The sequence below is a fragment of the Oncorhynchus clarkii genome, chromosome 24, assembly GCF_045791955.1.
Source record: "Oncorhynchus clarkii lewisi isolate Uvic-CL-2024 chromosome 24, UVic_Ocla_1.0, whole genome shotgun sequence".
In the NCBI taxonomy this organism is placed as follows: Eukaryota; Metazoa; Chordata; class Actinopteri; order Salmoniformes; family Salmonidae; genus Oncorhynchus; species Oncorhynchus clarkii.
Window position 1 is genome coordinate 22042471 of NC_092170.1, and position 251703 is coordinate 22294173.

At 43.6% G+C, this 251703-nt stretch overlaps 8 protein-coding genes and 2 pseudogenes across 17 annotated transcripts; 3 read left to right on the forward strand and 7 right to left on the reverse strand.

The window, feature by feature from the left end:
* Window positions 1-5109: 5109 nt before the first annotated feature.
* Window positions 5110-13270, forward strand: LOC139382606 (histone H4 transcription factor-like; annotated as a pseudogene).
* A 10-nt stretch (window positions 13271-13280) lies between these two features.
* On the reverse strand, window positions 13281-46853 carry LOC139382722 (autism susceptibility gene 2 protein homolog). 2 transcript variants are annotated; one of them, XM_071126827.1, is made up of 8 exons: window positions 46751-46853; window positions 30599-30765; window positions 30373-30489; window positions 15525-15596; window positions 15333-15404; window positions 15070-15208; window positions 14872-14955; window positions 13281-14735 (listed from the first exon to the last, which is right to left on the reverse strand). In XM_071126827.1, exons 2-8 carry the CDS (start codon window positions 30620-30622, stop codon window positions 13609-13611), a joined length of 1635 nt encoding a protein of 544 aa, XP_070982928.1. In that variant the 5' UTR covers window positions 30623-30765; window positions 46751-46853; the 3' UTR covers window positions 13281-13608. The 2 variants fall into 2 exon arrangements, with proteins under 2 accessions (XP_070982928.1, XP_070982927.1); XM_071126826.1 differs by having other exon boundaries at window positions 15070-15211.
* A 3388-nt stretch (window positions 46854-50241) lies between these two features.
* On the reverse strand, window positions 50242-84016 carry LOC139382537 (mediator of RNA polymerase II transcription subunit 13-like). Of its 2 annotated transcripts, none has more exons than XM_071126637.1 (30): window positions 83342-84016; window positions 81696-81930; window positions 80786-80954; window positions 74784-74929; window positions 74319-74516; window positions 73995-74180; window positions 71858-72017; window positions 71648-71758; window positions 63535-64230; window positions 63124-63340; window positions 62731-62761; window positions 62470-62591; window positions 60694-60781; window positions 60371-60579; window positions 58582-58781; window positions 57593-58485; window positions 57266-57433; window positions 56207-56430; window positions 55907-56102; window positions 55330-55708; window positions 54860-55076; window positions 54520-54711; window positions 54024-54247; window positions 53770-53912; window positions 52024-52182; window positions 51703-51888; window positions 51391-51536; window positions 51113-51277; window positions 50812-50912; window positions 50242-50678 (listed from the first exon to the last, which is right to left on the reverse strand). In XM_071126637.1, the coding sequence occupies exons 1-30, from the start codon at window positions 83405-83407 to the stop codon at window positions 50546-50548; spliced, it is 6360 nt and encodes a 2119-aa protein (XP_070982738.1). In that variant the 5' UTR covers window positions 83408-84016; the 3' UTR covers window positions 50242-50545. The 2 variants fall into 2 exon arrangements, with proteins under 2 accessions (XP_070982738.1, XP_070982737.1); XM_071126636.1 differs by having other exon boundaries at window positions 60694-60784.
* Window positions 84017-85545: 1529 nt separating this feature from the next.
* On the reverse strand, window positions 85546-100048 carry LOC139382462 (ribosomal protein S6 kinase beta-1-like). 2 transcript variants are annotated; one of them, XM_071126527.1, is made up of 16 exons: window positions 99884-100048; window positions 98770-98813; window positions 98536-98656; window positions 98325-98393; window positions 97637-97784; window positions 97285-97350; window positions 97079-97136; window positions 96738-96838; window positions 95847-95937; window positions 95623-95713; window positions 89667-89774; window positions 89521-89583; window positions 89196-89273; window positions 88996-89103; window positions 88447-88559; window positions 87297-88342 (listed from the first exon to the last, which is right to left on the reverse strand). In XM_071126527.1, exons 1-16 carry the CDS (start codon window positions 99950-99952, stop codon window positions 88087-88089), a joined length of 1584 nt encoding a protein of 527 aa, XP_070982628.1. In that variant the 5' UTR covers window positions 99953-100048; the 3' UTR covers window positions 87297-88086. The 2 variants fall into 2 exon arrangements, with proteins under 2 accessions (XP_070982629.1, XP_070982628.1); XM_071126528.1 differs by lacking the exon at window positions 97285-97350 and having other exon boundaries at window positions 85546-88342.
* On the forward strand, window positions 99955-108804 carry LOC139382608 (tubulin delta chain-like; annotated as a pseudogene).
* A 1035-nt stretch (window positions 108805-109839) lies between these two features.
* Window positions 109840-128676, reverse strand: LOC139382401 (vacuole membrane protein 1-like). 2 transcript variants are annotated; one of them, XM_071126413.1, is made up of 12 exons: window positions 128596-128676; window positions 127902-127985; window positions 127337-127469; window positions 127111-127201; window positions 125998-126108; window positions 119487-119654; window positions 119016-119147; window positions 115132-115212; window positions 113654-113770; window positions 113029-113090; window positions 110795-110897; window positions 109840-110658 (listed from the first exon to the last, which is right to left on the reverse strand). In XM_071126413.1, exons 2-12 carry the CDS (start codon window positions 127975-127977, stop codon window positions 110506-110508), a joined length of 1227 nt encoding a protein of 408 aa, XP_070982514.1. In that variant the 5' UTR covers window positions 127978-127985; window positions 128596-128676; the 3' UTR covers window positions 109840-110505. The 2 variants fall into 2 exon arrangements, with proteins under 2 accessions (XP_070982514.1, XP_070982515.1); XM_071126414.1 differs by having other exon boundaries at window positions 127902-128055; window positions 128596-128635.
* Window positions 128677-129511: 835 nt separating this feature from the next.
* Window positions 129512-146086, reverse strand: LOC139382400 (uncharacterized). Of its 2 annotated transcripts, XM_071126412.1 has the most exons (11): window positions 144847-145003; window positions 143504-143644; window positions 142989-143363; window positions 134403-134759; window positions 133962-134164; window positions 131682-131786; window positions 131481-131576; window positions 131279-131389; window positions 130995-131115; window positions 130549-130848; window positions 129589-130453 (listed from the first exon to the last, which is right to left on the reverse strand). In XM_071126412.1, the coding sequence occupies exons 2-11, from the start codon at window positions 143622-143624 to the stop codon at window positions 129594-129596; spliced, it is 2649 nt and encodes an 882-aa protein (XP_070982513.1). In that variant the 5' UTR covers window positions 143625-143644; window positions 144847-145003; the 3' UTR covers window positions 129589-129593. The 2 variants fall into 2 exon arrangements, 1 of the variants encoding a protein (XP_070982513.1); XR_011628637.1 differs by lacking the exons at window positions 131481-131576; window positions 144847-145003 and adding an exon at window positions 145168-146086 and having other exon boundaries at window positions 129512-130453; window positions 131279-131449.
* Window positions 146087-158876: 12790 nt separating this feature from the next.
* LOC139382731 (protein NPAT-like) lies at window positions 158877-171048 on the reverse strand. Of its 2 annotated transcripts, none has more exons than XM_071126840.1 (17): window positions 170856-171048; window positions 170526-170644; window positions 170332-170392; window positions 170149-170227; window positions 170015-170055; window positions 169002-169259; window positions 168745-168820; window positions 166107-166230; window positions 165918-166009; window positions 165720-165801; window positions 165503-165599; window positions 165236-165355; window positions 163710-165131; window positions 161471-161583; window positions 161236-161326; window positions 159801-161146; window positions 158877-159602 (listed from the first exon to the last, which is right to left on the reverse strand). In XM_071126840.1, exons 1-17 carry the CDS (start codon window positions 170890-170892, stop codon window positions 159522-159524), a joined length of 4239 nt encoding a protein of 1412 aa, XP_070982941.1. In that variant the 5' UTR covers window positions 170893-171048; the 3' UTR covers window positions 158877-159521. The 2 variants fall into 2 exon arrangements, with proteins under 2 accessions (XP_070982941.1, XP_070982940.1); XM_071126839.1 differs by having other exon boundaries at window positions 166107-166218; window positions 170856-171047.
* A 265-nt stretch (window positions 171049-171313) lies between these two features.
* LOC139382358 (ATM serine/threonine kinase) lies at window positions 171314-217096 on the forward strand. Of its 4 annotated transcripts, none has more exons than XM_071126336.1 (63): window positions 171314-171412; window positions 171751-171878; window positions 171967-172088; window positions 172940-173085; window positions 177318-177482; window positions 177950-178115; window positions 182562-182800; window positions 183017-183186; window positions 183341-183516; window positions 183653-184024; window positions 184169-184366; window positions 185661-185762; window positions 185870-186089; window positions 186172-186303; window positions 186394-186519; window positions 186634-186723; window positions 186864-187059; window positions 187312-187505; window positions 187652-187734; window positions 187884-188039; window positions 188138-188213; window positions 188335-188465; window positions 188596-188713; window positions 188799-188969; window positions 189733-189896; window positions 190286-190529; window positions 200048-200166; window positions 200255-200381; window positions 200552-200751; window positions 200885-201059; window positions 201219-201377; window positions 201510-201642; window positions 201765-201860; window positions 202031-202202; window positions 202566-202746; window positions 202838-203014; window positions 203181-203358; window positions 203594-203705; window positions 205042-205200; window positions 205288-205396; window positions 205478-205566; window positions 205655-205757; window positions 205870-206018; window positions 206233-206337; window positions 206434-206553; window positions 207116-207350; window positions 207733-207900; window positions 209330-209449; window positions 209562-209779; window positions 210085-210292; window positions 210495-210620; window positions 210748-210888; window positions 211053-211191; window positions 211323-211405; window positions 211615-211755; window positions 212385-212501; window positions 212834-212983; window positions 213077-213242; window positions 213351-213437; window positions 213542-213656; window positions 213770-213833; window positions 213965-214113; window positions 216539-217096. In XM_071126336.1, the coding sequence occupies exons 2-63, from the start codon at window positions 171807-171809 to the stop codon at window positions 216720-216722; spliced, it is 9303 nt and encodes a 3100-aa protein (XP_070982437.1). In that variant the 5' UTR covers window positions 171314-171412; window positions 171751-171806; the 3' UTR covers window positions 216723-217096. The 4 variants fall into 4 exon arrangements, with proteins under 4 accessions (XP_070982437.1, XP_070982438.1, XP_070982439.1 ...); XM_071126337.1 differs by having other exon boundaries at window positions 203597-203705; XM_071126338.1 differs by having other exon boundaries at window positions 202566-202707.
* A 9670-nt stretch (window positions 217097-226766) lies between these two features.
* On the reverse strand, window positions 226767-238842 carry LOC139382893 (beta-secretase 2-like). Its single transcript, XM_071127148.1, has 9 exons — window positions 238245-238842; window positions 231301-231389; window positions 230817-231030; window positions 230124-230255; window positions 229458-229592; window positions 229021-229122; window positions 228587-228736; window positions 228270-228438; window positions 226767-228114 (listed from the first exon to the last, which is right to left on the reverse strand). The coding sequence occupies exons 1-9, from the start codon at window positions 238533-238535 to the stop codon at window positions 227876-227878; spliced, it is 1521 nt and encodes a 506-aa protein (XP_070983249.1). The 5' UTR covers window positions 238536-238842; the 3' UTR covers window positions 226767-227875.
* Window positions 238843-251703: the final 12861 nt, after the last annotated feature.

Genomic DNA, 251703 nt, shown 5'->3' on the forward strand with positions numbered 1-251703 from the left:
TAACTCATGCAAAATATAACAGTGAAAAAGTAACAGTGAGAACAAAAACCACAGACAACTAATTTACTGTCAAACTCTCATGGTTTATTTCTAAACACACGGTAAAGGGGGGGGGAGCAGGAAAAGGGGCTGAACTGGACCCAAGGAAAGAAACAAATATCCAAAAACACCCCTAAGCTAGACTAGCCTACTTCAATACAGCTAACTAACTAACCAAAAATACAGCGGGTGGTCCGCCCAGTTCTAACTAGGGTATTTAGACAAAGTATTCCTACAGGTAATGTATGCCCATGGGCAACTTGTCTTGGTACCCCCTTTTCCCACCATCAAACAAACAGTCAAACACCATAACCAAAACAATACTCACAGGTGGGGACAAAGTGACATGTAGTTGCAAAAACAAAAGAGCTCAATCCAGAGAGAGAGAGATATAGAGTGAGATATTGAGAGAGATTAAGAGAGAGACACAGAGAGAATGAAACACAAAGAGATCGAGCTCCAGAGGAAACAACTGAATGGGTTTTTAAACTAAGGGAAATGGGATGTGATAGGGTAATGGAAAAGGAGCAGGTGTCTTCTGAATTATGACTGATTGGGGAATGATGATTGCCACCTGTGAGAGGAGAAGGAGAGAAAAGAAATACACATAGGATACACACACACACACACACAGGATACCTGTATCCGTAACAGTGTGGGTGTGCAAATTGTATATTTTTCTATTCATACTTCATCAGATCATCATATTAACTCATTATACTCAATATTATGTTAGTTTAACTGTAGTAACCCATTATACATTTGTTACATTACAAATTCCTCCTTTAGACTAGTGTTCTATTCATACAGGGGTGAAAATATTTACACTAGCTCTATTTAACAGAATATTAAGAAATAGCTCTCCATAATGTAATACCATCAAATTTCCCTGATGAGACATGTTATCCTCATAATCTAGTCATCTTAACCTCAGACATTTAATCCTCGTTACTAACAAGACATGTTATGTATGAGATTTCTGATACCTGTTATCCTCTACCAACAGCGGTGTTGGACAGACCCCTAGATAACATTACAGATCAGCTCACACAGAACTGGTTGTGGCATTCATTCACCTCTTTCACATGTAAGCTAGTCCCCTGACAGCTCTCATTCACTCAATACTTAACTTCTTGGTGACCAGGGGCAGTATTTTCACGTCCGGATGAAATGCATGCCGAAATTCAACTGCCTGCTACTCATCCCCAGAAGATAAGATATGCATATTATTAGTATATTTGGATAGAAAAACTGTTTGAATCATGTCTGTGAGTATAACAGAACTTATTTAGCAGGCGAAACCCCGAGGACAAACCATTCAGATATTTTTTTTGAGGTCACTCTATATTCAATATGTTTTCATTGGAAATCCAGATTTCTAAGGGACCTTCTTGCAGTTCCTATCGCTTCCACTGGATGTCAAAAGTCTTTAGAAATTGGTTGAGGTTATTCCTTTGTGTAATGAAGAAGTACGGCCATCTTGAACGAGGGTCACTTGAAGTGTACTGTTAGATAGAAGCTCATGACCAGAAAGCTAGCTACTGTCTGTTTTCTTCCTGTATTGAACACAGATCATCCCTTCTTCAATTTTATCGATTATTTACGTTAAAAAATACCTAAAGTTGTATTACAAAAGTAGTTTGAAATGTTTTGGCAAAGTTTACAGGTAACTTTTGAGATATTTTGTAGTCACGTTGCGCAAGTTGGAACCGGTATTTTTCTGGATCAAACGCGCCAAATGAATGGATATTTTGGATATATCGATGGAATTAATCAAACAAAAGGATCATTTGTGATGTTTATGGGACATATTGGAGTGCCAACAAAAGAAGCTCGTCAAAGGTAAGGCATGAATTATATTTTTATTTCTGCATTTTGTGTCGCGCCTGCAGGGTTAAATAAGGTTTCTCTCTTTGTTTACGGAGGTGCTATCCTCAGATAATAGCATTGTTTGCTTTCGCCGAAAAGCCTTTTTGAAATCGGACATGTTGGCTGGATTCTATCTAAATATTTAACTTTCACACATTAACAAGTCCAATACAGCAAATGAAAGATAAACATCTTGTTAATCTACCCATTGTGTCAGAGAAAACACAACATATATTTATGTTAGATCACCACCAAATCCCAAAAAACACACAGCAATTTTTCCCAGCCAAAGATAGTCATAAAAGCAGAATTAGAGATACAATTAATCACTAACCTTTGATAATCTTCATCAGATGACACTCATACATTTATGTTTTGTTCGATAATATGCATATTTATATCCACAAATCTCGGTTTACATTGACGCCATGTTCAGAAATGCCCCCAAAATATCCGGAGTGACTGGCCTCACACTCTAGTACAGTAGGTGGCTGTGTATGCATCTTAAATGTTGGATGCGATCCACCAACCTAATCTTCAAGAAGAAGAAGACAAAGACGGAAGTGGATCAAAACATTGGAGGGAAAATGACAACATAGTAAGTAAGTTAAAATGTGAAAATGAGTTAACAATGTTTATTACAGTAATGTTTAGAGAGCATTCCAATTGTATCAGTATTTGTACAACGATAAAGGGCTAGCATTTACTAACTACAGTAACTTAATGTTAACGTTACTCGCTAGCTAATGTTTACGTCTCTTTCCAAGGTTGGAAATTCCAGCTAGCTAGCTAGCTAACATTATAAAAAATGGCCAGCTAGTTAGCTTTGTACGGCCATGCTAGGTGGCACAGGCACACTGTAACTACAGTTGAAGTCGGAAGTTTACAAACCCCTTAGCTAAATACATTTAAACTCAGTTTTTCACAATTCCTGACATTTAATCAGAGTAAAAATGTAATGTCTTAGGTAAGTTAGGATCACCACTTTAAGAATGTGAAATGGCAGAATAATAGTAAAGAGAATTATTATTTATTTCAGCTTTTATTTCTTTCATCACATTCCCAGTTGGTCAGAAGTTTACATACACTCAATTAGTATTTGGTAGCATTGCCTTTAAATTGTTTAACTTGGGTCAAATGTTTCAAGTAGCCTTCCACAAGCTTCTCACAATAAGTTGGGTGAATTTTGTCCCTTTCCTCCTGACACAGCTGGTGTAACTGAGTCAGGTTTGTAGGCCTCCTTGTTCACACACACTTTTTCAGTTCTGCCCACACATTTGCTATAGGATTGAGGTCAGAGCTTTGTGATGGCCACTCCAATACCTTGACTTTGTTGACCTTAAGCCATTTTGCCACTACTTTGGAAGTATGCTTGGGGTCATTGTCTATTTGGAAAACTCATTTACGACCAAGATTTAACTTCCTGACTGATGTCTTGAGATGTTGCTTCAATATATCCACATAATTTTCCTGTCTCATGATGCTATCTATTTCATGAAGTGCACTAGTCCCTCCTGCAGCAAAGCACCCCCATAACATGATGCTGCCAGTCCCGTGCTTCATTGTTGGAATGGTGTTCTTCGGCTTGCAAGCCTCCCCCTTTTTCCTCCAAACATAACGATGGTCATTATGGCCAAACAGTTCTATTTTTGTTTCATCAGACCAAAAGACATTTCTCCAAAAAGTACGAACTTTGTCCCCATGTGCAGCTGCAAACCGTAGTCTGGCTTTTTTATGGCAGTTTGGAGCAGTGGCTTCTTCCTTGCTGAACGGCCTTTCAGGTTATGTCGATATAGGTCTCGTTTCACTGTGCATATAGATAATTTTGTACCTGTTTCCTCCAGCATTTTCACAAGGTCCTTTGCTGTTGTTCTGGGACTGATTTGCACTTTAAACACCAAAGTACATTCATCTCTAGGAGACAGAACGCGCCTCCTTCCTGAGCGGTATGGCGGCTGCGTGGTTCCATGGTGTTTATACTTGCGTACTATTGTTTGTACAGATAAACGTGCTACCTTGAGGCGTTTAGAAATTGCTCCCAAGGATGAACCAATTTCCAATTTTTTCTCCAATTTGTTTTCTGAGGTCTTGGCTGATTTCTTTTGATTTTCCTATGATGGCAAGCAAACAGGCACTGAGTTTGAAGGTAGGCCTTGAAATGCATCCACAGGTACACCTCCAATTCACTCAAATTGTGGTCAATTTATTATTTTTTTATTTCACCTTTATTTAACCAGGTAGGCAAGTTGAGAACAAGTTCTCATTTACAACTGCGACCTGGCCAAGATAAAGCAAAGCAGTGCGGCACAAACAACAACAGAGTTGTCAATAACACACTAGGAAAAAGTCTATATACAGTGTGTGCAAATGATGTAAGATGAATAGGCCATAATGGCAAATTAATTACAATTTAGCAATTAAACACAAGTGATAGATGTGCAATTAGATGAATGTGCAAGTAGAGATACTGGGGTGCAAAGAAGCAAAAAAATAATAACAGTATGGGGATGAGGTATTTGGATGGGCTATTTACAGATGGGCTATGTACAGGTGCAATGATCTGTAAGCTGCTCTGACAGCTGGTGCTTAAAGTTAGCGAGGGAGATATGGGTCTCCAGCTTCAGTAATTTTTGAAATTCGTTCCAGTCATTGGCAGCAGAGAACTGGAAGGAAAGGTGGCCAAAGTAGGAAATGGCTTTGGGGGTGACCAGTGAAATATACCTGCTGTAACGCGTGCTATAGATGAGTGCTGCTATGGTGACCAGTGAGCTGAGATAAGGCAGGGCTTTACCTAGCAAAGACTTATAGATGACCTGGAGCCAGTGGGTCTGGCGACGAATATGAAGCGAGGGCCATCCAACGAGAGCATACAGGTCGCAGTGGTGGGTTGTTAATGGGGTTTTGGTGACAAAATAGATGGCACTGTGATAGACTGCATCCAATTTGCTGAGTAGAGTGTTGGAGCCTATTTTGTAAATGACATTGCCGAAGTCAAGGATCGGCAGGATAGTCAGTTTTACGAGGGCATGTTTGGCAGCATGAGTGAAGGATGCTTTGTTGAGAAATTGGAAGCCAATTCTAGATTTAATTTTGGATTGGAGATGCTTTATTTGAGTCTGGAGGGAGAGTTTACATTCTTACCAGTCACCTAGGTATTTGTAGTTGTCCACATATTCTAAGTCAGAACCGTCCAGAGTCGGGATGCTGGAGTGGCGTGCAGGTGCGGGCAGCGATCGGTTGAAGAGCATGCATTTAGTTTTACTTGCATTTAAGAGCAGTTGGAGGCCAGGGAAGGAGAGTTGTATGGCATTGAAGCTTTTCTGGAGGTTAGTTGACTCAGTGTCCAAAGAAGGGCCAGAGGTATACAGAATGGTGTCATCTGCATAGAGGTGGATCAGAGCAGCAAGAGTGACATCATTGATGTATACAGAGAAAAGAGTCCGCCTGAGAATTGAACCCTGTGGCACCCCTGTAAAGACTGCCAGAGGTCCGGACAACAGGACCTCCAATTTGACACACTGAACTCTATCTGAGAAGTAGTTGGTGAAGCAGGCGAGGCAGTCATTTAAAAAAACAAGGCTGTTGAGTCTGCCGATAAGAATGTGGTGATTGACAGAGTCGAAAGCCTTGGCCAGGTCAATGAATACAGCCTCACAGTATTGCCTCTTATCGATGGTGGTTATGATATCGTTTTGGACCTTGAGTGTGGCTGAGGTGCACCCGTGACCAGCTCGGAAACCAGATTGCATAGCGGAGAAGGTACGGTGGGATTCAAAATGGTCGGTGATCTGTTTGTTAACTTGTCTTTCGAAGACCTTAGAAAGGCAGGGTAGGATAGATATAGGTCTGTAGCAGTTTGGGTCTAGGGTGTCTCTCCTTTGAAGAGGGGGATGACCGCAGTAGATTTCCAATCTTTGGGAATCTCAGACGACACGAAAGAGAGGTTGAACAGGCTAGTAATAGGGGTTGCAACAAGCCCCGCAGATCATTTTAGAAAGAGAAGGTCCAGATGGTCTAGCCCGGCTGATTTGTAGGGGTCCAGATTTTGGAGCTCTTTTAGAACATCAGCTATCTGGATTTGGGTGAAGGAGAAATGGGGGAGGCTTGGGCAAGTTGCTGTGGGGGGTGCAGGGCTGTTGACTAGGGTAGGGGTAGCCAGGTGGAAAGCATGGCCAGCCGTGCTAGAAAAATGCTTTTTGAAATTCTCAATTATCTTTGATTTATCGGTGGTGACAGTGTTTCCTAGCCTCAGTTCAGTGGGCGGCTGGGATGAGGTGCTCTTACTCTCCATGGACTTTACAGTGTCCTAGAACTTTTTGGAATTTGTGCTACAGGATGCAAATTTCTGTTTGAAAAAGCTAGCCTTTGCATTCCTAACTGCCTGTGTATATTGGTTCCCAACTTTTCTGAAAAATTGCATATCACGGGGGCTATTCGATGCTAATGCAGTTCACCAGATGATGTTTTTGTGCTGGTCAAGGGCAGTCAGGTCTGGAGTGAACCAAAGTCTATATCTGTTCCTGGTTCTATTTTTTTTGAATGGGCCATGCTTATTTAAGATGGTGAGGAATGTACTTTTTAAAGAATACCCAGGCATCCTCTACTGACGGAATGTCAATATCCTTCCAGGACACCCGGGCCAGGTCGAGTTCGAAAGGCCTGCTCGCTGAAGTGTTTTAAGGAGCGTTTGACAGTGATGGGGGTGGTCGTTTGACTACAGACCCATTACGAACGCAGGCAATGAGGCAGTGATCGCTGAGATCCTGGTTAAAGACAGCAGAAGTGTATTTGGAGGACAGGTTGGTTCGGATAATATCTATGAGGGTGCCCGTGTTTATGGATTTGGGGTTGTACCTGGTGGGTTCATTGATAATTTATGTGAGATTGAGGGCATCAAGCTTAGATTGTAGGATGGCTGGGGTGTTAAGCATGTCACAGTTTAGGTCACCAAACAGCACGAGCTCTGAAGTTAGATGGGGGGGGGCAATCAGTTCACATATGGTGTCCAGAGCACAGCTGGGGGAAGAGGGTGGTCTATAGCAAGCGGCAACGGTGAGACTTGTTTCTGGAAAGGTGGATTTTTAAAAGTAGAAGCTCAAATTGTTTGGGCACAGACCTGGATAGTAAGACAGAACTCTGCAGGCTATCTCTGCAGTAGGTTACAACTCTGCCCCCTTTGGCAGTTCTATCTTGTTGGAAAATGTTATAGTTAGGGATGGTAATTTCAGGGTTTTTGGTGGCCTTCCTAAGCCAGGATTCAGACACGGCTAGGACATACGGTTTGGCAGAGTGTGCTAAAGCAGTGAATACAACAAACTTAGGGAGGAGTTTTCTAATGTTAACATGCATGAAACCGGTTACAGAAGTCATCAAAAGAGAGCGCCTGGGGAATAGGTGTGGAGCTAGGCACTTCAGGGCCTGGATTCACCTCTACATCGCCAGAGGAACAGAGAAGGGGAATAAGGGTACTGCTAAAAGCTATGAGAATTGGACGTCTATGACGTCCGGAACAAAGAGTAAAAGGAGCAGGTTTCTGGGGGCGATAAAATAGATTCAAGGTATAGTGTACAGACAAAGGAATGGTAGGATGTGAATAGAGTGGAGGTAAACCTAGGCATTGAGTGATGATGAAAGAGATATTGTCTCTAGAAACATAATTGAAACCAGGTGATGTCATCGCATGTGTGGGTGGTGGAACTGAAGGGTTGGATAAGGTATAATGAGCAAGGCTAGAGGCTCTACAGTGAAATAAGCCAATAAACACTAACCAGAACAGCAAAGGACAAGGCATATTGACATTAAGGAGAGGCATGCTTAGCCGAGTCATCATAAGGGTCCAGTGAGTAGTGAGGTTAGTTGGGGTCACGGCAATTCAGATAGCTAGCCGAACCATGGGTAGCAAGCGAGCAGAAGATTGAGGTCTGTTTTTAGCTACCCTGTGCATTTCCGTCGGTAGATTAGTGGGTTCCGTGTGGTAGAGGGGACCAATCCAATTGTCAAAATAGTTATAGTTATAGTGGCCCAAGAAGATTGTTCAATAGACCTGTTCAGATAGCAGCCGATATGCTCAAGACAGCTAACGATTAGCGGGATGCAGTTCGCAGATGGGCGTTCAGGTTACGTCCGATGGAGGTTCCAGTTGAATAACTCCCTCGGGCAGATAACATCGGTATTCCAGTCGTGAAGGCCCAGTAGGGCTCCGCATCGGCAGTAAAACGGGTCCGGATAGGTGATTGTAGCCCAGGAGTGGCTGATGGAACTCTTCAGCTGGCTAGCTCCGGGATAATTGGTGTTTGCTACGGAATCGACATTAGCCACTAGTCACTCGGATAGTAGCTAGTTAGCTGCAAGATCCAGTTGTAAATGTCCAGAGCTTGCGGTAGAAATCCGGGGATATGGAGAGAAAATGGGTCCGGTATGCTCTGGTCTGAGTCGCGTTGTACAAAACTGGCGATAGCTTTCCGAGCTAAAGGATAGCTGATGACCATTAGCCGTGGTTAGCTGAATACTAACGTTAGCTAGTGAGCTGGCTAACTTCTGGCTAGCTTCTGTTGTGGATTTCGGATACGAGGTGAATAATACTTTTGGGAAAAAAACAGATCCTTACCACATTTGGTGAGGTGGGTTGCAGGAGAGTGTTTTGAAGTTGAGTTTTTAGAAAAAAAATATAAAACGATGTGCGAAGAAAAAGACAAAAAGATACAAAACATATATACCCAGGACAAGACGAGGACAAAGGACGTCTGGCTACGTCATCTTGGAAACCTTGAAGAAGCTATAGAAATAGAATATAAAGGCAATAGAAGCGTTGTTTCTTGTACGATTTTCTCTTGTGTCCTCCATTGACCCCAAAATATACATTCCTCATACATGTAACTATTAACTTCTAGTCTAGTAAGTATTTCAAACTAGAACCTAACATTATGTAACTATGATACTTCAATTAGCAACAATTTCTAAAAACCTGCTTTGTCATTATGGGGAATTGTGTGTAGATTGATGAGGGGGATAAAAAACAATTCAATCCATTTTCAAATAAGGCTAATGTAACAAAATTTGGAAAAGGTCAAGGGGTCTGAATACTTTCCGATGACACTGTATCAGCACAGCCTTTCCTGCTGTAGTGCTGTATTGAATATACTGATGTTTTGTTGGTCTGCTTCAGCTGATACCCTCTTTATGTTTCCTCAGGTTGTGATGCATTTTTTAAGATCAAGTACCGTCTGCGGGAGCATCTGCGCAGCCACACTCAGGAGCGCCTGGTGGCCTGCCCCACCTGCGGCTGCATGTTCTCTAGCAACACCAAGTTCTTAGACTACATCCAAAGACAGGCCGAGCCAGAGGGTGAATGGTCTCAGCTCTGCCTGGCCAGAAGTCACTGTTTTACAGCACAGGCAGATATGTTATTGGTTTAGACATGTACATTTTATTTTGATTGAATGCCCTCTGATTCTTACAGAATCCCTGGTGTGTGAGCATTGTGACAAAGGATTTGCCAATGAGAGACTGTTGAGAGACCAAGTACGACAGCATGGTGAGTGTGCTGTTTTCCACCACTTCTCTGTTCAGTATTATTCAAATCAAATGATCAAATCAAACTTTATTAGTCACATGCGCTGAATACAACAGTTGGAGACCTTACAGTTTAAAAAAATACAGATAAGAATAAGAGATAAAAGCAAAAAGTCATTATTAAAGAGCAGCAGTAAAAAATAGCAATATATACAGGGGGGTGCCAGTACAGAGTCAATATGCGGGGGGCACCGGTTAGTTGAGGTGGTATGTACATGTACAGTGCCTTGCGAAAGTATTCGGCCCCCTTGAACTTTGCGACCTTTTGCCACATTTCAGGCTTCAAACATAAAGATATAAAACTGTATTTTTTTGTGAAGAATCAACAACAAGTGGGACACAATCGTGAAGTGGAACGACATTTATTGGATATTTCAAACTTTTTTAACAAATCAAAAACTGAAAAATTGGGCGTGCAAAATTATTCAGCCCCTTTACTTTCAGTGCAGCAAACTCTCTCCAGAAGTTCAGTGAGGATCTCTGAATGATCCAATGTTGACCTAAATGACTAATGATGATAAATACAATCCACCTGTGTGTAATCAAGTCTCCGTATAAATGCACCTGCACTGTGATAGTCTCAGAGGTCCGTTAATAGCTCAGAGAGCATCATGAAGAACAAGGAACACACCATTCAGGTCCGAGATACTGTTGTGAAGAAGTTTAAAGCCGGATTTGGATACAAAAAGATTTCCCAAGCTTTAAACATCCCAAGGAGCACTGTGCAAGCGATAATATTGAAGTGGAAGGAGTATCAGACCACTGCAAATCTACCAAGACCTGGCCGTCCCTCTAAACTTTCAGCTCATACAAGGAGAAGACTGATCAGAGATGCAGCCAAGAGGCCCATGATCACTCTGGATGAACTGCAGAGATCTACAGCTGAGGTGGGAGACTCTGTCCATAGTATATTGCACAAATCTGGCCTTTATGGAAGTGTGGCAAGAAGAAAGCCATTTCTTAAAGATATCCATAAAAAGTGTATTTTAAAGTTTGCCACAAGTCACCTGTGAGACACACCAAACATGTGGAAGAAGGTGCTCTGGTCAGATGAAACCAAAATTGAACTTTTTGGCAACAATGCAAAACGTTATGTTTGGCGTAAAAGCAACACAGCTGAACACACCATCCCCACTGTCAAACATGGTGGTGGCAGCATCATGGTTTGGGCCTGCTTTTCTTCAGCAGGGACAGGGAAGATGGTTAAAATTGATGGGAAGATGGATGGAGCCAAATACAGGACCATTCTGGAAGAAAACCTGATGGAGTCTGCAAAAGACCTGAGACTGGGACGGAGATTTGTCTTCCAACAAGACAATGATCCAAAACATAAAGCAAAATCTACAATGGAATGGTTCAAAAATAAACATATCCAGGTGTTAGAATGGCCAAGTCAAAGTCCAGACCTGAATCCAATCGAGAATATGTGGAAAGAACTGAAAACTGCTGTTCACAAATGCTCTCCATCCAACCTCACTGAGCTCGAGCTGTTTTGCAAGGAGGAATGGGAAAAAATTTCAGTCTCTCGATGTGCAAAACTGATAGAGACATACCCCAAGCGACTTACAGCTGTAATCGCAGCAAAAGGTGACGCTACAAAGTATTAACTTAAGGGGGCTGAATAATTTTGCACGCCCAATTTTTCAGTTTTTGATTTGTTAAAAAAGTTTGAAAGATCCAATAAATGTCGTTCCACCTCATGATTGCGTCCCACTTGTTGTTGATTCTTCACAAAAAAATACAGTTTTATATCTTTATGTTTGAAGCCTGAAATGTGGCAAAAGGTCGCAAAGTTCAAGGGGGCCGAATACTTTCGCAAGGCACTGTAGGTAGAGTTAATTAAAGTGACTGCATAGATGACAACAGAGAGTGGCAGTGGTGAGTGGAGGGGGGGGGGGGCAATGCGAATAGTCTGGGTAGCCATTTGACTAGGTGTTCAGGAGTCTTATGGCTTGGGGGTAGAACCTGTTTAGAAGCCTCTTGGACCTAGACTCTGCGCTCCGGTACCGCTTGCCGTGTGGTAGCAGAGAGAACAGTCTATGACTAGGGTGGCTGGAGTCTTTGACAATTTTTAGGGCCTTCCTCTGACACCGCCTTGTATAGAGGTCCTGGATGGCAGGAAGCTTGGCCCTAGTGATGTACTGGGCCGTTCGCATTATCCTCTGTAGTGCCTTGCGGTCAGAGGCCGAGCAGTTGCAATACCAGGCAGTGATGCAACCATGCTCTCGATGCTGCAGCTGTAGAACCTTTTGAGGATCTGAGGACCCATGCCAAATCTTCAGGGGGAACTGGTTTTGTCGTGCCCTCTTCACGACTGTCTTGGTGTGCTTGGACCATGTTAGTTTGTTGGTGATGTGGACACCAAGGAACTTGACACTCTCAACCTGCTCCACTGCAGCCCCATCGATGAGAATGGGGGCGTGCTCTGTCCTCTTTTTCCTGTAGTCCACAATCATCTCCTTTTGTCTTGATTTAGCTCATATTTAGCTCATTTTTCTAGTCTGGCTTCGACATGTACCTCTATTAGTCAAGCAGATTTATTTTAGTTGTATTGCTATCAATAAGATATTTTGATTAGCTGATGATGGCTGTTGTCTGTGTCCAGTTTCTTTCACTGTAAACCTTATGAGTGATCTATCCTGCCTTTCAGTGAACCATATCAAGTGTCCCCTGTGTGACATGACCTACACCTCTCTCGCCACTCTGAAGATCCACATCAAGTTCCGCCACTGTGACGAGCGACCCTTTCCCTGTAACTTCTGTGAGAGCAGGTTGTTGTCCCACAGACTCATCAGAGTCCCCACAACTTGCTGACCCTTATGGACTGTACATATTGTGCACATATTATTTTGCTTACACTCTGTTGTTTATGATGTATGTCTCCCAGCTTTAAGAACCAGCACGACCTGTGGAAGCACATGGAGACCCATAATGAGGGGGCGGTCTACCACTGCTCTGTAGAGGGCTGTGACTATTACTACCACATGGCACACTCCATGAACCAGCACCACAAGAGAGTACACTAGGTACTTCAGACTGGCTGCAGGGGGCGACAAACAGTCACTCCGTGCTCAATAGAACTACAGAATCAATATCCGTGTCAAAGCTAGACTTTTTAATTTGCAAAAATGTTTTTGGAATTTTGATCAAGTGTGCTCTACTTGACACTTGCATAATTATCCTCTGTAGGGTGGAATGGTCACAAAATACAAGTGTCATCTCTGTGACAACTTTACACACTCACTCTTCACCTGCACATGAGTTAACATGAGTTAGTCGGTTTTACCATAAGGAGGTGGTTGTAGATGGCTACCTGAGGCTGAACATGGTGCGTTACGAGATAGTAGAGGTGACTCAGGAGATCATGAAGAACATGGCTCAGAAGAGGACGCTCCATCAGGGCCCCGGGTCCAGCAGCAGAGCCAAGAGAGCTGCCAACAGGGAAGCCAGGAGTCACGGCTCTCCCCCTTCCTCCTTGCTCCACCTCTTCCTCAGAGCTCTCTGCAGGGGAGGAGATGCCAGCCCAGCCCCAGGGGCAGTGACTCACCTGTGTACTGCGTCCTGAGTAATGTGTCTGATGTGGGGGATAACCCTGACGCCACCCGGGACGGCTCTGACTCCTGCGGGCCCTCAGGTGCTGTGAGGGCCCTGACTGAGGTGGCCAGGGGTCTGGGGATGGATGTGGTGTAATCACACACACTGACCCTCAATATTCTAGTAGTCCAAGTTCATTCTTAACGCTGCCACCATTGTTGTCTCCAACCTTGACTAAAGTAATGATACCAACTTGAATTGTCATAGATCTTAGATTTTCCTTTATTCTGATTTAATTAATGCTATAGCTTTTTATTTGACCTAGTTCTTGTTTTTTTATTTTTACATTTGTTAAGTTTTGTCAGTTATTTGTATTTTTTGTCTGTCCATTTTATGAACACATTTGTTGGATCGCACTTTGTTGTTGAGCAATGTCATTGTTCATCAATTTACAGGTGTTTTTAAGGGATGTAATTCAACATAGTAGTTTGTCTTTTATCTGTGTCATACAGGCAGAATTTGTCTTGAAGCAGTACTGAGTTATAGTTCTAAGGCAAGCAAGCAAGCACACAGAGTAGGGTCTTCTGATTTCTGTCATAACGAGGTAGTTCTGTGGGGAGCACCAGACAAGGGGAGAGAGAAGGGGACCAAAGGCGGCAGTGTGTTTAAGAACCCAGGGGTAAGAGTTCTGTTCGGGAGGCTACTCTGGGTGAGACCCACCCTGGAGATATGTGACCTGGAATAGGTGGAGGTCAGGAGGCTGGGATGGGGGAGATGGTCGCCCATGGTGGCAGAATAGAGGCTGTGCTCGCAGTATTCCTCTCTGTGCAGGTGCAGACGCTCTCTTTCCATGAGGTAAGCCCTCTCCTGCTGCTTCAGGACCAGTGGGGAGTGATGGGGTGGGTGTGGAAAGCTGTGATGAGGGTCTCTATATGAACAGTCTGCTGCCTCCAACAGCCTGGCGCCCACCACACCATGCAGAGGATCAGCCCTCATGACCAGCTCTTGACAGGAGGAAACAGGGAGGTCCATACCCCTGTATACATCCCACAGTGCGTCTCTTGGGGTGTCCCAGGGAAGTGCATGGTAGGGGATGAGCCCCATATTAGGAGTGCCAACCTGAGTCCGGGCCAGATTACATACACTATTTACTGGGTAGAGCCTTGGAATAATGTTCCCTATGGTCATGTGATGCATCGACATGGAGGATGGCGTGAGTGTTGGCGTGAGTGGGACCAGGGATGGTTTCTCTGTGGGTTGAGGACCTTCATTGAAATCCTCCTGTTCATCCTCTCTTTGCCGCTTAATCTTCTTGACCTTTATGTAGTTCTTACACTCAAGCCTTCTCTTCCTGTCACCTGACTCCCAGCTCCAGCTGCCATTGGACCGCTGACCATGTTCCAAGGTTATTGTCTGAGGAACAGACTTGTCTTCAGCAGGTGAACTGTCATGAGTCCCTGCAGCATTGTGGCCTTGGTGTTTCTCCACTATGTACTGTTTCTCCTCCATCTTCTCTCTGGGTAGGTGTAGCTGCTGTCCCCATTCTCTGTCCTGAGGTTCCCTGATTGAATCTCTTCCTGGTTGTTCAGGTTCTGTAGAGCGTTCAGGTTGACATATAGAGGATGGGGGTGTCTTCTGCTTCCTGCTCCACCATTCAGGAGTTCCTCCTTCTTCTCCACTTGGTACATTTAGATTGTCTTTGTGATAGATCATGGGATAGTCTGTTTTTAAGAGGAGGAAGAATAAGCAAGTCAAAGAAATGTGTGAGCTTGAAAACGCAATCCCCTCATTTATGATTATATTGTCTTTAACATAATACTGAACCAACACTGAAGGGAGACTGAAGGTGCTACTCACTTAGTGCTAGGTTTGGCAGTCCACCAAAGGTTGTGACCCTCAGTGATCCCAAACCTCCAAATAAAGGATGTCTACTGTGTGACTCTGGAGCAGGAGAATAATGGAAAAATGCTATGTTGAGTAATTTCTCTATGTTAGACAGTACTATAGTAAGACAAGTCATATTTTTAAGGTTTAGTCTTTGGTCCCTTTCCTCACCTGGGTTAGAGAGTGGGGTGGAGTACTGAATAACGTCCCGCTGATGGGGGATGGCTTGAAACAGGTCAGAACCAGGAGGCTGAGTCAGAAATTCCGGTTTGACACCAAAGTTGATTGCATTTGCGTCCACTTGCATCTTCTGCTGAGAAATGGAAGGACGGACAGACAGAAAAATAGCTTCAGTTATAATGTTTGGTTTGGATACAAATAATATTTATAGGGTTTCATACACATTTTAGTGGATGTTCAACATGTTTTCATACCTTAACTCTCAGCTTATGGTGGTGTATCTGCCATGCAATGCGGACATGCATTGTATTCCACCTTCCTGGTCTCTGAGAGAACAACGAATTCAATAGGTCAGAATAGAAACAGAACTCAAAACACTTTCCAAATGAGAACATTTTGGCAATATATGTAGATATTAAATTGCAAATAATCAAAAGGATACTCACTCTTGGATCCTTCTGGAGCAGCTTGTGTGACCCAGTCCTAGGTCTAGATGCCATGTCTAGAATGTTTGATGTCTGACAAAGACAAGGAAATATAGACTGTTGATTACACACTAGTAACTCATGACACACAGTGGAGGCTCCTCAGAGGAGGAAGGGGAGGATAATCCTCAGTGAATTTCAGAATTAAAATAAAATAAAAAGTGAAACATGAAAAAAGTTAACCCCTTTAGATTTACAAAATATATTCAAGTCACCAAATAATTGATTAAAACACACTGATTTGCAATGAAGGTCTACAGTAGCCTCAGCCGCACTCTGTAGTGGTGTAGCCGGAGGACAGCTAGCTTCTGTCTTCCTCTGGGTATATTGACTACAATACCAAACCTAGGAGTCTCATGGTTCTCACACCTTCCACACACTTACACCACAGGAGGCTGCTGAGGGGAGTACGGCTCGTAACAATGGCTGGAATGGAGCAAATGGAATGGCATCAAACACCTGCAAACCATGTGTTTGATTTATTTGGCCCACCCACTTAGGAGCCAGGCCTACCCACTGGGGAGCAAAGCCCAGCCAATCCAGAATTTGTTTTTCCCCACTAAAGGGCTTATTACAGACATAAATACTCTACATTTTCATCAGCTGTCAGGGTGTCTGGTCTCAAACAATCCTGTAGGTGAAGTAGCTGGATGTGGAGGTCCTGGGCTGGCGTGGTTACATGTGGTCTGTGGTTGGGAGACCAGTTGAAGGTTTTGTTCAATTCCTCTAAAATGACATTGATGGTGGCTTATGGTAGAGAAATTAACATTACATTCTCTGGTGGCAGTCATCATGCCAATTGCACATTTTAGAGTGGCCTTTAACTGTCCCCAGCACAAGGTGCACCTGTGTAATGGTCATGCTGTTTAATCAGCTTCTTCATATGCCTCACCTGTCAGGTTGATGGATTATCTTGGCAAAGGGGAAATGCTCACTAACATGGATGAAACAAATTTGTGCACACAATTTTTGTGAAATAAGCTTTTTGTGAGTGTAGAACATTTCTGGGGTCTTTTATTTCAGCTCATGAAACCAACACTTTACATGTTGCGTTTATATTTTTGTTAAGTAAACATTTTGAAGTATATATACAGTACCAGTCAAAAGTTTGGGCACACCTGCTTATTCAAGGGTTTTTCTTTATTTTTACTATTTTCTACATTGTAGAATTATAGTGAAAATGTCAAAACTATGAAATAACACATATGGAATCATGTAGTACCCCCAAAAAAGTGTGAAACAAATCAAAATATATTTTATATTTGAGATTCGTCAAAGTAATTACCCTTTGCCTTGATGACAGCTTTGACATTCTCTCAACCAGCTTCATGAGGTAGTCACCTGGAATGCATTTCAATTAACAGGTGTTTATTTTCTTCTTAACGCATTTGAGCCAATCAGTTATGTTGTGACAAGGTAGGGTTTGTATACAGAAGATAGCCCTATTTGGTAAAAGACCAAATCCATATTAGGGAAAGAAAGACTCAGATAAGCAAAGAGAAATGACAGTCCATCATTACTTTAAGACATGAAGGTCAGTCAATGTGGAAAATTTCAAGAACTTTGAAAGTTTCTTCAAGTGCAGTTGCAAAAACAATCAAGCACTATGATGAAACTGGCTCTCATGAGGACCGCCACAGGAAAGGAAGACCCAGAGTTACCTCTGCTGAGGAAGATAAGTTCATTTGTGACCAGCCTCAGAAATCGACAATTAACTGCACCTCAGATTGCAGTGCCAGAGTTCAAGTAACAGACAAATCTCAACATCAACTGTTCAGAGGAGACTGCGTGTATCAGGCCTTCATGGTCAAATTGCTGCAAAGAAACCACTACTGAAGGACACCAATGAGAAGAGACTTGCTTGGGCCAAGAAACACGAACAATGGACATTAGACAGGTGGAAATCTGTCCTTTGGTCTGATCTGTCCAAATTTTTAGATTTTTCGTTCCAAACGCCGTGTCTTTGTGAGACACAGAGTAGGTGAACAGATGATCTCCACATGTGTGGTTCCCAGCGTTTAGCATTGAGGTGGTGTGATGGTGCTTTGCTGGTGACACTGTCAGTGATTTATTTAGAATTCAAGGCACACTTAACCAGCATGTCTACCACAGCATTCTGCAGCGATACACCATCCCATCTGGTTTGCGCTTACTGGTACTCATGTTTTTCAACAGGAAAATTACCCTAAACACACCTCCAAGCTGTGTAAGGTATATTTCACCAAGAAGGAGAGTGATGGAGTGCTGCATCAGATGACCTGGCCTCCACAATCACCCGACCTAATTTTAAAATGAATCTCTCCAGAAATAAGTCTCTCACTGTTGCCGCCTGTTATCGACCCCCCTCCGCTCCCAGCTGTGCACTAGACACCATACGTGAATTGATCGCCCCCCATCTAGCTTCAGAGATCGTTCTGTTAGGTGACCTAAACTGGGATATGCTTAACACCCCGGCAGTCCTACAATTTAAGCTAGATGCCCTCAATCTCACACAAATCATCAAGGAACCTACCAGGTACAACCCTAAATCCGTAAACATGGGCACCCTCATAGACATTATCCTGACTAACTTGCCCTCCAAATACACCTCTGCTGTTTTCAATCAGGATCTCAGCGATCATTATCTCATTGCCTGTATCCACTATGGGTCCGCGGTCAAACGACCACCCCTCATCACTGTCATTACACTCCCTAAAACACTTCTGCGAGCAGGCCTTTCTAATCAGCCTGGCCTGGGTATCCTGGAAGGATATTGACCTCATCCCGTCAGTCTAGGATGCCTGGTTGTTCTTTAAAACAAATTTCCTCACCATCTTAGAAAAGCATGCCCCTTTCAAAAAATGCAGAACTAAGAACAGATATTGTCCTTGGTTCACTCCAGACCTGACTGCCTTTGACCAGCACAAAAACATCCTGTGGCGGACTGCAATAGCATCGAATAGTCCCCGCGATATGCAACTGTTCAGGGAAGTCAGGAACCAATACACGCAGTCAGTCAGGAAAGCAAAGGCTAGCTTTTTCAAACAGAAATTTGCATCCTGTAGCTCTAACTCCAAAAAGTTTTGGGACACTGTAAAGTCCATGGAGAACAAGAGCACCTCCTCCCAGCTGCCCACTGCACTGTGGCTAGATAACACGGTCACCACCGATAGATCCATGATAATCAAACATTTCAATAAGCATTCCTCTACGGCTGGCCATGCCTTCCTCCTGGCTACAGTCCAGATAGCAGATGTTCTGAAAGAGCTGCAAAACCTGGACCCGTACAAATCAGCTAGGTTAGACCATCTGGACCCTCTCTTTCTAAAACTATCCACTGCCATTGTTGCAACCCCTATTACCAGCCTGTTCAACCTCTCTTTCGTATCGTCCGAGATCCCTAAAGATTGGAATGCTGCCGTGGTCATCCCCCTCCTCAAAGGGGGTGACACTCTAGACCCAAACTGCTGTAGACATATATCTATCCTGTCCTGCCTCTCTAGTCTTTGAAAGCCAAGTTAATAAACAGGCTACGCAGATGACACCATTCTGTATACTTCTGGCCCTTCTTCGGACACTGTGCTAACTAACCTCTAAACAAGCTTCAATGCCATACAACACTCCTTCCGTGGCCTCCAACTGCTCTTAAACGCTAGTAAAACCAAATGCATGCTTTTCAACCGTTCGCTGCCCGCACCCGCCCGCCCGACTAGCATCACCACCCTGGACGGTTCTAACCTAGAATATGTGGACATCTATAAGTACCTAGGTGTCTGGCTAGACTGTAAACTCTCCTTCCAGACTCATATCAAACATCTCCGGCTGGCCCTCGCTACATATTCGTTGCCAGACCCACTGGCTCCAGGTCATCTACAAGTCCATGCTAGGTAAAGCTCAGCCTTATCTCAGTTCACTGGTCACGATGGCAACACCCACCCGTAACACGCGCTCCAGCAGGTGTATCTCACTGATCATCCCTAAAGCCAACACCTCATTTGGCCGCCTTTCGTTCCAGTTCTCTGCTGCCTGTGACTGGAACGAATTGCAAAAATCGCTGAAGTTGGAGACTTTTATCTCCCTCACCAACTTCAAACATCTGCTATCTGAGCAGCTAACCGATCGCTGCAGCTGTACATAGTCTATCGGTAAATAGCCCACCCATTTTTACCTACCTCATCCCCATACTGTTTTTATTTATTTACTTTTCTGCTCTTTTGCACACCAATATCTCTACCTGTACATGACCATCTGATCATTTATCACTCCAGTGTTAATCTGCAAAATTGTAATTATTCGCCTACCTCCTCATGCCTTTTGCACACAATGTATATAGACTCTCCTTTTTTTCTACTGTGTTATTGACTTGTTAATTGTTTACTCCATGTGTAACTCTGTGTTGTCTGTTCACACTGCTATGCTTTATCTTGGCCAGGTCGCAGTTGCAAATGAGAACTTGTTCTCAACTAGCCTACCTGGTTAAATAAAGGTGAAATAAAAATAAATATATATATTTTTTTTAAATAGCCCATCCAATCTACCTACCTCATCCCCATACTGTTTTTATTTACTTTTCTGCTCTTTTGCACACCAGTATCTCTACTTGCACATCATCATTTATCACTCCAGTGTTAATCTGCTAAATTGTAATTCTTCGCTTCTATGGCCTATTTATTGGCTACCTACCCATGCCTTTTGCACACACTGTATATAGACTCCTTTTTTCTGCTGTGTCATTGACTTGTTTATTGTGTTATTGGCTTGTTTATAGTTTTTTCCATGTTAACTCTTTGTTGTTGTCTGTGTCACACTGCTTTGCTTTATCTTGGCCAGGTCGCAGTTGTAAATGAGTACTTGTTCTCAACTAGCCTTCCTGGTTAAATAAAGGTGAAATAAAAAATAAATAAAAAATGTGAATCCCACTACTGCTCTCTCATTTAGCTATTTGCGCCATAAGGATTGTAATTGTTGTAGATGGCTTTTCACAAATCTAAATGTGTATTTGAACCCAATAATGGTTGAATTTAAGAAGTTTAAGCTGCCTATCAATAATTGTTTTTGAAACCAGTGGACAGCCAGTGGAAAATGTGCTCTTGCAACAGCTGCATAGTGCGGATCCCAGCCTATGAAATAAAAGTGGGGCTTTTATTACTCAATCTAATTCATGCTGATGAAAAATTATTTTAAAAATCCATAGGCCTAATGGACACATGCTTAAACTCACAAACTTTTGATAGACTTAAAGGCGCAATATGTAGTTGCTACATCCATTTTTGGACTTATTAATTATATACAGTGGGGCAAAAAAGTATTTAGTCAGCCACCAATTGTGCAAGTTCTCCCAGTTAAAAAGAGGAGAGAGGCCTGTAATTTTCATCATAGGTACACTTCAACTATGACAGACAAAATTTGAAAAAAAATCCAGAAAATCCCATTGTAGGATTTTTAATGAATTTATTTGCAAATTATGGTGGAAAATAAGTATTTGGTCACCTACAAACAAGCAAGATTTCTGGCTCTCACAGACCTGTAACTTCTTCTTTAAGAGGCTCCTCTGTCCTCCACTCGTTACCTGTATTAATGGCACCTGTTTGAACTTGTTATCAGTATAAAAGACACCTGTCCACAACCTCAAACAGTCACACTCCAAACTCCACTATGGCCAAGACCAAAGAGCTGTCAAAGGACACCAGAGACAAAATTGTAGACCTGCACCAGGCTGGGAAGACTGAATCTGCAATAGGTAAGCAGCTTGGTTTGAAGAAATCAACTGTGGGAGCAATTATTAGGAAATGGAAGACATACAAGACCACTGATAATCTCCCTCGATCTGGGGCTCCACGCAATATCTCACCCCGTGGGGTCAAAATGATCACAAGAACGGTGAGCAAAAATCCCAGAACCACACGGGGGGACCTAGTGAATGACCTGTAGAGAGCTGGGACCAAAGTAACAAAGCCTACCATTAGTAACACACTACGCCGCCAGGGACTCAAATCCTGCAGTGCCAGACGTGTCCCCCTGCTTAAGCCAGTACATGTCCAGGCCCGTCTGAAGTTTGCTAGAGAGCATTTGGATGATCCAGAAGAAGATTGGGAGAATGTCATATGGTCAGATGAAACCAAAATATAACTTTTTGGTAAAAACTCAACTAGTCGTGTTTGGAGGACAAAGAATGCTGAGTTGCATCCAAAGAACACCATACCTACTGTGAAGCATGGGGGTGGAAACATCATGCTTTGGGGCTGTTTTTCTGCAAAGGGACCAGGACAACTGATCCGTGTAAAGGAAAGAATGAATGAGGCCATGTATCGTGAGATTTTGAGTGAAAACCTCCTTCCATCAGCAAGGGCATTGAAGATGAAACGTGGCTGGGTCTTTCAGCATGACAATGATCCCAAACACACCGCCCGGGCAATGAAGGAGTGGCTTCGTAAGAAGCATTTCAAGGTCCTGGAGTGGCCTAGCCAGTCTCCAGATCTCAACCCCCTTGAAAATCTTTGGAGGGAGTTGAAAGTCCGTGTTGCCCAGCAACAGCCCCAAAACATCACTGCTCTAGAGGAGATCTGCATGGAGGAATGGGCCAAAATACCAGCAACAGTGTGTGAAAACCTTGTGAAGACTTACAGAAAACGTTTGACCTCTGTCATTGCCAACAAAGGGTATATAACAAAGTATTGAGATAACCTTTTGTTATTGACCAAATACTTATTTTCCACCATAATTTGTAAATAAATTCATTAAAAATCCTACAATGTGATTTTCTGGATTTTTTAAAATCATTTTGTCTGTCATAGTTGAAGTGTACCTATGATGAAAATTACAGGCCTCTCTCACCTTTTAAAGTGGAAGAACTAGCACAATTGGTGGTTGACTAAATACTTTTTTGCCCCACTATATATACAGTGAAGTCTGAAGTTTACATACACCTTAGCCAAGTACATTTAAACTCAGAATTTCACAATTCCTGACATTTAATCCAAGTAAAAATTCCCTGTTTTAGGTCACTTAGGATCACCACTTTACTTTAAGAATGTGAAATGTCAGATTAATAGTAGATAGAATGATTATCTGTCATGGTAATTTCCTGTATTACTAAATGATCAGAGTTACAAACCACACACCAGTCAGAGTTATACTTAAACTTCATATTTTAATAACATGAGCTTCACCATAGCCCTGTGACTCTCAGATCAATTCTGTCTATAAATGGATTCTCTCAGAGTCCTTACAAAATAATACTTAGTATCTTTTATAGCCAAGATACACCCCTCTTCAACTACTCACATGATGAACCAAAGATCTTAGGAACATCACAAAGGGCCTTTTACTTGAGAGAGGAGTATCCCATAGCCAGATAGCATTAGCTATAAATTATCGTTCAGTTTGGTCTCTTAGACGAGGTTCTACTTCTCGTTCTTGGTACTTCATAGTACCAAAACATTACCTCATCCAATGGCATATATCAATTCTAGATACTACCATCTCAAATACACCCCCTCCTGGACAAGCTCACGGAGGGAAGTGAGCCTCTAGGTCATATACTAGGTCAAGATTCATGCAACATCAGAGGGGTAATACAATGGTTCCAGACACTGCCATGCTCCTCCCCCCAATGGGAAAAGGAGGGATTGACTGGAATACAGAGACGGTGGAGCCCTTTACATGGTTTAGGAACAGTTACAGACACATTCAAATATGAAGACAATCCTGACCTCTCCCCTCTCTGGGCCCCAAGTGACTATCTCACATAAGCATATTATGAAAGGAAATAAAACATCTTATTTATCAATGTTACATAACTAATTCTGATTCAGCTACGACATATCTCAGCTTTTATTTCTTTCATCACATTCCCAGTGGGTCAGAAGTTTACATACACTCAATTAGTATTTGGTAGCATTGCCTTTAAATTGTTTAACTTGGGTCGAAAATTTTGGGTAGCCTCCCACAAGCTTCCCACAATAAGTTGGGTGACTTTTGGCCCATTGCTCCTGTCACAGCTGGTGTAACTGAGTCAGGTTTGTAGGCCTCCTTGCTCGCACACGCTTTTTCAGTTCTGCCCACACATTTTCAATGGGATTGAGGTCAGGGCTTTGTGATGGCCACTCCAAAACCTTGGCTTTGTTGTCTTTAAGCCATTTTGCCACAACTTTGGAAGTATGCTTGGGGTCATTGTCCATTTGGAAGAGCCATTTGTGACCAAGCTTTAACTTCTTGACTGAAATGTTGCTTCAATATATACGCATAATTCTCATCCCCCATGATGCCATCTATTTTGTGCACCAGTCACTCCTGCAGCAAAGCACCCCCACAACATGATGCTGCCACCCCTGTGCTTCACGGTTGGGATGGTGTTCTTCGGCTTGCAAGCCTCCCCTTTTTTCCAGCAAACATAATGATGGTCATTATGGCCAAACAGTTATATTTTTGTTTCATCAGACCAAAAGACATTTCTCCAAAAAGTACAATCTTCGTCCCCATGTGCAGTTGCAAACCGTAGTCTGGCTATTTTATGGCGGTTTTGGAGCAGTGGCTTCTTCCTTGCTGAGCGGCCTTTCAGGTTATGTCGATATAGAACTAATTTTACTGTGGATATAGATAATTTTGTACCTGTTTCCTCCAGCATCTTCACAAGGTCCTTTGCTGTTGTTCTGGGATTGATTTGCACTTTTCGCATGAAAGTACGTTCATCTCTAGAAGACAGAACGGGTCTCCTTCCTGAGCGGTATAATGACTGTGTGGTCCCATGGTGTTTATACTTGCGTACTATTGTTTGTACAGATGAATGTGGTACCTTCAGGGGTTTTGGAAATTGCTCCCAAGGATGAACCAGACTTGTGGAAGTCTACAATTTTTTTCTGGGGTCTTGGCTGATTTCTTTTGATTTTCCCATGATGTCAAGCAAAGAGGCACTGAGTTTGAAGGTACTCCTTGAAATACATCCACAGGTACACCTGCAATTGACTCAAATTATGTCAATTAACCTATCAGAAGCTTCTAAAGTCATGACATCATTTTCTGGACTTTTCCAAGCTGTTTAAAGGCACAGTCAACTTAGTGTATGTAAACTTCTGATCCACTGGGATTGTGAAATAAGTGAAATTATAAGTGAAATAATCTGCCTGTAAACAATTGTTGGAAAAATTACTTGTGTCATGCACAAAGAAAATGTCCTAAACGACTTGCCAAAACTATAGTTTGTTAACAAGAAATGTGTGGAGTGGTTGAAAAACGAGTTTTAATGACTCCAACCTAAGTGTATGTAAACTTCCGACTTCAACTGTATATTACACAATACCAGTCTCATCGTCAACATTGAAGAGGCGACTGCAGGATGCTGGCCTTCTAGGCAGAGTTCCTCTGTCCAGTGTCTGTGTTCTTTTGCCCATCTTAATCTTTTCTTTTTATTGGCCAGTCTGAGATATGGCTTTTTCTTTGCAACTCTGCCTAGAAGGCCAGCATCCCGGAGTTGCCTCTTCACTGTTGACGTTGAGACTGGTGTTTTGCAGGTGCTATTTTATGAAGCTGCCAGTTGAGGACGTGTGAGGCGTCTGTTTCTCAAACTAGACTCCCACTCATCTTTTTGTTTTGGTTAGTGCCAGTTTGCACTGTTCTGTGAAGGGAGTAGTACACAGCGTTGTACGAGATCTTCAGTTTCTTGGCAATTTCTAGCATGGAATAGCCTTCATTTCTCAGAACAAGAATAGACTGAAACTAGAGTTTCAGAAGAAAGGTATTTGTTTCTGACCATTTTGAGCCTGAAATTGAACCCACAAATGCTAATGCTCCAGATACTCAACTAGTCTAAAGAAGGCCAGTTTTATTGCTTCTTTAATCAGAACTACAGTTTTCAGCTGTGCTAACATAATTGCAAAAGGGTTTTCTAATGATCAATTAGCCTTTTAAAATGATAAACTTGGATTAGCTAACACAACGTGCCATTGGAACATAGGAGTGATGGTTGCTGATAATGGGCCTTTGGTGTCATATGTAAATATTCCATTAAAAATCAGCCGTTTTCAGCTACAATAGTCATTTACAACATTAACCATGTTTACACTGTATTTCTGATCAATTTGATGTTATTTTAATGGACAAACATTTGGATTTTCTTTCAAAAACAAGGAAATTTCTAAGTGACCCCAAACTTTTGAACGGTAGTGTGTGTGTGTGTATGTATATATATATATATATATATATCCATTGATTATTGAAGAATATATAAATGCCTCATGAGCTTAGTTCAACTGTCAAACTCCATGAGAACCCAAAATATGAGCTTGTTTTTATCCAATGTTTGTAAACAAACACTGTATAGCCTCATACCATGGTTAAAACAATCATTTTGATATCATGGATGGTCAGTCCTTGCATCCATAGATGTATATTAATCTGAGAGTGGTTACATTTTCTGTTTGTCTGTTGCCAGTTCGTCTCATCAAGCCTACCAGCGTGTTTTTCTGTACTCCTGTTTTCTCTAGTCCCTGTTTTCTAGTCCTCCCGGTTCTGACCTTTTCTGCCTGCCCTGACCCTGAGCCCGCCTGCCATACCATTCGGCCTGCCCTGACCCCAAGCTGCCTGCCGTCCTGTACCTTTCTGACTCTGGCCTGGTTACGAACCTCTGCCTGTCCTCGACCTACCAATTGCCTGCCATCCTGTACCTGCCTGACTCAGATTTGGATTACGACTCTTTGCCTGCTTTGACTTACCTTTTGCCTGCCCCTTGTACTTGAATAAACTCTGAGACTCGTACTATCCACGTCCTTTGTCTTCATCTGGGTCTTAGCCTGAGCCTTGATAGTATGAACTGGCCCTGACTGACGCAGCAGACTCGGACCAGCTCCGCAACGCTGTCTCCTCCCAAGGAGCCACCATTGGAAGACACAAGGAGTTACTTCAAAACCTCATGGAAGGACTCCAGAAGTTGGCAGAAAACCACGACCGCGCTTTCAATGCATTGCTGGAGCAATTCCGCAGATATTCTACTCGGCAGCAAGCCTCTACGGTAACCCCCAGACTTTCAGTAACCCCCCTACCAGCGGCGCTTCTCCCCAGCCTATCCAAGCTTTACGAGAACCCTGCTTTACCTCCTCTGGAGCGATATGCTGGAGATCCAGGAAACTGCAGAGCGTTTCTCTCCCAGTGCTCCTTCATCTTCGAGCTGCAGCCCTCTTAATTTGCCTCAGATTGCTCAAAGATAGAGTATCTTATAACGCTGAAGACCGGGAGGGTTCTCGCCTGTGCGACAGCAGTGTGTGAGCAACAATCCACCATTAGCCTCAGTATGGAGGAGGTTGTGGCAGAGGGTAGGAAGGTGTTTGACTCTCTGTCCGGGAGAGCGGCTGCTCTGAAGCTAATCCAACTGTGTCAACTCCCGTAGTGTGGTATATTTTCGTACATTGGCCGCTGAGAGTGTCTGGAACCCGGAATCTCTTTTCGACACGTTCATTCACTAATTATTGTAGGAGGTTAAAGACGAGCTTGCAGCCCAGGAGCTTCCCATGGACCTTGACTCCCTCATCGCTTTGACCTTACGGATCGATGGGCGGCTATGGGAACATAGGAGGGAGAGGTCTGTTCCCGGTCACATTTGCCCACTCCCAATGTCACCCGAGTTCCCACGAGAATCACCAAGGGCGGTCGACTCACCTCCTCCAGAGCCCAAGCTACTAGGAAGTGCTAGATTGCCTCCGGATGAACATGCACGCAGATTGTCTGTCTGTATTTCAGGACTACAGGACATTATATTTCTACCTGTCCAATAAAAAGACCAGGCTCATCAGTAGGTACGAGGACTCTGAGCCGTACGGGATTTTCCAATCTTTCATTACTCGTACCCCTCTTCATGTTAACCTGTTGTGGGGTGACCAGGGCAAATCTCTCCGAGTGCTGATTGACTATGGGGCCGACGAGAGCTTCATCGATGCTATCTTGGTGTCGGAGCTCGTTATCTCCACTCAACCCTTCTCCCTTCCCATGGACGTCAGAGCGCTGGATGGGTGCTCTATTGGTCGAGTCACCCGCAATACGGTTCCTATCAAGGAAATCACAGTGAGTGTATGCAGTTCCTGCTCATAGAATCTCCCCATGTACCCGTGGTTTTTGGGTATTCATGGCTCCAGAAGCACAATCCCCTGATCAACTGGGCTACTGGTTCTATCTTGGGTTGGATCCCGTTTTTCCATGTGCATTGTCTTAAGTCGGCACAGCCTGACCCTGGACGTCTTCCTGCAGGCTTGGGAGAAGCCTCAGATCTCCCCGCCATTCCCGCGGAGTACACGGACCTTGACGAGGTCGTCAATAAGGCCTGTTGCTAGAAACAAGCTTTTCGCTGCACCTACAATAACATCTGCAAATCTGTGTACACGACCAATAAACTTTGATTTGATATATAGCTCCATAGTAAAACTTTGCACTTGTGCTAGTATCAGGCAAGTTGGCTATGTAACTGTTGGGATTTCCTAAATGACTGGGGCTTTTCCTAGAGGGAGGTGGCACATTGTGTAAGTGTAAATGTCACAATGTCTGACATCATTGGGAAGAGATTATCAATTATAACTCCAATGTCAAGAGTCTGTTTATTTGTCTACACTCTTAGAAAATAAATGGTGCTATCTAGAACCTAAAAGGGTTCTTCAGCTGTCGCCATAGGAGAATCCGTTGAAGAACCCTTTCCACAGAGGGTTCTAAATGAAACCTAAATGGTTCTACCATAAACCAAAACAGTTTAAAATGTATAAGGACTGCCAAAGAAACCTTTTGGAACCCTTTATTATAAGAGTGTATAAATAAACCTATTACACTTCTGCTCCTACCCCACTGCTCTCAGTGAGCGCTTTGCCATCTGCTGCCCAGCAACCGGCGGGTAGTTCCCACTCAGGTACATCTTCACCTGCTTAACTGCTATTCTCCTTATAGAGCCTTTTGATGTGGTCCTGTTTACATATATAAGGTAATATCTTCAGACACAATATAGCAGAAATTATTACAGTTACATGGAATGTGTTTGTTATGTCTGCTCTTCCTCTTCAGAGCCCTGTGTGCTGCATCAAGAGGTGAGTTCAGGCTTCTGGCAGGCCACCCTCTACCTGTCCACGGAGGTCCACCAACACCAGCACACCTCTACCCTCTTCCAACATCAGCCCCCTGGCATCTCTCCCTCTGCATCGACCCATCGTGCCATTGACCGTCTCCTGGGCACTACACCACATCGGGGGCTTTTTTTTCTTCATCTTCTCAAAGTTGGACCTTCGAAACGCCTACAATCTGCTTCGGATACGGGAAGGAGACGAGTGGAAGGCAGCCTTTAACTCGGCTAGCGGGCACCATGAGTACTTGGTTATGCCATTTGGACTGACTAATGCTCCCGCTGTGTTCCAGGCCCTGGTCAACTTTGCTAGCTTCTACCGCTGCTTCATCCGGGGTTACAGCACCCTGGCTTCCCCCTCTCAGCACTCACCTCTAACAAGGTTCCATTCATGTGGTCTCCAGCAGCTGACCAGGTGTTCTCGGATCTCAAACATTGATTCACTACAGCCCCCATCTTAATCCATCCGACCCGTCCCGTCAGTTTGTGGTGGAGCCTCGGATGTCAGAGTGGGGGCTGCCCTGTCCCAGCATTCTGCCCAGGACAAAAAGCTTCACCCCTGAGCTTTTCTCTCCCATCGTCTTACCCCTGCTGAGAGGAACTATGATGTGGGAAATTGAGAACTCCTCGCCATCAAAGATGGCATTGGAGGAGTGAAGGCACTGGTTGGAGGAGGTGGAACACCCACTCTTTGTGTGGACTGACCATAAGAACCTGGAATATCTCTGCACCGCCAAGCGCCTCAACTCTAGGCAGGCTCGTCAGGCCCTGTTATTCACCCATTTCACCTTTCCCTGCTCTGCCACTGGTCTCTAGCCCTTCGAGTGTTCCTTGGGATATCAGTCCACGCTCTTCCCTGAGCAAGAAGTCAACATACCCTCTTCCAGATGTTCGTCCGCCGCTGTCGCCGTACCTGGAAGCAGAGGGTATGGCTTTCCACTCAGGACCTGCCCCTCCGGGTGGAGTCCCGTAAACTTTCTCCCGTTTCATCGTCCCTTTCCCCATCTAAAAAATCCTTAGCCCCTCTGCTGTTCGTCTTCTGCTGCCCCACACGCTCCGTGTACATCCCACTTTTCATGTGTCTGGGATTTAACCTGTCTCACAGCTCTTTGTCTCCTGTTTCTTCTGTAATCATATTATTTTACGTAGTAGAAAGCGATGGGTAAGAAGAAGCCTACATAACCAACCCATAAAGAACATTTAACATCCATATATGGCCAGCTATGTAAAATGTAACATTAATTTATCCTGCAATAGATATGGTTCAATTGGTAACATACATTTGTGTCTTCTTCTTCTAGGGGAAAGTAATTTCAAAGTAACTGAATGTAATCAGATTACGTTACGGAGTTTGGATAATCCAAAATTTATGTTACTGATTACAATTTTGGACAGGTAACTATAATGGATTCAATTAGAAAGTAACCTACCCAACCCTGGCTGTAAACTTTCATTCTTAGGCTAGGTTGTAGCAACCTCATGATGGGTATAGGGCAAATTCGATCATCATGTAGTTGCCTAAACCTATCGACGTTACATTGAGCCAGGTGAATGGAATGTGAATGACAGTCATCCAATATGCTGTAATATAAATAAGGCCATGCTGGTAAAACAAAGTGTCATCCCTCATCTTAAATAGCACCAACCACCACTGATTATACCATAATGTGATGATACATAAATACTATGTATTTTTCCTCAGCCCCAACTTCCTAGTCCCATCACTCCCTTTTCCCCTGGTACCTGGGGAGGGCATGTCTTTGGCTGGAAGGCCCCATGGAGGGAGCCGAAGGGTCCTAGGAGGGGGACAACGGTGGCTGCCATAGGGGCCAACCTCAGCATCACATGGGGATGGGGCAGCTATAGAATAAAAAACAAATGTGTTCATTAAATTTGTATCTTGGCTTAAACAGGCATCATCGATATAATTGATATAAAACAGTGATAAAACAGTAGTACTTCTCCATACATTTCTGTCTGGTGTCGCCAGCATTGGTGGAACAGGTGTGGGTAGTATGCCAGGGGGCTGATGTTGGAAGAGGGTAGAGGTGTGCTGGTGTTGGTGGACCTCCGTGGACAGGTTGAGGGCGGCCTGCCAGAAGCCTGAACTCACCTCTTGATGCAGCACACAGGGCTCTGAAGAGGAAAGGCAGACATAACAAACACATTCCATGTAACTGTAATAATTTCTGCTATATTGTGTCTGAAGATATTACTTTATATATGTAAACAGGACCACATCAAAAGGCTCTATAAGGAGAATAGCAGTTAAGCAGGTGAAGATGTACCTGAGTAGGAACTACCCGCCGGTTGCTGGGCAGCAGATGGCAAAGCGCTCACTGAGAGCAGTGGGGTAGGAGCAGAAGTGTAATAGGTTTATTTATACACTCTTATAATAAAGGGTTCCAAAAGGTTTCTTTGGCAGTCCCTATACATTTTTAACTGTTTTGGTTCATTTAGAACCCTCTGTGGAAAGGGTTCTTCAACGGATTCTCCTATGACGACAGCTGAAGAACCCTTTTAGGTTCTAGATAGCACCATTTATTTTCTAAGAGTGTAGACAAATAAACAGACTCATGACATTGTAATTGTAATTGATAATCTCTTCCCAATGATGTCAGACATTGTGACATTTACACTTACACAATGTGCCACCTCCCTCTAGGAAAAGCCCCAGTCATTTAGGAAATCCCAGCAGTTACATAGCCAACTTTCCTGATACTAGCACAAGTGCAAAGTTTTACTATGGAGCTATATATCAAATCAAAGTTTATTGGTCGTGTACACAGATTTGCAGATGTTATTGTAGGTGCAGTGAAAAGCTTGTTTTTAGCAACAATGCAAAAATAAGCATTTTGCTGCACCTGCAAATCTGTGTACTCGACCAATAAACTTTGATTTGATATATAGCTCCATAGTAACATATCAAATCATCCAAAGAGAACTTGATGACAGCTTGAAAACCAGGGGCTCTATTCAATCACATCCGCTTGAACCGACATCCGCATAGCAGTTGTTTTGGTTGTATCGGAGGTAGAACTATGCGCTGTCAAATATACCAGTGACTCCTGGTATTGTACCACCTGCTCCTCATTAGCATAGTGGTGAGTATCCCCGCTTGTCACGCGGGAGACGGGTTCAATTCCCCGACCAGGAGGGAGGACTGTTTTCGGGCGGGAGGTAGCCAAGTGGTTAGAGAGTTGGTCCAGTAACGGAAAGGTTGCTCGATCAAATCCCCGAGCTGACAAGATAAAAATATGTCCTTCTGCCCCTGAACAAGGCATTTAACCCACTGTTCCTAGATTGTATTTGTAAATAAGAATGTGTTCTTAACTGGCATGCCTAGTTAAATAAAGGTATTTTTTTTAAATTGTAATATATGGAGCTCTACACTTTTAATGATAGTCCCTGATAACTCCCTTGTGTTTAACAGCCAATCAGTATCACTCGAGGTTGAAGGTCAAGGGGATATGTAAATGAGCTGTCTTGCAGTTTGAAGTGTGCCTATGTAACAGTGTAATTAAATTGTTCAAATGGGTATTGCATAAAATGGGTAATATGCCACCTCCTGGTAGATTAGTGTGTTTACATTGTCTAATACAATCAGTGATATAAGTATGGGATTCTGGGTAATCCCCAGCAGATTTATGTAGAATGGATGTGGGTGAGTTGAAAATGTAGTGGTCCCAGGATATAAATGTATGAAATCCACCTTTTGCATCGTACATTAGCAATTATGTTATTAGTAACTATTGTTCTTGGTTTGGCGTCAAATAAGCCACTCTTTATATGTTATTTGCAGAATCTCAGTTTTCCATGTGGGTTTCATGCTACTAGCTAAAGTTCCCTCTTTGAAGTTAGTAGCCCTAGTATTATCGGCATATTCAACAGCGTTTAATAAATATATTACCTTCAACAGTGTTATCTTGTGATCAAGCCATCAATATTTTGTGATTATTGGTGTTGTAAAAATATTAGCTAACGAGTTAGCAATTAGCATGTTTGACATTTCAGTGGAAATATTATCTGCATACGGTCCCCAGTTACTGGCCACCTTACTATTTTGTTCAATTACAAGATATATATCTGTTTAATTTTGTTCAAAAAAGAGACATCAACCTCGTATCTGAAGTGTTTACTAGATAGTTGACTAGTTGGCTAGCCTTCCGGTTAAAAAAATAAGACTTGCCTGTCAACTTTTCATTGCATAGCCCAATGCGCCCCCCTAAAGACCTAGTAATATTTTACATCAATAGCAGTCAATATTAATCGTCACCTTATTTCAGTTTCATCTGAAAGTTGTAAATTCTTGGTTATCTTCACGAACCCTGGCTAACAAGTTGAATCAGCAATACAAAATTGGGTTTAATTATTTCTTTACTAAATACCTAACTAATCACACAGAATTACATATACACAGAATGAATCATACCTTGATTACAAATTATATCATGAAGGAAAACGTCCCTAGCGGAGGGAACAGAAAAGGGGCTGGGTTTGAGTGAAAGCGTGGGAAGACTGAGGAACAAAGGGAGAAGCGATGTCTCTATCGTAAATACAGTATCGTATGCATTCTAAATTACAGCCCATTTGGAAAAGGATAATGCAATACATATTTACTCTGAGCTGTGCTTCGGTAGGTTGGTGGGAGATGGAAGGCCGTGTTGCCCAACCAAGTCCTTTGTCTTTGAAGAATGTCTCTGGTGGTAAATTGGATACGTTGTAGTAACGTCGTTGTAAGGTAGACGGGATACTCTCTGTTCTTTCCTAGCCCACGTTTGTAGCTGCTGTTGCTAACTCAACGGCTAGGAGGTATCACTTCTGTAGTGAATAAGAGTTCAAAGTTCATACCATTCGCAACCAAAGCTCATTCTGAGGTTGGCTTAGTTCTGTAGTTGACATGTTAGTCCTTTTAACGTATGGACCGTCGTCCTCACATCCTCGGAACAGCAGATTACATTTTCGTCAAGGCTTTATACAGTGGTGCGAGAAGGGTGTGTTTGAAACGTTTTATAACCCGTGTCTCTTCACAGGGGCGGGCCACTGATTGAGCCGAGCCCTAACCTTATGAAAACCCAAATCTCTCATTTGGAAGCTAAAATTACATTTAATCTCTTCACCAATAATTTTATATTCCAACATTTAAATTGAACAACAATTCCATGTGAATCCGATAACTACTATGTGCAGACTTTCCACTGTAGAGTTTATGTCATCCTATTATTGATGAGAATATCTCAGATGACAACTGAACTGACATCATATTCATTAAGTACCACCGCATATGTTCAATTGGTCAGATTACCAGAATATAGTTAATTTCCCCCCACCTTCTGATGTTCCCAGAATCTCTGTTAACCAAAGGATTTTCAAATGTCACATCAGTAGGGTAGAGAGAGGAAAAGGGGGGGGGGGGGGTATTTATGACGGTCATAAACCTACCCCCAGGCCAACGTTATGACAATACTAATATATAAACTCAACAAAAAAAGAAACGTCCTCTCACTGTCAACTGCGTTTATTTTCAGCAAACAACTGAGACATAAACCGAACAAGTTCCACAGACATGTGACTAACAGAAATTGAATAATGTGTCCCTGAACAAAGAGGAGATCAAAAGTAACAGTCAGTATATGGTGTGGCCACCAGCTGCATTAAGCACTGCAGTGCATCTCCTCCTCATGGACTGCACCAGATTTGCCAGTTCTTGCAGTGAGATGTTTTCCCACTCTTCCACCAAGGCACCTGCAAGTTCCCGGACATTTCTGGGGGGAATGGCCCTAGTCCTCACCCTCCGATTCAACAGGTCCCAGACGTGTTCAATGGGATTGAGATCCGGGCTCTTCGCTGGCCATGGCAGAACACTGACATTCCTGTAATGCAGCAAATCACGCACAGAATGAGCAGTATGGCTGCTGGCATTGTCATGCTGGAGGGTCGTGTCAGGATGAGCCTGCAGGAAGGGGACCACATGAGGGAGGAGGAAGTCTTCCCTGTAACGCACAGCTTTGAGATGGCCTGCAATGACAACAAGCTCATACCGATGATGCTGTGACACACTGCCCCAGACCATGACGGACCCTCCACCTGCAAATCGATCCCGCTCCAGAGTACAGGCCTCAGTGTAACGCTCATTCCTTAGATGATTAACACAAATCCGGCCATCACTCCTGGTGAGAAAAAAACGCGACTCGTCAGTGAAGAGCACTTTTTGACAGTTCTTTCTGGTCCAGCGACGGTGGGTTTGTGCCCGTAGGCGACGTTGTTGTCGGTGATGTCTGGTGAAGACCTGACTTACAACAGGCCTACAAGCCCTCAGTCCAGCCGTTCTCAGCCTATTGTGGACAGTCTGAGCACTGATGGAGGGATTGTGCATTCCTGGTGTAACTCAGGCAGTTGCTGTTGCCATCCTGTACCTGTCCCGCAGGTGTGGTGTTCGGATGTACCGATCCTGTGCAGGTGTTGTTACACGTAGTCTGCCACTGCGAGGATGATCAATTGTCCATCCAGTCTCCCTCTAGCGCTGTCTTAGACGTCTCACAGTACAGACATTGCAATTTATTGCCCTGGCCACATCTGCAGTCCTCATGCCTCCTTGCAGCATGCCTAAGGCAGGTTCACACAGATGAGCAGGGACCCTGGGCATCTTTCCTTTGGTGTTTTTCAGAGTCAGTAGAAAGGCCTCTTTTGAGTCCTACATTTTCATAACTATGACCTTAATTGCCTCTGTCTGTAAGCTGTTAGTGTTTTTATGACCGTTCCACGAGTGCATGTTCATTAATTATTCATGGTTCATTGAACATACATGGGAAACAGTGGTTAAACCCTTTACAATGAAGATCTGTGAAGTTATTTGGATTTTTACAAATTATCTTTGAAAGACAGGCTCCTGAAAAAAGGAAGTTTCTTTTTTTGCTGAGTTTATATACACTGCTTATATACACTGCTATATACACTGCTCAAAAAAATAAAGGGAACACTAAAATAACACATTCTAGATCTGAATGAATGAAATATTCTTATTAAATACTTTTTTCTTTACATAGTTGAATGTGCTGACAACAAAATCACACAAAAATTATCAATGGAAATCAAATTTATCAACCCATGGTCTGGATTTGGAGTCACACTCAAAATTAAAGTGGAAAACCACACTACAGGCTGATCCAACTTTGATGTAATGTCCTTAAAACAAGTCAAAATGAGGCTCAGTAGTGTGTGTGGCCTCCACGTGCCTGTATGACCTTCCTACAACGCCTGGGCATGCTCCTGATGAGGTGGCGGATGGTCTCCTGAGGGATCTCCTCCCAGACCTGGACTAAAGCATCCGCCAACTCTTGGACAGTCTGTGGTGCAACGTGGCGTTGGTGGATGGAGCGAGACATGATGTCCCAGATGTGCTCAATTGGATTCAGGTCTGGGGAACGGGCGGGCCAGTCCATAGCATCAATGCCTTCCTCTTGCAGGAACTGCTGACACACTCCAGCCACATGAGGTCTAGCATTGTCTTGCATTAGGAGGAACCCAGGGCCAACCGCACCAGCATATGGTCTCACAAGGGGTCTGAGGATCTCATCTCGGTACCTAATGGCAGTCAGGCTACCTCTGGCGAGCACATGGAGGGCTGTGCGGCCCCCCAAAGAAATTCCACCCCACACCATGACTGACCCACCGGTCATGCTGGAGGATGTTGCAGGCAGCAGAACGTTCTCCACGGTGTCTCCAGACTGTCACGTCTGTCACATGGGCTCAGTGTGAACCTGCTTTCATCTGTGAAGAGCACAGGGCGCCAGTGGCGAATTTGCCAATCTTGGTGTTCTCTGGCAAATGCCAAACGTCCTGCACGGTGTTGGGCTGTAAGCACAACCCCCACCTGTGGACGTCGGGCCCTCATACCACCCTCATGGAGTCTGTTTCTGATCGTTTGAGCAGGCACATGCACATTTGTGGCCTGCTGGAGGTCATTTTGCAGGGCTCTGGCATTGCTCCTCCTGCTCCTCCTTGCACAAAGGCGGAGGTAGCGGTCCTGCTGCTGGGTTGTTGCCCTCCTACGGCCTCCTCCACGTCTCCTGATGTACTGGCCTGTCTCCTGGTAGTGCCTCCATGCTCTGGACACTACACTGACAGACACAATACTTTGAGATCTGGAGACTGGCTAGGCCACTCCAGGACCTTGAAATGCTTCTTACGAAGCCACTCCTTCATTGCCCGGGAGGTGTGTTTGGGATCATTGTCATGCTGAAAGATCCAGCCACGTTTCATCTTCAATGCCCTTGCTGATGGTAGGCTTTGTTACTTTGGTCCCAGCTCTCTGCAGGTCATTCACTAGGCCCCCCCGTGTGGTTCTGGGATTTTTGCTCATCGTTCTTGTGATCATTTTGACCCCACGGGGTGAGATCTTGCGTGGAGCCCCAGATCGAGGGAGATTATCAGTGGTCTTGTATGTCTTCCATTTCCTAATAATTGCTCCCACAGTTGATTTCTTCAAACCAAGCTGCTTACCTATGGCAGATTCAGTCTACAATGCAGGTCTACAATTTTGTCTCTGGTGTCCTTTGACAGCTCTTTGGTCTTGGCCATAGTGGAGTTTGAAGTGTGACTGTTTGAGGTTGTGACCGGTGTCTTTTATACTGATAACAAGTTCAAACAGGTGCCATTAATACAGGTAACGAGTGGAGGACAGAGGAGCCTCTTAAAGAAGAAGTTACAGGTCTGTAAGAGCCAGAAATCTTGCTTGTTTGTAGGTGACCAAATACTTATTTTCCACCATAATTTGCAAATAAATTCATAAAAAATCCTACAATGTGATTTTCTGGATTTTTTTTCCTCATTTTGTCTGTCATAGTTGAAGTGTACCTATGATGAAAATTACAGGCCTCTCATCTTTTTAAGTGGGAGAACTTGCACAATTGGTGACTGACAAAATACTTTTTTGCCCCACTGTATGTTGAGCAGGCGTTTCATGACAGGGTGTCACGTCTGATGCAGATGCAGTTGAGCTTATTTCTCAAGTCAGTTGTTCGAATGGAGCTAGGAGTGTTCATGTTTCCAAGTTTCAAACATGTTCTCAAATGCCATTGAAATGGCAGCAGCGATATGAGAACCAGCACATTCTTGAGCATGAAATATGGCTTTCCTCAGTACGAAATCCTCATTGACCCACTGTGCTGTCAGACTCGTAATGCTCATGGGGCTGATATCGCTGGTCCAATTGTCCGTGGTGAAGCTAATAGCAGTGACGCCCATAGCAAGTAGCTCATGGATGTGAGTTTCAACAATGCTGTGTAACTCCGGTAGGGCAACATCTGAAAAATAGCGCCTACTTGGTCGTGAGTACCGGTGCTCGATCAGTCGGCGAAAGCCAACATCATCCACGACAGAGAACGGTTGATTGTCAAGGGCCATGAATTCCATTATCTTGGCATTAATGGATTTCACCTTTGAGTTGTCTCTCTGAAATGTTCTTACTCTTTCAAATGACTGCTCGATCCACACAGCAGACATTGTGGGCTAGGTTAGGAATGCTGTGTTGCACGTGTAGCGCTATATTCTTTGTGGCGTCATTACGTCATACGTTATATAGGTATGCACGGTAGCTTTGACATCGGTTTTGCACATCGCGGTTAAACTAGACATCGGGCCAATGCAAAATAAGTTGCATCAGCTCAGGCTAAAGCTATGTCAGCTAGCAATAGCATAGAACAGTTTGTGCATGCTATGGAAAAAAAGGGCCTCCATGTTAAGCAATCACGGGCACAGTCAGAACAAAGACAGGCCGCTCGCTCAACCAGCAGCAGACAAAGACTTGTGGAAAAACACACAAACCAAAGAGGTGCCCTGCATTTAGTGTTGAGTGTAAAAGGTGTGGAAAGAGAAATCACTTTGCAGCTGTGTGTAGGTCAGGGACAGATGTTGCTCTTGTTGAAACAGAGGTTAGGGAAGTGGACATGTTGTTCATAGGTGCAGTGACACAAGCACACGAGATGCTGGCTGGCACACAAACTGCGTATAGGGGGACAGACGGTCAACTTTAAGTTAGACATAGAAGCTGAAGCTAATGTGTTCGCACAAGCAATAGCAGACAAATTGTCCAAGCAATTCAAAGTGAAAGAGACTGAGACTGTACTCGTAGCCTATGGAGGCACCCGCATCAAACCAAAGGGCATCATGACATTGCAAGTGCACACGCGGCACAAACAAGCCCATCTACAGTTCTATGTTACAGATGCATCTGACACACCACTGCTAGGCAGAGAGGCATGTGTGCAGCTTGACCATATATGAAAAGCTGCAAGAGTTGCATGCTATGCTCCACCTTGCATCTGTGTTTAAAGGACTATGTGAGTTTCCAGGCCAACACCACATTTACATTGATCCAAAAGTCCCTCCTGTTGTTCATGGATGTAGGAAAATCACATATGCTGTGCTTGATAGGCTGAAAGAGACATTGGACATTCAAGAGCAGAGGGGTGTGGTCAGCAAAGTAACCAAACCATCAGCGTGGGGTAGCAGCCTATTCCTAACAGAAAATTAAAATGTCTCTCTTAGGGTGTGTCTGGAACAAGGCCATACAGCACCAACACTTCTCCATTCCCACCTCAGAGGATGTGCAATGCAAGAAGATCTTCACTATCATAGATGAGAAGGAGGGGTATTGGCAAATAAAGCTGAATGAGGAATCAGCTGATCTCTGCACATTCAATACCACATGGGGTAGGTACCGGTTTCATCGCTTACCTTTTTTGCATAAAAAGGCATTTCAGCAGATTAACTTAGTTATGGTGACATTGATGGTGTCTATGTAATTGCAGATGACATGATAATTGCAGCAGCCACCAAAGAAGAGCATGGCCACATTCTACAGCAGGTGATGGACAGAGCTATCCGTCTGAATGTGAAGTTAAATGCTGAGAAGATATATTACATGGTAAGTGAAGTACATCATCAGTGCAGACAGGGTTAAAGTAGACATCTCCAAGGTGACAGCAATCACACAGAGTCCCCTACCAGAAGACAGAAAATATCTACAGAGGTTACTGGATATGACACGTTTCCTAACCCAGTTTAACCAAGATGAAGCCACGCTCACTGCACCACTCAGAATGCTCCTCAGGAAGGACATGGCATGGCAGTGGCACCCAGAACTACAAGCAGCACTGGAGAGACTGAAAAAAAGCCATTTCCACTACAGCGCTGCTGAAATTCTTCCAATTCACAGGAAGAGATTGAAATACAAGCGGATGCATCCAAAGATGGAGTTGGAGCTGTTCTGATGCAAAGTTAACAGCCTATAGCCTTTGCATCCAGAGCTCTGTCTGGGGCAAAACAAAATTATGCCCAGATAAAAAAAGAACTCCTGGCAATCGTGTTCGCACTGAAGAGGTTTCACCAGTATGTCTATAGTGTCCCGGTCAGTTCAATCTGACCGCTAACCGCTTGAGGCTATAACCACCAGGCTTATTGGAAAGGCGCCTGCCTGTCTTCAAAGGATGCTCCTTCAAATACAGAAATATGACATTCACATCGTCTACACCCCAGGTAAAGACATGTTAATAGCAGACACGCTATCCAGGGATGTACCCCAGACTGCCACACATGAAGTGTGACCTCAGTGACGAGAAAGTAATTTATGCAGTCTCCACACATCAGCCACTGGAGGGTGCTGTTATGCAACAGCTGAGAGCAGTCACAGATGCAGACAGTGAGATGTAGCTGCTGAGGAACCTACACAGAGATGGATGGCCACACAAGAAGAAAAGTGCACCACTGAAAGTGGAAACCTGTTGGCACATCAGAGACTCTCTTTACATTGAAGATGCACTGCTCATGGTAAACAAAGGTATTATCATTCCCAAATACTTTTTAGAACTGAGGTACAGAGGCTCCACATTGCACATCAGGGCAGTCAACGCTTCTTAGCGCATGCCAGAGCTCTCATGTATTGGCCAGGCCTCACTGAAGATGTCCGAATGACGGTTGAATCGTGCACTTCCTGGCAAAAAAAAAAAAACAGCAACCGAAAGGAACCACTCCTACCACACACAGTGGCTGACATTCCATGGCAAAAAAATCGCTGTTGATATCTTTGAGTTCCAAGGGCGCTCATTCCTTCTGATAGTGGACTACTACTCCAAATATCCAGACGTGCTGTCGGACAAGACATCAGGTACTGTCATAGCAAAGTTTAAAGCTGTGTTTGCTAGACATGGTATTGCAGCTGAACTGATTGCAGATCATGTACCCTTTTCAAGTGCTGAGATGGATCATGTTTGCAAAAGAGTGGGGTTTCAAAATCCTTCATTCTAGTCCAGGGTTTCCCCAGTCAAAGGGAATGGCTGAGAGGACCATTAAGTCAGTGAAAAACATGCTCACGTCGACAGCACAGACAGGTGTTGACCCTCACACAGCTCTACTGAACCTGAGAAACACACCTGTCACGGGTCTGCAGTACTCTTCTGCTCAGCTACTCATGGGACATGTCCTACGCTCCGACCAACCTACAAGTAAAGCAGCCCTTCAGCCATAAATGTCCAGCATGGCTTGAAACGCAGATAGCTGCAGCAGAAGACAATCTATGACAAAACAGCGTCACCACTTCCTTCGTTTCGGGAGGGAGAGAGAGCGTGCATGGAGAGGTACAAAAGGATGGCAGCCAGAAACAGCGGTCAGAATCAGAGATGAACCGTGATCATACGATATCATCACACCCGCAGGAGCTCGCTACCGCTGAAACAGAAAGCACCTCAGACCTGACAGAACAGCCAGGTATAGGGCTAACAAAGAAGTCACAATCACTGACTCAGACCAGGAGGTCGAAGAGGAAACACAAAGACACAAATTAACACAGACAGAACATGACAAATGACAGAACACCAGAACGCGCTCATAGAGAATCACACCAGTCAATGCACCAGAGTAGGCAGGTGCACTAAATTATCAGTGAGGCTACAGGACTATGTCCTTGAGTGAGTCAGGGGTAAAACCTGGTATTGTAAGTGAAACTAGACCACCACCTACCTTTGACACAGTATTAAAAATACTATATTCTTCTTAAAAAGTTATGTTTACTTGCAAGCTCTAGCTAAGGGGGGATGTAATATTTTTTAACCTTCATTTAACTAGGTAAATCAGTTAAGAACAAATTCTTATTTACAATGACAGCCTAGGAACATTGGATTACCTCCCTTGTTCAGGGGCAGAACAACAGATTTTTACCCTGTCAGCTCGGGGATTTGATCTGGCAACCTTTCAGATACTGGCGCTACGCTCTAACCACTAGGCTACCTGCCACCCCATCATCTTTAATGATAGTCCATAACTCCCTTGTATTTAACAGACAATCAGTATCACTTGAGGTTGAAGGTCAAGGAGATATGTAAATTAGCTGTCTTGCAGTTTGAAGTTTACCTGCGTGAACAGTGTTAATCGTTACCATGCTTCGGATATAAAGCTAAAAGTAACAGTACTTCAGTCTCCATTGTCAAGTTCATTCTACCGTGCCATCTAGAGCACGACAGGCATTATACTTAGGCTGATTAGAAATCCTCATGATTTTGTTTAATGATTTTCAATTTGAGCGTCATTATTTCTATATAGTCTACACTTTCTCGTTCTGAACTTGTAACTTGTTGTGGCTTTGCGACAATGATCAAGAGCAGCTGCTCACCGATTTGACAGCTCCAACACAGTTACACCTCCCGAGTCACGACACCGCTAAAACGTTAGCTATGCAGGTGTCGGCTATTGTCGGTTAATGCTTGATCTGATTGAATCTAGGTCAAGCTGTGTTTCACAGGACAGACTAGTTCCAATGACTACACAGTCTAAAAAACACAAATGATGCATGTTATGGGTTACATCATTAGAATAATCCAATTGAGGACTTTGGCTTTACAAATCCATTTAATTCATTTGGGAGGCATTCTTCCCAAGGACGCATGACCGGTAATGCTGTTAGTGAATGCTGATACACTAAACAGTTACATACATCAGGCTAGGTGCTCACCTTTACTGCAAGGTAGAGGACAGACTACTCATGTATTCTACTACATTAAATGTGTAAATGTGTACTGTCTTTGGGTGTGTGCCAGCGGGCCAGATTACTGTCCACATTATGAGACAAAAGTCCATAGAGAATCACCAGCGCATATAACCTGCAATTAACTCACTTTGCTGAAAACCTCCTGTGAACATAAAAAGCAACAAATCCCCTTTGGATTATGCTTCTTCCCCATGCATGGTGTTTCTATAGTGAAAGAAGCTTTGGGAGTCTCATAATGGATTGTTAGAATCTCTTTAGGGTGATGCCCTCCCTATGGGTTGAATGGAGGACAGATGAGAGAGAACTGATCCCTCTCTCTGCATGGCGTAAATCCCTTGGTGAGAGATGGGGTTTGTATGGGGCAGAGTTGATGCAATACTATGGGGAGGTGGCAGTATCGAGCCTGAGGCAATAGAGAGAGAAAACAGTAGCCCTCTGGGACTACCCCCCTTGATGACCACTGATGAAAGTCCTTCACTGTTGTGTAGCGTGTTTACACTGAGACAAATCCATGTCACATATCCTTGAATGTAGCCCATTACAGGTTGTGAGCCACATATACCACAAAACAAATTGTGGTTGTTGAATGACAGAATCCAGCTCTGAGACACTGTGTTTACCTTTAATTAACTAGGCAAGTCGGCTAAGAACAAATTCTTATTTACAATGACGGCCTACCCCGGGCCAAACCCTAACCCGAACAAAGCTGGGCCATTTGTGCACCACCCTATGGGACTCTCAATCACAGCCAGTTGTGATACACCCTGTAATTGAACCAGGGTCTGTTGTAATGCCTCCAGCACTGAGATGCAGTGCCTTAGACCATTGTGCCACTCAGGAGCTAGTCTACTTGGACAAGACCTTACATGCTGGCTGCTGTTTATGTTCCTTCCCTCACAGAGCAGTGGTGGTTTATTTGGACTGGGGTCTTGGGTCAATGATGTATATAAACCCTGGATTGCTGATGCTATGTATTGGCCACTAAGTGGCTTTGAAGCCCCCGGTCGGCCATATTGGCACTCCCCAGTAGGCGTCGTCCTCTATAGGAACGGATGGAATTCCACAGTATTTCAATTAAATGTTTAAAGGACAAAATAACATGTATTTAAGTATTTTTTTTATTGTAGTGGGGACAGTAACATTAGTCATCTAGAAAAAATGATACCAAGATGGAGGCACGGGGGCTTCAACACAGTGCCCCCTATCAGTTATCTAGTGTATATATAAATCATTGGGTTAAACCTGTGCTTGGAGCTGTCAGTCCGTGGGGTAGGTATGTCCTCCCTTACTTTACTTCCTGGCTGTTTGTTTGTCATCACAGTGCCGTGGCTGCCTTGACCTCTCTAACCCCTCTGGGCCTGAGAGATCCAATGGTTTGATCCCTCCATTCTCATAAAAACTGTTAAATCTTCTTGGATTGATGAGGAATAGAAAAATGGTATGGTTGAGAGGGATGAGGCAAAAGGTATGGCAATTAAGCCCGGTAACCCAACGGATTGGCCTAACTAATACTGCAAATTAAGAAATCATGTGACTGAACTAAATAGAAAGAAAAATAAACTATACTATGAAACAAAGATAAATTATATGAAGAATGATAGTAAAATGCTTTGGGGCACCTTAAATGAAATTTTGAGAAAAAAAAGCCAACTCGGCTCCTTCATTTATTGAATCAGATGGCTCATTCATCACAAAGCCCACTGATATTGCAAAGCACTTTAATGACTTTTTCATTGGCAAGATAAGAAAACTTAGGGATGACATGCCAGAAACAAATGTTGACACTACACATCCAAGTATATCGGACCAAATTATAAAAGACAAGAATTGTACTTTTGATTTCCATAAAGTCAGTGTGGAAGAGGTGAAAAAATGATTGTCTCAACAATGACAAGCCAATCAACAATGACAAGCCACCGGGGTCTGACAATCTGGATGGAAAATTACTGAGGATAATAGCAGACAATATTGCGACTCCTTTTTGCCACATCTTCAATTTAAGCCTACTAGAGAGTGTGTGCCCTCAGGCCTGGAGGGAAGCTACAGTCATTCCGCTACCCAAGATTAGTAAAGCCTCCTTACCTGGCACAAATAGCCGACCAATCAGCCTTTTACCAACCCTTAGTAAACTTCTGGAAAAAATTGTGTTTAACCAGATGCAATGCTATTTCACAGTAAACAAATTGACAACAACATTTCAGCATGCTTATAGGGAAGGACACTCAACAAGCACAGCACTTGACACAAATGACTGATGATTGGCTAAGAGAAATTGGTGATAAAATTATTGTGGGGGCTGTCTTGTTAGACTTCAGTGCAGCTTTTGACATTATCGATCATAGTCTGCTGCTGGAAAAACTTGTGTTATGGCTTTACACCCCCTGCTATATTGTGGATAAAGAGTTACTTGTCTAACAGAACACAAAGGGTGTTCTTTAATGGAAGCCTCTCAAATATAATCCAGTTAGAATCAGGAATTCCCCAGGGTAGCTGTTTAGGCCCCTTGGTTTTTCAATTTTTACTAACGACATGCCACTGACTTTGAGTAAAGCCAGAGTGTCTATGTATGCAGATGACTCAACACTATACTTGTCAGCTACTACAGCGACTGAAATGACTGCAACACGCAACAAAGAGCTGCAGTTAGTTTCAGAGTGGGTAGCAAGGAATAAGTTATCCCTAAATATTTCTAAAACTAAAGCATTGTATTTGGAACAAAACACTCACTAAACCCTAAACCTCAACTAAATCTTGTAATAAATTATGTGTAAACTGAGCAAGTTGAGATGACCCTAGACTGTAAACTGTCATGGTCAAAACATATTGATGCAGTAGTAGCTAAGATGGGGAGAAGTCTGTCTATAATAAAGGGGTGCTCTGCCTTCTTAACAACACCATCAACAAGGCAGGTCCTACAGGCCGTAGTTTTGTCTCACCTTGACTACTTTTCAGTTGTCACAAAAAAGGACTTTGCAATTGGCTCAGAACAGGGCAGCACGGCTGGCCCTTGGATGTAAACAGAGAGCTAATATTAATAATATGCATGTCAATCTCTTCTAGCTGAAAGTGGAGGAGAGTGACTTCATCACTACTTTTATTTCTGAGAGGTTGAATGCACCGAGCTATCTGTCTAAACTACTGGTACACAGCTCGGACACCCATGCATACCCCACAAGACATGCCACGAGGTCTCTTCACAGTCCCCAAGTCCAGGACAGACTATGGGAGGCACACAGTACTATATAGAGCCATGACTACATGGAACTCTATTCCACATCAAGTAACTGACACAAGCAGTAAATTTGATTAAAATAAACAGATTAAAAAAACACCTTATGGAACAGCGGGGACTGTGAAGCAACACACACATAGGCACATGCACACACACACACAAAAAAAACATCTGTAAATGTGAAATATGTAAATGTATTGTAATGTTTTTAAAATTGTATCAACTGCCTTCATTTTGCTGGGCCCTAGGAAGAGTAAGCAGCAGCTAATGGGGATCCATAATAAATACAAATAAAGACAATATTAGCTGGAAGTTAACCACACCTGTTCTCAAAATGTCATCCTTGTCTGCACACAAAAAAGAGACACCAATGAAGGAGATGTATGGGATAATGGCCAAGAATATGGAACACACACTCTGAAGAAAAAATACTTAGATACAGTAGCCTACATTGTAAATTAAGGGTAAGTATTTCCATAATAACAATTAGCAGGAAACAGTCCAAGTCCAACTAAGTTGGCAGCCCTCTCTGGGAGCATGTCATAGTAAATAACTGGTTGAGCTGATAATTCAAACACACTCACACAGTTTTCTTTACTTGCTGACAGATTCCAACATGGTTCTCAGCTCTCTGACTGAAACAGTCTCCAAACATCTTCTCCATTCGAAAGTGTCAAAGACACAACAACCGATAAAATCAGCTAATAATAAATACAATGTGCAGAAGCTCATACCATATTATGGATACCAGATCATGTTTATTCGTACCTATGTTAGAAATCATTAACAATGAGTAAATCTGGACAAACATTTTGAAATTTTCAAAGATCGATCACACATATACATACCTATCTATTGCTCCATCTGCCAATCCGTGTCAGCCAACCTTAGCAGCAAATCAAAAAGGCAGGCAAGTGGCTTACTCCAAGGAAAACACCCTTATCAGACTTTGGAAGTGATTCAATATCCACCCTCTCCAGCATGAAAGACTCCTTTGGCTCTGAGACAACCTGCTGTGTCTGTCTGTGGGGTCTGTAGTGCCAGGTAACACTCAGCTTATGCAAATACTTCCTCTACCTCGCTCTGTCTCACTCACCCTCCCTCTCTCTTTCTAGCACTCTCTCCTCCTCACCTACTCTCTCTCTATCATGCACACTCAGTCACTTATACAGCCCAATAAATGGTCATTGGGGATACATGGGGATGTTGATTCTCTAAAGGGGGATGTGACACAGAACATTTAACCCATTTTATAGGCGGCAGGGTAGCCTAGCGGTTAGAGCGTTGGACTAGTAACTGGAAGGTTGCAAGTTCAAATCCCTGAGCTGACAAGGTACAAATCTGTCATTCTGCCCCTGAACAGGCAGTTAACCCACTGTTCCTAGGCCGTCATTGAAAATAAGAATTGTTCTTAACTGACTTGCCTAGTTAAATAAAGGTAAAATTTAAAATAACCCAAATAATCACAACTAGACCAGAAACCTGTGCTGCCCTAGGAATGCCCAACTTAATACCCATTACACATGATACATTATGACTGGCTATAGGGGTTTAAAACATTAGGAAATTATTGGAAGAGGACATACTACATTGCATATACTATGACCTGCCATACAGGTCAATTAAATGGCCAAGCTTAACTTTCCATTTAGAATACAGAGAATTCATTAAGCACTGTCTAATCTTCCACTACTTAAGTGAGTAACCTTTATCTAAATTGCATTAAACCAGCTTAAGGTTTTAGCAGCTCTTCTTGGCATTGGTTGCTCTGTGCTGTACACAAACATTAGATTCTGAGCATGTACAGTACAGAGAAGTGACATGAATGGGCTGAACCTCTCTTTTCATTGGTCTGAACACAGTCACCTTACTGTGTTTACATCCTTTTTAAAGCTGCTTTATTAGGCTGCCCAACATAGTGGACAGCTGCTTCTCTACTGAATGACAAATACACTTTCATATTTGTATATCTTTGTCTTCCTATTAGAGCTCATTGTACAATTTAATTGTAGGCTTCTAGAAAACAAAGATACACCGTCTTCAGACCTACTGCCCTCGAGTTCATGTCCTCTAGCTCCAGTCATCACTGTTACTTACCAACAAAGGAAAATACCATTAACTATCACTAGTGACTAATGGTAATCTCATTAGGACTCCTAAGCTCCTGATTTGATTTTTCACTTAAATCGCGCAACAGGAGTGTGAACAACAGGTGGAATTATAGGTTGTAGTGTAGCCAGAGTTTCTAATTCAGCTGTTATATAGTGACATAAGTCAGAGGGATAAATCACTATTAAAATCATCTCACTGTGATGGAGCAGCAGTGAGCAGGAAGAGACTCCAGGGATTTTCAGTTTCTCGAAGCTCAAGTAATTTATTAAACCCAACCATACACATCAGGTCCTCAAAGCTAGGGACTGCAAACACAGTTGCACTTCTACATTATGGTATCTCTCCGCTCCTGGAGGACTTATGTTGTGTTCAGAAGTGGGAAAATTGGAAAATAGTACAACTTGTAAACTGGGAGCAATGAGTGTGCATTCACATGCCTTCAACTCATTGAGAACACCAATTGGCTGATGGCAAACAAGCTGTAGGCTGTACTTTCAGTTTATGGTTATCATGCTTCTAAACAAAAGGAGTTAACATGTTAGATGGCTTTTTCTAAATGTTTTGTTGCCTTTAACTGCAGAAAATGCTGTTAGAGTTAATTTCCTTAGTACTGTATGTGACATCAGCATTCAGCATGTGGGAGAAGTCGGAGCTCAGATGGTAGACAAGTTTCCCACTAGTAATTAGCAGTTGGAGGGGTGTTCAAGTGGACTTTTCCCAGTCCTATGCTGGTATTTGAAAAGTTGCCTAAAGCGTGAGGAATACTGATGCTGAGGGTTCATAATGAGGATGACTGGCTACTATTCTGAACTGTGTGCTGAGCTTTCTGGCACCCACAGCTGCTGAGGCATCACCCAAGTGATGTTCCACAGAGTGGAAGAGAAGTCCAGTGGCTATAAGAATCAGGCTGGTTCCCAGACTTGCCCTCAACAAGATCAGCAGCAGACTCCATCTACCATCCTCTGACCAGCTCTCTCCAATCAAGCCATGAACTGACCCCCTCCATCTTCAGAGGATACAGCTTTAAAGACATGGCAACTATTGGTTGACCTGTCATGATTGCTCATTTGTTTGCTAAAAGCGATTAACTAGATGTTATGAACACAGAATTATATTTGAGATTCCTGAAGAACATGCTCACAGTCACAGATCAGCTCTCTGATCTCACATCCCTTCAGCCTTGCGTGTACCCATATTGGCCCAAACTCCAATAAATACACACTTAATTTGTCCATACTGTACGCTGCTTGGTCCCCAGATGATTTCAGTGTGACTGGAATAGTTGTGTTGCACTAGAATTGCCCTCAAATGACAGCTCTGGCACACTGTCCCTAATGCCCACTAACGAATGAGGCAAGTAGCTACCCTTCCAATGGGATCCCATTAGACTGAACATAAGGCGGTTATTGGATGAGGCTTTGGGATGAGCTGTTCTCCTCAGTTAGCCAATTCCACTCTTACCGACCTGCCAAATCCATTTAGCTGGGGTAGGGGTTAAATGGGGGTAACCCTAAACCCGTGGTCCAATAAGGACCCATCTGGACCCTAGCCATGGCCCTGTCAACCCCTAAAGCAACATCTCATTAATGTGCCAATCCAAACCTCACCCAGCAGTGAGGGTGTGGCTAACAAGGACAGAGGTAACATTTGCATTCTGAGTTAGATTTTAACAAACAAGGGCTAGAACCTTGTACCGGAAGAAATCGCTCCATTCCGCAACACTGCAATGTTTCCATAAGAGACAAAACAATTGGATAGGTAGACGCACTTTATTCCTAAAACAGAAGCTGCACCATCTGTAGCGGCACACATTTATATTTACACACATATACACACAATTCTCTAAATCTGTCATATAAAATATATAATCTGACAACCTGTACCTCATATCCCATTTATCTGAATGCATTGAATTACTGTGCAACAGACTCCGCCACTTTGGCTGAGCTGTAAATCATGTCCACTCAAAAGGAGGGGATATAAATGCCCAGCCTACTTAAATCTGTACATCAGGGCAATACCCTTTGAAAAAATAATACTCTAAAAGTGGCCTACAGCAAATTCACTTGAGCGGGTTTTGGTTCTGTAATTGAGAAAATTACTTTACATTTTAAACCAATTCCTTTTAAAGTGAAATGGCAATACACAACCTTTAGATTTTTTATATATAAAAGATAAAGAAATACAAATGACATTTAAAAACTTACAATAAATAATATATAATAAATAATATATATATATATGCAGGCATTTCATTAAGATAAAATTTTATCAGAAGATTGAAATCTAAGATTATTAAAAAGACTATTCTTCTTTATGAAAAGTCCCTTATCATCCAAAATGGACACTTGGCATTTGATTGATAGGCTAGGACACCTCCAGTACTGCCATGGAGAAGCAGGCTGGGGGGGGGGGGGGATATTCCTTATGGCCATGCCCCCAACCTGCAGTGTTGAGGATCCATCCACTTCAGGGAATCCCCTACCATTTGTTTCATGATGAGGTCCATAGATCCCCCTTGATATCCTTGTTCAGAGCATGTTCATGATAAAGTTGTACATCTGGTTGAGCACCACAAAGTGAACAGGCAGACAGGAGCGCCGGTCCTGAGTGGCAGGGTCACACGTCAGCCAGGAGAGGGCGTTGTACTGCTCCAGAACAAACCTTTCAGGGGAAGAGAGCACATCACTAGGTATAACTAAATATACATTCAATTCACCCCTTTTTTCTGCCTATCAAATCAATGTATTGCCCATTTGTTATTTCATATGGCTTCCATTCCATTTGAGCAGTGTACCTGAGCACATCTGAGGTGTGGTTGGAGTCCAGAGGGTGGGAGTGTTTGCTGTGGAGGAGCTCGTCTGATTGGACCGAGGACACGTGGAGGTGCAGGGAGGCCTGGGGAGGGACGACAGAAGGTCAGCTAGAAGAACACCTGAACATCACACCAGTTACATTAGAAAAGGGAACCATTCAAATGACAGGACTCCTGATCAAGTACACATTTAAAGCATAAATGTGATGCTGAGTTTTAGGACCCGAGAAGAACTTAAGCCTTTGCGAGCAGGTTAACTGTCAGAGGAGCGGTAGATGGGTACCTTGAGGAACAGTGGGCACTGGTTCTGTGCCTGGGGGCAGGCTGACCAGAACCAGTCAGGTAGGGGGCCAGCCTTGGCAGTGGAGATGAAGTAGCCCAGAGCCATAGGCTGCTGCAGGATGTTCAGGGCCTCCTCATGGGACTCCATACGGTCTGTGCTTTGGCCCTGGAACACCACCAATCAACAACACCACCAATCCTTATTCAACCCTCATTTACCAGTCGTCAGGTAAGCATACTCCTGCTGGTAGTGTTGTGGAGGGGCAGAGAGGGGCTTACCTTGCTGCCGTCTCCCCCCTGGTGATAGTGCCCACCCGGGGAGTGAACAGGGGAGGTGGTGGGGGAGTTAGGCAGGATGTTGATGAGGTCAGGGTCCACCATGTCGTTATCAAACAGGTCAAAGATGCCCATCCCATCTGAACCATCTATGGAGAGCGATAAACACAAAGAGTCATTCAATACTATATCCCAGTAGCTTAGACAGAGAGCTGCTCTGTCTCCCTGTTTCGGGTAACATCGCCCTGTGTAGAGCCAGACTACAGCCAGAGCCTAGAAATGCATCAACATCTACAGTGTGTGTGTGTTACTGACCAGGGTTTATGGGGTTGAAGGCGATGTCTAGGTTCTGTTCGGTGGTGCCGTTGTTCACCTGCACCATGGCCGAGGTGGGGAACACCAGGATGTGGGTGCAGGACGTGTCCTGAGGAGTGCTCAGCTGGGACGTCTGCATGTTCAGGGTGGTGCTGCGGCCGAACACTGAGCCTGTCGACACAGAGTCTACACACAGCAGAGAGAGGGGTTACCACGATACAGACATCAAAAACATTTCAGGAAACTCAGTGGACTCAGACGGGGGAAGCAAGGGCGCATTGTGCTGCCATCACTCAAGGTTCAACTTTTGTTCGTTTTTACCTGGCATGATGACAAAGGAGCCTTGAGGCTCCATGGCGACCAGGCAGGCGCTGAGGATGCTGGGTGTGTCTGCGGCAGAGATGCCACACATCCTGCAGGTCTCCTTGAGGCGCTTGCTGAGAGACTGCAGGTTCCTTCTGCTCAGTAGAATACTCCAATCTGGAAAACAGAGGGAGATGTCATCAGTCAGGGCACAACAATAAATATATTGAACAAAAATATAAATGCAATACGTGACAATTTCAAAGATTTTACTGAGTCACAGTTCATGAGGCAATCAGTAAATTGAAATAAATTCATTGGGCCCTAATCTATGGATGTTACATGACTGGGAATACAGATATGAATCGGTTGGTCACAGATACCTTCAAAAAAAGGTAGGGGCGTGGATCAGAAAACCACTTCAATGGCTGTGCGAAGTTCTGGATATTGGCGGGAACTGGAACATGTTGTACACGTTGATCCAGAGCATCCCAAACATGCTCAAAGGGTGACATGTCTGGTGATTATGCATGCCAGGGAAGAACTGGGACATTTTCTGCTTCTAGGAACTGTGTACAGATACTTGCGAACATGGGGCTGTACATTATCAAGCTGAACAATGAGGCGATGGTGGCGGATGAATGACACGACAATGGGCCTCAAGATCGTGTCACTGTATATCTGTGCATTGAAATTGCAATCGATAAAATGCTGTGTTTGTTGTCCACAGCTTATGCCTGCCCATACCATAACCCCACCACGGGGCTCTCTGTTCACAAAGTTGATATCAGCAAACCACTTGCCCACACGACGCAATACACCCCTCCCGTGTGTCATCTGCCAGGTACGGTTGAAACGGAGATTAATCTGTGAAGAGCACACTTCTCAAGCGTGCCAGTGGCCATCGAAGGTGAGCATTTGCCCACTAAAGTCGGTTACAATGCAGTCCGGTCAAGACCCTGGTGAGGACGAAGAGCAATCAGATGAGCTTCCCTGAAATGTTTTCTGAGTTTGTGCAGAAATTCTTTGGTTGTGCAGACCCAGTTTTATCAGCTGTCCGGATGGCTGGTCTCAGGTGATGCCAGAGGATGTAGAGATCCTTGGCTGGCGTTGTTACATGTGGTTCCATTCAATTCTCTGGCAACAACTCTGGAGGACATTTCTACAGTCAACATGCCAATTGCAGACTCCCCCAACTTGAGACATCTGTGGCATTGTGTTGTGTGACAAAACTGAACATTTTAGTGACCTTTTATTGTCCCCAGCAGGGGTCTTTTGGATCATCAAGGTATATGCAAGGACTAGCCAAATCTTACCTCATTTGCACACACTGTATATAGACTTTTCTATTGTGTTATTGACTGTACATTTGCTTATCCCATGTGTAACTGTGTTGTTTGTGTCGCACTGCTTTGCTTCATCTTGGCCAGGTCGCAGTTGTAAATGAGAACTTGTTCTCAACTGGCCTACCTGGTTAAATAAGAAAAAAAAGTGCACCTGTGTAATTATTATGCTGTTTAAATCAGTTCTTAATATGCCACACCTGTCAGGTGGATGGATTATCATGGCCAAGGAGAAATGCTCACTAACAGGGACGTAAACAACAACAAATGGAGAGAAATAAGCTTTTTGTACATGTGAAAAATGTCAGATCTTTTATTTCAGCTCATGAAACATGGGACCAACATTTAACATGTTAGGCTTATATTTTTTGTTCAGCGTCAATCTCCCCCGTCTGGTGGAGTTTGGACTAGTGTGGCATACCTCGTAACTCTCCGTGGCCCATTCTGCCCAGGCGGCCAATCACCACCCTCCAGGGTAGTGATGTCACCTGCACCAAGCCTAGACACCACTCCCACAGCTTCTGCAGGCCCAGTCGTCTGGCTGAACCCTTTTTCCTCCGAGCCCTGGACAGAGGACACAACAAACAGTCACGAAAGAGAAAGATACCTGAATTGAATTTGTTTGCATGTCAAGTGTCTACCATTTGGCAGGTTGTGTGTGTGTGTGTCACTGACCTGTTAGGCACGTCGATGCTGATGATGCATGTCTCCAGAAGCTCTCCTGATTGGTCAGTACAGGAGGCTAGGAGCCAGCGCTGGTCATGCGACAGGCAGTAGCCCACAAACAACACATTGTACTTCTGAGAGGCCTCGCCAAACGTCTCCCCTAGCTCTGTCTGCTTGTCCTTGATGGGTGCCAGGATGAACGGTGGTGTGTACAGACGCAGACATTCTGGCCTCTGCACAGGTGTAAAAGTCAAAAGGTCATGGGTCAAACCAATGGTTCCTTATGTTTCACTTAGCAAGCTGTATTTAGTAAGCAATTGTCTTTATTCAACAGAGCAGTGGTCTCTTGGATCATCAAGGTATATGCAAGGACTAGCCAAAGACCAGGATGTTATATTAAACAGACCATTCACATTGTGACCGTTTCTAAAAACCGATCAGCAGTCTAAATCAATCCAGTAATAATATTTGAGAGGTTTTGTGCAGTTTCCTATGTGCGGTTTACCTCTGTGCTCCTCAGTGCCATGTCAATGGCCAGGCCTGGGCCGAAGCCCGTCAGAGCCTTGATGTTGGTGTTGCAGGGGAGGGGCCGTCTGCACTGCGTGAACACTGAGAAGGCCAGGGACTTGAGGTGCTGACCGTACAGATGGCGCTCCTCAATGCGCACAGGCTGCAACAGGTACTGACAGGGAATGATCTGACCAACAAAACATATTGTTGGAAACAGCCTTTTTAAACACACCAACCCCCACAGGGGTTTGAGATAACTTGTCTGTAGAGCCAATGTGCTGAAGATAAATGTGAATGGTCTGCAGTCTGGCTACATGTGTCAAGTCCTCCATTACCTGCACAGACACACAGTTTCTGATGTGAGGCGGCAGGAACTGGAGCATCTCCACATAGCAGCGCAGCAGACCCAGTGTCCACACACTGGAGTGGGTGTCCCTCTCCCCGTCCTCGTAGCTGAAGGGGTCCACGATGTAAACCACAATGGACGGCGGGAACGTCACAGCATGGGACTCTCCGTCTGTAGGGACGCCCACCTTGTCTCTCTCCAATGTGCTGTAGAGAGAGCAGCAGTGGCGTCAAAGGTCCAACAGCCAATAATCAACTAGCTTTAAGTATTAAAGACATTTAGCAGGCCAAAAGTCTGGTGCATAAAAATGGGAGAGATGGGTAAGGTGTTGCAGTCGTAATTCAACCTATTCCAAGTGCGAGTCAATTACAAATGTGGGGCTACAAGTGGTGCTACAGAAAATCATTTAAACTCTGTGTGACTAAACCTGAGGATGCAAGGATGGTGGGGATTACATACGTCTCTACGGGCTCAGTGCTGGCCTGGGGCTGGTTGGCAGTGGGGCCATTCTCCCCTGCAGTCTGAGGACACGACTGGGGCCCATTCTGGGAGACGCTGCCCTGCAGGCCTGATGTCCCGTATGGTGTGTAGGAGCTGGGCTTGGCCGACGGCATTCCTACTCCCCCTATCCCTCCCATTGCCTGGGGGCCTGTGGAGGAGGGTGGGGTGCTGTTGGTGTTGGCAGGCTGGGCAGTGCTGCTGCTGGTGGAGCTCTGGGGACCTGAGGAGGGGGTGGTGGAGCTGGGGGACTGGGAGGAGGAGGACTGAGGGGAGGCCACAGTGGGGCCACGCTGGTTTAACAGAGAGCTGTCCAGAGACTGTCCAGCCAGGTATGGAGCTGAGGAGAGTAACGAATAAGTAAAGAAAAGATAGCCAATGTCAAATATTAAACTCAACTCAGAAAATAACCAATAAATTACATTGAATATTTGCTTCTTGTACAAGCCACATCAAAAATTATAAACCCAAAAGAGATCCCATCTCTTATTCAGTACAATCTCCTGAAATAGAAGATGGCAATCTAATGAAGACGTACCCAGGTCATGCCGGCACACTTGGGCATACAGTTTGAGTTTGCTGAAGGCTTCGCTGTTTCCATTGCTGCTGGCCATCTTGAGAAACCAGTCACTGAGAGGCTGCTCTGCCCGGTTCCTGCCCTCTGCTGTACCAACCCGCAATATTCCATCTGCATGAGTCTTACAGATTGGTCTGTGCTGACCCAGTCGACAGGCCTGCAAAGAGGAAAAATATGGGTAAATGTATCATTTAAAAAATAAATTGTTTTATTAGACTATCGAGGTTGTCTATGTGCGTGAGAGTGTGTGTCCCCGCTTACCTCATACGCGGCCGTAAGGTCCTTGAAGAAGCTCTTAGCCCCACGGAGCAGAGCCTCATTCTCGGGACAGATGACTACATATCCCACGTCCCTGTGGGAGCCGAAGGGGTCCAGCAGCAGCTTTTCCCAGTAAGGCAGGCCGAAGGGCGACAGCACCACAAAGTCATACTCATACCCCACCAGGAAGGTAGGGATGGGGAGGGGCTCTGGAGACTCGTCAGTGCCTAATGGTTCAGAGAGGAGGGACAGTCAGACTCATTGCAGAAGGAGTTGAGGGTGGCAGGTAACCTAGCGGATAGGACCGCTGGGACAGTACCTGAAAAGTTCGCTGTTTGGAATCGACTAGGTGAAACAATATATTGATGTGCCCTTGAGCAAGGTACTTAGACCTATTTGCTCATGTAAGTCGCTCTGGATCAGAGCGTCTGCTAAATTACAGAAACAAAAAAGTTAAAAAATAAATGTAGGTTGTCACATTAAACACTTGTTTCTGACCCAAAAAATCCTGATAAATCTATATGATCATTACATATTTAAAGCGCATGTGATACCAGGGATGGAAAATGCTTTGTGTAAACTTAAACCAGATATAAAGTATGTAGAAAAGATAATGGACCTATATATTTTTATATAATATTATATTTGAGAACTACAATCACCAAAATAAAAGCTAGACAATAAGGGTGAACTAAATTTAATAGTATGGATTCTGTCATTATGTTTAAGCAAAAGAACACAGCATTAACAAAGTCAAAATTCATGGATTGCAGGAAATTATATTTCAAATGGCAAAGTTTTGTCAACTCCATGACAAAATGTAAAATTGAAGGAAATTTGCATTAAACTGCAAGATTCTCTCAGCTCCAATGTAAAACGTGGAGTAGAATAGCACAAAATGGGCCTTTTTTTTCCAGTTCTCAGCTCCATGGAGACATTTATAGAATTCTATTCAATTCGGCCACACCAACAGGCCACCACCTAAGCCTGTTTTTGATCCAGAAAAAACCCTGTATCTTTATGTATTATTATTGCTTGATTTTTAAAAGTCCTCGTGTTTACCGTAGGATCCCCTGCCGGCCATCTTGTGAAACTGCTGCCAGGTGAGAGGTCCCTGAACGCCCCAGGAACGTACGCTTCTCTTCTTCTGGATGGCATCTTGGAGTACAGGCTGAAGGGAGAGCAACACCCGCAGCACGTCCTGAGAGAACAGCCTGCTCACTTCTGCAGCTGGAGGGGGAGACAAGAGGGTGGGAAGGCTCAGAATCATACATCTAACCAAGAAGACTGGGTTTTACATAAGAGGAGTAGGAAGAGAGAGGAAAAGAAGTAAAGAGTAGGAGGGTAAACAAGTTTGTGCATTATCAATGAGTGAAGGAGCAGACTCACCTTTGCATTTAGGCCAGTTGTGTAGACACGTACTCTTAACCAGCACCTCGTCCACCTTGCCTCCTGACATGTTGTCCATGAACTGCCGGCCATGCTCCAGAGCCATGTAGCAGTCGTTATAGCAGTCCCTCTCCTCTACCCGTAGAGAAGAGTGAGAGGGGCCGGAGGACAACGCCTTGGGATACTCCACCCCAGCCATGCGGGAGAATGGGTTGGTGCACTGGTCCTGCAGCAACAGGATGAGCTCGTCTGGGGGCCTCTCGGTGGGGTTGCCGGTCCTGTGAAGGGAGGCAGCGCGCAGCTCCTGGAAACGCCTCTCAGAGTCCCGGCCGGCGTCCGAGCCACGCCCCACTACGTCCAGCTCATCCTCCAGGAAGAGACCGGCCGAGCTGCCGTAGCGACGGTTGACCACGGCGCTGAAACCACAGGTGCAGGGGTACTGGGCCTCGCCGTTGTCGTTAAGATACACGCCCACATCAGCGCCACGGATGTTCATGTTGCACACGCACACGCAGCAGCTGTCAAAGTTACAGTCCTTGAAGAGGTTCATGACGGACTCAGAGAGGATGAGGGTGACGTAGAGGCTGTGGGCCTCAGGGATGGAGGGCACAGTGGCTGGCTCCACTGAGCTGAGAGGTCGGCAAGTAGAAGGGGTGGAGGCAGGCGAGTAGAGGTCAGAGTTGTCGTATTTGAGCGATCCCTGGACACTGGCAGGCCCTCTTGGGGTGCGTGGGGTACGGGGAGTGCGTGGGGTGGGGGCGGAGAAGCGGGGTGTGGCCGGGGAGGGCAGGATGCCCGTGCCGCTGTTGCTGGGTGGGGCACTGTTGGACATGAAGGGAGTGTGGGTCTGTGGTGTGTAGCTCTGGTAGTCTGGCTCCACACTGGGGATGTTACTGAAATAAGGAGACAACAGCACACACATTAAAACCCCTGACACATGTGGGTATATGAGACTTGCATAACTCAAGAGGACCAGTCTGATTGGTTACCCGTCTTTGGTGAGGAGGCCCATGGTTGGCACAGGGGGTATGAGCTCCAGTTTGCCCATGTTCCAGCTGGGTGTGTAAACACAGTCCTCTGGCAGCTTGATGGGCATCATACACTGACTGGGCAGCATCTTCAGCGGAGCAAACATGGAGCAGCCCGTGAATGCCTTGCACGCCTCTGACTTATAAACAAACGAGAAGTCCTGGAGGTATAATGTGGGAAGAGAATGAAAATAAGCCACTAACACTTCAGCAAGTCTAAGCTAAGAAAAAGTATTGAAGCAGACACCAGCATGAATAGACAGTGTCAGTCTTATATATATATTTCTTATAAATACACTTGTATTTTCCTACAAGCACCGGCTTGGATAACCTCGGAGGGAAAAATGTACTTAACTGCAAGTCATTCTGGATAAGAGTACCTGCTAAATGACTAAAATGTAGAACTTCGACGCTAGGCTGAAGTGTTCAAAGGCCAACTAAAGGCCCGGTGCAGTTAAAAATGAGATTTTACTGTGCTTAAAGAAATATTTCCACACAAGGTTAAAATAATACTGTAAAAATGATAATGTAAGAACTGTTTGAAAAGACCACCTGGAAATTCTGCCCGTTTTGGTGGGATGAAGTTTGCAACTGGATCCAATACTTCCTGACGGGCCACCCCCGGGTGGTAAGGGTAGGCAACAACATATCTGCCACACTGATCCTCAACACAGGGGCCCCTCAAGGGTGCGTGCTCAGTCCCCTTCTGTTCTCCCTGTTCACCCATGACTGCATGGCCAGGCACGACTCCAACACCATCATTAAGTTTGCCGGTGACAACAGTGGTAGGCCTGATCACCGACAATGATGAGACAGCCTATAGGGAGGTCAGAGACCAGACCGTGTGGTGCAAGGACAACAACCTCTCCCTCAACGTGATCAAGACAAAAGGAGATGATTGTGGACTACAGGAAAAGGAGGACCAAGCACGACCCCATTCTCATCGACAGGGCTGTAGTGGAGCAGGTTGAGAGCTTCAAGTTCTCAACTGGTTCTCACATCAACAAACTAACATGGTCCAAGCACACCAAGACAGTCGTGAAGAGGGCATGACAAAACCTATTCCCCCTCATGAGACTGAAAAGATTTGGCATGGGTCCTCAGATCCTCAAAAGGTTCTACAGCTGCACCATCGAGAGCATCACTGCCTGGTATGGCAACTGCTCAGCTTCTGACAGCAAGGCACTACAGAGGATAGTGCGTACGGCCCAGTACACCACTGGGGACAAGCTTCTGCCATCCAGGACCTCTATACCAGGCAGTGTCAGAGGAAGGACCTAAAAATTGTCAGACTCCAGCCACCTTAGCCATAGACGGTTCTCTCTGCTACTGCACAGCAAGCAGTCCCGGAGCACCAAGTCTAGGTCCAAGGATCTTCTAAACAGCTTCTACCCCCAAGCCATAAGACCCCTGAACATCTAATCAAATGGATACCAAGACTATTTGCATTGCTCCCCCCTCTTCTACACTGCAGCTACTCTGTTGTTATCTATGCCAGTCACTTTAATAACTCTACATATTACCCCGACACTGGTGCCCTCGCACATTGACCTTGTACCAGTACACACTGTATATAGCCCCGCATTTCACTGTTATGTCTATAGCTGTTGTATTCGGCACATGTGACAAATAAAATTTTATTTGATTTTTTACCATTTCAATTGAAAACAATAACAGTAAGGTACTTAATTATCACCCAGAAATGATTTGATATCAAGATGAAAATGGCTGCATTGGGCCTTTAAGTTACCTTGATCTCAGAGGGCTTGGGGCTGCAGAAGCCTTCCTCCACCTCCATCTTGTAGTGGCTGCTAAACTGGCTCCCATCCAGCAGAGTGAGGCCCACCCCGGCCTCCAGGCCACCGTAGTCCTTGCCCCCAGTGTTCATGGGGGAGTAGCCTATGATGTGCTGCTCCAGGGAGGGAGGGGTGGGGAACATCTTGTGCAGGTCAGCTGAGCCTGGGGACAGGAAGGTGAACGGGGGAATCACCCTATTGTTTGGTAAATTAATGTAGGATACAGTGATGACCTAAAGAGGAACTTTAGGGAAGGAATTGGAGAAAGGGAACATACTTATGCAGGACAGAGGGTCCAGATTTGATGTTTTGTGTTCCTTACTGCCAAACTTGTCTCCATGAACTCCTGCTCTCCTGGATCCAGGCTGCTGGGGACAGAACATTTAGAATGTTTTTAACAGGCTTTGATCAAAACATGTAGAGATATTTTTTAAGACTTTACACAATGTTATGTTAGCAAAGTATCAACGGGAGATAAGGAAACAGACAAAAGGATATGTAACCCAAACAATGTCCCCCCAATGTAGATGAGAACTACAGTGCCTTCAGTAAGTATTCATACACCTCTTAATTTATTCCACATTGTTGTTATAGCCCGAATTCAAAACTGGAGTAAAAAAATAATTCCCACCCATCTACACACAATTTCCCATGACAAAGTGAACAAATGTTGAGACATTTTTGTAAATCTCATTTAAATAAGTATTCACACCCCAGTCAATACTTTGTAGAAGCACCTTTGGCAGCATTTACAGCTTTGAGTCATCATGGGTATGTCTGTATCCGCTTTGCACATCTGGATTTGGGGATTTTCTCCCATTCTTCCTTGCAGATTTTCTCAAGCTCTGTTAAGTTAGATTGGGAGCAGCAGTGGACAGCAATCTTCAAGTCATTCCACAGATTGTCAATGAGATTCAAGTCTGGGCTTTGGCTGGGCAACTCAAGGATTTTCACATTCTTGTTCTGAAGCCAATCCAGCCTTGCTTTGGCTGTATGCTTGGAGTCGTTGTCCCGGAAGGTAAATCTTTGCCACAGTCTAAGGTTGTTTGCACAATAAAGCAGGTTCTTATCAAGTATTTACCTGTATTTGGCTCCATTCATTCCCCCCCCCTCTATTCTTAGTCTTCCAGTCCCTGCCGCTGAAAAGCATCCCCATAACATGATGCTGACACCACCATGCTTCACAGTAGGGATGGTGTTAGATGTGTGATGAGCTGTGCTTGGTTTTCTCCAGACATTGCGGTTTGCATTCAGGCAAAATAGTAAATGTTTTGCTTCATCGGACCACATTATATTTTGCCTTATGCTCAGTCTTTCACATGCCTTTTTTCATGCCTTGTGCTGTCATGTGCCTTTTTCCTCAGGAGAGGCTTCTGTCTGGCCACTCTTCTATAAAGCCTAGATTGCTGAAAGGCTGTATAGACTGTAGAGACCGATATCCTTCTGGCAGGTTCTCCCATCTCAGCCAAGGAACTCCGTAGTTCTGTCAGAGTGTTCATTGGGTTCTTGGTCACCTCCCTGACCAAGGTACTTCTTGCCGGGTTGCTCAGTTTGGTCAGACAGCCAGCTCTAGCCAGAGTCTGGGTAGTTCCAATTTTTCAACACTCTAGAAATGATTTTATACCCTTACCTAATCACAATTCTGTCTCTACGACATCTACCGACAGTTGATTCAACTTAATTGTGTAGTATCAGTTCTTACTTGCACGGTCAACTGTGGGACCTTATATAGACAGGTGTGTTTCTTTCTAAAATCAACTGAATTGGCCATAGGTGGACTCCAATCAAGTTGTGGTAACATCAAGGATGATCAAAGGAAATTTGATGCTCCTGAGCTCAATTTGGACTGTCATAGCAAAGGAGTCCATTTAATTTTCAATAAATGTGCTAAAATCTCTAAAAACACGTTTTAATTTTGTCAGTATGGGGTAGTGTGTGTAGATGGGCGAGAATTTGTATTGAATCCATTTTGAATTCAGGCTGTAGCACAACAAAATGTGGATTAAGTCAAAGGGTATGAATACTTTCTAGAGGCACTGTATACTCTACTGACCGCTAGCTCGTCTTCGTCTGAGTTGAAGAGGTTGTCCAGGTCGTTGATGGACACAGCCAGGTCTGTCTCATGGATAAGGCTGGTGGAGGGTACAGGCTTTCCACCAGCTGCACCCTGACCATCTGCACACACACAGAGAAAGACAAACAAAGGAAGTCCCCTCAGTAACCACTCTGGATGACCATTTTATTGACATTCCAATCTTTTATAGTTTTACAGGAGTGATTAAAACAAAGTCTTCAACAAGAAGGAAATGCTCACCATCTGCTGAGGTTCCACTGCCATCGTCACCCTAAGAGAAACAAACCCCAGCATAAAACGTGTTATTCTCTTGGCATCTGCTACATCAGTGGTTCCCAACCAGGGGTACTAAGACCACTGGGGGTACTTGAGAAGACTCATGAAACCATAAGCTTACTGGTAAAATGCACGAGAGAGTACTTCAAGGGGTACTACGGGCAAAGCAAAATTCAGTTGGTGGTACAGTAAGCAAAAAAGGTTGGGAACCACTGTGCTACAGCATCCCATAAGCAAAGGCGTAGTATACACGTCAGTCAACTGAAATAACAAATCCTACCACATTAGGTAAGATTAGGAAAAGTGTATAGGGATAACTATGGAATTAATTATTAGAAACTCATGTTTGATACTCACCTTGTGTCTCTTGCTGGTCTCTCTGTCCGAGCCAGGTTTGTCCTTCTTGTCAGTGAAAGTGAACTCCTCGTCTCCCTCCACGAAGGCGTAAGGGTCTGGCTCCTCCTCCTGATCTTCGTCAGCCATGGCAGCCACCAGGTGGCTGTTCCTCCTCTGGGTGTAGGTCCTCACCAGGTCTTCAGACACCTTCAGAGGCCTGCCAGAGCCAGACATCAATCTGAGAGGAGACAATGTTACATAGATGATCAATAATCATGTGAAAGGAGGGGAAACTGCATATATAATGCTCCAAGTGGATGTACACAGAGAGAGAGGGAGAAACCAAATATCTATCATAGCCACTCGTCACCTTGGTGCTTAAAGTAAGGTTTATCATTAAATGTTGAAAGAGAGGAGGGGTAGTGTACTCACTCTGTGACAGAGACAACGTTCTCCTGCCCTCCTTCCCCGGAATCATCCTGTAGTTTGTCCACAGGCAACAGTGGTGTGAAGAAGTCAGAGGTCTTCTTCCGTGGCAGGTTGAAGTATTTCCAGGGGTTGTGGGCAGAGTCTTCGTTGGGGTTTATGGCTGATCCCACATAGACAGTGGGTTCCAGGGAATCAGGGTAGGCAGGTGGGAAAGGCAGAGGCAGGGGCTCCAGATGGGGCTCGTCAGGCGAGGTCTTTTGGGGAAGCAGGCAGGGCTCGGAGGAGGGGGGGTAGAAGTGTTGGTGGATGGGCGTGGAGGAGCTCTTCATGGCCCCAGGGTCTTCCTCCCCGCGCTCGCAGGGGTGGGGACTGAGAGGAGGGGGCTGGGGGGAGCCGGCCAGGTCTTGGAGGGGCCTGTGGGTGTGCAACATGGGGGCTTTGGAAGGGGCCGTGTCCACGTGGTGCAGGCTGGGGTAGGGGTCCTCATCCTGGGTTCTCATACACAGCCTCTGGGGCTCCATGGCCTGCTCCTCAAACACATAGCTGCGGTGGTGGAAGGGTGTCTGGGGCCTCTTCTGCTGCTTCTCCCCCTTCTCCAGCTTCTCGCCCAGCTTGTGTTTGGGCAGCGGCTGTGAGGGCTGGCCCACCGACGGGGGGTTTCCTGAGGTGCTGCCTGATCGTTGCTTCTGGTTTTTATGCCTGGGGTAAAGAGAAATTATTTAAATAGCAATTTACTGAATGTTCACTTCCAAGGTGTCTGTGATTAAAACAGATCCCCTAAAGCAGGGGTGTCAAAGTCAAATGGACGGAGGGCCAAATAAAAAAATCAGCTACAAGACGAGGGCCGGACTGTTCGAATGTTCATTGAAAAATTTTTAAATGACGCATATAGTCTAGTGAACCTAATTGAACCTACTGAAAACCTAACAAATATATTACAATATGATCAGATAAATAAAGCAATATTTTCTTATGGCTCTGTCAGTAATCTTTAATTTTCAACAGACACAAAAGACAAATTTCCTTTATATAAATATCCCCATAACATGAACATTAAATGAAAGAAACCGGTATTCAAGGCACCATCAGTAGACTATATTTTCTATTTTAGCAAAAGTGGGCTAAATTTACTTCAAAGAAAAAACAATAATAGCAATTTTCTATCATCCACTCAACTGAAATATTTTTAAAATATAATTGGATTGAAATACAAAAAAATAAAGTGCAAAAATCTATTAATCAAAAACAACACTTTGTTTAAGGAGAAGTAACATGCAGTGAAAACAAATATTAAATTTTAACTTTTAAACTTGAACTGAGTAAAAACTCTAAATATGTGATTGCACAGTAATGTTCACTTGTTTGAGGTTGAGGGTGATACTTGGTGGTGTCCCATCTTTTCCACAAGTTCATCAATGTTCGGGGTAAGGCTCTGAGCTGAAGAAATCCTCAGAATTGAGTGGAGGTGTTCAGCAGTAAGTCGACTTCTGTGTGATGTTTTGTTCAGGTTCATCAAAGAAAACAGTTGTTCACACAGGTATGTGCTGCCAAACATAGACAACGTTTGAGCAGCCTGGATGCGCAGCTGGGGCATTGTGCCGGGGAGGAAACGGGCGAACTCCGCAGCACCCACTGCCGCATATTTTGCCCTCAGTGCATCATTGCATTGGAGGTCAATCAACTCCATTTGGAGGTTTGGTGGTGAGCTTTCCACGTCAACAGCAAATGGGTTACCGAGCAGTTCCAACCTGCTTTTTTGTGCTTCAAAGTCAGCAAATCGGCGTCGAAAGTCAGCGGCAAGCATACCTATTTTATCAGCCAACTGTGTGCTCGGGAACGCACTGGTAGAGAGCTTCTCTTTCATGGTCTGGCAGCTGGGAAAGTGGCTCAAATTTTCTTTCCGCATCTGCGTCTCCCACAGAGTCAGTTTGGTTTTAAATGCCTTCACTGTACTGTACATATCAGAGATGACACGATCCCGACCCTGCAGCTGCAAGTTTATTGCATTCAGATGACTCGTAATGTCACACAGAAAAGCCATTTCACACAGAAACATTTTGTCTCGGAGTTGTGTTGTGTCTTTCCCTTTGCTGTCCAAGAACAGACAAATCTCCTCACGAAGCTCGAAACATCTTTGAAGCACCTTTCCCTGGCTTAGCCATCGCACCTCTGTGTGATAAGGCAAATCACCATGCTCCGTTTCTAACTCCGTCAGAAATGCCTTGAACTGGCGGTGATTCAAACCTTTGGCTCTGATAAAGTTAACTGTGCGCGTGATGATGCTCATTACATGCTCCATTTTCAAGGCTTTACCGCACAACGCTTCCTGGTGTATGATACAATGATAAGCTGTCAGCTCACCTGTCGCGTTTTCCTCTTGCATCTTTTCCCGTATCTTCGCCACCAGTCCGCTCCTGTGTCCACACATCGCAGGTGCTCCGTCGGTTGTCAAACCCACGAGTTTTTCCCAAGGCAGCTCCATCTCATTTACACATCTTGACACCTCTTCATACAAATCATGCCCCGTAGTTGTGCCATGCATAGGACGTAAAGCCAAAAACTCCTCTGTCACGCTTAGGTTGGAGTCCACTCCGCGGATGAAAATTGACAACTGGGCAATGTCAGAAATGTCGGTGCTCTCATCCACAGCCAAGGAATATGCAATAAAATCTTTTCCCTTTTTCACAAGCTGCTCTTTTAGATTGATGGACAACTGGTCTACTCTCTCGGCAATGGTGTTTCTGCTCAGACTCACATTTAAAAAGAGTTGCCTTTTTTCTGGGCAAACTTCGTCACAAACTTTAATCATGCAGTTTTTGATGAAATCCCCCTCCGTAAATGGCCGGGCTGATTTAGCGATCTCTTCTGCCAAAATAAAACTGGCCTTGACAGCAGCCTGGCCTTGTGATTTGGCTTTTTTGAACAGAGCCTGTCGAGATTTGAGGCCTCGTTTTAATTCCTCTGCCTTTTGTAGCCTTTGTTCCATGTCCATATTCTTGTTTTTGTCCGCGTGTTTCGTTTCATAAGATTTCATCAGATTATACTCTTTCAGTACCGCCACACTTTCTCCACACAGAAGACACACAGGTTTTCCAGCTACCTTCGTGAACATATACTCCGACTCCCACCTTGTTTGAAACCCCCGGTTCTCAGTATCCACCTTCCGTTTTGCCATTTTTGATGGGTATCTGAAAGTTAATTTTACTGTGATGCTGACGACTGCTGTGCCAATAAATATTGAAATGAAGCAGCCTACTGCTCGGTGCGTCACCTTTGCATTGTGGGAAATGTAGTATTGGTGCGTGTAAAAGATCTGCGGGCTGCCGGCTTGCTGCGGGCCGGTTCTAATAATAAATCAAGATCATCCCAGGGGCCGTAAAAAACCTTCTTGCGGGCCGGATGTGGCCCGCGGGCCTTGACTCTGACATATGTGCCCTAAAGCATGCATTCCCAAACTGGGGATGTGATTCTTTTTTTTTTTATTTTTTTTTTTACATTTTCAGACAGTCCATTTATATTTTCCAACAGGGCTATACACAAGGTTTTTTCCCCTCGCTTGAGTAGCCTTGTTTCACTGACAAAAACTAAATTAAACCATCTAGTGTTCAGCGAAATAACACCAATGTCAAATACAGGTAGCCTAGTCAAATAATTAACATCCAAACACATTAAACATTACTCTCTCGTGGGAATTCTACTAACGGTCCGTATGTAGCCAAACGTAGCTGCTGCTCTTTCCGTCTGCTCCAAAATGGATGAATGATAAAAAAAATAAAAAGAAGCAGCAAGGCCCGCATCCATAGAGACACATACCAGCTCTACTGGTAGTACTGCTACTACCAGCAGTACTACACCTGCACCTGTCGACGACAAGCTGTTCTGCTTCCACGAGCACATCCAATGCTAGCATTAGTAATTCTACATGTTGTTAACCCAGCTAGCATGGACACTGACAGTTGTGAATCTGATGCAGCCGAAGAGCTACTGCCCCCTTACCCGGGAAAGCACCTTACAGACAGGGACGATGGACCATCGAAGAGGCGCAAATACGATAACTACATCGATTTGGGGTTCACTTATATTGGGAGCAGTGCCTTTCCTCAGCCAGTGTGTTATAGGTGCAAAAGGTACTCTCACAACTCAATGAAACCTTCACTCTTGCGCAGACATTTAGAAACAAAAACATGCCAATTTAAAAAAAAATAAGCCACCGGAGTTAGAGAATTAAGATGACTTTCAAGTAGTAAGACACATATAAAAGCAACAGATACCATTAATAAGAAGGGGCTAGAAGCGTCTTATATGGTGAGCTACCGAGTGGCTAGGACAGGCAAGCCCCATACTATTGTGGAGGACTTGATTCTTCCTGCTGCTGCAGATATGGCTGGGGGAAAAGGCTCCAAAAAACTATACTAACAATGCCTTCATCAAACACTGTTTCACGATGCATCAGCATCATGGCAGGAGATGTTTTGAAACAATTACTGCTGCGCATACAAGCCAGTGAATTGTGTGTTACAGCTGGATGAGCCAACAAACGTGGCAGGCCTGGCACAGCTCCTGGTATATGGTGTTTATGGGGGTCAATTAAGGAAGACCTCTTATGCAAACCACTGGAAATTATTTTTTAAAGTACTGGAGAGCTTTGTGACATCAAATGGACTTTGGTGGTCAAGATGAGTTGGTATCTGTACTGATGGCGCAAAAGCCATGACAGGGAGACATAGTGGAGTGGTAACGTGCGTGTAAGCAGTTGCTCCTGACACCACTTGGGTACACTACAGCATCCACAGAGAGGCTCTTGCTGACAAAGGACTGCCTGACAGCTTGAGATATGTTTTGGACACTACAGTGAAAATTGAGGCTATGATTAAGAAGTTGGAGCTCCTCTCTGTCTGCATTAACAAGGACAACAGACAGGTCTTTCCATCATTGTATGATTTGTGCAAATGAACTCAAGCTTACGGACAATGTCAAATGTGATATACAGTGGCTTGCAAAAATATTCACCCCCCTTGGCATTTTTCCTATTTTGTTGCCTTACAAACTGGAATTAAAATAGATTTGGGGGGGTTGGATCATTTGATTTACACAACATGCCTACCACTTTGAAGATGCAAAATATTTTTTTTATTGTGAAACAAGAAATAAGACAAAAAAAACAGTACTTGAGCATGCATAACTATTCACCCCCCCAAAGTCAATCATTTGTAGGGCCACCTTTGCAGCAATTACAGCCGCAAGTCTCTTGGGGTGCGTGTCTATAAGCTTGGCACATCTAGCCACTGGGATTTTTTCCCATTCTTCAAGGCAAAACTGCTGCAGCTCCTTCAAGTTGGATGGGTTCCACTGGTGTACAACAATGTTTAAGTCATACCACAGATTCTCAATTGGATTGAGGTCTGAGCTTTGACTGGGCCATTCCAAGACATTTGATGTTTCCCCTTAAACCACCTGAGTGTTGCTTTAGCAGTATGCTTAGGGTTATTGTCCTGCTGGAAGATGAACCTCTGTCCCAGTCTCAAATCTCTGGAAGACAAACAGGTTTCCTTAAAGAATTTCCCTGTATTTAGCGCCATCCATTATTCCTTCAAATTTGACCAGTTTCCCCATCCCCACAGCATGCTGCTGCCACCACCATGCTTCACTGTGGGGATGGTGTTTTCCTTGATGGCCAAAAAGCTCAATTTTAGTCTCATCTGACCAGAGTACCTTCTTCCATATGTTTGGGGAGTCTCCCACAAGCCTTTTTGCGAACACCAAAATGTGTTTGCTTATTTTGACTTTAAGCAATGGCTTTTTCTGGCCACTCTTCCGTAAAGCCCAGCTCTGTGGATTGTACGGCTTAAAGTGGCCCTATGGATAGATACTCCAATCTCCGCTGTGGAGCTTTGCAGGTCCTTCATGGTTATCTTTCATCTCTTTATTGCACCTCTGATTAATGCCCTCATTGCCTGGTCCGTGAATTTTGGTGGGCAGCCCTCTCTTGGCATGTTTGTTGTGGTGTCATATTCTTTCCATATTTTAATAATGGATTTAATGGTGCTCCATGGGATGTTCAAAGTTTATTCTAATATTTTTTTATAACCCAACCCTGATCTGTACTTCTTCACAACTTTGTCCCTGCCCTGTTTGTAGAGCTTCTTGGTCTTCATAGTGCCACTTGCTTAGCGGTGTTGCAGACTCTGGGGCCTTTCAGAACAGGTGTATTTTTACTGAGATCATGTGACAGATCATGTGACATTTAAATAAAGTCCACCTGTGTGCAATCTAACTAATTATGTGACTTCTGAAGGTAATTGGTTGCACCAGATCTTATTTATGGTCTTCATAGCAAAGGGAGTGAATACATATGCATGCACCACTTTTTCGTGTTTTGGAATTTTTTTCATTTCACTTCACCAATTTCAACTATTTTGCGTCTGTCCATTACATGAAATCCAAATAAAAATAATTGTAAATTACAGGTTGTAATGCAACAAAATTGGAAAAACACCAACACCAAGGTACTGTAGCGAAGCACCTGAGTGAGTAGGGTGTGCAATTACGCGGGTACTTTCCCGAAACAGGTGACACAAACAACTGGATTCGTTATCCTTTTCATGCCCTGCCTCCAGTCCACTTACCGATATCTGAACAAGAGAGCCCCGTCGAAATTGCAACAAGCGGTTCTGTGAAAAATTAATTTAAAATCAGAAGCCACTTGCAGATTTCTGCGCTCAAAGTAACTTGCCTTGGCAAAACGCGCTGTTAAGACACTGATTCCCTCTGCAACCATGTACCTATGTGAGAGTGGATTCTCAGCCCTCATTAGCATGACAACTAAATACAGACAGACTGTGTGTGGAAAATTATTTAAGACACTCTCTAATACAACCCAACATTGCAAAGGCATGTGCATCCTTTCAAGCACACCCTTCTCATCAACCTGTGTTGAGTTATTCACAATTTTCGATGAACAAATAAAGTTTTATATGTAAGATGACTAAATAAAGAGCAAAATTATATTTAAAATATTGTGGTACTAATAAGAGCTCTTTGTCACTTCCCACAAGCCGGGTTGTGAAAAACTCACTCGTTCTTATGTTTAATAAATGTATCGTATAGTGTGTGTGTGGCAGGCTTACAATGATGGCAACAACAAAACATTTGAGAACGCGCTGACCCTGGTGCTAGAGGGGGTACGCAGCTGGAGGTTGAATGTTTGAAGGGGTACGGGACTATAAACAATTTGGGAACCACTGCCCTAAAGGACTCTGGTGAGTTATGGGGGGAAATTATCAGCCTAAAACACGTGTAAAATATGGCACACAGGCCAGATCTGGCCCATGACAATTCTCTCCAGCTTTCACAATGATTTGGGTTGTCAATTAATTTTGGCCCGCTTCCATACCGCACACGACGTGCTGCACTACAAGTCCCAGCAAGCACTGCCAACTTGTTGAGCGCCAAAGGCAGTGCATTGCCACACACACCTCCTCCCAGACTCAGGAGCCAGCCAGACATCTTCGTGTCAAAAAGCTATTAGATTAAGGATTCACACAGAGTATAAATTACTACTAAAGGACACACGCAAGTATAAATTAGTTAACAGTTGAGTCATCTACTTTATGAAATTACAGCCCGATGTGCTTGCACATCAACTCAACATCAATTGCGCTGTCCCGTTTTTAGCATGTAGCGGAGGAAAGTACACAGGAAGTCCTCCTAGGCTACTAAAATGTTGCAGACTGGCTTCGGTTTTTGAAGCTTGACCATGAATAACCCACCCCCCCCAAAAAAAACCTCAAAATATGTTTTACTAGGGTCGCAGCATATTAGCCAATGCACATCTGCAAGCATAGGATGGACAAATATTATTTATCTTGTTTCGTGTTAAATTGCTATATACACAGCACCCCATGGTCAATATTTACATTTTTAAAGGCGCATATTTTTTCCAATAAAACAAATGCCAGTGTGGGTTGCAGTTGTATGCACGTTATATTCTAAAAACAAACATACTATTTCTGGCCTGTAAATTATTTTTATTCAATATGGCCCGTGTGGTGATTGAGTTAGACAATCCTGGCCTACAACAACCCCCCCCCCCCGTTATAAACATGAACCACAGTACCTTGAGCAGTTGCAGTGTGCCCTATGCGAGAACTCCACAAAATCCCACACTCCTGTTTTGTCCCCCTCCTCCTCCTCACAGGTACCATTGGTCAATGTAGCAAACTTCCTCCTGACAAAGAACCAGACAAACAGAGCTCAGCAGACAGACTCCTTCAATAGACCAGTAGTATACGAATCAGTAGGGTGATTTGACTTGTAGTGTACGTACTTGTTCTGGGCCCGGTTGGTAGTGCACTCCTGCCACACGCTCTCCACCACCTGGGCAGCCAGCCTGCGGGGGATCTTGCTGCCGTGGATACCGCTGCTGTTGGAGCTGAAACCATCCACTGTCGAGCAGAGCTTCAACCACCTCTGTGCTGCCTGAGAATCTACATGGGAAAAGAAAGTAACACTTACGTGATAATGCTCGAGAAGCCGGTGTTTGGAAGAGAGAGATATATATATATATATATATATATATAGGTACAGGTGTTAGTCCCGCGAAGAAGTCTAGGGCCGGCAAACCGTGACAATATAGTCACCAAACACTGGCTTCGAGGACAGTAACACTTATACAACGGGTTACCAACATATTTAAATAATGATTGACATATTTTCATTCATAAACATTCTGGGGCCTCCCGAGTGTGGCAGCGGTCTAAGGCACTGATCAGTGCTCAAGGCGTCACTACAGATCCGAGTTCAATCAAGGGCTGTGTCGCAGCCAGCCGCAACCGGGGGGGGGGTTTGGCCTCCATGCCCACTGGCTTCGTGTCGCCAGCTGTACGGTGTTTCCTCCGACACAAATGGTGCGGCTGGCTTCCAGGTTAAGCAAGCAGTGTGTCAAGAAGCAGTGCAGCTTGGCTGGCTCACGTTTTTTGGAGGATGCATGGCTCTCAAACTTCGCCTCTCTCGAGTCCACAGGGAGTTGCAACAACCGGATAAGACTAACTACCAATTGGATATAACGAAATTGGGGATAAAAGTATTTAGTCATACTATTTCATCTTTCCACAAGATGTAGTCCTGACACAAATCTAGGGTTGCTACCCAAGCCGGGTAGTCATTAGTTCTATCGGTTCGGTTGCCAGAGACATAACCCAGTCGTTAAGTCTTTTTGTTCTAAATCTAAGGATGCGACTCGTACGTTCGTTCTAAATGTTCCGTTGCCATTGTAACAGTATAGCTTCCGCCCCTCTCTTCGCCCCAACCTGGGCTCGAACCAGGAACCCTCCGCACACATCAACTGCCCCCCACAAAGCATTGTTTCCCATCGCTCCACAAAAACAGCGGCCCTTGCAGAGCAAGGGGAACAACTACTTCAAGGTTTCAGAGAGAGTGACGTTACCGATTGAAACACTATTAGCGCGCACCCCTCTAACTAGCTAGCTATTTCACATCGGTTACACCATGATGGCTGACAACGTTCTTATCCCTTACTTGCTAGCCAGCCAACTTCAACTAACAGTCATGTCAAACAGTTTTTTGGGGGATACATTCATAACAATGAGCTAATGATGCGCGATTTCACCTGGCATTGGCTCTCTCGCCAGGCCACTGTTGAGAAGAGAAAGCCAAATACACAGCGAACACAATCACTTCAAACTGGAGCAGGAATGACAGCAAACTAGCTGCATTATGTATTTTCTTTGGGTGGGTGTGTAAATATAACACATATACATAAACACACAAAAATATTGCTGATTCATGATTTCGACTGACTGAGAAAAGCTGCCAATCTGTCTGTCTAGTCCCAACTCCAGAAACGCTCATTACTATGGGGACAGCAGGAGATTGAATTTCAATATTGAAACAATTTTGCAAATGTCAGAGATAGACAGCAAGGTTAATACAAATCTCCGCAGTTGAAAACCAAATGTTAGTCGAAAAGAAATGGGAGAAAATGTCTAGATGGTTTTTAGTGTAGATCTAGTATATAAATTGTCTGGCTGGGCTGATGAGACTGGATCGCAGTCAGATGGTACAGAGTAAATAGGCATTTCAACGTCAGATTTAGACAGCGGTAACTTGTGGAATAGACATTGGCTGAAATGCGGTTTTAACCAAATCAGCATCCAGGATTAGGCCTACCCGTAGTATAAATTAATATAATACTCAGTATTAATGTACACTACTTACTTGTCAAAATAATCAGTAAGCCATTGTGCTTCTACATCTGCATTGCTTGCTCTTGGGGGTTTTAGGTAGAGTATCTATATAAGCACTTTGTGACAAGTGTTGAAATTTGATTTATTGAACTTGAATGCATCAATGTTAAATAATTCAAAAGATGGACACTGAACCCAGACAGCTACACTTGCAGAGTTTGTGGTCCTAATAGACTAATTAGTAAATGGTAAGGCTACCTGTTTGGGCCTCCTCCGGTGATGTGGGAGGGGTAAGGGTGACAGAGGACATGGCAGGGTCTCTGTGGGCCCCCAGGCCCTCACACAGGACGGGTGAGGGGTTGGCTGATCCCTGTGGGGCCAGTGCAGGGAGGTCTGACTGAGGCACCAGTACTAGACAAGCAGGGTACACCATCCTAACTCCAGCTGGAACAGATCAGCATAACACATTTAGTCAGTGAGTCTCCATCAGAAAAACACACACAACTGCAATACCACATACTAACCATTAGAATAACATCCACACTGGACAACACACAACTGTAGCAACAACCTCCATCTTACCAACAAGGACCTCCACGGCTGCTAGTGAGTCGTCCTCCCAGTCTGCATCCTCCATCTTGTCCTCTGGGCGGTCCTTGGAGCTGGGGCCGATGGGATAGAACTGCCTCCACTCCTCAATAAGTTTCTGGGTGGGGTGGTCAGACATCTTGAAGGACTGGCCCGTGACCGTTCCGTTCAGACCATATGGACTCAAGATGACTGTGGAAAGGAGAGAGGGGACAGGAAATGTGAGGTCAGCACAGGTCAGAATAGAGTCTTGACTAGAGGTAAATTAATTATGACAGCAGAGAGCAAGACTATGCTTTAATTATAAACACTACTGCATTGCCTTTGATATAAAAAAGAAAAACCTATGGACATTCTAGTATCTAACCAATGGCAGGTAGATCAACGGTTGTCTCAATAGGATATGGCTGGGTGACCAGGATATAGCTGGGTGACCAGGCCATGCCTGGTTAGACCCACCTTGCAGGGGGCTGGCATTTTGTTGTGCCAGGCTCAGATGTTCTTCACCTAGCCTCTGGACAGGCTGGTGCTGGGCAATCTCCACGCTGGTGCACACGTTACTGTCCCCGTGCAGGAAAAAGGTGAACGCACACGACAAGTGCTCACTGCAGAGGGGATGGAAAAACAGTTATTCTCAGATCAATCTGGAAATACACTGCTCAAAAAAATAAAGGGAACACTAAAATAACACATTCTAGATCTGAATGAATGAAATATTCCTATGAAATACTTTTTTCTTTACATAGTTGAATGTGCTGACTACAAAATCACACAAAAATTATCAATGGAAATCAAATTTATCAACCCATGGAGGTCTGGATTTGGAGTCACACTCAAAATTAAAGTGGAAAACCACATTACAGGCTGATCCAACTTTGATGTAATGTCCTTAAAACAAGTCAAAATGAGGCTCAGTAGTGTGTGTGGCCTCCACGTGCCTGTAGGACCTCCCTACAATGCCTGGGCATGCTCCTGATGAGGTGGCCGATGGTCTCCTGAGGGATCTCCTCCCAGACCTGGACTAAAGCATCCGCCAACTCCTGGACAGTCTGTGCTGCAACGTGGCGTTGGTGGATGGAGCGGGACATGATGTCCCAGATGTGCTCAATTGGATTCAGGTCTGTGGAACGGGCGGGCCAGTCCATAGCATCAATGCCTTCCTCTTGCAGGAACTGCTGACACACTCCAGCCACATGAGGTCTAGCATTGTCTTGCATTAGGAGGAACCCAGGGCCAACCGCACCAGCATATGGTCTCACAAGGGGTCTGAGGATCTCATCTCGGTACCTAATGGCAGTCAGGCTACCTCTGGCGAGCACATGGAGGGCTGTGCGGCCCCCCAAATAAATGCCACCCCACGACTGACCTACCGCCAAACCGGTCATGCTGGAGGATGTTGCAGGCAGCAGAACGTTCTCCACGGCGTCTCCAGACTGTCACGTCTGTCACATGTGCTCAGTGTGAACCTGCTTTCATCTGTGAAGAGCACAGGGCGCCAGAGGCGAATTTGCCAATCTTGGTGTTCTCTGGTAAATGCCAAACATCCTGCACGGTGTTGGGCTGTAAGCACAACCCCCACCTGTGGACGTCGGGCCCTCATACCACCCTCATGGAGTCTGTTTCTGACCGTTTGAGCAGACACATGGACATTTGTGGCCTGCTGGAGGTAATTTTGCAGGGCTCTGGCAGTGCTCCTCCTTGCATAAAGGCGGAGGTAGCGGTCCTGCTGCTGGGTTGTTGCCCTCCTACGGCCTCCTCCACATCTCCTGATGTACTGGCCTGTCTCCTGGTAGCGCCTCCATGCTCTGGACACTACGCTGACAGACACAGCAAACCTTCTTGCCACAGCTCGCATAGATGTGCCATCCTGGATGAGCTGCACTACCTGAGCCACTTGTGTGGGTTGTAGACTCCGTCTCATGCTACCACAAGAGTGAAAGCACCGCCAGCATTCAAAAGTGACCAAAACAACAGCCAGGAAGCATAGGAACTGAGAAGTGGTCAACACCTGCAGAACCACTCCTTTATTGGGGGTGTCTTGCTAAATGCCTATCATTTCCACCTGTCCAACAGCATGTGGAATTGATTGTCAATCAGTGTTGCTTCCTAAGTGGACAGTTTGATTTCACAGAAGTGTGATTGACTTGGAGTTACGAGTTACATTGTGCAGTGTATAATGGTCGGTACGATATTCCTTAGAGAAGCAATCCGAGTGAAACATCAAAAGATTCAATGTCTTATGAGATACAGAAAAATAACAGAAAGTTATATTATTTATTGTCAATTGGACTAACTGGTACCAGGACAAATGACAGGTTTCATAAACGCAAAAGAATGCGCAATTAAACGGAGTTGAACAGGGAGGTGACAGGATACTACAGCCAAATGAAAACTACAGTCCTTCTCCCTGAGGCTCACCCATGTTATACGTGCACTGAACAGCTAACAGTAAACGTAGTGATTAAAAACCCAAACTATTCCCATTTGTTTTTCCTCGATGGAAAAGGAGCTTGGGTGGTGGGTGTGGCAGGGGGTATGGCAATGGACGTGGTCGGCAATGAAATTCTCTACACAATTTCCTGCAATTCTACCATTTTCTCCATGGAGCGATGATCATTTTTTGAAGTTTAAAAGCTAATTTCGTGCTATACTACATATTCTGCAATGGAGCGAAGAGAAAATGTTATAGTTTTAAAGCTAATTTACTGCAGTTATATGCATTTTGCTATGGCTAATGCGGTGTTCTTATGCTCAAAACAAAATCAATACTGTTAAATTCATTGTTTTTGGAATGATCAATTCTCCCTGATTGACAAGCTTTTATTTTGGTGATTGTAGTACTCAAAGCTTATTATAAAAAAATATATATACAGCACTTTGTAAAGTATACTGACCCTTGAAGGTCCCCAAGAACACAGTGGCCTCCATTCTTAAATGGAAGATGTTTAGAACCACCAAGACTCTTCGAAGAGCTGGCCGCCCAGCCAAACTGAGCAATCGGGGGAGAAGGGCGTTGGTCGGGGAGGTAACAAACAACCGATGTTCACTCTGACAGAGCTCCAGAGTCCCTCTGTGGAGATGGGAGAAACTTCCAGAAAGACAATCATCTCTGTAGCACTCCACCAATCCGGCCTTTATGGTAGAGTGGTCAGGCGGAAGCCACTCCTCAGAAAAAGGCACATGGCACCTAAAGACTCTCAGACCATGAGAAACAAGATTCTCTGGTCTGATGAAACCAAGATTGAACTCTTTGGCCTGAATGCCAAGCGTCAAGTCTGGAGGAAACCTGGCACCATCCCTATGGTGAAGCATGGCGACAGCCTCATGTTTTTCAGCGGCAGGGACTGGGATACTACTCAGGATCAAGTGAAAGATGAACGGATCCAAGTTCAGAGAGAACCTCAATGTAAACCTGCTCCAGAGCGCTCAGGACCTCAGACTGGGGTGAAGGTTCACCTTCCAACAGGACAACAACGCTGAGCACATAGCCAAGACAACACAGGAGTGGCTTCGTGACAAGTCTCTGAATGTCCTTGAGTGGCCCTGCCAGAGCCCGGACTTGAACCCGATCGAACATCTCTGGAGAGACCTGAAAATAGCTGTGCACTGACGCTCCCCATCCAACCTGACATAGCTTGAGAGGATCTGCAGAGAAGAATGGGAGAAACTCCCCAAATACAGGTGTGCCAAGCTTATAGTGTCATACCCAAGAAGATTCTAGGCTGTAATCGCTGCCAACGGTGCTTCAACAAAGTACTGAGTAAAGTTTCTGAATACTTTTGTAAATGTTTATGGTTGTTATTAAATTAGCGAAAACATCTAGAAACAGGTTTTTAATTTGTCATTATGGGGTAGTAGTAGTGTGTAGATTGAAGAGGAATTGCTTTTATTTAATCAATCAATCAATTATTTAATCAATCAAAACAAGTCAAGGGGTCTGAATACTTTCCCAAGGCACTGTAGGTCTATTATATTTTCTACATACCTTCTCTCTGGTTTTATAGTCACTTTAGTATACACAACGTGGTTTTCATCTCAAAATGTAATTAATCTACTTTGGATTTAGGCAGCCGTCAAGGATTACAACAGCAGAAACCGTTCCAGTCAAGTCATTAAACAAACCTTGATTTGCTATAAGGTTGAATCAAAGATGGGAATGTTGGCACGAGAAGGCACCTGACAGGGTTACCATTTTCAAACAAATCTTTACAATCAAAACTTTTACAGTCTGTGTCACATAGATAGCAGCTACATTACTTTGCTGAAAGGATAACAGTCTCAACATACCAGAAATACACCAGTCACATATAAATTGAAGACTATATGACAGGCTATTGGTCTGATCCTAGAGCAACAGGACCATGTCTGCACCACAGAAAAAGCTGATTGTCCATGAATGGGTCAGAGGATGGGTGTGAGGGTTGAGAGAAAAGGAGAGCAGGGAAGGGAGTAAGGACCGGAGTGGCAACAACATTCCTCACATATTTGTTGTGCACTTCTATGTCATTAAAATATACCTCCAGGTGCCAATGCCTGCTTACTGTGAGGAAAGTTATCAGTGAGGCCTGAGCCCTGGCCTTCAACCAGCATGGATAAGACAGAAGATTATTTTAGTTAAAAGTGCTCCTCCAAAACACCAACATTCCTTAAATAGGCCTTGTTAAAAATAGACTATTATGAAATTGAAATGTTAAACAACAAGGCTTTATTTCCTCACGAGTGCTGCACAGCCAAACGGCTAAACATACCAAAACAGTTCCTGTTGACATGGTTGGTGTAAAACCACAGTGCAGACTCAGCATGTTCCAAAGACAGCCCTGTTTACCAGACAGAGAGTACAGGCGACAGTGAGACCGCTGGATCTCACTCACACCCCCACCCACTCTCATTTTCACCAAGTCCAAGCAGGCACTGCTCTGCTTCAACACCCACTTGTAGATGTCTTCATCCAGAACATTGGAGGCCAAGGGGCCAATTCTCAAACACTTCACACCCGTAAACACATCGTGACACCTTAACCCTCCAGTGAACATGCATTGCAATCACCTCAATTCTATCTCACTCTCCCGTGTGTATGAGGTGGGGGCTCTGAAATTAACAGAGCAAAACGGAAATGCTTAAAACAGCAGAACTGCTTGAATTACTAGGGCAGGCAAAACAGACAGGGCTCAAATTAGCTCCTCAGGACACTCCAGGATTCCCCCAGGCCCCATTCAAGTGCAGGGGGAAGCCAAAACTGTGATGTCATTCCCCTTAAAGAACCAGTCGGGCACACGTTTTCCTCTAGGCAAGACGAAGTCTATGCCCCTTCATCTGTGATTGGTCAAGAGTAGCGATTCTTCAATAAATTACATTGCCATTCAAGGAGAGACTACTCATTTTTATGCACATTTTTACATTGACAAATACTGCACCAAACATCTTTGATGTAAAACTGGGCGACTAAAATTATCTCTGCAAAAACGTCAAAATTAATGACGGATTTATTGAGTTCTTAGATTAATTCCGACAATTTTGAGGAGGTGTATACTGGCTACGTCGTCTCAAAATGGACAAACATTACTATTGACGTTTTTTTCTAGATTTTGAAGAGAAGATATTTTAAGGGAGTATGCAAGCACACTTGTTCGGTTGGCCTAGCCAAACTGAAGCATGCTCACGCATAACAGGGCAAGAATTAATACAGTATGCATGTCTACTCTCAGCAGCAGAACAAAAACAATCTGCTGCTTGTTCAGTCTGAGACAGGCATAGACTCCCTAATCTTTCCAAATTAACTTAATGGCAGTGTTGTAGTTTTTTTGGAAATCGATCAAATAATCTGTGCAGGCTGACTCACGTGAACAAGTACACATTCACCTGTACTGACAAATACTCTACGGACAACAGGAACAGGAAACTCTAGACATCCAAGTAATCCAGCCGGGCTATTAACAGAAAAGAATACTGAAGCGGACATGAACTATACACATGCTACCTTTGAAGAGCCAAGTGTCCTAGGTGGATTTCAATGAATCCATCTATACAATTTACCTCAGGGTTTCTTTCAAGAATAAACCATAAGGGACAAAAGTGTCAGATAGGGAGTAAATGACAAAGTGTCTACATTTCTATGGCATGTGTTAGAAAGCATACGGCCGAACATCAAGTAAGAGGAAAACTATCACACTAAGAAACGGCTGAATTTCACAATAGACACCAATGCATGTCATTAACAACTTTGATTGGCATCCACTCAATTTACTGTAGGCCTACATTTGTATCCAACCAATTTACTTTTCTTGACAGACATTTTAATCCAGTGCAATGCATTTCTAAAATCAATAAGGAAGTACACTGATCATGATGACTCGTTGACCTGCTGTATACATTTACTAGAAACAGTCAACAGAGCACTCTGCAATACTGATGAAGATATCAATGCACTGGCTACAGAAGGGGATAATTATGGGGACTCTTACCTCTTATTGACGGGCTTCTCATCCTTCTCGTAGGGCTTGACAAACCACTTGCCAATACGGACAAAGCTGCGGTTCATGAGGCAACGCTCCAACAGGTTATGGACAGCTTTGAACAGGAGTGTACGGCACTCATAGGACAAGCCACTCTCCCACTCGCCGTCCTCCTCACCTGAGCCAGGAAGAGAGAAAAGACAGTTAGATACCTGCTGAATGCTCCATCAACATCACAACGGTAAACAAGAACTCAAGAATTGGCAGTGTTACTTTTTTCCATGGGTTCAAACACTTCAGAAAAAAGATAGGATGGGAATGTTTGGCCATCTGCCAATGTTTACAATAAAACATAACATTATACAACCATGTAAATAATATGTTGAAGGGAAACTCCACTCAAAAACAGAAGTCAAGCGGTCTCGCCTTCAAGATATTTGACATTCAAGAACCAAAGTGTTACCACCCACATCACCATGAAGATAATTTTGTTGTTGTTTTGCTTTGTCAGTGGCAAGGCCTATAAGATCTAGCCACCAGGCAGCCCCTTAGCTCCCTACAGGGTAAAGCTAACTACTTTAACAGGAGCCGCGACCTCAATGAAAAAGCCGATGGGAGATAGAATTTAAGCGTTCATATGACAGGTATCGTGACGTGCAAACCCATTCCCAACAACAGGCAGAACTCAAAACTGTAGGCCCAACATGTAAACTACTTGCATCTTTTGGTAATGAAAGATGCTTTCAGTCATTGAAGTGTGTCAGGCTGTGGACTAATGTGGGTCCTCAACTGAGCAGTGTCTCTCCCCATTTGCATGACACTTGCAGCCCCTCTCCCAAGTGTCAACTGAGAGTTCATCCTAACTCCAATGCTATGTGAGCAACAAGCAACCCTTCCTGTGGCAGAGGCTAGCCCTTACTTGACAGCTCGTGGTGGATGAGCTCGGCGAAGCTGGGGTCATCCCCCCACCAGAAGAGCCAGAGCTCGCGGCGACCCGGGGTGTGGTGCCTTCGCCACACGCTTAGCACATCGGCCGCAAGGCACCGGCTGAAGCTGCACAGGATGGGGTCCTCCTCCGTCACAGGGAACAGGATGGGCGAGGAAGTGGGCCCCTGCCACACAAAACGCCGCCATTTTATCCCAGTCAGGTCAGCCTGGGGGACAGGGTGAGAAAAAAAGAGCTGAGACAGAGGCCCAATCCCAAATAAACACTACACCCTGTGCACTTGTAGAGATTTGAGAAGATTTGACAGGTGCAAAGAATATGGTACTAGCTCCACCTTGCCATCTGATAGGCTAGGTGGAAGTTTCACCATATTGCTTATACCAACCAAATCCTTTCAGATCTCCAAAAGTGCATAGGGTCAATTTGGGATTAGCCCAGAGAGAGGCTGCAAGCCCGCTGAATGCAAAGCAGTGCAGTAGTAGCCTGACAACTTTAACAAGTGCACTATCCAATCAGTGTGAAGCACCTCCAAATACAAAATGTAAAGGAATGCACCTGTTCCTTCTGTGCAACCTAACCTTCCAACTCATTAGTCTTCAGAGTTCAAAGGGTGGGAAATCCCTTTCTATCAAAGTATTTAGTGCCAATGGATATTTCCTAGAATTCCTTTGAATGCTATGCAACACATTTGCCAGAGAAATAAAATAGTACCAATTCAAAATATGACAAGATATTTATTTTATCCTAGTTTCAATAAAATATACAGTTTCAGAATCACTTAAACTATTTGTTGTTTTTGTCACATTGCTTTGCTTTATCTTGGCCAGGCAGCAGTTGTAAATGAGAACTTGTTCTCAACTGGCCTACCTGGTTAAATAATGGTGAAATAAAAAAATAACTAGTAGACTATAGTTGATATTATGTACACTTATCTGGGTACCCTGCTTAAAGTTCTATCCATAAGGGAGTAGTACCACATAATACTACAATGAGGACGTGTAAAACGCAGTAGAATCGTGAGTTGTAGTTGACAGCATTGGCAATAGGAATGCTCACTGAAGAAAACAATACTGTAGACATAATCATAGGCTGACTCATGATATTGTTGGCCTAAAAAGTTAGCCATTACTAGCTAGCTACCTAGCCAAGCATCAAGTTGTAAACAAACAAGGAACACTACGACTAGTTGCTAACTAGTTGGATATATCCAATTGCAGTCAAATACATAGCTAATGGTGCTGATGTGACGAATAATAAACAAATCTCACAATGACAGACATCACAAAACAAACTGAACCTAGCAAGCCAGTTAGCCAACATTAGCTAAATTAGCTAGCTAGTGAGCGACATGATTATAGGTAACTAAGTATTTTTGTTGTTTTTTAATCTGGGAACTTCAGTTGCTATAAACTAACATATCAACCAATATTAATGTTAGCTAGCTAACGTTAGCGCACTTGCAAAATTGCATTAGCCAGCAATCTAGAACAGGCCTTGACGCCTCCAGAGTCAGCTGTAGTCAAGCGGTTTAGCTTGCTGACTGGCTAGCCAAAATGGCTTTCTGGCCTCAGTTTGAGCTAGCTAACGTTAGCATGCTAACAGCGAGTTTAATCACTTACCAGGCAAAATAGGTTGGAGTGGCAGTCCTCCAAACTGGCCCCGTTTGGTACAAAACATGAACTCATCCTCACAGAGTGGTTGAACAATCCATCGTCTCAGTTACAAAGAGCAGCAATATTCAGCTAAGTTTTAAGCTATTTAATCTGGATAGAGTATTTAGTCAAATACCCCATAAAACTAAGATGCTAACTGGCTAGTTATTTATACAACCGGTTGATGATGGCTAGCCACTACGCTAGCTAAACAATATCGCTGTCTTGATAGCCAGCTAACACAACTAGTTAGCTTTCTACGCTAACAAATTCATCAACCCCACTTCGAGTCCGTTTTCTTACTTTACTACACAATGCGTTTAATAAAATATATACACGAACCATACCACAACCTCACCATAAAGTGATCTACTAGTAATCTTAAACAATTTCAGAGCAAAGAAACTCTCCCCTCCTTCCGAGTTTCGCTAGCTAACATAGCCAACTCAGACTAAATAAAACAGTTAGCTAACACCACCCTTCTATTCCACATAGTCGCCGGAATCCGATAAAACTATAAAAACTTTCACTCAAATACTGAAATCATGATGTAAATGTCCAGTAAGGTTAAGCATTTGCGTTCACTGATTCTCGGGTCCGGCAGGTTTCCATTTGAATTAATGGATTGAATTCTTTAATGGCGGCCAGGAGGACAACTCTGCCTCCCAACTCCCATTGGCCAATGTGTGGTAACGGGGGAAAAAGGGGGGGGGGGTTGTCAAACTATAACTGATGGCTCGTCGCTGAGTTTACTGATCAAACCAGTGAGATATTTGTTTCAGGCAAATCTCAGCCTATAATGATCAGCACGCTTTCACGCTCCAGTCAGCTATAATCTAAAACAACTGCATTGTATTATTAGCTGCCATTATAGCAAGCCTTTTGGAGTTTTCCCTGGCAATTAAAAAAAATATATAATATATATATATATATATTAGATGAAACATTTCTAGGTATACCCTTGTACTGAATACCTAGAAGGGATAGATATATGATACAATATAAATCTGTTTTTATAAATAACACCTACTACTATCAATAACATACAGTGGCTATTTCTATATCAATTTTGTGTGCACCCTAGATATGGGTGCTGCTGCCAACTAGAATATATGGGAAATATATGGGAAGGTGAGATAAGGAATACCTGGGAGAATGCGATGAGAATGCTGACCTTGAGTTTGTCTGTCCAACAGGGAAACTCTAATGCTCTGTGCTTAATGGAAATAGTAAAAACATAACCTCTCATCCTGGCCCAAGCCAGTCCTGAGGCTGCACCTGAACATCGCAGGTAACCCTCCTCAAGACACATAGGTCTTAAGTCATTTATCAGATGCTCTTATCCAGTGGTGTAAAGTACTTAAGTCAAAATACTTTAAAGTGCTACTTAAGTAGTTTTTTGGGGTATCTGTACTTTACGATTTATATTTTGACAACTTTTACTTCACTACATTCCGACAGAAAATATTGTACTTTTTACTCCGTACATTTTCCCTGACAAACCAAAGTACTTGTTACATTTTGAATGCTTAGCAGGACAGGGAAATGGTCCAATTCACACGCTTATCAAGAGAACACGTGGTCATCGCTACTGCCTATGGTCTGGTGAACTCAAACACAAATGCATCTTTTGTAAATAATGTCTGAGTGTTGGAGTGTGACCCTGTCTATCCGTAACATTTCTAGGTATACCTGCTTTGCTTAATTTAAGGAATTTTAAATGATTTATACTTTTAACACTTAAGTATATTTGAGCAATTACATTTACTTTTGATATCTAAGTATATGTGAGCAATTACATTTACTTTTGATACTTAAGTATATTTAAAACCAAATAAGTACTTTTTTAAAGTACTATTTTACTGGGTGACTTTCACTTTTACTTGAGTAACTTTCTGTTAGGGTATCTATACTTTTACTCAAGTATGACAATTGGGTACTTTTTCCACTACTGCGCTTATCCAGAGCGACTTACCGCTGCAATTAGGGTTGCTCAAGGGCACAGAGAATAGTTTTTCACCAAGTCGGCATGGGAATTCAAATACCAACCAGAACATCAATACATCCACTTTTCATCGAATAAAATCTTCAATACATTTGAAAAAGCAAAAGATCAAGTTGATTAATTTCACAAAATATAATATGGTTCATTATGAGTCTCAAATAAAAAGTGTCTGTATCACTGTTTTTATCTGGCAAAATCCAAACAAGTGCACCTAGTCATGCAGTACCACTTATCACCGTGTGGCAGTAGCACCAGTAAGATACATGTATTTTTTACAGAAATTGGCAGCAGCCACCCCTCCTGGCTCTCAGACTGGCTACTGCTGGTTTAGAGGGGATAGTAGCATAGAAGACATCCTCTTCCACAGTGAAGATGATGTCAAATAATTCATACATGAGGTTGTTGACACTGGCAAATATTATTCAAGGAGAGCTGGTACAACAGGCTGGAATGCTGAGTTACTTGAACTGGCCATATTTACTTTATGCCAAGATTGACCACGCAGCACAATATAATCTAGGCAGTATACAAACCAGATGAGGTTTAACACTTTTTAAAGTCTACACTACCGGTCAAAAGTTTTAGAACACCTACTCATTCAAGTAAAAAAAAGGCTATACTGAAGATAGCCCTATTTGGTAAAATACCAAGTCCATATTATGGCAAGAACAGCTCAAATAAGCAAAGAGAAATGACAGTCCATCATCATTACTTTGAGACATGGTCAGTCAATATGGAACATTTCAAGAACTGAAAGTTTCTTCAAGTGCAGTCTCAAAAACCATAAAGCGCTATGATGAAACTGACTCATGTGGACCACCACAGGAAAGGAAGACAGTTACCTCTGCTCCAGAGGATAAGTTCATTAGAGTTACCAGCCTCAGAAATGGCAGCCTAAATAAATGCTTCAGAGTTCAAGTAACAGACACATCTCAACATCAACCGTTTAGAGGAGACTGTGTTAATCAGGCCTTCATGGTCGAATTGCTGCAAAGAAACCACTACTAAAGGACACCAATAACAAAAAGAGACTTACTTGGGCCAAGAAACACAAGCAATGGACATTAAACTGGTGGAAATTTGTCCTTTGGTCTGGAGTCCAAACTTGAGATATTTGGTTCCAACCGCAGTGTCTTTGTGAGACAGGTGTGGGTGAATACATGACCTCTGCATGTGTATTTCCCACCGTAAAGCATGGAGGAGGTGGTGTTATAGTGTGGGGGTGCTTTGTTGGTGACACTGTCGATGATTTATTTAGAATTCAAGGCTCTGGTAGCCACACTTAACCAGCGTGGCTAACAGAGCATTCGGCAGAAATTTCACCATCCCATCTGGTTTGGGCTTAATGGGACGATCATTTGTTTTTCAACAGGACAATGACCCAACACACCTCCAGGCTGTGTAAGGGCTATTTTACCAAGGAGAGTGATGGAGTGCTTGCTCAGATGATGTGGCCTCCACAATCACCCAACCTCAACCAAATTGAGATGGTTTGGGATGTGCCGGACCACAGAGTGAAGGAAAAGCAGCCAACAAGTGCTCAGCACATGTGCGAAGTCCTTCAAGACTGTTGGAAAAAAGCATTCCAGGTGAAGCTGGTTGAGAGAATGCCAAGCGTGTGCAAAGCTTTCAAGGTAAAGGGTGGCTACTTTAAAGAATCTAAAATAGTTTGATTTGTTTAACACTTTCTTGGTTACTACATGATTCCATGTGTTATTTCATTGTTTTGATGACTTCACTATTATTCTACAAAGTAGAAAATAGTACAAATAAAGAATAACCTTGAATGAGTAGGTCCTAAAACTTTTGACCGGTAGTGTAGGTCATAGTCCTTGGACTGTGTCACAGTAATTCTAGTCCCACTAAGCAAATGGTACCTTCCCAACAATTAAAAATACACTATGACAGAGTTATTCATTTTAGTGTGGTGCATATTGTTTAATATTATAGAGGATATGCATGTACTCATTTAGTTCTTACCCAACAACATTCTATCAGTAAAATAATACAAATGTAATAACCAAAAGTCCACATTCAGTTAGTAATTCAAAATGTAAAAAGTAAACATGTATTTTTATTGAGGCCCTCATGAATTGATATAGCACAGTAGATGCATCCCTTTTGTAAAATACTTAAGACATAAAGCTATATTCAGAAACTCAGCTTATTGATACCCCTCCCAATCATATATGTTTTCAATTAACAATAATTTGTATGATTTCATCCTGAGCCAGGAAGCAACCTTCAAGAAATACTGTCAAATCTCCCAAGTGTTCAGTGGAAGCAATTCATTCCTCATCAGCAGTTAATCATCTAACATGAAGGACTTTGGATGATGTTTTATATACGGCACGTTACTGTGAATTGTGATGGGTCACATTTGATACGTTTTATCTCATTCCTTTTTTTTGTGGTAGGATGGAGTAATAAAAAAAAAAAGTTAAATATCCATAGTGATGCCCCGTCCCGCTGGTCCAGTCCTGTTAGGGGTCAGGCTGCAGAGGTCAAGGGGACCTGAGGGAGTGGCCGAGTCTGCCGAGCTCAGCTGCAGCACACTGGAGGTTACAGCCTTGGGGATACTTCAGGTAGTGATGGTGTGTGTGTGTAGAAGTGAAATTTAGAGTTTCATTGTCTCTAGTGTCCTTATCTTAAAAAATAAAGAATAATTATCAACAAAGAAAAAAAATCCTCTAAGATGAGCTGCTGGTCATAGGTTCATGCGTAAATGCTCGGGCCTCTTGGCCATGACGGGGTAGGCCTGTTGTTTGAACTGGGACAGGTTGGACCCAGTAGGCTGGCGGATGGGTAGGGGGGCTGAGGCCTCAGAGCTGGCCTGCACATCCATCTGTTCTGGGGGTGACACATACATGACCTGCTCCTGTGGCGACTGGAGACATAGAGAGGATCCGCCGGGCATCAATGGGCCCCGGGGCCACACGTCACCGGCAGAGAACTTGAGAGGGCTGAAAAGGAATAAGGGACATACCCTGACTATGTGGTGATGTGGCATACTCAATGTTGTACAAGATATGTAGGAACAGCTGAAGAGGCTGAAATGACAGAATACCTGACTGGTGTTCTTGGGCTCCCCAAAAACCGTCGGGGTGAGCGGATTTTTGGCTCGAATGAGAACTTTTCCTTTACATTTTCCAGTACTGATGGAGCAACATACGTAAAGCCCTGCAGGAGCAATGACAGAGGGGTTACTGTCACCAGTACTGCCTACCAAGGTATAAGGAGAAATTAAGGTGAATTCTGTCATATCATGATTTTGTCTTATGAGCAAAATTAATACAAACACATATACTACGCGATAAGACAGGTTCCGAATTTATGTGAAACATCACAGCTGAAAAATATATGGCTTATGGAAATCATAAGAGGGCGGTTTACGGAGATAGGTAGGATGGAGAGTAGCCGAGGGGTGGGTTTAAATGCTTATGTTCTATAATAGTTAGTACTTATACATTATGTTTTCAGTCATATCTAGATGTAATGTATATCAAATTACCCTATTCTTGCTATGTAAAAAAAAGTGTAATGTGTATGTTACAAAATAAATAGCTGTAAAAAAATAAAAACATGTCATCTCTAACAAGATATGTAGCAGTCTTACCAGAAAGGCTTGGTTGGCGCTTTCACTAAGCGTAGAGTCGTCTGGGCTGTCTACTGGTGTTTGGCTGGTGAACTTGGAGTCAAACTGGCTCACATCTTCAGCAGATTGCTATGGATACAAGAGATCAGGTATGTTACAGAGTCTAATGCCTTTGAGAGCTGGAAAGATTGCTTAAAACAAACAGAAGCTCTTCTGCTTACCAGGAAAGGCTTGAATGGAGCCTCCACTTTCCTGGCCAGGAGCTCTTCCCAGTTAATGTGTCGGAAGAAGGGATGAGCCTAAGGGAAGATTAGCAAACAAAATATTATAACAATAGCATTTTAATTTCAATACTTCCCAGTCCCCCATCACTTTTGAACACTTCTATTTAGGGTAATCTTTTGTTGTATTGTGATCAGAGGCTAGAGACAAAGTGTTGCTTGCCAGAATGGGGTAGAATCTCAAACTCAAGGTTGAGGTTACATTTGTCTTGGTAGCATCAAGTCACTCCATCCAAAAATGTTCCACTCCTTCTCTTGTTCTCACCTGCACCTCTGTAGAATCTCCAGCCCCTGCTCCAAGTCTTGATGAGGCATTTCTCTTCAGAAGCTGAAAAACAAGAACAACTATAAATACATATGCGATAACCAAAATTAAAATAAAATGGTCAAATATGTTAAACAAATAGTCACCCTTTTCAGGAGATCTCTGGCTTCTTGTGTGAGGTAGGGTGGGAGGTTCAGCTTGCATTTTAAGATTTTGTCAATGGTCTTCTTTCTGTTTTCACCAGTGAAGGGTGGCTGCATTTGAAAAATAAAATAACCTTGGGTCAATACTAGGGCTGTGGCAGTCATGAAATTCTGTCAGCCGGTGATTGTCAAGCAAATAACTGTTGGTATCACAAAGTAGTTGACCATTAACATATTTAGCAGACCGTTGGAACATCTACATTTCAAAGTCTAATAAATCCATGTAATACCTTCACAAAAAAGACACTTAGACAGGTCTAAAGAAACATGACATGAAGAAAATGTCTATTTCAGAAAAGAACAGCATACTCTGAGTGGTCCTTACGTTGACAAGATGGAGCCGGAGAACAAGGCTGACATTTTACGTATTCCTAACCAATTGTGTTTTTTTTAATAGATTCTTTGCATTGTTTAAATGAACTTGTTTGTACACAATGTTTCTGCTACCATCTCTTATGACCGAAAAACCTTCTGGACATCAGAACTGCGATTACTCACCACGGACTGGCACAATTATTTTTTTCCTTTAACGAGTCTGACGTGAATGGCATATTGCTTTCCTGGGAACAGGCCCGCTTTCAAGGAGCGTGACTCTAACTTAGGAAAAAAAATCATTCTATGCCCTCCAACGAACAAACAGGCAAAGCGTCAATACAGGACTAAGATCTAATCGTATTACGCCGGTATTACGCTGGGTTGAGTCACTGACGTGATCTTCCTGTATGGGTTGGCACCCCCCCTCAGGTTGTGCCGTGGCGGAGATCTTTGTGGGCTATACTCGGCCTTGTCTCAGGATGGTTGGTATGTTGGTGGTTGAAGATATCCCTCTAGTGGTGTGGGGGCTGTGCTTTGGCAAAGTGGGTGGGGTTATATCCTTCCTGTTTGGCCCTGTCCGGGGGATGTCATCAGATGGGGCCACAGTGTCTCCTGACCCCTCCTGTCTCAGCCTCCAGTATTTATGCTGCAGTAGTTTGTGTCGGGGAGCAAGGGCCAGTTTGTTATATCTGGAGTACTTCTCCCGTCTTATCCGGTGTCCTGTGTGAATTTAAGTATGCACTCTCTAATTCTCTCTTTTTTTCTCTCTCTCGGAGGACCTGAGCCCTAGGACCATGCCTCAGGACTACCTAGCATGATGACTCCTTGCTGTCCCCAGTCCACCTGGCCGTGCTGCTGCTCCAGTTTCAACTGTTCTGCCTTCGGCTATGGAACCTTGACCTGTTCACCGGACGTGCTACCTTTCCCAGACATGCTGTTTTCAACTCTCTAGAGACAGCAGGAGCGGTAGAGATACTCCTAATGATCGGCTATGAAAATCCAACTGACATTTACTCCTGAGGTGCTGACTTGCTGCACCCTCGACAACTACTGTGATTATTATTATTTGACCATGCTGGTCATTTATGAACATTTTAATATCTTGGCCATGTTCTGTCATAATCTCTACCCGGCACAGCCAGAAGAGGACTGGCCACCCCTCATAGCCTGGTTCCTCTCTAGGTTTCGGCCTTTCTAGGGAGTTTTTCCTAGCCACCGTGCTTTTACACCTGCATTGCTTGCTGTTTGGGGTTTTAGGCTGGGTTTCTGTACAGCACTTTGAGATATCAGCTGATGTAAGAAGGGCTATATAAATACATTTGATTTTGATGATTTGATATGTCTGGTGCAAACCCAACACCTCTCATCACCACGAGAACATTTGTGGCATCATCATGCTGTGGGGATGTTTTTCCATCAGCAGGTACTGGGAAACTGGTCTGAATTGAAGGAATGAAGGATGGCACTAAATACAGGGAAATCTGTTTCAGTCTTCCAGAGATTTGAGACTGGAACAGAGGTTCACCTTCCAGCAGGACAATGACCCTAAGCATACTGCGAAAGCAACACTTGAGTGGTTTAAAGGGAAACATTTAAATGTCATGGAATGTCCTAGCCAAAGCCCAGACCTCAATCCAATTGAGAATCTGTGGTATGACTTAAACATTGCTGTACACCAGCGGAACCCATCCAAATTGACGAAGCTGGAGCAGTTTTGCCCCGAAGAATGGGCAAAAATCACAGTGGCTAGATGTGCCAAGCTTATAGAGACTTACCCCAAGGAGACTTGCAGCTGTAATTGCTGCAAAGGTGGCTCTACAAAGTATTGACTTTGGGGGGTTGAATAGTTATGCACGCTCAAGTTCAGTTTTTTTGTCTTATTTCTTGTTTGTTTCACATTAAAAAATAATTTTGCATCTTCAGTGGTAGGCATGTTGTGTAAATCAAATGATACAACCCCCCCCCACCCCACAAAAAAATGTACACTGCTCAAAAAAATAAAGGGAACACTTAAACAACACAATGTAACTCCAAGTCAATCACACTTCTGTGAAATCAGACTGTCCACTTACGAAGCAACACTGATTGACAATACATTGCACATGCTGTTGTGCAAATGGAATAGACAACAGGTGGAAATTATAGGCATTTAGCAAGACACCCTCAATAAAGGAGTGATTCTGCAGGTGGGGACCACAGATCACTTCTCAGTTCCTATGCTTCCTGGCTGATGTTTTGGTCACTTTTGAATGCTGGCGGTGCTTCCACTCTAGTGGTAGCATGAGACGGAGTCTACAACCCACACAAGTGGCTCAGGTAGTGCAGCTCATCCAGGATGGCACATCAATGCGAGATGTGGCAAGAAGGTTTGCTGTGTCTGTCAGCGTAGTGTCCAGAGCATGGAGGCGCTACCAGGAGACAGGCCAGTACATCAGGAGACGTGGAGGAGGCCGTAGGAGGGCAACAACCCAGCAGCAGGACCACTACCTCCACCTTTGTGCAAGGAGGAGCACTGCCAGAGCCCTGCAAAATGACCTCCGGCAGGCCACAAATGTGCATGTGTCTGCTCAAACGGTCAGAAACAGACTCCATGAGGGTGGTATGAGGGCCCGACGTCCACAGGTGGGGGTTGTGCTATACAGCCCAACACCGTGCAGGATGTTTGGCATTTGCCAGAGAACACCAAGTTTGGCAAATTCGCCACTGGCGCCCTGTGCTCTTCACAGATGAAAGCACGTGACAGACGTGACAGTCTGGAGACGCCGTGGAGAACGTTCTGCTGCCTGCAACATCCTCCACCATGACCGGTTTGGCAGTGGGTCAGTCATGGTGTGGGGTGGCATTTCATTGGGGGGCCGCACAGCCCTCCATGTGCTCGCCAGAGGTAGCCTGACTGCCATTAGGTACCGAGATGAGATCCTCAGACCCCTTGTGAGACCATATGCTGGTGTGGTTGGTCCTGGGTTCCTCCTAATGCAAGACAATGCTAGACCTCATGTGGCTGGAGTGTGTCAGCAGTTCCTGCAAGAGGAAGGCATTGATGCTATGGACTGGGCCGCCCGTTCCCCAGACCTGAATTCAATTGAGCACATCTGGGACATCATGTCTCGCTCCATCCACCAACGCCACGTTGCACCACAGACTATCCAGGAGTTGGCGGATGTTTTAGTCCAGGTCTGGGAGGAGATCCCTCAGGAGACCATCCGCCACCTCATCAGGAGCATGCCCAGGCGTTGTAGGGAGGTCATACAGGGACGTGGAGGCCACACACACTACTGAGACTCATTTTGACTTGTTTTAAGGACATTACATAAAAGTTGGATCAGCCTGTAGTGTGGTTTTCCACTTTAATTTTGAGTGTGACTCCAAATCCAGACCATGGGTTGATAAATTTGATTTCCATTGATAATTTTTGTGTGATTTTGTTGTCAGCACATTCAACTATGTAAAGAAAAAAGTATTTAATAAGAATATTTCATTCATTCAGATCTAGGATGTGTTATTTTAGTGTTCCCTTTATTTTTTTGAGCAGTGTATTTTAATTCCTGGTTGTAAGGCAACAAAATAGGAAAAATGCCAACGGGGGTGAATACTTTTGCACGCCACTGTAGATGTACATATTACCTCAACTAACCGTTGCCCCTGCACATTGCACCGTACACCCCTGAATATAGTCTCGCTTTTGTTATTTTACTGCTGCTCTTTAAATTACTTGTTACTTTTATTTCTTATATATATGTTTTACTGCATTGTTGGTTAGGGGCTCGTAAGTAAGCATTTCACTGTTGTTTTCAGTGCATGTGACATTTTTTTATTTATTTGATGTTAGGTCCTGATGTGGCTAAGGGCTACACTAGTTCATTCAGTAAACAAGATTTGCTTAGAATTCTGTGGCATTATTTTATAGTATGAACAATACGGAATGAAATAAATATTTAATCCAAAAGATTTGCACATGCAGCTATTCTGTTTTGAACGGTTAACAAATAAATAGGTACTCCTATATGCTTAATTTAGAGTTATTAATGTAACTTTAGTTCTACAAACATTGGGCTATAAGTTTGATTTTTAATATATTGTAAGGCTGCATGATGAGACTAGTAATGATGATTTTTTTAAAGTAACTTGAAAGGCATGAGCTCAGCTTTGTTTTTTTGCGCAGACTGTACACACTCCAATAGTCTCTCATTCACAATTTGACAAGCACTTGATAAGGACTCGAATTTCCCGGCGGCATCCCCTTTTTGGCTGTAATGCACCCTGAAAAAACCCATGCCTTTTGCGGCCCGCAGTGCTGCCTTGTTCCAGTCTACCTTAGTGCTGCGCAATCCGAAGGGCCTCTCACTCACATGGCTCTCCATCACGTGATTGGGTCTTTCTCACAGGCTACAAGTGAAGACAGACACCAGGGACGCAACTACACGTGTCCTCATCCAATTCAGAGGTGTATATTGAAGACAATGGAAGAACTTTCCACATTTACTTTGTCAGCTAACAAGATGAGTAGGCCTAACAAACAGCAAAAGCACTAGCCTATGTCAATCTACTATCCCCCATAGTACAAAAATGTACCTATGCTATTGGTCAACTTGACCTTCTGCGCGAGAAATAAATATTCCAAACATAGTCTGAGAGTTGTGGGATGGGATAGATCCCATATTTATACAACCACTAGCATCAAAAAAACACAATAGAACATTTAGCTTCAAATATTGATAATCTATTACTTCACATTATAAGCGCAGCAATGCACACATGGCAGTAGGCTATAAGCGCGAATGGTCCATTAGCGGGAAAACACCATTATCAAAAAGTGACTGCAAATGCGATTATACATGTAATGCTTTTATTAAAAAGGAGCATTTATATGGTGAAAATTATCTTCCCCAAACTTGAAACTCAGGTGCTGCTTATGTATGCCAGTTAGGCTCTAAACACCTTGTAAAATAGATTAATGTGCTTCATTTTAAGAAGTTATTTGGCCACTTCAGTTGTGATACACACCGTATCAAAACATATAGGCCTTTAGGGTAGGCTACATGAGGTATGCGACTATGATTAGAAAAAGCTGCAAAAAAATAACATATGCTAATATTATCACCCATCAAACTATTCTGATTTCATCTCATCTTTACATATTCTAAATAGTATGTGTGACATTTGTTTTGATTTAGAATGGACCATTATCATGCACCTGTCTCAAAACTTGGGCAGCGGGAATAAATATATAGTAGACCTAGCCTATAGAAAGCTGATGGGATCCTCCTCTTTTGATACATGGCCATCACTCTGTTTCCTCATGCAATCAGAGTGATTAGAGGGACAATAGTGTGCTGAGTACTGGCAGTTAGCAAGTTTGGTAAGCTACTAATGACCATCAGCAGCATCAGAGAGCTTGGAGAAGCCTAATTACCGTGACTAAACGGTCACGTGGAATTTGACTGCCTTCATGACTCGGGACCGCCATTGTGGCAGTAATACGGTCACTGCAACACCCCTAGTCAACACCGATTGATTGTAACAGAAGTTGTTGTATTACTACGTCATTATAAACAGAAGTCTATGAAAGAAGTTGTGCACTAACCGCTCCAGTCAGCATGTCGTACATAAGCGCTCCAAGACTCCACCAGTCCACTGCTCTGTTGTGTCCACTTCTCATCAGGATCTCTGGAGCCCTGACACAACAACAGTTTTTTTTAACACATCTTTTCATGATAGACTGAGGCAGTAAATAGATTAAAAAAAAATAGCAGCTTTCAACAGATTTACATGAACAACAGGGTATGTATTTTACAAAGTGTGACTTACATGTACTCTATGGTGCCACAGAAAGTATGGGTGACTGTGCCACCGTGAATGGACTCTTTACACAGCCCAAAGTCAGTCAGTTTCACATGGCCTGGAAAAACACACAATACAGAAACACTACAGCCAATTTCACTTTGAGGTGGACATGCAGAACATTTTCTAAATTACATTTCCTGCGGAATAAACTAAATGTTAGTCACATGCGTTGAATATAACAGGTACACCTTACAGTAACACCTTACAGTGAAATGCTTACTTACGAGCCCCTAATCAACAGTGCTGTTTTTTTAAAATACGGATAAGAATGAGAGATAAAAGTAACAAGTCATTAAAGAGACACAGTAAAAAAAATAAGTGTAATAGTGATATGGGGATTTTTTTTAAAGTTACATATCAATTAAATTTTGGACAATATTATACCAATATTTGACTCCAATTATCAATTTATATTTGTTTGCTACGGTAGGTAGCATTAGCTAGCGCTAGTCAGCAGTACCTGCGCCAAAACTTTGTTTCATCCTATAGCTTGTTTTCCATCTTCTTAAATAGTGAGCCAACAAGTTTTCAGCACTTATTTCCATGACTGATCAAAACTTGCTTTCTCACACTCCGTCTCTCAGCAGCAGACTTACGGTGAGCAATATTTTTGGAACATCAAATCGCAATACATATACAATTGTGAAAATCGCATTAAATATAGTATCAGCAGCAAAGTAGTGATAATATCGTCTCATTAGGTCCATGGCAATTCCCAGCTCTAATGTCGAACATGAAGTGCATATACATGCACAAATGTGGATGCATTTACAGCTAATGTAGCATCAAACATTGTCTGCAGTGCACATGATTGCAACTCAGGACATCTGTTGTGACATTTTTTCCCAGCATTACCTTGGTTGTTAAGCATGATGTTTTCAGGCTTCAGGTCTCTATAGATGATGCCTTTCTGGTGCAGATGGCCCAGAGCCATGGAAATTTCTGCCAGGTAAAAGCTGCAGATAAGAAACCACATTTACATTGTACACATACACTGATTTTTACTAAAGTATTTTCTGTGCCAGACACAGCCAACACCTGGTAACCTAATCTTAAGTTTACTGCTTTTGTAAATAGCATTTTCCCTTTCACCAACTAACATACTGGTGTAGATTATTCCAAATATGTGTCTTAATACAGTGGATGTAAGAAAACAGACTGGTATGACAACATTGCCTTTTGTCATCTCTACTCACCAGGCGGTGTCTTCCATAAAAATCCCCTCTCTTTCCAGTTGCATAAACAGCTCTCCACCTGAAAAGTACAACAAAATTCAAACTGAAACAGACATAAAAAAATAAAAATAAGAACAGTGTTGCACAAAATAGTTGTGGGGAGACTACACCAAATTAACTCTTTCACCCATTTAATTTTGAATTCTGACTGACTGACTTCCACATACCATAGTGTGCATTCTTCTCTGTAACTCTAGAGCAGACAGGAAGGGATGGTGGACAGGATGTAGGCACTATTACATACATTATGGTTAGATGCAATGAGCAGAGGAGGCCCATTAAGTGTTCATGTAAATCATGCAAAGGCCAACGTCCTGTGTGAAACAACAAATTCAGATGATTTGAATCATATTTTTTGTGAAACAATCCCTTGGTCTCAGAATAAGAGAAACCATCTGCATGACTGGGACTGCTAATGTGTAAAGAGATTCAGTCGGACTGCCCAGCTACTCTTGAGCAACAGGAAGAGTGTGAAAAGAATGGATGTTTATCTATCTGCGTGACTCCTGATTTACTGACCGCTGAGGTACTCCAGGATGAGGTACAGCTTGCCCCCCGTCTGGAAGGCGTAGATGAGATCCACGATGAAAGGATGCTTCACTTCCTCCAGAATGTTCCTCTCTGCCTTGGTGTGGGCCGTGTCCTTAGCATTGCGTACAATCATAGCCTGCAAGGCCCCAAAACATTTATGACCATTAGTCATGCTAATACCGCTAGTCTGCCATTCAAAAAGCCACATGATAAAATACACTTCATTATCAGTTCTAGAAATGCCACCACTTTAAAGAATGTGCTAACATTGACTTCAGTGTTGCTTAGAACATTTCTGTTCGAAATTAAGCAATTGGCTTTTCAGGGAATTTTTGCTGCATAGCTTAGGGGACAAATCTCGATGAAGTGGTATGTGACTGCATCTCTCATTAAAGTACATTTCACTGATCAAGCAAAAGCACAATCTATTGTGCAACATCTAATGGACAGAAACAGCTTCTGAAATGCCAAGACTGCAGCAGTGAAGATGGCAAACTACCAAAAACACCAACAGGCTTCAAGGAAAGCCAATATTTGCACAGAAGCAAAATAAAACAATGTTTATTTGTCATATTTACTAAGTTTGAGACAAAATTGAGAGACTTGATGAATATGCCTGCTGCCAATTATGAACTAATTGTAAATAAATGTGTCTTTGAATATTATTTTTAGGTACCTTCTTTAAAACCTTCATGGCAAATATCTTCCCCGATGCTGCTCCAGCAACTTTTCGAACTTGAAAAACCTAAAAAAAGAAGAAGGGAAGAACCAGTTCAACACAATGGGCCAGGCCAAATAATGACAAGTTTGAAATGGAATTTTAATAAAACCTCATAAAAGCCAATGAAAACGCATTTTAAATGGCTCTCAGGGGAACAGCACCGTACCTTTCCATAACCACCCTTTCCCAGCACCCGCAGCAGCTCAAAACACTCCGGCCTGATGTTCTCTTTTCCTTGGTTGACGTTGTCCTCAGATATCTCAATCTTCTCACAGTCGTCCATATTGCTGGGGAAAGAAGTAATGTATGCTCACTGACCGAAGCACGGTACAATTACTGTGACAACTCAACATAATTATTCATCTACCAGGCATCCATAATGCTAAGGGTGAACACTTACAATTCAAAGCCGCTGCACTGGTCCATGAAATCGTTGATCTGAGCCTATGACAGAAAATGTCAATTAGAACATTGTAAAAATAAATCTGCTTTATAACTGAAATGCCATTTAACAGCAGTAGCACTTCATTAGATTCAACAGGAATGTTGATTATATTATTTTAAAAAAGTGTTACATCTTAGATGCAAGGATATCATCTGAAATCAATGCAATGTTAGCTAAAACATTAACCCAACATAGACCAACATGCGAGAGTATACCATCATGTGAAAGAAGGTTCAATTCAAATCTGTTTTGTTCACATTTCAGAACCCTGGATAGAGGATCTTGAGCTGTAGACTGCTTTTTTTGTATCTCGACAGCTTTGGAATTGACCCCAAACTTAGATTTGTTTTGTTATGTTTACAAATCTTTATGGAGATAAACATTTTACACCCAAAAAACCTGTAACGTGATATTTAGTGTAGCCCAAAATCCTTGCCAATGGGCACTGAACATGAGATGTTCAATAGAGTACGAAATGTTTATGATAAAATTGTAATTCTTGGTAGCTAACTGTCAGAGCATGAATAGAGTTCGTTCATACCATGTAAACTGTAAACATGGCCCTATACAGCCAATTTACTAGCTAGCTATCACAAATAGTTCACAGGTAGGTCTATTAGAACGGCGAATGTCCACTATAACCCATCATTAAATCTTGTCCAAATTGGGATTTGCATGTGTCCACATAAGGACCTCCAGTCCATATTGTTCCAAACTGCAGAAGTACCAAAATAAACTGTTGCACGACAGCAACCAAAGCACGCTTGCCTTTGCTGCACATTGTCTAGCAGGCTTTAAAATATAATATTCAATATTCGCATAAAGTATGCAAATATATGAATTGTATAACTACTATCTCCCAACAGCTGAGAACAAGTGACAGCTCATGAGTGTTAACTGGCTGATCTGTGGCTAGCTAATGTTAGAAGGCTAGCTTGGAGCGTTGTCAAAATTGGGCCTAAAGCATTGGTAACAAACCAAGACGTCGGGCCTATAGCTAGCTAGCATGGCTATCAGCAATTACATCGAACACTCGTGCAACAATACCCGACAGAATCGAGAAAATTACCTCCTCGAGCTCATCTTCGGAGACATTTTCCTCCGGCTGATCCAAATCGATGTCGAATACACCCGCCATCAATGCTTTCGTTCAGGTTCAGTCGGTGAGAATAGCTCGCGCTCATCCGCCTCATGGACAAACACACATCGTCGCCGCCATAACCGGCTACTAAACAGAGCATGCGCACCACACAACCAACCAAGTGAAGCGCCGATATGACAACACTGTGTTTTCATTTCTTTGCGTGGAGATACTGTCCATGGACCACGTCATGAGGAGGTGGTGGTGGACAACGTGAGGAGAGAGGTGGTTGTATTTTAAGACGGTTAAATGCTCTACTAACAAAAAAGCTGTTAGAATTGTAAGTATATGCATGTCCCTTAAGGTCCTTGTGTAATTGTAATGTGATATTGTACCCCCTAGCTCGATTGTCCATTGTTTGTAATCTATGTATGCTTGTGTTCCCTCATGTGCTTTATGTATTGATTTGTTGTTAATAAAAAATATATATAAAAAAAAGTGAGGAGAGAGGTGGAGCGCTATGACCATATGGCAGGAATCATGACATGATCAGTGTGGCAGGGGGCACAGGGTCAAGGGTGGGCACATAAGCCACTCGGTGTCTCCGGGAAGACTACCCAAATTCCTTCATCCTCAACCCCCTGACATGGCCCTATGGCACTGGAAAGGCAAGAAGCTTGCTTCAGCAACTGGAAAACATCACAGATCTGGCAGATAAAGGCCTACAATTTATGTTTTACAAACAGACATATTTCCTATGTTCTAAGAAAGTAATATTTCAAAGCATTTTATTTTTACATTTTAGTTGTTTAGCAGACATTCTTATCCAGAGCGACTTACAATTAGTGCATTCCTCTTAAGATAGCTAGGTTACAATAATATAATTTCTGAAGCCAGAAACAACATCATCATCAGTACTCTTTGGATGACCAGTTTTCACTAACTGCTGTTTTGTCCAGAACTACACCTCTGTGCTCACGCTGTCACACCTCTGATGCCATCCTCGTGCACAAAAATGACACAGTGCACAATATCTTTACCCAGGTCATGAACATCAACACATATCATTCAGTGACTTCAACAAAGTAATCGCCCACCAGCTAGGGAGTGTTCTGCAGTCTGCACTCACTGGTGACTTCCACGGTGTCTACAATAGAAACCCCATAGGTGAGCACTGAGCATCAACACTACTGCAACAAATAAACCAGTGTGTCAAAGTCTTGAAGTTGCATATCACACACTGTGCACTGTGTTTCCATTTGAACTGATGAGCGGCCTGGTGTGTCACCCAGAGTACAAGCTGCTCATCTTCTGCAACATTCCCCAGGTGTCCAGCTCCTCCATGGCTTACAGCGTGTTCACCTGGCCAGGCCTGCTCCAACACCAACATTAGATGCTTACTGTGTTTTGCATGTTACTGTTTAATAAAAATAAAATGAAAAATAAAAATCTCTGTGTAGCCATAGTGCATTTGTCAGAAATGAGTGCTGTACTAGTTTTGAACACCATGGGGAAGCATTGGCTAACTATGAAATTCATAAGTGTGAAATTTCAAAACAATTGACGTCCCCGTGCAGCTCAATATGGGCCTATTTACAGTACCAGTCAAAAGTTTGGACACATCTACTCATTCAAGGGTTTTTCTTTATTTTTACTATTTTCTACATTGTAGAATAGTGAATACATTAAAACTACAATATAACACATGGAATCATGTAGTAACCAAAAAAGGGTTAAACAAATCAAAATATTTTATATTTAAGATTCTTCAAAGTAGCCACCCTTTGCCTTGATGACAAGGCATCAAGGCATTCTCTCAACCAGCAAGGCACACATTCTCTCAACCAGCTTCATGAGGTAGTCACCTGGAATCCAATATACAGGAGTGCTTTGTTAAAAGTTACAGTGGCTTATGAAAGTATTCACCCCCGTTGGCATTTTTCCTATTTTGTTGCCTTACAACCTGGAATTAAAATGGGTTTTTTTGTGGGTTTGTATCATTTGATTTACACAACATGCCTACTACCACTTTGAAGATGCAAAATATGTTCTATTGTGAAACAAACAAGAAATAACATGAAAAAACTGAACTTGAGCATGCAAAACTATTCACCCCCCCCCCCCCCCCCCCCCCCCCCCAAAGTCAATACTTTGTAGAGCCACCTTTGCAGCAATTACAGCTGCAAGTCTGCGAGTTCAGTGTGTCAAATTGGAGGGCCTGTTGTCCGGACCTCTGGCAGTCTCTATGGGGGTGCCAAAGGGTTCAATTCTCGGGCCGACTCTTTTCTCTGTACACATCAATGATGTCGCTCTTGCTGCTGGTGATTCTCTGATCCACCTCTACGCAGACAACACCATTCTGTATACCTCTGGCCCTTCTTTGGACACTGTGTTAACTAACCTCCAGACGAGCTTAAATGCCATACAACCCTCCTTCGGTGGCCTCCAACTACTCTTAAATGCAAGTAAAACTAAATGCATGCTCAACAACAGATCGCTGCCCGCACCTGCACGCCCGACTAGCATCACTACTCTGGACGGTTCTGACTTAGAATATGAGGACAACTACAAATACCTAGGTGTCTGGTTAGACTGTAAACTCTCCTTCCAGACACACATTAAGCATCTCCCATTCAAAATTAAATCAAGAATCGGCTTCCGATTTCGCAAAAAAAGCCTCCTTCACTCGTGCTGCCTAACATACCCTTGTAAAACTGACTATCCTACCGATCCCTGACTTCGGCGATGTCATTTACAAAATAGCCTCAAACACTCTACTCAGCAAATTTAATGCAGTCTACAACAGTGCTATCCGTTTTGTCACCAAAGCCCCATATACTACCCACCATCGCGACCTGTAGGCTCTCGTTGGCTGGCCCTCGCTACATACTCGTTGCCAAACCCACTGGCTCCAGGTCATCTAAAAGTCTTTGCTAGGTAAAGCCCCGTCTTATCTCGGCTCACTGGTCACCATAGCAACACCCACTCGTAACACAAGCTCCAGCAGGTATATTTCACTGGTCATCCCCAAAGCCAACACCTCATTTGGCCACCTTTCCTTCCAGTTCTCTGCTGCCAATGACTGGAACGAATTGCAAAAATCACTGAAGCTGGAGACCCATATCTGCCTCTCTAACTTTAAGCATCAGCTGTCAGAGCAGCTTACCTATCAATGTACTTGTACACAGCCCATCTGTAAATAGCACACCCAACTACCTCATGCCCATATTATTATTTTTTTGCTCCTTTGCACACCAGTATCTCTACTTGCACATCATCATCTGCACATCTACAGTGCCTTGTGAAAGTATTCGGTCCCCTTGAACTTTGCGACCTTTTGCCACATTTCAGGCTTCAAACATAAAGATATAAAACTGTATTTTTTTGTGAAGAATCAACAACAAGTGGGACACAATCATGAAGTGGAACGACATTTATTGGATATTTCAAACTTTTTTAACAAATCAAAAACTGAAAAATTGGGCGTGCAAAATTATTCAGCCCCTTTACTTTCAGTGCAGCAAACTCTCTCCAGAAGTTCAGTGAGGATCTCTGAATGATCCAATGTTGACCTAAATGACTAATGATGATAAATACAATCCACCTGTGTGTAATCAAGTCTCCGTATAAATGCACCTGCACTGTGATAGTCTCAGAGGTCCGTTAAAAGCGCAGAGAGCATCATGAAGAACAAGGAACACACCAGGCAGGTCCGAGATACCGTTGTGAAGAAGTTTAAAGCCGGATTTGGATACAAAAAGATTTCCCAAGCTTTAAACATCCCAAGGAGCACTGTGCAAGCGATAATATTGAAATGGAAGGAGTATCAGACCACTGCAAATCTACCAAGACCTGGCCGTCCCTCTAAACTTTCAGCTCATACAAGGAGAAGACTGATCAGAGATGCAGCCAAGAGGCCCATGATCACTCTGGATGAACTGCAGAGATCTACAGCTGAGGTGGGAGACTCTGTCCATAGGACAACAATCAGTCGTATATTGCACAAATCTGGCCTTTATGGAAGAGTGGCAAGAAGAAAGACATTTCTTAAAGATATCCATAAAAAGTGTTGTTTAAAGTTTGCCACAAGCCACCTGGGAGACACACCAAACATGTGGAAGAAGGTGCTCTGGTCAGATGAAACCAAAATTGAACTTTTTGGCAACAATGCAAAACGTTATGTTTGGCGTAAAAGCAACACAGCTCATCACACCATCCCCACTGTCAAACATGGTGGTGGCAGCATCATGGTTTGGGCCTGCTTTTCTTCAGCAGGGACAGGGAAGATGGTTAAAAATGATGGGAAGATGGATGGAGCCAAATACAGGACCATTCTGGAAGAAAACCTGATGGAGTCTGCAAAAGACCTGAGACTGGGACGGAGATTTGTCTTTCAACAAGACAATGATCCAAAACATAAAGCAAAATCTACAATGGAATTGTTTAAAAATAAACATATCCAGGTGTTAGAATGGCCAAGTCAAAGTCCAGACCTGAATCCAATCGAGAATCTGTGGAAAGAACTGAAAACTGCTGTTCACAAATGCTCTCCATCCAACCTCACTGAGCTCGAGCTGTTTTGCAAGGAGGAATGGGAAAAAATGTCAGTCTCTCGATGTGCAAAACTGATAGAGACATACCCCAAGCGACTTACAGCTGTAATCGCAGCAAAAGGTGGCGCTACAAAGTATTAATTTAAGGGGGCTGAATAATTTTGCACGCCCAATTTTTCAGTTTTTGATTTGTTAAAAAAGTTTGAAATATCCAATAAATGTCGTTCCACTTCATGATTGTGTCCCACTTGTTGTTGATTCTTCACAAAAAAATACAGTTTTATATCTTTATGTTTGAAGCCTGAAATGTGGCAAAAGGTCGCAAAGTTCAAGGGGGCCGAATACTTTCGCAAGGCACTGTATCGATCCAGTGTTAATGCTAAATTGTAATTATTTCACCTCTATGGCCTATTTATTGCCTTACCTCCCTAATCTTACTACATTTGCACAAATGGTACATAGATTTTTTGTTTGTGTTATTGACAGTATGTTTGTTTATCCCATGTGTAACTCTGTATTGTTGTTTTTGTCGCACTGCTTTGCTTCATCTTGGCCAGGTCATAGTTGTAAATGAGAACTTGTTCTCAACTGGCCTACCTGGTTAAATAAAGATGAAATACATTTTTTTTTATAACTAGTAGCCTATAGTTGATATTATGTACACTTATCTGGGTATCCTGCTTAAAATTCTATCCATAAGGGAGTAGTACCACATAATACTACAATGAGGACTTGTGAAACTCAGTAGATTGGTGAGTTGTAGTTGACAGCATTGGCAATAGGAATGCTCACTGAAGAAAACAATACTGTAGACATAATCATAGGCTGACTCATGATATTGTTGGCCTAAAAAGTTAGCCATAACTAGCTAGCTACCTAGCCAAGCATCAAGTTGTAAACAAACAAGGTACACTATGACTAGTTGCTAACTAGTTGGATATATGCAATTGCAGTCAAATACATAGCTGATATAATAGATATTAATATGTTTAAGGTAATGGTAAGATATTGACTAAATTATTTATATCTTAAAGGTAATGTTATTAAGATAATGACTAAAAGTATTCTACCCTGTCACTGTATAATGGAGTGAAATGTATTTGAATCATAAGACTAGAATTCTTATGATTGTGTGTGCATAGGACAAGTTAAGACTTACCATTTAGAAGTTAGAAGTATAGGCGAGACAGTGTGTGCCTAAGAAAATACCGAGAACAATTCAACTGTGTTTGACCCGACCTGGCTAGAACTCTGAGAAACTTATGAGAGGACAGGGAGTACTTCTCAAGGTTTCCCTAATCTCGGGGGAAGGCTGGGTAGTGATACACAGTGGTGAGAACTCTGGAGAAGGATACAACTCACCAACTGTTCGTGTGTATGTATGTGCGTAGGATATCTACTGTTTGTGTGGAAGTATGTGCGTAAGTAAGGAGCAAGGTATAAAATGGATGTCTTCAGAACATTCTCGTGAATAAACTACTAACCTTTTGCATAAGCTGAGTCTTTGCCTAATTATTATTAAACCCATGGTCTTACAAACCTTGGGGATTGGTCAAAGCTATTGATTGTTAGTTATTATCATTGGGGTTGAACATTCTCGTGACAATAGCTAATGGTGCTGAGGTGAAGAATAATAAAAAAATATCACAATGACAGACATCACTACAAAACAAACTGAACCTAGCAAGCCAGTTAGCCAACATTAGCTGCCACCATGGTGTTCTCGGGGTGATGAGAGGTGTTGGGTTTGCGCCAGACATAGCATTTTCCTTGATGGCCAAAAAGCAAATTTTTAGTCTCATCTGACCAGAGTACCTTCTTCCATATGTTTGGGGAGTCTCCCACATGCCTTTTGGCGAACAGCAAATGTGTTTATTTTTTCCTTTAAGCAATCGATTCTTTATTGGCCCCTATTCCATAAAGTCCAGTTCTGTGGATTGTACGGCTTAAAGTGGTCCTATGGATAGATACTCCAAACTCCACTGTGGAGCTTTGCAGCTCTTTCAGGGTTATCTTTGGTCTCTTTGTTGCCTCCCTGATTAATGTCCTCATTGCCTGGTCCATGAGTTTTGGTGGGCGGCCCTCTCTTGGCAGGTTTGTTGTGGTGCCATATTCTTTCAATTTTTTAATAATGGATTTAATGGCGCTCCATGGGATGTTCAAAGTTTATTCAGATATTTTTTTATAACCCAACCCGGATCTGAACTTTTCTACAACTTTGTCCCTGACTTGTTTGGAGAGCTCCTTGGTCTTCATGGTGCCGCTTGCTTAGTGGTGTTGAAGACTCTGGGGCCTTTCAGAACAGGTGGAAATATACTGAGATCATGTGACACTTATTAAATAAAGTCCACCTGTGTGTAATCTAACTAATGTTGTGACTTCTGAAGATAATTGGTTGCACCAGATCTGATTTAGGGGCTTCATAGCAAAGGGGGTGAACACATATGCATGCACCACTTTTCAAAAACATTTTGTGTGACTATTTTGTGTATGTCCATTACATGAAATCCAAATAAAAATCAATTTAAATTACAGGTTGTAATGCAACAAAATAGGAAAAACGGCAGGGGGATGAATACTTTTGCAAGGCACTGTAATTTGTGGAATTTCTTTCCTTCATGCATTTGAGCCAATCACTTGTGTTGTGACAAGGTAGGGGTGGTGTACAGAAGATAGCTCTATTTGGGTTAGGGCTATCTGTGTGAATCAAGCCTTCATGGTCAAATTGCTGCAAAGAAACCACTACTAAAGGACACCAATAAGTAGAATATACTTTTTTGGGCCAAGAAACACAAGCAATGGACATTAGATCGGTGTAAATCTGTGCTTTGGTCTTATGAGTGCTAATTTGAGATTTATGGGTCCACCCGCCGTGTCTTTGTGAGACGCAGAGTAGGTGAACGGATGATCTCCGCATGTGTGGTTCCCACTGTGATGCATAGAGGAGGTGTAATGGTGCTTTGCTGCTGACACTGTCAGTGATTTATATAGAATTCAAGGCACACTTAACCATCATGGCTACCACAGCATTCTGCAGCAGTAAGCCATTCCATGTGATTTGCGCTTAGTGGGACTATCATTTGTTTTTCAACAGGACAATGACCCAAAGCACACCTCCAGGCTGTGTAAGGGCTATTTGACCAAGGAGAGTGATGGTGCTGCATCAGATAACCTGGCCTCCACAATCACCCGACCTCAACCCAGTTGAGTTGGTTTGGGATGAGTTGGACCGCAGACTGAAGGAAAAGCAGCCAACAAGTGCTCAGCATATGTGGGAACTCCTTCAAGAGTGTTGGAAAAGCATTCCAGGTGAAGCTGGTTGAGAGAATGCCAAGAGGTTGCAAAGCTGTCATCAATGCAAATGGTGGCTACTTTGAAGAATTTCAAATATAAAATATATAAAATATATTTTCATTTGTTTTACACTTTTGGTTACTACATGGTTCCATGTGTTATTTCATAGTTTTGATGTCTTCACTATTATTCTACAATGTAGAAAATAGTAAAAATAAAAACCCTTGAATGAGCAGGTGTCCATACTTTTGACTGGTACTGTATATTGATGTTTTTTTGTGTGTGTAGCCATGTTTGTACAATATAGTTAGTATAAGCTAGCTTCTCCATCGTGTTCACTGTTCCATGTCCAGATATTCGTGTTAATGCTCTGAGGATTGTTATTTTTCAGGCATCGACTGGCAGGTGCAAGCCCACTCTCTCCAGCCTGAAGGGGTAGAGAGGACCAGGAGTCAAAGACAACCTGGCTTCAAGACCTCCCCCACCTGCTCATACTGCAGGGGAAGGATGTGAACAGAGCAGAGATATGTACTGGTCTCTTACCTAGCTGTCTAACTATTATGGGACAATAGACATTAATAGATACTGGTTGATTCATTCTAGAATCCAACACTCCTTTCGAATGTTTTTATATCTATAGGTGGATTTCAGGATCCGACCCTATATACCCCCTGGCTTTCAGCATGTGGAAAAACCCAGTCCCCTTTAACAAGTATACCTCTCCTACACTGGTCAGCAACAGCCAGGATCTGCTGAGGCCTCTGGACCACATGGGGTGGATAGCTTAGAATATGTTTGATCCAGGTAAGGTTAGGCACATAATGTAAAAAAAATAATTTAAAAAAAAGGCATGCATGCTCACTTATTTAGATGTTTTCCAACAGCATGAGTCATTGTCAATCATTGCAAAAAGATTGGTAATGGCATTTTACTGTTCTAAACTGCCTCATTCCCAGGCTATTGGGTTTCCACATATTGATATGGTGTCTCTGCTTCCACAGGGCCTACATTCATCTGTACACTAAGTTTGGGATCTCGGAGGAAGATTTCCTGAACAGGTAATCTCTAGCGACAGTCAAGTTTGGACAAGTAAGATACTGTTTGGGATCCAATCCGACCGCAGATTTGGACGATGCACTTTAAAGGTAATTTCCGATAGTCATCATATGCAGCGTTTACTGCGAATGTGTTCTCTGAACATTGCGCTTTGTCTGCAATGCATGTTTTATAGGCAATCATATTGTATTCCTGCCTAAGCCAATTGACTTGCAGAGGTGATACTATATTGGCATGTTAAGAACAGGAGATTGGTACAAGTAGAGTACGTGTGTAATGGTCAAAGGAGTCATGTTGAATGAGTATGTACATTTGAGGGGTATAAAAACAACATTTTATATGAACAAGGCGATTTATAAGACAGCATGATTTTTCAGATAAGACAACTGATTCCCTACAAATGCACACAGCCATGACGCCCTACAAATGTCTGTTGGAAAGTTGTTTGGTAGCTAACGGACCAAATCAAACATGCTTGAAAGTTTGACTCTGGTAAAAAGACGGCACTCTTCAGATGGTTAATACCCAGAACTTCAGACAGCTTACAGACCGTTGTCGCCATGCGATTCAAACAGTCAACACCAGTCTGATAAGCTATCTGACAGGATGGGAGATGGAGTACAACACCTGCAACAACCAGGACCAAGTCTGTACAAACCAGCTTCAGGAAACTCATTGCCACAGGACAATAAGCATTGCTTTATTTAAAACATTAAGCCATGAGATATATATAGTTTCTAATTACAACATACCAACTCCATATTTTCCATAAGATTTTTTTAAATACATTTTTACAAATTTAAAAAAGCATCCGGATTGCTATTGGAGAATCTTGACACTTACCTTTTGGATGTTAGTTCTCAGAGATTCAAGCATTTTTTCCTGTCCTGGTGGTCTGATTGCCTAAGCATCATTAACTCAACAGTAGAAGATGCTTTATACAATAACATGGGGCAAGCTTACAAGAATGGGAGCAATTGTTTACATAGTTAGACCTACAATAAGTAAAATAGATGGAAAAACTCAGACATGGAAACAAGAAATGATTTAGGCATTTTATACATTCTGATCAAAGACTCAGTAAATGTACAGAATAAAAATAACACCAAGTTAGCCGAGTGTAATGTAAGTTCTGTTTTGGTTCAAGTTAGTTTGTCCAGATCATTCTAAATGCATGTGCATACATACCGCCCAAAAAATATTTCCAGGATGTGCAAACTATCAATAACATGTTGAGACGACTTGATATTGCTATTTCCAATTGCAAACTTGAATTTCAAACAAATCCAAGAAACGCGAATGACAGATGGCCTATTTCTGATCAACAGGACAAAAACGCAAGAAAAATGTAACCCTGAAAACATCCTTAGCATCATAGAGTCCATCCATACAGTGAAAAATGTACAAATCAAGTCGTGATTAAGAACTGTGTTCAATGGAAGTAGGACCCTCCACCTTGCATAAGGCATCGCAGCTGGTATAGCTGCCAGCAAAAAGTTGACATCCAACTGCTGCTTCACTGCTCATATCCTATCATTATATTATTAAAATCATACAAGTTACACAAATGGAGGGGAAACTACAAAACCATAAGAGGGACAAACAAACAGCACATAAGCAAACACAGAATAGTGTCAGTTCAGCCTCTTAAGAATGGAAGAGGGCGAGGTTAGTTTGTGATCAGAGCTGAGGGACTCAAGAGTCTCGTCACTTGGTTTTCTCCTCAGAGTATCGCTGCTGCTGACTTCGTTGTCGTCGCTTGGCGTAGCTCTGAGCCATGGAGTTGATGATAGAGAAGATAAAGTAACAGACCATGACCAGAACCACCTTCTCAAAGACCCACGACAGCCAGTTCTCACTCTGCAGAGACATGCATACAGAGGAATATTACTCTATGGACACTAACACATTAAAATTTGTATAATCTTGCCAATCAATAAAATCACATGCTTTGTCTCAACATAGAAAGGATGGATGATGGTAGTAGTGCTCTTACCGCCGGGGTGCCTTCTCCGGTGTGGTGGTGGAGTTTACTCCTCTGCGCCTCCAGGTACTCACTGAAGGGCTTCTGTATGGAGGGACCTACCCTCGGCAGAGACCTGACACAGTGGCAGGGCAAGGACATCCACAGGCAGGGGAGATGCGAGGAGGGGAAGAGAGAGGCAAAGACATGATTATACTTACCATACCAGCAGTATCCCTTCACATGGTAAAATAATTAGGCTGTGGAGAGGGAACCCTTGGGCCATAGGACCAGGGTTTAAAGAGAACAGTCCATTGCTCAGGATGTTGAGAGTTCCATTTCCTATGCATTTCTAGTTAGGCCTCTAGCTGGGAGTTCACACTGCAAGTGTAGTTGCTGGGAGCACGCAGCAGAATGAAGTGAGGCAGTCCTCCCCATCGTTCTTATTTATCCCGGAGGTTCCTATAGGAAACCAGTCTGAGCCCAATAACCAGGAAGTGACTCAAAATGCTGTCATCACAGCCTTATGGGTGGAAACAGAACAAACTAGGCGTGTTCATCAATATGACTGTCCATATATGGGAGAGAGCGCAAAGGATTAGATCACTGTGGGTCACCCAGTTCATAGGTGCTCTTAAGATTATAGTTAGAGAATGCAGACAATTTGATTGGAAGAGAACCCTCAGACCATGAGGTACTATAACTTGTACCTTAATAAATCCACAATCATTTGTAGTTGACTGCACTATACCAACAATAATTGGTATAGTCTAATCAATGTATCACAACCATATTTAAATAGAATATAAATATGGATACAGAGTTTAGTTTTAATTCAGGTGTTAATATAAACTTCCACATTTAAAACTTGACTAAACCATTTCAAGACTATTTACTATCAGGAGTAGAAAAGTTACAGTTAACTGTAATCGCTGATCTTAAGAAAGGGATATGGCAAGCCCATTCCCAGGCTAACTGACTGACACAAACTGCTGCAATTACAAAAAGTCCCAATTCAGCATTCAAGCACCAGTGTAACCTCATAGCGAGTCAGACCAGTCAATTGCAATGGTAGCAAGCAAGTTCTTTCTCATTAAAGTAATTTTAACTGTGAATAAGACGGCACTATAAACTGATAGGGCGGCTCACAATTGGCCCAGCATCGTCCGGGTTAGGGGAGGGTTTGGCCGGGGTAGGCCGTCATTGTAAATAAGAATTTGTTCGACTTGCACAGTTAAATAAAATCATTAGTTGCGAGTACGATTTTAAATTAGATTTGTTAATGATTAAAAAAAATTGTGAGAAGTAAAAGCCAAGGAAGTTGTTAGATGTGCAATATGGAAGTGATTTATTGTTCTTATAAACCCTGCAGTTATTTTGTTTCCCTGCTGCTGTCGAGAAGATTCTGGTGCAGTCAAAGCTAAACTGCTGTGAGTCAGAACAGAAGACATTCCATCTGAGAAGACCCCACAAGGCTGGCTGACCACCTATGTGGGGGATTAGTTTCTGTGTAAGGGAAATACCCTTAATGGAGGGGGCAAAACACACATCTGACTTTGAGGTTCTGCTTTTGATGCCATTTGTTCAGAATGAGAATGATCAAACCATCAGCAAAACTGGTTTCAAACGTATAATCCTAAATTCATACAACCGCTGCACAAATACAGTATCAGTCAAATGTTTGGACACCTACTCACTCCAGGGTTTTTCTATATATAGATGTTTTTTTAATTTTCTACATTGTCGAATAATAGTGAAGACATCAACTATGAAATAATACATGGAGTCATGTAGTAACCCAAAGTGTTAAACAAATCAAAATATATTTTATATTTGAGATTCTTCAAAGTAGCCACCATTTGCCTTGATGACAGCTTTGCAAACTCTTAGCATTCTCTCAACCAGCTACACCTGGAATGCTTTTCCAACCGTCTTGATGTAGTTCCCACATATGCTGAGCACTTGTTGGTTGCTTTTCCTTCTCTCTGTGGTCCAACTCATCCCAACATGCATATCACATACACTTTGACATATAGGCTTTTTTGAAAATGTAGATTAAAAACAGATTAGAATATTATTCCAACTTTGGCCTCTGATCCAATTCTGATCCGAGTATTTGTTTGATATTGTGATGGGATTATTACGTAACAAAAGGACAAACAAAAAGTGTGGAGCCCTGCCCCCATTAAAGCACAGAGGAAGGATGCTAACCGGGCAAAGCACCTCTCTTCATCTATACGCATACATTAACAAAGACACATACTCACCCGATCAGAGACACCATCTGTTCCACTATGTGCTTGCTGAACGTTATGATAACAAACAGTTTCTGTGGGGAGACAAATTAATTAATCAACTGATCAGTCTCAGACAGACACAGTGAAAACCTGAGTCATCATCTGCACCGAGGTGGGGTGTCTGCTGTATGTCTGCTTTGAACACGGTGACACATGCCGTCCCAGCCAAGTCTGGACAGTAAAAGACCCTTGATGTCTGAGGAGAAAAAAACAAAGCATCCCCCGGACCCTGGTCCTCCTCAACCCTGGAGGGCTTTGTCAGAACTGGTGAGATCACTGGCTGGTACCACAGATGGATTGGTCTGGTTAGACTGCTCAGCTCTCACCACCACAACTCACAGAGACACAGTCAGTCTCGCACCGTCTGGGAGTAGATTAGTCACCGTGGCAGACTCAACAATACAGCCGAAAACTAAGAGTTTGATCTGGTTTACAAAAAGCAATGGTTCTCATTAAAGAGCTCTCCATACTCATTTCATCTGGAATGGTCTTCAATAGCAGCACTAAAAGTACTTCAAAAACACAGAATTACAGTCAACAGAAAATATTCAGACAATGTCCATGTATAATTGTTAAGTACAACTAAAATATTTACTTGTATGTGCATCTTGATGATGGCTTTCCCAATAAGAGTCGCTCCAAAGAAGGTCCAAAATGGTACCAGGAAGTGGCCACATGTTATACCAGCAAGGTCAAACAGAGGATTAGGGATCTGAAAGACAGGTCTTAACATGTCAAAATATATTCTGTAATAGAGTGCATTCGAATTCTACCTTCATTGTCATAACTTCATTGTAACAAACATACACTACATGGCCAAAAGTATGTGGACCCCTGCTCGTCAAACAACTCATTCCAAAATCATGGGCATTAATATGGAGTTGGTCCCCCCTTTGCTGCTCTAACTGCCTCCACTCTTCTGGGACGGCTTTCCGCTAGATGTTAGAACATTTCTGCAGGGATTTGCTTCCATTCACACAAGAGTATTAGTGAGGTCGGGCACTGATGTTGGGCGATTAGACCTGGCTCACAGTCAGTGTTCCAATTCATCCCAAAAGTGTTTGATGGGTTGAGATCCACACCGATCTCGACAAACCTTTTCTGAATGGAACTTGCTTTGTGCATGGTGGCATTCTCATGCTGAAACAGGAAAGGGCCTTCCCCAAACTGTTGCCACTTGTTGGAAGCACAGAATCGTCTAGAATGTCATTGTATGGTGTAACGTTAAGATTTCCCTTCACTGGGACTAAGGGGCCTAGCCTGAACCATGAAAAACAGCCAGAGACCATTATTCCTCCACCAAACTTGACAGTTGGCACTATGCATTGGGGCAAGTAGCGTTCCCCTGGCATCCGCCAAACCCAGATTCGTCCGTCGGAACTGCCAGATGGTGAAGCGTGATTCATCACTCCAGAAAGCGTTTTCACTGCTCCAGAATCCATAGGCAGCAAGCTTTACACCACTCAAGCCGATGCTTGGCATTGCGCATAGTGATCTTAGGCTTGTGTTCAGCCATGGAAACCAAATTCATGAATCTCCCGATGAACAGTTATTGCTGCAGACGTTGCTTCCAGAGGCAGTTTGGAATACAGTAGTGAGTGTTGCAACCAAGGACAGGCAATTATTACGAGCTACGCACTTCAGCAGTCCCGTTCTGTGGCCTACCACTTCACGGCTGAGTTGTTGTTGCTCCTGACGTTTCCACTTCACAATACCAGCACTTACAGTTGATTGGGGTAGCTCTAGCATGGTAGAAATTTGATGAACTGACTTGTTGGAAAAGTGGCATCAAATGACGGTGCCACGTTTAAAGTCACAGCTCTTCAGTACGGGCCATTATACTGCCAATGTTTGTCTATGGAGAGTGCATGGTTGTGTGATGTACACCTGTTAGCAACGGTGTGGCTGAAATAGCTGAATCCACTAATTGGAAGGGGTGTCCACATACTTTCGGCCATGAGTGTACAATATTCAGTGATGCGCTTTAATAATAAAGGCCTAAACTTTAAAACAGTATAAGATAAGAGTGCAAGTCAAGTCAAAAGGTTGCCTGCGATGTAGTTTTGGATTTACCGAGGCACAGGCTAGAATCCCAAAGAATCCCACTTTCTGCACCATGTTCTGAACTCCCAGTTTTGCTCGAGTAACAAAATCCTGAAAACATAATTCAGTTTACAATCAAATATAAATTTATGCTTCACACATTAAACAACTTCTACAATAATATCAATAATGATACAGTATAACCAAAATAAAAAACAAAAGTCGAATGTAATTCTGAAAAAGGAGTTACTTGATAAAGAATTCATGTGGTATAGCAAATGCTATCAGACGGGCTATTATCTTTTCCTTTGATCTATTTTAGCAGCTCTGGTAAAAATCCAAGACAAGAGTTGTTGGCAGAGAGCTATTGAACTCATTTGATCTGATTGATACACACTACAAAGGGGGGTGAAATATTGTGGTTTCATGTTGAGGGTGAAAAAATAAACATTTTGTTATGTTACAGCCTTATTCTAAAATGTAGTAAATTGTTTTAATCCCTTCAATCTACACACAATACCCCATAATGACAAAGCAAAAACAGGTTTAGATTTGCAAATGTATATATATATAAAAAAAAAAATAATTAACATAACTATTCAGACCCTTCACTCAGTATTTGTTGAAGCACCTTTGACAACGATAACATCCTCAACTCTTCTTGGGTATGACTCTACAAGCTTGGCACACCTTTATTTGGAGAGTTTCTTCCATTCTTCTCTGCAGATGCTCTCAAGCTCTGTCAGGTTGGATGGGGAGCATTGCTGCACAGCTATTTTCAGGTCTCTACAGAAATACCTTATTTACATAATAATTCAGACCCTTTGCCATGACTTGAAATTGAGCTCAGGTGCATCCTGTTTCCATTGATCATCCTTGAGATGTTTCTAACAACTTGATTGGCGTCCGCCTGTGGTAAATTCAATTTGTTGGACATGATTTGGAGAGGCACACAACTGTCTATATAAGGTCTCACAGTTGACAGTGCATGTCAGAGCAAAAACCATGCCATGAGGGGAGAGGAATTGTCCGTAGCGCTCAGAGACATGATTGTCAAGGCCCAGATCCCAAAAAAATTCTACAGCATTGAAGGTTCCCAAGAACACAGAGGCCTCCATCATTCTTAAATGGAAGAGGTTTGGAACCACCAAGACTCTTCCTAGATCTGAGCAATCAGGGGAGAAAGGCCTTGGTCAGGGAGGTGACCAAGAACCTGATTGTCACTGACAGAGCCCTAGAGTTCCTCTGTGCAGATGGGAGAACCTTCCAGAAGGACAACCATCTCTGCAGCACTCCACCAAATCAGGCCTTTATGGTAGAGTGGCCAGATGGAAGCCGCTCCTCAGTAAAAGGCACATGACAGCCCGCTTGGTGTGTGCCAAAAAGGCACCTAAAAGACTCTCAGACCATGACAAACAAGATTCTCTAGTTTGATGAAACCAAGACTGAACTCTGTTGGCTGAATGCCAAGTGTCACGTCTGGTGAAACCTGGCACCATCCCTATGGTGAAGCATGGTGGTGGCAGCATCATGCTGTGGGTATGTTTTTCAGAGGCAGGGACTGGGAGACTAGTCAGGATCGAGGGAAAGATGAACGGAGAAAAGTACAGAGATCGCTGCTCCAGAGTGCTCAGGACCTCAGACTGGGGCGAAGGTTACCTTCCAACAGGACAATGACCCTAAGCACACAGCCAAGACAACGCAGGAGTGGCTTCGGGCCAAGTCTCTGAATGTCCTTTTGGCCCAGGTTTCATCTGACCATATGACATTCTCCCAATCTTCTTCTGGATCATCCAAATGCTCTCTAGCAAACTTCAGACGGGCCTGGACATGTACTGGCTTAAGCAGAGGGACACGTCTGGCACTGCAGGATTTGAGTCCCTGGCGGCGTAGTGTGTTACTGATGGTAGGCTTTGTTACTTTGGTCCCAGTTCTCTGCAGGTCATTCACTAGGTCCCCCCGTGTGGTTCTGGGATTTTTGCTCACCGTTCTTGTGATCATTTTGACCCCACGGGGTAAGATCTTGCGTGGAGCCCCAGATCGAGGGAGAATATCAGTGGTCTTGTATGTCTTCCATTTCCTAATAATTGCTCCCACAGTTGATTTCTCCAAACCAAGCTGCTTACCTATTGCAGATTCAGTCTTCCCAGCCTGGTGCAGGTCTACAATTTTGTCTCTGGTGTCCTTTGACAGCTCTTTGGTCTTGGCCATAGTGGAGTTTGGAGTGTGACTGTTTGAGGTTGTGGACAGGTGTCTTTTATACTGATAACAAGTTCAATTAATACAGGTAATGAGTGGAGGACAGAGGAGCCTCTTAAAGAAGAAGTTACAGGTCTGTGAGAGCCAGAAATCTTGCTTGTTTGTAGGTGACCAAATACTTATTTTCCACCATAATTTGCAAATAAATTCATTAAAAATCCTACGGGATTTTCTGGATTTTTTTTCTGATTTTGTCTGTCATAGTTGAAGTGTACCTATGATGAACATTACAGGCCTCTCTCATATTTTTAAGTGGGAGAACTTGCACAATTGGTGGCTGACTAAATACTTTTTTGCCCCACTATGTAAATATGATGTGTTTTTAATTATTTGTAATGACTGTCCTGTGAGGATCACAATGGGTCAGAGCAGCTTGACAATGGCTGACAATAACCAAACCCTCTCGCACCCGCAAGGGGGTGACAGCTAAATGAAGTCCGAGTGGGCTCTCTTGCTCTTTAGTATCAACCAAAGGAATGTCTGTTCAGGAACTTTTGCCCGCCTAACATCCAGAAAGTGAACAACGGAACGCTATTTCTAACATAATGATGTGGGAAATGGTCAGTGGGAAACTATGGAAAATGAATGTAATATTGCTTTCCATTTTGTGATGTTATTAAAAACTGGATGGACCAAATAATTTAACTTTTTTAGGAAATCTGAAATCGACGATAAGTGTGCCTTTTTCTCCCCCCCACCCTCTCCATTATGTTGTAACAAGCCATCATATCTTTCAGCCCACTAGGGAGCTTTGTCTCATAAGTGTGTGTATTCTGTGCTATAATATAGTTAGATAATAAATAAAATGATTCAACCAATGTGTAGTACTGAATAATGCGTAAAGCTGTTTTTTTTTGCAGATCCAAGGTCACGATTGTTTAGAATGAATATTTGATAAGAGGTAATGATTAATAAGATGACTGTTTATCGATGTTATAGTTAAAGACCTTTACAGTTTAATTCGGGAGATGGTAATGCTAAACAACTTGTTCCATGATGCCCCAAATCCTAATGGAGTTCATTTATTACATGATTAAAAAAATAAGACTTTTTTTTATTTAAATCTAGCAACAATTAAACATTTGATTAAATGATAGTCATCAGATTAATGAAGTAAAGACACAAAATATTTGCAAACATCTCTAAAAACCTATTTCTGCTTTGCCATTGTGTAGATAGAATCAATCATTTTTTCCCCCTCATCAATGTTAGAATAAGGCTGTAACGTGACAATGTGGAAAAGGTCAAGGGGTCTGAATACTTTCCGAATGCACTGTGTACACCCCCCCCCCCCCCCAAAGGGGCAGTCATGTTGTCAGTAGCCTGTTCACATTGCCTGTCCCTCAAATGAAAGGATCATGAAAATAAATGCCTCTGGGATGATTACAGGCGAGCTTGTTTCACCGTGACTCACTCCACTAGCAATGACCTTACTGGAAATGGTGGGAGGGGCTTTCAGAGAAGTCATGTGATAACTGGAGGCCAATCACAGGCCAGATAGAGAAGTCAGTAGATAGTGATGACAGTTAAGTAGAGTCAAACCCAAAAATCAAAGACTGAATGAGAGTATTTAGGACTCCACAGATTTAGATGGAATGGGGCATTCAAGGGGCAGGCTACTACACTCAGAGGGGAAAACAGAGTCCCCCACTCACCTGAGCAGTCTCTGCCTGCCCCAGCATCTCCTCAAACTCCTCATAGTCTTCGTCATCTGGGTCTGCTCCAGATAGCCTGGCCGCTCGAGCCATGAAGTAGGGCGGCAACTCCCCAATGGCTGTGCCTGCACCCTGGAGAGACAGTCACACACTGGGTTAGCTTAGCACTGATTCACACCAGAGTCAGGCATAGCTCTATGGTGGATGTCATAGTTGAGGAGACGTGATGTGAACCAATGTTGAGCACTAAAGATGCCCTTATTGTTCTAAACCCAAAAGGACTGGTTTCCCAAGGAACAGATTAAGTCCTGGACAATTTCAAAATAAAACACTTTTTAATGGACATTATCCATTAAGCGTGTGTTTTTTGTTGTCCAGGACAAGGCTTAATCTGTGCCCAGGAAACCGCCCCACAGAGTTCACTAGAACGATGAACCTAGACTTTAGTTGAATAAAGACATGTTTCCTCACCCACATACAGGCCTCCAGCCGGACCTTTGAGATGATGGACCAGAGTGAGATGCTGCCCTCCATTCCTCCTGCCTCTGGGCAGATGATCTGGTCTGGGTACGGGGGCTCGGGGAAGTCTGTAGAACCACACTCGTACGCAGCCAGGGTGACTGATGCTATGTGTGGACCCTGAGAGCCAGAGGATGGATGGGCATTCCTTAATTCAACTGAATATGGACAGTTGCGACACACTAGAGCTGGGATGATAAACCAAAAATGACAGACATCGCCTTCTTACCGAAGCATTTTGCTTACATTGGTAATTCTGTGATTTTGCTACACAACCTTCATATAGATTGACCAAATAATAGTTTTAGAACAACAGTAATAGCCTACGCATTGTTGGTCCCTGCCGGCTGCCGACTCACTCCCTCGCCCCACTGTGCGCACGGAGGAGGGAGCGATGTATTCTGAGAAGCACAAGAAAAAAACAGTGCATTTGGAAAGTATTCAGACCACTTGACAATATCCACATTGTTACGTTACAGCCTTAATCTGAAATTGATTTAATTGTTTTTACCCCCTCAATCTACACACAATACCTCATGACAAAGCAAAAAGTTTGTTTTGTTGATAATGTAAAAATAAAAAATATCACATTTACATAAGTATTCAAACCCTTTACTCAGTACTTTGTTGAAGCACATTTGGCAGTGACTACAGCCTCAAGTTTTCTTGGGTTTGACGTGACAAGCTTGGCACACCTTTAATTTGGTGAGTTTCTCCCATTGTTCTCTGCAGATCCTCTCAAGTTCTGTCAGGTTACTGCACAGCTATTTTCAGGTCTCTCCAGAGATGTTCGATCGGGTTCAAGTCCGGGCTCTGGCTGGGCCACTCAAGGACATTCGAGACTTGTCCCCAAGCCACTCCTGCGTTGTCTTTGCTGTGTGCTTAGGGTCATTGTCCTGTTGGAAGGTGAACCTTGATCCCAGTCTGAGGTCCTGAGCGCTCTGGAACAGTTTTTCCATCAAGGATCTCTGTACTTTGCTCTGTTCATCTTTCCCTTGATCCTGAATAGTCTCCCAGTCCCTGCCACTGAAAAACATCACAAGCATGCTGCCACCACCATGCTCACTGTAGGGATGGTGCCAGGTTTCCTCCAGACGTGACGCTTGGCATTCAGGCCAAGGAGTTCAATCTTGGTTTCATCAGACCAGAGAAGCTCGTTTCTCATGGTCTGAGTACTTTAAGTGCCTTTTAGCAAAACTTCAAGCAGGCTGTCATGTGGCATTTACTGAGTGGCTTCCGTCTGGCCACTACCATAAAGGCCTGATTTGGTGGAGTGCTGCAGAGATGGTTGTCCTTCCATCTCCACAGAAGAACTCTTGAGCTCTGTCAGAGGGACATTCGGGTTTTTGGTTACCTCCCTGACCAAGACTCTACTCCCATGATTTCTTAGGTTATCTGGGCATCCAGCTTTAGTTAAGAGTCTTGGTGGTTCCAAACTTCCTCCATTTAAGAATGATGGAGGCCACTGTGTTCTTGGGGACCTTCAATGCTGCAGACATTTTTTGGATCTGTGCCTTGACAATCCTCTCTCGGAGCTCTAGGGACAATTCTTTCGACCTCATGGCTTGGTTCTTGCTCTGACATGCACTGTCTAATGTGGGACCTTATATAGACAGACCTTCCGAAATCATGTCCAATCAATTGAATTTACCACAGTGGACTCCAATCAAGATATAAAAACATCAAGGATGATCAATGGAAACGGGATGCACTGGCGCTCAACTTCGAGTCTCATAGCTAAGGGTCTAAATGCTTATCACATTTACATAGTTTATTTTATTCATAAAATGTTGCCAAATTTAAAATAACTTGTTTTCACTTTGTCATTATGGGGTAGTGTGTGTGTAGATTGATGAGGAAATGTTTTTATTGAATCCATTTTAGAATAAGGCTGTAACATAAAATGTGGAAAAAGGGAAAGGGTCTGAATACTTTCCAAATGCAATGCATGACCGTTGCTCAAAATATTGCGGAGTTCAATGCAACTGTGGTTCTACACTGAACAAAAATATTAGCGCAAAAAGTGAAGTGTTGGTCCCATGTTTCATGAGCTGAAATAAAAAGATCCCCAAAATGTTACTTACGCACAAAAAAAATACAAATATTTTGGGCACAAATTTGTTTAAATCTCTATTAGTGAGCATTTCTCATTTGCCAAAATAATCCACACACCTCACAGGTATGGCATATCAAGAAGCTGATTAAAACAGCATGATCATTCATCATGTTGAGGGAGCGTGCAACTGGCATGCTGACTGCAGGATTGTCAACCAGAGATGTTGCCAGATATGGTAATTTAATGGTAATTTCTCTAAGCTGCCTCCAACCGTAGTTTTAGAGAATTTAGCAGTACGTCCAACTGAACTTACAACCGCAGACCATGTGTATGGTGCTGTGTGGGCAAGCAGTTTGCTGTTGTCAATGTTGTGAACAGAGTGCCCCGTGGTGGTGGGGTTATGGTACAGGCAGGCATAAGCGACACACAATGAATACAATTGTATTTTATTGATGGCAATTTGAATGCACAGAGATACCATGATGAGATCCTGAGGCCTATTGTCGTGCCATTCATCTGCCACCATCACCTCATGTTTCAGCATGATAATGCACAGCATGTCGCAAGGATCTGTACACAATTCCCAGTTCTTCCATGGCCTGCATACTACAGACATGTCACCGATTGAGCAAGTCTGGATCAACAGCACGTTCCAGTTCCCGCCAATATCCAGCAACTTCGCACAGCCATTGAAGAGTGGGCCAACGTTCCACAATCAGTCTGATCCACTCTGACGGAGATGTCGTGCTACATAAGGCAAATGGTGGTAAACTAAATATTGACTGGTTTTCTGATCCACTCCCCTACCTTTGTTTTTAAAAAGGTATCTAACGAACAGCTGCATATCTGTACTCCCAGTCATGTGAAATCCATAGATTAGGGCCTAAATTATTTTCAATTGACTGATTTCCTAATGTGAACCAACTCCGTAACATTTGAAATTGTTGCATGTTGCGTTTATATTTTTGTTCAGTATAGTTATTGAAAGGAGAGTCACAACATTCTTTACATATGTCAACTTATTTCTCGCCTCTTAATAGAGTTCACGGCACCACTTTACAACCGGAGTAGGCTGTAGTTAGTATAGTTTTAATGTGCCCGCGGAACAGAGCACTCCATTTGCCTACATCAAGTAGCCTAGGCCTAGCGCTGGAAAGTTTTTGTAGGACATTGATTAATTTATCAGAAAATGTAGGCTAATCAGTCTACATGGCTATACGCACACCTCTCGGAGGGAACGCAACACCCTGCAACACCCAACTCCCCGTGGAGTGAAAGAGGTATGTGACTGCAGGTGCGGTTAAGGGTGACAGAGGCAGAATATATTACCATTTACAGGGAATTTATTTCCTTCACACAGTAATTTGGGGAAAAGGGGCTGGACGGAACCAAAGCAACAACAAAAAAGTTAGAGCCCCCTCTCCTACCTTACCTAACTAGCACCAACTTACCTAACTAGAACCAAGCCATTTCCTGAAATACACACAAACCCACAACACAGAAACTGGGGAACGTAACTCTAGCTATAATATATTTAGAGTTCGCAATCTAGCGAAGTGCTTTGAGGTCCCATTTCCTCAGGTGATAAATAGGCTATAGATTATAGGCCAATACACACAAAGATGTTGGCAAGTACTCTGAAGAGCCAAAAATACATCTGATAATTCCAGATCCTATTTTGACAGGTTGCACATCAAAATATAAAATCATGCATTTGCTGGATGTGCGCGATGAAATAGCCTCCTTTTAAAAAAATCATGTTTTGTACACTCTGTGCATGTGTGAAATGTATATATTCTTTTGAATAGCCACCCCCCCCAAAAAAAAAACAAAGCAGCCTGCACTTGAATAGCGAACGGAGGAAGCGCTTCCCTCAGTTCCATTTATAATATGCCAGGTAAGCTACACCAGTTATGTGATTACATTTTAAGAGTTGAGCAATAAATATAGTAGCACGAGAAGGCTGGGATCCTCTTAAATATTGGCCAGTCAAAACTCTGTTTTCAAACTCGATTGTGCAATGACTGCAATGATAAGTACGTTTCACAACTCTGTAGGCTAAAGGCTATGCTTAGACATTTGGCCACTAGTTGTGATACAAACCTTATCAAAACATATAGGCCTATGGACTAGGATACATGATGCATGGGACAATGATTTGCCTTAGACTCCACACGCCGGGCATCAATATTCTCACCCATTACACTGTCAATTTAATCTGGTCTACATGTATACTAAACAATGTCTGAAATTAGTCGATTGAGAATGGGTCATTATCAAGCACCTGTCGGAACAGACGCAGAAAAATAAAAACATGTAATCCATATGCACTTGAATAGTGAACGGAGGACACTTTCAGGCGTTTCATTTTCATATCAGCCATGTAGGCTACTCCGGTTGTAAAGCGAAGCAATGTGCTTAATATTAGGATAGTTGAGAAATAAAGTCAGCCTAGTCTAGAGAAAGCTGATTGGGTCCTCTTTTTAAATGGAGACCATTAAAACACTGGGTGAGAAAACAATTGCATAGCCTATAGAAATGTTGCACAACATGGGCTAACAGGAACACATTTCATTCCATGCATCACCCAGCTATGAGGAGCTGGTTCTTGCTTCCCAACAGGTGATCATATTCCCCTCAAACTGAATGCCAGGGCTCTCATGAAGTGTTTGATTTTCGATTGCATTTGCAGCAATGTCAGAGTGATTCAAAAATAAAATAGCCCAGCACATCATCGGAGCCAAGCCATCTGACATCCAGGACCTCTATACCATGCGGTGTCAGAGGAAGGCCCTAAAAATTGTGAAAGACTCCAGACACCCCAGTCAGATGGTTCTCCCTGCTACCAAACAGCACCGTAGAGCCAAGTCTAGGTCCAAGAGCTAAATAGCTTCCACCCCCAAACAGCTAATCAAATGGCTACCCAGACTTTCGTGCCCGGTTTATCAAAAGTTATCTGGACATAGTCCAAATACAAAAACTGGGCCCCAGAGGTGAATGGCAGTTCTATTTGGACCAGATCTATGGAGAACTGAACACACTGAAAGAATGAGATAGGATGTATGAGGCCACCCACTGGACAAACTGTGGATGTGTATTAATTTTCTGGCAGTGGTGAATCAAATGATGGAAATAGCCTGTGCACAAAATGTGTCCCTCTAGGTCAGAGGACAAGCACAAGCCTGTAAACCAATTCACCGCAACTACATTTTTTTTGTTGGTCTATCGTGCTAGTTATGGAACAACAAGCAGCGCTAACAGGCTCACAAAAACATCCAAAGTCACATACTGTACCAGCGTTCTCAGAAAAAAAAGTAAATACTATTGTGGACTACAGGAAAAAGAGGACCGAGCACGCCTCCATTCTCATCGACGGGGCTGTAGTGGAGCAGGTTGAGAGCTTTCAAGTTCCTTGGTGTCCACATCAACAACAAACTAGAATGGTCCTAACACACCAAGACAGTCGTGAAGAAGGCACGACAAAGCCTATAGCCCCTCAGGAAACTAAAAAGATTTGGCATGGGTCCTGAGATCCTCAAAAGGGTCTACAGCTACAACATCGAGAGCATCCTGGTTGCATTACTGCCTGGTACGGCAATTGCTCAGCCTCTGACCGCAAGGCACTACAGAGGGTAGTGCGTACGGCCCAGTACATCACGGGGGCTAAGCTGCCTGCCCTCCAGGACCTCTATACCAGGCGGTGTCAGAGGAAGGCCCTAAAAATTGCCAAAGACCCCAGCCATAGACTGTTCTCTCTACTACTGCATGGCAAGCAGTACCAGAGTGCCAAGTGTAGGACAAAAAGCTTTCTCAGCAGTTTTTACCCCCAAGCCATAAGACTCCTGAACTTGTAATCAAATGCCTACCCGAACTATTTGCATTGTGTGCCCCCCCAACCCCTTTTTTTACACGCTGCTGCTACTCTCCGTTTATCATATATGCAGTCACTTTAACTATACATTCATGTACATACGTCCTCAATTGGGCCGACCAACCAGTGCTCCCGCACATTGGCCAACCGGGCTATCTGCATTGTGTCCCACCCACCAACCCCTCTTTTACTGCTACTCTGTTCATCATATATGCATAGTCACTTTAACCATATCTACATACTACCTCAATCAGCCTGACTAACCGGTGTCTGTATGTAGCCCGTCTTTTTACGGTTGTTTTATTTCTTTACCTACCCATTGTTCACCTAATACCTTTTTTTGCACTATTGGTTAGAGTCTGTAAGTAAGCATTTCACTGTAAGGTCTAAACCTGCTGTATTCAGCGCACGTGACAAATACTTATATTTGATTTACCGAGATACAGCAGGCTTTTCCAATGTCTGAGTGAGATAAGTTAGCTTACATTTTTTATGTCACTACTGACAGACAAGGGAAGGGTGGTTCTCTTACTTACCAGGTATAGTAGGAAGGTATGCAGGCCAGTCCCAAGGCCTACTGAGGACAAGATGCCCAAACCTACCCAGTAGGCACACCACAGGAACCTCTTCTCCAGGTACTGCACATACTGCAGATGAGAATAGACAGGAGGGGGGAGAGAGTAGAGAGAGCTTTAGGCTTTTGCATGGACAAAGAGCAATAACACACGACTTCACAAGACATTTATCCTTAGGAGAAAACATTGGAGACCTACAGTTGAAGTCGGAAGTTTACATACACCTTAGCCAAATACATTTAAACTCGGTTTTTCACAATTCCATATCCATTTGGAAGACCCATTTGCGACCAAGCTTTAACTTCCTGACTAATGTCTTGTGATGTTGCTTCAATATATCCACATAATTTTCCTTCCTCATGAAGCCATCTATTTTGTGAAGTGCACCAGTCCCTCATGCAGCAATGCACCCCTACAACATGATGCTGCCACCCCCGTGCTTCACAGTTGGGATGGTGTTCTTCGGCTTGCAAGCCTCACCCTTTTTCCTCCAAACATAACGATGGTCATTATGACCAAACAGTTCTATTTTTGTTTCATTAGACCAGAGGACAATTCTCCAAAAAGTACAATCTTTGTCCCCATGTGCAGTTGCAAACCGTAGTCTGGCTATTTTATGGCGGTTTTGGAGCAGTGGCTTCTTCCTTGCTGAGCGGCCTTTCAGGACTCATTTTACTGTGGATATAGATACTTTTGTACCTGTTTCCTCCCACATCTTCACAAGGTCCTTTGCTGTTCTTCTGGGATCGATTTGCACTTTTCTCACCAAAGTACGTGGAGTGGATGAAAAACGGGTTTTGATGACTCCAACCTAAGTATGTAAACTTCCGACTTCAACTATGCCAAGGATAGTAATGGAAAATTAGGAAATGTGAACAATTTACACAATAGTAACACATTGGCTAAGAAACATCCAAAGTACTGGCCTGAGCATCAAGTAAAAAAATATCGCACAACATCTTCTCAGGTGACCTTTCCTCCAGGAATGCAGTGCATCTGAATAAACAGTTACTTATCTTTAACCATCCCAAATAAATGAATTACAGAGATGAGTTTGTTTATCTCCTTCCTTACCTTCTGGTGTGCTCCCTCAGTGGAGTAGGCAAGGGAGAAGAGTGAACACAACACCAGGAACAAGAACACTGTCCCCCTTCGTCGCCATAACCTGCAGAGGGGAAGAAGTGGAACAATCTACCAAATGGCTAGACTGGTAGAGTGTTACTTTAAACACAACAGAACTGAGACAGCTTTCAACTAATCAGTTGGTTTCTAGTTTTACTGTCAAGTAGTGGTGGTTTACTTTAATGTCCACTCCTTTAGTGTGATGAAGGTTTCCAGGAGGAAGTAGTGTAGTGTGATGATAGGCCGCCTCCACAGCACCAGAGCGAGACGCTCCTCCCTATCTTTCTGCCTCCTCTCACTGACCACAGAGTCTGTAGATACAGGAGCACACACGTGAGGTCAGATTAATCTATAAAAGTAGCCTAGTATCAAAAAAAGCCATAACAATATCCCCTTAATTTGATGGACATAGGCTAGCATAAGCCTTTGATAAAGTCATGTCACTTTGTCTAGGCCTAAGTAGGAACATAACACTAGCAAATGGTGGAGTTCACTAGTCTAGACCTTTGAATCATGTATAATTATTTAGTTTTTTCTAAACTATGGAATTAATAAGTACACAACTGTTTGGGAACCATTCTGGCAATACTGTAACGTTGTAAGAAGAATTCCCAAGATAACAATTTGTGCATTGCTGCATACCTTTAGCAACACAACCCTTCTCCTTCCTTGATAAAATTGTTAATCTATTTTCCATAAACACAGGCTAATGCTGGTTCACTTGGAGAAGTTTCACAACCAACCTGCAAAATATCCATTCGGTTTGTCTTTGGTTCCTCGCTTCTGTGGTTGTTCACAGCTTGCCTCATTCGTCGCCATCTCATTCACTTTGAATCGACCAGAAAACACAAACACATGACCAGCAAATATGTTGTATTGGGTTTTGGCCTATATCAACTGTAGGAAGAGCATTAGTTAGTTATTACTTGTCACTGACTGACAATTAGTGGCAACATCTCCCACGCGCTAACGTTAGTTAACTAACCGGCATGCATGCTAACAAAACAGCTGATGGCAAGTAACCTTTATTCACGACTCCAACTCCATTGGATTACATTGACCGGCTGTGTAAACCACCTTGGGTTCTCGTTAACTAGCTAGGAAGTAAAGTGTGTAATAGCTAGCTAGCGGGCGTGAGTTAATATAAACATAACTGGTTTACTACAATTGTTCAATGTTTATAACTATGAATTATAAACTACAGTAACCTATTGCATGTTCACGTAGCAAGTTAACAAGGTGACGTTAGCTTGGTAGTAGCGACACTGGGAAATATAGGCTACAACCATTGAAATATGTTTGGATCAAGCTACTTCGGTTGTTGTCTTGAGACGTAAAATACTATAATGTCAAAACGTTTCACAGTCGAAAATGTTACATACTATAAACAAAGATGAATTTGTTAGGTCACACAAATTGAATGAAACAAGCTCATACCCCAGAGCGTCTTCTTCCTGAAGCCGTGGCAATCACTTCCGGGCAAAACATTTCCTTCCAAGTAAAGGTCCTCTTTACATTATTATATATTCATCAATATTGAATTGGTTTCTGCATATTCATACGTGATAATTGCATTACTGTTACTGAAAAAAAATGTTGTGCAATTGAACGTAGAGTTGCATCTAGCCTTTGATCATGACTAAGTTTCATTACACATAAGAGTCATTTCGTGAAGTTTTGTTAAGCCGACCCGAGGCTCGGTCTTAACATTAACTTGCGTCGCTAGCGGTACGGGTTTGGAAGCACAAGACCTAATCTTTAATGTCATCGATAAATTGTTTTCAAAAAAACTAAAGGTTAAATTGATACACAGCTGTATATGGTTAGGGTTCCCACACGGCCATATCTCCATGTTACATTTCGTGTTTATGATAGACATTGGTACCACCTGTGCTAATTAGCCATCTAGCATGCACTGTACACCTGTGTGTAACAAAAGGCCGCCAGAAACGTGTTGTGAATGACAAATACTGCTTGCTGCAACTGTGAGAAAGCTGGTTAAAACAGTGTACAGTAAGTGTATAGTTTACATTTGTGAAATGATTTTGATGATATGAAAGTAAAGGGCGTATTGTTTCTAGGACCGTATCGCAATTGAGACTCGATCTACGTTTGGATGGAGTATTTGGCTGCCAGAACCAGTCTGTCTACCTCTGCAAATAACATATTTGGACCTTAAGAAGTAAGGGTAGACTCCTTATTAATAGTACATCTTGGGCTAGTTTGAATCTAGAGGCATGGACTCACCATATTAACAGTATAGTGTGATTATGGGCAGGATATTGATAAACCCCTCACATTGTTCACAGGTTGTAGGTTGTTCAAAACAAAATGCACAGGGAATCGTTAATCACAAAACTTGTTCAGTATTTAATGAAATTGTTTATATTTTAATTAAAGTCAATTCTATGAGACTGCTCCTGCAGAATCCCATCCTAAAATCTATGACTTTTAAGATGTGTATTCAGATTTCCCCTTACAGAAAATCTCTTCCCACACTTGTAGCACTGGTGAGGTTTTTCGCCAGTGTGAGTAAGCGTGTGTCTTTTAAGGCCTCTTGCCGTAGTAAAACGTTTTGTGCACAGGGTGCAGGGGTATGGACGCTCTCCTGTGTGAGATCGCATATGAAGTGTTAGATGGCATGATGCTTTGAAGCCCTTTCCACAATGTTTACAGGTGTAGGGACATTCTCCTGTGTGTGATCGTGTATGCAGCCTCAGTTCTCCTGAGCTAAGGAATGCCTTACCACAGATGCTACATAAATAGTTTTTCTCTCCTGCATGCATCCGCATGTGTCTTGCTAGATGTTGGACAGATGTTTTCCCACAAATAGTGCAACAGTAGGGATGCTCCCCAGTGTGTGTGCGCACATGCCATTTGAGTGAACCTGCACACATGAATTTTCGGTCACAGTGAGAGCATTTGAATGGTCTTTCCCCTGTGTGAACTCGCTGATGTTTTTTCAGACCACACCTGGAAGAAAATCTTTTCTCGCACTGGTTACAATGGAATGGCAATGTGTGAATTCCTATATGTACTTTCAGGGTTTTGGAGCATTTGAAAACTTTACCACAATGAGTGCATTTGTGAGTCTTGATTATTGGTGCATAGGGGATTATTTTAGTGCTGCTTGAGGAAAAGGGGTGATCAGTCCCAGATTCCTTAGAACATAAAAGCTTCCGGTCCTCTCCTCGATGCCTAATCCTGATGTGCTGGTGGAGTTTTGCAATTTCAATGTGATTGAATGGGCATAGGGAGCAGGCAAGGATGCGGGATGACATTTCATCATTAAATCCTGCAATGACAAGATCAGGAATTTAGATTGTATAACAGATGTTATCAATAATTTGATGACATGAGATCAGTGTTTAAATTCCTGAATACCCTTACCGTTATTGGGCACTGGGATACACAGAGCAGACGTCTCTGCCGTTGAAATGCCCATCTGCTCCTGTTGCTCCAAATCCTGCCTTATATAACTTATTTCATTGCAATCTTCATCTTCCCAGTCCTCTTCACTCTGTCTCTCTTCCATTTCCTCCTCTCTGTCCCCATTAGGTTGTCCTTCTCGCTCTTCTTCATCTCTCGTTTTGTCAGAGCTGGGCTGCTCAGAGCCAATGACAACTCTTATTGTTGGAGGGAGGGACAGTGTGGATAGGATGGTATCTGCAGTGTAATAAGAGAAATAACCTACGAAAGATGGCACACGTTACTCTTGCTATATTTTTCAGCAGCGTTTTCCTTTCTCTTACCATTACAGCTAAGATGATTGTCACTGACACCTGCATTATCAAGTTCAATTGACAGGAGTTTGGTTTGACTGGATGGAGACTTACTCTTTTTCAGGTTTCCATGATGCTGATGGTGCTGCAGAAGTGTCTTCAGCTCTTCAGTGTCAAATATGGCATGTCCACATTCCTCCAAGACAGAGGGGCCTGCACCAAGCCATGCTGCCGTCTGAGGAGCAGGGGAATAGTGTTAAAATACAGTATGCCAGACAACTGATATTTTATACACATGGAGTATATTCCATTCAGTTGTACTCCAGCCATCTTTGCAAGCTTAAAACCTAGTGTAGACTAAAAGGATCAAACGTATACTGTGATGCTTTATTCTGTACCTGTGTGAAGTCTGGTACAGGTAGCAGCTCCTCCAGTCTGGAGAGGAACTCCCACACCAGTACCCGCAGTGCTGTGTCATACCGAGGGCCGTAGTGTATTGGGAACACCACCTGAGAAATTTATAATTTATGACAAAGTCCTGTGCCAATGCTGATACAAGCAATAGTCACCTGCAAGTCACAAAACAGAAAGATATTTTACCTGAAAGAAGTGCTCCCTCTCAGAAGGGTCTTCCAGCAGGGTTTGGACCAATTCCACAAAATTAGACAATGTAGCCTTCAACTCATCATCATTACTCTGTCAGTAAGCATAAACAAACAACATCAGACATTAACTCAACATGTGGGCTGAAAACTCCCCTATATATTTTTTTAAATATGCTGCCAAAATAAGTTAACTTACCTCTTTGTGTACAGAGAATTCTGTCAAAGAATGGATTTTATCCAGGTGAGGCTGGATGGTCACGAGGTCAGCTGTGCATTCATTACGACATAACTCTAGAACCAGCTGAAAAAGAGGTAGAAGTGAGGTAGCACCACGGGAAAACATACTACAGTCGTAGCCAAAAGTTTTGAGAATGACACATTAATTTCCACAACGTTTGCTGCTTCAGTGTCTTGATATTTGTCAGATGTTACGATGGAACACTGAAGTATAATTACAAGCATTTCATAAGTGTCAAAGGCTTTTATTGACAATTACAGGAAGTTGAAGTCTTTTTCAAGACCTCTGCAATCTGCCTTAGCATGCTGTCAATTAACTTCTGGGTCACATCCTGACTGATGGCAGCCCATTCTTGCATAATCAATGCTTGGAGTTTATCAGAATTTGTGGGTTTTTGTTTGTCTACCCACCTCTTGAGGATTGACCACAAGTTCTTAATGGGATTAAGGTCTGGGGAGTTTCCTGGCCATGGACCCAAAATATTGATGTTTTGTTCCCCGAGCCACTTAGTCATCACTTTTGCCTTATGGCAAGGTGCTCCATCATGCTGGAAAAGGCATTGTTCGTCACCAAACTGTTCCTGGATGGTTGGGAGAAGTTGCTGGATGTGTTGGTACCATTCTTTATTCATGGCTGTGTTCTTAGGCAAAATTGTGAGTGAGCCCACTCCCAAATTGCCATCATACAAACTGAGGCAGCAGACTTTGAAAATTAATATGTGTCATTCTCAAAACTTTTGGCCACGACTGTACACTGAACAAAAATATAAACGTAAAGTTTGGTCCCATTTTGCATGAGCTGAAATAAAAGATCCCAGAAATGTTCCATATGCACAAAAAGCTTGTTTCTCTCAAATGTTGTGCACCAATTTGTTACATCCCTGTTAGTGAGCATTTCTCCCAAAATAACCCCTTCACCTGACAGGTGTGGCATATCAAGAAGCGGATTAAACAGCATGATCGTTACACAGGGGCACCTTGTGCTGGGGACAATAAAATGCACCATTTTGTCGCAGAACACAAAGCCACAGATGTCTCAAGTTGAGGGAGGGTGCAATTGACATGCCGACTGTGGCTGGTCATTTTAGAGACCAGCTACCCGGACAGCTGATAAATGTGTTTGCACAACCAAAGAAATTCTGCACAAACTGTCAAACTGTCTCAGGGAAGCTCATCTGCTTCCTCACTAGTCTTGACGTGACTGCAGATCGTCGTCGTATCCAACTTCAGTGGGCAAATGCTCACCTTCAATGGCCACTGGCATGCTGGAGAAGTGTGACCTTCACAGATGAATCCCAGTTTCTACCATACCGGGCAGATGGCAGAAAGTGTGTATGGCGTTCTGTGGGTGAGTTGTTTACTGATGTCAAAGTTGTGAACAGAGTGCCCCATGGTGGCGGTGGTGTTATGGTATGGGCAGGTATAAGCTACGGACAACGAACACAATTGTATTTTATCGATGGAAATTTGAATGCACTGAGATACCGTGACAAGATCCTGAGGCCCATTGTCATGCCATTTATCTGCCGCCATCACCTCATGTTTCAGCATAATAATGCCCGGCCCCGTGCTGCAAGGATCTGAACACAATTCCTGGAAGCTGAAAATGTCCCAGTTCTTCCATGGCCTGCATACTCAGACATGTCACCAATTGAGCATGTTTGGGATGCCCTGGATCAACATGTAAGACAGCGTGTTCCAGTTCCTGCCAATGGCTGTGCGAAGTTGCTGGATATTGGCGGGAACTGGAACACGCTGTCTTACATAATCCCAAACATGCTCAATGGGTGACATGTCTGGTGAGTATGCAGGCCATGGAAGAACAGGGACATTTTCAGCTTCCAGGAATTGTGTACAGATCCTTGCGACATGCTGTGCATTATCATGCTGAAACATGAGGTTGCTGGATATTGAAGGGGAGTGGGCCAACGTTCCACAATCAACAGCCTGATCCATTCTGCGAAGGAGATGTGTCGCGCTGAATGAGGCAAATGGTGGTCACACCAGATACTGACTGGTTTTCTGATCCACGCCCCTACCTTTTTTTAAAGGTACCTGTGACCAACAAACGCATATCTGTATTCTTAGTCATGTGAAATCCATAGATTAGGGCTTAATTTATTTCAATTGACTGATTTCCTTATATGAAAATCTTAAATTGTTGCATGTTGCGTTTATATTTGTGACTAGTTGCTGCCCATAGTTTTATCGGAATCCTCTGCATTTGCACCGCTCTCACCGTTGCTCTCAGACCCAGGAGGAGTTGGGTCCTCTGCCTGGAACTCAGCAGCTCTGGAACCACCTCTGTCACCAAAGTCACAAACTCCTCCAGTTTCCCAAAATGCTTTACAGTATGCTGCTGAGCCACTTGCCACAAGAATGCTGACATCAGGCGTAATGGTGGAGCAAGGAGACGTAGGGAGGAGAGAGTTAAACGGGAACCTACAGTGGGAAACACAAACAAGAATATGTATTACATAATAATAATAATAATATCCTAGGACAGTTTAAACCAAAAGTATTGTATAGGTTTGATCTAAAAATGCCTTTAGCTAGGGTTTGGGATACTAGCCAGCTTCAGTAAACATCTATGAAGCCAGGGACCATTTAAAAAACACTCACACAAACAACATAGGGGCCAAGTTAACATTTTGAGAATGTATAGTACAACTTAATTTACCAGAGTGTTCTGCCTCGGGCAAGGACTTAAGCGGAGTCGACTCCAAAAGCATTGAAGTTCTTGTTCGCTGACTGAGGACAGCATCCATGATGGCAAACCATCTTGTTCCACGAATATTGGAACTATTTTTGCTAGTGTCATTCTTGATTTTTTTGTATTCCTGTTTCAGCTTTTTTATTTTCTCTCTGCACTGTTTAGATGTCTTCGTAGATCCGAGGGCAGCGAGCTCGGAACTAAGTTTGGTGAAGACTCTCTTGTTTCTCACTGATGAGAGAAGCTGCTCCTGAACACTCCCATCTGCCCAGAGTCTTAACAACGCATGGACCTCCTCAGGTGACCAGCTGGCTCGAGATTCATCTGTGAATGCACCAGATCTGTTAAAAGCACTTAAACTGGCAAACAATGTTACCTAGCAAGTTTAAACAGTTTTCCAAAAATGTGTACTATACTGAGCAAAAATAAAAACATTAAACAATTTCAGTGAGTTACAGGTCATGAGGAAATCAGTCAATTGAAATAAATTCATTAGGCCCTAATCTATGTACAGTTGAAGTCGGACGTTTTACATACACTTAGGTTGGAGTCATTAAAACTCATTTTTCAACCACTCCAAAAATGTCTTACACTATAGTTTTGGCAAGTCAGTTAGGACATCTACTTTGTGCATGACAAGTATTTTTCCAACAATTGTTTAGACAGATTATTTCACTATATCACAATTCCAGTGGGTCAGACGTTTACATACACTAAGTTGACTGTGCCTTTAAACAGCTTGGACATTTCCAGAAAATTATGTCATGGCTTTGGGCTAATTGACATCATTTGAGTCAATTGGAGGTGTACCTGTGGATGTATTTCTAGGCCTACCTTCAAACTCAGTGCCTCTTTGCTTGACATCATGGGAAAATCAAAAAGAATCAGACAAGACCCCAGAAAACAAGTTGTAGATCTCCACAAGTCTAGTTCATCCTAGGGAGCAATTTACAAAACGCCTGAAGGTACCACGTTCATCTGTACAAAAAAATTGTACATGAGTAAAAACAGCATGGAACCATGCAGCGGTTATACCGCTCAGGAAGGAGAGGCATTCTGTCTCCTAGAGATGAACCTACTTTGGTGAGAAAAGTGCAAATCAATCCCAGAACAACAGCAAAGGATCTTGTGGAGATGCTGCAGGATACAGGTACAAAAGTATCTATATCCACAGTAAAAATGAGTCCTATGTCGACATAACCTGAAAGGCAGCTCGGCAAGGAAGAAGCCACTGCTCCAAAACCGCCATAAAAAAAGCCAGACTACGGTTTGCAACTGCACATGGGGACAAAGATCGTACTTTTTGGAGAAATGTCCTCTGGTCTGACGAAAAACAAAAATAGAACTGTTTGGCCATAATGACAATCTTTATGTTTGGAGAAAAAGGGGGTGGCTTGCAAGCCGAAGAACACCATCCCAACCGTGAAGCACGGGAGTGCTTTGCTGCAGGAGGGACTGGTGCACTTCAAAATAGATGGTATCATGAGACAGGAAAATTGTGGATATATTGAAGCAATATCTCAAGATGTCAGGAAGTTAAAGCTTGGTCGCAAATGGGTCTTCCAAATGGACATGGACACCAAGCATACTTCCAAATTTGTGGAAAAATGGCTTAAGGACAACAAAGTCAAAGTATTGGAGTGGCCATCAAAGCCCTGACCTCAATCCCATAGAAGATTTGTGGGCAGACCTGAAAAAGCGTGTGCGAGCAAGGAGGCCTACAAATCTGACTCAGTTACACCAGCTGTGTCAGGAGAAATGGGCCAACATTCACCCAACTTATTGTGGGAAGCTTGTGGAAGGCTATCTGAAATGTAATTGGGTTTGTTGTCCGCCACCATGGGACACTCTGTTCACAACGTTGACATCGGCAAACTGCTCACCCACACGGCGCCATACACATGGGCTGCGGTTGTGAGGTCGGTTGGATGTACTGCCAAATTCTCTAAAGCTACGTTGGAGGCAGCTTATGGTAGAGAAATTAACATGAAATGCTCTGGTGAACATTCCTGCAGTCAGCATGCCAATTGTGCGCTCCCTCAAAACTTGAGACGTCTGTGGCATTGTGTTGTGTGACAAAAAATGGCACCGACATATGGTAGCTCTGCTTCTAGCTCCTAAGCAACTTTGCAGTGTTTTGTTTTTGTGATTTATTTCCTACATTATTAGCGCAGACATTTTTTGGTGTTAGTACATTCAACCGGAAATAAGAATTTGATATCAGAGCAGCGGTAAATTACCAGCATTACAACCAGGAATAAGACTTTCCAGAATGTAATCCTTTGTTCGTACCCCCCAGGGCAATTGAAGTTATTCCCAGAGGCTCCTTCAAAACACCGCCGGCCGAGAAGAGATATTTGGAGTGGACTTCTAGTCTGACTCAGTAGGCGTGCACACCATCCACTGCTTCCGAGTACATTACTCACTAATGTTTAGTCTCTGGACAATAAAGTAGACAAGCTTAGGGCGAGGATCTCCTTCCAGAGAGACATGTAACATACTCTGTTTCACAGAAACATGGCTCTCTCGGGATATACTGTCCCCATCCATACAGCCAGCTGGGTTCTCAGTACATCGTTCAGACAGGAATAAAGAACTCTCCGGGACAAAGAAAGGCAGGGGTGTATGGTTAATGAATAACTACTCATTGTGTGATAACATAGACACTCCTTTTGTTCACCTGGCCTAGAATACCTCAATCAAATGCCCGACCGTATTACCTCCCAAGAGAATTCTCTTCGGAATAATCTCGGCCGCGTATATCCCCCTCAAGCTGATACAACCGCCCTCAAAGAACTTCACTGGACTTTATGCAAACTGGAAACCACATATCTTGAGGCCACATTTATTGTAGCTGGGGATTTTAACAAAACACTACCAAAGTTCTACCAACACATTGACTGAAGAACTTGCTCTGGAAAAACATTGGAGCACTGCTACTCAATTTTTAAAATGCCTACAAGGCCCTCCCCCGTCCTCCTTTCGGCAAATCTGATCACGACTCCATTTTGCTCCTCCCTCCTTATAGGCAGAAAGTGTACCCACTGTGACTATTAAAACCTACCCAAACCAGAAACCGTAGATAGATAGCAGCATTCCTGCAAAACTGAAAGCGCGAACCACCACATTTAACCATGGCAAGGTGACTGGGAATATGGCAAAATACAAACAGTGTCGTTATTCCCTCCAGAAGGCAATCAAACAGGCAAAATGTCAGTACTGAGAAACTGGAGTCGCAATTCAACGGCTCAGACACAAGACGTATGTGGCAGGTTCTACAGACAAGCACAGACTACAAAGCGAAAACCAGCCATGCCGCGGACACCGACGTCTTGCTTCCTGACAAGGTAAGCACCTTCGACCGCTTTGATGAGAACACAGTGGCACCGACGCGGCCCGCTACCAAGGACTGTGGGCTCTCCTTCGCAAAGCATGTGCTGACCAGCTGGCTGGTGTGTTTACGGACATATTCAATCTCTCCCTATCCCAGTCTGCTGTCCCCACTTGCTTCAAGATGTCCACCATTGTTCCTGTACCCAAGAAAGCAAACTGAACTAAATGACTGTCGCCCTGTAACACTCACTTCGGTCATCATGAAGTGCTTTGAGAAGCTAGTTAAGGATCATATCACCTCTACCTTACACCCTAGATCCACATCAATTTGCTTACCGCCCCAATAGATCCACAGACAATGAGATTGCCATCGCCCTATCCCCTATGTTAGAAAGCTGTTCTTTGACTATAGCTCAGCATTCAACACCATAGTACTGTCCAAGCTCATCATTAAGCTCGGGGCCCTGGGTCTGAACCCCGCCCTGTGCAACTGGGTCCTGGATTTCCTGACGGGCCGCCCCCAGGTGGTGAAAGTAGGAAACACCTCCACTTCGCTGATCCTCAACACAGGTGCCCCACAGGGGTGCTTTCTCGGCCTCCTCCTGTACTCCCTGTTCACCCATGACTGCGTGGCCACGCACGCCTCCAACTCAATCATCAAGTTTGCAGACGACAACAGTCGTAGGCCTAATTACCAACAATGACGAGACAACCTACAGGGAGGAGGTGAGGGCTCTTGGAGAGTGATGCCAGGAAAATAACCTCTCACTCAACGTCAACAAAACAAAAGGAGCTGATCGTGGACTTCATGAAACAGCAGAGGGCGCACGCCCCTATCCACATCGACGGGACCGCAGTGGAGAAGGTGGAAAGCTTCAAGTTCCTCTGCCTACACATCACTGACAATCTGTAATGGTACACCCATATAGACAATGAGGTGAAGGCGGCGCAACAGCGCCTCTTCAATCTCATGAGGCTGAAGAAGTTCCCTCAAACTTTTATAGATGCACAATTGAGCCTGTCTGGCTGTATCACCGCATGGCGTGGTATGGCATGGCAACTGCACCGCCTGCAACCGCAGAGCTCTCCAGAGGGTGGTACGGTCTGCCCACCGCATCACCGGGGGCAAACTACCTGCCCTCCAGAACACCTATAGCACCCGATGTCACAGGAAGGCCAAAAAGATTGTCAAGGACATCAACCACCCGAGCCACGGCCTGTTCACCCCACTATCATCCAGAAAGCCAGGTAAGTACAGGTGCATCAAAGCTGGGACTGAGACAGAAGCTGTTTTTCAATCTCAAGGCCATCACTGTTAAATAGCCATCACTAGCCAGCTACCACCGGGTTACTCAACACTGCACCTTAGAGGCTGCTGCCCTATATAAATCAAATCACTGGTCACTTTAGTAATGTTTACATACTGTATTCTATTGCACTGTATTTTAGTCAATGCCACTCTGACATTGCGCAATCTAATATTTACAGTACCAGTCAAAAGTTTAGGCATACATACTCATTCCAAGATTATTTTTTACATTGTAGAATAGTGAAGACATCAAAACTATGAAATAACACATATAGAATCATGTAGTAACCAAAGAAGTGTTAAACAAATACAAATATTTTTAGATTCTTCAAAGTAGCCACCCTTTGCCTTTGACAGCTTTGCACACACTTGGCATTCTTTCAACCAGCTTCATGAGGTAGTCACCTGGAATGCATTTTAATTAACAGGTGTGCCTTAAGTTCATTTGTGGAATTTATTTACTTAATCAGTTTGAGCCAATCAGTGGTGTTGTGACAAGATGGGGGTGGTTTTCCTAAGACAGCCCTTTTTGTTAAAATACCAAGTCCATATTATGGCAAGAGCAGCTCAAATAAGCAAAGAGATATGACAGTCCATTGCTTTAGGTCTGTCGATCTGGAGAATTTTAACAACTTTGAAAGTTTCTTCAAGTGCAGTCGCAAAAGCCATCAAGCACTATGATGAAACTGGCTCTCATGAGGACCGCCACAGAAAATGAATACCCAGAGTTACCTCTGCTGCAGAGGACACGTTCATTCAATTTACCCGCCTCAGAAATTACAGCCCAAATAAGTTCAAATAACAGACATCTTAACATCAACTGTTCAGAGGAGACTGCTTGAATTAGGCCTTCATGGTCAAATTGCTACAAAGAAACCCCTACTGAAGGACACCAATAAGAAGAAGACACTTGCTTGGGCCAAGAAACACGAGCAATGGGCAATGGAAATCTGTCCTTTGGTCTGATGAGTTCAAATTTGAGATTTTTAGTTCCAACCGCCGTGTCTTTGTGAGACGCAGAGTAGGTGAATGGATGATCTCCACATGTGTGGTTCCCACCGTGAAGCATGGAGGTGGTGTGATGGTGCTTTGCTTGTGACACGGAATTATTTATAGTTCAAAGTACACTTAACCAGCATGGCTACCACAGCATTCTGCAGCGATATGCCATCCCATCTGATTTGGGCTTAGTGGGAATATCATTTGTTTTTCAACAGGACAATGACCCATCTGCTGCTTCAGATGACTTGGCCTCCACAATCACCCGACCTCAACCCAATTGAGATGGTTTGGGATGAGTTGGACCACAGAGTGAAGGAAAAGCAGCCAACAAGTGTTCAGCATATGTGGGAACTCCTTCAAGACTGTTGGAAAAGCATTCCATGTGAAGCTGGTTGAGAGAATTCCAAGAGTGCACAAAGCTGTCATCAAGGCAAAGGGTGGGAACTTAGAATCTCATACATTTTGATTTGTTTAATACTTGGTTTCTACATGATTCCATAACTGTTATTTCATAGTTTGTCTTCACTATTATTCTACAATGTAGAAAATAGTAAAAATATAGAAATACCCTTGAATGAGTAGGTGTGTCCAAACTTCTGACTGGTACTGTATGTTTCTTAATTCCATCCTTTTACTTGTGTGTGTTGTTGAGAATTGTTAGATACTACTGCACTGTTGGAGCTAGCAACACAAGCATTTCGCTACACCTGCAATAACATTTGCTGAAGGTGTGTGACAAATAACATTTTATTTGAAAACTGCACATTTTAGAGTGGCCATTGTCCCCAGCACAAAACAGTGCATGTGATTGTCCCCAGCACAAGGTGCACCTGTGTAACGACCATTCTGTTTAATCAGCTTATTGATACAGTGCCTTGCGAAAGTATTCGGCCCCCTTGAACTTTGCGACCTTTTGCCACATTTCAGGCTTCAAACATAAAGATATAAAACTGTATTTTTTTGTGAAGAATCAACAACAAGTGGGACACAATCATGAAGTGGAACGACATTTATTGGATATTTCAAACTTTTTTAACAAATCAAAAACTGAAAAATTGGGCGTGCAAAATTATTCAGCCCCTTTTCTTTCAGTGCAGCAAACTCTCTCCAGAAGTTCAGTGAGGATCTCTGAATGATCCAATGTTGACCTAAATGACTAATGATGATAAATACAATCCACCTGTGTGTAATCAAGTCTCCGTATAAATGCACCTGCACTGTGATAGTCTCAGAGGTCCGTCAAAAGCGCAGAGAGCATCATGAAGAACAAGGAACACACCAGGCAGGTCCGAGATACTGTTGTGAAGAAGTTTAAAGCCGGATTTGGATACAAAAAGATTTCCCAAGCTTTAAACATCCCAAGGAGCACTGTGCAAGCGATAATATTGAAATGGAAGGAGTATCAGACCACTGCAAATCTACCAAGACCTGGCCGTCCCTCTAAACTTTCAGCTCATACAAGGAGAAGACTGATCAGAGATGCAGCCAAGAGGCCCATGATCACTCTGGATGAACTGCAGAGATCTACAGCTGAGGTGGGAGACTGTCCATAGGACAACAATCAGTCGTATATTGCACAAATCTGGCCTTTATGGAAGAGTGGCAAGAAGAAAGCCATTTCTTAAAGATATCCATAAAAAGTGTAGTTTAAAGTTTGCCACAAGCCACCTGGGAGACACACCAAACATGTGGAAGAAGGTGCTCTGGTCAGATGAAACCAAAATTGAACTTTTTGGCAACAATGCAAAACGTTATGTTTGGCGTAAAAGCAACACAGCTCATCACCCTGAACACACCATACCCACTGTCAAACATGGTGGTGGCAGCATCATGGTTTGGGCCTGCTTTTCTTCAGCAGGGACAGGGAAGATGGTTAAAATTGATGGGAAGATGGATGGAGCCAAATACAGGACCATTCTGGAAGAAAACCTGATGGAGTCTGCAAAAGACCTGAGACTGGGACGGAGATTTGTCTTCCAACAAGACAATGATCCAAAACATAAAGCAAAATCTACAATGGAATGGTTCAAAAATAAACATATCCAGGTGTTAGAATGGCCAAGTCAAAGTCCAGACCTGAATCCAATCGAGAATCTGTGGAAAGAACTGAAAACTGCTGTTCACAAATGCTCTCCATCCAACCTCACTGAGCTCGAGCTGTTTTGCAAGGAGGAATGGGAAAAAATGTCAGTCTCTCGATGTGCAAAACTGATAGAGACATACCCCAAGCGACTTACAGCTGTAATCGCAGCAAAAGGTGGCGCTACAAAGTATTAACTTAAGGGGGCTGAATAATTTTGCACGCCCAATTTTTCAGTTTTTGATTTGTTAAAAAAGTTTGAAATATCTAATAAATGTCGTTCCACTTCATGATTGTGTCCCACTTGTTGTTGATTCTTCACAAAAAAATACAGTTTTATATATTTATGTTTGAAGCCTGAAATGTGGCAAAAGCTCGCAAAGTTCAAGGGAGCCGAATACTTTCGCAAGGCACTGTATGCCACACCTGTTAGGTGTGTGGAAAATCTTGGCAAACAAGTTTGTTGATCAAATTTGAGCGAAATAAGCTTTTTGTGCATTTGGAAAAAATTACTAGGATCTATTATTTCAGCTCATGAAACATGGGACCAACACTTATATGTTTCGTTTATGTTTTTGTTGTTTGTTTCTCATTGACTATTTTACTGTCTGGCCATAATATTCTGTTTCTAGAGGGGAATCAGTCGACTCCAACAGCATAGTAGGTGAATCTATCTTAGTAGCTGAGGTTCCAACTGGATGGAGATTTGTCTGGGGAAGCAACAGATCAGATGACAAACAATATTAACTTCCGAGCTTCCAGTCGCAGGCCAATTTAGTGTTTTGAAAATGTCACTAGTGTTGATGCTGTACTAGGCAGCTTAACTTACCAGAATCTTTCACTTCTTGTGGGGAATTAGGTTGAGTTGACTCCAAAATATTTCCATCTGAATCTATTACCAAAGTACTTGGTTGGTGACGGAGGACACTATCCATGATGGCAAACCATCTTTCTCTACGGCGGTTGTAGCTCCTCTTCTTATTGTTGTCCTTGATTTTATGATACTCTTGTTTCAGCTTTTTTATTTTCTCTCTGCACCTCTTTGACGACCTGTTAAATCCCAGGGCAGCGAGCTCTGAACTAAGTTTGGTAAAGACGCTCTCGTTTCTCACTGATGAGAGAAGCTGCTCCTGAACACTGCTGTCTGCCCAGAGTCTTAACAATGCATGGACCTCCTCAGGCGTCCAGCGGAATGGAGATTCATCTGTGAATGCACCAGATCAGTTGAAGGACACAAGAAAACGCAGATAAAATGGTATCCAGTAAGGTCATAGGCCATTTAGGCCTACTAAAAATGTAATGGATCAGCCGTTGTTTCTGTAAATGTAATGTTTCTGAACTTACCATAATCTTCCGCTTTTTGTGGGGAATCAGCAGACTCCAACAGCCTAGAAGCTGAATTTATCCTGCCAGACCCTGAAGTCCCTGAACGGTGACTAAAGAGACTGTGGACCTCATCAGGCATCCAACTGGATAGTGACTTGTCTGTGGAAGCACCAGATAACGAGTATTCACACAAACAGGGACATAATAACTAGCAAAGATTGTGTAACACGGTATGTGAGAGCTTTGTACTGTACTGCCTCTGCCCAGAGGTCTGGGCTTAGCATGTGGCACAAGCTGTTTCATTCCCACCGCTGCTGTCAATGTAGCGGGAAAGAAGAGAGCTGCATCGTGGCTTTTACTGTGCAGATGCAAGCACCTAATGGACTGCACCGCAAAAGCCTGGGCCTCTGGGCAGAGCTGTATATTGCTAACATATGCAGTGTTAACCTACATTTGCAAGTAGACTTAGCTATGGAATCACCATTCACCATTTCCTAATGTTACTTAGTTTATAACACTGGGAAACCAGTGGAGGCTGGTGGGAGGAGTAATGGCTGGAATGGTATCAAACATATGGAAATCACATTGACTCCAATTAGCCCGTTCTCCTATAGCTCCTCCCACCAGCCTCCACTGTGGGAAACGCATGGAAAGTCACATTGGTGTTGGCATGATGAAAAATAGGCCATGGCCCAATACTTTTTTTGCCTGGCCTCCAGGGGTGGAAATCAGGCCAAGTGTAAACCAATGGTATATATATATATATATATATATATATATATATATATATATATATATATATATATATATATATATATATATATATATATATATATATATACATATATATATATATATATACATACATACATACACACACAAGACCAGTTATAGTGGACGCTGTGTTGAAGCCACCGTGCCATCATCTTGGCACTCCTCCACATTGTAAAAAAAATATTTTGGAAGCTATAAAAAAAATGCATTTATGGTCTACATTCGTTTTTGCCACATGGATTTAATTACACCTTAAGGCATACTTTTAAATTAGATTGTGCGCTAAGCATGCAAATAATAATCAAATGGCAACCCAGACTATTTGCATTGCCCCCCCCCCCCCTCTTCTACTCTTATTATCTATGCATAGTCACTTTAATAACTCTACCTACATGTACATATTACCTCAATTACCTTGACACCGGTGCCCCCGCACATTGACTCTGTACCAGTACCCCCTGTATATAGCCCGGCTATTGTTATTTACTGCTTGCTCTTTAATTATTTGTTATTCTTCTCTTCTTTTTTGTATTTTCTTAACTGCATTGTTAGTTGTAAGTAAGCATTTCACTGTAAGGTGTACGTACCTGTTGTAGTCAACGCATGTGACAAAAACAATTTGATTCAATAAATAAAAAAAATGCCTTAAAGTATATATTACAAATGTTACTGTCCACGAGAACAAAAAAAATACTTAAATACATGTAATTCTGTCCTTCAAACATTTCATTGAAATGCTGTAGAATTCCATTAAATCCTATAGAGGACTGCTGCTACTGGGAAGTGCCAATATGGCCGACCGGTGGCTTCAAAGCTTCTCAATGGCCAATACATAGTATTAGCAATCCAGTTTATATACAGCCTGGTGTAAAACCCTACTTTGGAACAGGGACATTAGTCTAAATTACCGGGCTCTTCCTCCTCTGGTGGGGCATCAGGCATGGACTCCAAAATATTTTGAGAATTCATTACCAAGCCAGACTCCAATAAGGTACCACTTGGTTGGTGACCGAGGACACTATCCGTGATGGCAAACCATCTTCTTCTAAGACAGGTGGAGGCATTCTTGTTTTCGTCGTCCTTAATTTTTTTGTATTCCTGTTTCAGCATCTTTATTTTCCACCTGCACTATGTCGATGTTTTGATGAAGCCTAGGGCATCAAGCTCTGAACTAAGTTTGATAAAGACTCTCTCGTTTCTCACTGCGGAGAGAAGCTGCTCTTGAACACTCCCGTTTGCCCAGCGTGTTAACAATGCCACTACCTCCTCAGGTGCCCATTGACATGCACAGGACAGGGATTTTTTTGTTTTCCATGGTTATGTATTTGCTATTTGTAGAAGTTTATAGAATACCCTTTTCACAATAGTCTGCCTAGCACGGTTCGGTTCGGATATTGCAAAGATGTGTATAACTAAACCAAGATAGACCACAGCCTGTCGTTTCAAATGGGAACAAATGAGCAATAGTGGGCAGAACAAGCAATGAGGTAGGCAGAGCCAAGCAGAAGCAAGCGTGATCCTATTGGCACGCTCATTTGCATTTCTCCGTTGAGGAACGCCTACTCTGAAGTGCGCGTGAGCAATAACTCAATTCGCCTTTGCACGCCTTCTAAACAACGCACATTTTTAAAACGTTGGCCAAGGGTCAAGTTTACCAAACTTAGTCCACTCCGTTCGTAACATATTGTATTTTTGGGAACAGAAAACTGTATTGAGATCAAATGTTTAATTTATGAGTAAATTAGCAGAATGTCGGCCAAAATCCATCTCGTTCCAACTGCTCCCACTGCCGGCCACTGGGCTTCCCTCACTACCATATTTGGTAGTGAGTGGAAACTTAAACCGGATTCTCCACATTCATACATCCGGTGAAATAGCGGTCTCATTGTTTCATCTGTGATAAAAGTGGGCCGAGATAGCCCACCTATTGGTCAGAAACAAGAATCACAAATCACTTCCGGCTCACGTTGTTTTTCCCAAATCCTTCAAAATAAGAGTTTTTCCAAAGATGAAAGGGATTAGTTATCAATCTCTTTGGTATTCCCAATGGATCTTGGTTACAGCAAAAAAGTTAAAGGTCCAATATTGAGCTACTGAGTGGCGCAGTGGTCTAAAGCACTGCATCTCAGTGCTAGAGGTGTCACTACAGATCCTGGTTTGATTCCAGGCTGTGTCACAACCGCCGTGATTGGGAGTCCCATAGGGTGGCGAACAATTGGCCCAGCGTCGTCCGGGGTAGGCCGTCATTGAAAATAAGACTTTTTCTTAACTGACTTGCCTAGCTAAATAACACATTTCTGGGTAACAATTAAGTACCTCACTGTGATCGTTTAATTAAAATGGTCAAAAATAAACAAAAATACCTTCTTAGCAAAAAACTATTTCTCAAGCAAGAATTTTGCTCTGAGTGGGTAGGGGAAAACTAGCTTTGGTTTGGAACCCTTTTTATTGGTCTATTAACAAATTTAGCACCTCATGGTGTCACCAGGCAAGCCAAAACTCCATCCCACCAAAACAGGCTGAAAGTTCATGCAACCTTTTCAAACAGGTCTTAAACATTTCTGACAAGTTATAAATAGCTCTCAAAGGTGTGCCATGACTGACATAACAAGAGGAAAACTGATGATGGATTACCCAATTTCAAAATTGCAGCTTGTGCATTTTACTATTACAACTTTCAAGAGTACGTTGAAAGCTGGACCGAGTAAAAATGGTTTGGACCTGTTTGGGAGCAGTTTGGGAGCCACTGATATAGACCACGTAGAACCTTGCACAAGACTGACTGAAATTAAAAGGATGTGTGCTGGCAAACCTATTTTTTGTTCATGAATAATTACAAAAAAATACTCTGATCATAATCATATCCAGAAAATTGCCAATATCCGTTATGATTCTCATTTTGTCCATATACTCGGCACAGCCCAAATTCACAGTTTCAACTACTTCAGGAAGTAATGTTGCAGTCTAGCTCAGTGCTGCCCCCTCTCGTTGAGTAACTCGAGTTGAAGGCAGACCGGGGTACTGCAGGCTGCAATTAGCAGCTAAATTATAACTTCTTCTGTGTGCAATTTTAAAATAACTGTTTCAAAGACATACATCTGGTGTAATAGAAGCAATTTTTGGTACCATGATTGACTTTGATTTTGTTATATTTTTATTCACAGATAGACCACGAAGATTGCCATTTTCCTATTCGCCATTTTCCTATTCGCGTTCGGCCTTGAACTTCAATGAAAGGGGGAGTCCTTCTCCCCTGTTTAAAGCAGTGTGCGGAAGGGGTGGGGCTTTGTCTGAGAGTTTCCTTTTGCAAGGGTGGAGACTACTTCCTATTTGGCACAACACAACACTCAATTGTTAACACGTTTGGACCCAGAAGTAAATAAGGAAGCTGACCAAATTTCACAATACTTTACTTCTGGGAAACCTGAGATCACCAAAAGGTGCAAGTTGCTCCAAAACAATCCTCACCCAAGCACATACAGGCACATTAAACAACAAAGGGAACTTTTAACCATGAATACACATAAATAGACCAAATTGTAAATGTTAAACATGATTGCCTACATAACAAAGGATATAGAGAACTTTATTACGACAAGGTTGTTGGCAATGCACCGTAACAGCACACTGGTCAGAAATAGCCGGCGGTTGTTTGTTTATTTATGTGAGTGCTTTTATCTGATCTGGTGCTTTTCCAGACAAATCATCATCCAGTTGGACACCTGATGAACTTCCACAAACTTCAGGGTCTGGGGTGAGAACTTGCTTTTGTAGTCTACCCAATCTGATTCCCCGCAAGAAATTTAGAATTCTGGTAGGTTCTCTCATACGGTCTCTCGTACACATTTTTTTTTTACACAGTAACTTGGCCTGTTACCACAAGCTTGGTAGTTAATATTGATTATGTGAGTACTGTCAACTGAGCTGTTGCTTCCACAGAGCAATCTTCATCCAGTTGGACAACTGATGAGGTCACCAACCAGGATCTTCAGGGTCTGAGATGATAAATTCAGCTACTGTGCTGCTGGAGCCGACTTAACCGGATTCCCCTTTAAAACAGGAACCTTATGGTAAGTAATTTAGTACAGTCTTTCTCAACCTTTTTTGTACCAGGGATTAGCAAAATGTGTTCCTCTTACTTGGTAGACTGCTTGGATAGAAACTAGCTTACTACTACTAGTTAACTAAGTTAATGTCTGCCAACCATCTGAGGGACTGGCCAGTAATAGCCAGAATTTGAAAAACACTTATCTAGTACACATTTTTCATAAACTGTACAATAAACTTGCTAGCTTATATTGTTTACCAGTTTCTGATTGCTTTCAACTGATGTGTTTCTTTCACATTAAAATCGGGATACAGCTGAATGTCTCAGGAGATCCATGCATTAAAACTCTGAGCAGATGAGTGTTCAAGAGCAGCTTCTCGCCTATAAAAACAAGCATGTCTATGCCAAATTTAGTTCAGAGTTTGCTGCACTTGGATTTAACGGGACGTTGAAGCAATGCAGAGAAAAGTAAAAAAATCTGAAACCGGAATAAAGAAACCTCAAGGATGACGACAAGATGAGTGGTTCCATCTATCTTGAAGAAAGCGGTTTTGTCGTCATCGTTAGTCCTCACTCACCTATCAAAAACTCAGGCTTATTCCTTTCCAGGAGCAGAAGACTGGTAAGTTAACTTTTACTGTGTACATTTTTGTAGTTTGTGTGAGGGCTTTCACAATGGTGACTGGCTAGTTAAGTAGCTAGTTGCTGATGCTGGCTAGTTTCCTAATGTTTTTCTGGATACATTTTGTTTTATAACTCGCCTACAGTATTTCCAATATGTCATTGGCTTTTACGCTATGATAATTTCTTGTTTGTGTTTCCCACTGTAGTTCCCCTTTTAAAGCTGTCCTTGCTGTGTCTCCTTGCTCCACCATTACGCCTGATGTCAGCATTCAGGTGGCAAGTGGCTCGGCAGCATATTCTAAAGCATTATGTGAAACTGGAGGAGTTTGGGACTTTGGTGACAGAGGTGGTTCCAGAGGTGCTGAGTTCCAGGCAGAGGACCCAACCCCTCCTGGGTCTGAGAGCAAGGGTTTGTGAGGTGGAAATGCAAAGAATTCTGATAAAGTATGGGCAGCTACAACTAACAATAAGTATGTTTTCCCCTGGGGCTGCCTCTAACATGTCTACCTCTTTTTTTCAGCTGGTTCTGGAGTTGTGACTCAGGGAGAGCACCGGTGACCTTGTCCATCCAGCCTCACCTGGACAAAATCCATTTGTTAGCAGAATACGCTATACACAAGAAGGTAAGTTAACTTATGCTTTAAGTTGAAGAAAATATCAACTTTTTCAGCCTTATGTTGAGGTTGACTTCATGTCTGAAGTAATTTGTTTAGTTTGTTTATGCTCACTGACAGAGTAATGATGATGAGTTGGAGGCTAAAGTCTAACTTTGTGGAGTTGGTCCAAACTCTGCTGGGAGACTCTTCTGAGAGGGAGCACTTCTATTTAATGCATCCGTAAGTGCATTTGTTTATGGCACAAATAAAATAAAATAACATTTATTTATATAGCCTTTCGTACATCAGCTGATATCTCAAAGTGCTGTACAGAAACCCAGCCTAAAACCCCAAACAGCAAGCAATGCAGGTGTAGAAGCACAGTAGTCACGTCAAAGCCAAGTGTTGCTATTATTGACATTGTTAATTGTCACATTAACAGGAGATGATTGCAGACTTTTCCACATGAAAAATGATCCCCGAAAGCCATGCTGAAGAAAATGTTTGCCACCGGACTTATTGTGTGTTAAATTGTCTATTTTTCAGGAGGTATTCCCAGTACATTACGGCCCTCGGTATGACACAGCACTGCAGGTACTGGTGTGGGAGTTCCTCTCCAGATTGGAGGAGCTGCTACCTGTACAAGACTTCAGACAGGTACAGATTGAAACATCAGAGCCCATCAAGTATTGAGGCGCCTCCCAAGTGGCACAGTGCTTGTTGTCCAGGCTCTGTCACAGCCGGCCACGACTGGGAGACCCATGGGGCGGCGCACAATTGGCCCAGTGTCATCCGGGTTAGGGGAGGGTTTGGCCAGCAGGGATGTTCTTGTCTCATCACGCTCTAGCGACTCCAATGCACACTGACAGGTGATCGCCAGGTGCACGGTGTTTCCTCCGACACATTGGTGCGCCTGGCGTCCTTCGCCTCTCCCAAGTCCGTACGGGAGTTGCAGCGATGGGACAAGACTGACTACCAATTGGATACCACGAAATTGGGGAGAAAAAAGAGATGGGAAAAAAAACATGAAAAAAGTATTGAGTGCTGATCACTGTTTAAAAAAATTTTTGGACTGAGGACTATGGTGAGCTGAAGGAAAACATCTACCCAATGCGCAAGGCTATGGCATGCAGAGAAGGAACAATACAAAATGATACAGTGTTGAATTCAATGTAAAATCTAAAGCATTGAAAAACACTGAAATGTAATAGATTACAAATTTATGTACCACCAGCATCAATTTACCACCAGCATCATGGAAACCCGAAAAAGACTAAGTCTCCATCCAGAATTATGTATTTGTCACTGAGTATGTTAAATTATTTGTCTGGTATGTAGTGGAAGACAATGTATGGCAATAGTGTAACTTACTGGATCAGTATGTTCTGTCTTTCCTAGGTTCTTTCTCTTACTACACTGCAGATACCATCCTGTCCCTCCCTCCAACAATAAGAGTTGTCATTAGCTCGGAGCAGGCCAGCTCTGACAAAATGAGGTCATGCTCAGATGGAGATAAATGCTTCAAGAATGGGACAGAGAGAGCAGGAGATGGAGAAGAGAGAGAAGGACAATCTAATGGGGTCAGAGAGGAGGAAAAAGATAGGCAGACTGAAGAGGACTTCTGGTCCGTGTATCCCAGTACCCAGCAACGGCAAGGAAATTCAAGTAATTACAAAAATATCTGACTTCATTTTACAGCATTATTATCACTGTTATTTATCTGGTATTTAAAATGAAATTACTTAACAATTGGTACCATATCGTAATTAGCAACTTGGAAATGAACAGAATCTGTAAATTCTTGATAACAATTGGTACATCCTTGTGTTCTTTGCCAAATAACATCAATGCTTATCTTTTGTTTATGTACTTTGTAAGTAAATACCTGGTTATCAGCAAGTTGTTAAATGTAGTGTTACTCAAAATTGATTTCTCGAATGATAATTCATTCATCTGGACTTCTTAAGCAATCTGGGCTCCTAATTTTGGCATTGCAGGTTTGAATAGTGACATGGCATCCCAGGTCCTTGACTGCTCCCTCTGCACATTCTCTCATATTATGGTAAAACTCCACCAGCACATCAGGATTAAGCATGGCGGTGAGGACAGGAAGCTTCTACGCTCTAAAGAATCTGGGACTGAAAGCACCTTTCCTCAAGCAGCACAAAACTCCCCCAGCGTATCAGCACTAGGCACCAAAGGAAGAACTGGAAGCGCCTCAACTCTAAAGAATCTGGGAATGATAATTCCCATCCCACACGCAGCACAAAACTACTTCACCAGCACATCAGGACTAGGCACCAAGGGGATGAATGGAAGTGTCAACACTCTTAAGAATCCGGTGACGGAAAACCTTCACTCAAGCACAAAAATTATCCCCTATAGACCCGATAACATGACACTAAGTTGCCCTCATTGTGGGAATGTTTACCAAAACCTCAACTCCCTGGAAAAACTTAAGAATTCACACATTTCCATTCTGTTGTAACCAGTGTTACCCAGATTAGATCTCAAAAGACATCAACGAGCTCACACAGGGAAAGACACATTTCCATTCTGTTGTAACCAGTGTTACCCAGATTAGATCTCAAAAGACATCAACGAGCTCACACAGGGGAAAGACCATTCAAATGCTCTCACTGTGATGTGTGCATATTCACTCAAAATGTATGTACACACACACACTGTGGAGAGTCCCTACTCTTGCACCATTTGTGGGAAGACATCTGTTCAACATCTAGCTAGACACATGCGGCTGCATAAAAACTATTTAGTAGTTTAGTAGCAGCATGCCATGTTCAGATTCATGTACAAAGATTTCAAGTAGGGGAGTGTACATACCCCTGCACCCTGTGCACAACACATTGTCATTCTCATGGAACATAAAATACATGTTAATTCACACCGGTGAGAAATCTCACCAGTGGTCCAAGTGTGGGAAGAGATTTTCTTTAAAGGAAACTCTGAAAACGCATCTTAATATTAAAAGGCATGGATTTTAAGACATTCCAGACAGATCATATTAGTTATGCATAAATTCTGGTAGATGGTGTTACTTCTTTCCCCCCCAGGTCCGGCGTCATGGGCCGGCCTTAGGGGCCTGGCCCGGCCTACCGTAACCTTATTTCCCGTACAAATAAAATACAGAAATATTAATAATTTATTTTACCGAGACGCGCACCGACAGAAAGACTCAATCTAAGTTCAGGCACCCGAGCTTGCGAAATGGTGCCCCTCTGTCTCAATATGTGTAGACCATGTATCTGATGCTGTCTGCACCAAAGGAGTATTGCATGTCATACTATTTCTGGCCAGACAGCACCAGATACATGGGCTACATATAGAGGGGCACTGTTTTGCTCACTCGGATGCTTTCTCCAGTGATTTAGTTTCAGCAGAGAGGAAAATGCGAAGCGAGAGGGCTCACTCGCCAAAATCTGTCCAGAATAAGAGCCAATTTATGCTTGATCCGAAAATGTGGTCAGCGGCACCTTATGGATGGTGTGACGTAATTGGGGAGCCTTCTGAGGCACGCAGAGACCAAATTTACCTCTACTGCACCCTGTGCGCCTTTAAAAGTTTGTAACAATGCACATAGCTACCTATAGGTCCGCATTGACATGATTGGTTGACAGTAGGTGAGGGCGGGAGGTCCTGTGTAAACACCAACTCACTTTCTTGACAACTTAATTCACAACATCCCTCGCAAGGATGCCCTGACTTCTGCAGAGGCTGTGTCACAGTAAATGCTGCACAGCCAATGCAGACTCGGATTGACCATGCAGCGCCTTTTAGCCCAATGCGTTTCTATGGGCATAATATGCAGACTTAATCTTATCGCCTGCCTTCCAGCTTTTGGGACGAAGACTCCCATTGTTATAGCGAAGACATAACAAAACTGCAATCTTTTTTTGTAAGGGTGAGAATGTTTAATGTACAAACCGGGCGCCAGGGGGCACAAGTGTATTACCGGCTGGTCACATCAAGCCCAGATGATAGTGGAGACCAGTGGTAGCCGGCTAGTGATAGTGTCTAAGGTTAGCTTGTGACAGTGTCTAAGGTTCAGGGAAGGGTCCTGTGCGGAGGCCGGCTAGTCATGACTGTTTAACAGTCTGATGGCCTGGAGATTGTCACAGCGTTGAGGCACCTATAGTGTCTCTAGCTGGCTGAGGTCCCTGAGGTCCCTGATAATCTTATTGGCCTTCCTGTGACACTGGGTGCTGTAGATGTCCTGGAGGGAAGGTGTGCCCCCGATGATGCGTTGGGCTGACCGCACCACCTTCTGGAGAGCCCTGCAGTTGCGGGCGGTGGTGATGCAGTCTGACAGAATGCTCTCGATGGTGCATCTGTAGAAGTTTGTGAGGGTCTTAGGGGCAAAGACAACATTTCTTTAGCCTCCTGAGGTTGAAGAGGTGCTGTTGCATCTTCACCACAGTTGGTGTGGAGAGACCACTTCAGGTCCTCAGCGAGGTGCACGCTGAGGATCTTGAAGCTTTTGACCCTCTCCGCTGCGGCCCCTTCAATATGGATGGGGGTGTGCTCGCTCTGCGGTCTCCTGTAGTCCACAATCAGGTCCTGGCACCACTCGGCCAGTGCTCTCACCTTCTCCCTGTCGGCTGTCTCTGTTGGTAATCAGGCCGACCATTGTTGTTGTCAGAACCTGATTGAGTTGTAGACGTGCGTGGGCTAAGCAAACACCCCTGTGGTGTTCCCACAGAAACATACTTTACAGACACACGTGGTGTTGTTGCCTACCTTCACCACCTGCGGTCGGCCCATCAGCAAGTCTAAGACCCAGTTGCACAGAGAGGGGTTCAGACCCAAGGCACTGAGCGTACTGATGAGCTTGGAGGGCACTATGGTGTTGAAGGCTGAGCTGTAGTCAATGAACCCGGTGGGATAGTGCAATGGCGATTGTTTTGTCTGTGGATCTGTTGGGGCGGTATGCAAATTGTAGTGGGTCTAGGCTGTTGGCTAAGGTGGAGATGATATGATCCTTAACGAGCCTCTCAAAGCACTTCATGATGACAGAAATTAGTGGTACAGGGAGATAGTCATTTAGGTTAGTTACCTTCACTTTCTAGGGGACAGGAACAAGGGTGAACACCTTTAAGCAAGTAGGGACAACATATCAGGATAGGGAGAGATTGAATATGTCTGTAAACACTCCAGCCAGCTGGTCTACACATGCTCGGAGGACGTGTTTAGGATTGTCAAGACTGCAGCCACCCAAGACCGTTCTCTCTACCGCACGGTAATCAGTACCGATGCGCCACGTCTGGAACCAACAGGACCCTGAACAGCTTTTACCTCCAAGCCATAAGACTTAAGTAGTTATCCAAATACATGACCAAAAGTATGTGGACACCTGCTCGTTGAACATCTCATTCCAAAATCATGGGCATTAATATGGAGTTGGTCACACAGATCTTGACAAACCATTTCTGTATGGGACTCGCTTTGTGCACAGGGGCATTGCCATGCTGAAACAGGAAAGGGCCTTCCCCGAACTGTTGCCACAAAGTTGGAAGCACAGAATCGTCTAGAATGTCATTGTGTGCTGTAACATTAAGATTTCACGTCACTGGAACTAAGGGGCCTAGACTGAACCATGAAAAACAGCCCCAGACAATTATTCCTCCACCACCAAAGTTTACAGTTGGCACTATGCATTGGGGCAGGTAGCATTCTCCTGGCATCCACCAAACCCAGATTTGTCCGTTGGCCTGCCAGATGGTGAAGCGTGATTCATCACTCCAGAGAACGCGTTTTCACTGCTCCATAGTCCAGTGGCGGTGAGTTTTTACACCACTCCAGCTGACGCTTGACATTGCGCATGGTGATCTTAGGCGTGTGTGGCTGCTCGGCCATGGAAACCCAGTTCATGACGTTCCCAAACAACAGTTATTGTGCTGATGTTGCTTCCAGAGGCAGTTTGGAACTCGTTAGTGAGTTTGGCAACCAATGACTGACAATTTTTACATGCTACAGCACTCTGCAGGCCCATTCTGTGAATTTGCGTGGTCTACCACTTCCCAACTGAGCGGTTATTGCTCCTAGAAGTTTCCACTTCACAATAACAGCACTTACAGTTGACCGGGGCAGCTCAAGCAGGGCAGAAATTGACCAACTGACTTGCTGGAAAGGTGGCATCCTATGACGGTGCCACGTTGAAAAGCATGGAGCTCTTCAGTAAGGTAATTCTACTGCCAGTGTTTGTCTATGGCGATTGCATGGCTGTGTGCTCGATTTTATACACCTGTCAGCAACGGGTGTGGCTGAAATACCAGAATCCACTAATTTAAAGGGGTGTCCACATACTTTTGTATATATAGTGTAGCTACCCCTACTATCTGCATTGACCCATTTTGCGCTGACTCTTCACATACAGTGCTGGTACGGTTTATCATCTTTCCTGTTGTCTAGTCACTTTATCCCTATCTATATGTACATACAGTAACTTCAGACTATTCACACCCCTTGACTTTTTCACACTTCGCTGTGTTACAGCCTGAATTTAAAATGGATTAAATTGAGATTGTGCCACTGGCTCACACACAATACCTGATAATGTCAAAGTGGAATTATGTTTAGACATTTTTACAAGTGAAAAAAAAAAAAGTATTCAACCACTTTATGGCAATCCTAAATAAGTTTAAGAGAAAAAATGTGCTTAAGTCACATAAGTTGCATGCTCACTGTGTGTGTGCAATTAGTTTAACATGATTTTTGAATGACTACTGCCTCTCTGTACCCCACACATACAATTATCTGTAAGGTCCCTCAGTCGAGCAGTGAATTAAATAGAGTCAACCACAAATACCAGGGAGGTTTTCCAATGCCTCACAAAGAAGGGCACATATTGGTAGATGGGTAAATTAATAATTTTAAAAAAGCAGACATTGAATATCCCTTTCAGCAAGGTGAATATATTAATTACACTTTGGATGGTGTATCAATACACCCAGTCACTACAAAGATACAGGCATCCTTCCTAACTGAGTTGCTGGAGAGGAAACCGCTTAGGAAACCGCTTAGGGATCTCACTATGGTGGTGATAGAAAACTAAGGATGGATCAAAAGCATTGTAGTTACTCCACAATACTAACCTAAATGACAGAGTGAAAATAAGGAAGCCTGTACAGAATAAAAATATTCCAATAAGGCACTAAAGTAAAATTACAAAAAATGTGGCAAATAAATCAACTTTATGTCCTGAATGCAAAGTGTTGTTTGGGGCAAATCCAACACATCACTGAGTAACACTTCATCTTTTCAAGCATGGTGGTGGTGCATCATGTTATGGTTTTGCTTGTCATCTGCAAGGACAGGGTCATTTTTTGGGGGGGTGAAAAGAAACTGAATAGAGCTAAGCACATGCAAAATCCGAGAGGAAAACCTGGTTCAGTCTACTTTCCAACAGACACTGGGAGACAAATTCACCCTTCAGCAGGACAATAACCGAAAACACAAGGCCAAATATACACTGGAGTTGCTTACCTTGCCACATCATACGGACCAAGTTCCATACCTTAAACTTGATTGCTGACATTCAAAACATTGTAGGACTATATCAATGGACGAAACGAATGCCAAAATATCATTTTGGGGGGCAGTTGTCCTTTAACATGCTTGAATTTCTTACCTTGGCTAAGTGTAGAATTGTTAAACTAAGATTAGTGGCAGTGGAGATTCTTCGATCACAGTGAGATATACAGTTGAAGTCGGAAGTTTACATACACCTTAGCCAAATACATTTAAACTCACGTTTTTCACAATTCCTGACATTCAATCCTAGTAAAAATTCCCTGTCTTAGGTCAGTTAGAATCACCACGTTGTTTTAAGAATGTGAAATATCAGAATAATAGTAGAGCGAATTATTTATTTCAGCTTTAATTTCTTTCATCACATTCCCAGTGGGTCAGAAGTTGACATACACTCAATTGCCTTTAAATTGTTTAACTTGGGTGAAACGTTGCGGGTAGCCTTCCACAATAAGTTGGGTGAATTTAGGCCCATCCCTCCTGACAAGAGCTGGTGTAACTGAGTCAGGTTTGTAGGCCTCCTTGCTCACACGTTTTCAGCTCTGCCAACAAATTTTCTATAGGATTAAGGTCAGGGCTTTGTGATGGCCACTCCAATACCTTGATTTTGTTGTCCTTAAGCCATTTTGCCACAACTTTGGAAGTATGTTTGGGGTCATTGTCCATTTGGAAGACCCATTTGCTTCAATATATATCCACACAATTTTCCCACCTCATGATGCCATCTATTTTGTGAAGTGCACCAGTCCCTCCTGCAGCAAAACACGTCCACATGATGCTGCCACCCCCGTGCTTCACTGTTGGGATGGTGTTCTTCGGCTTGCAAGCGTCCCCCTTTTTCCTCCAAACATAACAATGGTCATTATGGCCAAACAGTTCTATTTTTCTTTCATCAGACTTCTCCAAAAAGTACAATATCTGTCCCCATGTGCAGTTGCAAACATTAGTCTGGCTTTTTAATGTCGGTTTTGGAGCAGTGGCTTTTTCCTTGCTGAGCGGCCTTTCAGGATATGTCGATATAGGACTCATTTTACTGTGGATATAGATACTTTTGTACCCGTTCACAAGGTCCTTTACTGTTGTTCTGGGAATGATTTGCACTTTTCGCACAAGTACTTTCATCTCTAGGAGACAGAACGCGTCTCCTTTCTGAGCGGTATGATGCCTGCGCGGTCCCATGGTTTTTATACTTGCATGCTATAGTTTGTAAAGATGAACTTGGTACGTTAAGGCATTTGGAAATTGCTCCCAAAGATGAACCAGACTTGTGGAGGGCTACATTTCCCCCCATGAGGTCTTAGCTGATTTCTTTTGATTTTCCCATGATGGCAAGCAAAGAGGCATTGAGTTTGAAGGTAGGCCTTGAAATACATCCACAGGTATACCTCAAATTGACATCAATTTGCCTATCAGAAGCTTCTAAAGCCATGACAATTTTCTGGAATTTTCCAAGCTGAGTAAAGGCACAGTCAACTTAGTGGATGTAAACTTCTGAGCCACTGGTGATACAATTCACTGCATCACTGTAAGTTAAATAATTGACTTGCCAAAACTATAGTTTGTTAACAAGAAATTAGTGGTTGAAAAGAGTTTTAATGACTCCAACCTAAGTATGTAAACTTCCGACTAACTGTAAGCCTACTATAACTATATAGTAGTCATTTACCCAAGTGAATAAAATGGTTATAGTGTTAGGCTATTCTAATCACGATGCTTTGGACAGAAAAGCGGCCAGTTTTTACCTGCACAGAGACGATATTAAATGGAACTCGATTTTTCTAGAAAAAGATCATGATTACTTAAAGATTCTTAATTTTAGTTTAATATAAAATCACTAGTGAAGGAAACATACTTTACACACACACACAACACCAAGTCTGCATCTACACATTCAGCCCAATTCTGATTTTTTCCCCCCACGAATTGGTCTTTTGACCCATCAGACCAGCTCTGAAAAAGGGCCAATATGAAAAGATCTGATGTGATTGGTGAAAAGACCAATTAGTGAAATAAAGATCAGAATTGGGCTGCCATAGTGTACAAGATGGATCATTTAAAAGTTAGACACAGTCAAACATTGACCAAGGAAAGGGTTGTTTTCTTAATTATTGATACAAGATTGGGAAACCATTCTTAACATTACAGTCCTTGCATGGAATCAAAGTGCTCTCTATCTAGCATTTCTACAATAATTACTATACAGTTCATACATCACATGTATAATTAGTTAGGTCCAAGGGTATAGGACACACCCTACAAGCAGACAGTACAAAGAACAAATCTAATCTGAGGACATGCTCCACTAGACCACAGATGCCTAACTCCTAAAAGGCATGATGGGTTAACCATAGGCACCGTGACACTAAATCATGGCTTGTTCTATTCCTGGAGAGTAGGTAGGTAGTGTTTGGAGATTCCCATCTCACTCAAACTGCTATAACTCAACCCATCACTCATCATAATGCAGTGAAGACAGGAACTTATCCACATCCAAGTCATCAGGGAAGGAATCCATTAGTTTCCGTTGTTTCTGAGGAGAAACAAATAATAATAGAGACGCAGTCATTTTAATGTGCTTTCTCACTATACAAGCAAACAGAAAACAGTTTACATTTAATTCACGGTCATTATGTCAAATATCTACGATTGGGTAGATGCAATTACATTCAATTTTTAACCTTAATTAGGATACATAGCTTGAACAGAACATTTTGTATGTTTTGCACACCTCTGCCTTCTTCTTACTACCAGATGAACCGGAAAGATCTTTCTTTGCTGGCAGGCTGGCCAGGGGCTCGGGCTGCTTGCGCTTCTTGCTCTTGGCAGCTACAGTGGCCACTGTTCCAGTCCCCTCCTGGCGCAAGCTGTCTTTCAGTGGGGTGCCTGTCCTGGCGATGGCAGCTCGGGATAGGATCATCAGTGTGTGGGCCGCCATGTTGATGCTGTTTTCACTCCCTGCCTCACTGGCTGGGCTGCAGGAGGGAAGGTCCGGGGTGACGGGAGGGACCAGGGGCCTGGGGGTGCCCTCTCCATCCCTGCCTAGCCTCTGACGTGCAGGGGTCCTGGGGCAGTCTAGAGTTTCCTGGAGACGGCCAGGGGTCAGAGGAAGAGGCAGGTCCGGACAGCCCATGCCTGGCCTCTTAGAAGGGGTGGAGGGAGGGTTTAGACCCTGGATGTCGTGGAGCATTTCGGCCGCCTGCTTGGTCAGCGGGCTGGTCTTGGAGGGGGTTTTGCTGGAGCTAGCCTGGGGGACAGGGGTTTGTGAGCCCACTGGGGCCTGGCTGAACTCTCTTGGTGCTGGTGTGGGCTGCTGCTCTCGCCTGCCTCCCTCCAGCTCATTCTCCTTATTGGCAGTGACATGAGGGGGGTCCTGAGAAGATGTAATTTTCTCGGTCCGTCCCTCCCACTCCTTGGCAGGAGATTTTTCAGTAGACTCTTGTCTACTTGTGTCCTCCTTTTCTTTCCTGCTCCCTGATCTCAGTCTGTGATCAGAGGAAGAAGACCTGGAGCTCTGGGCATCCTTAGATTCTGTTCCAGCATCATCCTTCTGGTCTGCTGATTGCGATCTCTTTCTGGACTCTGACTGTGAGGCATCAGTCTTACTGATACCAGCACTCTGAAATCTACTGGTACTTGCAGTTTGACCTCTAGCATTTTGATCTGCGTCCCTCTTTGAAGGGGTCTTTTTCACAGCTTCTTTCTGATTTTGGTCAGTGGAGGATTTCTCGGTCTCTGTTCCGGTCCATGATGTCTGAGTGTTGTCTGTGCATCTTACAGTCTCTATTCTCCTTTTTGGCCTGCTGCTACCCAAGATAGCAGAATTTGCTGAGGCCAATTTAGTTCTCTCTTTCTCCAACTGTTGGACAGAAGGCAATACAGGAGTAGGTGTTGCTTTGGAGGAGAAAGCAGTTTTTCTGGTCTGAGTGGCAGTTATACTAGAAGACCCATCAAAGCAAAGCATCCTTCTATGGCTGGGACTCAAGCCAACTGCTACCTTCTGCTGCCCTGTGCTTTCAGAGGATTGCCCCTGAACCTGCTTTGTAATCATATTTGATCCAGAAGCTCCCATTTTGTCTGAAATGCACACGCAAGCAACAACATTTGTGAACAAAACAACAGTAAACAGACAATGACATTATATATAACTGAACACTAATCCTTACCTGAGACTGTGGTGTCCTTGGGTGCCAGTTTAGGCTTGGTTTTCACTGCTGCTGGCTGCTTTGCTGAAACTGGGCTAGGCATGGCTATCAACTGTACCAGACAAATGATCACTAGATGTACATGTTACTGTAGCTAAGGTAGCCTATCAGTTAAAGAAAAGAGATTAAATGCAAATATGTAAAACCGTTTTTATTTTGATTTATTATCATTTATACAATGAAAAGGAGTGCTTACCTGATTAGGAACTATTGAGAACTGTCCTGCATTATTCTGCCCAACAACAGATACAGGAACCACCATGTGTTGCAGCATGGGCTGAACTGGTGAAGATATAATGAGTCTAGATCCTGGAAGGATAAACTGGTTAGACATTTCCCTCCAGCAAAACAGCATGGCAAATTAAATGAGTGATGACTAATGGGTAATTCCACAGTAAGGGAGTTGCATTGAGACTTAAGTATGACAAACAAAAGTTATTGATTTCAAAGTTGAACAAACCTTACAACTTCATGCACAAGTACTACTTTTAACAATTTACACAGAATAAAAAAATACAGAACATTTACTGGAAGAACTGGGCAGATGCAAAGTTTGTTAACAGAATTTGGGGTAAAAAAGTGTCCACGTTTTAAATATATTAAGATTTAACGATGACTGCAGAAAGAATGATGCGTCAACTATGTAATTTATATATTTTGGCTATTGAACTAAAGTAATTGAAGTGGATTTACACCCTGTAACATAATTGCAGTAACAGAATTTCATCATGGATCCCTGATCTCTACTACACAGAAATGCGCAATTATGAATACCATTCCATTCATGGTGATGTATCCTAAATAGGTACACAAAGGTGTAATGCCACATCCTCCTTTGCATATTTGGGTATTGTTCTCCACACTGGCTATTATTTTTAATAAGTCCCCAAACAAGACCAAATTTGGTTGGTCCAAATCTGAACCAATAATAGACGTCTATGTTTCACAAGTTTGGACATCAAAGCACAGCACAGTAGAGCTCAGTACAGCACTGAACTATACTCTACTTTTCCTTACTGTGCTCTACTGTACTGTGCTGTGCTGTTCAAACTTGTGAACCAAACTGTGTTTTGTGACTACTATGATTTCCCCTTTGTAGCTGTTGGGTTCTGAGAATCTGAAATATACTTATTCATGTCACTGAGGAAGCGAGGGTAATGTATAACGTTTACATTATAGCAGGTATCCTATTGAAATATTGAGTGCTTAAGGTTAGAGGGTCTACACCAGAAGTTAATGGTTATCTGTGGGAGGAAGGTATATAGTGTGTGCAATTAAGCTTGGAATGTACTGAATGCAGGGACGTGGCAGGCATTGATAAGGGGAGAGGGCTATGGATTATTGACGAAGGGGGTCGAGGTCATGTCACGCTAAGGGAGAAAGAAAAGTTTAGTAAAGATACCATGTTTGTTCAGATGTGTAGGAGGAGACAGCCTGGGAGGGTTAAATATCAGTGCTTGTGTGAGAATGTTTTTGTCTAATGCAGCTGTATTGATCCTCTGGGAAGAATAAACTTGGTTAAGCTTTCATAGTGTCCGTAGAGTTTCTCTGAAAATTAGAACCAATTTAATAGCAGACATTCCGTTACAGATTTTTCAGAAAGTCAGGTTTTAATCACTTAATTCATGAACAAAATTGATATCAGTAAAAGCACGATAACTAATTGATAGGTCTACCTCCATGATCCTCCTTCTTCATGAGGAAGATAAATTAGAAAAGATCTTAAAGACGTGGGTTTTGGTAATGAAATTTCAAGGCACAAGGCCATGTTTCTTAAATGTACAGAAAGCAGAACAATTTCTCCAAAACTACATACAAGTGTTGATATAAGTTGGCAGGGGTCATTTCTTTAACATTGTGTTTTGATGTATTTCTAATAGTTATTCTGGTAGATGTTTTCTAAGACTCCTTTTACATCTGTTTGACCAGAAATCAAAGCATTTGCTTATTCCTAATTTTTAGGATGGAAAATGGTCAGAAAATGTAAACTTCATTTTGAAATGCAACTGTGAACTTCATATGTTGGTGCTCATTGGTCCTTTTACATGGAAATTACCTATAGCTTTATGAAGTACAAAATATTAAAGCTGCAATATGTAACTTTCTGGGCGACCCGACCAAATTCACATAGAAATGTGTGTTATAGATCTGTCAATCTGATTGAATGCAAGTCTAAGAAGCGGTAGATCAGTTATGTGCACTATTTCTATGCTTCCTGTTTTTCTGTTTAGTTTGAGTCTTACTTTCGGTTTTGTACACAAGCTTCCAACAGCTGAAAATACAATATTTTTAGTTATGGAAAATGTATTTCACAGCAGTTTAGATGGTACAATGATTCTCTACACTATACTTGCTTGTTTTGTCACAAACTGAAATTAGGCAAACTATTAGAATTTTTACATAGTGCATCTTTAAGTATTTAAACTCTGTCTTACCAGGGGAATAGCGGGGTGGAGTGGCCAGAGCATATGAGGTTGGGGGTACTGTCGGTACCTGTGGGGCGCCACTGGGTAACATCACCTTGTTGGATTGGTGGTTTGTGGCTGTTGTGTCTGTCACTAAGATGTAGCTGTTAGTGGATGTGGCTGAATCAAAGGGCAGCTGAATGTAGTAGCCTGGTTGTGTCAACGCAGATGACGTCCCTGCCAATGCTGCCACCTCCCCTGCTTTCTCACTAAGAGGAGTCTCTGCTGGCTGGAGGACTTCTGTCCTCTGTAAACTGGTCACCGCCTGCACCGTCTCCTCCTGAGCCATGGGGGCGCCACTGAGGGCCGAGGCCTTAGCAGGTGACTTGGTGGGGGAGGAGAGGAAGATGGTGGGGATCCTGTCCCCAGTGATGCTGGACACAGCCTGGTTCAGGGCTGAGTCACAGGAGGGCTCCCCTTGCTCATCACTGATGATGATCTTCAGGGCTACAATCTTACTGGGGTCAACTTCCTTGCCTGTGGGGTTGGAGTTTGGGATGAAGGTTGGGGCAGCAGAAGTGGTTGATGTTTTAACTGTTGATGGGACAGGCATAGAGGGTATGGTCTGTGGTAGAGGTTGGGAAATTTCTACACTGCTGGGAGGGGTCATATTCCTGTGAGACAGGTTAGAGGCCTCTATGGGAGCCTTGTTTGACTGAGCCAGCGCTGGCATGGAATTAGACAGGCCAGGTGAAGAGTTAAGAAGTGATGCTTGGTTATCCATCACTTGCCCATCATCAACCCCCATGGGGTTCTCATTGCCCAATATGTTGACAGCAGAGACCATACTGGTTTCAGATGAAGCTGCATTGCATGCTGACACCGGATTATTTGTTCCACTCTCCTGTCTGACTGGCTCAAAGAGATCTGGGAGAGCTATATTGTGAAGGGGAGGAGTATTCAGAGGCTCATCTATATCCACGCCTGATCCATCCTGATCAAAGATGGAGCCGGAGTCAACAGTATCAGAGTCCTTGGCGGCAGAAAAGGCAGCAACAGTAAGTTTATCGATATGTGCTGACGGTTCAGTTGAGCTAGCTCCCCTTCTCGACCCTCTGGTACTGGGTCCAGGAGTTGTTGAGCTAGCTCCCCTTCTTGACCCTCTGGTACTGGGTCCAGGAGTTGTTGAGCTAGCTCCCTTTCTCGACCCTCTGGTACTGGGTCCAGGAGTTGTTGAGCTAGCTCCCCTTCTCGACCCTCTGGTACTGGGTCCAGGAGTTGTTGAGCTAGCTCCCCTTCTCAACCCTCTGGTACTGGGTCCAGGAGTTGCATTTGAAGTGCTTGAAACATGAGGTGCAGATTTCCTTGTTTTCTTACTCTTGGGCTCTTGACTAGACTTTGTCGCTCTAGTTGTTGTTTCTTGCCCTTGTGTCGAATTTTCAGGCCCAGTGCCTGAGAAATGAGAGAAAAATCCCATTGTCAGAAAGAGATTTCTGATGAAGCAGCAATATTGTTTAGTATATTATTCCATCAGATCATGAGGACTTTGTCCATACCTGAATCTCTAGTCTCAGGAGAGCCATCAATACATCTAGTCTCAGTCTCACCATTCTCTGTGGTGGTATTGCTCACATTCCCAGCTCCTTGTTCAATATCCTCACTGGTTTTGCTTTTGCCTTAATGCAAAGAATCAAGAGATTTAGTGGAAGAATGTGATTTTATATAACCTTAGTCAAACATTAAATCAACAGGCCCACTTCATGCATTGGAGCAACAAAATCCTGCACATGATTAAATCGTCAGCAAAGTTGAAAAATGTTTACCGTAATCAAAGAGGTCAAAGAGAGCCTGGAAGGCTGGGTCGGACTCTGTCTGCTCCAAGATGTCTTGTATAACATCATTAGACATATGGATTTCCCCCTGCACAGAGTAAATGTCAGGAGAAATCACATATCCACACTATGCACTAAAGACTGACAATGTTCCCTTAGGTCAAGTGGATAAATTAGGAATAGCAAGTCTGTGAGAACATGACATTACCTGCAGGCCCAGAATTTCATCTATGGACTGGTCAGGCTCCATGGTGCTGCATGATGCCTTTAAAGCCTGAGGACTGACATCACTACAAGTAGAGAGAAAGAAACACATGTACAGGTAAGAAATATCTACTCAACAGCCAAATGTAATTTAGTCAGTACTGTTCAAATGTTACAAAAGAAGATGTACTTTAATTATTACCTTGCTAGGATTTTGTTGATGTTTTCAGCAAGCTTCTCTTGTAAGGACTTGTCATTTAGAATCCTCTCTCTTGCATTTTGTATCACCATTTGCTGCAAAGATAAACAATTCAATGAATCAACAGGTTAGGAGTTTTCAAATGCAACATATTTATAGAAAAACAGAGTATTAACTTTGTTTTGTACTCACAGGGAAATTCTCTGTGACTGTCTCTTCACTCTGGGGCTCAGCTGTCAGGCTACTGGCCGCCATGTTGGTTCTTCCAGTCCCACCAGATCCACTGAAGCCCCCACCTCTCCTCCTGGGGGAGTCACTGGGAAGATTACTCGTCATAACGCAATCTACTAGGGATGGGCATCTTTCATTTTCAAGATGATTGGATACGCATCTAGATACATGGGCTTCAAAACATTACAGGAACAATAAGTTTTACTCTGAAACTAGTTGGTGCAATTAGGTTTGATTCCATACACTAACATGTCTTGCAGAAACACATTCAAATTCTGCTGCTGATGGGAGCTCATGAGCTGGGCTGGGCCTCTCTGAGCTGACTTCGGTGTGTGTGGTGAGTAAATTATGCATGTCTATGGTGTATGTACTATGTAGGCACCTGAGCGGAATCATAAAGGAGGCTTCTACCATCCCACTACCAGATTGGGGCGGGGGGCAGCAATGTAGCCTGTTTTCATGTCTCCGTCACCCACTAATTAAATTGTAATTTAATAATGTATCAATATTTATAATTTACAAACTAGCTATGACATAGCCAATGAATATATAGCAACAACTTTGGATTTCACCCCCCCCCCCCATCTTAAAATCAAATGGTTTTGAATTATCTTCTTTCGCATCGGCCATGTAGTCCGTCTCGCAAAAGTGATTGCTGTCCTCATTATGAAATGATCAACTTTACTCTGTATATCGGGGCAACAGGTAGCCTAGCGGTTATAGCATTGGGCCAGTAATCAAAAGGTTGCTGGTTTGAATACCTGAGCCGACAAGGTAAAAAAAAAAAAAAGTCTGTCAATGTGCCCTTGACCACAATTTGCTCCAGGAGCACTGTACTATTTTTTTTACGACAATATACACTGACTGTTTGAAGCAAAACTACCCAAACTATTGCTGATGGTAAAACTGAACAATCCAAATCAAATCTATTGTCAACCCCATTCAGCAGATATAGCCAGATGAGAGTTGCGTCTCTGGTAGCTTAAAAAAACAAACATTTTCAACAGTGCAGATAACAATAACCTAGCAAATTACATAGGTTGTCACTCAACCAATAAAGCCTAATATCACGCAAGCCATTGTAGTATTTGAATGCTGAAGGTGCTGCGCAGATGTGCACGAAACTGGGCACAGTGCGCAGTTTGACTAGGCTACTGATATTGCCTGGGGTTGTTCGGCATTCAAAATGGCTTGTAGATCAATGACTGACAACACAGTTAGTGCCTTCACAAAATAGTCATACCCCTTGACTTATTCCACATTTTGTTGTGTTACAGCCTGAATTCAAAACGGAGTACATTAAATGTTCCTATCAGTCATCTACACATAATATTCCATAATGACAAAGTGAAACAATGTTTTTAGAAATGTTTTCTAATTTATTGAAAATGAAATACAGAATCATTCATTTACATAAGTATTCACATCCCTTTGCTATGACACTCCAAATTGAGCTCAGAGGTACATCCAATTTCCTTTGATCATCCTCGAGATGTCACTACAACTTTATTGGAGTCCACTTGTGGACAATTCAATTGTTTGGGCATGATTTAGAAAGAAAGACCTGTCTATATAAGGTCCCACAGTCCATGTCAGAGCATAAATGAAGTCCAAGGAACTGTCAGTAGATTTCCGAGATATATTCCTCATCACAATTCTATCTGAGGAAAGGAATAAAGCAATTTCAAGAATGTTGAAAGTTTTCAAGAGCAGTGGTCTCAATCATTGGGAAATGGATAAAATATGGAACTACGCAGACTCTACCTCAGACTGGGGGCGAAGATTTACGTTCAGGACAATGACCCCAAGCATACAGCAAAAGCAACATGGGAATGGCTTCAGAACAAGAATGTGAAAGTCCTCGAGTCACCCAGCCAAAGCCCAAACTTGAATCCCATTGAAAATCTGTGGAATGACTTGAAGATTGCTGTTCACCACCATGCCCCATCTAATTTAAGAGCATGAGAAAATCTGCAGGAAAGCATGGGAGAAAATCCCCCAATCCAGATGTCCAAAGCTGATACAGACCTACCCAAGACAACTCAAAAATGTAATGGCCGCCAAAGATTGACTCAGGGGTGTGAATACTTTTGTAAATGAGCTCTATGTTTTCCATTTTCAGTAAATTTGCAAACATTCTTAAAACATGTTTTCACTTTGTCATTATAGGGCATTGTGTATTCATGGGTGAGACAAACAATTTTTTTCCATTTTGAATTCAGGCTGTAACAAAAAGGTGGAATAAGTCAAGGGGTTTGAATACTTTCCGAAGGCACTGTAACTGTGTTGAGTCATTGATCTACAAGGAGAGGATGCATTTGTTGTCAACAAAAATGAGAGGTATTTCCCGAAGTTAGAAACAATGTAATATGAGCAACAAAAAAAAAGTGTGACCCGCCAATTCGTAATGTTTAAATACATTTTCTGACCGATGCATGCTATATTTGGCTTATTTGGGGTCCACGGACTGATACAGTTTTATCTTTAAACATTTTAATAATGGACCAATGTGTATAGTTGAATCGTTACACCACTAGAATCTACACACGGGTAAGAAGAATTTTTAGAACCTACAAATGGATGACAACGACTATCTCACCATTTCCGACGCCCTGGGGATAATGGTCCTGGTGTTAACCGGTTGTCTGGAACCATTATTTGCAAAGGTGACTCTCCTGTAATAAATTATTATTTTTTTGATTATTCAATGAAGCTTTATTGACAACTTTTCCTACAAGTTGGTATTAATGTCCATAATATTTACAGTAATCGATGGTTAAAATGAGATGTGATAGACATACACCTACTGTAACAACCTTCCCCAGTACACTGCTGCTCATTGACGTGTTTACTTACGGTTCACATTGATGAGTAGACGTCCTCCATCTTGGATCTGGGGCGATGTGCTGCAGATGGGGGAGGGTCTGGTCAGCTGGGAGCTGTAGCAGACTGGGGTTGAGTGTCCCAAGATGCTCTGAGGGGTATCGAGGGGGCTGGAAAAGCCCTGGGCCAACAGAGGGGCTGACGATGACAGAAACGCAGAGCTGGGGGACTGGGTTGATGACAAGGCTTTCTGTCGCCCCCTCATGTTCACGATTCCATTACGTGTGCGGACTGCAGAGGAAATAGGTTTATGAATCATGTCATACAGCAGGGTTCCACAATAGGACGGCCAGTGGGTGAATTCATTCGGCCCATCATGTTTTCTGAGCAGAAAATATATAATTGCTTGGACATAAAAGATTGTAAAGTCAACAGGAAATTTGTATTCCCACACATAAATAAGGAGGAATATTGGATCGTATACCAATGTAATGAAGGCTGAAAATTATTACGTTTTTCTCAAATACCTGTTTTAGGATTCTTACGGTCAATTTGCAGTGTACACAACAATTAGCTTTTTGTGTGATGTAACCTTTATAGTTATGCTGCCATATAGCCAGCAGTCTGCCTCCTGTTTAGTCAATGTTTGCGATGACCATGAAAAAGAGCATTAAATCGCTATTGACTGCTGTTTTGTGAACAAGTGGCAGCGTCATGAATGACTGAGCAGGAACTGAAAGGAGGTAGGCTAGTGGATCCTGCATGCGCAGAAATCTTTGTATTTTTTGCAAAAGCAAGTCTGACTCCAGAAAATCTGGAACCACAGCCACTCCAAATGATTATTTACTATGTTCCAAGTCCGCTCCGGCTCAAGGGGAAAAAAACATCCCACGGCTGAATGTAAGGGACTCCTGCCATACAGCCATGGAGTTCTGCATGACTGTTTGAGCCACACAACATTATAAAGAGACAATAAAATCCAAGTTCATAGGTCGTACTAAGATCATAACCATTTAACTTGCAAGAATATTTAATAAAGCACTTACGTCTTTGATTCTGGCTAACAGCTGGGGAGTTCTGCATAGACCTAAGGAAAGAAAGAAGTTGAATTGAAGACGTCAGTAAGTGCACTATGACTGAGTGACACCATCAAACAGCAATCTGTTGGTGAGTTTCTTACTTTATTTGATTGAGTGTGAAATCAAGCTTTTTCCACAATGATGTCATCATGACAGGTATCTGAGTCTCTTCACTGGTCTCTAAGCAGAAATAGCAGGGGGGGGGGGGTGACAACCAATAATACAATACTTGAAAGTCCTGTACTCATTTACTTTAAGTGGTAGAGGTCAGAAGTTACGCTTACCTTTAGCTTTGACAGCAACATATTCATTCAAAATGGTTGTCAGGTTTTTCCCGAAGAGGGACTGCAATGGGAGTACACATGGATTAGCTACCTAGCTAAGTAATCTACTAAAGAATTTACTGTAGCTAGATATTGTCATTACAATGACAGAGTTGAACACAGCTATATGCAGTCTGAACTGACAACATACTTACAAACACACAAGCAGGAATAGTTCCATCATCTGAGCTGTGTTCTGCGTACTCCTTCAAATTGGGGCTTTCGCGAATGAATGCCTGGCTTGTATTACACAGTCCCTCTTGTTGCAGGTATCCTGTAAAAACAGTGTACAAGAGAGTATCTGAATTGGAGGCTCAGCTTGTCAAAATCATCTAGATTTTTGCTTGCTACAGTGCAGCCCTCCTTGCAATATCATCAGCAGGATAGCAATCTAACATTAGTTAGCTTCATGCTACTGCCATAGCTCGCTAACTTTCAGTTGTTAGGTTAACTAGCAACACAAACAGGACCCAGTTCAGATTTACCTAAAACGAGACGCGCCATGTCAGACGGAAGCAACATGGCTGCAATGTCGAATTATTGCAACAATTACAAATTACATTCTCTGTCAAATCAGGTAAGAATACATTTAATCTCGAATAAAGCAAGTACATTTGTCAAAACATCCAGTGAGTTGTGTAAGCAACGTCCTACGAGTTGTGAAAAGGCGGGGAACTCGAGCACACGTAACCCGGAATTTCCATAATATTTAGCGGATGTGCATTATGGGAAATGGTGTTTAAATGGTGAGTGTCCACTTTCAGTTTTTTAGCAAATTTCAAGTTACTTCCACGAAGTTACATATAAACTGATGTCAGTTTGTCATTGGAGTTTCTTTTGCTGGATTATTATTACAGTCAATGGACTCACTTTTGCCACCACCAGAAAAACTAGACACTTGTGCGATTTCTCTGTGACCCGGTTGTGATATATTTTTCAACCGTGGGGGGGCGCGGTTTTGCAGCGTGCGCACGTCAACATGTCAAAATCCCTTCTATCTTTGGTGGAAGTTTCACTTTATATGAGGAGAATAAACATCAAGGTATGAAATAACCGAGCATCACTATCAAATGTGATGGGTTTGACATCTTTTAAAATTGATTATTTTGGTGTTATGTGTGAATTCAATACCATGCTTGCTATTATTGCAAGCTAACTGCAGCAGCTTTAGCTTGCTAGTTAGCTAGCTAGCTATTTTTCATCAACCAGGAGTATTAATTGTGAATTAGTATGATTTGTTATGAAGCTAGGCTTGCTACACTCTTTCCAAAGCGATGAAATTGTTGACACTTTTGTTTGATCAATGCTTCATGTCTGTTTAATTTGTCAAACTTGTCATTAACATCATGCTTCATACATGTCATTATCATTTGTTTTTAGAGATGCATGCCCCCCCAAATCTGTTGATGGAACCTGATACACGACCCTAGAGCATCATGAGCTTGGTCCTTCACGAGCTGCTTGTCTGCTGCAGAGGTTTAGAGAATGACAAAGCAACGGAGAGAAAGGTAATTTATGTCACTCATAAAATCAGTGCATTGAATCAATAGGCCTATTTCAACATCTGTACACGGAACATTCTGTTCTTGTATCCAGAAAGAGGCTGATCGCTTCAGACAGCTCATCCGGTCTCCTGACACAGTGGAGGAGCTGGATCGCATTTCTGGAACCAGAGCTGCTAAAAGTTCCAAGCAGCTCACCTGGAATGCAGTCTTCAGGTACTATTGCTTCCTACACTGTGTATTACACAATTCCCACTAATTGGGGACTAATAGGCTGACCACACCGCTCACGCACGCGACGTGAGCATTGCAAAATCAATGTAGAAATTCATGTTATTCAATTATTGCATCCACACTGCTCGCGCGTGTCTGTTTGCCAAGGGCTAAAATAGAAATCAGTTCTATTTCTGACGCAGATCGCGCTGCAAGTCCTGCCTCTCCCATCTCTTCATTGGTTTATAGAAGCAGGTACCATCTCCTCATTGGTTATACCCACGTGGGTGATTGAAAGACGAACTGTTTTGCCGGTCATCATGGTAATACTATGAAAGTTTAGATGCCAATAACCATATAAGTTCAACGATTGAAAAGCCTGGAAGGAGGAGAGATAACTAGAAACGATTCGGTTGACCGTTTTATGTGTGGATTAATTGTCGGAGTAGAAGACCTTGTGCATTTCAGGTAAAATAACAACTCAATGTTTATATCCCAGGACAAATTAGCTAGCAACAGCTAGCTAGCTAAATAGGACAAAATAGCTAGCAAGTGCAAGCTAACTAGCTAAATTGCCATAAATGTTTAATGCTTTTCGACCTGTCCAAATTAATGTAATTGGTTCAATGTTTGTTTTGATATTTTAACCTGCGTGTTGTGATCGCGTTTGATGTAGGGGGACAAAATATATTTATGCACGATAGCGCATGATGACACACGCGCACAGCCGGTTTGGATTCCGTGTAAGGTGCTACTATTCCGTGTAAGGCTACTATTTTTTTGAGTAAGTCCATCGCTTTGAGTTCCCACTGTTTGCGTTCTCACTGTTTGCATTCTCACTGCCTTTCTTTCAGGTTTCTGCAGAAGTATCTGCAGAAAGAGACTGAGCTGCTCCAGTCAGGGAAAGCCAACGTGTCAGCCACCACACAGGCCAACCGTCAGAAGAAGATGCAGGAGATCAGCAGCCTGGTCAAATACTTCATCCGCTGTGCCAACAAGAGTAAGGGTTTGGAGAATCATATACCAGATAAGATCATAGACCTATAGAGCCTAATGTCCATGTAACAGTACTCTTCTTGCGTTGTGTACAATCATCGACACGGACTCCAACTTGTAGCACTAGGTCTTGGAGATGTATTCTGATACACTGCATCTTGTGTGATGATCTAATAATATTTACAAAAAATGGATATAAAAAAATATATTTTGACCACCTAATAGATGAAACTAAAAGGTAAAGCTGCGTATACCGAAGATGCAGACCCTGCTTTAAAACAGTCACTAAATATTCCAGTTGTTATACTATTCTCCATGAGAATTAGAGTGAAAAGTGGTTGATCAATATCCCTCATAGGTAAAAATGTCTGTTACATGTTAATTACACTCAACTACTTTAAAACAACCACGTAATAAAAGAAACCACCATAAGAGACTTTATCATATTCGTCACATTACCATCTTGTAACCTCTAATCATGGTCACAATGTCAAAACAAATAAAAGATGTCAATACCATTGACCCTCTGTATTCACATATTAACCTTCAAGAGCTAACTTTCTGCTGATTCATAATCTCAGTCAGTCTTGACACTGGTATAAATAATCTTCCTACCTAATACGACCCAGAGTACCTTAAACTGCATAAAGAGTGACAGTGTTGTGTACTGTTGCAATAGTGGGTCTGTCAACACAGTCAGTGCGTAACTGATCAGGTAAGGAATGGTCCGAGTTTGGTAGGTCAGTACGGATATTGTAAGCAGACTGGTCAATTAGCTCACTCACTACACTGTTACGGTCTGGGTCAGATTCTTGGATGAGTTTCTTCTTACCAGCAGAAGACACTTGACAGGAGTCAACGTCAATATCAGTCAAACCTAAGACCCCAGGACTGTTTGAACTGTCAGGTCCGTCAGTATCATCAACTCGGTTGGAACCGTCATCAGGCAGAGTCAAATCATGTTAGCAGTCAGTGAGTATGTCAGCCATTCTCTGCACGTGGTGCTGTAAAGCTGCTGGTGAATCATCATTCACACAGTCAAAAGTCCTCTAGATCCATGTAAGGAAAGACATTGGCTAAAGTGGTGTTTCGTCTCAATGTCTTCTGAGAAGGGTTTATCACTTTAACAGGGAGCCACCCATCCCCCCGCAACATATCTACCATCCTCCCTACCAGGATTGACCTTGGTGTTGACCTTGAACTGCTGGGCTCAATGAGAACAGCACTGCCAGCTGATAGATTCTGAGTTTCGTGGTCTGCCTAAGACTAAGTGTTCCTGCATAGGCTCTAGAGTCACAGCCCCTTTCAGTCTCAACTTTGTCAGGTACACTGTCTCTCCATCTCTCCACATAACCATCATGTTGATTAGCTTGCTCTCCTCACCACCGTCACACACAGGAGTATAAACCCTCTTCCAGAAATCTCCATTAGTCTTCAGGTGGCGAATTAAGTGCTTTAGGAGATTTCTGCCCAAGATGAGGTCATCACTCTGGCCCTCAACCACCAGTGTAGACACAGCAAAACTACAGGCGTACATCTCCAGCTCACATACTCCCAAAGGCCTCATCTTCGTCCCACCATAACCAACCAAAGCTACCTCTGTAGTACTCAATGATGGAGTTTAACACTCCTGCACGCAACAGCTCAGATAAGACCCTAGAGCTCAAGGTACAAGCCATTGACCCACTGTCAAGCATAGCTCTCACTTCCACTTCTCCTCCTATTAACACCTTGGCATAGAATAAATCATCATATAGGGAAAGTCACTGAGTTCTGCATCATGATACTATTCTCAGTCTCATTTCATCACAAACACTTATATACAGACTCCAAATCAACATCTCTCACTGGTGGGGACTACGAAAGGCCAAAAACTCTCCCCTTCTACATGCAAGTCTACTAGTTTTCCGTGAGCTGAGCCATGATTACTGTAGGGACTCCAACAGCTGTGCTCAGGGCCTTGTGGCACTGAGAGTGTGCGTGGCAAGCTACATGACAAAGAAAGCAGAGGTGATTGGCCCTGCAGTGAAAGTATCATGTCCAGCATCCCCGCACACTTCACATGTCCCATTAGACCTCAATTTGTTCCTATTCCCTTTTTGAAACTAACGGTGAGACTGTTGTGGCCTCTGCTCCAGCACACGCTCCAGCATTGCAAGGGTACATTCCATCGGCTCAGAGCCCTGGGCACAGAGCCCTGAGTAGCCTGGTCTGGGGAAGGCACCGCATTCGGTGATTCCATGTGGAGCCCCACAACAGGCATGGTGAGCGGCCTGACAGCACCAACTTCCTGCCTCATTGTTACGATGGCTGGGGTCACCTTAGATAAGTGAGAGTACCTCCGCTCCCTTCTGTATTCATCCAACCTCTCATGAACATCTTCAGCAGTCCACTGCTGTAATGGCTTGCACTTAAAATAAGCGACAGTTCAGCGTTAGGGCAATGTCTGAGGAACATGACTGTGAGCTCACAAGATGGGTCTTCAACACTAATCTTCAGCAACCTCCATAGCCCTGTTTAGTCTGAGCCAATAGTCGAATGGTTCATCAGTCAGTGGTAATGTGGCATAGAAGTCAGTGAAGGGCATGCTTGAAATAGAAGTGTCACTAAAATGTTGTTTCAGTAAAGGCCCAAGATGGGACTTGGGCCATTTATATTAATCAACAGAGGGATTGCTGCGTACGCCCACTTTAACAACATTGCGGGCCCTTCTCATAAGCCTACGCATAACCTCATCTGCTTGGTCCACCACAGATACGACCCTCTTACGCATGTAAACCATGACCATATCCTACCACTCATGCACTGTGCACTTTTCAGAGCCATCCCCCCTAAAGTACACCGGCTCCTTGATAGACTTCAATACCAGGTTTAAGGCCCAACACATCCATAACCCTAGAGCTACATGCATTCCCCATAACATTGTCCCCAACATGTCCAACAATTGTCTTTGATTCCAAACAGGAGGAAATGTTTTCCCCAATGGAATGACCAATCTGCTGTACAATGTCTGCTGTGAAATCCATGGAGATTTCATAGCTCCCTGTATTTGGCAAACCTCTTCCATTCACATCCTTGTTCGTTTCTCTGTTGAAACTATCTTCAAAACCTCCAAAACACTCCTGTTTAGGCATGTTTGTTGAAGCAACCAGAATTCTGGCTGAACCCCTACCAACAGATGGTGACAGATTAAATGTCAGGAAACCCCTACCTCTCCCAACACCTCACCTTCCATCTTAATAATGGGAAATCAACACACTAAAACAAAAATGCAAAACATTTTAAAATAAAATAAATAAAAACTCACCTCAAAATGTAACATTTACACTGGTAAAAACCCAGCCTAGTTATACCAGATATATACTAGAATTGCAAATAAACAAGTAACACAAAAGTTATCGTTTATCCGTGAAAAGAAAGTTCCAATCAATATAGAAAGTCTCAATAAGAGAAATCACCAACTTTAGTAATCAAAAAATGACGCAAGAGCACCCTCTTGTGGCGAAACGCGATATCGCCATAAACTGCACTAGCAAAGTCTTACGTGATTCTCCAAGGGCAACCTGAGATGGAAATCCAGCGAAGGATGATCCGATCCAGAAGAACGGTGCTTGTTCACTGGGGAACGTAGTTAACAGAATAATACAACGATTACAATACACAATGTAATATTTTCAACAATGTACCTGATAAGTAGCACAAAATTGCACGTCATGCAATGCACGATTCAATCTGCACTCAAGAACTGTACAAAATACACGAAACCCCCACACCAGACACAGTAAGTTGCTAGCTGGAATTCTCTACTACAAAATGCACAAAAAACGCTTAATCTTGTGTGATGTACAAATAAATGGTACATTCAAATCATCACTTGGGAGTATAAAAATCACTTTTGACGTGTGCTTTGCAACCAACAACCTAATGCTGGTTTGGTGCTTGTTCACTGGGACGATTCTAACTTAAACATCCTCCCTCAAGCAAGTCACACAAACCAGCCAATAAGATGCCATGTTGAGTAGGTGGAGGCAAGACAAAACTAAAACCAATTGGCTTAACAATAAAGTGGCAAGGGGAATCACCAATATGTGTCTGAAATGGCTCACTATTCCTTATATAGTGCATTACGTTTGACCACGGCCTGTAGGGCTCTGATGAAAAGTAGTTCCATTTTGGACGTACTGACTTTATTGTAGTCCCTCTGGGTACTTTAACCCTCCATTTCTCTCCCTACAGGAGGGCCTCGGCTGAATTGTGGCGAGCTCCTGAATCATGTGATGGAGGTGCTGCGGAGCTCATTCAGCTGCTCGGCCTATGGGGAGGACTACAGCAGCATCCTGCTCAAGAACATCCTGTCTGTCCGCAAGTACTGGTGTGACATCACCCAGCAGCAGTGGCACAGTCAGTGGTTTTTATTGTTCCTCTCGCAATACAGCAGAGACTTTAATTGTTTTTTAATGTAACTAGGCAAGTCAGTTAAGATCAAATTCTTATTTACAATGATGACCGACCAGGGAACAGTGGGTAACTGCCTTGTTCAGGGGCAAAATTACATATTTTCACCTTGTCAGATTTTGTACCTTGAGCTAACTGCAGAAATCTGCCGTCAGGTGATGAAGCCAACCTTTCGGTTACTGGCCCAACACTAACCACTATGCAACCTGCCACCCCTGTTGAATGTAATATATGAATGTTAGGGGGAAGTAATTGGTGATGTTTTGGAGTAATTGCAGCTGGTAATAGAAAATACAAACAAACACAATGTAAATGCTTGATTGAGGTCATGGGTCAGCATTACAATGTATTGTCCAGATTTGGATTTCATTCTTGTGAGTTTCTAAACAATTAATTCTCTAATATTCATCTAGATTTGCTGGATCTGTATTGTGGCCTTTTCACTGGTTCCTCCAAGGCCATAAATCGTGTGCTTGTGAGCAGGATCATCCACACTGCAGTCCAGGGCTGCTGTCTGCAGACTGAGGGATTCAGCCATACACTCTTCAGCTTCTTCTCCAGAGCACTGCTCAATGCCAGGTACGATGACAATAACTGCGAGAGGTGACCTGTATCATGCAAGGGAGTTGCTACTTGCCACAGTCATTTTCCAGTAGTTATGCGCCTCAGAGACTGTAGGTGTAAGTTGTCTAATGTGTAAACCTTTTTATTTTTTTATTTTTATTTCACCTTTATTTAACCAGGTAGGCAAGTTGAGAACAAGTTCTCATTTACAATTGCGACCTGGCCAAGATAAAGCAAAGCAGTTCGACAGATACAACAACACAGAGTTACACATGGAGTAAAACAAACATACAGTCAATAATAAAGTATAAACAAGTCTATATACAATGTGAGCAAATGAGGTGAGAAGGGAGGTAAAGGCAAAAAAGGCCTTGGTGGCAAGGTAAATACAATATAGCAAGTAAAACACTGGAATGGTAGTTTTGCAATGGAAGAATGTGCAAAGTAGAAATAAAAATAATGGGGTGCAAAGGAGCAAAATAAATAAATAAATTAAATACAGTTGGGAAAGAGGTAGTTGATAGGGCTAAATTATAGGTGGGCTATGTACAGGTGCAGTAATCTGTGAGCTGCTCTGACAGTTGGTGCTTAAAGCTAGTGAGGGAGATAAGTGTTTCCAGTTTCAGAGATTTTTGTAGTTCGTTCCAGTCATTGGCAGCAGAGAACTGGAAAGAGAGGCGGCCAAAGAAAGAATTGGTTTTGGGGGTGACTAGAGAGATATACCTGCTGGAGCGTGTGCTACAGGTGGGAGATGCTATGGTGACCAGCGAGCTGAGATAAGGGGGGACTTTACCTAGCAGGGTCTTGTAGATGACATGGAGCCAGTGGGTTTGGCGACGAGTATGAAGCGAGGGCCAGCCAACGAGAGCGTACAGGTCGCAATGGTAGGTAGTATATGGGGCTTTGGTGACAAAACGGATTGCACTGTGATAGACTGCATCCAATTTGTTGAGTAGGGTATTGGAGGCTATTTTGTAGATTACATCGCCAAAGTCGAGGATTGGTAGGATGGTCAGTTTTACAAGGGTATGTTTGGCAGCATGAGTGAAGGATGCTTTGTTGCGAAATAGGAAGCCAATTCTAGATTTAACTTTGGATTGGAGATGTTTGATATGGGTCTGGAAGGAGAGTTTACAGTCTAACCAGACACCTAAGTATTTGTAGTTGTCCACGTATTCTAAGTCAGAGCCGTCCAGAGTAGTGATGTTGGACAGGCGGGTAGGTGCAGGTATCGATCGGTTGAAGAGCATGCATTTAGTTTTACTTGTATTTAAGAGCAATTGGAGGCCACGGAAGGAGAGTTGTATGGCATTGAAGCTTGCCTGGAGGGTTGTTAACACAGTGTCCAAAGAAGGGCCGGAAGTATACAGAATGGTGTCGTCTGCGTAGAGGTGGATCAGAGACTCACCAGCAGCAAGAGCGACCTCATTGATGTATACAGAGAAGAGAGTCGGTCCAAGAATTGAACCCTGTGGCACCCCCATAGAGACTGCCAGAGGTCCGGACAACAGACCCTCCGATTTGACACACTGAACTCTATCAGAGAAGTAGTTGGTGAACCAGGCGAGGCAATCATTTGAGAAACCAAGGCTGTTGAGTCTGCCGATGAGGATGTGGTGATTGACAGAGTCGAAAGCCTTGGCCAGATCAATGAATACGGCTGCACAGTAATGTTTCTTATCGATGGCGGTTAAGATATCGTTTAGGACCTTGAGCGTGGCTGAGGTGCACCCATGACCAGCTCTGAAACCAGATTGCATAGCAGAGAAGGTATGGTGAGATTCAAAATGGTCGGTAATCTGTTTGTTGACTTGGCTTTCGAAGACCTTAGAAAGGCATGGTAGGATAGATATAGGTCTGTAGCAGTTTGGGTCAAGAGTGTCCCCCCCTTTGAAGAGGGGGATGACCGCAGCTGCTTTCCAATCTTTGGGAATCTCAGACGACACGAAAGAGAGGTTGAACAGGCTAGTAATAGGGGTGGCAACAATTTCGGCAGATAATTTTAGAAAGAAAGGGTCCAGATTGTCTAGCCCGGCTGATTTGTAGGGGTCCAGATTTTGCAGCTCTTTCAGAACATCAGCTGAATGGATTTGGGAGAAGGAGAAATGGGGAAGGCTTGGGCGAGTTGCTGTTGGGGGTGCAGTGCTGTTGACAGGGGTAGGAGTAGCCAGGTGGAAAGCATGGCCAGCAGTAGAAAAATGCTTATTGAAATTTTCAATTATGGTGGATTTATCAGTGGTGACAGTGTTTCCTATCTTCAGTGCAGTGGGCAGCTGGGAGGAGGTGTTCTTATTCTCCATGGACTTTACAGTGTCCCAGAACTTTTTTGAGTTAGTGTTGCAAGAAGCAAAATTCTGCTTGAAAAAGCTAGCCTTGGCTTTTCTAACTGCCTGTGTATAATGGTTTCTAGCTTCCCTGAACAGCTGCATATCACGGGGGCTGTTCAATGCTAATGCAGAACGCCATAGGATGTTTTTGTGTTGGTTAAGGGCAGTCAGGTCTGGGGAGAACCAAGGGCTATATCTGTTCCTGGTTCTAAATTTCTTGAATGGGGCATGTTTATTTAAGATGGTTAGGAAGGCATTTAAAAAAAATATCCAGGCATCCTCTACTGACGGGATGAGGTCAATATCCTTCCAGGATACCCCGGCCAGGTCGATTAGAAAGGCCTGCTCGCTGAAGTGTTTCAGGGAGCGTTTTACAGTGATGAGAGGAGGTCGTTTGACCGCTGACCCATTACGGATGCAGGCAATGAGGCAGTGATCGCTGAGATCTTGGTTGAAGACAGCAGAGGTGTATTTAGAGGGGAAGTTGGTTAGGATGATATCTATGAGGGTGCCCGTGTTTAAGGCTTTGGGGAGGTACCTGGTAGGTTCATTGATAATTTGTGTGAGATTGAGGGCATCAAGTTTAGATTGTAGGATGGCTGGGGTGTTAAGCATGTTCCAGTTTAGGTCGCCTAGCAGCACGAGCTCTGAAGATAGATGGGGGGCAATCAGTTCACATATGGTGTCCAGAGCACAGCTGGGGGCAGAGGGTGGTCTATAGCAGGCGGCAACGGTGAGAGACTTGTTTTTAGAGAGGTGGATTTTTAAAAGTAGAAGTTCAAATTGTTTGGGTACAGACCTGGATAGTAGGACAGAACTCTGCAGGCTATCTTTGCAGTAGATTGCAACACCGCCCCCTTTGGCAGTTCTATCTTGTCTGAAAATGTTGTAGTTTGGAATTAAAATGTCTGAATTTTTGGTGGTCTTCCTAAGCCAGGATTCAGACACAGCTAGAACATCCGGGTTGGCAGAGTGTGCTAAAGCAGTGAATAGAACAAACTTAGGGAGGAGGCTTCTAATGTTAACATGCATGAAACCAAGGCTATTACGGTTACAGAAGTCGTCAAAAGAGAGCGCCTGGGGAATAGGAGTGGAGCTAGGCACTGCAGGGCCTGGATTCACCTCTACATCGCCAGAGGAACATAGGAGGAGTAGAATAAGGGTGCGACTAAAAGCAATAAGAATTGGTCGTCTAGAACGTCTGGAACAGAGAGTAAAAGGAGGTTTCTGGGGGCGATAAAATAGCATCAAGGTATAATGTACAGACAAAGGTAAGGTAGGATGTGAATACAGTGGAGGTAAACCTAGGTATTGAGTGATGAAGAGAGAGATATTGTCTCTAGAAACATAATTGAAACCAGGAGATGTCATTGCATGTGTGGGTGGTGGAACTAATAGGTTGGATAAGGTATAGTGAGCAGGACTAGAGTCTCTACAGTGAAATAAGCCAATAAACACTAACCAGAACAGCAATGGACAAGACATATTGACATTAAGGAGAGGCATGCTTAGTCGAGTGATCAAAAGGGTCCAGTGAGTGGAGAGGTTGGTTGAGGGTCACGGCGATTTAGACAGCTAGCCAGGCCAACCGGTAGCAAGCTAGCATAGGATGGAGTCTGTTGTTAGCCACCTCTTGCGTTCGGTCAGTAGATTAGTGGGGTTCCGTGTGGTAGAGGGGATTAATCCAAATCACACAACAACAACAAAAATAAGAACAATAGATATAGTTATAGAGGCCCGAGAAGAAAACATAATAATAATAATAATAATAATAAATAAATTGTATAAATAAATAATAAATAATAAATAAATAATAAATATAAATAAATAATAATTAAATAAATTAAATAAACCTACTAAACGGAACTCTTAGAAATTGAGTCTACAGCAGTGGGGGCTGGTGGGAGGAGCTATAGGAGGACAGGCTCATTGTAATGGCTGGAATTGAATAAATGGAACGGCGTCAAACATGTGGTTTCCATTATATGTTTGATACTGTTCCATTGAGTCCATTCCAGCCATTACAATGAGCCTGTCCTCCTATAGATCCTCCCACCAGCCTCCTCTGGTCTACAGTGAGACCTACCGTCAAGAGACTTCATCCATTACACTGCATGTGATATGTTCTCTCCAGGCAGGAGAGACACTTGGCAGTGGTGGAGCACTTGGTCTCTGCTCTGAACGTCTTCCTGAGGTCTGCTGCCATGAACTGCCGTATGAGGGTGTGTCGGCTGGGTGAGGAGCTCCTGCCCTCTGTGCTCTATGTGTGGACACAGATGAGGCCCAGCACCACTCTCAAAGAGGAGATAGTAGAGTTCTTCAACCTGCAGCTCTGTGTACATCATCCCAAAGGATCAAAGACACAAGACACGGGTATGGCTGGAATTTTGTGGGCAGACTGAAAACTGAAAAAACACCATTGTCTCTCTGAATCTGTTTCGATGTTGAACGATGAAAAATGGTGGAACAATAGACAAGTGTGAAGTGTTTTCATCACGGAAACCCTTGAAGTAGAATTATATTATAGATTATGATTGATACAGCCCATCTGACAACTTTTCTTGACCATTCCACCCCTCACTATTCCAGGAGCCTACGCTGAGGACTGGGCCAAATGGCAGAGTCTACTCTATAACCTGTATGATGCCCTGGTGAGTGAGATCAGCCAGATTGGGAGCCGGGGGAAATATGCCACAGGGTCGCGCCACATCGCTGTGAAGGAGAACCTTATGGAGCTGACTGCAGAAATCTGCCATCAGGTGATAAAGCTAAGATCCTTCATTTAGTTCAAGACTAAAACCTGAGCTGTGCTGACATCATCTGACATAGTTCTCCTGTTTTTAAGAATGAAAATAGATGATTTTAGTGTTGTTGGTCTCATCTTCATGTTTTGGGTGTTTGACTGTTTCTCAGCTCTTTAGCGAGGATTGTAACTTCCAGATGCTGGAGGTGACTCAGGCCCACCTCAGAGCCACCCAGAGAGGCAGTCCACACGGCACGCCCAGCAAGCGTAGACGCATTGACTTGGGCTGGGAGGTTCTCAGAGACCACCTGCAGCCACACCATAGTGACTTTGACGTCATACCATGGTGAGAAAAGACAATATCACACCAAGGTTCAGTGCTCATTAACTTGCCAAATATCCTTATATTTAGTACAATCAAACTTTTCACAGCTCCATATCCTCTGTGTTCCCCAACTCAACAATACAATGTTCCTATCTAGGTTACAGATCACATCAGTGTTGACCTCTAAGTACCCCTCCATGGTGCCTGGCCAGGAACTGGTTCCTCTGCTATCCGTCCTTTGCCAGCTGCTGGGGGAGCAGCGGCGGGGTGACAGGGGGCCCTACGTGCTGCGCTGCCTGAGGGAGGTGGCTCGCTGCCAGGCCACACACCCAGAGAGGGCCCAATCCTACAGGGCTGAACTGGGCAGGCTGTGGGGCCGTGTCTGGGCCCTGGCTCTACGGGGGGTCAGCTCCCCCCAGACTGAGGCCCTCAGTCTGGCCCTGCTGTCCACCATCCTCCAGGGAGCCTTCATTCCCATTGACAGAGAGCTTTGGAAGCTCTTCTCTGGCTCGGCCTGCAAGCCCTCTGAGTGAGTCCTTGGCTTTGATGAAGGATTTTGTCGTATAAAGTCACTTCCTCAACATTCGATTTACTAATTTACTCTTTGCAAACTATAGTGCTTTATGTTTTTATCTCTGAAGGACGATTTCATCCTCTGTCTCTATGTCTGCAGTGCTGCTGCTCTGTGTTTGGCCCAGGCCCTCCTCAAGTGTCCTGTTCTTAAGAGCCTGGGCACTGGGTGGGACCATGCAGGGGCCGTGGAGGGGGTCGGGCCTCCCAGCCTCAAGGAGAACATCATGAGCTGGCTGCTGATGAATGAACAGAGTGAAGAGGCAGAGGAGAGCTCAAGACCACACCCCATCATCTGCAGGTGGGCAGTTTATCACTGGGCTCATATCGCATTTTTATTCACGCTTAACCTCTCTGCTAGTGTTGTCTAAATCAAATCAAATTTTATTAGTCACGTGCCAAATACAACCGCTGTAGACCTTAGTGAAATGCTTACTTACGAGCCTCTAACCAACAATGCAGTTTAAAAAAAAATACAGCTAAGAATAAGAGATAAAAGTAACAAGTAATTAAAGAGCAGCAGTAAAATAACAATAGTAAGACTATATACAGGGGGGTACCGGTACAGAGTCAATGTGCGGGGGCACCGGTTAGTTGAGGTACTATATACATGTAGGTAGAGTTATTAAAGTGACTATGCATAGATGACAACAGAGACTAGCACTGGTGTAAAGAGGGGGGGGGGGGGGGGGGTAATGCAAATAGTCTGGGTAGCCATTTGACTAAATGTTCAGGAGTCTTATGGCTTGGGGGTAGAAGCTGTCTAGAAGCCTCTTGGACCTAGACTTGGCACTCCGGTACCGCTTGCCATGTGGTTGGATAGAGAACAGTCTATGACTAGGGTGGCTGGAGTCTTTGACAATTTTTAGGGCCTTCCTCTGACACCGCCTGGTATTAAGGTCCTGAATGGCAGGAAGTCCATGGAAGCCCATGTACTGGGCCGTACACACTATCCTCTGTAGTGCCTTGCGGTCGGAGGCCGAGCAGTTGCCTTACCAGGCAGTGATGCAACCAGTCAGGATGCTCTCGATGCTGCAGCTGTAGAACCTTTTGAGGATCTGAGGACCCATGCCAAATCTTTGATCTGAGATCTTGGCCAACAACCTCCTTCCCTCACTAAGAGCATTGAAGATGGGTCGTGGCTGGGTCTTCCAGCATGACAACGACCCAAAACACACAGCCAGGGCAACTAAGGAGTGGGTCCGTAAGAAGCATCTCAAGGTCCTGGAGTGGCCTAGCCAGTCTCCAGACCTGAACCCAATATAAAATATTTGGAGGGAGCTGAAAGTCCGTATTGCCCAGCGACAGCCCCGAAACCTGAAGGATCTGGAGAAGGTCTGTATGGAGGAGTGGGCCAAAATTAAAAAGTAAACTGCTACAAAAAATACAGATGAAAACTCTCTCGGTAGGTAGTGTGGTCTACAGCTTATCATGAGATACTCTACCTCAGGCGAGCAAAACTTTGAGACTTCCTTAGATATCGTGCACCAGCTGTTATTTACTAGTGGGATTATTTTGTCTTGTTACAATGTTTTACATCTGTAATTGTTTTAACACATTCCTAATAAGAGTTTGTCTTATTCCTTTTTTCACAGAGATTTTCCTCATAACCTCATCCCCAGAATCCTTGTGCCTTTGTCCCTCAAAGACACCCGAGCTGGCATTATGTTTCTCCTTGGAGCAAAGGGACTTGAGAGGTGAGGGAAATATTTATCTAAAACCGATAAATTCAACCATATTGTCATCAGTGTCAACATAACTCCATAGATTTCATGCCGCCTTCAATCTTTCCCTCTGCCTAAAGTGCTGTGATGCAAGAGCAAGTGGAAGTTAAAGGTTCCCTGAGTGAGATTGAGAGCATGTACCTGCAGTTCAGCTTTGACGAGATGCCCTCTAACCCCATGGTGAAAGTGATGGTGTCCTCAGCCGGCACCCAGCTCACTGTTGTCCCCAGCCTTAAACACAAGCTGGAGCAGGGCCTCTTGTCTGTGGCTGACCACCTACTAAACTGCTACTCCCCCGATGTGAGTGAATGCCTATGTTAGAACCATGGTTGTGTGAGTTGGTGTATGTTCAAACTAAGTACTGTGTGTGTTTTCTCCTCAGTCTCAGACCACACCACCAGAATGCCTGGTTCGTTGTTCAAGTCTCCTTACTGGCGTTTTAGCAGGATATGTCTCTACTGGTCTCCTGACTGAGGAAGAAGCCTGCCATTCCCAACTCTTCCTAAAGGCCAAGGTAGTCTGAACGGGTTGATAACATTTCTTTAATGCCTGCAGAAAATCCACATATATGTAATTCATTGTATATTCTGTTGGCTTTTCGAAGGCACTGGTCCAGGATTTTAGTGAGTACATATCTAATGTGAAGGTGAAGATGGCAGAGGATGGGACAATGACCACACTCAGGTCTGTCATGCGGCTGTGCACACAGTGTGTCAACAGAGGGGTTAAGGTAAGACAAGCATTCTTCCTCGTCGTTATCACCACCATCAACATCTGTGTTTAAAATCTGGCTCTCTATCTGTACTTTCATTGACTTCCTTCATTGACATATCCTCTCCCACAGGACAGTATGAGCTCTGTCTCTTGCAACTTGTTCATGAAGATTTTCCCTGCGAGACTTTTGACTGAACTGGCAGAAATATGCAAACTGTTGGTAAGTCATGGAGAGTTTGCTTTCTGTCCCATGAACCATCATTTTGACCATTTAAATAACCATCATTTGGACCTGTTTAAACACTCTATAATGATCTGAATTATGTAAGCTCACCCTGTACCTCTGTTTCTAACTCACAGCTGAACAGCTCCTGTAAGAGAGGTAGTGTGGGGATTGAGGAGGAGACCACCGATGAGGACTGGGACATGACGAGGACACAGGCTGACCAGCAGGAGGATATTGACCTGTTTGATGATGGAGACGGACCACAGACCAGCACATCTAAGGGGACTCACAGACAGAATGTGGAGTCCAATGACACCCAGTGTGGTTTTGGCAAGTGGATGATATCCCTCGTATGCCACATGTAAAATTAACCCCTCAGCGTCAGCCGCTATGCCAGGATAATATAGGTTGAGATGGAGCTATTGACATTGTGTACTCCCCATCTGATTCTTTCAGATCAACGATATATTTCCAGAGGTAGGGGCTTGGCAGATGATAATCAGACCAGCCATTGTCCTCCATGCATTTCTAGAAATCAACCAGTGACCAGATGGTCATTTAAATACTCTTATCTTCTCCTAGATGCTAAAAGCCTACTGGCTGAGGAGCATTTGGCCCAGCAGGATTTAGCCATCTTGGCCAGTCTAGAGTTCCTGTCCCTGTGTGTATCGGCTGAGTTTATCCACGGGCTCTCTTTCAGACCAGTGGAGGTTCGCCGCAGGTTACTACTGCTGCTGGAGCAGATAGACTGCACCAAGCCACTACATCTCAACATGGTGAGTGACCAGGACTGTGTAGTGGGGTCAATGTTGCACAGCTAATCGTTGTTCCCTACCAATCATGTTGGAAATGACGACTGATGGTGATCTTGTATCTCTAACATGGAATACTAATAGTTAATTATTTTCCTGTCCCCCCTCAGTACCTGGTCCTTCTGAAGAAACTACCTGCTGAGGACACATCGCTGGCAGCTGAAGAGTTTGACTCACTCCTCAGACCTCTGGCGTAAGAAAGGCCTCTGTTTCTAGATTCATATGTCAAGTATACTATGCTATATAGTAGGTGTCAAGTATACTATGCTATACAGTAGGTGTCAAGTATACTATGCTATACAGTAGGTGTTGGAGACATTAGGACTTTTTTTGTGCTTGCAGGGATCTTTGCTCATTGTACCGCCAGGACCAGGAGGTCTGTGCTGCAGTGCTGCTGGGTCTGCTACCGTCTATCCGTAGTCTGGGCCGTACCCAGGCCCAGCACAATGACATGAGACACGTCCAGGGAGCTCTGCTCCAAGTGGTCTCTGGATTCTGGTCAGTACCAAAGTCTCCATTTTTGTATTTTGACTTCACAATAATTCTGGTTCTTTGTTCTAGAATTGAACTTCCAACTTTTTAATGGTCTCTTCTAGCATTTTGGGCAGAACGGGGAAATGCACAGCAATTGTAAAGGTGGCATTAATTCACTGTCTACTGGCTCTACTGGAGGTGAGCTCACAATGTTTTAAAATCACAGCATAGTAACTGCCCATGATAACCACCCTGTCTTTAGTTAGGTAGAGCGTAATAACACCAAAGATTTACTTCCCTGTCTCTGCCCCTATGTCAGGCTGACCCTTGCTGTAAGTGGGCGGTCCTTACCCTGAGGGAGGAGGAGCTTCCAGTGTCCGTCATCCTCCCGTCCTACCTGTCTGACTCTCACCATCATGTACGAATGCTTGCAGCCATGACAGTGGAAAGGTTGGTTTTTACCGACAGAACACTCTCTCTCCAGCCTTAATTCCATCACAGAGGCTAATGTCTCTCAAGTTAAAAAGTAAATATTTACATGTTTGACATGTCTACCATGCATGCTCTCTTCCATCCATAGGCTGTTTTTGGAGATGACACCGGACAGCTTGGAGAAGAGAAAGATGCTTCCTCTGAAATGCCAGCAGACAGCCTTTGAGAACGTCTACCTGAAAGCCCAAGAAGGGATGAGGCTCCAGGTAAACCTGTCTTTCACACGTTACTCTGACAGAAGTTATGGCCAGTCTGTCTCACTATCCCTCTGCTCTCCCTGGTGTGTCACAGAAGAACAGCTCTCCTGAAGACCTGAGTGACGAGACCTTTAACCGCAAGGCCACGCTGCTGAAGAGTGTGTCGGTGGTGCTGTGCTGCAGCCCCGTCTGTGAGAAACAGTCCCTCTTCGCCCTCTTCCAGTCCTACAAGGAGAACAACATAGAGGAGCCACTCATCAAAAAGGTAAGGGAAAATCATTTGGCTACACATATTTACAGTCTCATCAATTATTATGTTTTGTATTCATGTTTCTTAAACTGAAAGCACTTTATAGTGAATGTGGGTAACTTTCCCTTTCCACCAGGGGTGGGAAAAGTACACAATTGTCATACTTGAGTAAAAGTAAACATACCTTAATAGAAAATGACTCAAGTGAAAGTCACTCAGTAAAATATTACTTGAGTAAATGTAATTGCTAAAATATACTTAAATATTAAAAGTAAAAGTCGAAATCATTTCAAATTCCTTATATTAAGTAATTCAGATGGCATCATTTTCATGTTTTTATTTATTCACGGATATCCAGGGGCATGCTCCAACACTGACATCATTTACAAACTAAGCATGTGTTTAGTGAGTCCGCCAGATCAGAGGCAGTAGGGATGACCAGGAATGTTCTCTTGATAAGTGTGTGAATTAGACAATTTTCCTGTCCTGCTAAGCATTCAAAATGTATTGAGTACTTGTGGGTGACAGAGAAAATGTATGGAATAAAAAGTACATCGTTTTCTTTAGGAATGTAATAAAGTAAAAGTTGTCAAATATAAATAGTCAAGTACAGATACCCCAAAACTACTTATGTAGTACTTTCAAGTATTTTGACTTAAGTACTTTACACAACTGCTTTCCACCATCACTACATACAGTATCTCTCTGACTACTGTATCAATATGCTATGATATTGACAGACTGAATGTTAACCTGGTTTGTCTCTCACCCCTTCTAGGTCCTGGGCAGTGTGTCCAGAGCTCTGGGCTACAGGAGTGGGGAGGGGTTTGTCAGCTCTCACCTGGATTACCTGGTGGCAGAGTGGCTGGGCCAGCATGGCTACACTCTGGAGTCCTTCCCTTACACTCTGCTCAACCACGCCACTCTCAAGGACTTCTACAGGTAGGTGCACATGCTTAGTTTACGTTCTACATGACATTTTTTACTTTAGTTTATTTAGTAAAAATTTTGCTCACTCTATTTTTTGAACTGCATTGTTGGTTAAGGGCTTGTAAGTAAGCATTTCACGGTAAGTTCTGCACCTGTTATATTTAATTTTTTATTTCACCTTTATTTAATTCAGTTACTATTCAAATTCGGCGCATCCCATTCGTTTTATGTCCATAAAATGACTTTTTGTGAATTTACTGATCTGACAGAATTGAGGTGAAAGTAGAGTTCCTACCATATTGCTTTCACCTATTCAATCATGTCAGATCACCTTAAGGAAGGAAGGAAAGAATGAATGATGCATCTATCGATTTATTTGTTGTTTCTTTGTTTTATCCCAGCACCTCCTATCAGGTCCTTATCCCACACCTGGTCTTCCTGGATGACTTTAAGCAGGTGAAGTCCATCAGCACCCTCCTGGGTAAGGACTGGAAGAAGCTGCTGGCCAACTGCTTCCCTAAGATCATGGTTAACATCCTGCCCTACTTTGCCATGTCGGGCCAGGATGCCCAAGTGGCCCGGCAGAGAGAGAAGGCCCACAGGGTCTATGACCTACTCAAGGACAGCAACTGCCTGGGCAAACCGGTGAGGAAGAGACGCTTGGAGTCTCTGTGCCTGCAGCTGAATGTGCTTAAAACTCTGTATGTTATCATGTATAAACCAGGATTGGGATCCATTCCTTTTCACTTCATCCCCTGAAGTGGCTGAGTTGAAATGGAATTGACTCCAACCCTGGTGCCAGGTTTGCTAACTGTCGTGGAATTTTTTATCAGAAAGGAAGAAAAAGACTGTAGATTCTTCAAAACTTCAACCAAGCAAAATATAAAACATTGTAGGACAGGGCTTTCTTACACTACTACATTGTCTTTGTAAAGGACTTCTGTTGAGCCAGTTTTTTTACCTTCACACGGTACAAAACATTCTTATGGGAATAATTTAAACAGTTACAAGTCATTTGAAAAGTTACACAGGAGTACACCCGTCGTCTGTACAAAGAGGACAATCATCACGTTGACACTGTCCACACGGCCTCCTGCTTCTTCCACCTAATCTGTCACGGTTTTCCAATGTAGTCCTCCAGTGACTCTTTGGCTTTCTGGGGCAGCAGGTAGCGTGGTTAGAGTGCTGGACTAGTAACCGAAAGGTTGCTAGATCGAATCCCCGAGCTGACAAGTTAAAAATCTGTCGTTCTGCCCCTGAACAAGGCAGTTAACCCACTGTTCCTAGGCCGTCATTGTAAATAAGAATATGTTCTTCACTGACTTGCTTAGTTTAAGAAATGTTGAATAAAAAATATCAATGTATACATTCTGTGTGCAACTGGATGGCTGACCAATCAGTCATTGGTGGGTAATGTTCCTTTATGCGATCACACAGTGCAGCCAGTTGGGCCTGATAGGGTTCATCGTCCGTCCATAATATGAATCTCTCGTCAATACACACACACTCAGGAAACAAAAACAAACAGTATTTGGTTAGGAACGTCTTCCTTTCTTATAATTAAAAAGGAGTAATTTCTTCTCATCAAAATATTTTTGAATTACTCTGTCATTTTTTATTTTGTACCCACATGGTAGTTCCTCCTATGCACATTTAAGGTTTTAAATGTATAGCTGGTTTCCCAATCATAACCAACTGTTTTACCAGTCCATTGATTAATACATTTTCTTTTACAATATTTTTCTATCCTGCAGGAATAGTTTTTAATTCTATCTCAGGACCCTGTCCTGGTATCTATAGTACTTCAGGACCCTGTCCTGGTATCTATAGTACTTCAGGATCCTGTCCTGGTATCTATAGTACTTCAGGACCTTGTCCTGGAACACTTTCATCAGGACCTTGTCCTGGTATCTATAGTACTTCAGGACCCTGTCCTGGTATCTATAGTACTTCAGGACCCTGTCCTGGTATCTATAGTACTTCAGGACCCTGTCCTGGTATCTGTAGTACTTCAGGACCCTGTCCTGGTATCTATAGTACTTCAGGACCCTGTCCTGGTATCTATAGTACTTCAGGACCCTGTCCTGGTATCTATAGTACTTCAGGACCTTGTCCTGGTATCTATAGTACTTCAGGACCCTGTCCTGGTATCTATAGTACTTCAGGACCCTGTCCTGGTATCTATAGTACTTCATGACCCTGTCCTGGTATCTATAGTACTTCAGGACCCTGTCCTGGTATCTATAGTACTTCAGGACCCTGTCCTGGTATCTATAGTACTTCAGGACCCTGTCCTGGTATCTATAGTACTTCAGGACCCTGTCCTGGTATCTATAGTACTTCAGGACCTTGTCCTGGAACACTTTCATCAGGACCCTGTCCTGGTATCTATAGTACTTCAGGACCCTGTCCTGGTATCTATAGTACTTCAGGACCCTGTCCTGGTATCTATAGTACTTCAGGACCCTGTCCTGGTATCTATAGTACTTCAGGACCTTGTCCTGGAACACTTTCATCAGGACCTTGTCCTGGTATCTATAGTACTTCAGGATCCTGTCCTTGTATCTGTAGTACTTCAGGACCTTGTCCTGGTATCTATAGTACTTCAGGACCTTGTCCTGGAACACTTTCATCAGGACCTTGTCCTGGTATCTATAGTACTTCAGGATCCTGTCCTGGTATCTATAGTACTTCAGGACCTTGTCCTGGAACACTTTCATCAGGACCCTGTCCTGGTATCTATAGTACTTCAGGACCCTGTCCTGGTATCTATAGTACTTCAGGATCCTGTCCTGGTATCTATAGTACTTCAGGACCTTGTCCTGGTATCTATAGTACTTCAGGACCTTGTCCTGGAACACTTTCATCAGGACCCTGTCCTGGTATCTATAGTACTTCAGGACCCTGTCCTGGTATCTATAGTACTTCAGGACCCTGTCCTGGTATCTATAGTACTTCAGGACCCTGTCCTGGTATCTATAGTACTTCAGGACCCTGTCCTGGTATCTATAGTACTTCAGGACCTTGTCCTGGAACACTTTCATCAGGACCTTGTCCTGGTATCTATAGTACTTCAGGACCCTGTCCTGGTATCTATAGTACTTCAGGACCCTGTCCTGGTATCTATAGTACTTCAGGATCCTGTCCTGGTATCTATAGTACTTCAGGACCTTGTCCTGGAACACTTTCATCAGGACCTTGTCCTGGTATCTATAGTACTTCAGGACCCTGTCCTGGTATCTATAGTACTTCAGGACCCTGTCCTGGTATCTATAGTACTTACTTCCCTGTCCTATAGTACTTCAGGACCCTGTCCTGGTATCTGTAGTACTTCAGGACCCTGTCCTGGTATCTATAGTACTTCAGGACCCTGTCCTGGTATCTATAGTACTTCAGGACCCTGTCCTGGTATCTATAGTACTTCAGGACCCTGTCCTGGTATCTATAGTACTTCAGGACCCTGTCCTGGTATCTATAGTACTTCAGGACCCTGTCCTGGTATCTATAGTACTTCAGGACCCTGTCCTGGTATCTATAGTACTTCAGGACCCTGTCCTGGTATCTATAGTACTTCAGGACCCTGTCCTGGTATCTATAGTACTTCAGGACCCTGTCCTGGTATCTATAGTACTTCAGGACCTTGTCCTGGAACACTTTCATCAGGACCCTGTCCTGGTATCTATAGTACTTCAGGACCCTGTCCTGGTATCTATAGTACTTCAGGACCCTGTCCTGGTATCTATAGTACTTCAGGACCTTGTCCTGGAACACTTTCATCAGGACCTTGTCCTGGTATCTATAGTACTTCAGGATCCTGTCCTTGTATCTGTAGTACTTCAGGACCTTGTCCTGGTATCTATAGTACTTCAGGACCTTGTCCTGGAACACTTTCATCAGGACCTTGTCCTGGTATCTATAGTACTTCAGGATCCTGTCCTGGTATCTATAGTACTTCAGGACCTTGTCCTGGAACACTTTCATCAGGACCCTGTCCTGGTATCTATAGTACTTCAGGACACTGTCCTGGTATCTATAGTACTTCAGGATCCTGTCCTGGTATCTATAGTACTTCAGGATCCTGTCCTGGTATCTATAGTACTTCAGGACCTTGTCCTGGTATCTATAGTACTTCAGGACCTTGTCCTGGAACACTTTCATCAGGACCCTGTCCTGGTATCTATAGTACTTCAGGACCCTGTCCTGGTATCTATAGTACTTCAGGACCTTGTCCTGGAACACTTTCATCAGGACCTTGTCCTGGTATCTATAGTACTTCAGGATCCTGTCCTTGTATCTGTAGTACTTCAGGACCTTGTCCTGGTATCTATAGTACTTCAGGACCTTGTCCTGGAACACTTTCATCAGGACCTTGTCCTGGTATCTATAGTACTTCAGGATCCTGTCCTGGTATCTATAGTACTTCAGGATCCTGTCCTGGTATCTATAGTACTTCAGGACCTTGTCCTGGAACACTTTCATCAGGACCTTGTCCTGGTATCTATAGTACTTCAGGACCCTGTCCTGGTATCTATAGTACTTCAGGACCCTGTCCTGGTATCTATAGTACTTCAGGACCCTGTCCTGGTATCTATAGTACTTCAGGATCCTGTCCTGGTATCTATAGTACTTCAGGACCTTGTCCTGGTATCTATAGTACTTCAGGACCTTGTCCTGGAACACTTTCATCAGGACCCTGTCCTGGTATCTATAGTACTTCAGGACCCTGTCCTGGTATCTATAGTACTTCAGGACCTTGTCCTGGTATCTATAGTACTTCAGGACCCTGTGCTGGTATCTATAGTACTTCAGGATCCTGTCCTGGAACACTTTCATCAGGACCCTGTGCTGGTAGCTATAGTACTTCAGGACCCTGTCCTGGTATCTATAGTACTTCAGGACCCTGTCCTGGTATCTATAGTACTTCAGGACCTTGTCCTGGTATCTATAGTACTTCAGGACCCTGTCCTGGTATCTATAGTACTTCAGGACCCTGTCCTGGTATCTATAGTACTTCAGGACCTTGTCCTGGTATCTATAGTACTTCAGGATCCTGTCCTGGAACACTTTCATCAGGACCCTGTCCTGGTATCTATAGTACTTCAGGACCCTGTCCTGGTATCTATAGTACTTCAGGACCTTGTCCTGGTATCTATAGTACTTCAGGACCTTATCCTGGTATCTATAGTACTTCAGGACCCTGTCCTGGTATCTATAGTACTTCAGGACCCTGTCCTGGAACACTTTCATCAGGACCCTGTGCTGGTATCTATAGTACTTCAGGACCCAGTGCTGGTATCTATAGTACTTCAGGACCATGTGCTGGTATCTATAGTACTTCAGGACCTTGTCCTGGTATCTATAGTACTTCAGGATCCTGTCCTGGAACACTTTCATCAGGACCCTGTGCTGGTATCTATAGTACTTCAGGACCCTGTGCTGGTATCTATAGTACTTCAGGTCCCTGTGCTGGTATCTATAGTACTTCAGGACCTTGTCCTGGTATCTATAGTACTTCAGGATCCTGTCCTGGCATCTATAGTACTTCAGGACCTTGTGCTGGTATCTATAGTACTTCAGGACCCTGTCCTGGTATCTATAGTACTTCAGGACCCTGTCCTGGTATCTATAGTACTTCAGGACCCTGTCCTGGTATCTATAGTACTTCAGGACCCTGTCCTGGTATCTATAGTACTTCAGGACCCTGTCCTGGTATCTATAGTACTTCAGGACCCTGTCCTGGTATCTATAGTACTTCAGGACCCTGTCCTGGTATCTATAGTACTTCAGGACCCTGTCCTGGTATCTATAGTACTTCAGGACCCTGTCCTGGTATCTTCAGTACTTCAGGACCTTGTCCTGGAACACTTTCATCAGGACCTTGTCCTGGTATCTATAGTACTTCAGGACCTTGTCCTGGTATCTATAGTACTTCAGGACCTTGTCCTGGAACACTTTCATCAGGACCTTGTCCTGGTATCTATAGTACTTCAGGATCCTGTCCTGGTATCTATAGTACTTCAGGATCCTGTCCTGGTATCTATAGTACTTCAGGACCTTGTCCTGGAACACTTTCATCAGGACCTTGTCCTGGTATCTATAGTACTTCAGGACCCTGTCCTGGTATCTATAGTACTTCAGGACCCTGTCCTGGTATCTATAGTACTTCAGGACCCTGTCCTGGTATCTATAGTACTTCAGGATCCTGTCCTGGTATCTATAGTACTTCAGGACCTTGTCCTGGTATCTATAGTACTTCAGGACCTTGTCCTGGAACACTTTCATCAGGACCCTGTCCTGGTATCTATAGTACTTCAGGACCCTGTCCTGGTATCTATAGTACTTCAGGACCTTGTCCTGGTATCTATAGTACTTCAGGACCCTGTGCTGGTATCTATAGTACTTCAGGATCCTGTCCTGGAACACTTTCATCAGGACCCTGTGCTGGTAGCTATAGTACTTCAGGACCCTGTCCTGGTATCTATAGTACTTCAGGACCCTGTCCTGGTATCTATAGTACTTCAGGACCTTGTCCTGGTATCTATAGTACTTCAGGACCCTGTCCTGGTATCTATAGTACTTCAGGACCCTGTCCTGGTATCTATAGTACTTCAGGACCCTGTCCTGGTATCTATAGTACTTCAGGACCTTGTCCTGGTATCTATAGTACTTCAGGATCCTGTCCTGGAACACTTTCATCAGGACCCTGTCCTGGTATCTATAGTACTTCAGGACCCTATCCTGGTATCTATAGTACTTCAGGACCTTGTCCTGGTATCTATAGTACTTCAGGACCTTATCCTGGTATCTATAGTACTTCAGGACCCTGTCCTGGTATCTATAGTACTTCAGGACCCTGTCCTGGAACACTTTCATCAGGACCCTGTGCTGGTATCTATAGTACTTCAGGACCCAGTGCTGGTATCTATAGTACTTCAGGACCATGTGCTGGTATCTATAGTACTTCAGGACCTTGTCCTGGTATCTATAGTACTTCAGGATCCTGTCCTGGAACACTTTCATCAGGACCCTGTGCTGGTATCTATAGTACTTCAGGACCCTGTGCTGGTATCTATAGTACTTCAGGTCCCTGTGCTGGTATCTATAGTACTTCAGGACCTTGTCCTGGTATCTATAGTACTTCAGGATCCTGTCCTGGCATCTATAGTACTTCAGGACCTTGTGCTGGTATCTATAGTACTTCAGGACCCTGTCCTGGTATCTATAGTACTTCAGGACCCTGTCCTGGTATCTATAGTACTTCAGGACCCTGTCCTGGTATCTATAGTACTTCAGGACCCTGTCCTGGTATCTATAGTACTTCAGGACCCTGTCCTGGTATCTATAGTACTTCAGGACCCTGTCCTGGTATCTTCAATACTTCAGGACCTTGTCCTGGAACACTTTCATCAGGACCTTGTCCTGGTATCTATAGTACTTCAGGATCCTGTCCTTGTATCTGTAGTACTTCAGGACCTTGTCCTGGTATCTATAGTACTTCAGGACCTTGTCCTGGAACACTTTCATCAGGACCTTGTCCTGGTATCTATAGTACTTCAGGATCCTGTCCTGGTATCTATAGTACTTCAGGATCCTGTCCTGGTATCTATAGTACTTCAGGACCTTGTCCTGGAACACTTTCATCAGGACCTTGTCCTTGTATCTATAGTACTTCAGGACCCTGTCCTGGTATCTATAGTACTTCAGGATCCTGTCCTGGTATCTATAGTACTTCAGGACCTTGTCCTGGTATCTATAGTACTTCAGGACCTTGTCCTGGAACACTTTCATCAAGACCCTGTCCTGGTATCTATAGTACTTCAGGACCCTGTCCTGGTATCTATAGTACTTCAGGACCTTGTCCTGGTATCTATAGTACTTCAGGACCCTGTGCTGGTATCTATAGTACTTCAGGATCCTGTCCTGGAACACTTTCATCAGGACCCTGTGCTGGTAGCTATAGTACTTCAGGACCCTGTCCTGGTATCTATAGTACTTCAGGACCCTGTCCTGGTATCTATAGTACTTCAGGACCCTGTCCTGGTATCTATAGTACTTCAGGACCTTGTCCTGGTATCTATAGTACTTCAGGACCCTGTCCTGGTATCTATAGTACTTCAGGACCCTGTCCTGGTATCTATAGTACTTCAGGACCCTGTCCTGGTATCTATAGTACTTCAGGACCTTGTCCTGGTATCTATAGTACTTCAGGACCCTGTCCTGGAACACTTTCATCAGGACCCTGTGCTGGTATCTATAGTACTTCAGGACCCTGTGCTGGTATCTATAGTACTTCAGGACCTTGTCCTGGTATCTATAGTACTTCAGGATCCTGTCCTGGAACACTTTCATCAGGACCCTGTGCTGGTATCTATAGTACTTCAGGACCTTGTCCTGGTATCTATAGTACTTCAGGATCCTGTCCTGGCATCTATAGTACTTCAGGACCTTGTGCTGGTATCTATAGTACTTCAGGACCCTGTCCTGTTATCTATAGTACTTCAGGACCCTGTCCTGGTATCTATAGTACTTCAGGACCCTGTCCTGGTATCTATAGTACTTCAGGACCCTGTCCTGGTATCTATAGTACTTCAGGACCCTGTCCTGGTATCTATAGTACTTCAGGACCCGGTCCTGGTATCTATAGTACTTCAGGACCCTGTGCTGGTATCTATAGTACTTCAGGACCTTGTCCTGGTATCTATAGTACTTCAGGATCCTGTCCTGGCATCTTTAGTACTTCAGGACCCTGTCCTGGTATCTATAGTACTTCAGGACCCTGTGCTGGTATCTATAGTACTTCAGGACCTTGTCCTGGTATCTATAGTACTTCAGGATCCTGTCCTGGAACACTTTCATCAGGACCCTGTGCTGGTAGCTATAGTACTTCAGGACCCTGTGCTGGTATCTATAGTACTTCAGGATCCTGCCCTGGCATCTATAGTACTTCAGGACCTTGTGCTGGTATCTATAGTACTTCAGGACCCTGTCCTGGTATCTATAGTACTTCAGGACCCTGTCCTGGTATCTATAGTACTTCAGGACCCTGTCCTGGTATCTATAGTACTTCAGGACCTTGTCCTGGAACACTTTCATCATGCATTTACATCTGACGATTGGAATCTCAATTAATATTAATTTAGTACTTTGCCAAATAATGCGCATTTACATGGGAATACCTCTGTTATAAAACAGGTTTTCTCCACGCACAGTAGAGCCCTCCTTGTCACTAAGACAAGGTCTTCTTCACACACCGAATTTTCCTCTACACACAGTAGTCTTCTGTCACTAAGACAATATATATATTTTAATGTATACTTTAGTTGTCCTTTTAAAGAAAGTCAGTCTCACCCTTAATTTGATTGTTCGGGATGGCGTATCTGTCCACTGACGCTCCCTGGCAGGTCCGCGGCGGGTCCCTTCTGCTCCACTCAGGCGAAGTGTGGGCTCTCTGAACTACATCTAATGCAGCCCCTGCGCACTGTTAACCTTGGTGTCCGATCAGCAAACGGAGTTGGCCTATCCATCCTCGTCGCCAAGAATTGTCGTGGAAATTCTAATCAGAAAGGAAGAGAGAGACTGTAGATTCTTCAAATAACTACTTTATTATTCTGGAGCGGTTCACAATTCACTCAATGGTGCAGAGTTAACAGCCCAACTAGCAAGATTTGGGTCTCAACCTTTATAACCTTTTGTCTACGTGGCAGTTTAGCGAATGTGTAAGAGCCTGATGGGAACATAGTAACAAAACTGGCATTGTCACTTGTTTGTAAGCTATCTAGCTGCTGCTGCTCAAGCTAGCCTCTGGTCTCTCCATATCTCCACACAGCTGTGCTCTTGAAAGTTACAAAAAGAACAGGATGGACCAAAAATTGTGGTCACTTTCAGACGGCCCTTTGTCCCCGCGTGACTAAGATACACAAGAGTGGAAGAACACTAGCTTCTTCTTACATGACAGAAACATGACAGTGGGAATGTACAGGTTTAAGGCTTATACAGCGTATGTTCATAAGAGTTTCTCATTTTCCCACCATACAACCATTTCAGGTTGAGCTAGCTACAATCCGCAGCAGTCAAGTGAACCTGCATTAGAAACTGTAAAAGCAATCTTTAATGTCTCTCTCTCACAGACCTATCTTACTGTATCACTGTTGGACTTTCCACAGCAAATCGACAGCCTGATTCACAGTAACCTGTCAGACATTGTGGTGGAGCTGTTGATGACCCTGTATGAAGGGGCTGCTACTGAGGAGGGGGGCAGAGGGGACCTGAGAAGGTTCATAGGGTAATGTTCACTACACATCACTCCACAACCACCCTTACTTGCATTCAGAACCTTTTCATTGACTGTGATGTTAATATGTTCTCTGTAGGGAACTGGACCCAGCCCCAAACCCACCCTATTTCAACTCCTATGTCATAAAAGCCACACTGGACTATCTCAGCTCGTGTCACAGTGCCAATCTCAAGTCCCTGGTGGCCATTTTATCCAAGACTCCGGTAAAATGCTCTCCTGCTCTCATCATTGTATTGCAATGGCTGTATAATGTTGTTACACAATGGAACAGAATAGGGCTTTACAAAGTTGTGGTTTCGTGAGCCCAATTTTTCAAAATGTTTAATCTGGAAAGGAATCCGGATTCTGTGATCCTCTTGTGTTGTGATTCTAGATCTCCATCCAGAGGATCCTACTGGCGGTGTGTCAGAAGGCAGCTGAGACGATCAATGCCTACGAGAGGCACCGCATCCTGCTGATGTACCACCTGTTTGTCAGCCTGCTGCTCAAGGAGGTCAAGGACGGCCTGGGGGGAGCCTGGGCCTTCGTCCTCCGAGACATAATTTACACACTCATCCACCACATCAACAGCAGGTTAGGGGTAAACGCGCGCACACACACACACACACAAAGTCTGCTGCTCACACACAGATTCAATGGAGTGACTCAGCATTTTTGCTCTCTCTAGTAGTTAACTGTTTTTCTGCCTGTTCTTGTTTTCTGACAGGCCGGCCCAGTTGGACGAGGTGTCCAGCCGTAGTTTCTCCCTGTGTTGTGACCTACTGACCTCTGTGTGTCGCACGGCCGTGCAATTCTGTGACGATGCTGTGGAGAGCCATCTACAGGTTATCGTTGGTACTCTCACTGCCCAGGTGACAACCCAACTTGCTATCTCACAGCAGGTAAGACATGGTTGTATTACCTGGCCAGTAGACTATTTATATGACAAATAATAATTTGCTCCAAGTAGGTATTACCCTGTTCATTGTTCTCTTTTTCCTTCTCTCTCCCCTCTCTTCTCACTATTTTTTTCTTTCTCTCTGTTGACCTCTCTCTCTCAGGTGCTCAGTCTGTTGAAGTTCCTGGTCGTAGAGAGTCAGGACAAGCTGAAGAGTGCCATCCAGAAGTTAGAGCCCTTCCCAGACCGACCTGAGTTCAGAGAGCTGAGGGCCGTGCAGCACACACTGAAGTACAGCACAGGGAAATTCACTCTCAGACAGGTAAGGACACCCCCTTCACACACACGGCACAGCACACACCCTCTAACCACTCATGTATGACCTCTACAGCTGATTCACACTTCTGTCACACTATTGCCACATCCCATGAGCCTCTCTGTGTCTCGTCCACAGGAGATAGCCCACTTCCTGTCTGTGGCTTCCTGTGACTCCCTGCCTCTGACCAGACTGGAGGGGCTGAAGGACCTGAGGAGACAGCTCCACAACAACAAGAGCCAGATCAGACCGCTGCTGAGAGAGTGCCTCGGTCAGAGAGGGGGAGGGCTACTGTAGTCTAGATATGTTACCAGACCCATGTATCTGTGTGTGGGGATGAGTGTGTGTTAGTTTGCCCTTTTTGAATCCTATCTCTGTACTTCTTCATTCTAGCGGACCCTGCAGAGAGTGTGTTGGTGCTGCTGGTCCTTAACCTACTACAGCTCTGTAAGCTAGCAGCCAATCACCCTGGAGGAAGAGACATCTTAGGTACGTATGGTTACCACAACCTCACAGTTGGCACTGCGTATGTTTCCTCTCTCAGCCCAAGAAAGCATCAATAATTGTTTGTGTGATAGGAAGTAGTTTCGGCCGGCTTGGCACCGTTGTGTGAAAAGGGTCTTAGTCTTTTCCTTCACCATGTGCCTATGTTTTTATAGAGGCTGCAGGGAGCTGTCTGGGAGAGCTGGGGCCTGTGGATTTCTCCACCATCGCTCTGCTCCATGGGAAGGACCAGCTCAATGCCAGAGCTGTATCACTCTTCCCTTCAGTGGAACCACAGTGGCTCTACATCACCCTGAACTGCATCAACAACGCCCTCACACACCACTGGTACACCATACAGGGGTCTACGCTGACATGTTTTCAAAGAGCACATTTGCTCCAAAGTTGAAAAATGTATGATAATTGCCACCAATTACAAAATACATTTACATTTTTTTAGGGGGACTGGTGGTCCCAAATTACAATTCCAGGTATCACAGTAAAATATTTAGGAGCATATGCGACCATAATGGTAGCAGTTTAGAGCCCTGCCATATACTGTATCTAATGGCCCTAAAGGACTTTCCTACTAATTCAACACTGAATTTAGCACAGGGAAGTAGCCACTGTATTGTCATATGGTTTTCATATAGTGAGTGTGTCTTGACATGCTGTCATGTTTTGTTGTGGTCCCATGTGTTTTTGTGTCAGTATTGAGGTGAGGCAAGCTGCTGTCCAGAGTCTGAAGGACATCTTGGCCACTCAGGCTGGAGCTGACTTCTGGGAGATCCATAAAGACAACCGTGACCCCATGCTGGCTTACCTCAACCCTTTTAGGTCTACCAAGAAGAAGGTTTGGCAGACTTTTCAAGACCTGAAATATCACATCCTCGTATGTGTGTCTGAATTTCGTAGTGTGTGAATTTGTTTGCATACATATATGTGTCGGTGTGTGTGCGTTAATTATCCATTCACCTGTGCAGGTGGTCGGGATGAGTGAGGAGGTGAGCTTGGTGGCTAGGGAGCGGCTGGAGAGCCAGGACCTGTGGGTGCCTGAGGCTGGCGGCCATAAGGCCTGGTTGAAGATGCTCTGCATAGTTCTGCTGGACAGTGGAGGGGTCAGGAGTGAAACTCTGCTGCTTTCCCGGCCCCTGTGTCTGGTGAGGGCATGGCTGTTATATCTCTAGGCCAGCACTTGTGCTAATGCTAATTTCTTGTTCAGTCAGGCATCTCTCGCTACGCCGTTGTAAACACATGTTCAATTTCGGCTCATCTTTCCAGTCAGATATCCCTGTCTCTAACCCCTATCCTTTCCCATGTGTTCAGGTGAAAACAGACTTCTGCCAGAGGGTGCTGCCGCTCATCATCCATGACATCCTGCTGGGGGACTCTGACGGCTCCTGGAGGAAGCTCCTCTCCACACACATCCAGGACTTTTTCACCAGCTGTTTCAGTCGTGCCCGGGCCTCTAGCCGCTCCACCACTCCTCTCCCCTCAGACTCTGGTGGGTTTTACTCTCTATCTCTCAACCTTTTTCTCTAGCTCTTTCTCTCTCTCTTTCTCTCTCCCTTTTTCTCTCCCTCTCTCTCTAGCTTTCTTTCTTTAGCTCTTTCTCTCTCTAGCTTTCTTTCTCTCTCTCTAGCTCTCTCGCTTGCTCGCTGTGTATGTTTGACTTTAGACATTTCTAGTAGGTTTTTCTCCTGAAGATCAGGTCATTACAGTGTTTTTTATTATTTCAGCAGGAGAGTCGGACATTTCCAACCAGGGTCCGTTGGATAAGGCCTCTCTGCGCACCATGCTCTCTGTCATTAACTATCTGAGGCAGCAACAAAGACCTCTAGGATCTGATAGGTTTGTAGATGCAATTGCTCTTATCTTCCTGACCTGTACGACTATAAAATCTACTGCACCCCTCTCTTTGTTAGGTTGTACCGTGTTTGATGCTGTTGTGTTGGTTCTAGTAACTTGTGTGGTACGGTGTTTGGTGCTGTTGTGTTGGTACTAGTAACTTGTGTGGTATGGTGTTTGATGCTGTTGTGTTGGTACTAGTAACTTGTGTGGTACGGTGTTTGGTGCTGTTGTGTTGGTTCTAGTAACTTGTGACGTACGGCGTTTGATGCTGTTGTGTTGGTACTAGTAACTTGTGTGGTATGGTGTTTGATGCTGTTGTGTTGGTACTAGTAACTTGTGTGGTACGGTGTTTGGTGCTGTTGTGTTGGTTCTAGTAACTTGTGTGGTATGGTGTTTGATGCTGTTGTGTTGGTTCTAGTAACTTGTGTGGTACGGTGTTTGATGCTGTTGTGTTGGTTCTAGTAACTTATGTGGTACGGTGTTTGATGCTGTTGTGTTGGTTCTAGTAACTTGTGTGGTATGGTGTTTGATGCTGTTGTGTTGGTACTAGTAACTTGTGTGGTACGGTGTTTGATGCTGTTGTGTTGGTACTAGTAACTTGTGTGGTACGGTGTTTGGTGCTGTTGTGTTGGTTCTAGTAACTTGTGTGGTACGGTGTTTGGTGCTGTTGTGTTGGTACTAGTAACTTATGTGGTACGGTGTTTGATGCTGTTGTGTTGGTTCTAGTAACTTGTGTGGTATGGTGTTTGATGCTGTTGTGTTGGTACTAGTAACTTGTGTGGTACGGTGTTTGGTGCTGTTGTGTTGGTTCTAGTAACTTGTGACGTACGGTGTTTGGTGCTGTTGTGTTGGTACTAGTAACTTGTGTGGTACGGTGTTTGGTGCTGTTGTGTTGGTTCTAGTAACTTGTGTGGTATGGTGTTTGATGCTGTTGTGTTGGTACTAGTAACTTGTGTGGTACGGTGTTTGGTGCTGTTGTGTTGGTTCTAGTAACTTGTGACGTACGGTGTTTGGTGCTGTTGTGTTGGTACTAGTAACTTGTGTGGTACGGTGTTTGGTGCTGTTGTGTTGGTTCTAGTAACTTGTGTGGTATGGTGTTTGATGCTGTTGTGTTGGTTCTAGTAACTTGTGTGGTACGGTGTTTGATGCTGTTGTTTTGGTTCTAGTAACTTGTGTGGTACGGTGTTTGATGCTGTTGTGTTGGTTCTAGTAACTTGTGTGGTATGGTGTTTGATGCTGTTTTGGTTCTAGTAACTTGTGTGGTACGGTGTTTGATGCTGTTGTTTTGGTTCTAGTAACTTGTGTGGTATGGTGTTTGATGCTGTTTTGGTTCTAGTAACTTGTGTGGTACGGTGTGCCACTCTAACTTCTGGTTGGAGCTGAACTACCTGGAGGTGGCCAGGGCAGCCCAGTCCTGCTCAGCCCACTTCACAGCCCTGCTCTACTCTGAGATCTACGTCGACAAGATCAAGACTAACATGGAGGAGAACCGCAGGTACACTACACATGATGGGAGATACTGATGTCTCTTATGTCTTTCTTGTTCTGTGTTGTTCTCAACGTTCTTTACCTCTGCTTACAGAAATCCGGCCAGAGCGTCGCGCAGAATCACATTTGATGAGAGCAGTCAGAACTTCACCATCTCCAGTCTGACAGAGGAGAGTGTCAAAGACACTGGTATCAGTCTACAGGTAGAGTTGATTTTGCAATTAACCTTTAGTGTTGTTGTCCAATGCATAGCTCCGTACTGTCATTTCTGTACCATGTCTTAGGACCTACTGATTGAGGTGTATCGAAGTATTGGGGAGCCAGACAGTCTGTATGGGTGTGAAGGTGGGAAGATGACCAGCGCTCTTACCAGGTGAACTTTGTTATCCTATTTTTGTTCTATCTTGGATATTCAAAGTTTTGTTAGCTGAGAATTCTCTTTTTGTGTGTCTGTTTTGTAGAATTCGGACCTATGAGCATGAGGCGATGTGGGGAAAGGCTCTGACCTCCTACGACCTCCACTCCAATCTTCCTGATGGCACACGGCAAGTGGGCATTGTGGAGGTAAGCAGAAACTTGTTTGAACTCCAAATCTGTATTGTCTCTCTCTGTCTGTGTAAACCATTGTTGGGGACAGATGACAAAACCTAATGCTGCTTGTCCAATGGTCCCTCAGGGTCTGCAGAACATTGGTCTGAGCAGTATCCTGGCCACTTACCTGCGGGGTCTGGAGAGTGAGGGGGTGGAGTGGGGGGCGGAGCTAAGGGAGCTAAGGTTTCAGGCAGCCTGGAGGAACATGCAGTGGGACTGTGACCTATCAGAGAGGTAATTGGAAAGGGCCTCGGGTTGTGACTTATCAGACAGGTGAGTGAGAGGGGCCTCAGGACTGTGGCCCATAGGAAAGGTGAGTGGGAGGGGCCTCTGGAAGACAAGGGGTATGAAAGTAAGGGTTCCTGAGGTGGTATTTTAGAAGGTGAAGAAAATATTGCTAAATGGATTGACATGTGCCCTTGGTGTCTTGCCTTCTTGCTTGTTTCAGGAATGAGAAATTTAACCCTGGCTTCAACGAGTCAGTGTTCTGCTCCTTGCAGGCTTTGAGAGACAAAGAGTTTTCCACATTCGACCAAACTCTTAAATATGCCAGGTAAAACAAGGTTTAAATCAACAACTATCTCTCAGCCATCAAAATATCACCACACAAACAACTATACTCATTGAAATTAATTGTGTGTTGCATCAGGGGCAATGAGGTGGAGGAACTGTGCAAAGGCAGTCTGGAGGCAGTGTCCTCTCTCTACCCTGCTCTACGGAACCTCCAGAGGATCAGTGAGCTGGAGAGCATCCGACAACTCTTCTCCAAGTATGATCTTCCTTCCCAGCATGTCAACATCGCTAATTTCCAATATCTATACAGTATAGAAAGTGTATTTTATATTTGATTTGAAACCCACTGTGTCTCATACCTCAACACAATGCACATAAACAAACCTAGAGATTTTGTATTTTTTATAAATGTTTTATTTGCACACAATAAAAAAATACGAAACACTATGATGGTTTAAAAGGTAAACAAAAAGAACATGGGAGACTGTTACAGAGGAGTGTAAATGCTTTTTTTTAGGCTGGGTCATGTTGTATTGTATTGTTGTATGCTTTAATGATGTAATGTATTGATTGTTGCTGCCTTCTTGGCCAGGTCTACCTTAAAAAGAGTCTCTCGGTCTCAATGGGCTTTTCCTGGTTAAATAAAGGTTCAATTAAAAACCCCAGGGGGAATTGTAGGCTCCTCCCTCTTTCAAATATTATACAAAAAACATACAAAAAACACATGATCAGATTTTTTATAGAGTGCAGGGTTTTGATACTTCAATCTCTTAAGTAATACAAGTCATGTGAGTTATATTTCCCCTGGCCTGTGGCAGGCCCCTGACCGACGTAGGCCTGGCCGAGGTGTGTTCCCATTGGCAGCAGCACTCCCAGCTGCTGGTGGACAGTGACTTTACGCTGGTGGAGCCCATCCTGGCCCTGCGCTCCGTGGCCCAGGAGACCCTAATCTCCCAGGAGAGAGACCCTGAAAAGAACAAGTACCTCAGCACTGTCCTCACCTCCCACCTCATGGAGCTCTGCCAACTGGCCCGCGCCGCAGGAAACACACAGGTAGACTGGAGCTCAGCGCTCACCGTGGGGTTGTTTCATACGTGTATAGGGTTTATATAGTGTGTTCCACATGTATAGTGTGTCTACTCTACACGTAATAGGAGGAGAATGAGTGCACATGTTTCTTTTGGTCTGGATTCACTCAGCACTCCTGACCCATTTACCGGTATGTTCTCTTAAATATTGCAGCACAACATGCATTTGCATTGGTCTCTATGTGAGTGACTATATTGGTCTCAATGTGTGAGTGACTATATTGGTCTCTGTGTGAGTGACTATATTGGTCTCTATGTGTGAGTGACTATATAGTGCCCCCCTCACCCCTGTGCCTGTCTCACCGCTGTGCCCTTTTCACCCCTGTGCCGTCCTCACCCCTCCCCAGCTGGCAGAGCGGGCGGTTTTCCAGATGAAGCAGCATGGCGGAGGAGGGGGGCGGGGCTCCACAGCGTCGTCATGGCAGCTGGAGGAGGCCCAGGTGTTTTGGGCGAAGGGAGAGCAGGGTCTTGCTCTGGGGCTACTGAGACAGATGATCCACACTCTGGAGGAGCAGGTCAGTGGGAGTCAGTCTACATGTTAACTTCTTACGGCTGAGATCCCGTTAACGGGATCGATATGACAACAGTAGTGAAAGTGCAGGGCTCCAAATTCAAACAGAAATCTCATAATGAAAATTCCTCAAACATACAAGTATTTTACACCATTTTGAAGATAAACTTGTTGTTAATCGCACAACAGTGTCTGATTTCAAAAAGGCTTTAGGACGAAAGCACACCATCTGATTATGTTAGGTCAGTACCTAGTCACAGAAAAACAGCCATTTTTCCAGCCAAAGAGAGGAGTCACAAAAAGCAGAAATATAGATAAAATGAATCATTAACCTTTGATGATCTTCATCAGGTGACACTCATAGGACTTCATGTTACACAATACATGTATGTTTTGATCGATAAAGTTCATATTTATATCCAAAAATCTCAGTTTACATTGGAGCGTTACGTTCAGTAATGTTTTGCTTCCAAAAACATCCGGTGATTTTGCAGAGAGCCACATCAATTTACAGAAATACTCATAATAAACATTGATAAAAGATACAAGTGGTATGCATGGAACTTTAGATAAACTTCTCCTTAATGCAACCGCTGTGTCAGATTTCAAAAAAGCTTTACCGAAAAAGCACACCATGCTATAATCTGAGTACAGCGCTCAGAGACCAAAACAAGCCATACAGATATCCCCCATGTTGTGGAGTCAACAGAAGTCATAAATAGCATTATAAATATTCACTTAGCTTTGATGATCTTCATCAGAATGCACTCCCAGGAATCCCAGTTCCACAAATGTTTGTTTTGTTCGATAAAGTACATCATTTATGTCCAAATACCTCCTTTTTGTTCGCGCCTTTAGTTCACAAATCTAAATTCACGACGCGCAGGCCAGACGAAAAGTAAAAGAATTCCATTACAGTTCGTAGAAACATGACAAAATATGTATAGAATCAATCTTTAGGATGTTTTTAACATAAATCTTCAATAATGTTTCAACCGGAGAATTCCTTTGTCTTTAGAAATGCAATGGAACGCAGCTACCTCTCACGAGAGCGTGCCTGACTGAGCTCATGGCCTTCTGACAGACCTCTTACTCAATCAGCTCTTATTCTCTCCTCCTTCACAGTAGAAGCCTGAAACAAGGTTCTAAAGACTATTGACATCTAGTGGAAGCCATAGGAATTGCAATAGGACCAAATTTACAATATCTTGGTTTGGCAAAGAGTTGAAAAACTACAAACCTCAGATTTCCCACTTCCTGGTTGTTTTTTTTCTCAGGTTTTTGCTTGCCATATAAGTTCTGTTTTAGAAAGAGTGTTTTCTACCCAAATATACTTATAATATGCATATCTTATTCTGGGCCCGAGTAGCAGGCAGTTTACTCTAGCAGGCAGTTTAAGCTAGAGCTTAATTTTGTTCCTCTGTCTTGGCCAGGTTAACATTAACCCTGCCCTGGTGCCGGTGTTCACGGAGTGCCTGAGGCTGTGTGGGAACTGGCTGGCAGAGACGTGCCTGGAGAGCCCTGGGGTCATCCTGGAGAAGTACCTGGAGAGGGTAAAACTAAGGCCCATATAATATAATCCACTCCTTAGGCACAGTTGATATATAGTGTGTGACTGTCTGGGTCTGTGTGTGTGTGATTGTCTGTGTGTTTGACCTCCTGTAGGCAGTGGTTGTGATCGAGGGCCATGCGATAGGTTCAGACACCAAGCTGCAGAGCCAGAGGACGCAGGCCTTCCTGTCCCTGGCCAGGTTCTCAGATGCCCAGTACCAGGGCATTGATAACTACATGAAGTCATCTGAGTTTGAGAACAAACAGGCTCTGCTGGAGAAGGCCAAGGAGGAGGTGGACTTGATGAGGGAGCGCAAGGTCGGCACCAACAGGTCAGACACAAACTCACAGCAGAGAGTGAGAACACTGTTAACCTTGTGTGGTTTTGAATCAGCTTGTTTTATACAGGTTCTGCACCGGCTGAGTGTAGGTGACAGATGCTGAAAGAGAGTTGGCCTCCAGGCTGTTGTGACGATTTTATTTTCCACTGTCCTCTCTGCTCAATACCTACTGTGTGTGTGTGTGTGTGTGTGTGTGTGTGTGTGTGTGTGTGTGTGTGTGTGTGTGTGTGTGTGTGTGTGTGTGTGTGTGTGTGTGTGTGTGTGTGTGTGATATTCCAACTCCCTGTCTCTCCCAGGTACACAGTGAAGGTGCAGAGGGAGTTGGAGCTGGATGAGAGGGCTCTGTCCAACCTGCAGGCTGACAGAAGGAGGTTCCTGTGTAAGGCTGTGGAGAACTACATCCATTGTCTGGAGCAGGGTGAGGAGCATGACACCTGGGTGTTCCGCCTGGCCTCACTGTGGCTGGAGAACGCTGACGTCAAGACAGTCAATGACATGATGAAGGTGAGTTAGTGATATCACACTAACTAATATCACCAAACACTCACTACATTTATACAATATTGTTTGTTGCACTATTGGTTTAGTCTGGGCTCCATTCCAAACTGAAATCTCTCTGTTTGGATCCCAGGCTACCTGGCATTAGTGTGTCTTCCCATTCAGATGAGAGAAACTACAATTTGTTTGACTATTTCTTGTGCTTCAGGGAGGTGTGAACAGGATCCCGTCCTATAAGTTTCTGCCTCTCATGTACCAGTTGGCTGCCCGCATGGGGACCAAAATGTCCGCCACAGTGGCAGAGGATGTGGGCTTCTATGGTGTTCTCAATGAGGTGAGACTTCAATATGTTTCAATAGGCAACAGAAGTCTGTTTGAACTATAGAGTTGTCTTCCTCAGCTTAGCATGTTTCCATCTATCCATCCATCCATCTGTTCATCCATCCATCCATCCAACACAGCTGATCTGCCTGTCGTGTCTGGAGCACCCTCACCACACCCTCTTCATCATCCTGGCTCTGGTCAACGCTAACAAGGACGAGAGCTTCTCCCGCAGCCGCCTGTCCAAGAGCACCCCACGCCATTCCTCCCAACTGGACCTGGTAAGCCCAACACCTCTCTAAACACTGCCAATAAAATAAATAGGGAACTGGGTCTCTTTACTGTGTGCATGACCTGTTACTGTCTTGTTGGAATTCTCTTAGGAACTGAGTTTGTTTTTAGTGTGTGTCGCGTGAGAATGAAGGAACGTTGTGATGTCTTGTAGGAGCGGTCTGAGGTGGCCCAGAGTATAATGAACAAGATCAGGAAGAAGAGAGCCCAGATGATCAGAGGCATAGAGGTCCTCTGTGATGCCTACATCACTCTGGCCTACATGGACGCCAGTCGACACAAGACAGAGAAAAGTGAGTGACAATGGCATTCTCAGTCAATTTACCTAAATAAAATAAACACAACCACCTTCATGAATGACTACCTAGTTTTTACCACATGCTAATGTGTTTGTGAAGTTACTGTACCTTGTGTTCCTCTGTAGAAGCCATCCTCATCCCCTCTGACCAGCCCATCATGCAGATAAAGAACCTAGATGATGTCATCATTCCTACAATGGAGATCAAGGTAGAGAATGGGTTTGATCATCTGTGGATCCCTCACTAGTCTATCACCTGACGTAAGGGGATTTTTGTTATGCAATAGGATGTTTTGCAGACAGTTTGTATAGTATTTGCACTGTAATGTATGTATATACCATGTAATACCCATGGCGTGCTTTGAAAAGGGATGTAGGTAAGAAGGACTTGTGTCCATATTGGTCTCTGTATTAACAGGTGGACCCCTCGGGTAAATATGACAACCTGGTGACCATCAAGTCCTTCAAGCCTCACTTTCACCTGGCCGGAGGGGTCAACCTGCCCAAGATCATTGACTGTGTGGGATCAGACGGGAAGATCAGACGACAACTGGTCAAGGTGAGATGAACTGTGAACCATAGATTTATATCGCTGTTCCCCTTGCAAGTCATTGTGTGAGTAAACTGTGTGTTCAATGTAATTCAAAGCATTTCCCGACCCTTTGAAGGGAAATCCACTGCCTTGTGTACCTAAGCCATGTGAAAGACAATAGAGGACTTGAGGTTTTGTTGTGGGTTCAGTTATTGTCCATGTTGGCCTGAGGGTAATTATTGATCCCCTATGTTTCTAGTCGTAACAAAATAAACACTATCCAGTGCTTTGTTCTTCATGAGTGCGTTCTTTAGGGAACTGTTCACTTTTTGTTTATTTGCTGGAAAACGTGTCACTCCCAGTCTAATAAATGCACAGTTAAGATGTTGGAGTTTCATGATGAAATAACAGATTAGCTCATGGAAAATGCCAAGAAGGAATCAGTCTTGAATTTCTTACCTGATGGCCCTGAAAAAAAAAGATTTGTTATATTAGACCATTTTCTGATGTTCTTTTTTGGTAAATTCACTCATAGCATGTGACAGTGCACCCATCACACAAACCCTATAGAGAATTGGTCAGTTCCGGTGTAGTGTTTTATTTTGATATTATGTAGTTTGTCACCCCCTGTGACCTTTGCCCCTCTGTATCCTCAGGGCCAGGATGACCTGCGGCAGGATGCTGTAATGCAGCAGGTGTTCCACATGTGTTCTATGCTGCTGCAGCGCAACACTGAGACACGCAAGAGGAAACTCAACATCAGACGCTACAAGGTCAGTCACTGCCCCAGTCTCACAGCTCAACTTATTTAAAAACATTTGTCGGTACTGTAAATTGCTCTGTAGAAGAGTTTCTGTTTTGGGAGGGGGGTACGTTTTTTAAAAATAAAAATAAATAAATCTACTTGCACAATAGACAACTTAACATTTCACAGACATAGATCCACAAGAGATGAGCTTCTGTTAAATGACTTAGTTGACTCTTCCTCATCATATCATTGTTATGTTATATGTAAAAAAAAAAAAAATGTGACACAAATATTCTTAAGGAGCTGTTATCAATTTTGGTGGATGGGAGTGATTGAGGCCCCTGTCTCTGCCCCCAGGTGGTGCCCTTCTCCCAGCGTAGTGGGGTTCTAGAGTGGTGCTCGGGGACCGTCCCTATAGGAGATTTCCTCATAGACCCCCAAAAGGGCGCTCACACACGCTTCTGCCCCCAAGACTGGACCAGCATAACCTGCCGGAAAAAGATGATGGTGAGTCTCACTTTGACTCATTTATTCTTAGTCCCTTGATGGCTGAATTGTGTAGTACTGTAATGTCGTAGTAACATATTGTTTTTACTGTAGGAGTCTCAGAGGCTTGGTTCCGGTGGGAAGACCCAGGCTTTCAGTGAGGTGTGTCAGAACTTCCGGCCTGTCTTCCGGTACTTCTGCATGGAGCGATTCCTGGACCCGGCAGTGTGGCTGGAAAAACGGCTGGCCTACACTCGCAGTGTGGCCACTTCCTCCATCGGTACAAACACCATCACCTCTGCTCTCCACAATACAATAATTACCATACCTACACAATTTTATTTGGCTATTCATCTGATTCCTTTGTTTCTGTGTTTGTTCTCCTCAGTGGGCTACATTGTTGGACTGGGGGATAGGCACATTCAGAACATCCTTATAGACGAACAGACAGCTGAACTGGTGCATATTGATTTGGGTAAGGAGGATACTCATAATAGCTGTTTCTGAGTTAACATTTGAGGAACGTGTCTTGAGAACATTTTGGTTTAGGTATTTGGTGTAATGCGTTTCTCTCTTCAGGTGTAGCGTTTGAACAGGGCAAGATTCTCCCAACTCCTGAGACTGTTCCCTTCAGGCTATCCAGAGATATTGTGGATGGGATGGGCATAACGGGGGTGGAGGGCGTTTTCAGAAGGTGAGCAGACAACAAGACCCAATCCCAATGGAGATAGATCTGGAGGGATTTTATTCAAGCTAATTTTTTAAAATCAGGATATAATTTTTACTGTGTTCATCTCTACCATTCAGATGCTGTGAGAAGACCATGGAGGTCATGAGGAGTTCTCAAGAGGCCTTGCTGACTATTGTAGAGGTATAAACACAAACATATACACACGCATAAATACTGTTCACATTCACTCAATGTCTGTATGATAGCTTGGAGTGTATGTTCATTACATGTTTATGTGATAACTCCTGCTGTTCCTTTGCCCTGTGGTGTAGGTACTGCTGTACGACCCTCTGTTTGACTGGACCATGAACCCTCTCAAGGCCTTCTACCTGCAGCAGCAGCATGATGAGCAGGCTGAGCTCCAGTCCACGCTCAACTCTACACTGGGGGGAGACATCTTGGAGGCCCACCGCAAGTCCAGGTACTCTTCAGTACTATAAACCCCTTACATCAGGGGTCTCTGCCTACTAGTATACCATCAAGTGGAATCATATGCCTGACAGAGTACACTCTCAGTCCTGTCTCAGTCCTGATGTTACTCACCAAACCCTCCACATGCCTTTGAACAATCAAATTAAACTTTATTTGTCACATGCGCTGAGTACAACAGGTGTAGTAGACCTTAGTGTCATACTTACTTACAAGCCCTTAACCAACAATGCAGTTCAAGAAGAGTTAAGGAAATATTTACCAAATAAACTAAAGTAAAAACTAATAAAAAGTAACACAATAAAATAACAATAACGAGGCTATATACAGGTGGTACTGGTACAGAGTCAATGTGTGGGGATACAGGTTAGTCGAGGTAATTTGTACATGTAGGTAGGGGTAAAGTGACTATCTGGGGACCCATGCCACATCTTTTCAGTCTCCTGAGGGGGAAAATATGTTTTCGTGCCCTCTTCACGACTGTCTTGGTGTGTTTGGACCATGATAGTTCATTGGTGATGTGGACACACTCTCGACCCGCTCCAGTACAGCCCCGTCGATGTTAATCGCGACCTGTTCGGCCTTCCTTTTCCTGTAGTCCACAATCAGCTCCTTTGTCTGGCTCACAGTGAGGGAGAGGTTGTTGTCCTGGCACCACACTGCCAGGTCACTGACCTCCTCTCTATAGGCTGTCACATTGTTGTCGGTAATCAGGCCTACCACTGTTTTGTCGTCAGCAAACTTAAGGATGGTGTTGGAGTCATGTTTGGCCACGCAGTCGTGGGTGAACAAGGGAGTACAGGAGGGGACTAATCACACACCCCTGACGAGCCCCAGTGTTGAGGATCAGCGTGGCAGGATCCAGTTGCAGAGGGAGGTGTTTAGTTCCAGAGTCCTTAGCTTAGTGATGAGTTTTGTGGACGCTATGGTGTTGAACGCTGAGCTATAGTCAATGAACAGCATTCTCACATAGGTGTTCCTTGTGGACAGGTGGGAAAGAGCAGTTTGGAGTGCGATTGAAATTGCGTCATCTGTGTATCTGTTGGGGCGGTATGCAAATTGGAGTGGTTCTAGGGTATTTGGGATGATGCTGTTGATGTGAGTCATGAGTAGTCTTTCAAAGCCCTGGTGAGTACATGCCCTGGTAATCCGTCTGGCCCGCGGCTTTGTGAATGTTGACCTGTTTAAAGGTCTTACTCACATCGGTAACTGAGAGCGTTATTGTCCGGGGTTGGCTGGTGAACTCATGCATGCTTCAGTGTTGCTTGCCTCGAAGCGATCATAGAAGGCATTTAGCTCGTCTGGTAGGCTCGCGTCACTTGGCAGCTCGTGGCTGGGTTTCCCTTTTGTAATCCGTAATAGTTTTCAAGCCCTGTAACATCTGACGAGCGTTAGAGCCGGTGTAGTAGGATTCAATCTTAATCCTGTATTGATGCTTTGCCTGTTTGATGGTTCGTCTGAGTGTGTAGCGGGATTTCTAATAAACATCCGGATTAGTATCCCACTCCTTGAATGCGGCAGCTCTAGCCTTTAGCTCGATACGGATGTTGCCTGTAATCCATGGCTTCTGGTTGGGATATGTACGTACGGTCACTGTGGGGACGACATCGTCAATGCACTTATTGATGAAGACGATGACTGAGGTGGTATGCTCCTCAATGCCATTGGATGAATCCTGGACATTCCAGTCTGTGCTAGCAAAACAGTCCTGTAGCATAGCATCTGCGTCATCTGACCACTTGCCTGCATTGAAGTCCCCTGTCACAATCAATTTCTTGTTTGCTTATGGCCTTATACAGCTGGTTGATGGTGGTCTTAGTGCCAGCATCGGTTTGTGGTGGTAAATAGATGGCTACGAATAATATAGATGAGAACTCTCTTGGTAGATAGTGATGTCTACAGCTTATCATAAGGTACTCTACCTCAGGCGAGCAATACCTTTACTTCTTTAATATTAGACATCGCGCACCAGCTGTTAATGACAAATGGACACACACTGCCGCCCCTCGTCTTACCAGACGCAGCTTCTCTGTTCTGCCGATGCATGGAAAATCCCGCCAGCTCTATGTTATCCATGTCATCGTTCAGCCACGACTCTGTGAAACATCAGATATTGCAGTTTTTAATGTCCCGTTGGTAGGATAGTCTTGCTCGTATATCATAAAATAAATTTCCCAATGACTGCACGTTGGCCAATAGAAGGCAGCCCGACCTCCGCCCCCTTTTTCTCTGTCTTTTCTTCACACAAATGACAGGGATTTGGGCCCGTTCCAGAGAAAGCAGTAGATCCTTCGTGTCGGACTCGTTAAAGAAAATCATGTGGCAAGGCTTGGTGTTGGTCATTTACATTTGTGCTATAAACATTTTTAACGAATCTCATATATTGGCTGCACAATATGCTGTCTCTTCTCTCTCAGCAGTGATAGCCAGAGCTTCAACAAGGTGGCGGAGCGCGTGCTGCTGCGGCTGCAGGAGAAGCTGAAGGGGGTGGAGGATGGCAGGGTGCTCAGTGTAGGAGGGCAGGTCAACCTCCTCATCCAGCAGGCCATGGACCCTAATAATCTCAGCCGCCTCTTCCCCGGCTGGCAGGCCTGGGTCTAGGGCTAACATACTGGGAGAAACCAGGGGGCCTGGGTCAATCTTAGTCCGCTTTCTACAAAATACTATGTATGAATAATGAATGTTTATGCTTTGACATACTTGATGCACCATGTGCTTCCTTATCAATCACAGATGATATTTTAGCTTTCTGCACTCAATAGACTGTAATCAATTATTAGGTTTCTAATGCAACATGTAAATGACTTGTTTTCTTGTGTTGCTCTGAATTCTTTGTATCAAGTGTCAAATTATATATACATTTGAATTTTTTTGGTCACTTAAAGTGAAAAATGGTTGTTCTTGAATATGTTCATTGTACCATTGGATGGTAAATAGCTGACATGTAAGATAATAAAGAGAATTGATTCAGGAGATCAGGAGATTTAATTGACTCGGGAGATCCCCTCCTCTCAAACCATCTGCGGAGGAACTACCCCAGTTTGTACATGAACTGGGCCCTGCACCTCCCCCTGACAGCACTGCCTCTACCTTGTTACCAGTATACATTTGGTCCTCTTCCTGTCAGACTAATGTGGTATTGTAATTAAGCAACAACAAAAAAAAATTGCAACTTTTTTTAGTAGTTTGATGTTATGTTGAAGAAGAATGTAGAGGAATTCGTCCATATATCAAGTACTTAATGACCACGGTCATCAGTGTTCTCCTCCTATTGGTTGCTGGGATCTTGCTTGAATACTACTGTAAGTAATAGTGTTTTCCCTCATTTGGTCTCTACCCTAAAACACACACTATATACACTATATATATATATACACTATATATACAAAGGTATGTGGACACCCCTTCAAATTAGTAGATTTGCCTATTTCAACCACACCCGTTGCTGACAGGTGTATAAAATCGGGCACACAGCCCCAGTAGAACGGCCTTACTGAATAGCTCAGTGACTTTCAGTGTGGCACCGTCATAGGATGCCAGCTTTCCAGTGGTATAAAATACTTAAGTTAAAATACTTTAAAGTACTACTTAATTTGTTTTTTGGGGGGGATCTGTACTTTACTATGTATATTTTTGACTACTTTTACTTAACTACATTCCTAAAAAGAATGTATTTTTTACTACATACATTTTGCCTGACGCATAAAAGCACTCGTTACCTTTCAAATGTTAGCAGGACAGGAAGATGGTCCATTTCACACAAATCAAGACAACATCCCTGGTCCTCCCTACTGCCTCTTATCCTGCAGACTCACTAAACACGAATGCTTTGTAAATAATGTCTGAGTTTTGGAGTGTGCCCCTGGCTATCCGTAAGTTTTTTTTTTTTTTAAACAAGGAAATCGTGCTGTGTTTAACATAAGGAATGTTAAATTACTTTTACTTTTGATTCTTAATTATATTTGAGCAATTACATTTAATTTTGATACTTAAGTAGATTTAAATCCAGAAACTTTTACTCAAGCAGTATTTTTACTGGGTGACTTTTACTTTTACTTGAGTCATTTTCTATTAAGGTTTCTTTACATTTACTCAAGTATGACCATTGTGTACTTTTTCCACCACTGCACCTTTCCAATAAGTCAGTTCAACACATTTCTGCCCTGCTAGAGCTGCCCCGGTCAACTGTGTGTGCCGTTATTGTGAAGTCGAAATGTCGTGGAGCAACAACGGCTCAGCCTCGAAGTGTTAGGCCACACAAGCTAACAGAACGGGACCGCCGAGTGCTGAAGCACGTAAACATCGTCTGTCCTTGGTTGCAACACTCACTACCGTGTTCCAAAGTGTCTCTGGAAGGAACTTCAGCAGAGCAGCTGTTCGTCGGGAGCTTCATGAAATAGTTTTCCATGGCCGAGAAGCCGCACACAAGCATAAAATCACCATGCGCAATGCCAAGCGTCGGGCAGTGGTGTAAAGCTCGCAGCCATTGGACTCTGGAGCAGTGGAAACTAGTTCTCTGGAGTGATGAATCACGCTTAACCATCTGGCAGTCCGACTGGCAAATCTGGGTTTGGCGGATGCCAGGAGAACGCCCCAATGCATAGTGCCAACTGTAACATTTGGTGGAGGAGGAATAATGGTTTGGGCTAGGCCCCTTAGTTGTGAAGGGAAATCTTAACGCTACAGCATATAATGAAATTGTAGATGATTCTGAGCTTCCAACTTCGTGGCAACAGTTTGTGGAAGGCCCTTTCCTGTTTCAACATGGTAATGCCCCCGTGCACAAAACGAGGTCCATACAGAAATTATTTGTCGATTAGTGTGGAAGAACTTGACTGGTCTGCACAGAGCCCTGACCTCAACCCATCAAACACCTTTGGGATGAATTGGAATGCAGGTTGAACTAGGCCTTATCGCCCAACATCAGTGTCCGACCTCACTAATGTTCCAACATTTAGTGGAAAGCCTTCCCAGAAGAGTGGAGGCTGTTATAGCAGCAAAGGGGGGACCAATGCCATATTAACGCCCATGATTTTGGAATGAGATGTTCAACGAGCATGTGTCCACATACTTTTGGTCATGTAGTGTAGGTGCACTTCATTCACATCAATTTGATGAATTAACTTGTTCCCTTCTGACCATCCTTAACCTCACCCTTCAGTGTCCTCCATCTGTGCGCGTGGGGTTGCATGTGGCGATAGTCGCTGTGTCAGGCAGTCTCAGTGGTGTGATGGGGTAAGAGACTGTCCAGCAGGGCAGGATGAAGCTCAGTGTTGTAAGAATCCATTTTTACATTACATTTTGGTCATTTAGAAGATGTTCCAATCCAGAACACTTTACAGTCAGTGCATTACCCTCAAGGTAGTATAACAACTACATCAGTGATTGTAGGTTAAATTTTTCTTAATAAAGCAGCTATCAGCAAAATCATAGCTAATAAGAAAAGAGAAGCGTTAGTGTTCGTGCAAGAAAGGCAAGTACAACAGTAAGTGTGAGGTAATTTAATTTATTTTCGCTAGAAGGTTCAAACGAGGTACTCTTTTGAAGATAGGTTTTCGGATGCTTTACCTTTACCCATTCAGATCTCTTGTCATCTGCCCTTACAAAAACCTGGCTGGGACATTTTACTGTACAGGTACTGTGTGTCTACTTCTGTTTGTTTTTGCTCTTTTACTTAACATTGTGTGTTGTGCTATTTGTTTTTCTACAGTGAGGCTGTGTGGCTGCAGTTTTCTTCTGCAAGCCTATTTGTCTGACATTGGATCGTGGAGGACAGTGTGCTCAGATGGATGGGCTGATCACCATGGGAAGGCAGCCTGACAGCGTTTAGGATACAGCAGGTGAGACATACTGTATCTAGATTCAGATTGAGATTTATTTTGTTTTTATAATTATGCCCATTGGTATAGTATAGAGAATGTAATCTTCCCCATATGCATTGTGAGATAGTCAAGTAAACGTGAATGTAAAACAGTGAGCATGTGTTATGGTCATTTATTTCATTTGTTTGCTATGGGTTCACAGAGACACATGTTAAATCTGGCCGACAAATGCCAGTGGATTCTTAATGCTGAAGTCTGGGTCAAGCCCTGACACACCCATAATGCAACAGCTTGCGAGCACGTCAGTAAAAAAAATGTGAGCCAATCACATTTCATATCACACCATTTCCCAACGGTATGTTATGTTAAACTCTTGATTTTTTTTAAAGAGTTTAGGTTACCAAAAACAGAAAAATAATGTACATTTTAGAGTTATAAGAAAGGGCCTTTTTCAGGGAAAAGGTAATTGGTTAACAACATACAGCTGTTCTGGAGCAATGGAAGTAAATGAAGCCTTGAAAGTTGATGCTCACGTTTCCTACAGGTGTCCCAACTTTTGTTGACTACTTACCAACCCTCTGTCTGGATAACAGCAGTGTTGGAACAGACTGTGTTACTACAAACTCTTCAGCATTATTTGGACAGTATTGTACTGCAGGAAGTAGTATATTGCTATCATAATGTTGAGGGAAAATGCAATTAACAAAATACAGACCATTATAACCCTTAAAAGTGTAGGTCTTTCCTTTAGAGAAATTGCAAAGAAAGCCAAGGTGTCAGTGAGTACAGTTTCCTACACCATCAAAAGGCACTTGGAAACTGGAGGAAATTCTGATAGGAAGAGGTCTGGCAGACCCAAAACCACAACAGAATCAGAATACAAGTTTCTGAGAGTCAACAGCTTGCGTGATAGGCGGCTCACAGGACAACAGCTTCAAGCACCTCTTAACACTGGTCGATGTAAGAAAGTCTCAGTTTCAACTGTGAAGAGAAGACTTCGAGCTGCAGGTTTGACCGGTCAAGTGGCATTAAGAAAGCCACTGCTAAGATGGCAAAATAAGAAGAGGCTTGCCTGGGCCACGAAGCACTGGCGGTGGACTACTGAAGACTGGAAGACGGTCTTATGGATCGATGAATCAACATTTGACGCTGGGTTTCTGTGCGCCATTCAGTGGGCGAAAGGATGGTTCCACAGTGTGTGACACCATCTGTCAAACATGGAGGAGGAAGTGTGATGGTCTGGGGCTCTTTTACTGAATCCAGAGACGACGACTTGCAAAGAGTGAGTGGCACCCTGAACCAAAACCGCTACCACAGCGCCTTGCAACACCCTCTGGTGTATGCCTAGTTGGTCAGGGGTTCATCCTACAGCAAGATAATGACCCAGAACATACATCCAGGCTATGGGGTTCATCCTACAGCAAGATAATGACCCAGGACATACCTCCAGGCTATGGGGTTCATCCTACAGCAAGATAATGACCCAGGACATACCTCCAGGCTATGGGGTTCATCCTACAGCAAGATAATGACCCAGGACATACCTCCAGGCTATGGGGTTCATCCTACAGCAAGATAATGACCCAGGACATACCTCCAGGCTATGGGGCTCATCTTACAGCAAGATAATGACCCAGGACATACCTCCAGGCTATGGGGTTCATCCTACAGCAAGATAATGACCCAGGACATACCTCCAGGCTATGGGGTTCATCCTACAGCAAGATAATGACCCAGGACATACCTCCAGGCTATGGGGTTCATCCTACAGCAAAATAATGACCCAGGCTATGGGGTTCATCCTACAGCAAGATAATGACCCAGGACATACCTCCAGACTATGGGGTTCATCCTACAGCAAGATAATGACCCAGAACATACATCCAGACTATGGGGTTCATCCTACAGCAAGATAATGACCCAGGACATACCTCCAGGCTATGGGGTTCATCCTACAGCAAGATAATGACCCAGGACATACCTCCAGGCTATGGGGTTCATCCTACAGCAAGATAATGACCCAGGACATACCTCCAGGCTATGGGGTTCATCCTACAGCAAGATAATGACCCAGGACATACCTCCAGGCTATGGGGTTCATCCTACAGCAAGATAATGACCCAGGACATACCTCCAGGCTATGGGGTTCATCCTACAGCAAGATAATGACCCAGAACATACCTCCAGGCTATGGGGTTCATCCTACAGCAAGATAATGACCCAGGACATACCTCCAGGCTATGGGGTTCATCCTACAGCAAAATAATGACCCAGGACATACCTCCAGGCTATGGGGTTCATCCTACAGCAAGATAATGACCCAGGACATACCTCCAGACTATGGGGTTCATCCTACAGCAAGATAATGACCCAGAACATACATTCAGGCTATGGGGTTCATCCTACAGCAAGATAATGACCCAGGACATACCTCCAGGCTATGGGGTTCATCCTACAGCAAGATAATGACCCAGGACATACCTCCAGGCTATGGGGTTCATCCTACAGCAAGATAATGACCCAGGACATACCTCCAGGCTATGGGGTTCATCCTACAGCAAGATAATGACCCAGGACATACCTCCAGGCTATGGGGTTCATCCTACAGCAAGATAATGACCCAGGACATACCTCCAGGCTATGGGGTTCATCCTACAGCAAGATAATGACCCAGGACATACCTCCAGGCTATGTCAGAACTACCTTAGAAGAAAAGAACAAGACGGTAGGCTTCAAATCGTGGAATGGCCAGCACAGTCTCCAGACGTAACCCCCATTGAGCTGGTTTGGGATGAACGGGGCAGAAGGGTGAAAGCAAAGCAACCTACAAGTGCAACACATTTGTTGGGAAGAACTTTCCGAACAATATTTGATTTCCATAGTAGAAAGAATGCCACGACTTACAGTGCCTTGCGAAAGTATTCGGCCCCCTTGAACTTTGCGACCTTTTGCCACATTTCAGGCTTCAAACATAAAGATATAAAACTGTATTTTTTTGTGTGAAGAATCAACAACAAGTGGGACACAATCATGAAGTGGAACGACATTTATTGGATATTTCAAACTTTTTTAACAAATCAAAAACTGAAAAATTGGGCGTGCAAAATTATTCAGCCCCCTTAAGTTAATACTTTGTAGCGCCACCTTTTGCTGCGATTACAGCTGTAAGTCGCTTGGGGTATGTCTCTATCAGTTTTGCACATCGAGAGACTGAAATTTTTTCCCATTCCTCCTTGCAAAACAGCTCGAGCTCAGTGAGGTTGGATGGAGAGCATTTGAACAGCAGTTTTCAGTTCTTTCCACAGATTCTTGATTGGATTCAGGTCTGGACTTTGACTTGGCCATTCTAACACCTGGATATGTTTATTTTTGAACCATTCCATTGTAGATTTTGCTTTATGTTTTGGATCATTGTCTTGTTGGAAGACAAATCTCCGTCCCAGTCTCAGGTCTTTTGCAGACTCCATCAGGTTTTCTTCCAGAATGGTCCTGTATTTGGCTCCATCCATCTTCCCATCAATTTTAACCATCTTCCCTGTCCCTGCTGAAGAAAAGCAGGCCCAAACCATGATGCTGCCACCACCATGTTTGACAGTGGGCATGGTGTGTTCAGGGTGATGAGCTGTGTTGCTTTTACGCCAAACATAACGTTTTGCATTGTTGCCAAAAAGTTCAATTTTGGTTTCATCTGACCTTCTTCCACATGTTTGGTGTGTCTCCCAGGTGGCTTGTGGCAAACTTTAAACAACACTTTTTATGGATATCTTTAAGAAATGGCTTTCTTCTTGCCACTCTTCCATAAAGGCCAGATTTGTGCAATATACGACTGATTGTTGTCCTATGGACAGAGTCTCCCACCTCAGCTGTAGATCTCTGCAGTTCATCCAGAGTGATCATGGGCCTCTTGGCTGCATCTCTGATCAGTCTTCTCCTTGTATGAGCTGAAAGTTTAGAGGGACGGCCAGGTCTTGGTAGATTTGCAGTGGTCTGATACTCCTTCCATTTCAATATTATCGCTTGCACAGTGCTCCTTGGGATGTTTAAAGCTTGGGAAATATTTTGTATCCAAATCCGGCTTTAAACTTCTTCACAGCAGTATCTCGGACCTGCCTGGTGTGTTCCTTGTTCTTCATGATGCTCTCTGCGCTTTTAACGGACCTCTGAGACTATCACAGTGCAGGTGCATTTATACGGAGACTTGATTACACACAGGTGGATTGTATTTATCATCATTAGTCATTTAGGTCAACATTGGATCATTCAGATATCCTCACTGAACTTCTGGAGAGAGTTTGCTGCACTGAAAGTAAAGGGGCTGAATAATTTTGCACGCCCAATTTTTCAGTTTTTGATTTGTTAAAAAAGTTTGAAATATCCAATAAATGTCGTTCCACTTCATGATTGTGTCCCACTTGTTGTTGATTCTTCACAAATAAATACAGTTTTATATCTTTATGTTTGAAGCCTGAAATGTGGCAAAAGGTCGCCGAATACTTTCGCAAGGCACTGTATGTCTGCAAAAGGTGGCTACTTTGATGAGTCAAAAATGTTGGTTCAATTTTGTTAAACAAAACCATTCCATGATTTATTTTGTGTCTCCAACTGTTTATTTGTTTTATGCTTTAATTTCAGAGTACATTACAACAATTTGTTATTGTTCTGAAAGGTTTGACCTGTCGTGTATATCATTGGGTATGTCCAGCACAGTCCACTTCTGAGCGTATTCTTTTGAATCTGTGGCATCCTGGTTAAATTGACTAGTTCAGTTGTCTTTTATTTCAGTCACTCTTATCCTGAAGACAGTACATGCAGGATTTGGGAATCAAATATCTACACACTTCAGCCGTGGCCGTTCTTCAGTGAGCCACAGTCACCCATGATTACAACACAGAGACTGGGAATAACAACATCTCCCTCATTAGACTCATTAAACCATTGCAGATTAATTGTAGGACTTACATTCTCTTGTTGTTCTCAGCAGACTATTTCAGCACTTCATGCAGGTAATCTTTTTCTCATGGCTAAGCTCATAGCACAGACATTCTTTACTATGCTTTCTTTCCTATGCAGATCAAATAAGGCCTGTGTGTTTGCCCAATGTCGGGCTGGACTTCACTGCTCCCCAGACATTCTGGATGTCGGGGTTTGGCAGCACAGTTTCTAGTGGTAAGTCATATTTATGCAATATCATGAGAACCTACATATATATTAGTTGAAGTCTGACGTTTACATACACCTTACTCAAATACATTTAAACTCAGTTTTTCACAATTCCTGACATTTAATCCTTGTAAAAGTTCCCTGTCTTAGGTCAGATAGGATCACCACTTTATTTTAAGAATGTGAAATGTCAGAATAATAGAGAGAATTATTTATTTCAGCTTTTATTTCTTTCATTGCATTCCCAGTGGGTCAGAAGTTTACATACACTCAATTAGTATTTGGTAGCATTGCTTTTAACTTGGGTCAAACGTTTCGGGTAGCCTTCCAGAAGCTTCCCACAATAAGTTGGGTGAAATTTGACCCATTCTTCCTGACAGAGCTGGTGTAACTGAGTCAGGTTTGTAGGCCTCCTTGCTCTCACACACTTTTTCATTTCTGCCCACAAATTTTCTATAGGTTTGAGGTCAGGGCTTTGTGATGGCCACTCCAATACCTTGACTTTGTTGTCCTTAAGCCATTTTGCCACAACTTGGGGCCATTATCCATTTGGAAGACCCATTTGTGACCAAGCTTTAACTTCCTGACTGATCTGATCTGTCTTGAGATGTTGCTTCAATATATCCACATAATTTTCCTCCCTCATAATGCCATCTATTTTGAAGTGCACCAGTCCCTCCTGCAGCAAAGCACCCCCACAACATGATGCTACCACCCCCGTGCTTCACGGTTGGGATGGTGTTCTTCGGCTTGCAAGCCTCCCCCTTTTCCCTCCAAACGGTTCTATTTTTGTTTCATCAGACCAGAGGACATTTCTCCAAAAAGTACAATCTTTGTCCCCATGTGCAGTTGCAAACCGTAGTCTGGCTTTTTTATGGCGGTTTTGGAAAAGTGGCTTCTTCCTTGCTGAGTGGCCTTTCAGGTTATGTCGATATAGGACTCTTTTTTACTGTGGATATAGATACTTTTGTGCCTGTTACCTCCAGAATCTTCACAAGGTCCTTTGCTGTTATAGGACTCAGTATGGTGGCTGGTAGGGGACACAAGCTGGGGAGATGTCTGTGCCGAGGAACAAACCAGGCATCTATGGAAACGTCGCCTTCTTCCTAGGCTGGATCTATGAACAAATGCAGGTATAAGAAACCATTAAATCCATTGTTGTGATTTACATGCATACACTTTTAAATAATGGGAAGTTGTAACTATGGTGTGTTTGGTTTTGCAGAAATAATGATAAACTGAGAAGTCACTGGTGGACAATCAGAATGAAATGGTGGAAACATTGTATTTTTGTTTCTGAATAGAAAAGCCAGAAAGAGATGTTTGTACGTACAGTGTGTCATCAGAAATTCCGATGTTATATGCTACATATTGAATTTGTCCTCATTTGTATGTATTCATTAAATACCTACTTCTACATCCTGATACTGTTTCGTGTAATATATACTGTTCAGTTTGAAAAGTCATTATGTTTATGTACCACTTTGACCACCAGATGGTGCTTGTGTTCTTGGTAGTTCCTCTTGAGCTCAAGATTAGAGAAAGTGAACCTGCATCATGGTGCCCTCTACTTGTGTAACTCTTTCTTTAGTCATACTAGTGAGGTGAATGGTGGATTGTTTATCCAGGTTGAAGGCTGTTGGAATAGAGGCCGGGCCTATTATCACACTGGAATGAGAGAGCCTTTACTTTAATCTGGTCAATGTAATTACATACAATCACAACTTTGGCACTGATATACAGTTAACACATTTTAAACAAACATGATCATGCACAACAGTTTCATATCAACACCTTTGCAAAATATTTTCTTAAGACAATTTATCTCCACTTTTGAAATCATGGGTAACTTTGGGTGTTGTACAATTTAGAACATATTAATTAGCATAGAAACATATGTGCCCTTACAAATCAGTTTTCTGTATGTGTCTACCAATGGCAAGTTTTTAAAATAATATTATACAATCACATTGACATTTCAAATATGTATAGCAGTAAAAGTACATCATCAATGTCGGTTACAGAATCCTATCGATTGCTTCATTCTCACTCATACAGAAGCAGTGATATTGATCTTCATATTTTTTGACACTTTTGATCAGTGCAATTAAAAATGTTACAAACTATGCTAGTTCCCATATGAGGACATTGTAAACCAGAAGGGAAGTATGATATCAACATAATGTGTGCATCTTCAATTGTCTGAACTCCTGGTTGTGCTTTGTGAATGAAAATAAGAAACTGCTACGAAACATTCCTCCTTTTATCACAGAAGTTGCCATGAAATAATGGTATTGATACCTGTGGGGAACATTCAAACTTCAAAGCATCATTTACAATATCCTATTTTGAGTTGAGGCTTCTAAGAAGTAAAAAGAAACCTGACTGTTTAAGAGTTCTTGGGACCTTGTCTCTCAGCTGAGAGCAGTGTGCTTCACTACCATGTTGTAGGCAGTGGAGAATCAGCAGGTAATATGTGCAATGAGGAACTGGGCTGGCATAAGGATAGCATGATTCCTTTCTGCTACCCAACCTTCAGTCTTATAACATGTCTAAATTAATCAGAGGTTGATGTACAACTGGAGTGCAAAGAACTGGTAACATCTAAGCTAAGACAAGTGTTCACTGGTCAAATGGGTTAGTTTTTTTCCCCCCATGATGTCCAGAGAACAGTCCTATTGGTCAGTGAAGCCCCAACCCCTCCCCTTTCCCAGCCTCAGTAGAACTGGGACTGACGGTGGCCGCTGTCGTGTCACCCGAGGCCCGCCTCAGTCACTTGATGCGGTGGCGGACCAGCGAGGACTCATCAGTGATCTCGCCGGACTGGTCTCGGTGACGACAGGACAGGAGGAGGAGCAGGATGAGGAGTACCACAGCACAGACAGCCATCAGGGCATAGGAGATGACCCAGAGAAGGGGCTCCTTCAGCAGCCCTCCAGCAGCACAGTCAGATGCCACGTCTGCAGATGAGAAGGGCCCCAAGATCTCTGACACGGCTAGCCCACCGTTCACTAGAACGAGGAAGGGTTTGGGGTTATAATGACTGACGTATTGAGGAATGCGATATTTTGGATACGAAGGGCACTTGACCAAGCAGATAAACATTTAATAGCCCAATAACCATACAATAATATCCTTTATGCCCTTAAGTGTCTCCAGCCCTCACCTGCACATCTGCTGACAGCGAAGCCCACCCTCTTCTCAGCCCGGTCGAAGACGACGTAGAAGCCCTCCATGACGGTTGCTCCTATCACCAGGCCGTTGGCTGACGACGAGATGCCGAAGCGGAAGCAGTCCAGCCTACCGTCCACGTCTGTGATTGGCTGGATATACAGCTGCAGGGAGGAGCCACACAGACACACTAATGTCAATCAAAGAGCTGTCAGCAAACAGATCTAAAGCTCATAACAAGATGGCAGATGTTGGTTGGCGTAAGAAAACAACAAAACACACGGGCGCAACATGGGGGACGTTTGTTGTCACCTGAGGGAGGATGGAGATTTTGAAGGACTGGCTGTTGTTGGTGGCTCTCAGGTAGATGGACAGTTTGGGGAAGAACCTCCACGGTGTCTCTCCCTTCAACCAGCAGGCCAGTTTAGTGCCACCCCAGAACCCTGAGGTGAAGTCCTGGATCTGGACCATAGAAAGACAGCGATGGATTAAGACTCCAACAAAACTATTGAGTTGTGAAAGAAAAGTGTACTTTTACATAGATGACTACACATTTTCTCTCAGATCTGTAGACCAGAACAAAGTTGGCCATATTGGGGTGGAAAAATACAGGCCATGGTCATACTGTATGAAAAGGAAATAACTTGCAGTGTCCTCAGTCTACACAGTTACTGAAGTGTCCTCAGACAACCAGGTAATCCTAGAAGTCCTTTGTCATTTGATCATGGGCACAGAGGCTGACATACCAGAGATGTTTTTGAGATGGCCTCCACCACAGCATTGAACACATTCACAGGCAGCCGCAGAAGAGTGGTTCCACTGTCCACTATGGCTTTATCCTGGTTGTACTGAGAGAAGGAGAAAGAGTGAGGAGAGAGAGAAGATGTATAAAGAAACAGGGAGGCAGATTTTATTTTTCCTCTTCAGTTACATGGTTTCCTTTCAGAAGATCTTGATCAAACAAAAATCGGAAATGTCCACCTTGATTCCTGGAAGGCTTCAGAAACAGGATTAGCATATTGTTGTCTTCATTTCCTCTTTCCAAACCTGCACTACAGGCTAAACCACCAAGAATGCTGACTAGAAACAGCCTTGGGCTTAGGGCCAAGGTTAGTCTTTGTTCCTGACGTGTTGTGCAGATTGAAACATTTAGAAAACAACATGGGGCCAGTCTGTCTCATACCTCTTTGCAGTCCAGGTTTAGATTCTGGTCCCCAACCTCCAGCTTTAATACTTCCACCTGATAGTACCACTCTTCCTTTATAGGGGTGTACCACATGGACCCCGAATACAATGTTGGTTCAACCCCTCCCATGACCTGAAACAAAACTGGGTTTTCATTCACCGTACAAATGACTGATGACAAATGATTGCCTGAATACTATAATAAAACTACAATGGAATGCCTTGGCACAGTTTGGTATGGCATTGTAGACAGTGATTACACCCCACCATCTCTCCCATCTGCCCCTCTCAGAGGCTCACGTGGTCGGCTCGACCGCTCTTATAACACCGACAGCCCTGCTCTCGGCAGGGGGCTCTCTTAGCTTAATTAGCCACTCACTAACTAGATTGGGCGTCCAATGGGGAAACTCATTGAGAGGCGCAGAGACTTGCTAGCGATCATGTTTCTAAAAATGCTGCTCAGTCTCATCCGCCCTTGAAAGGTTTATCTGGTCTGGGCGTCGGGAGCAATATTATGCCAAGTGTCTGCCTAGCGTGCGTGAGATTAACAGCCCAATAATCATCCTCTTTTGCAGTACAACAACCAGCCTTTGTAAGGAAGTCTCCCCCCCAGCATTCACTCCTCCCATACATAGCCTTTAGCTTTCTCCTCCTGACTACTCACAAGACTTCCCCCCGCGGGGTCGGCAGTGGTGCTGTCTGACAACCCAGCTCCGCACATCTGTAGGGAGAACACATCTGGGATGCCTGTCTGTCGTACCACAGAGTTAAAGAAGGGCTCCACCGAGGAGTCAGGCTGAGAAACAGGAGACAAACACAAAACACTGGTCATTAACTTAGTATAAAACAGTGTAATGTCTTGGCTGTCCTATTGGTCAATAGTGAAGCTGTAAGCACAGAGAATGACAGCATAAAGTCTTATCAGTTATCACCGTGACTAAACAGGACCCCCCCCCCATATACCTTGACTTCACATGGTGTATATATACATGTGATGTTTGACAAACATTCTGCAAATCATCTGAACAAAAGCTGAGAACTGCAGTACAGAGTGGTCACCGTACGTTCTTGCATGTTAATGATTTAAAATGGTTGACCTCAATCTGCATAAGGCATACATTGTGTCAGCTCAGAATAGCCTCAGCCACCACACCCCATGGGTCTATGTGATGATGAGATTGTGAAACAATATCATGTGTGTGAACCTTGATTTGCTCTTTGATAACATTCAGCAGCTCTTCATGCCCCACCACGCTTACATACACCACTGTGCCAAATCAAACAGACATGGCGAAAGGCATGGAACCCCTTCCTTCATATCCAGAGTCCCAGGGTGCACCAAGCCCACCCCCTTTACCTGAGCCAGCAGGGGGTAGGCCAGGCCCAGGATGCCCTGCCAGTTGACCCCCGGGAGGAAGAATCCGTTGGAGGAGAGAATGGTGGCGATGTTGATGGTGGGGGTGCCGGGGATGCTGGGGATGCGGACGTGGTCGGTGCCCAGCTCGCCCTCCCAGTTGCCCTGGGTGTACTTGACGGCCACGCCCCTGCCAGTGGACTGGTACGTACTGGAACTGAACACAAGGAGGGACAGGGAGAGTCACCAGTACTCTTAGACAAAGGAAATCGTATCAAACACATGCCTGAGCGAATTCTAAACAAAAATAAACACGATCAGATTGTAGTATAAATTATGAGATTGATGTGAAACACTGATTATTGAATTAAGGCATTTTCTAATATTATTGGGGCCACCAAATATAATGTGTAGATAACGTAGGCTTCTTATTGACCTTATAGAAAGAGCTATTCCACAGAGTAAATATGAGAGCCTGACGACTCACAGTGCTGTGTTGAAGAAGTGTGTGATGAAGGGATGTGCTGCTGCAGCCACTGCAAAGTTACTGCTTCCTGTATCAACCAGGATATTCAGCTGGAAAACAAAAGAGTAGTGAGTACTTTATCAATCATTCAACCATCTAGGTTAAGCACACAAACTGACTCACAGTCAGTAATCGTGCTTTGAGCTGAACAGGGTATTTACTAATATGCTTCTGACGTCTGAGGATCAGAAAAAAAGCTCTCTGGTCTGGTAGTCATTGGGAAAAACATCCACCCATTGCTCCAGAGTCTAAATGTCCCTCCAACCTGGTATTTGTTGACTGTGTGCGAGCAGGAGTGGAGCATGAGCCAGCAAAGCAGCAGTTGAGATTATGTTGTCTCAGGCATCAATTCAACGAGGGGGAACTAATGAGATAACCGACTTCTGTCACCTCGGTGACCGGCGCAGAAGAGTCATTACTTAACATTCCTCATCATTAAAGAGGCCATAATAAACAGGCCCCCCACGGCTCTCAAAATTAGTTTCTTTACCATTTAAACATGACCTCAAATCATGTTAGGCTGCATAACTAACCTTTAAGGCACTTTGGATTGATGGAGGAGAGGTAACAAAGTAAACACACAGGAATGCGGTCTGCTGGTGTGACATTCTATTTCCTGTTTCTTCCCTAAAGCAGCCTGAGGAAAACATGATTTTCTGGATATTTGTTTCCATTCAACTAAAGCATGTGCTTCATCAAAGCTAAGAATAAGAAGCGACTTACTCAAGAGATTTTACAGTGAAGACCTTACTTGACACCCAGACAAAACAAATGGAGCATTCTGCTCTCAATAAATAGGCTCCTCAAGAGTATTCTGCATTCTTGTGTTGTCGACCCTGTTCTGAAAAAAAAACAGATGAGCAGGAAGTATTGATGACGGACAAACACAGAGTAAATAGGCCTAGCTATTCCTCACAATATACGGTAAACAAAAACCCTAGTAGCACCTACAGTGCCTTCAGAAAGTATTCATACCCCTTGACTTATTTCACATTTTGTTGTGTTACAGCCTGAATTCAAAACGGACTAAATATAAATGAATCTCGCTCATCTACACACAATAACCACATAATGTTTTTAGACATTTTTGCAGATGTATTGACAATGAAATACAGAAATATCTCATTTACATATCTATTCACCTCCCTGAGTGAATCAATACATGTTATAGTATCACCTTTGGTAGTTATTACAGCTGTGTGTCTTTTTGGGAAAGTCTGTAAGCACTTTGCCCACCTGGATTTTACAATACTCGTATTCTTTTTTAGATTCTTCCAAGTTCTGTCAAAACTGTAACTAGGTCACTCAGGAACATTCAATGTCATCTTGGTAAGCAACCCCAGTGTTTATTTGGCCTTATGTTTTAGAATATTGTTGAAAGGTGAGTGTTGGAAAGCAGGCTGAACCATGTTTTCCTCTAGGATTTAGCCTATGCTTAGTTTATTTTTATCAACCAAAAGAAAAGCCACCACCATGCTTGAAAATATGAACAGTAGTACTCAGTAATGTGTTGGACTTTTTTGGCCACATTTCTTGCAGTTTTACTTTAATGCCTTATTGCAAACAGGATGCATGTGGAAAAAGTCAAGGGGTGTGAATACTTTCTGAAGGCACTGTACTTCCTCAAAGCTCTATGTTGCGTCCCTATCTGTGTTTCCTAGTTGGACTGGCCGAAGTCCCACCACCGTGGCTCTGACATCTGAAACCCTACTGCCACCACACCGATGGCAGCACGCCACTCACGTTGGGCCCAAACCGGACAGACCATCCTGACGCAGTCTGTTGGGGAAAACTAGGGGCATTTCTTTGCACCTCCAACCCTCTCAATCCTCTTCCGTACTCCCCTAGCCTGGCTGGGCCACTGCCAGGCAAATCCCTCCTCTTCCCCATCCCCGAGCCAGCACGGCGGCCTAGTCGCCTGTGGTTGAGCCTTGCCTGGCTAATTAGCAGAGGCTCAGTGGAGGGGACGTACATCTGCTACCTGTTTGTACCAATTACCAGATGTGACGCACTCCAGCCAACACCTCAGCCTTGCTGCGACGGGGCTAACAGATGTGGCAATTAGTGGTTCATTTGAATAACGCCTTGTTTAACATCAGGCCTCTAATTGCATCATACTGTAGATAGAACTGTTTGAGGTTTGGTGTTATTGTGCCCCCTACCCTTGTTCTCTCTTTCTCTCCCCACCACATTCTCTCTCCCCTTCCTACCTCCCCTCTTCTCTTCTCTCCCCTCCCTACCACCTTCTCTCCCCTCCCTATCCTACCATTTTCTCTCCCCACCTACCCGCTTCTCTTCTCTCCCCTCTCTCCCCTGCCTCCCCTCTTCTCTCCCCTCCCTCCCCTCTTCTCTCCCCTCCCTCCCCTCTTCTCTTCTCACACCTTCCCTATTCTGTTCTCTCCCCTCCCGACCTTCCCACTCCTCTCCCTACCTTAACTCTTCTCTTCCTTCCCCACCCTCTTCCTCCTCTCCCCTCCTCTTCTCTTCCTTCTCTACCCTCTTCCCCCTCTTCTCTCCCTACATTGCCTCTTCTCTTCCTTCCCTACCCTCTTCCTCCTCTTCTCTCCCTACCTTGCCTCTTCTCTTCCTCCCCTACCCTCTTCCTCCTCTCCCTCTCTTCCTTCCCTACCCTCTTCCTCCTCTCCCTACCTTGCCTCTTCTCCCCTCTTCTGTACCCTCCCCTCCACACCATCCCTCTTCTCTTCTCTCCCCTCCCCGCCTCCCCTCTTCTCTTCTCACACCTTCCCTATTCTGTTCTCTCCCCTCCTTACCTCCCCTCTCCTCTCCTCTCCTTACCTCCCCTCCCCTCTCCTCTCCCTGCCTCCCCTCTTCTCTTCTCACACCTTCCCTATTCTGTTCTCTCCTCTCCTTACCTCCCCTCTCCTCTCCCTGCCTCCCCTCTTCTCTTACCTTCCCTATTCTGTTCTCTCCCCTCCTTACCTCCCCTCTCCCCTCCTTACCTCCCCTCTCCTCTCCCTACCTACCCTCTCCTCTCCCCTCTCCCCTTCTCTCCATAACTTCCCTCTTCTCAACCTTTCCTACCCTCTTCCTCTTCTGTTCCCTCCCCTCAAAACCATCCTTCTTCTCTTCTCTCCCCACCTACCCTCTTCTCTCCCCTCCCTGCCTCCCCTCTTTTCACACATTCCCTATTCTGTTCTCTCCCCTCCCGACCTTCCCTCTTCTCTTCTCTCCCCTTCTTAAACCTTCTCTTCCCTCTTCTCTCTCCTCCCTACCCTCCTCCCTTCACTCCACTCCCTACTTTCCTCTCTTCTCTTTTCCCACCCCTCCTCTCCCTTCCCTACCCTCCTCTCCCTTCCCTACTCTCTTCCTCCTCTCCCCTCTTCTCTTCTCTCCCCACCTACCCTCTTCTCTTCTCACACCTTCCCTATTCTGTTCTCTCCCCTCCCTACCTTTCCTCTTCTTTTCCCTCCCTTCCCACTCCTCTTCTCTCCCTCCCTTCCCTCTTCTTAACCTTCCCTACCCTCCCCCCTCCTCTTCTCTCCCCTCCACACTTTCCCACTCCACTTCTCTCCCTACCTTACCTCTTCTCAACCTTCCCTACCCTCTTCCACCTCTCCCCTCATTCCCTCTTCTCTTATCTCCCTACCCTTCACTCTTCTCAACCTTCCCTACCCTCTTCCTCCTCTCCACACCTCCCCTCTTCTCTTCACCACCTTCCCTCCCCTCACTACCTTCCCACTCCTCTTCTCTCCCTACCTTCCCTCTTCTTGACCTTCCCTCCACTCTTCCTTCTCTCCCCTCTTCTGTTCCTTCCCCTCCACACCTTCCCTCTTCTCTCTACCCCCCTTCCTCTCCTCTCCCTACCTACCCTCTTCTCTCCCTACCTACCCTCTTCTCCCCCCACCTTCCCACTTCTTTTCTCTCCCCTCCCGACCTTAAACCTTCTCTTCCCTCTTCTCTCTCCTCCCTACCCTCCACTCCCTACTTTCCCTCTTCCCTACCCTCTTCCTCCTCTCCCCTCTTCTGTTCCCTCCTATCCAAACCATCCCTCTTCTCGTCTCTCCCCACCTACCCTCTTTTCTTCTCTCCCTACCTTCCCTCTTCCTTCTCTCCCTTCTGTTCCCTCCCCACCTCTTTTCCTACCTCCCCTCTTCTCCCTTCTGTACCCTATTCCTTCTCTCCCCTCTTCTCACACCTTCCCTCTTTTCTTCTCTTCCCCAGTCCCTCTTCTCTTCTTTCCCCTCCCTACATTCCCCCTTCTCTTTTCCCACCCCTCCTCTCCCTTCCCTACCCTCTTCTCTTCTCACACCTTCCCTCTTCTGTTCTCTCCCCTCACTACCTTCCCTCTTCTCTCCCTACCTTCCCTCTTCCTTCTCTCCCCTCTTCTGTTCCCTCCCCACCTATTTTCCTACCACCCCTCTTCTCCCTTCTGTACCCTATTCATTCTCTCCCCTCTTCTCACACGTTCCCTCTTTTCTTCTCTTCCCCAGTCCCTCTTCTCTTCTTTCCCCTCCCTACATCCCCTCTTCTCTTTTCCCACCCCTCCTCTCCCTTCCCTACCCTCTTCTCTTCTCAACACCTTCCCTCTTCTCTTCTCTCTCCTCCCTACATTCCCTCTTCTCTTTTCCCACCCCACCACTCCTCTCCCTTCCCTACCCTCTTCTCCCCTCTTCTCTTCTCACACCTTCCCTCTTCTGTTCTCTCCCCTCCCTACCTTCCCTCTTCTCTCCCTACTTTCCCTCCCCTCTTCTCTCCACTCCTTCCCTCCCTTCCCTCCCTCCTCAGTATCTCCTCAGTATCTTCTCCCGCCTCTTCTCTCCCCTCACCTCTTCTCTCCCCTCGCCTCTTCTCTCCTCTCCCCTCTTCTCTTCCCTCCCCCGCCTCATCTCTCCCTCCCCTCTTCCCTCCCCCGCCTCATCTCTCCCTCCCCTCTTCCCTCCCCCGCCTCATCTCTCCCTCCCCTCTTCCCTCCCTCCCCTCATCTCTCCCTCCCCTCTTCCCTCCCCCGCCTCATCTCTCCCTCCCCTCTTCCCTCCCTCCCCTCATCTCTCCCTCCCCTCTTCCCTCCCCCGCCTCATCTCTCCCTCCCCTCTTCCCTCCCCCGCCTCATCTCTCCCTCCCCTCTTCCCTCCCCCGCCTCATCTCTCCCTCCCCTCTTCCCTCCCCCGCCTCATCTCTCCCTCCCCTCTTCCCTCCCCCGCCTCATCTCTCCCTCCCCTCTTCCCTCCCCCGCCTCATCTCTCCCTCCCCTCTTCCCTCCCCCGCCTCATCTCTCCCTCCCCTCTTCCCTCCCCCGCCTCATCTCTCCCTCCCCTCTTTCCTCCCCCGCCTCATCTCTCCCTCCCCTCTTTCCTCCCCCGCCTCATCTCTCCCTCCCCTCTTCCCTCCCCCGCCTCATCTCTCCCTCCCCTCTTCCCTCCCCCGCCTCATCTCTCCCTCCCCTCTTCCCTCCACCGCCTCATCTCTCCCTCCACCGCCTCATCTCTCCCTCCCCTCATCTCTCCCTCCCCTCTTCCCTCCCCCGCCTCATCTCTCCCTCCCCTCTTCCCTCCCCCGCCTCATCTCTCCCTCCCCTCTTCCCTCCCCCGCCTCATCTCTCCCTCCCCTCTTCCCTCCCCCGCCTCATCTCTCCCTCCCCTCTTCATCTCTCCCTCCCCTCTTCTCTCCCTCCCCCGCCTGATCTCTCCCTCCCCTCTTCCCTCCCCCGCCTGATCTCTCCCTCCCCTCTTCCCTCCCCCGCCTCATCTCTCCCTCCCCTCTTCCCTCCCCCGCCTCATCTCTCCCTCCCCTCTTTCCTCCCCCGCCTCATCTCTCCCTCCCCTCTTCCCTCCCCCGCCTCATCTCTCCCTCCCCTCTTCCCTCCCCCGCCTCATCTCTCCCTCCCCTCTTCCCCCCCCCGCCTCATCTCTCCCTCCCCTCTTCCCTCCCCCGCCTCATCTCTCCCTCCCCTCTTCCCTCCCCCGCCTCATCTCTCCCTCCCCTCTTCCCTCCCCCGCCTCATCTCTCCCTCCCCTCTTCCCTCCCCCGCCTCATCTCTCCCTCCCCTCTTCCCTCCCCCGCCTCATCTCTCCCTCCCCTCTTCCCTCCCCCGCCTCATCTCTCCCTCCCCTCTTTCCTCCCCCGCCTCATCTCTCCCTCCCCTCTTTCCTCCCCCGCCTCATCTCTCCCTCCCCTCTTCCCTCCCCCGCCTCATCTCTCCCTCCCCTCTTCCCTCCCCCGCCTCATCTCTCCCTCCCCTCTTCCCTCCCCCGCCTCATCTCTCCCTCCCCTCTTCCCTCCCCCGCCTCATCTCTCCCTCCCCTCTTCCCTCCCCCGCCTCATCTCTCCCTCCCCTCTTCCCTCCCCCGCCTCATCTCTCCCCTCCCCTCTTCCCTCCCCCGCCTCATCTCTCCCTCCCCCCAGCCCTCCCTCGCCTCCTAGCCTCTCTCTCTGCCTTGTGGTTAGAGTGCTGGACTAGTAACCGAAAGGTTGCTAGATCGAATCCCCGAGCTGACAAGGTAAACTAAATCTGTTGTTCTGCCCCTGAACAGGCAGTTAACCCACTGTTCCTAGGCTGTCAAATAATTTGTTCTTAACCGACTTGCCTAGTTAAATAAAAAAAATAAATTAAATGCCAAGAGTGTGCAAAGCTGTCATCAAGGCAAAGGGTGGCTATTTGAAGAATCTCCAAAATATTTTGATTTGTTTAAAAAAAAAATTGGTTGCTACATGATTCCATATGTGTTACTTCATAGTTTTGATGTCTTCACTATTATTCTACAATGTAGAATATTGTAACAAAAAATAAAAACCCTTGAATGAGCAGGTGTTCTAAAACATTTGACCGGTAGTGTGTGTGCATATCTCCTTCATTTGAAAACGTTTGGACTGTGATACCAAAGAGGTCAAGAAATGTATTCCACATTGAAAACTTCAAAACAACAATAGGTCATATTCTCATATACCTTTTGACCAGGGGTACCCAGTGTCATCTCCATGTAGTAACCTCTGCCAGAGTCGCCTTGTAAGTTAGTGACCATGTCCAGAAAGTTCACTATTCCAGCTGGATCAGATGCCAGGGACAGTCCATTTCCTGAGGCTTGTATTAGTTTCAGAGGAGTTAAATCCAAATCCAAAGAAGAGTTAAACGTCCCTATAAATATTTTAAGTGGAATGGTATAGAGAGATGTTGCCATTCCAAAACAGAGCATGATAAATAATGCCCTAAAAGGAATAGAACCTTTATGGTAAGCCATGGCAAATAATATTTAGGGCAAGTCAAACCTCAGAAAAAGTTCAGCTCCTTGTTCAAAGTTTGCTCCTTAGTTTTCAGCTTGGCCAACATGAAACCTCCAGTGCGGTAATCATGGTGAACGTGATGTTCCGACAACGACGATAAAGAAACACATAAGAAACAACTCCGGCTTTACATTTAGACACTTGTCATTTAGAAGTTTACTCCTCTCTCTGAAAGTTGTTCACCACTGTATTATTTTAGATTACTTCCTGAAATCTATATCGCGGATGTGACGAGTTTTTTTGTTGGTCAACGACGATTTGCTTGAAGGGCGCACCATAGAGATAGATAGAGCACTTATTTTTATATATGTGCCATTATAGCGTCTGTGACACCACGGGCAGCGCCACTGAGGCTACAACCCATAGGCATCCCCACCTAGATAACTACTTAGACTACTTTAAATGGTGGAAGCATGCTGGAGGCCCTGCCCATGCTAAAACTGCCTTTTGGCCACTAGAGGCCTCTATCAGCCTTTGAATTTAATTTACTTTATTTTATTTTGGGTAACAGACAACATATACAACAAAATGTACAATGTGGACCCAGACGATATCACTTGAAATTATTCATTAATATGCTTATTTCCAAAGTGGTCCTTGATGGTAAAAACAATATCACATATAATGATTAAAAGGCAAGACAAAATTACAAACAACCATAAATACATTAATTTATATTGACATCTTAAAAAGTGCCTCGATTCACTGCACTTTCCCTAACCCTAAAAATCATCCATATTAATTTCACATCAGGACTCCCGAGTGGTGCAGTGGTCTAAGGCACTACATCTCAGGGCTAGAGGAGTCACTACAGACCCTGGTTTGATTCCAGGCTGTATCACATCCAACCTTGATTGGGAGTCCCACAGGGCGACGCACACTTGGCCCAACATTGTCCGGGTTAAGGGTAGGCCGTCATTGTAAATAAGAATTTGTTCTTAATTAACTGACTTGCCTAGTTAAATAAAGGTTACATTTTTTAAAATCATACCGATCCTTCAAATAAATACACCTGACCAGCAGTAGGGGGCAGAACTCTTTACTTTGGGGATTTTACAAGACAACACTAGCTCTGGTATTGTAACTGTATTGATTATAGACCATATCAATGTGTTTTTTCATATAACCTGGGGCACGATCATTTAAGATGAAAAACATATGATTCAGTTTAAGTTGGTCCACTCTGGACTCCAAAGGCAACAAGCCCACCTCTCAGATCTCCTGTACCCCTATGTGGGTCCTAGGGGGGACATTCAGTATATAACTGATTACATTATTTTGCATGACCTGCATTCTCTTTTTCAGTTTTTTTGATAGCCCACTATACCAAGCAGAGCAGGCATAATCAAAATGACACTGAATCAAGGTAGAGACAAGCAGTTTCTTAACTTTAATGTTAAAATATCTAGTGTTACGATATAAAAATGTAAATTTGTTCGCCATTTTCAAAATAATTTTAGCAGCAATCAGGTCTCCAGAAAGGGATTGATCTAGGGACACACCAAGAGAAGTTACACTTGTTTTAGATCCTGCACAGTTTACCTTTATCTTGTCAGCCTTAAGCAATCTATGTTTTGTTCCAAACAAAATAGATTCAGTTTTTTCCATACGTAGCAACAATTTGTTGTCAGTCAACCAATCTCCCTTTAAAGGCCCAGAGCCGTCAAAAACATGATTTCTTTCTGTGATTTGTATATATTTCAACATTATGATATTGGAATAATACTGTAAAATTGTGAACATGATAATAATGCCATTTTAGTGTAAGAGCTGTTTGAAAAGACCGGCTGAAATTTCAGCCTGTTTTGGTGGGATGGAGTGACATCACCATGCATTAAATGAGTTAATAGACTAAGAAGAAAGAGAGTTCCAAACCTCTCTACCAATAACAGCTATTTTTCTGTTTTCCCCTCCCCACTCAGATCACTCCCAGACTAACCTAACATAGCAGGTGTAAATTAAATGCATGAAACTAGTTCCCCTACATACTGGTGTTGAGGAGAAGACCCTTTTTTTCCCCAATTTTGCCTAAAATGACATACCCAAATCTAGCTACCTGTAGCTCAGGACCTGAAGCAAGGATATGCATATTCTTGATACAATTTGAAAGGAAACACTTTGAAGTTTGTGGAAATGTGAAATGAATGTAGGAGAATATAACACATTAGATCTGGTAAAAGATAATACAAAGAAAAAACGTGCATTTTGAAAGTATTTTTGTACCATCCTCTTTGAAATGCAAGAGAAAGGCCATAATGTATTATTCCAGCCCAGGCGCAATTTAGATTTTAGCAGATGGCAGCAGTGCATGTGCAAACTTTTAGACTGATCCAATGAACCATTGCATTTCGGTTCAAAATGTTGTACCAAGACTGCCTACATGTGCCTAATCGGTTTATTAATACATTTTCAAGTTATAATTGTGCACTCTCATCATAGAATGGTATTTATTCACTGTAATAGCTACTGTAAATTGGACAGTCCAGTTAGATTAACAATAATCTTTCTGCCCAGATATGTCTATGTCCTGGGAAATGTTCTTGTTACTTACAACCTCATGCTAATCACATTAGCCTACGTTAGCTCAACCGTCCCGCTCGGGGGACACCGATTACGTAGAGGTTAACTTCCAAAAGCGGAAATCACATCATAGGCTCTCTTTCCATTTCCCCTGAAAACCGGAACATCCGGTGGTTGAGGACTTGGCAAAGGCCACTCCCAGACAGTTGCAGAAACATTTTTGCTTTTTGTCCATTTTAATTGAAAACAATCACAGTACTTAATGGTTACCCAGAAATGATATTGAAATAAAAACAGCAGCATTGGACCTTTAAAAGTGATTTATGTGCTGTATGACTAGTCTTTAGCTGGAGGAAAAATAATAACGTTTTTTTTCATTGAGGACATTTTGTTTGTAAGATACAGAATAAATAGGCATACATAAGCTTATATTGTAAATGTTAGAATTATATGGAAATTATTTAGTATTTTTCAAAGGTGAAACAGAATGACCCACGTGCACAGAGAGGTGTTATTGTCCTATTTGCATTGTGTTCTGGATTGACCCTTGCCCTCCTCGTCCTACCGCAGGCAACAACTACTGATCCACATGATTGCATAAAAATTACCCAATCATCTGCTGCAAAGTGTCATTAAGGTGGATTCCCTTTAGGCCCTGTCTCACTCACTTGACCAATGTGGTGGATGACCAGCAAACCGTCCAGTCTGTATCTGTCACCACAAGTGGCGGGAGGGAGACCGTAGTTGTCAGAGGGATCAATATGACACACTACAGCACCACACTTCATTCTCTTAGAGCAGCACAGAGACAGGCATTGTCTCCCCCCACAGCCCCAATGAGTTCCACTTGGGCTAAGACAGTTCCAGTCTCACATGTCCTCAATGAAGTTCCACAGCCTACAGCCTGGGAAAAGCATTTACCAATCTGCTCCATAGCAGTACAGCTGCATGCACTGTAGGGCCTATGTGCTCACGTGACATAATCAAATGGTACTTACTATGGATATCACCATTTATATAACACCTGATGTTCCTGTAAATAAGATGTACGCAATGTTAGCATCAAAGCTTTCCTTTGGCCTCTGCCTTTTAAGTCAAGAAATGTATTCCAGGCAGTCTGCAAGTCAACATTCAGTTGTAACATCTCCACATTAAATGTGGAATGAAATTACACAGAAAGAAAGGTTACATTTTAAAAAATTTTATGAAATATTTGTAGATCCATGCCATGATTTGTATGCCAGGTTGAAATTCTGTTGATTGGCCAAAATTATACCTGTCACTTTAAGTATGGGGTCATGTGAGTAGGGATAAGAAAGCAAAATGGCTGTGGTATGAAAACAATGAAAACAACATTTGTTTGAAAACATAATAGTTCAGTAATTATCCTTTGGATAATTTGCCTGGAAAAATGTTATGATATTTTTTTAGAATTTAATTTCATTGGTTCTGGCTCCGAATTGGTCTTGTGTTTTCTTGGTCTGCATTCTATCCTTCTTAGCTTCCTGGAAAGACATTATTATCATAAATTCATAGCACCCTTATGGTCATTTATAATTTTGACTGTGTGTGTCTTTTTGCAGAGCCTCAATGGGCCTGTTGTCCATCATGAGAACTGTGACAATCAGAACAAAGAGAGCTTTAAATTCTTCCTTGCATACATTGAGGGGATTTGATTAAGCTGCCCCAGGTTGAACCGAGCTATGGCCCATCTTGTGACAGGGCGAAGCCGGTGTGGGAGGTGCGCTCTACTAAAACGGACCGGTAATCTGTGCCGCTCTGTCATATTGTCAACAATGCAGCATGGTGCATCTCTTTTCCATAGAAAATAATGTTAGCATTTTCATACTAGTTTTCATTGGGAAGGCAGAAAGCGTTTTTATCGAAAGCAATCACTTTTGCATGTGAAAACACAGAATCTGTGCTTAACCTATGTCACTTTTGTTTTGTTATGCTAACCTGCCACGAAAAGTCAAATATGACAAAAGCTATATCACATTTAGTTCACCCAGGGCGTGCCGGGGGCATTAATCGAATCCCCTCACTACCTTATTGCTGTCCACCAATGACCAGAAGAGGGCAATCCTGTCAATTACCTTGCTCCCATGTAAACTGGAGGCACTGTGACATACTGGTGAGCAAATTAGTCAGATTATGGGAGTAAACAGCCTCACAGTGCTGTGCAAAGCTTCATCAGAGGAACATCGGTTCCTAATCCTCACAAAGATCTGATCACTATGTCTGATGAGAGACCGGAGAGATGACCACACAGAGAAAGAAAAACAGCTCTTCCTTCATATCAGCCCCTGCCCCCTCCACCTCTTTCATCATCACAATACACCCACAGCTCCACCGAATCACCTTCAGAGTAGCCATCTCCCAATCTTTACAATGAATACATATCAAATTCTAGAGTGTATATATACATATATTTCTAGATGAAATAAAAGTCAGGTACACTGTAAACACATGCTGATAACTTTTTTGGTTCATACCATGATCATTTGATTGCACACATCATGATTGTATAATACAGTATTAGCTGTAGTAGTTGTGTAATAACTAGGCATTATTGGTGTCTTTCACTCTTGTGGTCACTGGTAATTATGACCACAGTTGACAGCATCCTCTGAATTGGCTTCACACAATTGCCCTAGAATTGTCCACCTGTTATGCTTGCCTGTCCTTCTGTCCGTCCACCTCACCCCATTGCCTTATCCAGAGCACAACAATGGTGCAATCAGCATGCCTTGTACAACAGGCCTAATGACTAGGACATCTCTAAGTACATAATGCTCGTCTTAGACGCTGTGCATCTGTTGGCATTTCCATGTGACATTGGATACTGTGTAATTACAGCCAGGAAAGAGCTGGACAAGCTGGGATTAAAGGGGAAGAAGCGTAATGACCTGGCCACATGTTTCTGCTGCAAATCTAATTTTCTACCCTCACCCTGCCTGCGCCTTTTTATTGGACAGGCAATACCATTGTTTGTATGGAGATTCTTAGCCTACCTACTCTGCTTCAGATTATTGTGGAGGTCAGAAAGTCTGTGATGCTTCATACTTGTTGCAAAGAGATACGAATCACATTTTACCATCGTTGCCCTACAGCAATATTTACACTTAAAGTCACTCTCTGACCCTTAAAATGGGGATTATTGGGGACACATATGATACGTAGTAGGATATAGCAGCACAGCAGTCCCTGTAGGAGTCAGGATCACTACCCTTACCCATCTTTTGCAGCAGTATTACACACACACACACACACACACACACACACACACACACACACACACACACACACACACACACCATCTGTGTTAGCATGGTGCCCGCCAGATGCGCACAGCAGCTCAACACAGATGTTCCCATGGTAGCAGCAGGACGGGAGGCTGGTGGCTGGTGGCTGAGCAGAGCAGTTTTCGTGGCATGGTGTTTACAGTACAGGATCACCTGGGGAAGAAAGAGTAACTCCAAAGAGCTCCCCGGATGAGTTCATATCTCCAAAGTCACATACAGTAGGCAATCAGAGGCATTATACTTGGTTTTATGGCCAAGAGAGCGAGCGATCAGATTGACTTACCAGATTTGTTTGACTATCTGTAGGTCTATGTTCCATGGCAAATTAGTTCAGTTTGATTTATTCTTCTCTAAAGCACTTTGGAAAAAAGTTACATACGGTATTGTAAAAATGTAGTGTTCTTGCAGGAGAGTTTTAATGTCTGTTCTATTGTTGTTGTCCTAAAGGGAGGAAATCAAAGGAAATAATTCTGTGGTAGCTGCTTTTACTGTATTATTCAGCTTGCAAGATATTATTGAATATCTGTTGTGATTCACTCTGTCCCTCTGTGCTACAGCTATCTATCTGTTTCATGGCATGCGATCTGCATCTCCACTATCTCCCACCCACCAGTGCTGTATGTGTTGTGTGGCTGTTTTCTGGTTCAGAAACCCTTCTATAATGAAAGACGGGCGCTTCCAGGCAAAAACACCCACCCCGCTGCTGCCCGGGCCGGGGTAAGAGAGTGCAGAGTATGCTTGCCCTCTGGCTGTGTGCTGGTGATTGTGCTCTGAGACGGGGAGATAAATAAATATAGAGGTGCGGGGGAAAGGGGGTCTTCATACATTTTTATGACCACATAGATAAGGTCAGTTGTGTGCCATTGTTACTAGGCAACACTGCGACCCTGTGTTGGATTGAGTTGTGAAGCTGAGAAGTCAAATTCCACATTCTTATTGCCGCCATGCTTCTGCATTTGTTAACAATCGGGCAGCTCACAGCTCTGTGCATGGTCTGTGTCAAGACCGAGAAACTCATTTAGACTTTGAGGGATTAAAGCAAACACATAATTGATAAGAGAATATCAAAATGGTATTACACCATTGTTATGACACTATAATAACATTGTGGTGAAATGATCTGCATTCCACATGTGTAATGATAAAGATGATGATCATGATGGGTTGAAAAGGGTTGATCATTTTGGAGATGAAATGCATAATGATGATTTATTGATCTTTCACTTTTCCAGTGACGAATGGGAGAGAGGGAGACAAGGGGAATGCAGCTATAAGGACCAAATCACCAAACAGCCCCCAATCTTCCCTCTCTCCTTTCGTCCTCTCTCTCCTTTCGTCCTCTCTCTCCTTTCCCCTCTCTCTCTCCTTTCCTCCCTCTCTCCTCTCACTCTAGCCCCTTCAGCGCCCTAGTTTAGCACGTCAAGGTTGGCTACAGATATGCTGCTCCGTGCCTTGGGGCTAGCAAATGGAAGGCAGGCTGTGGTTGCGGTATCAGGGTGGGGCATTGGTATTGTGGATTGGTACCGGATTGCTCGGGGAGTAGAGGTAGGGGGGTGGATAACTGCTCTCTATGGATGAAGGGGAATGGGTGACAAGTCATAGAGGGAGAAAGACAATGGAATGCATGCGTTTGTAAACCAAATACATATATTTCTATTGTCTATATTTGTGATTTGTTTATGCAAAATGCTTTTCTTATTGATCCTGTACTACTGTTTTCAACGGTTGCCATGTTATTTTTCTCTTGACCAAAATAAAACCATGGCTCATTTTTCCAAGCTCTCTCATGTAGACTGTGCACATGTGTTGATATTGACTGATGCAAGTGTTCATCTCCCTTGAGAGTGATATATGGTTGGTAACAGAACACCATCATGTGTTGTCTTTAAGTGTCACACCATTCTACCTCAGCCAACATGGAACTCTACACATTGTTATTTGTAGCCACATGCACAGTTTGTCCCCTATCAGCATCACTGTTTTAGGCAACAAAGGGGATCATTTACTGGTGCTGTGGGCAGTTCTATTCTGAGCTAATGGGTTGCATAGTGAGAGGGAACCTGATCCTCCTTTGGGTGACTTGGAAAAGGGCCGTCTGACATTTTGCTGATGATAGGTAAGTCTGTGTTTTGTTGTAAGAGACATCCGGCTTCAGAGAAGTTGTCAAAACAAGAATGCTGTTCCTGGGCGATTACCCCTGATCCACCGTCTGCAGCACACGCGCCATGGAAAGGCCAGGGGAATGTTGATGGGAGAGAGGGTGGATGGGCAGACTGGATAAAGGCAGCAGAAATAATGAGTTCATTAGATCTCTCAGATGGAAATGAAATAAAAATAAAGAAATAGGCCTTCACCCTTATGTCTTTTTACAAAAAATATGAACATTTTTAAGTAACTGAAAATACTGTAAAAGTGTTAGTATATTGTTGCATGACCACAGTTTGTGTTGGCTATGATGACACAGAAGAAACGTCAGCAACACAACAATTCAACCCATTTTGTGAAAGCAACGTGTGTATTTCTAGGGAGTGTGTGTTTATGGGGAATCATGACCTTCAATATAGAGACCTTTCTTCTCAGTTCCATTATTGTCCCACACGAACCCACAGCAAGGGCAAGGCTGCAGTAGCCCATGGGCCTCATTGTCAGATGTATTTATCAGTATTTGAACAACTTGCTGGGAGGCTAAATTACACCCCACCCCCACCTAACCCCACGCCATATTCAAAATGTAATAAAAGAAGTCCTCCTATTATCTGTGTATACAGTACATATGAAATACATTTCCACTGTTAAACCTGCATTGGAGTGGCTACTTCTTTACTGAAAACTAACCATCTATGCTTACTTAGCCTTACTTCATTAACAGCTAGTACATTGTGAACAGTCAGTGGTCCACTGCTCTGGGAGTGTGAATGACGGTATTGTGTTTCACAATGTAAGTAAAGCCACAGAGATTGTACAGCTGTCACTGCAGTGAAGTGATAAATTAAAGCACCTGTTATCCATAAAGAATTGAGGGTTACTGTAACATTTGATATATGCGTATCACCGCTTCACAAAATTCCCTCATTGAGTGTGACATTTTTAAAGACGGCAGAGATGTATGACATTATTCTCATAATTATAGCCCATAATGTAAAAGGGCACTTTACCTCTTGCTGCCTACAGATGTAGGATCTTAATTTTAGCCAGTTTGCTACAGCAGGAAAATAATCCTGCAGCCACAGGAAATGTGGATTATAATTAATAAACATTTTTGTAGGGGAAGTGGAAATTTCAAACTTCAGAAGCCTTTTTAAACCTCAAATACATTACAAGTTTTAAATGTCCTGCATTGCAGGAAAGTTCTCCTGCAACAGGGTGATTAAGATCCTATTGTATACATCAGACATGGCTGAAAATCTGTTTTATGACAGTGGTATTGTATAATTGTTTTATTTTAGATGTCCATTAACGCAAAACTGCTTGATACAAACATGTGAAGTACCTTATTATTTAGGTCTACTGGCTTTATAGGCAGTTCACTGAAGGTTATTAGATCCCCTTTGATGCTATCTGGTATGTTTATTTGCCACCAAACACACAAGAAACCAAGTGTGAAGGAGGAGCATAATGATGATATGAAAATATTGTAGAAGGTCACCTACTCAAGAGATTCTTGACCTCGGATAACTATTTTACATTCTATTATTCATAGCTATTTATTCTCCCTTGTTTCACTTTTATGTAACTTGAATATCAACAACAAGCAGTACCAATGTCATCACTGGACTTAGATACAGTATGCACTTTGCTGAATGGTGACCATAAAGACACGAGAGACTCACTCGAAATTACCTGAGACCACAACAATTAGAGAAGGTGTCATTGGTGAGATTCACAAGGACATGCCGTTCTGTAGAAAGGGCTTACATGGGATTTCTGGCCCCATCCCTTCCTGTTCCTGCCAAGAGAAGGAGCCATTTTTCCACTGACAGATGGAGGATTGGTACCTTCAGAGAGAGGTTGGCCTGGAAATGAATCCTGTCGGTGACAGGATAACAATGATGCATTGTTATTACACCCGTATTATTTATGTAGTAACATAAGTATTACACAAATGTATCACTTGTGGTGACACATTATGTTTGTGATGATACTTTAACTAAATAACCACTACACTATCAAAGGGATACACACAACTGCAGTAGTTCATGTCCAAACTATGAAGCACTTCCAGTTTTTTAATAAGGATCTCTATAATTGGCTTGATGACAGATATCGTTAACATACTCAAATTAAAATCAGTTTTAGTTGTTTCTTGTCTAGTCTCTAGTTGGTATGGAGCTTAATGGCTTACAGTGCCTTCAAAAAGTATTTTCTGTGTTAGTCTGAATTAAAAATGGATGAAATAGATAATTTTTCTCAACCATCCACAATATGACAAAGTGAAAAAATGTTTTTAGAAATGTTTGCAATTGTATTGAAAATGAAAAACTGAAATATATAATTTACACCCCTGAGTCAATACTGTGTAGAAGCACCTTTGGTGGTGATTACAGCTTTCAGCTGTCTTAGGTATGTTAGTATAACCTTTGCACATCTGAATTTAGGGATATTCTTCCTTGAAGATTTTCTCAAGCTCTCTTAAATTAGATGCTGGTGAAATAGCAATCTTCAAGTCTTTCCACAGATTTTCAATGGGATTCAAGTCTGGACATTGGCTGGGCCACTCAAGGACTTTAACATTCTTGTTTTGAAGTAATTTCAGCATTGCTTTGGCTGTATGCTTCGGGTCACTGTCCCGTTAGGAACATAAATCTTTACCCCTCAGTCTAAGGTTGTTTGCACTCAGAAGCAGGTTCTCATCAAGGATCTTCCTGTATTTGGCTCCATTCATTGTTTTTGTCTCATCAGACCACATACTCTTTTGCCTTATGCTCTGGGTCTTTCAAGTGCCTTTTTGCAAACTCCAGGTATGCTGTGCATTTTTCTCAGGAGTGGCTTCCGTCTAATAAAGTGACCAGACCCATCCTCTACTCTGTCCATCCCCTGTCTAAACTACTGTATGTAGCAGAAAAAACAACTATTGCTAGATTAACAACTGGCATCATTAACAGGTTCAAAAGAAATCCTGTTTTTAGTTTTTGGCATGGCGCTGGATGCTTTGTGTATAATGCATCATAATTCCATGTCCATCCCCTCAGCTGGGATAGTGCAGAGCAGCCTGGTTGATAATGAGAAGGAGCTGGAGTAGACGAGCCCCTCAGGTGGTCTGCTAACAGGATTGCTTCTCGTCATCTGTAGGAAACAGAGGTCGCATCCACAGGCCATCTCTGTCTCGGACATCACATCAGCAATAAGCACCAGTAAACAGCCAAAGCCACTGAACAGGCAGCCTCACAAAGCTACATTCCTTTTCCTTGGGGCTGGGTCAATTGTGCTACTACAAATGAACAAGCTTACAAACACATGCACATAGTTCCATACTAGAGCAGACTATTCTAAATCCAATGTATGTGGCCTGCAGGTATGTTGACCCACAGGCCTAACTCCTCTTCCTATCCTTCCCTGATCTCACTTTAATGGAGTGCTCATATGATAAAAAAATAAATAGTGTACGAAATTAAATGAAAGCTAGACCATTTTAATTGGATTAAATCTCTTCTTTCGTCTCGAGAACAGTCTAGTGTAAGTAGCTGTTACTGAACAAAGGAATGCTGTTGACGAGAGATGCTGGAACAGTGTGTTGTGAGCGAATGAGAGAGACTGCACTTCCAACCAGGAAGAGGACACGTCCTCCTACAGCACCGTCCTCCTCACCAAGTTGAGAGACAGAGATAAATCTATCAGAAAATCTGACCCGCATTCATCCTTTTAAAATCCCTTATTTTAAGTCAATTATTCAACAATGTCCACCAAAACGTATCCTGCTCCTTTTCAGTAGCTAGGATTTTATTAGGATCCCCATTAGCTGTTACAAAAGCAGCATTTACTCTTCATGGGGTCCTCATGAAACAGGACATTATACAAAACAATAATGGACAAAACAGCTCAAGGACAGAGGTACAGTTGAAGTCGGAAGTTTACAAACACCTTTGCCAAATACATTTAAACTCAGTTTTTCACAATTCCTGACATTTAATCAGAGTAAAAAGTCCCTGTCTTAGGTCAGATAGGATCACCACTTCATTTAAAAAATGTGAAATGTCAGAATGTTAGTAGAGAGAATGATTTATTTCAGCTTTTATTTCTTTCATCACATTCCCAGTGGGTCAGAAGTTAACATACACTCAATTAGTATTTGGTAGCATTGCCTTTAAATTGTTTAACTTGGGTCAAACGTTTCGGGTAGCCTTCCACAAGCTTCCCACAATAAGTTGGGTGAATTTTGGCCCGTTCCTCCTGACAGAGCTGGTGTAATCGAGTCAGGTTTGTAGGCTTCCTTGCTCGCACACACTTTTTCAGTTCTGCCCACATATTTTCTATAGGATTGAGGTTAGGGCTTTGTGATGGCCACTCCAATACCTTGACTTTGTTGTCCTTAAGCCATTTTGCCACAACTTTGGAAGTATGCTTGGGGTCATTGTCCTTTCTAAGACCAATTTGTGACCAAGCTTTAACTTCCTGACTGATGTCTTGATACGTTGCTTCAACATATCCACGTAATTTTCCTCCCTCATGAGCCATCTATTTTGTGAAGTGCACCAGTCCCTCTGGCAGCAAAGCACCCCCACAACATGATGCTGCCACCACCGTGCTTCACGGTTGGGATGGTGCTCTTCGGCTTGCAAGCCTCCCCCTTTTTCCTCCAAACATAACCAAGGTCATTATAGCCAAACAGTTCTATTTTTCTTTCATCAGACCAGAGGACATTTCTCCAAAAAGTACGATCTTTGTCCCCGTGTGCAGCTGCAAACCGTAGTCTGGCTATTTAATGTCGGTTTTGGAGCAATGGCTTCTTCCTTGCTGAGTGGCCTTTCAGGTTATGTCAACATAGGACTCGTTTTCCTGTGGATATAGATACTTCTGTACCTGCTTCCTCCAGCATCTTCACAAGGTCCTTTGCTGTTGTTCTGGGATTGATTTGCACTTATCGCACCAAAGTACGCTCATCTCAAGGAGACAGAACGCGTCTCCTTCCTGAGCGGTATGACGACTGCGTGGTCCCATGGTGTTTATACTTGCATACTATTGTTTGTACAGATGAACGTGGTACCTTCATGCATTTGGAAATTGCTCCCAAGGATGAACCAGACTTGTGGAGGTCTACAATTTTTTTTCTGAGGTCTTGGCTGATTTCTTTTGATTTTCCCAC

Excerpts from the sequence above, each read along its gene's own strand:
- LOC139382722 (XM_071126826.1), bottom strand. The coding sequence starts at position 30,622 with ATGCTGGCGACACCAGACAGAAAT. Across the intron at positions 30,490-30,598 it reads TGGCGACACCAGACAGAAAT|CTGCCCCATCCCCATGTGAT; the intron begins GTATGGAGAAGT and ends TTTATTCTATAG. Across the intron at positions 14,956-15,069 it reads CACCCCACTCTCTAACCCAG|AGTCACACAGTAGACATCCT; the intron begins GTGAGGAAAGGG and ends CTCCTGCTCCAG.
- LOC139382537 (XM_071126636.1), bottom strand. The coding sequence starts at position 83,407 with ATGAGTTCATGTTTTGTACCAAACGGGGCCAGTTTGGAGGACTGCCAC. Across the intron at positions 63,341-63,534 it reads AACGTTGTCTCTGTCACAGA|ATTGATGTCTGGCTCTGGCA; the intron begins GTGAGTACACTA and ends GTCTCCTCTCAG. Across the intron at positions 56,103-56,206 it reads ACCTTACGGCCGCGTATGAG|GCCTGTCGACTGGGTCAGCA; the intron begins GTAAGCGGGGAC and ends TCCTCTTTGCAG.
- LOC139382462 (XM_071126527.1), bottom strand. The coding sequence starts at position 99,952 with ATGGCGGGTGTATTCGACATCGATTTGGATCAGCCGGAGGAAAATGTC. Across the intron at positions 97,785-98,324 it reads CCATGAAGGTTTTAAAGAAG|GCTATGATTGTACGCAATGC; the intron begins GTACCTAAAAAT and ends GGGGCCTTGCAG. Across the intron at positions 97,137-97,284 it reads AGAGAAGAATGCACACTATG|GTGGAGAGCTGTTTATGCAA; the intron begins GTATGTGGAAGT and ends TGTACTTTTCAG.
- LOC139382401 (XM_071126413.1), bottom strand. The coding sequence starts at position 127,977 with ATGGCGACGAATGAGGCAAGCTGTGAACAACCACAGAAGCGAGGAACC. Across the intron at positions 115,213-119,015 it reads GGCAGGCAGAGACTGCTCAG|GATTTTGTTACTCGAGCAAA; the intron begins GTGAGTGGGGGA and ends TTATGTTTTCAG. Across the intron at positions 110,659-110,794 it reads CCGGAGAAGGCACCCCGGCG|AGTGAGAACTGGCTGTCGTG; the intron begins GTAAGAGCACTA and ends ATGTCTCTGCAG.
- LOC139382400 (XM_071126412.1), bottom strand. The coding sequence starts at position 143,624 with ATGCCTGATGAGGTCCACAGTCTCTTTAGTCACCGTTCAGGGACTTCA. Across the intron at positions 143,364-143,503 it reads ACAAAAAGCGGAAGATTATG|ATGAATCTCCATTCCGCTGG; the intron begins GTAAGTTCAGAA and ends GTGCATTCACAG. Across the intron at positions 131,577-131,681 it reads AATTCTCTGTACACAAAGAG|AGTAATGATGATGAGTTGAA; the intron begins GTAAGTTAACTT and ends GCTTACTGACAG.
- LOC139382731 (XM_071126840.1), bottom strand. The coding sequence starts at position 170,892 with ATGTTGCTTCCGTCTGACATGGCGCGTCTCGTTTTAG. Across the intron at positions 165,356-165,502 it reads CTTTGACCTCTTTGATTACG|GCAAAAGCAAAACCAGTGAG; the intron begins GTAAACATTTTT and ends CTTTGCATTAAG. Across the intron at positions 165,132-165,235 it reads TCCTGAGACTAGAGATTCAG|GCACTGGGCCTGAAAATTCG; the intron begins GTATGGACAAAG and ends CTCATTTCTCAG.
- LOC139382358 (XM_071126336.1), top strand. The coding sequence starts at position 171,807 with ATGAGCTTGGTCCTTCACGAGCTGCTTGTCTGCTGCAGAGGTTTAGAG. Across the intron at positions 203,706-205,041 it reads AGACCTCTAGGATCTGATAG|TAACTTGTGTGGTACGGTGT; the intron begins GTTTGTAGATGC and ends TTTTGGTTCTAG. Across the intron at positions 206,554-207,115 it reads ATCCGACAACTCTTCTCCAA|GCCCCTGACCGACGTAGGCC; the intron begins GTATGATCTTCC and ends GGCCTGTGGCAG.
- LOC139382893 (XM_071127148.1), bottom strand. The coding sequence starts at position 238,535 with ATGGCTTACCATAAAGGTTCTATTCCTTTTAGGGCATTATTTATCATG. Across the intron at positions 231,031-231,300 it reads CACTTCTTCAACACAGCACT|TTCCAGTACGTACCAGTCCA; the intron begins GTGAGTCGTCAG and ends CCTTGTGTTCAG. Across the intron at positions 229,593-230,123 it reads ACCCCGCGGGGGGAAGTCTT|GTCATGGGAGGGGTTGAACC; the intron begins GTGAGTAGTCAG and ends GTTTTGTTTCAG.